The following is a 288,358-nucleotide window of genomic DNA, read 5'->3' as shown; positions in this document are numbered from 1 at the left end:
TACAACCATGATTACCGGAAACTTCTATGAAGGCCAGATAATCAGACCAGGGGCAGATTAAAAAATGCCCCCCCCCCTTAGCTTCACTACCAACTTTGTTGATTGCTAATCTCTCTTGTTATTTTTCATAAGCCTCAACATAGGTTTCTATCTCTATGATGGGTCACACATCCTCTTTCAGAATGACCTACTTGTGGTCCTTGCCCATTCAGAAGCTGAGTGCATGCCCAGGTCTGAGATCCACATGTCAAGTAGATGACAGCCTGGCCTCCAGATGACTACGGGAAAGTACCCTATGCTTCAGGAAGATGTGAAGGCCCAAGGGGAGGGGTGGGGACAGCTGGTCAAGCATGAAATGAAGACAGTGTATTTCTTGCCATCTGATACCCTACTCCTTCCCTGCATGGGAAAGTGTTGGTCCTACACCCAACATGGCAAAACTGAGTAGGGATCAAAGGAAAGTAGTCTCAAAGCACCTGTGATACCTGATCTGGTCAGGAGTGCTTGAAAGGGCTCCTTTAAAGGAGAGGAAAGTGTACTCCTGCAGTAATCTCCAACTAAAAACCGGTGAATAAACATGAGGACCAGACTGCCTTGGCCACAGCTTCTGCCAACAGCCCGACTCCCCTCTAAACTGGTAATAAGTTTCCTATTCTTGGTCGAAGACCCAACCCAGGAGCCACCTTAAAGGGGGCACTCAATGGAAGCAGAGAGTAAAAATTCCCTCTGAGATGGCGAAGTCAGGATTCCCTGGATCCTGGAATCCTCCATTACCTCTGAGAGGGGTCAGCCCATCTCATTTCCTTTATATTCTCAGCTCTTCCAAGATGTGGCCATCAATGCCACTGCCTGCGGAGCCCATCCCTCCCTGACCCTAAGCTCCCTACGAATCAGGATTTCAGGAACAGGGATTGCTGAGACAGAGCTGACCCTTGTCACTTAGTCTACCAGCCTCAACGCTGCCTCGGTCCCACCCTTCTGGCCTGAAGCTTAGATAGCAAGGTCAAGTATGCCTCTCCCTGCAAAGATGCCTCAATCTTCCTTTCCATATTCTTCCATTCCCTCTGGTTCCTCCCAGCTCCCCAATTTCCCATCTGAATCATTCAAAGCCCAGAACAGACTCCATGTTGAGAGAAAACCAAGGTAGGAGGAGTCTTTGGTAGGTAGTCACAGGGTGTCTCTATGGACCCATTTCACAGCAGGACCACCCAGAGATTTGGGACATCACTCCTCACTTCCAGTCAGAGTCCCTTCACTTTCCTGAAATTCCTTGTTGGGCAACTTGTCTCCATTTTCACAGTCACATCCATGATTCGGGAATTGGCTCTCCTTCTGAACTGTCGCTCTAGTTTGCTATTCCTTTATGTACCCATTCACTGAATAAGCACGCATTGAGCTGTGACTGCAGCCATGTGAACTAGGCCCTGAGGATAGGTACTTCTCCTGCCACTCAAACCAGGGTGCTCTTACCAAAGATCAGTGCTAACCTGTTACTTTCCTACTCGAAATTTCTAGACAGTTTCCTTTATCTCATGCAGTAGTTCTGTATCTAAGGGAGTTATTTAGAAAAAAGCTAACTAGTATCTGTATCTCCTTTCCCAATCCCCACCCCAGGAAAGAGAGCCCAGCCTTGTTTCTGAAAGTTTAAACTGTCTTTACCCTTACCTTTTTCTACTCTTGGGACACTGTAAGAGTTCTGTGTGAATGTGCGAGTGTGTGCATATGCACATGAGCAAGTAAGTATGTGTGTGTGTTTGTGTGCACGCACGTGTGCATACACGCACACACACTGTAGGTGCATTAAAGAGAATTAGTCTTGAGTGTGTCCAGGAAGCGGAGTGGATGAAGCGAAAACTTTGCAAAAAGAGGCAGAAGCCAGCAGAGAGGAGGTACTTCCAGCCGCAGACAGGGATAAGAACTCTACAGCTGCATTAGGCAGCTGGAGAACAAGATCACCAGAGGGAAGACAGACCCAGATCCTCTCCCAAATGCTCTGATACCAGATAAGCTGGAGAATCTTTGATAAACCATGGGAGGGGGGACAAAGTCACATTATAATTGCTGCTGGGCCTCCTGCCTTCCTGCCAGGTGGGGCCTCAGGGCAAATTAAACCTGATTAAGAGAAATAAAGGAATGCGTTGCTGTGGACTGCTTCTCACCGCAGGTCAAAAATCCCTGGCTGAATGCTTGCAACTCTCCAGGGTCAGATCCTGACCTGAGTCTCTAGTCTAATCCACCCCTGCACTAACATCTACCATCTACCACGTTGAAAAATACACTGTGCTTTCTCACTTTTACCATCGCGAGTTCATTTCCCCTGTATGTAATGCTCTTCATTCCTTTGCCACCGATTGAAATTCCACTCAGCTTTTCAAACTCAAGGGGTACCTATTTTATGACACACAACTGGATCCTAACTCCAGACAGAAGGGATCTTTCCCTTCCCTGTACTTCTACCTACGTTTGTCCATACCACTGTGACATTTATCATGGTCCTGTCTCATAAAGAACTGTACATTTGTCCCCACTTCCCTACGGGATTAAAAATTCCTTGAGGAAAGGCTTAGTGTGAATTTTATTCTATACTAACTTTCAGTGCCTAGGAAAGTGTCCTGCACAACACAGATTCATTGTAAATATTCATTAAATATATCAATGAATGGTTCAGTGAGTACACAGACAAATAGATACTTGGGTAGGTGGGTGGATGGATGGATGGATGGATGTGGTGGTCTTTCAGTCCAATAAATAAGAATGGAGCTTAGCTTTGCATGGCCCCAAACTAGTGTTTGAAAAGACATCCCTATGTAAGTGTGAAGCCCAGGACTCGAGACACCTTATGTAGGCAAAGTGGGAAACTAAAAAGAAATTTCTGCTCCTTGAATCTGGGAAGACATGAATTTGAGTTCATTTCTTAGTTTTCACCCAGTTTGTTTGTGTATAAGCCTCTGAGTTTTTGCCTTAGAAAGCTGGGTGAGGAAAAAATTGTCTTCCTAGAAGGGGGAAAAATAAGGCAGGAGAACCTCGGCAGCAACCTTTCCAGGCCTCCAGCCACCATCCCTGTACAGAGAGCTAAGGGAGTCTGGAACACAAGCCACAAACTAAGTAGATTTGTTGTAGAATACGGTCTTTCTGCACATCCTGCATTGTGATGATGCAAAATTCATCAAATCTCTAAGAAAGAAAGACAGCAGATGAAAACTGATCATATTTCATCTTGGAAGTTCCAGAAAACTCCTGGAGCTGGGCACTTCCACAGCTTGTAGCACTATTGCTTTAATCAAGAGCCATATCATGGTGTGTAATATGGTTCTGTTTCAACTTCAGTGGAGGCAGAGGCAGGGAAAGGGAGGGACCAGGGAAATAACTGAGTCAAAGAGAAGGAGCCAGGGAAGATGAGAGGAGGGAAGGGATAGAGGGGAAGATGGCTGCTTCAAAGCAAGGGAAGTGGGTGGAAGAACTCCTCTCCCAGACCTGCCCGGCACTCTTAGGGATAAAGGGGCTACATTGATGGTACCTGGCACTTTTAGGGATAAAGAGGCAAGACTGATAGTGCCTTCATTGGATTCTTCCAGGGCAAAGTCGGTGTGCTTTGGGTGGTCTCACAAGTGGAAACTATTTTGTTCAATATTTTATTATTTTTGTTTGATAATTCAGGTGGCAATACAGATGGGAAAGGAAACCCACATCTGCTGAGCATGCAATTGTACTACGCCATTGACTCTTCGAACTTTCAGGACATTATAAAGTAGATACTAACATTTCTGTGTATATATAAGGAACTGGGACTTGAAGAAGTCAGCTGATTTATCCAAGGTCTTCCAGCTAGTAAGTGGCAGTGTCAGAATCCATCTCCGTTCTATCCTACTTCAAACCACTCTACTGACAAACTGGTGTCACCTCCATAGCTCATCATGTCCTAACCCATAAAGTAGATTTGATGTGTACTAGACAATTCCTTTAAGATTCAAACTCTACATATTCTTATTTTTAAAATAAAGATAGTGTTTTATAACTGATAAATAATATCATGTTTGGGATGTAGGAGTTGTGAAAGTCTTGCCCAACTCCAAGGATCCTGAAGACCCAGATAATGACAATAGAAGACAGCAACCAAAATATCACACTCTTATTGGCAGAGACAGTGTCCAGAACCCAGAGAGTAGAGCTCTGATAAATCTGGCTCCAATATTTGACTAAGGTTGAGCACAGGCTAGTCCTTCAATTCTTTCCTATGCCACAAAGCAAAACTTACTATCTTATCATTGTCTGCCCATCATGTGGAGCTATGATTAGGATATTCCAGTGATACTGGGCGATTTTATGGAGTGTAATCTGAAAGCGCCAAAGGTAATTTTCCAATTCCACGCATAACCATTAGTGAATGATGACCCTGCCCCCTAGTAAACCAGGCAAAATCAATATCTTTGCTTCTCCTTCCTCAAAGAAAACCTAAGAAGAAGAGCAGAGAAAAGCCTTGGCACATGGCAAGGTAACTGTGTGTTCCCCCAACCCCACTTTAATATTCAGCTATTTTAATGGAATAAAAAGAGACCCAAATACATATGGCACATGTAAAAACAGGAATGGACCCCAGCGAGGCAACAAGGGTATGGCTTCACTAGGAAAAAGTTGGCAGTGTGAAACAGGCAGTGTGTCTGTATGGTGGCTGAAGGAGGTTCATCCTATTAATCCTACCCCTGAGGGATGAATACATTCAACTCCCTTTGGCGGAAACAAGGAGAAAAAGATTAATTGAGGCAGCCAACCTACCACCATGATGAGCAACCCATGCTAACTAGAGTCACCACCAACATGAGCTCTACTGCTCTCAAGCCAGAGTTTCCTCATGAAGTGGAGCTGATGGGTAGAACAGGTGGATTCAGAAACACTCAGTGGGATAAACCATAGACAGGAAGTGCTCAAAAGTTTTCAATATCTCAGGCCCAATGTGCTCCTTTTCCTTTACCCTCAAATCAAACTTGTCTACATACATATGGAATCATTATACATATTTGCATAGACTCCTCTCAAACTCTTTACCAGTTTCTATATCTCCTGTAATTGCCAGAAAATTAAAACTCAGCCTCTGTTGCACACTTTGTGGGAAAATGCTAAAAGATTATGTTGGTTCAAGGAGACCTGGAATTCTCAGCATAAGAGAAAGGAGATACAGATATCAGATTGATATGGTTAAGTAAAAACTCAATAATCCTGAATTAGAATTGGAGGTAGCACTATGAATTCACAATGTCTTTTATTTAAAAACAAATACACATTACTCAGCTATGTTTACTGAAAACGTCTAAAAACAACAACTGATCCAATAGTAATGAGCGTCTCTAGCACTCAGGTGGTGGTCTCTAAATAGCATTTCCCATGAATGGAGTCAGAGTCCCAAGGAGAAATGGCAGGCTCCTAATGAGAACATGAACAAGATGATTCTATTATATCTTATCCAATCAGAAAGTAAGGAAGCTATCAGTGACTTGTAGGGTCACATTAACTGGACTCAAGCCAATTTGAATAGATTTTCACAGGCAAAGATGAGACAATTTGAGCATCAATAAGGATAATAGCTACAACAAAATATGTTTCAATTCATTGAGTCCATGATGATGCTCAATAGAAGGGAAAAAACTACATTGGTTACCTTTGAAGGATGTTATAGAATCACTGTTTTGAAAGCTTATAAGTAAAGGGGAAGACTTAAGCATAATTATCTTTCCTATACAAACTTGATTTCTGGGTAATCCAAAGGCCAATGAATTGAAGTTTTTCTTTGTAGATGTTTTCCAGCTTATAAATGGAGAAAATGATGAAGTTATAATGACATGACATTGCAAACCCTAATGAATTAATGGGCCTAGGCTACAATCATCATGGCTGCTAATCATGAAAAAGAAACAACCAGTCACTCCACACCTTCTAACAGCGGTCACAATGCCACCTAGGAAGCAGCCTTGCCATCAAATCTCCCCTGAATCTGGTCAAGCCTCTGTCTCTATTTACAGACAATGCAAGGGGAAAAGGAAAAAGTAATCAATTCCATGAGGATGCCATTACCCAAACTGACTGAGGGGAAACTGTACAGAAGAGACAATAACAAAAAGCAATGAATAAAAATGAAGGGCTTAAAAGACTGCAGCTAATCTCAAAATATGAACCTTATTTGGATCCTGATTCAAATGAACTATTTAAAAAAAATCACACTTATTAAACATTAAGAGAAGTTTAAATGTTAATTGGATTTTTATGTTGAAGGAATTATTAAATTATTAGATGTAATAATTATATATTTCTTAAAAGTCTGTATCATTTGTCAGAGATTTGCTTCAAAAGAATCCAGAAATAGGGGTGCCTGGGTGGCCCAGTCAGTTAAGTGTCCAACTTTGGCTCAGGTCACGATCTCACATCTCATGAGTTTGAGCCCCATGTCAGGCTCTGGGCTCACGGCTCAGAGCCTGGAGCCTGCTTCTGTGTCTCTGTCTCTCTCTGCCCCTCCCCCACTCTCTCTTCCTCTCTCACTCTCTCTCTCAAAAATAAATAAACATTGAAAACTTTTTTTAATCCATAAATAGAATAAACAAGTTTGGCCATGGTTGATAATTACAGAAACTAAGTGATAGATACATAGAGGAGATGTGTTCCTCCTCTCTGCTTTATGCAGGTATTAAATTTTTCATAACAGAAACTTTTTAAAATAAAAGATAGTTGCTTCCACTTTTTTATGTCCGCCTCTCTTAAGGTTTTGTTGACCTAGATATATTTGATTCAGGCAAATCAATACATTCTTAATTCTACCCCTTAATAAAAAGCATAATACACAAAATATTTCTGAACACAAATGTCCGGCAAGACAAATTTCCCATTCATATTACTTAACCTAAAAATTTCTATGTATTTAAATTTCTTTTTTTGATTAGTGTCTCCTATCACCTCCTTCCCCATACCTGTTACAGATGTCTTTCCAAATCCTGTAAAAGGAGCCAACTGCTGTGTGCACCCCAACTCTTCTCCTAATATCCCCAGTCTAGGAGCACTATAGCTGGAAGCCGGTCTATGCCTCGCTGAATAAAAGTTTAGATAATCACTGCTCAGGAATAGGAGGAGGTAATGGCATGCGACCTTTGCCATCAGGCCGACCCCTATGTCTTCACTCTGCCTTTTGCCAGCTGTGTTCCTTGGGCAGGTTATTCCGACTGTCTTATCTTTCATAGCAATTTCATGAGGAATGAGATGATGTACATAAATATTGAAAAGAGATCCAGACATAGGGAAAGTGCCCAAGGTAGGCAAGATTCCCTCCCCCTGGAAATGGAGGACAAAACGGAGACAATGGGAATTCCAGTGGTGATGGAAAAGAGATCTTAGGTGACAGCAAAATGAAAGCTACTCAGGGTAAGATAGGGAGCACAGGAAATCTTAGTGGACCCATAAGGTAGGTCACCAGGCCCCAGGAGATGCGGTGCCCCCCCCTGCTCTGACAACACACCTGTCCTTCACTTCATATCCAGCCACCCCGGCACTGACCCCATGCTGTTGAGCTCCTGGACAGCTCCACCTCTCCAGTGCGACCCATCCTGTGGCCTTCCTCCCTATGCCACTTGCAGACTCCAACTGGCATTTTTTTCCTGGCACAACCTCCTTTGTGCCTGATGATTTTATCCATGGGTCTCAAGCAATAGGGAAAAAATGCTTAGATAAACAAATCCAAGGGACCCACGGAATCAGCTTCAGAAGATTACTATCCACACAGAGCCAAGGTCTTCACCACACACAGGCCAATATTCCTGGTCAAGCCAGCTCCCTCCTCCCTCTTCTCTGCCCTAGGACCTATTTGCATAAATTGGCATACAGCTTTCTAGGCAAAAGAGAAAAGTAGAGATGAAAGAATGAAGGCTAAATTGATGTCTTTTTCTAACTTACCCTGCAGGGACAAAGTGACCACAAGTAAAAGCCGACAGTGGCTTTCATGAGCACCTGTGAGGCTCCAGACAGGCTGGGCTGAGGTGGGAAGGCAGCACCAAGTGTGGCCTCCAGTTCATCCTGGCACAGGGCCCACTTTGATTCAGGAAGAATAAAACACATGCAACACTGTAGAGACCATTTTGGAGAGCCCTGGGAGGCAGGAGTCAGAGCAAAACTTGGGCTCTGACAAAGGGCAGGGAGGGGAGACAGTGGCAAAGGACCTCTGTAAAGTGACAGCCAAAAACGACCCAACCAGGATACCAGAGAAGAAGAAAGTGAGTGGCTGGGTTGAGAGCACACCTGACGCTCCCCAGGGACTGCGGGCTTTCCCAGCACAATTAGGAGGCTGAGACCCACCTTTGCCATGGGAGTAATCAGCCACCAGCTTTCTGGTTCAAAGTTCTCTCCTTATAATTGCTTACTGAGGGCCCTGGGGGCTGTGCAGATCGCAGACACATACAGGATGAGCGCCTCTTCGAGGAGATTCGAAGAAAAGAGGCACCATCTTAAGCACTGAGCTGTGGTTCCAAAGCCACAGCTGCTTGCAGGAAAGACAGAGTTTTTATTTGGCCAAGGAGACCAACTACAATCACACATAACAGCTCATAGTCTAAGGCCAAATAAACAGCACAGACAGCAAGAAATTTGAAATTCAGAAAAGTGTAAGGGTAATGTGTGCTCAGGATTCCAAGAAGCATTTTAGGAAAAACGTTGTTTGTTTTTTCTTTCTCTGATCATTGACGGTGGAGCACCTCCCAGGAGTGTGCCAGGCATTTTTACGAGCTCTGGGGAAACAGAGAAAAGCCAGAGCTGCCCTCAGGAGGCTCGGAGCCTTATAGGGAGAACTGACTGTGGACTTATGACAATCTCTCTGATTTAGGTCCCAAAGGAGGCTGTGGGAGCACAGGGCCATTCATGGCACTGAGTTGGGAGGGAGGCACGGAGCCTTCAGAAGGTGACAGTTGTTCCAAGCGTAAAGCAAAGGAGCAGGGACTGTTCAAGCAGAGGGCACACAAACAACAGAAACCCCCAGTTGTGATGGTCTGTCCATGAAAGATTTTTGGGGTTAGGGGGCCGGGCTAGGGAGAAAAGGTGAGGGGCACCTTTGAGCCCTGATGAAGCAGAAAGTATCAGGAATGCCTTTGGGACTCCTGGCTCTGGGGAAAAGTTTCTTCGGTGAGAAGAAGTGCTGGGAACACAGAGCCTCGGGAATGAAAGGCTCTGTGTTTGTGGGCTTTGGCCAGTGTGTGACCTTCTCCTGGGCTCCCATCTCTTCCTCTGGTAGGCAGGAACCACCCTGCCCCTCCTCCTCCTCACCCCAGGTATAAGGACCCAGTGAATTGTGGTTTGCATGAGTCCCGGGACTACTTTTAAGTGCCTTCCAAGTGCTAGAGTAGCTCATTGCTGCGAGCTCCCCGAGCCAGACTGATTTGTTCTGGCCAGCCACGAGCAAACAAACAACGCGCTTAATAACCATCCAGTCAGGACTGTATCCAAGAGTGCCCGGCCACTCTTCTCTAGGTGGAAACCAAATCGAAGTGATTTATTTTAAGTGAGAGTTACACAAGTCATCACCAGCTATGGATTTAAGCTTTAAGAATTAATGAAAGGAAGAAATTGCGAATGTGCCCAAACCACAATCCAAATGAAGCTTTGTCCTTGAACAATCGTAATTTAGGATTGTCATCTGCGGGTCCGATAATGAAAAGGAGACTTTATCCAGCCCCTTCTCCAAATAATAAGAATTGATTTTTGACCAAGGCCAATCTATTGTTCCAGATCATTAACTTCAGAGAATAAATCATTTTCTGATGCAGCGAAACTGGTTTCTGGGGCGTTGGTGTTCCAGGCAGCCGGTAACGCAGAACAAAAAGCCTCTTTCATCTAGGGGCAGCTCTGGGGAGAACGAAGCGGGTCCTTGTCTGATTCTTTGGGCTTCCTTTCAAGCATTTCAATTCCCCCTTAAACCTGGGTGCTTTCAAAACAATCCGCTTCTAGCCCTCTGGTCCTGAATGTCAGATTTCCCTTCAGGAATGCCCTCTGCTCAGCTGTACTGCAGTTACACCAATAGCAGCTGACCCACGGGGCCCTGGTGATGCCAACCTGAGTTCAAGAGCAGAGCAGTGGAAAGTGGGGTGCCCCCCAAGGCCAAGATCCACGGGGCTCATTTTGAATCACAAATCTGAAACGCCACGAGCAAGCCTCGTTATTATCCATAAGAGGTCGGCATTGTGAGACATTCAGGAAAAAAAAAATACATTCTTCTCCCTCAACTGTGAGCAGGTGAGCACACAATGGTATTCTTCCATTTCTTATTCTAAGTGACAAAGGTGTCTGCTCCCAGCAAGGGGAGAGGAAACTAGCACTTGTTCAAAGGCTTTCAGGCAGTGACAGATGTGGTAATAGAAGCACTTAAACTGCCATCACATTTGCGTCTCATAATCATGGCATAATAGTGTTGGACCTTTTGTGCAGATTGAAAAACTGAGGCTTCACATGTCTTGGTGACTATCTCCAGACCACACACCTTTAAGGTCTAGAGTCTCAGTTAAAACCCAGGCCTCTGGAGCCCCAGCCTTTGCTCCTTCCACCAGCCCAGCCTGTCTGTCTGGAGACTAGGATGGGTGTGGGGAGGATGCCCCGGGCACAGTGAGGACAACCACAGCAGGCCTCCCAAAGCCACCCGCAAGTGCTGTGTTATTGTCAGACACGGGGTCACCTGGGTGAGGGATTTATGAGACAGCACCAGGAGGCAGGGACCCACACGCAGTGGGCCAATGGGGAATGCGGCTGAGTCGTCCTGCATCCACGCTATATTCTCCCTCCCAAGTCCGTCAGTTTCCCAACACTGGGATTGGCCTATGTGTCTACCGGGATCTCAAGGCTTCAACAATTCAGAAAACCCACTGTAATCCCATGAGTTGCCCTCCCCCACAGAGGTAAACTCTGGCGACCCAAGTGTGTGCAGAGTAACAGTGACACATAGACACACACACACACATGTGTGCTCAGGGTCACACCCCAAAGTGACAGCTGAAACATTTAACCACTGGTATGACATGGTTCCAGCCAATCAGAACAGACGATGGCCATGAAAGTCAGGACCCACCTCGCTAGTCCCCTCATCAGCTGAACACCGCCGCCCGTACTGGTCCACGGCCCGTGGCATCTGGTATGGACACTGAAGGTCAGATGAGCTGATGAGATTCTATCTCTGAAAATTCAGAATTAGGAAAAAGAGAGTCTGGCCTTTTAATGGAGAAGAAGTAAATGAGAAGTGTGGTTGACCAATATTTTACATCCTATGGGCCAAGAAGCAAATAAAGACCCACTACAAAAGAAAAATAAAGCTGACAGGTAGAAGGAGGCACAGGGGGGAGGCTCTTCTCATGTGCTTTTCAGCTCATGGTCCCCATCCCTTCCTAAGCCCAGCCTTATGTAAAAACAACAATTTCCCTTTGCTTATGTATCAGGGTAAACAATTATGCCCCACCACTCAGATTTGAAAACCAAATGGCCTTCTGATTTTTCATCTCCATCATCTTCTTCCTTGAACTCTCCCTCCCCACTAGTGACGCAGCTCCCCCTGAGTCTCCACACCGGCACAGGGGTGAGTTGGGAGGGGGTGTAATGTTGCCAGCCCACAGTGAGTCCATCTCTTTTGAGAGAAAACAGCCTTTTTTCAGATTAGATCCTAGGAGTGAGTGTTTAGTCTTACAGAATACCTCCTCCCTTTTTCCTAGCTAAGGTCATCTGGGTTAACAGACGTGGTGGCCCTTAGGAGAGGTTTTTCTTAAATATCTCCCCCTTGTCATTTAAATGGGCACAAGTGGCTCTCTATTACTTGTAACAATTCTTAATGAATACAAGACTAGACAAGAAGCTCCTGCTTGGGTCTTTCCAAGGACAGTTCTTGAGGGCTTCTACCTTCTGAAGGCACCAGGGATGGGGGAATGGAGAGAGGGGTTCGACCTTTGATTCCACCTGTCCAGTGACTGCCTCTTCCTCTGTGCGAAGATGGGGGGGCCCTGGGCTGGCCTGCTGCACATGCTCCTTCTCAGGGGAGCAGAAGGTTGGCCAGACCCTAATACATGCGCCTCTTCCCATTTCCCATGCCCTGTACCCTGCAGAGGGTCCTATCCCAAATCCTGGGTGCTGGACAGGGTCTGCCCAGTTTTCCCTGTCCAGTTCTGACCTTGTTCCTTGTGAGTCAGGTCAGCCACCACAGTGCCTCTTATCTGCTCTATTGCCACAGACTCCATGGAGATCACACACCTGGGCACCTACCTCTTGTGCCTCCAGCCAGGGTGGGGAGGAAAGCAGGATCGGGATCACTACCCACAGGGAGTACCAGCTGTTTGGACACAGTCACTAGAAAACTCGCCCCTTCTGCTTCCTGGATCAGGTGTCTCTCCTGCTGTCAGCCCCAGCTCTCTGCCCAGTTCTGCCCTGCCCACCTCAACCCCAGTTCCAGGCCTTTCACAGCCATATCATCCCAGGTCACCAAGGGCTCAGCCAGCTCATGTTGTTTAGGATGCCAGCTCTTGCATACTGTTAGATCCCTGTAAGTCATATTCCTCAACGGGAGACCTGGAAGGACACCGCCAAAAGTTTCTTACCTCCCCCCAGAGAGTCATTCTGGCCTCAGCTACTTGTGGCTTGAGGGCACAGGATGCAGACTTAGAAACTTCCTAAAAGGGTCCTCAGGTCCATGGGCTCTGGCTGCCCAAGCCCCATCCTCCATCTCCCCGATAGGGGCTCTGCTCTTCCTCACTGTGGCTTCACTGTGGCTGGGTAGGTTGAATCCACTTCTGCAAATCCCAGAGGCTGGTTCTGGGGGAGGGGAGAGGAGGGATACCGAGCAACTAGCGCGCTATCAATGTACAACAGCAGCCATGAGCTCACTGGTTTGGGGGCTGCAGGGGAGCGGGGGAGGGGTGGGAATACTGGGCTCCAGCAGTTTGCTCCCCAGAGGCAAGTAGAGTGTCCAGCTGACGTTCCCACAAACACATCTTCATCTGGGATTGAGTGTCTTTGATTGAGTTTAATATCTGGACTAGAAAATGCATTACCATTTACAAAGTCATCTTTAATAATTTCATACCATAATCTTCAAAATTTAATAAGCCCTCCAGAGATAATTGATAAAAATGTGACCTAACAAAAAGTAAAATGTGATAGTATAACATCTTTAGATATTTAAAAAGGCTACTTTTCCCAGGTGTCATGTTCAACGACCCTTCTCCCCCCTTTCTGGGAACCTTGGCTTTTCCCAGCACTGCCGTGGGGGAGGGAGGTAAAATTTAGACCAGAACAGAGTTAAATTCTTACCTTGGAGCCCAATTCTGAGAGCTGAGTGCTTAAAAGGGAACAGTTTTCCTTTGAATTTCAAAGGATACATTTGACTTGGATAATCAGGAACCAGAGCTCTGAGAAGGCAGCATAAAGTTGAATCAAAAACACAAGAAATAACAGGTGTTGATGAGGATGTGGAGAAAAGGGAAGCCTCATGCATGTTGGCAGGAATGTAAATTGGTGCAGCCCACTGTCAAAAACAGTATGGAGGTTCCTCAAAAAATTAAACATAGATAGAACCACCATACGATCCAGTAATTCCACCACTGGGTATTTACCCAAAGAAAATGAAAACCTAATTTGGAAATATACACACACCCTACATTTATGGAATAGTATTTATTTACAGTAGCCGAGATATGGAAGCAACCTAAGTATCCATCAGTAGATGAATGGATAAAGACACACACACACACACACACACACACACACAATGGCTAAAGAAGATGTGCAAGAATGAGATCTTGCAATTTGCAACAATATGGATGGACCTAGAAGGTATTACACTAAGTGAAATAAGTCAGACAGAGAAAGACAAACATCACATGATTTCACTTATATGTGAAATCTAAAAATCAAAACAAATAGGTTTGCCAGAGGTTGTTGTCAGAGGGGAAAGGGATGGGAGGAAGGGCAAAAAATGGTGAAGGGGATTAAGAGGTATAAACTTCCAGTTATGAAATAAATAAGTCACAGGGATGTAAAGTATAGATAGAGAATATAGTCAATAATATTGTAATAACTTTGTATGGTGACAGATGGTAACTATGCTTATTGTGGTTAGCATTTCATAATGTATATAAATGTCAAATTACTATGTTGTATACCTGAAACTAAAATAAAGCATATGCCAACTATACTTAAACAATTACAAATAAATTAACTAATTTTAAAAAAAGGACTGGGACATTATTTGTGCTCCTTTGAAGGGACTGAGAGAGCTGAATAATGTTGGCGGCAGGGGTGGGGGGCACCTGAAGACAGAGGGCAGGAGGCTGCTCCACTCTCTGCCTGAAATTCTAGAATATTATCACCTAGATGCTCTGAAGCTACATGGGACCCCAGGAGAATAGATGCTGGTGGTACGCCAATTTCAGTCAACACATTTATCAGGATTCTCAGGTTCAAACGAAGAAGTCAATTCTGGCTAAATAACCAGAAAAGACATTGATTAGAAGACTATCAGAGTGCCCACAGAGTGACAGAAGGGACACAAAGCACACAAGCCTCATCTGAGAGGTCAGCTGGAAGATCTCTGCCTTTTGGGCTCTGCCCTGCAGATATCATGGCTGAGTATCTGCCTGGTCTATGCTGGCTTCATGAAGTTAGCCCATTTTCTTCTGCAGATGAGGCCATCGTTCTTGTAGTGCCAACCCTCTGAGACTCAGCCATGCCCACCCTCGTCCCCAACCCATTCCTTATTTGCTGATAGGACCATGTGCCATTCCACAGTGACCTTTGGCAGGCACACTGTCTCAGAAACCCCAGCCACTATCTGCATCTCTCTCGAAGGGGCATAGAAACTGTTGTGGATTTTCTCCAGGCTCTGTGGGAGCTGAGAGATACTGGGGCAGGAAGGCAAAGGCTAACTCAGGCCCTTTCTGGATCCAGAAAATATTTCTCATTTTGGCTACCCAAAATCTAGACATCTTGCCTGTTTGGGGGAATCCCAAGACAGAAGAGAGGCAGCTCTACCTCTGAAGCCACGGGGTGGAGAAGAGGGAAGGTACTCCCTTTCCCCACCTTCAGACCCTTAGGATGGACACGTGGCCCGAGTGTGGCCAATCAGGTGTTACCACAAGGTCTTGGTTCTTGAGTGAGGCAAGAGTTCAGGGTCAGGTAGCTGGTCTCCATGGTGGCTTGAGGTAGAATGAAGTCCAGTGGTCTGGTGGCAGCAATGCCCATGGCCAAGTTGAAAAGGCCTCAGCTATCATCCACAAATAGACAACTTTGTGTGATGTCTTACATCACTCCACCTTTTTGGTAGTTGCCTGAGCCCCAACCTGCAGCCTTCCTCCAAAGCCAGGACAACACAGAAATACACACTGAGAACTTATTTAACCCCAGAGAGGAAGACAAGAGGAGGGGAAGGGGTCAGTTCTAAGTCTGGCTGAATATTTAACCAAATCTACGATATCTTAAACCAGAAGAAACTGCACTACCAATATTAAAGTTGGTTGGCAGGTGGTGAGAGGGGGTGGTCCTGCATTCAAAGGAAATGGGGGCTTCTGAGCATGTTCATTTCCAGTTACAAAAAATGAGATTGTTTCATGTCTGGTGTAGATAGTGAGAATAAAAATAAGTGTAATGAGCCTCTAAGAACTGACCTAGAGAGAAGTCATTGCATATCTGGGCAGCGCAGGTATCTGTGAGTAGGTCCAAAGGGAAATAGGAACTCAGCCAAGGCTGGGGACCAGCCCACAGGCATGGGACCCCTACTCCTATCCAAGGCCTGGGACTCCCAGGGGAGCAGAAAGATCCTTGACACATGTCTAATGGAAAACAGCTGGCAGCTATAGGGAGCCAGCCCCACCAGCTTGTCTCAGAGACAGCTTGAAGCATAGAACCAGAAGAGTACCTTTTTATTTTCTTGAGCTTTCTTGCCTTTTCCAATACCCCTGGAGTCTCCCTACTGCCTTACCCAGAATGACACTTTCTTCCCTACCCTTGGAAGATGGTGCCTGTGGCACTGTGCCCTTGAGCCACCCTCCTTAGATCCATGCAGCACACTCCTGCTGTACTCACTTTGGACCCAGGGACCAGGCATCTGCCCTGACCACTGTGGGTCCATCCTGTGAGAGGTGGTCAGACAAGTGGGCACTATCTCAAGAGTGATGAATGGATCAGACTACAATGAACAATGACAGGAGCCCCTGTAGAGCCAGGATGGGTGACATAAGCTCAGGAAGGAGTGTGGGTGCTTGGAAGTAGAGAAAAGAGAACCAAAAGGCCTCCTAGGAGCCAGCACTGGACCCCCTATAATTACCAGCAGATAAAAAAACGGGACGTGGGTCTATGAACCAGACACCTCTCCACTTGGCAGGTACTTTTCTTTTTCTTTCTGATTTTTTCTTTTTGTTTTTTCTTTTCTTTTGTGTGTGTGTGTGTGTGTGTGTGTGTGTGTGTGTGAGAGAGAGAGAGAGAGAGAGAGAGAGAGAGCGAGCATGTGAGTGGGGAAGAGGGGTAGTGAGAGAGGATCTTTATTTTTTAAGCTTTTATTTATTTATTTTGAGAGACAGAGAGACAGAGAGAGAGAGAGAGAGAGAGAGAATCCCAAACAGGCTCCATGCTGTCAGCACAGAGCCCAACACAGGGCTGAATCTCACAAACCATGAAATCATGACATGAGCTAAAATCAAGAGTCAGATGTTTAACTGATGGAGCCATCCAGGAGCCCTGGTAAGTACATTTCTTGATGGTTCTGCAGAAGGTGTGACTCTGGAAAAAGGACAACTGAACTATCTAGTTAAAAAACTGGGTAGAGATGACTTTAAAAAGCTTTAAGTGATGTTCCCCCATCCCCGGATAGACAGCACAGGCCTCGGGAGAAAGCATGAGAGCCAGAGACAGTACTCTCTCCACCACACCCGACAGATTCCACTCCTCCCTCCTGGGCAGTCACCAGCAGCTGAAGGTGACAAGAAAAGTGCGGTCACTCTCAGGGCCCCAGAGGAGCCCATCCCTGCCCTTCCACCACAAAGGGCCAAACACACTGTTGAGTGACATTCTTCCTGTTGCCAAGGAATTAGTGATTAGAGTGTCTGCTAACAATATCTCCTATATTCCAAAGAGATGAGATTTAAATCAAGGTTGAGATTGAAGGTATAAATTTGGATTAAGTTTTAATATGCAAGAGACCTGAAAGTTACAGAATCTGACAAAGATGCTGTTAAGGAGGGGAAAGAGATTCAACAGGCCATGGACAAAAGAAGTGACTGGGGAAAAATAAAACTGCTCATGTTCATACCCCTCTGGGTTGACCATCCTCAAACCAGCCAATTACAGGGAGACCTTGGCTCAGTCATCCATTCCCCAAGGCTCCAGATGGGTTGGTAGAGAGAATACCCTCCCATGTCATCATTTCCTTAAGGAACTGAAACCATATAAATCCGGTGCCTTTTCCCCCTATCTTCTGTGAATGGAAGGGAGATGGGAGATGTGGGAAGAGGAAGAGAAGTCACATGGTGTTGAGCTTGGTGTTTTCCATCATCATCTTCCTTATGCAGGCAACCCATTCAACATATAGCAAAACTGAGCCTCCAAGTGGTGAAGCAATCAGCCTAAATGTTCTTCACTTTACACGCAAGTATGTCTGACACACAAGTCACACTCTTTCCTCTATGTCATAAATAGTATGAGATTTACACTGCCCCTGCCTAAAAACAAACAATTGTCATCTTTCTCTCCTTTTTTCTCCCAGTCCACACCACTCCGTACAGGCCTTCTTCCCCCGACCTTCACCGCTCCAGAGCTTGGCTCTGTCATCATCAGCAATGCATTTCCCAATATTTTCCTGGACATTGGGAATCATGCCAAACATCCTTGAGCCTGATCCCACTTCTCTGTCCCCCATGGAGAAGATGGCCACGAAAGCAGGTCTTTTTCATGAGCCACAACTCTGACCTCACTGGATGGTATCTTGCCATTTGAAAACATGTCAGCTGGGAAAAAAGGCAAAGTCTTCTCTACAAAATGTCCCCCTGTTTTTTCCACATGCAGCTCCCCAGACTTGGTCAACCTGCCTTGAGACTGTGTATCCCAGAGAGAATTTCTTTGAACTTTGTTCAGGTTCAAACTTGGTTTCTCCTGCTGCTGAAAAAAAGGTGGAATAATGGACTAGATTTACTTTCCTGCCTGAAATAACCAAAAGAGAAGCTTTCAAGACGTTGGCTATCTGACTGTGAAGGACAGTGGTCCCTGAAGGACAGTGGTACCTTGATGGGTAACCACCACAGTGAGCTTATTGACTAAAGAGAGCTTCAAAGGAAAGCCCAGGCAGAGCCCATCAGGCTCTTAGAGTTTAGGAGACAGTAGTGAGAGTCAAGGAAGACCAAGATGCTTGGAGTTCACAGGACAGAAGGCTGATAAGGACAGAGGGGCAGGGAGAGGTCCTGGAGATGTGCAGATGGTCCCCCCAGGTATTCAGCAGACTTCTGATCAACATGAATGTGTGTGCATTTGTGTGTGTGTGTGTGTGTGTGTGTGTGCGGTGTGTGAACCACTTGAAGCATGGGTGGGGGGCATCTTCAAGGATTAGAGGGGCAACACCCAACAGGGCCAGAAATAGTGTTCCTTCCCACAAGCCAGGCTGGAAAACCAAAACCATGAGATGTGGTCTCTGACTTTAGCTCTGGGTGTGAAATCCCCATAAGCCCGTCAGTCAAGATCCTGCCTCTCAGTGCCAAGCATCCCGTAGTGCTCCTGGGTAGCTGTCACCCTCCTGCCTTCACTGTCCCCACCCACCCCAGTCCCCCAGGGTGGCCTTTAGTGGCCCTCACCCTTCCTGACTGACTGAGTAGCTTCTGGTGCCACCCTACTGCAGAGCTGGGATTCTTTCATTCCTCATTTCTAATCACTACACTCAAGGATAAATGTTCTAAACACACCAGCTTTGGACTTTCTCTTCCTTGGTCAAGGTGGACCAGTGAGAGCACTTTTTCTTATAGCTCTTTCATTTGGCTCCATTTTAGACGATTTGACACCTCTACTTAGGGACTTGGCACTGACCTTTCAGGGACTGGTTAGGATTAATGCTTATTGGCTGCACTCAAGATGGTCTCTCCACACTGCCCCTGTGCTGTGTGTCTGAGCAGCAGAGTGCGTGTGAGGGGCACTCCTTCCCATAGCGAACAGGCGATCCGGAGGAGAAGAGAGAAGAGCGAGGAGGAGAAACAACAGCTGACTGGCCAGGGTCTGCCCATCGCAGAAGGAGGCTGCAGCAACATTGCAGCCCACTTGGGTGGTCCTGAAAGGCAAGAAAGAAGGGCGATCCTTGTAGCTGCCAGAGCTTGAAGGAATACAACTCTTATGTGTTTGCCTGAAAGGAGACATGACAATGCACACAAGTTCAGTTCACTGAGTCTTCAGGAAGCCACTGATCACCACACTGCAGCATCAGTCCTGGCTCTCCATGAATTGTTTCCCCAACTGAAGCGGGACAGTGCGCTGGACGTTGTCGGTGGAAAACAAGCCCAGTGACAGTGGCTCAGAGCGCGGACAACTTGAAGGGCACAAAACAACCACTGTAGCCAATCAAACGACAAAAGTGTGCAACAGAGAGGAGGGAGAAAAATAACTTAACATTTATTGAATACTTGCTCTTCAAGCCTTTCATTATTTGACAGCTGTACCTACTGTAACCTAAATAGTTCCCGCAGATCCCAGTAGTTATTAATAGATAGTTCTATAGGTGTTCTAACAGGACTGCTATCTGCAGTTCCTTGCGTTGCTGATCTCTGGGCTGAATGCATTTTCCTCGTTGCTCTTCTGTGCTCAATCCAGCTTGCAGATAATTTGAGACTGGCACTGTCATTTGATTGTTCTTAAGGGACTCCTCATTGTTCTCTTCCCTAAGTATTGTTCTCTTTATTCAGTGTGCTCTGTCTATCCTCATGACCCTAGCATTTCATTCAAGCGTCTGGGTTCATTTTGCTTCATCTCCAACACTTCATTTTTGTTTCTTCCATAGCGTCTCAGAATTCTTTCTTGTGGCAAAAGAAATTTTTCACCTCTTAAAATATTTAAGACCTTCAGTGAGGAAATACATTCTCAAAAATACATAATATTACTTGATAAAATAAACTCTCCAAAACACAGCATTGGCATAAATACTTGTACACCTTTAATTTTTTTTCAAAATTAGAAGAGATTTTTAGTAAGTGATAAATAATGTTTCAATTATTGCTGACATACTCAAACATAGGCTACCTCTACATTATATCTCCAAATAAGTGCATATGTATAAATGAGATACAGTTCACATAGCATAAAATTTATCCTTTCAAAGTGTACGTTTCAGTGGGTTTAGTATATTCATAGAGTTGTACAACCATCACCACTATCCAATATTAGAATATTGTCATCACCCCAAAAAAGAAACCCTGTATCCATTAGCAGTCACTGCCCAGTGAACGTTCCCCCAAGCTCCAGTAAACATTAATCTGTCATTTTGTTTCAGTGGATTTGCCTCTTCTTGGTATTTCATATAAATGGAATATACAATATGTGGTCTTTTGTGACTGCCTTCTGTCATTTAGAATAATATTTTCAGGGTTCATCCATTTAAAGTGTGTATTAGTACTTTTTTTGCTAATAATATTCTGTTGTGTGGATATACAACGTTTTGTTTACCCATTCATCAATTCATTGCCGTTTGCTCTTTGGATATTATGAATAATGCTGCCATGAACACTCATGTGCAAGGTTTTGTGTGGGCAAATGTTTTCATTTCTCTTGAGTACATATGAGTGGAATTTGTGGATCATATGGGAACTCCATACTTAACTTTTTGAGGAACTTTTGAACTGTTTTCCGAAGTGATTGCACCATCTTACACTCTTACCAGCAATGTATGAGGGTGATAGCCAGGGGTGTGGCTGACTTAGCCACTCCCCCTCCAGCAGCAGTGTGAGAAGGTAGGTGATGAGCAGACAAAGGAGTCATCAGGTCACTAATGTTTATAGTGGAGTGAAGTGAAAAAATACAAACAATATTAAAGAATAAATAATCTTACTGAGCATCTCAGATTTGCCTCTTGACAAGTAAAGATATTTGTATTTTAAAAAAGGGAGTGCAAGGAATGCCTGGATGGCTCAGTTGGTTAAGCATCTGACTTCACCTCAGGTCATAATCTCACAGTTTGTGAGTTTGAGCCCCTCATCAGGTTCTGCACTGACAGTGTGAAGCCTGCTTCAGATCTTCTGTCTTCCTCTCTCTCTCTCTCTGCCCTTCCCCAGCTTGCGCTCTCTCTCTCTCTCAAAAATAAATAAACATTAAAAAAAGGGGGGGCATGCATGCACATTCATTACTGTTGAAGACAAAGACCAACCACATGCCAGCCCCCCTGCGTGGGCAAACACAGTCCATGAAGTGTTTCCCCAATTGGAGTGGGACAATGTGCTGGACATTGTCAGTGGAGAACAAGTCCACTGAATAGTTCCTTCTTCTCCACCCTTCTCTCAGCTACCAAGTGGCATGAGAAAAATGGCCTCCACCTTCCTCCATATTCTTTCTAGTCATATGCTAGTCATAGTATAGTCTAGCATAGCATATTCTTTCTAGTCAAGTCTGTACCTTGCTTCACTTGGGTTTGCACTTTTGAATCTTAAAAGCCTATTTGGGGAATTATATAGTTGAAATTTGACTGTTTCTTGCTGGTTTTCTTCCTACTTATCTTATTCATCTTGAAGACCACTTGAGTGTCTTTATTGACTAGAGATGGGGACCAGGAAATGTGAACAAAGAAATGGCAGGGGAAAGCAATATGAATAATATTTCAAATTATTATTATACACACAAAACAGGTACCTGAAAAATATTCATATGAAAAAAACCTGCAATAGACCTATGTGTATTTAAGTGTGGCTTGGGGCAGTTCCATCTTAGAGAGGAAAAATAAATATGTTAGGTAATCCTCAGTGACTTGTCTCAAAGACACAGTATCTGCCTCTGTTCCTTAAATTCGTTCTTCTCCTTCACAGCCAAACTCACAGTCAGCTGGTTCAAGTCCATTGAGTATCTGATTCCGGTAAGAGATGTATTACTTTTGGCATGTCTAATGATTTCAGTCCTTGATTCTACTGTCTTAAATGTATGAAACCTACACTTCTTATCTGCATTTGCATTTTTCCCCCTCTTCCCCTCATTTTTATATAAGAGGCGTAAAGATACACTCAAGTACTTGCATAAAGCTATTTGCAAATAAAGTAGCTATTTGCTACTGCATAAAGAAGTTGTGCTGTGGTCAAAACTAGACCATTGGCAGGTGGGCCACAAGTACAGCTGAAAGGGTCATTTATCAGCTAGTGGGAAAATGTGTAAGTTCAATAATGTGAGGTTTCTTCCCTTTCTTAAATATCATAATAGAAATGTTTAATTGGCAGAGGTGGGCACCTAGATGGCTCAGTCGGTTAAGCAACTGACTCAATTTCAGCTCGGGTCATTATCTCACAGTTTGTGGGATCGAACCCTGCGTCAGGCTGTGCACTGAGAGCGCACAGCCTGTTTGAGATTCTCTCTCTCTTCTCTCTCTGCTTCTCCTGCTGCTCTCTCTCTCTCAAACAAAATAAATAAATAAACATTAAAAAACGAAATGCTTAATTTTGTATAAGTGCTCTATGATCATTGTAAAAAGTTAAACAATAGAGTTGTATAAAGAAAACATTAATTCTCTTGCTCTCCCCCATGCCCCTTCACCTCCAGTATCATATCTATAGATAACCAAGGTTAACTGCATGGTGTGTTTCCATCTTTATCTACACAAACAAAAATGCCTGTAAACATATGCATGCAAACATTATTTTATGCTTTGTTGTATTATTTTTAATCTCGATGGATTCATACTAAGGACATTATCTTGCAACCTGCTTTTTTAGCCAATAGGATACAATGGATTTCTTTCTAGACCTCTCTCTGCATAGCGATGGAGTTAATTTTACCTTATGCATAATAATTCATATTATGGATTTTTCAAAATTTATTTAGCCATTCCCCAAGATGAACCTTCAGATTAGTTTCAGCTTTTTGACACCATAATAAATTTCCTTGAACGTTTACAGAAAAATAAACAACCCTACAATTTCTGTAAGAAAGGTAGCCAAAATTGGTTTTACTAAGTCAAAGGATTTGTGTTATTTATATTACTAGATATCATCATATTACTTTCCCTGAAGTTACAGAAATTCACACTCCCACCAGCAACGTTTAAAAGCATTTATTTCTATTAAGGTATGTCATCAATTGTTTTAACATTTGCCGATTGGATGAAGAATAGTATGTCGTTGCTTTCATTTACCTTTACCTGCTTCATTAGTAAGATTAAGCATCTCTTCAAATGTTAATTGGATAATTCTATGAACTGTCTATTCATATCCTTTGCCTGTTTTTCTGTTGAACTATTTGTCTTTTTCTTACTGTATAGTTTTCGATTGCTGCCATAACAAATTACCACAAAACTGGTAATTACACAACACAAGCTCATTATCTTATAGTTATGGAGGTCAAGAGTGAAAAATGGGTCTCATTGAGCTAAAATCAAGATGGTGACCACATTGCGTTCCTCTGGAAGTTCGAGAAGAGAATCTTTTCTTTGCCTTTTCCAACTTCTAGAGGTAATCCACATTTCTTGGCTTGTGGCCCTTCATCTTCAAAGCCTCCAATGACAACCAAGTCCTTCTCACACTGCCATCTCCCTGGTTCTCTGCAGCTAGGAAAGATTCTTTGCTTTTAAGGATTCACTAGATCGAGTCCATCTGGATGATCCAGGCATAACTCTCCATCTCAAGGTTCATTAATCACATCTGCAAAGCCCTATCGTATTACTTTCCCTAAAGTTACAGAAATTCACACTCCCACCAGCAATGTTTAAAAGCATTTATTTCTATTAAGGTGTGTCATCAATTGTTTTAACATTTGCCAATTGGATGAAGAATGGTATGTCATTGTAAATAGCAAAGCTATTCACAGGTTCAGGGGATTACAGCATGGGTATCTTGGGGAGCCATGAGTGTGCCTACTACACTTAACAATGTAAGGAAGTACTGCACTTAACTATAGAGAACAAATTGATGGCTACCAGAGGGGAGGTGAGTAGGCGGAATGGGTGAAATAGGTGATAGGGATTAAAAATACACTCATCATGATAAGCAATGAATAATGTATAGAATTGTTGAATCACATTGTACACCTGAAATTGATATAATACCCTATGTTAATTATACTGGAATTAAAATAAAAAAATTTTTAATTGAAAAAAAAGTATTAGCCATGGGTGCCTGGGTGGTTCAGTCAGTTGAGCATCTGACTCTTGATTTCGGTTCAGGTCATAATCTCACAGTTCCTGGGTTCAAACCCAGCGTCAAGCTCCATACTGACAGTGCAGTGCCTACTTGGGATTCTCGCTCTCTCCCTTTCTGTCTGCCCCTCCCTTGCTTGTACTCTCTCTCTCAAAATGAATAAACAATAAAAAAATAAAAAGGTGTTAGCCACTCTCAGAATAAATGTTGCACACATTCTTTAGCCTACTGTTTGTTTTTTGATATTGTCTATGACCCTGCTCGCCTCAGACTTACAAATAACTTCCCATGTCATCCACTTTAAGGCTGTGTAATTGTTCTGAGATAAGCAATAGTCTCCCACAGTTTCCTGATTCAAAGCATCAGAAGCTTGAAGAGCTAGAATCACAATGTAAGTTAAATTCACACCCTTACTAGGTCTCTTATGGGAAAGTCAGGGTACTAACAGTGTTGCACTAGAGTGCCTGGTGGCTCGGTCGGTTAAGCATCCGACTCCAGCCCAGGTCATGATCTTGTGGTTTGCGGGTTTGAGCCCCACATCAGGCTTTGTACTGACCGTGAGGAGCCTGGAGCCTGCTTCAGATTCTGTGTCTCCTTCTCTCTCTACCCCTCCCCAGCTCATGCTCCCAAAAATAAATAAATATTAAAAAATTAAAAAAAGAAAAGAAAAGAAAAAAACAGTGATGCACCCTGAGACTGGGGTAATTTGGGTAGACTTGGATTCATCTGAACGCCTGAAATTCCCAAATCCTTCTGAGTCATCCTTTGCCAAGAGAAGGCTTCCTTCTCCCCTCAATGACCATGCAGACTCTGCCTTGTTTAAAGAGTCTTGACCTTACTTGGGATGAAGAGGATTCTAATTGCAAGTCTCATTCTCCTTAATATCTATTCCCCACCACTCCTTCTCATCTGAATACCCATTACTAGGATCAGATCCCAGCATAACCCAGGGGTATGCGTCTAAATATGACAAAATGTGGAGTTCTAATGGTTTCAAGCTCATAATTACAAAGGGAGACATTATTCTACCAGAGACAGCTGGAAGTGGAGATTCCCACATGGCACTTTTGAGCTCCACATGCCATTAAAGCAGCATGCAGTAAGGAGAACCAATTGTACAAACTGGGCTACCTGATTCTGATTAGCAAGGGGAAATAGGATTGCTGCTCCCCAGTGGGAACAAGAGGAGGATGTCCAAAATAATGAAATGATACATGTAAAGTGCTAACGCAAGCTAACAACTAAGAATTTTGCACCAGAATGAAAATCCTTTCTATCTTTCAAAATAAAGACAAAATAATTTTTTTCAGATAATCAAAAACTAAACAAAGCTGCATTGGAGGAAACACTATAGGAAGTCATAATTCTAGGGATGCCTGGGTGGCTCAATCGGTTAAGCATCCAACTCTTTATTTTGGCTCAGGTCATGATCTCACGGTTCATGATATTGAGCCTTGCATCTCATGCTGTCAGTATGGAGCCTGCCTGGGATTCCCTCTCTCCCTCTTTCTCTGCCCCACCCTACTCTCAAAACAAATAAATACACTTTTGAGAAAAGAAGAAAAATAATTCTAGATGGAAGCACAGATTTCCAGAAATAAATGAAGAGAATTACACACATACAGAAAGACAGATCTCAGTGAATACTGACTGTATAAAATGACGATAATAATGATACCATGTGGGGTTATAAATATACATGCAGGGCACCTGAGTGGCTCCACCAGTGAGGCATCCCACTCTTGATTTTGGCTCAGTCATGATCTCACAGTTTGTGAGATTGAGCGTCATGTTGGGCTCTGCGCTGACAGCCCCAGCCTGCTTGGGATTCTCTCTCCCTCTCTTTGCCCCTCCCCCACCCACACTCCCCCTCTCTTGCAAGAAAAATTAAAAACACTAAAAAAGCCTTTAAAAATATATATATATGCAAAAAACACATGCAATTAAGACATAAAGAAAATGGTACAAAAGTCAAAAGGCATATTAAAGTAAAATACTCTAAAGCCCTTGACTAATTAGAACGTGAAAGACAATTTCTTAGACTTTAATAAATTAAGGATGCCTACTGTAATGTCTCTGGTAACAATTTAAAAAACTATAAAAGAGGGGTTCCTGGATGGCTCAGTTAGTTAAACATCCGACTTCAGCTCAGGTCATAATCTCACAGTTCGTGAGTTTAAGCCCCTCATCAGGTTGTCTTCTGTCAGCATGGAGCCTGCTTTGGATCCTCTGTCCCCCTCTCTCTGTGCCCCTCCCTCTCTGTCTCTCTCTCAAAATAAATAAACATTAAAAAAAATAAAAATAAAAAACTGTGAAAGAATATAAAGACATCATGGGGTGCCTGGGTGGCCAGCAGTTGAATGTCCAACTCTTGATTTTGGCTCAGGTCATGATCTCCTAGTTTGTGGGTTTGAGCCCCACATCCAGCTCTGTACTAATAGTGCAGAATCTGCTTGGGATTCTCTCTCTCTCTCTCTCTCTCTCTCTCTCTCTCTCCCTCTCTCTGCCCCTACCCTGCTCACACTCTCTAAATAAATAAGTAAATAAATAAACATTTAAAAATATATATAAAGCCATCAAACTAATAGAAAAGAAGGAAAAAATAAAAACTCTGTGATGAATCTATAAGAAAGGAAGAAAGGGAAGGAACATAGAATTGCTAGAATCAATAGAAAAATGCCACTAAGGTAAGAGATTTAAATCCAAATATATTACAATTATGTTAAAATAAATTAATTAAATACTCGGATTAAAAGACAATCATATGAATTAAGATTCAACCATTTTATGCTTCTTACAAGACATACTCAAACAATATGCATAGAGAAAGGATTAAAGTAAAAGGGAAAAAATGTACAAACACTAACTGAAAGAAAGCTGGTGTAGCTATAGTAATATCAGCAAAAATAAACTTCAGGGCTAACACGTTATAAATGATAACGTGGGATATTTCATAATGATAAAAGAATAAACAGTAAGATTGGAAAAAGTCTAAAATTGTCTGCACCTACTGACGTAGCATCGAAATATGTAATTCAATAATTGAAAAACCTAATGGAAAAAAACATGAATCCACTATTTTAGTGTGAAAAAGATTTTTTATTTAAAGTTTTTTTTAGGCTTATTTATTTATTTTGAGAGAGACAGAGATAGTGTAAGTGGGGAAGGGGCAGAGAGGGAGAGAGAGAATCCCAAGCAGGCTGTGCACTACCAGCACAGAGCCTGACATGGGGCTCAAACCCACAAAACTGCAAGATCATGACCTGAGCTGAAACCAAGAGTCAGATGCTTAACCGACTGAGCCATCTAGGTGCCCCAGTATGAAAAATTTTAATACACCTCTCTCCATAACTGAAAGAATAAGTAGACAAAAATTCAGAAATAGAGAATACTTAACCTTCTTTAGCACACTTTGCCTAATTGACATATTAAACACTATCACAAACTGCAAAATATACGATTATTTTCAGGGGCCGCCTGGGTAGCTCAGTCAGGTAAGCATCCAACTCTTGATTTCGGCTCAGGTGATGATCCCTTTGTCCATGGGATCAAGCTCTGAGTTGGGCTCTGCACTGACAGCATAGAGCCTTCTTGGGATTCTCTCTCTTCTGTCTCTGCCCCTCTCCCTGTTCATGCTTTCTCCAAATATATCAATAAACATTTAAATATATATAATATAATCTATTAATATATTCACATATATTAATGTATAATATTAATATATATTAATATATAAAAATATATTTATATATTATTATGTCATTATTTTCAAGTGCACATAGAAAATTTACCAAGATCAACCATATATTGTCATAAAGCAGTATTGACAAATTTTAAGAGATTAAAGGCTCAGAGCATATTCATTGGATATAATGAAAGTTAAACTAAAACTCAGTAATGAAAAAATGACAAGAAATTTCTCAAATATTTAGGAATTAAGCAGTATACTTCTAAATAGTCCATAAGGGAAAGAAAAAGTTACAGTGGAAATTAGAAAATATTTGGAACTGAATGGCAGTGAGAACATGGCATATCAAAATGTATTGCAATTCAGTAGAAACTCTCAATAGAAGGAATTGCTTACCATTAAATGTACACATGAGACAAGATAAAATATCAAAAGACAAGGATCTAAACATCCATCTTAAGAAGCTAAAAAGAGGAACAGCAAATTAAACTCAAAGAATGTGGAAGAAAATAACAGAGCAGAAATTAATAAAAAAGAAAGAAAGAAGGAACAGAGAAAAATCAACAAAGCTTAACACAAAGCTTTGAAGGCTTTTGCTCTTTGAAGGCACTAATAAAATGTATCAATCCCTTGGAAGACTAAACATGAAGGGGAAAGAGAAGGCACAATAAATTGGTATCAGGAATTAAGAGGGGGTATGCCTACACATCTGCCCGGCATTAAAAAGAAAATAAGTGGAAATAATGAGAAAAAAATCTTCAGCCAATTAATTTAAATATTAAATGCAAAGGATACATTTGTTTAAAAAACACAACAAAATAGAAAATTTTAGTTGGACTATGCCTTTTTAAAGAAATTAAATCCATAAAGAAAAACCTTTCCTCAAAGAAAACTTTTGGTCCTGAGAGCTACACTGGTAAGGTCTTCTACACATTTAAAGAAGAAATAATGTCTGTCGCACCAAAAGTCTTCCAGAAAACAAATAGCAGATAGGAAACACTTCCCTATTGTTTTTTTTTTTTTAACGTTTATTTATTTTTGAGAGAGACAGAGACAGAGCATGAGCAGAGGAGGGGCAACGAGAGAGGGAGACACAGAATCCGAAGCAGGCTCCAGGCTCTGAGCTGTCAGCACAGAGCCCCACACAGGGCTCGAACCCAGGAACCATGAGATGATGACCTGAGCCGAAGTCGGACACTTAACCGACTAAGCCACCCAAGCACCCTAACCTACTTGTTCTATGTAGCAAGTACAGTCTTTGATTTCAAAATGTAACAAGGTCATTACAAGAAAATCACCAATTAATCTCTCTTACATACACAGAATCAAAAACTGTACAAATCTAGCAATATATAAAAATAATAATACATCATAACCAAGATGTGTTTATTCCAGGAATAGAAGGAAATTGAACATTAGAAAACCAAGTAATATAATTTACCACATAAATGGAATAGGGGAGAAAAATCATGTAAGAATTTAATAAACAAAGATAAGTCAGTTGATAAATTCAATACCTACTAATAATAAAAACTCTCAGCAAACTGGAATTAACAGGGGATCTTCTTCATCTATTATAGGTACAAAAAAAAACCTACAACTGGGGCGCTTGGGTAGCGCAGTCGGTTAAGCGTCTGACTTCAGCCAGGTCACGATCTCGCGGTCCGTGAGTTCGAGCCCCACGTCAGGCTCTGGGCTGATGGCTCAGAGCCTGGAGCCTGTTTCCGATTCTGTGTCTCCCTCTCTCTCTGCCCCGTTCATGCTCTGTCTCTCTCTGTCCCCCCAAAAATAAATAAACGTTGAAAAAAATTGAAAAAAAAAACAAAAAACAAAAAAAAAACCTACAACTAACATTGCACTTAGTGGAATCCTAAAAGCTTTCCCTCTGAAGTTGGAAATGAGGCAAGAATGTTTGCTGTCACAACTCCTATTCAACATTATATGAGACATCTTAACAGTGCAATTAAGCAAGAACAATAAATCAAAGATTTAAGGATTGAAAAGAAAGCTGTTAAAGTCATAACAAACTACTACATAGACTACACAGTATATAATAGAATATACAAAAATCTATAAACAAACCAGTAAAATTAATAAATAAATTTAGCAAAAGCACTGGGTACAATATCAATACACAATGTACGATACACACACAACAAAAGTAGCTGTAAGAGCGTCTGCATGGCTCAGTCGGTTAAGCGTCTGACTCTTGATTTCCACTCAGGTCATGATCTCACGTTTTGTGAGATCAAGCCCCGCATGGCGTTGGGCTCCAGGCTGACATTGTGGAGCCTGTTTGGGATTCTCTCCCTTTCTCTCTGCCTCACCCCCACTTACGCTCTCTCTCTAAATAAATAAACTTAAAAAAAAAAAGTAGCTGTAGCTTTATATTGCAATGAACAAGTAGAAAATGAAAGTGTAAAATATTCTAATTACAGTATTATAAAGACACAATAAAATATAAAAATAAAACAAAAAAATTTAAAAAAGGAGTTATAAGAACTCTATGCAGAAAACTACCAAATATTGTGAGAAAATAAAGATGACTTCAATTTATGGAAGGACGCACCATATATATGGACCATAAGACAATCTTATATAGATGTTAATTTCTCTTCAAATTAATCTATATATTCAATACAACTTCTATCAAAATTACAGCAGGATCTTCCAATTCAGTTTGGAAGTTGTTAAGCTGATTTTTAAATTTATATGGAAATGCAAAGGTCCTAGGAGAGTGAAAACCTCTTAAAGTAGAACTATGTGGGATAATATGAGCTACACAATATAAAACTTAGAAAGTCAAGTTAAGGCAGTAATTAAACAAGCAGAACAGAATATGGAGTCCAGAAACAGGCCCATTCAATGTGACTACTGGTTTAAAACAAAGTTTTAACATTCCCTTCTATGTCAGAGGGGAAAATGATGGCATTTCAATGAATGTGGTGCTGAGTAAGTTGGAAAAACACTTAGAAAAAATTGAATCTTGACCTCTACTTTACACCAGCCACAAAAATTCAACGTATTTGTTGTATATTTAAATACACATATAAAATAATAAAACATCTACTTAGTAATATGGGGAAATTTTGTCGCTATCTTGGAGTAAAGAAAGATTTCTTAAACAGGACCTAAAGGCACTAACTTTAAAGGATGCAATTGCTGGGGCGCCTGGGTGGCTCAGTCAGTTAAGCCTCTAACTTCAGGTCATGAGCTCAGGGTTCCTGGGTTCAAGCCCTGGGTCGGGCTCTGTGCTGACAGCACAGATTGTGCTTCAGATCCTCTATCTCTCTCTCTCTCTGCCCCACCTCTGCTCGTGTGTTCTCTTTCAAAAATAAATAAACATTTTTAAAAACTAAAAATAATAAAGGAAGTACTTGCTAAGTTGGACCTGATTAAAATTGAGAACTCATTTTCCAAAAGATACTATTATGGAGGAGCCTGGGTGACTCAGATGGTTAAGCATCCGGCTTCGGCTCAGGTCATGATCTCACGGTTCGTGGGTTCGAGCCCCGCATCGGGCTCTGTGCTGACAGCTTGGAGCTTGGAGCCTGAAGCCTGCTTCTGATTCTGTGTCTCCCTCTCTCTCTGCCCCTCCCCTACTCACACTTCGTCTCTGTCTCTCAAAAAATAAATAAATAAATAAGTGTAAAAAAAATTTTTTTAAAAGATACTATTATGAGAATCAAAAACAAAACAAAAAAAAAATAAAATAAAAAATAGACCATAGAATGAGAGAACTTCTGCAATATACATACATAAGTAACAAAAGACTTTAATCCAGAATATATAAAGATCTACAAGTAAGTGGGAATAAGACAATGCAATAAAAAGGTACTTTATTAAAAAGTATAGAAAAATGCCCAATAAACAAATGAAAACTTACTCAACTTCATTAGTTATCAAGAAATTATACATTAAAACCACAATGAAATATGATTTGACACCCACCAGAATGACTAACTTAAAAAGATTAGCAATACCAAACATTGTCAGGTGTAGCAAATGGAACCCTCATATACATTCAAATAAATTATGGTTCAATAGATCCACACAATGAAATACTCAGTTTTTTAAAAAGAATGAGGTAGTTATATGTACATACATGGAAAGAACTTTAATTCATATTTTTAAAAGAGAAGACGGAAAGAAACAACAGCATATTATCTTATATGTATTTAAAAAATGAAAGGATACAAGTATGTATATATATTTACATGTATTAATATACTTAAAATGATATAAACATTTTTATAAATTTTTTAATGTTTATTTTTGAGAGAGAAAGAGAGAGAGAGAGAGACAGAGACAGAGACAGAGACAGAGTGAGAGTGGGGCGGGGCAACGAGAGAGGGAGACAGAATCTGAAGCAGGCTCCAGGCTCTGAGCTGTCAGCACAGAGCTTGACGCAGGGCTCGAACTCATGGACCATGAGATCATGACCTGAGCCAAAGTTGGACACTTAACCAACTGAGCCACCCAGGTGCTCCTATAAACTGTTATGTAAATATACACAAGAAAGTGTTAGTAGTAGTTTCTCTTAAGAAATAGGACTAAGGATAGAGGGAGGCTTTTATAATTCACAGTGTATGAATTTAACATATGCATATGTTTCTTCATGTGTGTTTGTGTATGTACATACTCATATACACAATACACACATACACACACATATTCATACAAACATTCTTTGCTTAAATATCTAAATCATTTTTAAAAGTTACTATAAACTTTTAAATGTTGGCAGATGTTTTATTAAAGAAATGATTTGGGTTTTAGAATATCAATCTAATGCTCTAATTCTGGCAATGATTAGATAATAGCCCAATCTGCCTCTGAGGACAGGCTTAGTTCAGGGCAATAAAACATTTCATCCATTCAAAAGCATAGTCCTGCCACAAGAGGTCACCAAGGTAACTGCACAGTGGAGAGTCAAAGCAGAAGTCTGGTCCTATAGAGGGAGTGAGGGTTCAGCTTAGTAAGCTTCTGGATGCCTATGATTTGTCCAAATAATTTGTACACTATTCTACCGATAGTTAATAGAAGTGATCCAGAAAAATTCCAGATCCATCATTTGCTATCACCTACTACTCCCTTGTTTTGATCTTAACCTTACTCATGATCTATCCCAGTCCTTCCTGGTTCCTCACTCTGGGTTCACTTCCTTAGCTTTATCTCTACTTTCACCTAACTTTTATTATTTCAACAACTGTTTCTTTGGTTTTCCCTTTATTATATCTAAAGACTTTAGTTGCTTCAACTTTTAGCTGACTTGGGTGGGTAATCATTCTCTACTGTTTAAGACCCAAATTACAGTCCTGATGCCCTTGGCTACCACCAAGCTGTGTCTGCATAGCAACCACGAGGGAGTTTTAGTACTGATTATGTCTGGGCAAGAACTAGCTGTATCCTAGACCACAGCATCCCTACTCTGCTCACAGGACAACCTTGAGCAAAGGCATATAGAAGCGTAGAATTTGCAGCCAGTTCAGCAGACCTCAGGAATGTAACTGGGCTAATTCTACCACCTGTCCTTTCATTAACTGCATTACTTAGGGAAAACTCCAAAATTATCTAAATGTATATACAAAGTAACAGTATTATTTGATAATCAAAAAACTTTATTTTTAAAATACTATTATGATGAACAGGTGGGTGTGATATGGTGACTAAATACAAGATAGTTATAGAAAGATCAGTAGACTGTTTTGTTATGCTTTTTTTCCCCTGAAGCAGTCAGAATTCTTAAACGTACACAACCAACTTGGGCTACTTTAAACAGAAAAGAAATGTATTAAAAGATATGAAATCTCTTAGAGGGCAGAGAATCAAGCTTGGCATTTAGTCAGAGTCAAATTACTTCACAGAACTGGAGCAGTAGAGTCACCATTGCTAGAAAAACCATTACAGCTTGCATCATCAACCTCACGGATACGAGGCACAGTCTGTCACAACTAGAAAATATGCTTCTGCAAACTTTGTGTAGCTGCTTTAAACCATGCCAGAATTCTTCAGTACATCTTTCTATGTCATGAGCTTCTGACTCAAAGTCTATAAAAGTAGAACTCAGTGCCAAAGCCAGAGTCAAATGCCTGAGTCTTGGCTACAAGGGAGGCAGGGAAATTTCCGTATAGGAGATGGTCTGCCTCCCACCAAGACGCATGAAGCAGGAAGTTTCTCAAAGACAGAAAATATGTTCAGTGCTCCTAGGTAGCCAGAGAGAATGAGAAATGTCTGTTGTAGTCTACTCTTCAACTGTCCAACATCAACATATGACTTTCTTCCTTAATCTTCCAAATCACATCAACAATGGTCCCACCTAAAATAATAAAACTATCTGCCCTAGAAAAATGTACTCATGTTCTTCTCTAAAACAGAGATAATACAAAGTCTTATTAGATGCTTCACCAGACTCCTTATCTAGGCTTACATAATGATGCCCATTCCTCCTCTAGTTCTGTGATCATCATGTATGGATATTCTGTAAATCATGGACTAAATGTCCTCCCAAGGCTAACCTCCCCAAAAAGGGATGACCCAAAGCCCATAAGTTACTGAATCCCTATTCAGATTATATTTATTCATTATATCATTTCATCTCAATTCCTTTTTTCTCTTCTGGGTAGCCCAAAACTATACGATTAACTCCAACTAACACACATAATACTAGTATGGAGAGAAGAGAGGGAAAATTGATCAATATATGAAAATATACACATACCAACATAAAGAGGAATATGTATGGACACTACAATCCTCAGTTCTACAACTAGATATGAGGCCATATGTAGTGATTACCATTTTCTGCTTCCACTATCCACCCTTCACTTTTAGCCAGTCTTTTAGCTCATCATAGTTTTTTTCCCTAGGTATTTCCCAGCCCAGCCTAACTCTGTCCAGCAGTACTCAGCAAGTGCTTACAGAATGCTCTCTGGGAAAGAAGTCATCAGCTTGTGGGGAAGTATGAGGCTGAGCAGGTAAGATGAGGGAGATCATCTCTGCCTCCTGCTTGCACCAGCCTTCTCAGGGCCCAGTCCTTCCTGTCTAAGGCCTAAAAATACCTGGAAGGACCCCACTGGCCTAGGATGAGTTCTGGTGACAACATGTGACTGCACACAAGCTCTATGAAGCAGAAAACAGGTGTGCTTGGTCTGTTCCCAGAACCCAGTTCAATGTTGGAATCATAGTGAGAGGGCCAGATGAAGTTTGAGTCCAAAGCATAGGTCTAGGACCAGAGCTAGATGTGAAAACAATCTGGGAGTCTTGTTAGCTTTGTGAATTTGTGCAAAAGAATCTCTGAGCCTCAACTCTTTGTAAAATGATTAAGTGAGATAACGCACACAAATACTTAGCATGGCTATGGGACATAATGAACACTCAATATATTCAAGGTAATATATATTTTTTTGCCATAGAGGCACACAACAGATTTTTTTTACTCAACTCATGAACCTACATTCGGGGAGCCTGGGGTCCCTATAGGTCAGCCTGGTGTGCCAGGGCTATCCCCAGATCCCTGACAATTATGTTTTGCTTCTAATAGGAGATCTGGGGCTGAAGAGGATCCTTCCCCAGAGCCCTGCCTATTTTCTTGGGCTCAGGCCACCTCCTCCAAGCTGTTGCAAGTCCCAGTCTTGGCAGTATCTGGGTCTGGCATCCTTCTAAGGATGCCTCCAGGAACAGAGAACCACTACTGACTTAATCATCAATCCTGCCACCACCCGGAAACTCAGCCTGTTGAGCCCTGATGCCCACCCCCAGGACTCCCTGCCCAACCCTAGCTGAGCTATAGATGCTACACTGAAAGCTTCCTCAGCCCCTTGTTCTCTATGGATGGATGGCTGGATGGCTGGATGGCTGGCCTCTCCCAGTTGGCTCATCTCACTTGAGTCTCAGTGTACCTGAAGGCTAAGGCCATATTCAGGAAGAAGATAGACTAAGATAGACTAATCAGTTTGCCAAAGCCAATTTGTAAGTGATTGAGACACCAACATGTTAAGAATTGTTTTAGTTTCATCATAGCTTTCTTGCAGCCATTTAACCACAGGGCAGCGTGCTCAGGTCAAGTGAATATGAAATCCTCTTGGGTTTCACAGTTCAAAGGCAGAACACTACTTAAATGAAGGGCATCTAACTAGAAGCAGCTGGACTTTCCCTTTGGTTCAGGTTCCTATCTTCTTTGTTTTAAAATTGTTTAATGTTTATTTTTGAGAAAGAGAGACAGAGCATGAGCAGGAAAGGGGCAGAGAGAGAAGGAGACACAGAATCCAAAACAGGCTCCAGGCTCTGAGCACAGAGCCCGATGTGGGGCTTGAACCCACAAACCGTGAGATCATGCCCTGAGCTGAAGTCCAACACTTCACTGACTGAGCCACCCAGCTGCCCCTAAGTTCCTATCTTCTTTATTTTTAAGTATCTTTGCCTAACCCTTACCTTTACTTTTGAGTCTCCTCTCCAGGTGCTTCTTGCTCTGATAGCACAACGTCTGCAGCCAGTCATCCAAAACACAGTTGATGGTATTCAGTGAATTGGTTAGTAAGTTATTTAATGATTCAGCAAATTTATTTTCAGCAAAGAAACTTTTGGTGAATTGGCAATTAGCCATTCAATAAATTAGCTTTCATTGAGTTGACCTAGTTCCACTGGCAATCTAAATTCCCCAGTGGTATTTTAGAACAAAATGTCAACTGGTAGCAAAGAAAGAATCACATTTTTCTTACACTCTAAGAGAACTAGGGCTCGCTAACCTAATCAATGCGTGTGCCAAAATGTGGATGTACACACACACACACACACACACACACACACATGCTCTTTTACCAATGGATGCAGTTGCCACATTACAGCAACCAGAGGCTATCTGAATGGATCTGGCAGTCCTCAAGAGAAAGGAGGTAAAGAGGATGGGATGAGGCCACTTGGCATGTTGCCACCCAGAAACAAGGGATTGTGGGAGCATGGATATATTCAAGAGTTGGTTGCTAAAAAGTAAACAAACTACCTGGTTGAGAGTCAAGTTCAGTGGCTTCGCCTTGATGACTGGGTCTGATGATTACAATAACCAACATATATTGAGTACATTATAAACACAGGCATCATCCTAGTCCTTCCATGAATTCTGAAAGGTAAGTATTCTTGTCATCCCCCAACACAGATGAGAAAACCAAAGAACAGAGAAGCGAAGAAACTGGCTCAATGTCACACAGCTAATGAGTGGTGGAACCTGCATTTAAACCCAGAGCTCAAAACACACTGTTTCTCTGGTGCTGGTCAAAGCTTTGTCTCAGCTCAGATGAGTCTTGGGAAAGATGGCATCAAGGCCACAATCCAACAGTGTGGCACAAAGACATGACCCAGGAGTAAGAATAGGAGACCAGAAGGGGGAGAGAAGAGAGATAAGAGGAATGGAGAGGCACTGAGGTGCAGCTCTGTGCTAGGAATTGTGGCCAGCACTTTCCTCCCCATAGCCCTGGCCCTGAGGCTGTGTCCCTGTTGCAGAGAGAAGGAAACACAAGTCCAGAGAATTGTTCAGGGCCCACAGCCTCAAAGTGGTAGAGTCAAGCTTAGCATTCAGATAGGTCTGACTCTAGAGCCCACAGAAATTGGGCTCAGATTTGGGTCTGAGCAGGCTGAGGTGAGGAGAGAAGACAGAAAATGGAAACATTACCTGTGTCTGAGGCGGGCAGAATCTGGTCCCATCAGAAGGACCACCTCTTTTCGTAGAGGCCACATTCGAGGAAAACCCAAGACCATAAAGTAATCACTTGACTCTTTGAAGTGTTTCCCAGGGAGTGGAAAGATGTTCTAAGGGCAGCCCCTGCCTCCTGGAGGCCACCAGGCACTTGCAGTCCTTCTATAAACTCCCTCCAAGCTGTCACATGCAGCCCACCGAGCCATTTAATTTGGCAGAGCAAACATTGGTTATCAGTTAGAATGCTTATCAAATGTCAATTAGTACTTTGCGGTAATTGATGTCTAATTAACATACCGTCGCCTGTTGTTGGATGCCAATTAAATGCCTAAACAGTCCTTTCTATTTTATTGCACCAACAAGACAGTAATTGTACATTTCTCAGTTCAGTAACTTTGGAGTTAATTTTACTGTGAGCCTTTTGGAATATGGAAACCCAGAGAGAACTCTTAGGCAGATATTTAATTGATATGCTGCTCTGATATCGCTAAAGTCTACCTTACGTTCCTTACCTTCCTGAGAAATCAAATTATTCCTTTCTGTAAAGGTCAAACTCCACTGGAGGTGTCGGTGCCACGCTTGGGCGAACACATGTGACAGAAAGGAGCCAGACAGGCTGGGGAGGGAAGGGAGAAAAGCCTGGACTGGGCTTCCCTCCCTCCCTGCCCAGACCGGAAGTCTCCAGGAAGGGGCTTGCTAACTGCAGGGACTCACAGCCGAACACAGGGTCTGGGGCACCCAGGAGTGGCATGTGTACCAGGCTCTCTCAGCCCCTTCATGCTCTCGGTTTGGAGAGAGATCTTGGCACTTGGCCATCTGCATCCCATGGAAGTGTAACAATGGCGACGTGGAAACTGAGGCATTGCAGGGCTCACTGCAGGGCACTGCAGCCAAGCAGAGCCCACCTGGGTAAGGGGCATGTCCTGAGGTGTGAGACAAGGCCTTAGCCTTGGCCATGAGATAATGTGGCAGTTATTAGGTACATGGTCTTTCAGCTCCAAGCCCACCCTTCTATCTCAGCTGTGTGATGCTGAAGCAGGAACCCTGAAAAGCCACAGGCAGGCTTTTGACTGCGTCCCCGTTAGACTCTGCCAGTAGAGGGCGCTGGGGAGACCGTGAGGCTGAAGGAGGGAGGCTGGCTTGCTCCATCCTGTTTGCCTCCCTTTGCTGTGAGGGTCACCCCGGCGTGGGCATCGTGTCTTCACCCTCGCAGAGGCAGTTCCTTCCTGTACCAGGAGCTGAATTTGTCTGCAGGGTTTTCTCCCCAACTCTACCTGCCCCGCCAGCCATGCAGGGACGCGGCTGTGCCCCTCCTCTGCAATCTGAGTTCCAGCTCCAAGATTTTTGAGTCTTAGTAATTCCATTCTCTTCCTGTTTTACTTTTTTTTTTTTAATTTTATTTGAGAAAGAGAGCACACGCGATCAGGGGAGAGGGCAGTGGGAGAGAGAGAATCCCAAGCAGCCTTCTGCTGTCAGCGCAGAGCCCAACGTGGGGCTCAATCGCATGATCCTGGGATCATGACCTGAGCTGAAATCAAGAGTCAGGTGCTCAACATGCAGGCGCCCCTCCAGTCTCTTCCCTCATTGCTCCAGCCCTAGGAATGGTGTGGCTTCTTTTGGTCACTTCCTCTGGGATCCCTTAGTGTCCTCTGGCCCTTTAAGTCATGCAGTGAACAACTTTCTACCCAGGGAGAATCCTTTGTATCCAATGCTCTCTGCTCCAGTGGCTGATGTGGTTTCTGTCCCCCAACAGGCTCCTGACTGATACAGAAGGATTGGACCAGAAGCAGGAGGCCTTACACAGAGGCCTGCGAGAAACACCTGTACCAAGAGGAGAAGAACCTCATTTGAAGGGTGAGGGATGGGGGTTAGGGAGCCCACCTGCTCGGGTGTGGTGGGGAGGTTTTGCCTGTGGGGTTGAATCGGCTCCACCTCCTGTTCTCTGTGTGGCCTTGCACAAGTTGCTCTCTATGCCTCAGTTTACTCATCTGTAGGACAGAGGCAACAGCAGTCCCTGCCACATAAATTTGCTTTGCAGATTTAATGATATATTGAGTGAAAGCTTTTGGCAGACCGCCTGGGATAGCGGTGTGCAGTCCTCGCTGCCTGTTATTGTGATGATGCTCCTCAGGATCCTCACCACAAGTCAGTTGGAAGGAGTGAGGAAAATGACGTGCGGATAGTACGACAGCTTGCCCAAGACCACACTGCCAGCACCTGCCAGCTCTTGCATTGAGAGGAAGCGATCTTCTCAGCTTGCCTGACCCTGAGGCCCGCTAGCAGGGGAGCATGCTGGGCCATGTCCGTGCATAGCCCCGGCAAGTGCTCCTAACGCCCCCCACCCCCAACCTGGGAGGCTCCCTCTCGCTGCCCAGCTGAACTCCCTGTCCTGGGGGTGCAGGGCTGCGTCTGTGGCCCGCCCCCTCATCCTCAGGCTCCTCCAGCACACTTTCCACTTGGAACAGAGCCCTTGGGCAGAGACACCTCCTGAACACCCACCCGAAGAAGCTGAGGCGAGGAGACCACTCGGCTGGCCAACCTGGAAGTATATCCGGGCAAAGGACAAGGACAAGTCTTTCAAACGCCTTGGAAGGGGCCACCAAGTGGTGGGGGCAGGGGGTCTGTGGACATGACCCCTGCAGGGGACCCCAGCTCTGGGCCGTGTGGCTTCCAGTCAAGGGGAACCCTTGGCAAACAAAGCCTAAGTGACCTGGGGAAGGGAGTGGGAGTGGTCGTGGATGGTTTCCTGTATGAAACCATGTGGGGACACATGAGCTCACATAAGCAGCACAGCACCTGGCACGCATAACGGGTGAGCAGTTAGTAACTGGCGGCTCTCCTTCCTTAAACTTCTGGGCATCACCACCCTTCTGAGAAAAGCCTGCTCCTCCCTCCAGGGCCTGCTTGGTGGTTCTCAGCCTTGGCTGCACCTTACACTCACCTGGGAGTGAAAAAAACCATCTATGCCGTGCCTGATCTCAAAACTAAATTCGAATTTCTAGGGGCCGAGTCCAGGCTTTAATGCTCCGTCTCTGTCAGCACTCCCCTCCACCCCAAATAGTTGCATATTCAGCCAGGTCTGGGGGCCATGGACACTGGGCTGTGATTTCCAATGCAAGCTGAAACATTAAAATCACCTGGAGAGCTTTACAAAAATCCTAGCTTCAGGGCGCCTGGGTGGCTCGGTCAGCTGAGGGTCTGACTTCAGCTCAGGTCACGATCTCATGGTTGGTTCCTGAGTTGCAGCCTGCATCGGGCTCTGCGCTGTCCAAGCCCACTTTGGATCTTCTGTTCCGCTCTCTCTCAGCCCCTGCCCCCACCCTCAAAAACAAACAAACAACAAAAAAAATCCTAGCTTCTGGGCCCTCCTCACAGGATCTGCTCATACCCAGCTCCTCTGGCAAGGGAGGAGGTGGCCCCAGCTGCCTCAGCCACAGAACGTCCTGAGGGGGACTTGTTACATAAATTGGTCCAAGATGGACCCTGTGTATTGGCTTCTAGGTTGTTTCTTCACTGTAGGCTGAGACCTCTTAGTTTGAAAGCCTGCAGGTGCCAAACTCAAATATGTACACGTCCAATTATCTTAAAAATAGTCCAAACAAGCCAATTTTTAGCCGTTTAGAGATTGCTTGCTTTGCATACCCCTCCTCACCCAACAGCTGTTACCTATTGATAAGATTCGGCTCAGCAGCTAGATGAGACCTGCACAGTTCAGACTCCCGGCCATGTCAACTCCTCAGCACCTCACCAGACACGAGTGCCCCCTTTCGGACTTTCTCTCTCGCCTGCAGAGTCCCCTCTGAGTAGTGACCCCGAGCCACCACAGCCTCTAGCAGATTCCTGCTGCCGCAATGGGCTTCTTTCCAGATATGCAACCCTGTCAAAGCGTCACCCACAAAGCTCACTGTGTGCTACTGTATCCTTTTCCTTGATGAGTCCCCCGCTCCCTCACACCTCGACAAGACTGCAGCCTCCTGAGCAGAAAGGGAGGTGTGGACCCCTGGAGGGACATCCATCCCTTCAGGCCGAGGAAGAGGGGGACGGCCCAACACCGCTCTATCTAGAGGGCTGGAGGCGAGGAGCAATGTAGCCAGCCTGACTGGAATTGGAAATGCACTCTAGAAAAGACGCTCCTGGGACTTGTAGCTTATTTTTGTGCATGGGATGAAGCCCAGATTTAAATGTTTTTGTTTTCAAAATATTTTGCCAGAGGTTGCAACATTACCAGTTAGATAATAGTTTTTCCCACTGTATTGAAATGCCATTTTTATTATGAAGTAAATTCTGATATTGCTTGAGTAAATTTCTGCATTTTAATATTGCCCACGAATATATCCATTTCTCTACCAGTACCATATTCTTTCAATTACTGTCCCTTTATAATAGGTTTAATATTTGGAGAAAGCTTAATATCTGAAAAATTTTCATCTCAGGAGTTTCTTGGCTGGTCTGTGTTATTTTAAATGAACACCATTAAATGTTAAACAATAAAAGAAGGCTCCAGTAATACTTTAATTGAACTGGAATTCTACCCATAGACCACTCTGGGAGAATTGCCACCTTTAGAGTGTTGAGTGTTCTGGTCCCTTCATTCACTGACTGAATAAATTCATTACTGAGGCTCCTACGAGCCAGGTGTAATGTAGGTGGTGGGACACGGGGCAATGTCAGCTATGATTCCTGTCCCCTCAGAGCTTATTTTGAACATTATATTCATTTAAAGAATTAGCCACACATAGGAAAGAGTTGAATTCTGGCTGTGAGTACAAGTGGATCTGGGCTAATAAAGGACATGATCAGGACTCACAACTCCATTCCCCACTTCTCCTACGGTGAACACTGGAAGAGAGGGCCGTTAGCTTACGGTCCCTGAAGAGCACCCTGGAGTTGCCCCCTTCCTTGAGCGTGTGATCAAATGGAGAGAGCACAGAAGCCTGTTTAATGACTCCGAACAGTAGGAAGAAAGGAAGAAATTGGAAATAAAATGTCTAAATCTGAGTCCTGAGGGCCACTGCCAATGGGTTCACCTTGGGAAGGGGACTGAGATCCCGGCTTGTCCTGACACATTTCTTACTACCTCCCAAAGCACATAGGGAGGCCTCTGGGACAGCCTGCAAACCCAGTCAGCAAGACCCAGAGACTCTTCTTAGAGGGTTAAACTGTGAAGGGCCACTAGATTCAGCAGCCTCCCCACCTCTTGTCTTGGCCTCTGGGAGCTGCGGCCTCATTTCTCATCGGAGCAGCCCCTGCTCACTCCCTCAGGCCTCTTCTCCCCCACCCGCTCCTCCAGGCTTTCTTTAAAGCACAGCCTTTAACCCTTGGCCCAAATGCCTTGTTGGGGCATCCACTTTCATCCTCCTGCCATGTCTGGTTATTACCTCCTAGTATTTACTCAGATTCTAGTCCCTCCCCTGGTTTGCAGGCAGACCCACCTCCTAAGCAGGTCCTATGCGCATGCCTGCTACCCCTCCCCCCACACAGTGAGGCTATTAGCTTTTTGGGCCCAGGGTCTCACCTCTTTCATCTTCCTGTGAAAATTAATAAAAGAAAACCTCATTAAAATAGAATCCAGAGGCTAGAAGGGGGAGCCAAACCACTCAATGTCAATTACAGGAAACACTGTCAATTTTAGACTCTAACAGAAGAATCCTCAACTGGAAAGAACCATCAATTTTAGGTCCCAGCAAGGAAGGATGTCCATTGCATGTGCTGCATGAAATCGACAATCCTTGCAACCCAGCCAATGAGAAACTGTCATCACCCGCAAGACCCCTTTTCTACAATGGATTTCCATTCAAAACCACCCCTCCCAACTTCCTCCTTCTTTAGAAAGTAACATTCTTCTCCTTTGTTCCTTGGACTTGTTTATGGTTTTGCCACAGCCTGCATGTTCCAAATTGAAATTACCTCCTATTCCCAAATAAATACATTTTTGCTGGTAAAATAACCATTTTAAAGGTTAGTATTCCTTTCCTAGCAGATATTAGTGAATGGCTGACCCTGTGTCTGGCACTGAGGGAGAGGAGGGGGTGCAATGATGGATAAGATAGGGTTGTGTGTAACAGACAAAGGAGTCAGCTTCAGGAGATTCTTGGAACCACAAATAAGCCATTAGGAAAACCAGCAATTCACAGAAGACAACTCGAGTGACCAAGAAACATAAGAAAGAGGCTCAACTTTGTTAGTCGTGAGGAAGTGCAAATGAAACAAAACATCATTGTCTTCTAGTCAGAATGACAAAAATTTAAGTCTCACAACAGTAAGTATTGGTGAGGTTCGAGGAACTAAAATCCCTTGGGATGCATATAAACAGGTAGAACACCCTGGCAAGGACTCAGGCAATGTTTATTAAAGTTGGGCATGCACAGACCCTACGCAGGTACAAGCCAGCAATTCCACCCCTCCTGTATCTGGGGATGCCTTCTTGCCTATGAGCCCAGGAGACCATGCAAGAACACTCACTATAGCAGATTTGTAATGTTGAAATATCAAAGGCAAATCCATTCTTTGGGAGGAGAAAGGATAAGGAAACTCAGGTTTATCCTTAAAATCAAAAGCACTCAGAGGGCACCTGGGTGGCTCAGTCGGTTGGGCGTCCGACTTTGGCTTAGGTCATGATCTCACAGTCCTTGCATTCGAGCCCCGCATCAGGCTCTGTGCTGACAGCTCAGAGCCTGGAGCCTGCTTCGGATTCTGTGTCTCCCTCTCTCTCTGACCCTCCCATATTTATGCTCTCTCTCTCTCTCTGTCTCAAAAATAAATAAACATTTAAAAAAATTTTTAAATCGGGGCGCCTGGGTGGTGCAGTCGGTTAAGCGTCCGACTTCAGCCAGGTCACGATCTTGCGGTCCGTGAGTTCGAGCCCCGCATCGGGCTCTGGGCTGATGACTCGGAGCCTGGAGCCTGTTTCCGATTCTGTGTCTCCCTCTCTCTCTGCCCCTCCCCCGTTCATGCTCTGTCTCTCTCTGTCCCAAAAATAAATAAAACATTGAAAAAAAAATAAAAAAAAAATTTTAAATCAAAAGCACTCTGTTGTTGTACAAAGGAACAAAACATTTACATAAATCAACACGGATAATTCTCAAGAGTGTGACGTTGAATGGAGATTCCATCCAATTTTAGGAGCCTGGGAGCAGAGGGAAAAGGAGCAGGGGATTGGGGTTTTAGTTATATTTTCTAATTTTGATTTCTTCAAAGAGAAAGATAAAACAAATGTGGCAAGCTGTTGTTATCTATTAAATCTGGGTTGAGAATACATATTTGTTATTTTCTGTGGTTTCCTAATGTTTGAAATGTTTCATAATAAAACATTTAAAAGAATATTTTATAACACAGTCCTTAAGAAGTTTCCAGACTCCTGGGGACATGAGATAAGGAGGCAACTATTAAAACTGATAAATAAAGGGCCAGCACAGAGAGCCAGAGCACAGATAAGACAACTGCCTGGGATCACAGGCAAGGGGCATCACAGAAGGGGCAAGACAATTTGGGTCCTGAAGGATACGGAGAAGTTTTCTAGCTGGCGGGAGGTGGGGGGAAGGGATAGCTGAACACTTCGGGCAGATACAAGGGCAAAGACCAAGCATGGGAAAAGCATGATGTTTAGGGGACCTAAGATTGGTCCAGGGAGGCTGGAGATGGCAACAGAGGCCTAACTAAGAAGGCTCTGTTGACAGCCTAGTGTCCTTGGGCCTCATCTTATGGAGTGGGAGCCACTGGGGTATCCAAAGGGGAGTGGAACGCTCAGATTTTGTGTTCCTCAAAGGTTTCTCAGACAACAATGATTCCAGAGGGAAATAAAAGGGGGGAGCCAAAATAGCAAGCAGAAGAGAGGACAAACCTAAGGGCTATATGGAAGGGAATCCCACATCTGTGGGATCCATGCTGCTGCCTTCCTAAAACACTCCAGTGGGTTCTGGGCCTGACCCTACTTCACCCAGCCTTCTTCCCTGTCATTGAGCATTGTCGGCAAGTACGATTCACCAGACTTCCAGCAGTGACTCATGGAGGACGGCCCTTTGGGAACCATGTGATTCAGGGGGAGTCCAAGGCCCCAGCCTGGCTAAGCACAGCAAGTATTTTGACTGGAACAGGGGTTGTTTCAGGGATGAGCGCATAGCCCAATCAGTGTCAAAGATAGGCAATGACACTTCTACTGGATGCTTAGAGAGGGAGGCGCTCTGTGACCCCAGAGTCTGACAGGATATGAGTGCATTGTCAGGGTTAGGAGCCTGACCACGACAGGGAGTCAACATGGAACAAAAAGAAGTGCAAAAAAGGAAAAATGAGAACTGGCCCCCTCTGGCTTTCTGTAGGCTTAAATCAAGCCATGCCTGAAACCCTTCTTTTCAAGTCAGTCTGGATCTAGTTTTCTGCCATCTATTTGAGTGAATCCCATGACTTCATCCCTTACTCTGCCCAGAGTCAGCTTCTCTGTATTCAATGTCCAGGCCCTGGCTTGGCCCCTAAGGCCATGACCCGTCTCCTCCTTGGCCTGATGGTGCCCAGACTGGTGACCTGCAGTTTGCGTCTCTCTAGGACCCTGCTTGGGTCATCGCCAGAAACCCTTGCCCCTAGAGGCCTAGATGGCCAGATGCCTGCTGAGAGAAAACCAGAATGATTGCCTGAAAGACTCCAGGGGAAGGGACACAAAAGGGCACAAAGCCCCTCTTCTCCAGGAAACACACAAGTCATGTGCTGCCTGTTCACCTTATTGAATGGGCTTTCCACCATGGCTGCTTTGCAACAGGCATATTTAACATCACCCCTTTCAATCTGTGACAGACGTTTCCGCATTCTCTTCTCATTGCCATTAACATAGAAATAGCTCTATAATGACACCAAGGCTTACTGAGTATCACTATCCATTTATTTCATTATAAATGAAACTATCTTGTTATCTGGGTAAACTGGAAACAGAAACGTACTGTGTCAGATGTCATGGGGCAATTGTCTCATTATCTCATTGTACCTAGAGAAGCTGGAGTGGTTGTGAAAATCTGCTCCTGTTTTTAAGTTTTAGAAGCAACATATCAAAGTAAAAGCTTGGACATCACATGCAGTGAATCTTATGGGGCCCCTGCATAAGGATACATTTTCTGATGACATCTCCCTGGTATTTATTGTCTTTGCACAGAACAATGCCCAAGGAAGACACGGTAGAGGGGTAAGGAGAGGCCTGGGGAGGGGTCCAGAGATGCCCAGAAATTCCCCAAATCACCCACTGTGTCCAGGTTAGCAGTGAGGTTGGAAGGGGAGCCCGCAGTGATGGCCAAAGGCCAGCTGTGAACAGCCCGCATGAAGCCTATGGAGGTCTACCGACCCATCATCCCAGAGGGAGGTATCTTAGGCACCGCCTTGCCTCCTGTTTTTCTGCATTCTACCAGCAAATCTGCACAGGATGTGGCCTGTCCACCACACCTTGGCCCACTGCTCACGTAATGGCTTTTCCTGGCTGGTGGCTAATTGCCGTGGAATACTTGCACTAGGCCCTCAGGTCCCTGTCCACAGTGCTTTATGGCTATCAGAAAGGAAACCACTTACCTGGTATGTAAACTCAAGGCAAATTGGAATCTTTAGAACACAATGTTTATACTTAAATCACAGGAGTACCAGAAGTTCATAATACTTGGAAACACTGATCTAACTGGCAGCAGTAACTTCTGTGACCTCTGAATGGAGACAGGACTACTGCCCCACCTCCACCCAACAGTGGAAAGAAAACAAAATCAGAATCTCCCTATGGGGCCAATCATTCCATAAGTGGAAGGCTACAGGACTGAGAGAGGACTAATGGTGCTGCAGGACTCTGTAAAGTCCATGAGGGATCCCATGCCAGGTGATGTTGGGTAGGAACCTGGCTCCTCACCTTGGACTGGTGTATAGGCCATTTGCCTGAGCCCTAACTACCTAAACACACACACACACACACACACACACACACACACACACATCATACATTCACACCATACACACCATAAACACCTGACATACCGCCCCCCAACACACACACACCACATACCACACATGCCACACATCACACATTCAGACCATACATGCCTCCCACACCCACATCACATACACACACCACACATATATACACACATCACATATACATGCTATACATACACACACATACACACACCAAAGATGCACAAACAAGGCTCCTCTCCTAGGTAGGACAACAGCAATGTGGCTTGCATAAGCTTTAAAGTATTATTGTCCCTGCAATGTCCTTTATATCATGAAATTGGACTGTAAAGCATTCAGGTCTGACCCAAAGAAGGATACTGGTCACTTGGCTTCACTTGGACAACCACCACTTGGACAACCCAGGGTGCTTGGCAATCAGAATTTATCCTCATGCTTATGAATGTGGCCCTCAGGCTCGCTGGCCACACTGGACTCAGCGGGTTAGCTCCACTGCAGGTGTCTCTCCCCATGGTAGGCTCAGGCCTGTTCTACTACGTGTGCTCATTCTAGAGCCCAGCATCTACTTGGGGAAGCTAGTCTCATGTGTGATCCCCAGAGTGCAAGAGGGCAAAGCCATTCTGCCTAGCACATTACAAAGACTCTGCTAACCTCACTCCTGCTAACATTCCAAAGTCATATGATCAAGGCCAAAGTCTCAGGCCAGGAAGTACAATGGAGTAACTTCTCAGGGATTTTATGGGTGAGATTTTCAGATTTCTAAGCACTTAGTTGGCAACTAAGTACTTTCACAAGAACACGGGAGTTTAAAGCTAGGAACAATGCAGAAAATCAACTCTTTAGTTGGGTACCTGTCTGGGGACTTGGGCTGAAGAACTCAGACCCAGGAAACCTTTTCCACAATGGGTCATGACAGGGCTATGGAGGGCATAGACAGCACAGGTTGTGAGTGAAGATGTGGGAGACAATAGAGATGCTCCAACCAGCCCTGGGAGTCTGCACACATACACACTCCCTCAGTCAACCTAAAAGGGGGAGGAGGGACTCAAGCAAGTCTAGCTGCCCCAGTTGTTGACTTGTGTGTCTGTGTGGAAGGGGGAGGGGCAGAGCAGGGTCTACCCTTGGTGGGGTGTGGACAGGCCTATCTAAATGGGGATCTGGGTCAGGTGGAGGCAAGGGAAGGAGTGAAGGGGTTAATCTGGACTTGCCTGCTCCATCCAAGCTGACTGCAGACTGCTCAGGACTGCACCTTTAACCCCCAGTGAGGAACCTTAGTTGGGAGGTAAGGACATGGGATGAATGGGATGGACAGGGCTGGATCCCAGCTCTGTTGCTGCTGTAACTGAATGCTTGTGTCCCCTTAAAATTACTTATGTTGAATCCCAAACCCTGATGGGATGGTATTTGGAGGGGGGGCCTTTGGGAGGTGATTACATTGTGTGGCTAGAACCCTTGTGAATTGGATTCATGCCTCATAAAAGAGACCTCAGAGAGTGCCCTTGCCCCTCTGGCCAAGTGAGGTTATAGGGAGAAGCCACTAGCATTCAGTGAGGAGCACAGCTGTGCTGACTGGTGCCCTCATCTCAGACTTCAGCCTCCAGACTTAAGGTGAGAGGTGAGAAGTAACCTTCTGTTGTTTACAAGCCAGTCTGCAGTCTGTGGCATTCTGTGATAGTTGCCCAAAGGGACTAGGTCACCCCATGTGAACCCCCCACCCCCCAAAAAGAAAAACATGGGCCAAGATGGTGAAACAGCAGGGAAGTTTTTTTTGTGTCTCATGTCCATGAAATACAACCAGATCAACACTAAACCATCCTGCACACCTAGAAAACTGATCTGAGGATTAACACAACAATCTGCACAACCTGAACCACAGAACTCAATGGGTACGCAGCACGGAGGGGTGAACTGGGCGAGGGAGAAGCTGTGAAAAGCAGGGAGCTGTTTTTGTGGGTGGAGAGAGGATGGAGATGGGAAGGGGGGGGGAGAATATGGGAAAAGCACCCCCCCAAAAGCAGCTGGAGAGAAAGTGGATACATGGAAACAGCCGCAGGGACTGAACTAAAAAGGGATAGAGGAGAAAGGAGAGGGTTCAAATTCCATTAAGACTCTATAAACAGGGGGAGTGTAGAATGTGAAATGCTGCAGCTCGATACCTGGCAGTGCTCTGGTGAGAAGGGTGAATCCCCAGGAGCAGAGTGAAGTTTGGGGTTCTTCAGGCCACACAGAAGAGGCAGTTCCCCTGCTGGGAGGACATCTGGTAGAAGCTGCCATAGGCAAAGGCCCCAGCGGAGCCAGGAGAACAATCACATTCGCTGGTGCTGAAACAAGGTCATTAAAGGTGAAGCCTGGTACCAGATGTGTGTTGTGATTTTCCATGATCCCTGAAATGCTGCTGCTACACGATCACACAAACTTTTTCTGGGGCGGGTTGGCACCCAGCTGCAGTCTCTGGGCATCGGCAGCAGCACAGTCTCCCGAATGTTCCTGGGTGCAGCCAGCACCAGGCCATTGCTCGGTGAGACCCTCCCTCAAAAGGGTGGAATGGGACAAAGCTGCAGTCCCTCAGAAGTAAGGGGTTGGGGAAAACAGCCACATCTGAGATAAAACTTAGGAGGGAGGTGCTTAGGAGGGAGGCATGGTCACGGACAGTGTAAAAGCAGGGAGTGTACGGACACCGAAGACAAAGGAGGAGTGCTCAATTGCTGATCAGGGAAAACAGAGTTCTGATTCTAGAGACTGGGTAGCTGGGTGACACCATTTCACTGCTCCTGGCGCATGCGCATACACACCTACAAGCCCCACAACAATCCACCCCAGTAAGCTAAGCAGCGCCATCTAGTGGAGAACAGAGCCATTACACTAAGCTCCGCCCAACTGGGCTAACCTTGTTCTTCAGGAACACAAGTCTCTTGGCCTGCTTAGTTTATGGGCTATAAAGTGCTTCATAGTTAGACTTCTAGGAGAAAACAAAGTAATTTCAATACTATTTCAGTCTGTTCGCCAGTCCATTAAATTTTCTTTTTTTTCTTTTTTTCCTCTTTTTCATTTCTTTGTTTTTCTTGAATACAAAAAGAAAAAATTTATTTTTATTTTCAATTTTTATTAAAAATATTTTCTTTAATTTTCTTCAACTATATTTTTTACTTTTGTGTAATTTTTTTTTCAAATTCTATTTTACTTCCATCATTTCATTTTATTCTACTTGAGTGTATTCATTTTTTCAAATTTTCAAATTATTTCCTTTTTTTTCTTTATTTCCCCTTTTTCCTCTAATCTGTCAAGCCCCTTTCAACATCCAGACCAAAACACACCTAGGATCTAGCATCATTTGATTTTGTGTGTGTGTGTGTGTTGTTTTTAATTTTAATTTTTTTAATTTTAATTTTTTTAATTTTAATATTTTTTACCTCATTAATTTTTTCTCCCTTCAAAATGATGAAATGAAGGAATTCACCCAAAAGAAAGAGCAGGAAGAAACGACAGCCAGGGACTTAACCAACACAGACACAAGCAAGATGTCTGAACCAGAATTTAGAATCACGATAATAAGAATACCAGCTGGAGTCGAAAATAGATTAGAATCCCTTTCTGTGGAGATAAAAGAAGTAAAAGCTAGTCAGGATGAAATAAAAAATGTTATAACTGAGTTGCAATCTCAAAATGCCACAGCAGCAGGGATGGATGAGGCAGAACTGAGAATCAGTGATACAGAGGACAAACTTATGGAGAATAATGAAACAAAAAAAAAGAGGGAGAGTAAGGCAAAAGAGCACGATTTAAGAATTAGAGAAATCAGTGACTCATTAAAAAGGAACAACATCAGAATCTTAGGGGTCCCAGAAGATGAAGACAGAGAAATAGGGGTAGAAGTGTTATGTGAGCAAATCATAGCAGAAAACTTTCCTAACCTGGGAAAGACACAGACATCAAAATCCAGGAAGCACAGAGGACTCCCATTAGATTCAACAAAAACAGACCATCAACAAGGCATATCAATAGTCAAATTCACAAAATACTCAGGCAAGGAAAGAATCATGAAAACAGCAAGGGAAAAAAAAGTCCTTAGCCTAAAGGGAAGACAGATCAGGTTCATAGCAGATCTATCCACAGAAACTTGGCAGGCCAGGAAGGAGTGGCAGGATATATTCAATGTGCTCAATCAGAAAAATATGCAGCCAAGAATTCTTTATCCAGCAAGACTGTCATTCAAAATATAAGGAGAAATTAGGGCCGCCTGGGTGGCGCAGTCGGTTAAGCGTCCGACTTCAGCCAGGTCACGATCTCGCGGTCCGTGAGTTCGAGCCCCGCGTCAGGCTCTGGACTGATGGCTCAGAGCCTGGAGCCTGTTTCTGATTCTGTGCCTCCCTCTCTCTCTGCCCCTCCCCGGTTCATGCTCTGTCTCTCTCTGTCCCAAAAATAAATAAACGTTGAAAAAAAAATTTTTTTTTTAAATATAAGGAGAGATTAAAAGTTTCCCGGACAAACAAAAATTAAAGGAGTTTGTGACCACTAAACCAGCCCTGAAAGAAATTTTAAGGGGAACTCTCTGAGAGGAGAAAAGATGGAAAAAAAAAAATATATATATATATACACATATGTATATATATACACGTATGTATACACATATGTATATATAAATGTATATATATAATGTATAAATGTATATATATGTATATATATAAATGTATACACATATGTATATATATAAATAAATACCAAAAGCAACAAAGAGTAGAAAGGACCAGAGAACGCCACCAGAAACTCCAACTCTACAAGCAACATAATGGCAATAAATTCCTACCTTTCAGTACTCACTCTAAATATCAATGGACTAAATGCTCCAATAAAAAAACATTGGGTAACAGAATGGATAAGAAAACAAGATCCATCTATATGTTGTTTACAAGAGGCCCACTTTAGATCTAAAGACACCTTCAGATTGAAAGTAAGGGGATGGAGAACCATCTATCATGCTAATGGTCAACAAAAGAAAGCCACAGGAGCCATAATTATATCAGACAATCTAGATTTCAAAATAAAGACTGCGGGGCGCCTGGGTGGTGCAGTCGGTTAAGCGTCCGACTTCAGCCAGGTCACGATCTCGCGGTCCGTGAGTTCGAGCCCCGTGTCAGGCTCTGGGCTGATGGCTCGGAGCCTGGAGCCTGTTTCCGATTCTGTGTCTCCTTCTCTCTCTGCCCCTCCCCCGTTCATGCTCTGTCTCTCTCTGTCCCAAAAATAAATAAACGTTGAAAAAAAATTATTTTTTTAAAAATAAAGACTGTATCAAGAGATGAAGAAGGGCATAATATCATAAATAAGGGGTCTATCCACCAAGAAGATCTAACAATTGTACACATTTATGCTCCAAATATGGAAGAACTCAAATATATAAATCAATTAATCACAAACATAAAGAAACTCATTGATAATAATACCATAATAGTAGGGGACTTCAGTACCCCACTTACAACAATGGACAAATCATCTAATCAGAAAATCAGCAAGGAAACAATGGCTTTGAATGACACACTGGACCAGATGGACTTAACAGATATATTCAGAACATTTCATCCTAAAGCAGCGGAATATACATTCTTCTCCAGTGTACATGGAATGTCCTCCAGAATAGAACACATACTAGGGCACAAATCAGCCCTCAACAAGTACAAAAAGATGCAGATCATACTGTGCATATTTTCATCCCACAACACTATGAAACTCGAAATCAACCACAAGAAAAACTTGGAAAGTGACAAATACTTGGAGACTAAAGAACATCCTACTAAAGAATGAACGGGCTAACCAAGCAGTTAAAGAGGAAATTAAAAAGTACATGGAAACCAATGAAAATGATAACACCACAACCCAAAACCCCTGGAACACAGCAAAGGCAGTCATAAGAGGAAAGTACATAGCAACTCAGGCCTTCCTAAAGAAGGAAGAAAGGTCTCAGATACACAACCTAACCTTACACCTTAAAGAGCTTGAAAAACAACAGCAAATAAAACCCAAAAACAGCAGAAGAGAGGAAATAATAAAGATTAGAACAGAAATTAATGCTATTGAAACCCAAAGAACAACAACAACAACAACAACAACAACAACAACAAAACCCAGTAGAACAGATCAATGAAACCAGAAGCTGGTTCTTGAAAGAATTAACAAAATTGAAAAACCCCTAGCCGGTTTGATCAAAAAGAAAAAGGAAAGGACCCAAATAAATAAAATCAAGAATGAAAGAGGACAGATCACAACCAATACAGCAGAAATACAAACAATAATAACAGAATATTATGAGCAATTATATGCCAATAAATATGCCCAAATTCCTAGAAACATATACACAACCAAAACTGAAACAGGAAGAAATAGAAAATTTGAACAGACCCATAACCATGAAAGAAATCGAATTAGTAATCAAAAATCTCTCCAAACAAACAAACAAACAAACAAACAGTGTAAACAATGTCCAGGGCCAGATGGCTTTCCAGAGGAATTCTACCAAACATTTAAGGAAGAGTTAACACCTATTCTCTTGACACTGTTCCAAAAAATAGAAATGGAAGGAAAACTTCCAAACTCTTTCTATGAGGCCAGTATTACCTTGATTCCAAAACCAGACAGGGACCCCACTAAAAAGGAGAACTATAGACCAATTTCCCTGATGAACATGGATGCAAAAATCCTCAACAAGATACTAGCCAACCGGATCCAACAATACATTAAAAAAATTATTCACCACGACCAGTGGGATTTATACCTGGGATGCAGGGCTGGTTCAATAACTGTACAACAATCAATGTGATTCATCACATCAATAAAAGAAAGGACAAGAACCATATGATCCTCTCAATAGATGCAGAGAAAGCATTTGACAAAATACAGCATCCTTTCTTGATAAAAAACCCTCAAGAAAGTAGGGATAGAAGGATCATAAAAGCCATATATGAAAAAACCAATGCTAATATCATCCTCAATGGAGAAAAACTGAGACTTTTCTCCCTAAGGTTAGGAACAAGACAGGGTTGTCCACTCTACCACTGTTATTCAACATAGTATTGTAAGTCTTAGCCTCAGCTATCAGACAACACAAAGAAATAAAAGGCATCCAAATTGGCCAGGAGGAGGTCAAACTTTCACTCTTCGCAGATGACATGATACGCTATATGGAAAACCAAAAGCTTCCACCAAAAAACTGCTAGAATTGATTCATGAATTCAGCAAAGTTGCAGGATATAAAATCAACACACAGAAATTGGTTGTATTCCTATACACCAACAATGAAGCAACAGAAAGAGAAATCAAGGAATCGATCCTGTTTACAATTGCACCAAAAACCATAAAATACCTAGGAATAAATCTCACCAAAGAGGTGAAAAATCTATACACTGAAAACTATAGAAAGCTTATGAAAGAAATTGAAGAAGACACAAAAAAATGGAAAAATGTTCCATGCTCCTGGATAGGAAGAACAAATATTATTAAAATGTCGATACTACCCAAAGCAATCTACATATTCAATGCAATCCCTATCAAAATAACACCAGCATTCTTCACAGAACTAGAACAAACAATCCTAAAATTTGTATGGAACCAGAAAAGACCACAAACAGCCAAAGCGATCTTGCAAAAGAAAACGAAAGCAGGAGGCGTCACAATCCCAGACTTCAAGATGTGTTACAAAGCTGCAATCATCAAGACAGTATGGTACTCAAAACCTAGCACTGTCTCCCTTCCAAGCTGGCACTCTGGCTGCCCAGACAGGCTTTGCCCCTGTCCTCAAGCCAACAGAAAATAAGACAAGGGCTATTCCTGACTGGGGGGGGCTAAGGGCTGAGTGGCAGAAAGGCACCCAGACTAAGGGCCAGAGAAGAAGCCCAGAAGTTGCTGCATGGGACTAGATGTCCCAGTGCCAGGCTTAAGGGCCAGACCAGATCCTTGCCCCTTTATCCTACTTGGCACAGGGAGGGAGGGCTGGGGTGGACTTAGGATTCTTTTCTCTCCTTTTGCTTCCAGCAGTGGACAAGTGGGTGCCGATGCCACATGAATGGGCACCAAAGTGGGTCAGCTTAGCCTGAGTGCTGACTCTGTGTCCCACCCTTGCCCCCACCCTTCACACTGAGGTCCTGGAAAGGACAAAGCAGCCAGCAGCATTGGCACCGGGGCTGGGCACCCTCCACCCCGTTTAGTCCTCAGGCCAAGACAGGCAGGTGGGAACCCTGAGGCTGAGAAGCTCCTGACCTCAGGCAAAATGATGAACAGAGCCTGACACACTGTGCCCCTGCTGAGGGCCTAGGCTCATACATGCATGTATATCATGCATACACAGAGAGAACACAGGTGCAAACACAATAACACTTAAAAATATACACACAGAAACATATGCATACACACAAAATGACACATGTACATGCATAAACACTCATACACAGAAACACATAGGAATACTAACACAGAACACATACAGAAAACATGTAAACACACACAGAAAAAAAACACACACGCACACACTCCCACATACACCCCAAGGCTCCATCTCCTAATCTTCACAGGCCAGAAGCCTTGGTCTGCTCACATCTAACAATATGCGTGGACCCCACAGGGCGCGTGAGTCCCCAGGTGGGTGAAGCAGGCAGTCAGCATGGAGGAAGGGCCTTCTGGGCGGCTCAGAGGCCACCCGTGCTGATACCACACGGGTGAAGCTGGTTCCTGCTTAGAAAAACCAGGCGCTATGCACTCATTCCAGTGCTGCAGGCAGTGAGGTGGGGGAGGCCTTTGATGTCAGCCTGGGAAAGGAAAACCTAGGAAGTTTCTGGAGCTTATAGAATTGGAGGAAAATGCCACAGGAACTTCACAATATGGACGCTGGAAAGTCCACCTTGACGGGCTGGCCTACAGCCTGGCAGCTGGTCTGCCATGTGGCAGAGTGAGGCCGAGGGGAAAGCCAGGAGCAGGCCCCAGCACTGGGTGCCCATCAGAGAGGGGGGCTTCCCCGAGCAGAACCCTGGAATGAGAACTGGGAGGAGGAGGTTCTGGAGGAAGGGTAAAGGGTGAAAGTTACCTGCAGAGACACAGCAATGCAAGGCCCAGAGACATTGTCCGATAGTAGGGGAAAGGGAGGCAGATGGGGTCCAGGACATTTCCTGAGCCCTCCTTTCTGTTCACTTTATTCTTGTTACTATTACAGCACTATAGAGGCCCAGAGAGGTTAAGTAACTTGCTCAAGGTCACACAATAGGTTTGAACTGGTCTTTCAGACCACATCACTCTAAATCACATACCCACAACTCCAGTCTGGAGCGAGGCTTGGGGGGCCCTCTGAGCCTGGGGCCCAGGTTAGGCTGTCAGCCAAACGCTCAGCCTTTGTAGGAATGCAACTTCATTCCACAGGCCATCAGAGGTTGTCCAGGGGTCACAGATGGGGAGGCAGGCAGAGGCCCAGGAGGGTGGCAGGTCTCCCAAGGTCACTGGGCAGCAGGGTGACCAACCTTCCAGGTTTTCCTGGGACTGAGGGGACCTCACTGGTGGTCAAACTGTCAGCCCTAGAGCTGGGCCAAATCAGGACAAGATGACCAACCTCTGGGCGGTCAACAGAGGACTGGACGCTCAGACTGCAGTCACACATAGGGCTGGTATAGCTACCTCTCAAGGAGATGGCGAGAACAGTGCTGGCAGGGAGCCCTTTTGGGGCCACCACAGGCTGACCTCTTACAGGTGCATCCACCAGAGACCTAAGGAGTTCCTGAAGCAGGACCCTGGGGGCACACACTCCTGTCTGAGGGCCTCGTAGCTGCCTCCTCAGCACAATAGCTGGCAGAACTTCTAATGCTTTTAAATGAAACACTTTTTGAAGGTCAAACTCAAGCATCTCTGCCTGCTATGCAAAGTTTTAAATTCTGAGCATCAAAGAGTCAAATAAAACAATTATAGCCAGCTACTGGTCTCAAAGACATTCACTTTTTGTAGTTTCTTGTCTCCACATCCCTGGCCTTGTTTTTGCAAGAACTGCTGCCTCTGGGGCCTTCGAGATCGTGACCCATCATTTTCCTACAGATGCAGCACTGAGGATCCTGGGGACCCCTCCTTATGTATCCTGTACCAGGGCTAATAAACGGTGCTTCTCCAGCACCTGCAGCCTCAGGTCAGAGGATGCAGTCACTGGCTCACCACTGCACAGTCCTCAGGGATCAAGTAAAATGGCACCTTCTCAGTGGAGCCTTCCCTGACCTCCCAATCACACACACGTTCCTCTCCTGTCCTGCTTCTCCTCTGTAGCACACATCGCCATGGAAAGGTCTATTTATTGTACTTGTTTTCTCTCTTTCCCACCAGAATGCAAGTTTCATAAAGGTAGGGATTTGTGTTTTTGCCCCCTGCCATGCTGGTGCACCCCTAACACCCAGAACTGGATCTAACATAAATACCTTATAAATATTTGTTGAATAAATGAACTCCAGAACTTTCACTTCTAAAACACAGAAAAATCCTCTGGGAGTTAAGAGACACCTCCCTGGAACTCCGTGCCCTGAGTCTGTGAGCTCTTGGCAAGCTGCCTGCAGGCTCACTGGAAAAACAACTTCCTGAAGGTCTACTCTGGGCTTGGACCTGCCCTATCTGACTGTCAAGAAACTCATTTCACCCCAACAGTGATGGAAGGTGTAGGCGGTGTTAGACAAGGATGCTGACCGCAGGTAGGAAACCTGAGTGGCTGCTGGCTACTGGGAGAACAGGGATTCAACCCTGGGGTGAGTCCCTGTCCTGAGAGGCACACTGCAGTGGTTAAGGTCCCTGCAGCACCCGCTACAGTCGGGCAGCTGTGGGCAAGCGTTTTCAAAGCTCACTGTGCTTCTACTTCCTCAACTGTGAAACGGGGACCAGGAGCGCCTACGTCCCTGGGCAATGGTGGGGTTAAGTGAGGTATCACTGCAGGCATAGAGTGCCAGCCTGTGGGAAGTACTGGGTGCCGGAGCTGTCGTTGTGTGGGCCCCAGCCTCTGCTGTGAGAGTCTGGGGGAAGATTCCCTACATCACTTGGGGCGGGACTGAAGCTCAGAAACCCCTGTTTCAGGTGTCCACTGCGCAGCCAGCCCATTTGTCTCACCGTGGAGGCTCCCTAGCTACACAGCCTTGGGACCTGCTAACTTCACACAGACAGGCCCATGCCCTGGAGGATGTGGCCAGCAGAGCCAAGACTGCAGAAGGTCCCTGATGGAGCCCCGTGCCTGGCTGTGGTTCTCGATCCTCGTCAGAGCCCAGCCCACGCCGCCATCTGCAGGACCCCCTCCCCAGCCGGCAACTTCTGCTCTGAAGCAGACCCCTTGCATCCTCCCTGCACCAGAGAAGGACTAAGCATGTCTTATTAGCTAGCGCAACCGTTCATCTCTCAACAGCCCGGCAGGGAGGGCGCTGCCATTATGGTTTCTGGATTACAGGCCAGAACTCTGAGCTGCACTGCGGATCCGGTACCTGTAGAGGCCAAGGGCAGGCAGCCCAAAATGTACCCCAATGGCATAGTGATTATTTTGAACTGAAGCTACTTGGGAAACAGCAGATTCAAGGACACTGAATCCCTCCTCTGTTCCCCTGAAAGCAGGAAGCAAATCTTCCACATGAAAGGTACCCTCCCCATGCTAAGAAGTAAAAAGATATCCTTATCCTCAGGAACTTTAAAAAAACTTTTTCAAGATTTTATTTTTTTAAAGAGACTTTATTTTTAAGCAACCTCTGACACTCAGTGTGGGGCTCCAACTCACAACCCTGAGGTTGCATCACATGCTCTTCTGACCGAGCCAGCCAGGAGCTCCCAGGTAGGAACTTTAAAGCCAAGAAAGCTGTAGAAACAAACCTTGTCACTTTTTACTAATCTGTTTACTACCTCAGCCCAAATTCCACCTAAAACTCCTTACTAATTAAAGCTCTCAAACACCTGTTTTCTTTCTCCTGTCAATCCCTCACAAATTTATTATCAATTGTTCTAAAAAGCATAAAAACTGCCTGCCTTGCTCATTTCTTTGGGTCCCAGTTTCATTACCAGGCCTCCATGCACACATATAAACCTGGTGGGGTTTTTTTTTTTCTCCAGTTAATGTTTCACGTACATTTAATTCTTAATCCAGTTGGAAGACCTTGAAGGGTAAAGGAGGAATGTTCCACCCTCTGGCCGCAGAGCACTCCCCACCGGCGTGTGTTTGCCATCCTTGGAAACAAAGCCGGAAGAGAACTCCGGCGCATTGGCCTGGCCCCTCAGATGCTTAAGGAAAGATCCCGCCCTCAGGGCTCCCGTGAACCTGAAACCCAACTCATCCCTTCCCCACCCCGCCTCCTCCAATCCGGCTACGCCTCTCTCCCTCCTCTCCCCACCCAGGCCTAAAATGCAGCTGCTCCTGAGAGGGAGCCTTGAGCCCCCTTGTGGCCATACCTGGGAACGCAGGTCCCGGAAAGCCGCCACCCCTGGCTCAGGCCCCTGGAGCCCCTCTCCAAATGGAAGGCACTTGAAAGATCTCTTAAGATAGCCCCCGTGAGGAGCGTTCCCCTGACGGCAGGGCTGCCGGGTGTCACAGCTCCCACCCCTGCGTCCCAAGGTTCCTTTGCCCCAAGGACATGACCTTCCCGTGACAGATTTAGCCTGGGCGAGGTACAAGCCCCCTCCAGGGCTTCCCTGAAAAGTTAAGGGCAGCTCAAAAGAAATGGCCCAGAGTAACAGGCAACAGGACAGAGGGCTTCCTTCATCCATCCGCGGGACGTACTGAGCACCCTCCTCCTGGTCAAAAAGACTTATACTACAAGCTTTCAAATCTACCCACCGAAATTCCTACTCACCAGAGGGCCAAAGCCCCACCGTGAGTCCTGTGTGTCTCAGAGGGGGGCTTCTCATCGCTCCCTTCCCAGCTTTGAGCCCTAGGGGAAGGCCTCATGCACCTCTGATGTGGTGACTCATATTTAAGAAAGAATTAAGTGGGCGGTACACACAGCCCTCTGATATTCGAACGGGCCCCATTCCTAGGCAAATCTTCCTTAAGAGCTGATGTGCAACCTTAGATGCACAAGAAGTAAACCAGAAAGTTTGAAAAAGCCGTTGCAGACAAGTTGCCTTCACATGTTGGCCGGTGTGCTCAGGATACACAGAAGAGCCTGGTGCCATCCATCTTTTAGAATTTGCGAAAGAGTCCCACATCTGTGATCTGTTGTGCTCCAACAAGTCTCTAAAAGAATTTTGTTTCTTTTGCTAATTATGCAAACATAGTGCACTGGAATCTGTTGACATTCACTTGATGCGAATGTGAGAGTTTGCTTTTCACATAATTGGCGGGGACAGAGAAAAGCTACTAAAACTTCTGGGAAATTGACTCTCAATATTGTAACACATGATGCAGAAAAAGCTGGAATCACAACAATGATGAGCTCATGACTGGGGACTTGCAGTTCCTGCATGGTTGAAAATGTCTGCACTTGGGACTTCGATAGTTTACAAAAGTTGTGTGCTGGAATCTGCCCACCTCCAGACTTTTTAAAATCCAAAGGAAATTTGCAGAGATTGGCCTCTGAAAGTTATAACTGATGTAATAGCAAATCAGAGCCTGCCTCAGCTGGTACTGTGCAAACCCTGGCCCCCCGAACTAGACCCTGCAGAGGACTGAGCAATATACACCTGGAGACTGGGGAACCAGTCTTTACAAAAGAGAGACCCACTTAAGGTACACAGGATTGTTCATTCTGGACTCTGGAAAAAACAAACCTGCTTTCCCTTTCCCCCTTTCTCATTGCTGGCAACACCCTCCACCCCCAGGACTGCGCAGGCACATACAGAGAAGCAGATGCCCCAAATGACAGAGCAAAGGTGTGTGGAAGAACTGGACATTTTAGCCAGATTCTCTAACTCTAACCCAGCTTTGTTGTGGTTTCTATCAGGGTCTTGAAAATCCCCTTCTGGAACCACCTTGTGTTTGGAGGACAAGGACAAAGTTCCTCCCCTTGATGGCACAGAAAATTCTTAGGGGTCCTGGGCATTGCACAGGACAGCTCCAGTGCCTCATCTGCCTGGCTTCTGGTAGGAGCCAGGAAGAGGAGGGTAAATGGTCTGGACCTGCTCTGTTTCACAGAAATACAATGCCAGCCACGTAGGTTAATTTAAAACTTTTCAGAAGATACATTTAAAAATTTAAACAGAAGTGAAATTAACTTTAACAGCATGTTTTATTTAACCCAATATGAAATAATTTATTTCAAAATGTGATGGGTATAAAATTATTAATGAAATATTTTATCTTTTTCAGTGTGAAATCTGGTGTGGATTTTATATTTACAGGACATCTCTGTTCAGTCTAACCACATTTCAAATGCTCAGCAGCTGTATGTGGCTCATGGCCACCTTACTGAACTGTGCATCTTGGGAGTCCAACTCTGAGAGCCCAGGGCACAACTGAGCAACATCACTGCCATCCTCCAAAGTCCTAACCAGGGTGTCAGGTCCACGGTGCTGCTTGAACATAACTAAGCCTAAAGTATTGAAATGTGGGAGACTGGAGCTGAAAGCCCCAGTGGATACAGTTTGCCTAAGCCTTCTCAGGGCATCCCCATCCTGGGAGCCATTGTCCAGGGCAGGGCTGCTATGTAAAAATCAGGCATGCCTGTTACACTGAGACTCTAGGTTAACTTTTCCAAGTGATTTTTTTTTTGAGAGAGAGAGAGAGAGAGAGAGAGAGAGAGAGCGAGCAGAGGAGGGGCAGAGAGAGATGGAGACACAGAATCCAAAGCAGACTCCAAGCTCTGGGCTGTCAGCACAGACCCTGATGTGGGGCTTGAACCCATGAACCGTGAGATCATGACCCGAGCTGAAGTTGGACACTCAACTGACTGAGCCACTCAGGCACCCCACATGCAGGGTGGAGGGTGGTTTTTAGTACTGTTTTTGCTGAATTACTGATGAGGTCCAAGATAAATTTGTGATTGATCTACTTTTTTGGGCAGCAAGAGCAATGAAACACGTAAATTTCCTTCTTTGCCTTAGCTGCTAGGAAACTCAAAGTCCAGTCTGTTCTCAGTGCAAAGATACTGCTTCAGTAATACCTCCATTATTATCTAGTTGTGTTTTCACTCTTATTTTAATACTTTGGGGATTTTGCAGGGTTTCTGTCTTCTGAAATTTTAAAGAAACCTTGAAGTCCTTTGGAAATGGGTAGGGTATGAATGTGTAAGGAAGTTTCCATCTTTTACCACTAGGTGGCAGCATTGTGCAATAGAAGAAATTGGTTTCGGCCCCATCAGGGCCTATTCTGCCATTTAGTAACTGAATTCTGGCAAGTGACTTTTAATACCCCAAGTCTCAGTTTATCACATGAGAAGGGAGGGGCTATTGTGAAAATGAACTGCTGAGATGAAATAAAGCTTGAGAAGTGGCAATAGCCTCGTGATTAGTTGCATGAACTCTGAACCAGATGGCCTGCTTTCAAATTCTGTTGTGCCATTTAATAGCCGTGAGGTCTCAGGTAGGTTATTTAACTTCTCTGAGCCTCAGCTTCTTCTCTGTAAAACGGAGATACTATTGCCTGCTTGTTCTGAGAATTAAATGTCACTGTACAAGGTGCTGAGAACAATGGCACACACAAAACACCAGGGTTATTAACTATTATCATTGTAATTAACACATAAAGCACCCATGCAAGTGCTTGGCACAGTGCAGATTTAGACACCAAGGTTTAGAATACTGTGCCTCTGAATATCTAAGATGTTTGAAATGGGGCCACCATTTGACCTACAGGCCCTTCTGTGTGTGAAGCTGTAGGATTGTCTCTACCAGCTGAACTGCAGAAGCCCCCAAATTCCATGTTTCCTTTGAGACTCAGTGTATCTTCTGCAGTTTATAGTAATAAAGATGACTTTCAGTAATAAAGATGACTTTGTTGAATTTACTTTGTTTATATTGCAGCAAAAGAAATTCACGTTTAGAAAACAAAATTCAAATTATAGAATTGAATATTCTTTCTTTAAAGTGTACTCCTGGGGCACCTGCGTGATTCATTGGTTCAGTGTCCGACTTCGGCTCAGGTCATGATCTCACAGTTCATGAGTTCGAGCCCTCACAGCCTGGAGCCTGCTTCAGATTCTGTGTCTTCCTCTCTCTCTGCCCCTCCCTGCTCATGCTCTGTCTCTTTCTCAAAAACAAACATTAAAAAAATAATTTAAAAAAATAAAGTGTTCCCCTGTCAGACATTGTAATTTACCACCCTGAAGGCAGCTTAATCTTCTCTGAAGCTTCTTGGTTCCCATGAAAAGTAGTCTCCTTTGAGAGGACTAACCTCCAATTCCTCATCTCTATACATTTTGCTGTGCTAAAATACATATATATATATATATATATATATATATATATATATATATATATCTCAGACCTGGGGCTCTACATTCAGTTTGGGGAGAATATATCTAAAACCAGAGGCCCTACAGTCTGGCACGCTCTGTTTCCCAAATTCCTCTATGCTTTATTTCTAAACATAAGCATAAGCATATTCAAAGCATAACCTTATTTCTAAGGTTCCTGATGTTTCAATAAGGGAAAATATAAAATGAATTTTATTAAAACAATTTAGGACCACCATTTGGGGCCTAGGCAGTCAGAACCTGCTGCCATGTGTGTTTGAAGGAATGATATAGAAATAAAATACTTAAAACCTTCAGTGGGGTCTCAGAACCAGGAGATCCCAAACTCGGGACTCTAGAGGCCCCACACACTTTATGTGCTTCCTGGCTACATAGGCCTATGTGACAGGCCTCTGACAAAATGAACATGGGCTTTACCCTCTGTGCCCCCTAAAGTTTAAAGGCTGTGTTGATTCACTGCTGCTATCCCCCAGGCCACTAAAGAGCACGGCAGTAATTTGTGGCCACAAGGAGTCTCTCAACTGTGTCCCACATCAGCAGCATCAGCTTCAAGAGGGCCATGCAATCAGACAAGGAAAAGAAGGAAAAAGGAATCCACATTGGAAAGAAGTAAAACTGTCTTTTTCTTGCAGATGACATGACCCTCTATGTAGAAAATCCCATGGACCCCACAAAAACTCTATTAGAACTAATACATAAGAACAGCAAGCTGCAGGGTACCAGATACAAAAATCAATTCTATTTCTATAGATGAACAATGAATGAATAATCTAAAGAATAAATTAAGAATATAATCCTTTTCACAATAGTATCAAAAAGAATAAAATACTTATGAATAAATTTAATAAAAGAAGTGTAAGACATACACACTGTTAATTATAAAACCTTGCTGAGGGAAATTAAAAAAGATCTAAATAAATGAAGAGATATTTCGTGTTCGTGGATTAGCAGACTTGGTGGTGTTAAGATGATTCTACCCAAGTTGAATAGATTGCATGTAACCCCTATCAAAATGCCACATGCAGAACTTGCCAAAATGATCCTAAAATATATATGGAATTATAAAAGACCATGAATGGTCAAAATAATCCTAAAAAAGGGAGAACAAATTTGAAGCACTTTAACTTCCTAATTTCAAAACTTGCTATAAAGCTGTAATTAGTGAAAACAAGATTCTCATAAAAGGACAGACACGTGGATCCATAGAACAGAGCTGACTGTCCAGAAAAAAAGCTCTTCACATTTATAGTCAATTTATTTTCAACAAAAGTGCCAAGACAAATCTACTGCTTTTAAACAAATGGTTCTGGGACAATTGGATATCCACATGTAAAGATGAACTTAAACCCTTAACTCACACCTCACACAAAAATTAATGCAAAATGAATCACAGAATTAAATACAAGAGCTAAAACAATAAAACTTTTAGAAGAAGACATAGGGGAAAACCTTCAAGCCTTTAAATTAGGCCAAGACTTCTTAGATATGATACCAAAAGTACGGTATATTTTTAAAAAATGACAACGTTGATCTCATCAAAATTAAAAACTTTCACACTTCAAAAAACATTACTCTGAAATGAAGACAAGTAGCAGATTGGGAGAAAATATCTGCAAAACATGTTTCTGGTAAATGACTTGTGTCTAGAATATAAATAGATTCCTTATATTTTAATAATAAGACAAGGAAGCCCACCAAATAAAATGGACAAAAGATTTAAATTTTAAAGACATTTTACTAAAGAAGATCTGTGAATGGTGAATAAGCGCACAAAAAGATTCTCAGCATGGCAGTCTTTAGGAAACCACAAAGCAAAACCACAATGAGATACCAGTTCACACCTAGTAGAATGGCTATAAAAAAGACACATAACAACAGATGTTGTCAAGGATGTGGAGAAATAAGAAACTTGTCCGTTGTTGGTAGGGACATAAAATGTTACAGCAACTTTGAAAACACCTTGGCAGTTTAAACAAAAATTTGTCCTCTGACCCAGCAATTCCACTGTTTAATAAAGATATCTACCAAAGAGAGGGGTTCCTGGGTGGCTCAGTCAGTTAAGTGTCTGTCTCTTGATTTCAGCTCAGGTCATGATCTCACAGTTTGTGGGATTGAGCCCCGTGTTGGGCTCTGCGCTGACAATGCAGAGCCTACTTGGGATTCTCTCTCTCTCTCTCTCTCTCTCTCTCTCTCTCTCTCTGCCCCTACCCTATGTACACTCTGTCTCTCCCTTAAAATAAATAAATAGACATTAAAAAAAAAAGTATCTACCAAAGAGAGATGAAAACATATGTCCACACAATGACTTACCCATGACTGTTGTTAGCAACATTATTCACAATAATCCCAAAGTGGAAACAACCTAAATGTCTGTCAACTGCTGAATGTGGTATTTCCATGCAATGGAGTATTGTTTAGCAATAAAAAGGAATGAACTGATTCATGCTAGGACTTGGATGAACATTGGAACATTATGTATGCTAAATGGAAGAAAATATACCCAAGAGACTACATCTTATTTGATTTCATTCATAGAAACAGTCCAGAAAAGGCAAATTTATAGAGACAGAAAGTAGAATAGTGATGCCTGGGACAATTAGGGGGCAGGAAGTAATGTTAAATGAGCATATGGGATCTCACTGAGGAGAGGAAAATGTTCTAAAATTGATATATGCTGAGGGTTGCACAACCTGGTGGATTTAACTAAAAAATAAAAATCATTGAGTTGTATGATTGGAGTGGGTGGACTGTTCTTCAGCTCGCCCAAATTTGGCCAAGACAGGAGACAGCAGGGCCAGAGCTGAACAAACCGGATGAGTTCTTAAGTCTGTAACCAAAGGTTGCCCAGACAAAGCCCTGAGAATTGTCTGTTCTGGTTTCTAGCGTCCCTGAGCCATACTTTAAAAATCTATACAATTTCATGATGCATTATGCCAGACCTGAATGTCCAGTGATATATATGAAGAGTTGACATTCCACAGCAAATGGCCCTAATAATGCAGCAGGACCCAGGTAAGGATCAATCAATCCATACAGATTTTCATTTATAGCACTTCCATTTGAGAGGTCGTAAATAAAACTAGTAAGGAAATACTCCAGGGAGAAGGGTTGGTGTAAGTTTAAGATGACTATCTCCAGGCCCAGTTAGTACATGCTAAGGGTGTATGGGAGAAATACATTTTGTCACGGATGGTGGCCCTATCTCTCATGCAACCCCAATTACCTGAATGCAAAATGGAGTAAAACAATGATGCTGATAACAAATGACTACATTTGGTGTCAGGTAGATCTGCCATTAGCAGCATCTTTGCAGAAGTGATTTAAAATTTACTGACACGCCATCTTATAACAGGATATTGTGAACAAAGACCGGTCACTACTCAGTGTCTGTACCCCTGTACCCAGAGACTCCTGGGCCTCGGGACCCTGCAGGGAGATGAGGGAGACTCAGGACACATGTATTCCTGCTCCAGAGAAGAACAGTAGAGCCCAGCAGACAGGGAACAAGCAATCATAGGAAGGATACAGGTGCAGGCAGGTAGATGTAAACAGGTTGGTCAGAAGGAATTGGCTCTAATGGATACTGATAGATGTGCAGATAGGATACTGATGGTCATGTCTGCACAACAGGCCCAGAGGCTGGGAAAGGGAGGCTTCCAAAGCTCCTGTCATTTTCTTCTGTTTCTCTCTCTACATATTAGGATCTTCGCTACCTGTCTCATCTTTTTTTTTTTTTTTTTTTTAATGTTTATGTATTTTTGAGAGACAGAGAGAGAGAGCATGAGCAGGGCGGGGCAGAGGGAGAGGGAGACACAGAATCCAAAGCAGGCACTAGGCTCTGCGCTGTCAGCACAGGGTGGGCTTGAACTCACAAACCGCAAGATCATGACCGGAGCCGAAGTTGGACGCTTAACGAACTGAGCCACCCAGGCACCCCTCATCTGTCTTTTGAGTGCCTTCTTTTTGGGGGTTTTAACGTTTTGTTGAATAGGTCAACATGGTTAATAAAGCTAACCATTAAAGAAAATGCAACAATTTTTGTGTGCCACGGATTTTAATAACATTGCCAGTTCCTGTCAAATATCCCCTAGGCATACGTCCTTGCTCCAGGTAAGTCTGGTGGGGCACAAGAATAAAATTTTCCTGAGGCCAATTCGACCCTGTTGTGACCTACTGGTGACATTTCACATCCTGTTATATAATGTTTCTAGAAAGCCAAATATCTTCCATTTCAAATGTTTTAACTTGCTGTTGTGAGTTAATAAGAGAAATTTTATTTTTTAAAGTTTGAGAGAGAGAGAGAGAGAGAGAGAGAGAGAGAGAGAGAGAGAGAAGGAGACAGAGACTGATAGAAAGGTGTTTGGAATGCATGTCTTTGCATCTTAGCATTAGTCTAGAACAAAACTTAAGAAAAAGCATGAACTAATAATTTGTCAAAGATCCTAGTTTTTTTCATTATAATTCATATTTGCATTTAAACTACCTTTAGTTTATATTACATAAATGCAACGTTTCAACTAAAACTTCTCATGAAAATCCCCTAGAACTCAAAAGTATTTTGAACTAACCACGTGCTTAAAAATGTCTCAGGTTGGTTGAATGTATCACTACCTACTACAGATTATGTGATAACGATCTAATTTTTGTTTAGTTGAAATTAAAAAAAAAATTCTAACACCAATGCACATTTGCCAAGGGCGGATGGTTTTGGAGGTAACCCTCTCACAGTTTATTGTTTGGGGATCTGTCTGTCCTGTTGGAATTCTATCTGTTCCATGGCAGAAATGGTCTCATCATCCCCTACCACAAGATCAAATCCAGGGTTTGGCACACAACATGCATTTTAACAATATTTATTGTGAGGAGTGAAAGAAAAACAGGTATCTTTAATTTTAGCAGATGAACATTTGAGAAGTACTTTTGCAGAAAATTATTGGTCACCTAAGGTATTACCAAAGAGGCATTATTCATACTCAAAATGAATGCCTGAATAAATTTATACATGGATTAGATCAGGTAACAGGTTATGTTCCAAAATCTGGAAAATAAGCAATACCGTTTTTACAGCTGGGAAATCAGAGAAATGTCTGTAACTGTCTCTTTCTCTCTTTTTAAAATGTGGACGCTAATTTGAGGGGTTCTTTTGGGGGGGGGCAGGGGATTAATGAATGAGGAAAAGGCTCCTCCAGATGATTTGAATTTCTCATCACAGATTACGTAGCAAAAAATGGCAGGTAACCAAAATTATCAAGTAGCCCATACTATATTAGAATGGGATAAAGAAAACAAAGCCTAGGGGCGCCTGGGTGGCGCAGTCGGTTAAGCGTCCGACTTCAGCCAGGTCACCATCTCGCGGTCCGTGAGTTCGAGCCCCGCGTCGGGCTCTGGGCTGATGGCTCAGAGCCTGGAGCCTGTTTCCGATTCTGTGTCTCCCTCTCTCTCTGCCCCTCCCCCGTTCATGCTCTGTATCTCTCTGTCCCAAAAATAAATAAACGTTGAAAAAAATAATAATAAAAAAAAATAAAAAGAAAACAAAGCCTAGACATAAACTGAATGTTAAAAAGGGAGACTTCAGAAAATGAGATCTTATGGGTCAAGGTCTAAAAGGGAAGGTGACTTAGGACAGTTGAGAAGTCTCAAAATTAAACCCTGACTAATGACCTAAGAAAGAAAAGGCAGAGAATTTAAGAATATCCGACATGGCTAAAGAATTCTTGAGTCGTATCAGATTGTAAAAGGGAAATGAAGGCACGTAACCAATAATTTATACAGAAGCAAAGATGAGAATAGTAAAAGGCAGTTAAAGCCCAGAATGGAATGAAATGAGATGAAAAGGAGTTTTACTGTTATGTTCTAAACATGATGATGAAAAGGGCATTCCTAACAGGATGGCATGATGTTGAAACCACTCGCGGCTCCTTAAACTCCATGAGGCAGGGACCAGGTCATGTGTTTTTCATCTCAGTACACCCAGCAGCTAGCACAGTGAGTCACATCCATAAGACATCCACAAAAATTACTTAAGCCCCATTAACAGAAGTCTGTATCAACCTATACTTGTCTTTTCTGTGGGAAACAAAAAAGATTTTCAGAATAGAAAATACAGAATGAACACGAGAGACAAATGAAATGACTACACTTGATTACAGACTAAAGAAAAATTTGGAGTCAAGTCTAAGAAAATAACTTGCTATTAACGAGGCCCTTAAAACTGATACAGATAAGTCTTAAGAGGTGGTAAATGCCATTATCAAATTTAGTAGTAATGAAATTCCCTTCATTCTTTTTCCAGCATTTATATAACCATTTTGGATTAATAATCACTGTGCCGACTTTTTATATCCTATTATATAATGACTATCACAGACTGTCAAATTGGAAAATAAATTATAAATGCCCTGTTCCTTTTTGTCCTAAAAACTATGTACAATTTCATGAAATGCTTTGTTGCTTCAAGCTATTTTGTATAGGTGTTAAAAAAATAATTAAAATTACAATGTCTTCCTCTTGTAGGCAGCATTCTCACTCAGGGTGCTAATATTTTTTAAGTAAAAATTATCCATTATTGCAATATTTTCCTAAGATAAATCAGACATTTGATTAAAATGGAAACTGATATATCCGATCATTTACAGAGTGTGCGATAACACTCAACTATTTATTGTTCAACTCCTACTCAACCAGGGCTCGGAGTGTGATGTGAGTGTAGAGGGGAGTATTGTGAAATGACACAGAGTTTGAAAAAAAAAAAAAAAACACAACAACCAAAAGAACAGCATTTTGGATCTCTGTGGAAAAAAAGATATCTGAGACAAAGTACACTATGAAAGGCAGTGTTGAGAAGGACAAGAAAGATTTTATAATTATGAACTTTATTTTTATTTACTATGCCAACATTTTCAGGAAAGAGACTTTACATCCAGTTTTTATAATTCATTTTACAAGCAAATTCTAATATACAGTATTTACTCTGAACTTTGTTTTTAAAATCAACGGGAAAAACAATACTGCAGATATTCAAGACTGTGATGTTTTTGTTTTTAGTTAGCAATGACTTAGACTTTAAAATCTTAGGGTCAGTATTATCTTGTTATGGTGATGCTCTAACAAGGAGAAAGTGGATAGCTTTTCCCCAAGACAGTTAAGATATATGACGTATCTTTAATTAATAGCATAGTTGTAGATTGGCGCCCACCATTAGAATCATTCATCCAAACGTATCCTTTCAAACTGCTGCAGCAGAAAAATTGAAGGGAGGTGTGGAAGGAAAATTAGAAAATATAATAATTCAAGCATCAGAATTAAGAAAAATAGCAATGCCATCATCCTCAAGGAAAAACATCAGGTATTTGTATTACAGCTATAATTAATTTTCAAATGTGTGCATTAGCATGCAAACATAACCACCCGAACTAATTTATAAACACGAAAACTATTGTGTAAGATGAAAAGTAAACTGAACTATGCTGCAGTCTTACTGAATTTCATTGTAGACCTAGTTGGTGACTCCAAATTACATCTTCAGTGCCCCAGAGACCAGGAAACCATCATGACAACTCTGCTCAGAACTGAAAAGTGCACTTCTGTGTCTGTAACAACCATCCGTGTTACAGGAAGACACAGAAGTGACAGCTATGGGTTGGGTGTTCTCTTTGATGTACTGAGTAAAATACTTAAGGGTACCATGAAACATTCAAAGAACTTAGTGCTTTAATGAGTAAAGTGACATGCTGAGGATATAATTCTGTGAAAGGCTGTACTTCAAACAGCAACAATTATAGAGAAATTCATTTCAACAAAGAAAGCCACGCCCAATAGGAGGCATTTCGATATTTCAGGCACAACTCCAAGCAATTAAGCTCATTTAAAGTGCAAATCTGATACTTTCTCTCATTATTCAGATTTTTACTTGTTAAAATACTTAGTAAGTTCCCTAACATCTATATAAATACAATGAACAGTAGTCTATATGCCTGAAAATATTGCACAAATTAAAATGAGACTCCAAAAGAAAAATGCTAGAGGGTCTCAGTTATTAGAAACATTCTAAATGATATAACTATATAATCCTTTGTTTAATGCCTTAAAATCATCTGCACCTGTACTGATTAACTCCTTAGGCTAAGCTTTCTCTAAAGAATTTGATATGCATCCCATCAACAGCCAAATGTCTAATTCTACATGCTCTATTTTCTCTTTCACAAATGTGAAACTTAACCAACCCCCATAAAACTTTTTCTTTAGGATTTACAACTCATATACTGTAGCCATCTTCACCAAAATCGTAAGAACTCAGAGAAAAAGTAATCTGAGTTCCCACGGAGGAGGATTTGGCACAGAGCTGACTTAGAGAAGCACTAAACAGAGATCAAGCCAAATCTGAGAATGATCCCTGATTATTCAGGTGAGTTACATCCTCACCTCATTTCTGACTTAACATTTACCAATAAGGAGCAGTTTTTAAAGAAATATTCATGCAGTTTTTAAAAGAAAACTGCAGGCAAAACTTGTTTTGTACAAGCATCCTAGATTTTTTTCCTCTTAAATCTATTATGCTTCATAATGATATTGATGAGCCAAGACTGAGGCTCAACACAAGTTCAGAGAAACTGATAAACGGATGGATTAATTTTTATGTATATTCATCAGAGAGAAAAAATAGAGCAGGAAAAAGACTGGAATTAACAAATTGCAGGAGTCAACACTTTTATGTAACAAAGATACTTCCCTCAGACTAGGGGGTTAAAAATAAAGTGAAAGTTTTAAACTTACCCCTTAAAGATAAAGGCCTACTTGTAAATGTTTCACAAGAGTCTACACCAACTTCTAAATAAACCAAAACCAATTCCTCAGTGTTTTACTTTAGAAAAATATAGTGTAATAACATCCTATTTGCAATATACGAGATCAGTTTTCTTTCTCCTTCAAGATAAAACACCACACGTACCTACTTACAGCTGTCAGCCATTGCTTCTCGTCTCTGTGAACAAAGAGCTTTGCTGATACCTCTAAGTACTTTACACTAACAATATCTGGACTATGTGAAAACCTTCCTGAACCTTAGTGCTTCTCTGACAGAAGTGCTGTCAAAGGCTGCTCACCTGTTACCAAGTTCAAGAATGAATGGTTTTTGTATCCAGTGAACAGCAAATTCACTTGAATGGTCCTCTGATAGGTAAATGACAGTTAACAGCTCGTGTGAAATTTCCACTAAAGCACTTGCTGTTGTTTTTCTTAAAAAGGGCAATTTCACCAGTGTATGTTTTTTTAACAAAGTCCCCAGAACTTTGAGTGACTTTTTGATCATAATGCCTTGAGATACATTTTTGGTCAGCTGATCACAACAAAAATTGACTTTGTAAAAGTCTGTCTGAAAGACATTAATTCTAATTAAAGCAGCAATAGGTGAACAGCCTAAAGATGACATGATTTGGGAGAACAGAGGGTAAATTTACTGAGCCATCTGACGAGTAGCCCGCAGCATGATTAAGTTAGTGCATATGGTCCCTTGGCGGTTCCACAGCTACCTTCCTAGAACATTAAAAAAGCTTTTAACACCTTTTAGTAAAACACAGTGTCCCCTCTCCAATTCCATTTTTCATCCCAAATCTACTTTTCAAGAAACTGCCACTCAAACATGCCAACATAAAAGGGAAACCTGGAAAGCTCAGGAAAAACAACAACAACAACAAAACTATTAAGAATTCCAGCTTTCTCAAGATAGTCTTACTTAAGTTTATAATTACTCTCAAAATATTTTAACTGTTTTGTTATAGAAAATAGTTTCAATCCCTATCTGTGGTGTATTTATATCTCATCAAAGGTTTGTGCAAACATTTCAAGTCCATTATTCCAGTCTTCAGATAATAGCAGAAAGTCAATAAATATAATTATTATAATAAAGACTTAATTTAAAATATAGACTGTGGAACCTTAAATCAGCTATCATGGATCCATAACCCTATAGGATTCAAAACTGAATTACCAGCAAAACTCTCTAGCACCAACACATGTTACAAAATGAATGTCTTTAGGTATAGGCTTCAAGATGTAACCCAAGCTTTCCAAAATTTACGAGTAACAAAAACAAACACAAATGGTGTGTATGTGTATATGTGTGTATATGTAAAACAAGATGCTAATGCAAAATATAATTGATTTTTACAGCATATGAAACGTTTTTAACCAGGGGAATTTGGTAAATAAATAAATAATGAGACTAGCTGGCTGATCCTAGCAAGGAAAAATAAAACTTACATAGACTTTCCATTAAAAGCCTGATCTCTTTTATTCATCACAAAGCTTTTGCATAGACCTTTAGAATATACAAATCACTGGCCAGAATTTTACTTACAGACTACCATCTTCAGTTATCACTGTATCATTAGTTAAAACAGTAACCATATTCACAAGAGGGACAAATGAAAAAGGGTGAGGCTCCGAGAACCACAATTAATACAGACCTTAGAAGGACTAAATGAACAAAGCACATTTCTTGCCTGCTAAGTGGAATATTATGAACTTTCTGATGTGCAGAGGGATAGATAACATGATTAGAGCCTTCTGTAGGCCTCTGAAATGGGTAAGCAAACTTTTGTGTTTACCTGAGACAAATATGCTCAAATGCTGTGTACTTCAACCAGGACATAAAATGGAAGAGCCAAACTATTAGAAACTTCCACGTTTTAATTTTTTAAGATTTGCAAGCTTTCAATGGAACCTCCATCATAGTAGCAAATTACATGTAAAGCTATTACAGAACAGATTGTTTTTAAAAACAAATTGGCAGGTGATGGCTATGCACTTAATGTATCTTTGGTTTAGGAAGACGGGAATATCGGTTAGAGGCCAAACAATCCCCAGAATTCAAACTGCCATTCAGATTCTGCATGATTTCTTTTCTTCTTGTTAGTGGCCTTGGGATGCTTGTCTTGGCCTGGAAGTTTTGAGGCTCTGGTTGGGGGTTGCTTATTTGTTTTTGTCTAAAAGAGCCGGAAGGGGGGCGGAGCTTAGATGCTTTTGGATTTGAATTACTTGCAAGATTTGTTTGACTAGATGTTGGCTGCAGTTTTGATGAATTGCATGGTGTGATTATTGGTGACTTTTTACAAGTGGGAGTTCTACTTGAAGATGATTCAGAAACTGGAGGAGGTACCAAAGAATTTGAGATGGACGGCTTAAAAAGCGGTAAGGACTTGGGCTGGGATGTGTAGCCCTCCAGTGAAGACTGATTTCTTCCAACTCTTGTAGCCTGGTCTACTGTACTTGACTGGGGAAGTGTCTGAAGAGAAGTGGGTACAAATTGCATGTCACTAATTTGATTATTGGTCGAATGATAAGGCTCTTGAGCATTCATGGTCATGTTCAAGTCTGCTTCAGAAGGTGTAATCTTAGCCACATCCTCAGTGAACTGTGGGCTTGACGAAAAAGGCCGGTCTTCCAGACTATAGTTGTTTTCTTGTTGTAAGCCATGTGTAAAGCTTTCATCCAGATGTGCAACAACCTGATGTATGCCCTGGCTTGTGCATTCACTGTGGGCCTCGATATGTTGCGGCTTTATTAGTTTTCCCTGGGCGTGGTCTGTGGGTCTGGGAAGGCTGCTGGAAGGCTGTAGTACTTGAGGCTATTAAAAGTAAAAACAACATTAAGCAACAATTCAATTTACAAATGCCATCCAGAATTAACAGAAGTTCCAATTAGACTGTGTTGATACTTATGTTTTAATATGAGAAGTATGTGGGTTTTTTAAATTGAAAAATAAATTGCAATATTCAAGTGAATTCATGAGACACATACAAGAGTGATAATGCAAACAAAAAATGATACAGGCAGTCAACACTAAACAAGATTTGAAGTCAAACAGGGGTAAAGAAAAATCTTAAAGTATGTATTTATTATAGAAAAAAGATTCCTGCCTTGATTCACTAGTATTTAAAACTTTATATGTAAGATAGCTCGACAGAATGATTTCTATAGCACTTTGTGGTTATAGTCTATACAAATCAGAGGAAACATGTAACTTTTATTACTTTTGGGAAGAGCCTACTGGTCATGTCCTATTACAGGGGAGGTTATCATCAATGTATAAACATGATACACATATAACTTTCTATTAAATGATGTAGGCTGAAAATGAAAAAAAGTTTGCCAAAGGGCTATGAAACATATTTACAGGATCAGTTTTTACAAATAAAATAACTTTTTTTTAAACTGCACTAATCCACGAATAAATCTACATAGTATGTCTAATTTCTCTGACAGAGCAGGGAAATCTATTTATACTGCATCATTTGTGTTTGGTCACTTTCTTCACATTCCTGACCAGTACTGGATGGTGGCTGCCAGGGCCAGCAGTCAGGTAGATCATGGCAGGGTTACAGATGACTGAGAACAAAGTTCAATGACAAGTAGAGGGACAGTTGGCCAGGATGATATATGGCCAACTTTCTACTTAAAAAAGTAGTAAAACCAAGACGACTACCCAAAATTCATAGAGAACATGTTACATTAATCTCTTATTTTAGAATGTTTAAAACAATAAGTCATCTCAGTTTCTGCTTCAAGCTAAATGCCCTAGACTTTAAGGTCACTGGGCATTTTCACAATAAATGACCACAGAGATGAAAACTGTCCTTCTAGAAGGAAAGTACTAAAATCACCAGGTAATTATAATCAATTCAACAGACTCTCTTTGGGATTCCCTAGAAAAAAATGACCATGCCAAAGTGATCATACATTTTAAAAAGATTAGTAAAAATATAGAGGACCATATTAAGCAAACAAAAATCTGCCAAAAGGGGAAAAAAGCAACCAAAGAAAGGTGCAGCATCAAACAGTTGATGGAAATGGGATGTGCCTTCCCTTTTCACTTCTTTTGACCTTCAAAAATATCAAAAGATATTTTCATCTTGAGTTAAAAATCTTAAAGCAACTTAAGACCTTTGAAAATTTAAATTTAAATTTAAAAATTTTAAAATTACTTTATTGTAATATGCCTTTTGCTAGTAAGAAAAAAAGATATAATATATGAGATCAGCTCAAAGCATAAAAAAGTATGATTTCCTAAACATAAACTTGTATTTAAGATAACCAAACCTCCTGAAAAGGGGCCCTGTAAACTGTAGATAATTACTCATTTGCTCTATTCTGATTATAGTAGGTTCCCTTATCCACAGGAATAGATTCCAAGACCCCCAGTGGACGCCTGAAACCGCAGATAATAACGAACCTTACATTTTCTATGATTTTCCCTAGACGTACATACCTATGATAAAGTTTAATTTGTAAGTCAGACACAATAAGAGATTAACAACAATAATAAAAGAGAACAATTATAACAATTACTTTGGGAAAAGTTATGTAGATGTGGTCTCTCTCTCAAAATACCTTATTGTACTGTGTTCACCCTTCTTCTTGTGATGTGAGATAAAATGCCTACATAATGAAATGAAGTGAGATGAATGATATTGGGATTGTGACATAGCATTAGGCTACTATCCTCTAACAATACATCAAAAAGGACAATCATCTGCTTCCAGATGGCAGCCAACAGCAGGTAACTGAACATACAGGAAGCAAAACCATGGATGAGAAGGGACTACTGTACTTTTATTACCTAACTGACTACTGCTTATCAGAGAACTAAATGGAAGTAGAGCAGGAAGATGTGCTGCTTATATTAAATGCAATAAATCTCCATAGAAAATATTAAAGAATTAGAAATAATCAGGCTTTTAAGAATAATAAAATTTTGAGTCTTCTGAGAGGAATTAGATTGAACAATTACATAAAAGGTACCTATCACTTAATTTACAGTGAATAAATTAGTGGTTTCCAAATGTTTTATAAACAGATTTGTATTTTTATTCAAAGTTCATTTTAGTGGTGTGATCTAGTTTCCCTATCCCCAAATAAATGTCTTGTTTTATTATTTATTTGAAAACTAGTTTGGAAATCAATTCTACTACCATAATAAAAAAGTCTCTCTCGAAGATGTGACTACAGCGAGGACCAAGGAAATGACTTGCTCCTAAATGTGGAAGATTGTGTAGAACTGGTTACCCACTAAACTATCATTAATTACCTACTGCTGAGTTAAACAAGCTGCCTCTTAACCTCAAGCAAACAGAGCAGAGATGTATTCTGACACTTATTGCCGGCAGCACAACTTCCCCCAAATTCTAAACACTCAGTGGTATAACATAAAGGCAAGATGTTAACAATTCATCCTGCCCACATTCATTACTGCTTCTATGCCCTCAGACATCTTTAGAATGAATTCTAAATATTAAAAAAAATCCCATATTCTAATGGATAATAAGACTTAATAAATAGGAACATCAAAGACCATTCTTTTTTTTAATGTCTGTGATATATCATACATTGTACTAGGTATAGAAAAATACGGAGCTGAATACAATGCTGTTCCTATTGTTGAGAGACCTGGTGAGGGAGATAGGTAAACAAATGATGGGGCGCCTGGGTGGCTCAGTTGGTTAAGCATCCAACTTCAGCTCAGGTCATTATCCCAAGGCTTGTGGGTTCGGGCCCCGTGTCGAGCTCTGTGCTGATAGCTTGGAGCCTGGAGCCTGCTTCGGTTTCTGTGTCTCCCTCTCTCTCTGCCCCTCCCTCACTCACACTCTGTCTCTCTCTCCCTCAAGAATAAATGAACATTAAAAAATAAATAAACAAATGATGAGACCATGCCTCAAGCATAACAACATAGGAGAACAAAAGAAAAAAATATGCCTGATTATAGGGGTCATAGAATCCAAGAATCACAAACATCTCACTGAATTTTACAAAGAGTAAGAGTTTGCCAAGTAGACAAGAAGGGAAGAACATTCAGGGTGGAGCGCCAGTACATGCTAAGCACAGAAGCAAAAAAAGAACATGGTATGTTCTAGTAACTTAAAATTGTTAGACTGAATTTGGAAAGCACAGTGCTGGTGGGAAAGCCACAGGCAAGGGCCAGCTCATGAAGAAACTCATGTCTGGCTGTGGTTCCGACTTTATGCAACAGGTGATGGGAAACACTGATAAATTTTAAACAGAGAAATAGTAAGATACAATGTTTATTTTACAGTGTCACTTTGGTGGAATTAGTGGGGAACATACAGAAGGACTGACTGTAAGCAGAACAGCCAGGTAGTATGCTACTGCTAATAGCCCAGGTGATAAACTATAAGGGTCTAAAATTAATATACTGAAAGCAAAACTGGAAAAGATTTAAAGAGATTTTAAAGGTGGTCAGGTAAGCAGCTGTTTGGAAAAAAATTAAGATGAGTTCCAGGTTTCTGGCTTTGGCGATACATGATGAGGTACTACTAATCTGTATACAAAAAATAAAAACAAATAAATAAATAAAATGCCTCTGGGGAAGTTGCCCACCAGCCCATTCATTTCGTAGCTTCAGCAACCCAAAACTCAGAGGGCAGCCTTCACGAAACTCCCTGTAGTCACAAATAAGTAGAGCTTTTAGTACTTCATTCTTGCAACTTACAGAATGGTTGGTTACTGAAGCTTCAAAATGTGGAACCATCCCCAGACTTAAAGGGCTAGGTGCTTCTAACTAGACTCAGCAACTTCAAGTCTTACTTTAGTTAGATACATCTAACTTGGCATACCATCCTGAGAATTCTCAGAAGCAACGGTTACAGGTATCAAGGTCAAGAGTGCCAGAAGCACTACTAGATAACTACAAGGGATTGACAGTATCTTCAATGATCATCTTAAATGTTTAATTTGGGCTGCTTACAAAGATAACCAGAGATATGAGCTCCTTACAGGCAAGTAACCATGCTTTATTTGTTGTTGTTGCAGTTGGTATCCCTAGTACTTGGCACATAGTATGGATTAACTATATATTTTCTAGATAAATTAATAAATAAATATTAGGAAGTGATATATTCCAGAATTGCTTCTTTGGTAATAAATAATCAAAATAGTTCCCTATTAGGTCAATGATACAGCACTAATAACCAAATAAACACAAGTTAAAAAAAAACTGATGAAAAAGAAATCATAGAACAGAAAAAAAATGTTTTCCCTAAATGAACATAATGGCTAATGTTTAGAAGGACAGCAGGAAGAATTACAAGTTAATAGGAACTCAGCACGTCCCATAATGACCTACCAGCTAAGCCACAAGTATTTTTTACTTGTATATTTCTGAATGAAGTAAGTATGGAAAACTGTCTTAACAAGCATTACATTATCTTCCATTTCTAATCCTAATAATTAAACATGATTATACATATAAAAACACCTAGCACAGGACCGCCTACCACATCAAAAGTGCTCAAAGAAATATCACCTATGATTATTAAAAGGTGTGAGAATGATGAATTCAAGCTATGGATCTTTTGTTAATGGGTTTTGGGGGAAAAAAGGCAAGTTTTTATAGCAGCATAATAAACTAGTTGCCATAGAATAAGAGGTTTCTAGGCTTCAAATAAATATTTTGGTAATGTCAGTTATATCTAAGTGTGTTAAATCCATAGCAGGCATATCTGATATGACACAGAAGTCAAGTTCCTTAAGTGCCTTCCTGAAGGTAAAATAGAGCTAGGAGATACAAGGCACTTTAAAGTATAGAAAGAATAGGGGCGCCTGGGTGGCTCAGTAGGTTGGGCAGCTGACTTTGGCTCAGGTCATGATCTCATGGCTCGTGAGTTTGAGCCCCATGTCGGGCTTTGTGTGACAGCTCGGAGCCTGGAGACTGTTACAGATTCTGTGTCTCCCTTGCTCTCTGCCCTTCCCCCGTTCACACTTTGTCTCTCTCTCTCAAAAATAAACATTAAAAATTAAAAAAAAAAAGTCTAGAAAGAATTTATATACAACTATACGGAGGACCTAGTACAACACAATACTGAGTCATTTAGCTTTTGGAGTCAGACTGATCTACGTTTGAGTTTCTGCCTCCATTACTTACTATCGGTGAGATATTGGGTAAATTATCTTACTATTCTGAGATGGAATTTCATAATTTATACAATGAGGATAATAATGGATTTTACACTTCATTGAATTATTGTAAATAATAAATGATAACTAAGCATACAAAGTGCTTAGTATAGTGGTTGACACATTACCAATACCTGAGAAATGCTATATTCTGGGCTATGAGAGAACAGTTTCCCTTCTTTCCAGGGATAAATAATCAAACACTAAGTTTGCATGCATGATCTCTACTTATCACAAGACCATCAGTGGAAAGTACAGTCTTATTTTTGTAGATGAGTAAATTGAGGTTAAAAGAAATTAAGTAACACTGAAATTCACACATTTTAGCAAATGGCCAAGCCAGAATTTGAACCGAGGAAATTTAAAATGTAGCACTAAAACTGTATTATTCTGTTATTTGTGTAATTCCAATGAGTTCACAAACTTTCAGAATATGTGGTATAGCCAGAAGATTATTTAAAAAGTAGCCAGAAGTTTATTTTAAAAACTTTATAGGCAAATTCAATACCGACATTCAGATACTAACTTTCCTGGGTAATGCCCTACTTTCTTTCTTAACTGATCTATCCTACACAGGAGATGTCTCAGACACCAAACTCAAGCCACACTATATAGCAGTATTTTTGGAAAAAAAGTGGTTCCAAGTGACCTACTGGTGGAAATAAACTGAATAAAAGGAAAGGCAAATTAGCATTCATCACAGAGAAAAACTTCACCTTCACTGTTTCATACCATTTCAAAGATTTCTAGCATTAGCATAAGAAAAAATACTCCTATCAGTTTCTGTAAACATTTTGGGCTAGATGGCAGCTAGAAACATCAAGTCCTGACTGAGAAAAATATGTCCAAGTGTTATAAGGTAGAAAGCAGGAAGTGTTCTAAAGTGTAACAATGCATAGCAGACACAGGAATTACCTAAAATTATTTTCTTGTTACATACAAGTTTATTATTACTAAATACATTTTAAAGAATAAAAGGAAGATGGAAATGGACCCATCTGTAACATGCCTGTATTTTCATGCAGGCTCTGACATGCATCATGCAAACTGGAAAAAACAAAAACAAAAGAGTGACTATGAGGAAGGTGGTAGGAAAAAATCTGAAATTGTACTGTACCACGCTTTGTCAGAGAAGTAATGGACTAACTTCTCAACTCCTTGCCAATGGCATAATGGGAGAGCAGAGACAAGAAAAAGACAGGACAATGGTGTCAGAGACCACACATAACACCAAGGAATTGCCATGACTGGGTATAGCAGCCAACAGTATTTGCTTTGCTTTTGTTGTGTTTTCCTAGGCAGTATTATTTTACTTAGTATATTTGTATAAAATAAAAACATTTTTAATAAATTTATACTTTCTTGCTAAAGAGGTTTGCAAGTTAATGTAAATATTCATAACCACATAACAATATTATGTAAAGCTTCTCACACTTAAAAGGAATCATTTGAAGAATCTTACCAGTTAAAATACAGATAGAATTTTGATACAACTTAATATTCATACTCCGTAGATCTAAAATGGTTCAGCCACATGTATCCCTTACAAAGCAAGTAGAAATTATTTCTTTAATAGTTTCAGAGTCTTGCACATTGTAAACTAAATACAATTCAATACAATTCAAAAACTAATGTTTTTTACTTTTATTACTGTTGCTACATTAAAGACCAGTTCAAGTATAATCTGATCTTCATGTCTTAAATGTGATGTTCTAAATTAATAAGCAAGGTCTCCACACATCACTATAAAGATGGAAGACATGAACGGATTCCTAGCCTAACATAACTAGATTCAAAGAATTCTGTTCTATAATTCACATGAAACTTTCGAAAGTTTATTGGGAACCAGGAATGCTCTTATTCATAACTCTAGATCTCATAATGGTGCCTCTAGATCTCAGAGAATTTAGATAAGTGATTAATAAATAGAAATTATATATAAACAAATTCTGAGATAAGGAGTTCCATAGCTTTTGTAAGTTGATCAGTGAACTTCTTTAAAAACTATTAAACTGATTATTGACTTAAGTAAGCATTTACTACACAGGCACAATCAATTTCAGATGCTTAATTTTCCTGGGTCTTTATCTCTAAGACACAGAACCTATTAGCATTTACCTCTGGGATTCAGAGTTCAGAAAATAAAACTAAACATCATAATAGTACAAGTCCATTGGTGTGACCAGTAAGCATGGTATATTTATCCAGAGTAAGATACTGCAGGCATTATGATACAACAAATATGACTAACAAAACAATCCCACAATCTACAGAGCAGGTTGTTTTAAAAAGCTTATACAGAAAACAGCGATTGCTGGGTTTCTTCATATGGGAAAGTTCCCAGAGAAACTAGTTTATGGGACAGCCTCCTGGACCATGAGTTTGATGCACATTTCTAGTCAATTAACCAAAGACTAAACAGCACTTGAAAATAAACAGCACTTGAAATTAGCTGCAAAAAAGGACAGAGTGCCATATTCTATTTGTTCAGTTTTTACTGAGTTACTCTAGTTACCAATTCACTGAAAAATATTTTATTTTTATGAAAAGTCACTCCCAGAGCTAATTTCTCATTAAAGCACTGAAGCTAACGCTGCACTTACATATAAAATTGATGACAGTCACATGGTAGAGCCAGATTGAGCCATGTTAATGTATACCCTATGAACACGTTTAGCAATTCAACAATATACATCAAGTGTTTCTAGAAAGTGCACACACCCTTTGTTTAAGTAACACCCTTCCAGTAATCTACCTAAGAGAGATGATGATACTGATCTATACACAAGAATAAACTGCACTGTAAGAATATATTTCATAGGGAAAATTGGAAACAACATCAATGCTCAATAATATTAATTAAAATGATTAGTCATTAATTAAATTAATATTAATGAAAATTATAGTATATCCACATAATGTATTATCATGTATCCATTAAAATGATGTTTTCAAGAAATATTTACTATATGAAAAATGTTCATGTAATGATGCTATGTGAAAAAAAGCAAAACCAAAAATAGGGAGGAAAATGAGAATATTATATGTTCTAAGAGAAAGTACTATTTCATACAACTTTTATCTGAATTTTAAATACACACACGTGTGTTGGGTTGTAAATACATAATTTCATTTAGTAAATATATACTGGGTTGTTGATATAAAATGAATTTGTAAGTGTCATTTGTCAAAAAGGTTTGTGAGGGGCGCCTGGGTGGCGCAGTCGGTTAAGCGTCCGACTTCAGCCAGGTCACGATCTCGCGGTCCGTGAGTTCGAGCCCCGCGTCAGGCTCTGGGCTGATGGCTCAGAGCCTGGAGCCTGTTTCCGATTCTGTGTCTCCCTCTCTCTCTGCCCCTCCCCCGTTCATGCTCTGTCTCTCTCTGTCCCAAAAATAAATAAACGTTGAAAAAAAAATTAAAAAAAAAAAAAAAAAAAAGGTTTGTGAAATATCCTCTGAGGGTTATAAAAGGAAGAAGAGGAGGAGGATATAAGACAATGTAATCATTATTAATGTTATTCTGGGAAGAATATAGTTAGTTATTATACTATAAATTTAGAAATCAGGCAATACTAACACTACATCAAGAAACTGCTGAGCTATGAAGACACATGTATACAAACTTATGTTATTTTTGTTATTTAAAATCAAATTTTGCCTCATCTAAGTTACTGCACATGGAAGGTTAGGTCGATAAGATTTGTAAATTCTTTCAAGCCAAGATATTAAAGAGCTAATTCAACAGTCTTTTTAGGCATGACAATAAATAGACATTATTTCAAAACATACTTCTTGAAAAGTCAAGTATTCCTAAAAGCATATGCTCTGGCAAGAAGTGCTACTTGAGATTACCATTAAGGCTTTTTACTCGCTAAAAGCAATTTTTTAAATTAAATTTTCCTACTATGAGGTGGGTTATTTATCATTTTAATTTTACACAATTGGCAATTAAAAAGACGAAACCAGTATTAGTTAAAATATTTGGACAAAAGCTGAATGAAGTTAAGACAATAAGAAGACCCCTTCTATGTCTAAGTGTAGATATCTTCTACTAACCCAGAGAAAAATTTAATTTGAAATTGGAAGAGAAGCATCATCCAGTTGAGATTAGTAATATACTCAAGAAAAGAAATATAAGTCAAAATTTCCTGAGAAAGAAAATATATATATATGCGTGTGTGTATGTACACACACACACACACACACACACACACACACACACACCAGGATTTTCTTAGACTTATCCTTAAATTCAGCAAGAACATCCTTGGCCAATGCAGCTCTCTGGAGTCACCAGAGCTAAATATTCCCTGTAAACATTAATTATTTCACTCTCCACATATCCAGAACAGGCTATCTCATTATGCTGGAAGGTCTACTATTCTTAATTAAAAACAAAAAGAAAACCAGATTGTCCTTCCTGAGACTAACAGCCAAGCTTGCCTTGCTTCTGCGTTTAGAAAAAAAGGCAGTTTACTTATATTGATGCTCAAGAGGGCCTTGGAAAGAACTTACTAATGAAAGAGATTATAATAAAGGAGAACTCTCTCAACTATCTACCATCACTTACAGAATTAGTCTCTTCAAAAATCAGCCCTAGGAATCATATACTGACTGACACAGAGACAAACATTATTTCAATAAATATAAGTTTAGTGAAGGAAGGGGGAGATCTATTCCAAACCCTGATAAAAACCACTGTATTCCATACCCTTCTCCTTTTCTATATTAAAAAAAAGAATTTAATATTCTAAAATTTCTAAAAAATTTTTAAATTCTGTATTTTATCATTTATAATTTACATAATTCTATAATTTCATATTCTACAGAAATTCTATACTTTAAAGACATTTAAAATATTCTTAAAATTTTAAATTAGTAATATTTTATTAATAAGCTGCTTTAGTTTTCAGAGGAAATCCAAAACAGTGTAGTAGTTTAGGACATATTTTTCCTCTAAAGGAACCTTCCCAGCTCAGTAAGAAATATCAAAAAGCCATGAACAAGTCCTCTAATTATTACTTTCCACAAATAGGGTCTTACAAGTCTCAATGATCAAGTTTCAGGGCCAGTTCTCTTAACTATTACCCAAGAAAAAACTCCAATATTGGTGTATTATCCTCTAGGTGGCTACCCAAAACTTTCTTCTTACTAATTTGAAGATGCAGAGAAAGAAGGTTTGATCTAGAAAAGGCAGAAAGACAGAATTTTGATAGTGTTGATAGTGCTGCTTCATAGTCGGAAAATAAAAGGTAGCTTTTGACCCAAGAGGAAAGGAAGAAGCATTTGAAAATGGAGGACTAATAAATGACTCAACAGAGGGACAAGAAAATTCTAAAGCTATACAAGTAAGAAACTAGTGAAATGAGTGTTTCTGAGAAACATGTTTTGAAAACAAATGTAAACCTCTGTTTGCAATACAGAATAATTAACCTTAAATTTCAATTCCGTATTATAGCTAGTTGAAGGGAAGGAGAATGAGGGAGAAAAATGGTGGGAGGAAAGGAGAAGAGCTACAAGGGGTTAAATTCAAGGCAGAAATGTTAATCTGAGATAAATCTGTCAAACCATGCAATTTACTGGCTGCAGGCCTAAAAATATATTATCATGTTATAGTTGCCCTTTGAAATTCAGATTCGTTTACTAGCATTTTAATGTAATTTCTTATGTGCTAGTGGTATCAAAATAGAGGAGAGAGGAAAGGAAAGTACTTAAAGAGAAGAAAAAGGAGGGCTACAGAGGTGGTGGGAGATGGAAAAGGAGGAAGATGAGGAGGAGGAAAAATCCTTTTCTTGGTGCTTCAATTAAACAAATTAACTTGGTAATAAATAATTTGATATAAAAGCCTATTTTTCTACCCTATTTTTCTTTATGCTCATTTTAATTTATATTTATTTATTTTTTTAAGTATGCTCCACGCCAGCACGGAGCCCAAGGGAGGGCTGGAACTCACAACCCTGGGACCAAGAACGAGATCAAGAGTTGCACACTCAACCCACTGAGCCACCCACAAGTTCCAATCCTATTTTTCTTTAAAACAGAAAGCACAGGGGCGCCTGGGTGGTTCAGTCAGTTAAGCTTCCGACTTCGGCTCAGGTCATGATCTCATGGTTCATGGGTTCGAGCCCACATCGGGCTCTGTGCTGACAGCTCAGATCCTGGACCCTGCTTCAGATAATGTGTCTCCCTCTGTCTCTGCCCTTCCCCTGTTCACGCTCTGTCTCTCAAAAGTAAATAAATGTAAAAAAAAATTAAAAAGAAATAAGTAAAATAAAACAGAAAACACAGAAGGGAGGGCGATGTTAATAGCCAAAAAATAAGCTTCAAACCTTGCTTCAAATTCATGCTGATAGCTCATAATTTTCCAAATTCCCATAAATGAATTTTTATTTGAATAAATCACATTTCCTAATTTTAACTGCTTAAAATTTCTCCCTTTTGGACCTTTCATACTTCACATGGATAAAGATAATTTATAAAAAAATTGATGTGAATCAAAAATCAGGGCAAATCCATGGAGAAGGCATAAAAGTGACTGATTGACAATATTAGTATCTCTTTTTCATTAATATTAGCTTTTTTTGGGTGACTTTTCAAAAAAGATAAAATATAACCAACTTACCAGGTGTACTTAAGTACATAATATAACATAAACACTGTTTAGGAAAGCAGATTTAATGTAAACAAAAATTTTCTTAAGTCAATTACTAAATCATTAGAAATGTTAGTAAATCATGCATATTCAAAAGCCATTTTCTTCTGTACTGTAAAGCAATTGGATGAATTATAAAACCATATTAGTTGTTAAAAAATACCCTTAAAGAATGATTAAAAAGACTTCTTTTAGATGACAGTGAAATGCAATCAAAGTTTTTTGATTAGGAAATATTTAAAGAAATGTGCAATGGTCTAGTAAAGCCTGCTCCCTCAATAGTATGCATCTGGCCATATCACTGTAGGAACTGTGTACTTTTTTTTTTTAACATAACTAGATTAAAAAAATTGTTATTCATATATCTCAAGGTCACTAAAAAAGAAAATACATTAAAGGCAGATGCATGTCAGCAGGTCTGGGTCACTGGCAATAGGTTTAAACAGTATTAGAATGAAATTAACTTCAGGTAGTTTTCCTAAGGCTCTAAGTAGATGTCTATTCACATGCAGTCAAAGGAAGAGTTAATTAAGAGAAGAGAGCCCAGGGAGTGCTGATTTAGCACATGCCTGCAGGTCACTCTGGACAGGAGAGAGGGTGCTGGGGAAGGGATAGGTCATGCAGAAGGGCAATACCATGAAGGGGAAGCCAGAGCAGGATAGGAGTGAGAGACACAGACTCACTCTGTCTGCGGTGCGGCGGAACAGTCCGTGGGATCCCCTGGAAGGAGCCCTGCCAAGGAGAGAAGGAGGGAGCAGAATACCCACCCTGTGCAGAGAGAGATGGGGTGGGGAGGTATAATAAAAAAGGGAACCGAAAAATAGAGAAACCAAAGTCATACTTTAAAAAAAAAAATAACAATAGTGTTAATAAGAAGACAGATTTCATTTTTTTAAATATAGGTAGTTCAAATGATTAAAATACATCATAATAGAAAATTAGGTATTTTTCATATATTAAAAAATTATTTTCCCCTAATATTTATAGTTAACACATAAGAAATAAAAAATATATATTCTTCCTGGTATACATTACATTTATCATTATAGCTTTTTTTACAACAGCAGATTCCAGTCTTTTGCAAAATTTGAAAGCATTTAAAAGGGGAGATACACTTTTAAGTATTAAACACAGAAATTGCATCAATTATATAAATCAGGCAGCAAAAAAAACTATCATACCAAAAATGTTTACTTCTTTTTAAATCATAGGTTTTCAGAAGATTAACAGGTAAAATAAAGAACACTGGTTGAAGATAGCAGAACCAACATAGCATTAAAAAGACTGTGAATGTTTTGAGAGTGAGTACTGTCAAGAATGTGACATACAGGCCACAGGTTAAACATGCATGCTTTTTTTTTTTTAATTTATTTTTTTTAATTTACATTCCAGTTAGTTATCATATAGTGCAACAATGATTTCAGGAGAGGATTCCTTGAAGCCCCTTACCCATTTAGCCCATCCCCCCCTCCCACAACCCCTCCAGCAACCCTCTGTTTGTTCTCCATATTTAAGAGTCTCTTCTGTTTTGTCCCCCTCCCTGTTTTTATATTATTTTTGCTCCCCTTCCCTTATGTTCATCTGTTTTCCATCTTAAAGTCCTCATATAAGTGAAGTCATATGATATTTGTCTTTCTCTGACTAATTTCGCTTAGCATAATACCCTCTAGTTCCATCCACATAGTTACAAATGGCAAGATTTCATTCTTTTTGATTGCCTAGTAATACTCCATTGTGTGTGTATATATATATATATATACACCATATCTTCTTTATCCATTCATCCATCGATGGACATTTGGGCTCTTTCCGTACTTTGGCTATTGTTGATAGTGCTGCTATAAACATGGGGGTGCATGTGTCCCTTCAAAATAGCATACCTGTATTCCTTGGATAAATACCTAGTAGTGCAATTGCTGGGTTGTAGGGTAGTTCTATTTTTAATTTTTTCAGGAACCTCCATATTGTTTTCTAGAGTGCAGGTATGCTTTTTAAAATGAATAATTTATGGCTTCTTAGATTTACTTAATAACAGATTATCAGAATTGGAATACACCTGCAATGGCATTTACTTCAGTCTCCTCACTTGGGTCATCAAGCAAGAAAAAATTTATTCAATGTCCCACAAATAGGACAAAATTGGGTCTCAGGTCTGTTCCTGGCCTCCTCACCAACTGAAATACATCCACAAATAAAATTATTAAAACACTAACAAATCATCAAGGAAAATGAGCTGTAAATCATTATACCCAGTTCAATTTGCAAAAGAAAGTATGCATAATTTTTAGACCAATTAATTGGACAGAGAAATAATTTATTAGAAGATTACTAACATAGTTTATTGGTGTTTACAGTTTTCATAAACACTAGTCCAAATAAATTTTTTTCCCACTTGTTTATCAATATTTCTTGGCCCAGTTCAATATAATCAGGTATTCCTTTAAATTTAAGAGTAATCGTAGCTACACTGCTCATATAAAACAAAAACAAAATGATCCACTTTCTATGTTAATGAAGAGGAAAAACAGCTCCAAGGAACCACATGGAATTAATGATCTTTAGAATATCCTAGTTAAATAAGATCCTACCTTTTGAAATTATCTTTTCTCCACTAACTTGGCCATAGATGTTTGCAAAAATAGCTTACAAAATATTTAATAGGGTGATGATCCCCAGTGCTCTCCAAAAATATTACCTGATACAATTCTATTTTGCTGTTTCAGAAATGTTTTGGTTCAAAACCTTTACACAAAACAAGTCCTCAACCAAGAAGGGACATGCACTTTTCCTATGAGTATCACCAAGGCCAGCCACTGCTCTGGGTAAAGACACTTTCAGATAGGGATTTTGTACATAAGCTAAACTAGCAGTCAGGGATTCCTTTTCAAAGAAATAAATTCTCTCTGGAGTTCTGTGAATATAGTACTAACTGGGAGCCAGGGGAACTGTGCTTTTCTTTCGATCTTCCATAAGTCCTGCAACCTTGAAAAAGTCACTGATTCTTCTGAGCCTCAGTTTCATCATTTGTAAGATGAAAGACTGGAATGTGCTATAGAATGAATTATTTGTGTTCCCCCAAAATTTGATGGTGAGATGTATTTTCCCAGTGTGACGGTATTTGGAGGTAGCGACTTTGGGAGGTGATTAAGGCATGGGGGTGGAACCCTCATGAATGGAATTAGTGCCCTTATTAAAAAAAACAACAGCAGCAGCAACAACAACACAGAAAGCTCCCTAATCCCATCTACCATGAGAAGACATGATGAGATGACTGTCTATTATGAAGGCCCTCACCAGAAACTGAATCTGCCAGTGTCTTTGATCCTCGGCCTCTCAGCCCCCAAATCCATGGGAGATGGATTTCTATTGTTTATAAGCCACCCAATCTATGGTATTCTGTTATAGCTTCCCAAGCAGACTAAGACAGAATAGTTTATCTCTAAGAAACTTCTCACTTTTAGTTCTTATCAGTTACTCACATACCTGTCCTAATCCCTACTCCAGTCATTTTTATCCTTTAATTGTATAATTCTACATATATGGCATTTGAAACAACTTTGTATCAAATGGTCTCTCATGATAATTCATTATTTCTTTGAAATACTTTCAGTGTAAGTATCTGTCATGATACATAAAAATCTGACAGGAGTTTTTTGGTTTTTTGTTTTTAATTTTTTAATGTTTCTTTATTTTTTGAGAGAGAGACAGACAGACACAGCATGAGCCAGGGAAAGGCACAGAGAGAGGGAGACACAGAATCCAAAGTAAGCTCCAGGCTCTTAGCTGTTATGACAGTACAGTGCCCCATGAGGGGCTTGATCCATGGACCATGAGATCATGAACAGAGCCCAAGTCAGAAGCTTAACTGACTGAGCCACCCCGGCACCCCAAACCTGGCAGGAGTTTTAAAGGATGTTAAATGTCCTACCTTCTTTACCTGGCACACAGCAGGCTCTTAATAACTGTTTATGGATTTAAACTGTATTAAATGAAGTTACTGTATTTACCTAGAGATGAAGCTATAATATTAGGCCTGAATGCATATTACAAGCACCTAAGAATCTTAGAAATAAAACTGATGACACCCATCTTCACTCACCCAAGAGAAACAAACCATCATCTGTGGGACAGGTTTGAGCATGAGAGGGAAAGAGAGACAACCTTGTGAAATAAACACATAAATAGCTCTGCCTGCTACTGCCAAGGGGCACCCATTTAATAAACTGAACAGCTGTCATTTGAGTTTATGACTAGAAAGGCAAAAAATATTACTCATTTTACTTACTTCACTTTTCTAGTTTTCCACCTCCATCTGCCCAATTCCTATCCAGCCTTCCAAGCCCATTTCAAACCCATTCTCTAGAAGCTTTTCCGGATTCTACCTAAATTAACTATGATCACTCTTATTTATAAACACCCACATCATTTGGTGGTACTTGTCTCAGGGAATTTTTCCTCTGCTTTTCATTATATTGATTTGAATATTTTTATTATTCTTCTATCAAATATAAGCATCTTGAGAGTAATAATAGCTTTCTTACTTTCCTTGGTGTCAATCATAGCTTCATTAAGAGATGTTCACAGAAAAAGCAAGAGTGGCTATATTCATATCAAATAAAGGAAGATTCAGAGAAAACTTCCAGGCATAAAAAATTACCTTATAAAATGATAAAAGGGTCAATCTACCAAAAAGACATAGTGATCCTAAATGTATATGCGCCAAACTACAGAACTGTGTAACACACGAAACAAAAACTGACAGAACTGAACGGCCAAATCCACAATTACAGCTGGAGAATCTAACACCCCTCTCTTAATAATTGATAACACAACTAGACAATAAAATCAACAGTGATACCGAGGACTCAAGGACATCATCAACAATCAGGATCTAACCAATGTTTATAGAATACTCCATCCAGCAACAGCAAAATATGCATTCTTTTTAAGAGTCCATAGATCACTTACCACCTTTACCAGTCTAGGCGATAAAACAAACCACAACAACTAAAAGAAAAACTGCACAAAAGGTGTTTTAATATAAAGGGGACATTTAAAAAAAAAGTTTACTAATATATTTATTTAGAGAGAAAGAGCATGAAAGTGAGTGGAGGAGGAGCAGAGAAAGAGAGTGAATCTCAAGCAGGCTCCGTGCTATCAGTGCCAGCACAGAACCTGTCATGGAGCTCGAACCCATGAACCATGAGATCATGACCTGAGCTGAAATCAAGAGTCAGATGCTTAACTGACTGATCAACCCAGGTGTCCCACACAGAATGTGTGTGTGTTTTAAAGGAATGAAGTTCTTTGTTTTTTAAAGTTTATATACTCATTTTCAGAGAGACAGAGAGAGAGAGACTGAGAGAGAAAAAAATGGAGAAGGGGCAGAAAGAGAGGGAGGAGAGAATCCTAAGCAGGCTCCATGCTCAGCATGGAGCCCAACGTGGGGCTCAATCCCACCACCCTGGGATCGTGACCTGAGCTGAAATCAAGAGTCAGATGCTTAACTGATTGAGCCACCCAGGCGCCTCCAGAATGTGTTTTTGACCACCATGGAATCAAATTAGAAATCCAAAACAGAAAAATGACAGAAAAATTTCCGAACACTTGGTTACTCAACAATTCATGGATTAAATAAATCTCAAAGGAAATTAAACACACATGCGTGCGCACATGCACACACACTGAATACAAAAGAAACACATACTGAAAGTTGTGGAACACAGCTAAAGTAGTGACAGAAAAGAGAAAAAAAAAAAACCCACAAATCAACAAGCTGAACTGCACCTTAAGAAACTTGGGGGAAAAAAACCCAAAATAAACCAAAAATGAGTAGAAAGAAGGGGGCGCCTGGGTGGCTCAGTCGGTTAAGCATCCGACTTCAGCTCAGGTCACAATCTCGCGGTCCATGAGTTCGAGCCCCGCGTGGGGCTCTGGGCTAATGGCTCAGAACCTGGAGCCTGCTTCAGATTCTGTGTTTCCCTCTCTTTCTGCCCCTCCCCCGTTCATGCTCTGTCTCTCTCTGTCTCAAAAATAAATACACGTTAAAAAAAAAAAAAGAAAAAAATGAGTAGAAAGAAGGATACAATGAAGAGCAGAAACTACTGAAACTGAACACAGAAAAACAGAGGTAATCAAAGAGATAAAAAGTTGGTTCTTTGAAAAGTTCAACAAAATTGACAGATCACTGCAAATGATAAAGAATATCAAAGAGAAGACTTAAATTAGCAAAATTAGGAATGAAACAGGGTATCAATACAGATCCTCCAGCCATTAAAAAGACGGCAAGACAATACTATAAACAACTTTATAGTCATAAATTTGACAAAAGAAGATATGGATGAATTCATCAAAACCACAAACTATGAAAACTCATCTGAGTTGAAAGAAATCACTTGAATAGGTCTATAACAATTAAAAAACTCCCCCAGGGACACCTGGGTGGCTCAGTCAGTTGAGCGTTTGTTCGACTCTTGATCTCACCTTAGGTCATGATCTGACAGCTTGTGATATCGAGCCTGCTTGGGATTCTCTCTCTCCCTCTCTTTCTGCCCCTTCCCAGCTCATGCTCTTTCTCTCTCTCTCTCTCAAAATAAATAATAAATAAACTTAAACCCTGCCCCCCGCAAAAGAAATCTCCAGGCCTAGGTGGTTCACTGGAGAATTCCACCAAGTGTTTAAACAATTAATACCAATTCTACACAATCTCTTCCAGAAAACAGAACTAGAGGAAAAAATACTTTCCCACTCATTTATGAGGCTAGAATTACCCTAAAACAAAGCCAGACAAAGATAGTACACCCCCACCCCAAAACAACAATTACTCCTCACAAATACAAACGTAAACAATCCTTAATACCAGTGAATAATTCAGAAATACATAAAAGAATTATATACCATGACTAAATGGGGTTTAGGTCCACAAGACTGATTCAAAAACAATGAATGCAATCAGTAGGCTAAAGCAAAAAAACAAAACAAAACAAAACAAAACATATGTTCGTATATATTAGTATAGCAAAAGCATTTAGCAAAATCAACACACATTCATGATGAAAACTCTCAACAAACGAAGAATAGAAAGGAAGTTCCTCAACTAGCATCTTTCAAATATCTATAGCTAACATTCATTTAACGGTGAAAGACTGAATGCTTTTCCCCGTAAATCAGGAACATGGCAAGAATGCCCACCTTCATAATTCTTATTCAACTTACTACTGGAAGTTCTAACCAGTGGCATAATGCAAGCAAAGAAAAGATATATAGATCAAAAAGTAAAAACACTGTTCATATTTGCAGATGACAGGATAGTCCATGTAGAAAATCCAGATCTACAGGAAAAACTCCCAGAACTTGTGGGTTTAATAAGTTCATAGGATATAAGATCCATATACAAAAATCAATTGTATTTCTAAATACCAGCAATGAACACATAAAACTTAAATTTAAAAGACAATGCCATTTACAATAACTCAAATTGATGAAATACATAATAAATCTAAGCATATGAAGAACTTGTATTCTAAAAACTAGAAAATGTTGGTTAAAGAAATAAAAAATGATTTAAATTAATGGAGAGCTATACCTTATTCATGGATGGGAAGAATCAACATATATTAAAGATGTTAACTCCAAAATTATATTTAAGTATAACACATTTTCTGTCAAAATCCTGGCAAGAATTTTTGTAGATAAACACACGCTAATTCTAAAATTATGTGGAAAAGCAAATAAATTAGAATATATAAACGATTATGAAAAAGAAAAAGTAGGAGGAATCACTCAAGACTTTTTATATAGTTACAGCAATCAAAACAGTGAGGTATTGGTGGAGGGGTAGATACATAGATAAATGGAACAGAGAAATCAGAAGCAGATCCCCACAAGTATATAGTTGACGGATTTTTGACAAAAACACAAAAGTAATTCAACAGAGAAAGGGTTGTATGCATGTATGTACGTATATATGTATGAATGTACTTATTTATTTTAGGTAGGCTTCATACCCAGTGCAGAGCTCAATGCAAGTTCAAACTCAGGACCCCAAGATCAAGACTTGAGCTGAGATCAAGAGTTGGATGCTTAACTGACTGAGCCACCCAGGTGCCCCATAGAAAGTATAGTCTTTTTTAATAAATGGTACAAAGCAACTGGATACTGGAAGGAAAATAATGAACCTTGACCTAAACCTCATATCTTACATAAAAATTAAGTCAAGATGGATCACAGATTCAAATGCAGAATGTAGAAGTATAAACATCTTCGATGGAAACAAACTTTTCAACGTCTTGGCCTTGGTGAAACATTTAGGCATAACACAAAAAGCACAATCCATGAAAGACAAAAAATATTCATAAATTGGACTTCATCAAAATTAAGATATTTTACTCTTGAATTACTCTGTGAGGAAGATTTCCCCAATAAGGGGAAAATTCTTGCAAACCACATACTTTACTCTTATGTAAGGACATGGATAATATATCAAGAACTCTCAAAATTCAACATTAAAAAAATTAAAAATCGAGTTACAAGATGGGAAGACATGAAGATGTATTTCAAGAAGAAAATGGCAAGTTAAATACACAAAAGACATTAGCGCCATTAGCCATTATGGAAATAGAAATTAAAACCACACTGATATATCACTAGACACTTAGCAGAATGGCTAAAATTAAAAAAATAACACTGCTAAATACTAATAAAGATGTAGAGAAACCAGGGGCACCTGGGAGGCTGACAGTTAAGTGTCTGACTCTTGATTTTGGCTCAGGTCATGATCCCACAGTTTCGTGAGTTCAAGCCCCATGTTGGGCTCTGCACAGACAGTGCAGAGCCTGCTTGGGATTCTCTCTCTTCCTTTCTCTGCCCCTCCCCCACTCGTACTGTCTCTCTCTCAAAAATAGGTAAATTTAAAAAAATATGCAGAGAAACTGTATCTCTCATACAATGTTGATGAGAATCTGTTCCAGCAGTTGTTCTGATAAGCAGTTTGGGAGTTTCTTTGAGAACTTAATACAGAATTACCATATGACCCAGAATGCACACTCTGGGCATTTATCCCAGAGAAATGAAAATTTCCTCTACACAAATACTCGCAGCAGCTTTATTTGTAATAGCCCAAAACTGGAAATGATCAAGATGTCTTTCAATAGATAAAGTGGTTAAACAAACTATAGAACATCCATATCATGGAATACTACTTGGCAATAAAAAGGAGCAAATTACTGATAGACACAACTTCTTGGATGAATTTCCTTATGCTGAGTAAAAAAAGTCAGTCTCAGGGTGCCTGGGTGGCTCAGCTGGTTGAGCGTCTGACTTTGGCTGAGTTCATGATCTTCATGGGTTCAAGCCCCGCATCAGGCTCTGTGCTGACAGCTCAGAGCCTGAAGTCTGCTTTGAATTCTGTGTTTCCCCCTTTCTCTGCCCCTCCCCTACTCGTGCTCTGTCTCTCAAAAAATAAAATAATATTTTAGAAAATTTTTTAAAAAGCCAATCTCAAAACGTCACACACTATATAATATCACTTACATAAAATTCTTGAAATCACCAAATTAAAGGTATGGAAAAACAGATAGTGGCTGCCAGGAGTTAGGAATGGTAGAGGAAGGGAATGGTCCTGACTCTTAAAAGGTAGCACACAAGGCAAAACTTCATAGTGGCACAATAATTCTGTATCTTAAATATGGTGGTTGTTGCTGGAATCTAAGCAGTAATAAAATGGCATAGAACTACAAAAATACTAATGTCAGTTTCCTGGGTTTGATATTGTATTGTAACTACATAAAGTGTAACCATTGTGGGATAATGGGTGAACCATACAAGGGATCTTTCTGTACTATTTTTGTAACTTTTTATAATCTGTGAGTATTTAAAATAAAAAGTAAAAAAAAAGAGAAGAATGAAACCATAATGCACTTTAGAGTAATACAGAGGAAAACTATTTAAAATGCTGATTACATTGGTAGGGAGAGAAAGAAAACATGTTTAAAGATATTCTCATCTCTATAAAGGTAATTTCCCTGAGTATGAAAATAAGAAAGACTATGTACTCCTTTTAACAATAAACAACTGAATTAGCTATAAAATAAATACACGACTAACTAAACCTTGAGATCAGGCAACTTCAGAAACAACAGATATCTGAGCAACACTAAGCAGCAGCACTAAGAGTAGGCACTGGCTCCCCATGATTCTATATCTATTAGTAGTGTTTCCACAACAAAAGAGAACTTGTAGAGAAGAACCTAACTTAGAAACTTAGAAGATTTAGGATTTATAAGATGTAAGGAAAGGGTGAGAGACCTGATCTTCAGCAAAAAGACAGCAGAAGCAAAGCAAGTTCCCAAATGCATGGAGCTGTTCCAGCAGTGAGTGCTGGAACACACTACACTCCTGAACTGAAGTCTGCCGTTAGTCATGGAAATTGTATGATGGAGTTGAAAGCCAGAAGGTCTAGTCCCCAAATCTGGAACACATGTCCACTATCCTCTGGTCCAGGAAGAAGAGCCTCATTCTCCTGTCCTCTCAGGTGTCCTTTGCTATCTGCTCATGAATATCATAAACTAAGAATCAGGCAATGTCTTTGATTTAGCATCCAAAACCCTTAGCACACTGGGACTGAAATATAGAACAAACTAATCAAAGTTCACTGAATGAATGAATAAATGGCTCTATGGTTTAAAAGCTGAAGGAATGTACTATTTATTTATTTATTTATTTATTTATTTGGTCAATTCCTGCTACTTAGTTCAGGTTTAAAGCCTAATCCAATGACCTCCACACAGAACTGAATTATGGCTGGTCTGAAAGGAAATGTACTCTAAATGCAAAATACCCCCCAAATGTCAAAGACTTAGTACCAGTAAAAAATAAAAAATCAGAATGTAAAATATCTCAATATCTTCTTTATATTGCTTTCATGCTCAAATAGTACTCTTGGGTTAATAAAATGTTTTATTAAAATTAATTCCACAGGGGGCCTGGGTGGCTCAGTTGGTTAGGTGTATGACTCTGGATATCAGCTCAGGTCATGATCTCACAGTTTTGTGAGATTGAACCCCGCATTGATAGCGTCCCTGTGGCAGTGTGGAGTCTGCTTGAGATTGTCTCTCTCTCCTCTCTCTGCCCTTCCCCTCACGCCTCTCATGTGTGTGCTCTCTCTCTCTCTCAAAATAAATAAATAAACTTAAAAAAATTAAATCTGCTTGTTCCGTTTTCACTCTAATTTGGATACTAGGACATTTACAAATGTGGGTCACAGTATATTTCTACTGGGGCACTAATCTAGAAGGCAGCAAGTGCCTAATTCTGTCTTAGTTGATGCCATGAAGTCATGAAGTTCCCTAAGCTCTAACCAAGAAAGTACCTTTTGCTCATCGAAATCTACTTTAAATCTTCTGATGACTTTTAAGATGAAATGGTAGATATGAGATGCTTTCTGCTAGAGAAACCACAATGGTTGTGTATAAAAACTAAGAGCAGTAGGTATGCATATGAATATATTCAATCCAAAGGGAAAAATAAAATCTACTTATAGAAAAACATGCCTGGGATATCTGACAAATAGTTTAATAATATGCATGATATTCTAATTACACTTTAAAATTGGTGGGACATAAAAAAAACAGAAACAAAGACAAAATAAGGAAAAAAAAAACCTGAAAAACAGAAGTGTCTGAACTCAGGGTTTTAGAGGCAACTTCATTTTTCTCAAGATAAAGCCTACTGAGACCAAGTCTTCACATAAAAACATTTGTGTGAGGGCCGCATGAGTGGCTCAGTTGGTTGGACGTCCGACTCTTGATTTTGGCTCAGATCATGATCTCACCGTTGGTGAGATTGAGCCCCATGTCTAGCTCACTGACAGCAGGAAGCCTGCTTGGGATCCTCTCCTCACCCTCCGTCCCTTCCTTTGCTCTCTCTCTCTCTCCTCAAATAAATAGATAAACTTAAAAAACAGAACCATTTGTGTGAACTCTGTGTGGGATAAGGCAAGGAACTGTGAGCCAATTCTGTCAGAACACTTGTAGCTCTCCCTTCAAACAGCTTTTTCTTAATGCAGAGGTGAGAACACACAAGACTTTCCACCTGAAGTTAAGAGTGTGGGGGATTTTTATCTTAGCAATGAGGAGATAAAACTTTTCCTGATTCATGATTAGTTTGCTTATTTCTCCCTCTTCTGGGAGAGCTTAGGAAACTTCCTTAGGAAACTTACTGGCTCCCAAAGGATTTGTAGCACTTGGCACTGCAACAGTGAGCTTTCCTAGTAGATAAAGCTTTATCAGTAAAGATTTGTGTCCATACACTCAAGTCCCCCCTATGCTCTTAATCTACATCTCTAGCTAATTTCTCCTGATTAATTTCATCTGAAAGACTGATTTGATCAAGATGCTTTTTTTTTTGTTTTTTGAGAGAGAGAGAGACAGAGAGACAGAGAGACAGAGAGACAGAAGGAGAAAGGGGCAGAGAAGACCAAAGAGAGAGAATCTTCAGCAGGCTCCACACTCAGTGTGGAGCCTAATGTGGGGCTCGATCCCATGATGCTGGGATCAGATGCTAAGCTGACTAAGCCACCCAGATGCCCTGATCATTTGCTTCGAGAAACCTAATAGGATCATCCATTTCTCACTAATTGTTATCATTAAATTTCTAAGAGCAAAGTCTCTTTATGTCCTGCCTACACCCTTGATGTACAAGTCAGTAAATTAAAATTCTGTATCACACAAATGAAATGGATCCCAGTAGTAGAAAACTTTGGTGGTATCATTTGTTTTTTTAACTATAGTATAGGTAAACTTTGCTTCTATCAGTGGATACTTTAAACAAAGTTTTAAAACTTCCTTTTATAATTCTGGCATTTGGTACTGGAGGGCACAGATTTAGATACCCTTAAATTTACAACTAGATAAGTCACTCAGTTGCTAAGATAGTCATATTTAATTTGTTCTTAGCCTTGAAAAACAATTCTATTTTTCAGTTAATGGTTTCAGATGTGTCCACGAAAGTTATAGTGTAACTGTTTAAAAATCAGTGTAAAGATACACATAATAGAATTCTTATTGTGTTGCCATAAATACATGCAGCTAGAATGTGATGTCTCAGCTATACAGGTGGCTCCTGTTAGCATTTGGGTCACTGGAACACAGGCCATATTCAATGGTCAATATCTAAAAATGACTCACATTAACAATTTAAAAATAGTTATATGATCACATTGTAATTATTTAAAAATTTTTTTAATGTTTATTTATTTTTGAGACAGAGAGAGAGACAGCATGAATGGGGGAGGGTCAGAGAGAGGGAGACACAGAATCTGAAACAGGCTCCAGGCTCTGAGCTGTCAGCCCAGAGCCTGACGCGGGGCTCGAACTCACGGACCGCGAGATCATGACCTGAGCCGAAGTCAGACGCTCAACCGAATGAGCCACCCAGGCGCCTCTAATTATTTGTTTAAACACCAAAGTATATGTATATTTCACTTAAAATACTTCTAGTGGCATACGTTATATATAAGCAATTAGTGAATATAAATAAATAAAAGAACTCTACAAAGAAACAAATCCTTTAATTCCCTTCAGAAATATATAGGAGTAATAATATAACACTTACCCAATTGGGAGAAAATGGCATACCAAAGTATAAAATCAGGTCATTATTCTCACATAAAAATTAACTAATAATTATGCTGCCCACTCCCAAATCAGGAAGGCATAGCGTAAAAGAAAAAGGACTTAGGAGAGTGTCCTCTTTAGACAAACCTTTAGGTTGTAATGTTCCTTTCATTTAATTTTTCATCTTCTCTCCCAAGCAAGAAAAAAAAGGGAGGGAGTGGAGTTCTCTAATAGTTACATATATCACGCTGCTAGGAACTAGACAAACTACTTTTCCTTTGAAAATTATAAACGGTTGACATGACTTTTGTGATGGGTCTGTGATAAAGATCTCCAATTTTATCTTTTCTATTTTGTAAATAGTTATGATAGGAACAACCCAAGATAATGCTATTCATAAGAATATACTTGTATACAATAATGTCCTACTATCTTTAAAAATAAACTTTTGTCAAGTTTAGGGATTTAAAATTAATCTTGGTTTCTAACATAATCACTATTTTACTAGTATTTCTAGTCTTCAACTACTTTTGTGTAAGTGATTAGATACCTTCCACATTGTTGTTCTTTCCACATTACCCGTTTCACCACTTTATCTGGGTATTTTGTCCCTCAGATGAGAATATTTCAGCAAAAGCAGACTTATCCGCTCTCCTTTGAAGGTACCATCTTCTGGTACAGCTCATTCTTATCTCTTTTTCCCTCTTTCTTCCCCTCCCTATTTCTAAAATCCATCTTCTTTATTTTCTTTCATTTCTTCCCAAAGTGTCTATTTCTTTTCATGTTTCTTTCCACTTCATAAATGGCTGTATTATACACAGTATCTCTCTCTTCTCTACCATCCTTCTCTGCTTTCTACTACAACCAGATTTCTTCCTCTGATACCAGGAAATGTTCAGAGGACATGCTTACATATCCCGCACAAATCTCCGAAGTAGATTCTGCTTCAGATCCTCAACTAACTCAGACAGTGTCAAGAAGCATATTCAAATTTCCCAAGATATTCACAGAATGGTGAAGAACCAAGGACTCAGACTATAACTTGCAATCTTCCATAAGCTTAGCCAGATCAAAAAAATGTTACCTTGGAGATTTTTAAATATAACATGTTTTGATACCCCCAAATCACTACCTAACAAACTCATTGTTGCCAAAGAAGAATCCCATTGTACCTCCCCATCATCAACATCTTGTTTAAATATGTTGGGTTCCTTCTAAAAAAAGAACACGTAGAATCAAGTGTAACTTTTAGAAGAGAAAAGAAAATCTTTATTATTATAATAAATGGTTTCTAAAAGAATTTATTTCAAATGAATCCTAAGTCCAAAAGGAAAAGAAAAATCAGAGAACAAATACAATATTTAATGTTAATAACTAATAATTATTATTTAACTAAGTAAATAAATATATGTAACTACGTATTTAACTAAATACTACTCAGTAAAATTACTTTTCCAGTAATTCCTGGATAAAAATTTGAATTCTATTTTCAAATGGGCTTTAACACCAACTTCAACTATTTCCTTAAAATAAATAAAACTGTGTTGTAGCCAAAATCATGTACTTAACTACTGCCTAAATGTATCTTCCTACCTCATCACCTTTACTTGTACTGTTCCTTTTGTCAAGGATATTTCTCCCATTCAATCTGCAAAACCTCTCTCAATCCTTCAAGGCCTTTGGGGGAAGGAACCTTGAACTAGCAGTCAGTAGCTTAAAGTTAGAGTAGTATCTCAGCCACCATTTAATTATGGAAACTTTAATATGTGATTTAATCTCCCTGATTTTTGTTAACTAGATAACTATAAGACAAAAGTGTTAAGCCAGGTGATTCCTATAATAACAGATGACAAGGAAGCCTAAGTTTGTTAGGAGTGCTATGCTAGAAAACTGACCTTCATTTCACCCAAAATTACAGTATAACTAACTCAGCAATGTCTTGGGACTGTTTTGCACCATTTACTTTTGTCTGATTAATAGCCAGTTTTCAGAACAGTAAGGTCAAAAAAGACAGAGGTTGTATAAAGACTCCCATGAGGATGAGAAAATGGAACTTCTTACACTTATTGAAATCACCAAACTTCTTAGTAACAGTGTCAGAAAGCACAAATATCTGTGAGGAAACTGGAGAAACCTGGAAAGCCCAAATCTCCATCTAGAAGCAAGAGGCATAATCTTATTTTCCAATTTCCTCCATCAGGTAAGGTTCCACACCCTTTGACGTTAAAGAAATATGATATCATCTCTGCCTACTGGCATCTTTTACTTTCTATGATTTCCACTACAACCTTGGCCTTCTTCACCAAGCTCCTTGATTCTTCCAACTGGTCTTTCCCAATCTTTGGAACCTTACAGAACTCACTACACTTTATATCATATCACCAGTTCCTTTAATAAGCACTTGCTAATGGAGGAAGGAATCCTTATTTGTCTGTGTATTTCTTTCCCCAATTCCCTACTTCTACTGCAAGAGCCTAATAACTGAGATAAGAGAGGCTCACATTTTTGTTGAATAAACTAATTATTAGCATCATACCTTATATACAGCACACACACAAAATTACTCGTTAGATGAAATGGAAAAAAGCATCTTGTAAGCTTTAAAGCCATAGCTAAACTTTAAAAATTGGACTATTGATCATATTAACCACTATGGTTCCTTGTTCATTTGTTAATAGGATTCCACTGCTAAAGTAAGGCAAAAGAAGCGTCAAAGGTGGCTTTCTAAGGCATTCCCTTAACAAAAATATATTTATTAGCTGGCACCCTACAACAGGATCATGATGACTAGATGGCCATGTGATGATTCTCTGGCACAGGCATACCCTGAACTGAGTTTTAGAACTCAGATTAAATTATGGTCAGTATATTTTAGACTAAATATATTTTGAAAAACAAGAAGCACGGAACACGTGGTTACTTTCTACTGTTCAGAAGAAACCATTCCCTAACTATGCCTACAAATCTGCATCTTAATAAATTTATACTTCTTAATAACCTCAACATTTAAGTAATTATAATGATAGAATATATTTAAAAAGTTTCAACAACAAAATAAAATGCTACATCATATATTTTCAAAGAGCTATATGCTGCTAAAGAGGGAAGATTACATTTTTTGGATTTCTATTTCTTTTAGGGCATGAGGAAACACTACTCTCATAAATACATGCAATGAGGAGACTAGACACTCAAATAAAACGGGCTATAGTGTGAAGAATGGAAAAGCAATTAAATGCACATTCATTATATAAGACACACAGAGAAGCTTTAGAAAGCACATAAACACCTAAGAGACAAGAAAACTCAACTTACCTAAAAAAAAAAAAAAATACAGCCATGGCAGATTCAAAATTATTAGATTAGAGTAAAAAAGAGTGGAACAAACATCAAAAGAATAAATGACATGAGAAGAGGTTAAGGGCATATGTTACTTACAGGAATTCTTCTCCAGGGTGTTTGAGTATATTTTTCAGCATATGTGCATTTTTCCTCTTTAAATTTTTGGTGGCAGTTACACCGAGTTGCCTGAATAAAACCACAAATTTTTATACTAGTATAACTCTCTACATACATATACATACAAAGTATAGGCTCACTTAAAGGGTAAAAGACCAGTACCACAAAAAAAGGGGCAAACATCCACATCTATTCAGAAGTTTCCCAACTTATTCAGAGACTGGGTTCTACAGTTAGTCAGTAAAGCTAAAATTCTGAATAGTAAAAATTAACCTTGGGAACCTCTTACATTATCCATAAACACATGATCTATGATGTTATGTATATAAACATAGTACTATGTATATAAATGTATAATATACAGCAATATACAGTTCATAAAGAATACAATTGCAAAATCTAATTTATTTCTCTAAACTACAATGGTACTATTAGTCACCACCAGTTTCTTAAATTCATTTTTGATACAACTCTGCTAGATACTAAATACCACCAGTCCACAAGTAAGGTTACACATTCATATGTGTAGTGCTTTTTTAAGCCTCCTTAATAATGTGTTAACCTTATTGGACTAAACAATTTGAAGGATCTCTGCCTTTTGTCAAGATCCATCTGACCATTTCAGTTCACAAATGAATTCTCTACATATGATTCTACTCACAGCATACTCATTTAGTCATTTATACAACACAAAGCAATGTACCTATTGTATAAACTTTGGTCTCTCAAATAAATAAATACTGAATTTTTAAAAAGAATGAAAAAACTGATAATAAGAGTTTATCCCTAGTGTGAAGTTGGACTATGCCCATATTATTTATTAAACAACCCCACTGGAGGTAAACATATTATCTTGTAGGAAAATCTACATAGTAAATTCTTGATTACTGCATCAAGTTAAAATTATGTGCCTACTTTAAAAATATTTTAAATATTTTGTAATTTTTCTTAATTGTAGTCAGATCATTCCATTTTTCATATATAAAACAAGATCTAATTGCAAGCAAAAATCTCTATAGTAAAGACATTTTTCCATTCCTAAGAAATGGGATAGTCACAGAAATAAAATTCAATATATAAGCAGGCAACTTAAGAGTCTTGTGGAATGCACTGTAATAGGATGTAACTTTTAATATATATGGGAGGCATGTAAAGAAAAGATAAAGCATTTATTTTAATGCAAGCACATTATGTATAATCTATCCTGATTAGTGCAATTCCAGAAGTAATTTTCTTTTTGTAGTCTATGTGCTATCATATTAACAATAGTATTTGGCAAATGTTTGAATTTTCCAATAATATTCAGAATTATTTGTGACACTTCAATAGATCTAAAACAACTACCCAAAGCATTTCCTGTCCATGTGCTCATGTTCTATGTAGTCCCATATTTCAGGAAAGTACATCCTATCTTTTGACCCAATGATAGATTTTGATTAGTTTGAACCAATCAGATTAATCCCATTCCACTATGCTTAGGAGGGACAAAGAACCCAAATGTAGCCAATACAATGTGAGAAAAGTCTGCGTTATTTCTGGGAAAGTGCTCTTGATTTTTAAAATAGACATGCAAAAAAAAAAAAAAAAACCCCACAAAAAAACCCCCAGGCCCTTTTCCTACTTTTGGGAACTAATATGCAAGTATGTGACATATAGAACTAAAGAAGACATCTTGTAACCATCAAAGGTCAGCTAAAAGGATTCCAGAAAAGCCAACTGAGAACTTCACTGTTACCCAAATGACCATTTAAGTAACCATGAAAATTGGTGGGATCTGTATTATTTTGTTACTTGACTTTACAAATGTTCTAATCTTTAAGTTACTTTTAATTTAGGGATTTTTACTTGGAACTTATCACATCATAAGAAATGCACTGATTTACAAGCTGGGTGATCTGGGACAAGTCATTAAATAAGAGTTAATATTTATCATGCATCCATGGTCCAGGTTATAGCATTAGGTAGTTTACATAATATAGTTCTTTAAATTATCATAATCTTATATGGCATTATTTTTATTATCCTCATGTATAGAAGAGGCTTAGGAGAAATTAAGTAACTTCCCCAAGAGAACATTGCCATTAAGTTTCAGAACAAGGATTTGAACCCAGGTCTATCCAGCTTTTCACAGCTGATCATAGTTTTTCAAATATATGATCTAGTCATATATAAGTGTTAGTCTGCTTAAGCTGAGTTCTACTTTCTATGACTCTATAAAGAAAATTCCACACGATTATTCTGAGGGTTCACTGAGAAAATGTATCTAAATTAACTATTACTTAACTAGTGTAGTGAGGGAAAATTAAAGGGCATTCTTAGCATTTTAAATAAGGTTTAAATTGTTGAGCATCTATACTTTCCAGTTAAATTCTTGAAGCATTGCAATTTGATTTTACAACTGGACATTTCGCACAAAATATGAATTCTACGTTTTATGCTGTCACTTTACTTTTCTGAAACTCTAAATACAAACACAGGTTAGGGGTGACTGCATATATTTTTTTTAAAAGATAAGATGCATTGAAGTTCGAACTAGAAAGGGACTTTGAAATCCCCCAGAAAATCCTTCACATTTTTTCCCTTAAATTCCAGTGTTGTTAACATACAATGCTATGTTAGTTTCAGCTGTATAACACAGACCATACACCAATTCCATACATTACTGTGTTCATCAAGTGCACTCCTAATCCTCTACACCTATTTCACCCATTCCCCTACCCACCTCCCCTCTGGTAATCTGTTCTTTCTAGTTAAGAGTTTGCTTTTGGTTTATTTTTTTCTCCATTGTTCATTTGTTTTGTTTCTTAAATTCCACATATGAATGAAATCCTTTGGTATTTGTCTTTCTCTAACTGGCTTACTTCACTTAGCATTATATTCTCTATGTCCATTAATGTTGTTGCAAATGGCAAGATTTCATTCTTTTTATATGGTTGAAAAATATTCCATTACATACACACACATTCATATGTATGAATCACATCTTCTTTATCCATTCTTCTATCAATGGACACTTGGGCTGCTTCCATAGTTTGGCTATTATAAACGATGCATAAATAAACATGGGGTGCATGTATCCCTTCAAAGTAGTGGTTTTGTACTCTTTGAGTAAATACGCAGTAGTGCATTTAATGGATTGTAGGGTGCTTCTATTTTTAACTTTTTGAGGAACCTACATATTGTCTTCCACAGTGGCTGCACCAGTTTGGATTCCCACCAACAGTGTACAAGGGTTCCTTTTTCTTTTTTTTTTTTTAATTTTTTTTTCAACGTTTATTTATTTTTGGGACAGAGAGAGACAGAGCATGAACGGGGGAGGGGCAGAGAGAGAGGGAGACACAGAATCGGAAACAGGCTCCAGGCTCTGAGCCATCAGCCCAGAGCCTGACGTGGGGTTCGAACTCACGGACCTCGAGATCGTGACCTGGCTGAAGTCGGATGCTTAACCGACTGCGCCACCCAGGCGCCCCAAGGGTTCCTTTTTCTACACATCCTTGCCAACACTGGTTATTTCTTGAATTTTTGATTTTAGCTATTCTGACACGTGTGAGGTAATAGAGCAGTGAAGTTGTGATTTGCATTTCCCTGATGATAAATGATAGGGAGCGTTGTATCATGTGTCTGTTGGCCATCTGCAGGTCTTCTTTGAAGAAATGTCTGTTCATGTCTCCTGCCCATTTAATTGGATTATCCTTTTGGTATTGGGCTGTATAAGTTCTTTATATATTTTGGATATTGTTTCTTGAATATGTCATGTGCAAATATCTTCTCCAATTCAGCAGGTTGTCATTTAGTTTTGTTGGTTGTTTCCTTTGCTGTGCAGAAGATTTTTATCTTTATGTAGTCCCAATAGTTTATTTTTGCTTTTGTTTCCCATGCCTCAGGAGACATATCTAGAAAAATGTTGCAAGGACCAAAGTCAGAGACATTACTGACTGTGCTCTTCTAGGATTTTTATAGTTTCAGGTCTCACATCTAGGTCTTTAATCCATCTCGAGTTTATTTTTGTGTGTAGAGTGATAAAGTCATCCAGTTTCCTTCTTCTGCATGTAGCAGTTTAGTTCTCCCAACACCATTTGATGAAGAGACTACCTTTTTCCCATTGTGAATTCCTGCTTCCTTTGTTGATCAACTGACCGTATCATTGTGGGTTTATTTCTGGGCTTCTCATTCCATTCCATTGATCTGTGTGTTTATTTGTGCCAGGGCCATACTGTTTTTGATTACTACAGCTTGCAATACAACCTGAAGTCTAAAATACCTTCAGTTTTGTTTCTAAGATTGCTTTGGCTATTTGGGATCTTTTGTGGTTCCACACAAATTTTAGGATTGCTTGTTCTAGTTCTGTGAAAAATGCTGTTGGTATGTTGTTAGCAATTGGATTAAATCTGTGGATTCCTTTGGGTAGTATAGATATCTTGACATTATTTGTTCTTTCAATCAGTGAGTATGGAATGTCTTTTCATTTCTTTGCGTCGTATTCAATTTCTTTCATCCTTGTTTTATGGTTTTCAGAATATTAAGAATTTCACCTCTTTGGATAAGTTTATTCCTAGCTATTTTATTTTTGGTGCAATGGCAAATTGGATTGTTTTATTAATTTCTTATTCTGCTGCTTCATTATTAGTACATAGAAATGCAACAGATTTCTGTACATTGTTTTTATATCCTGCAACTTTACTGAATTCATTTATCAGCTTTAGTACTTTTTTGGTGGAGTTTTTTGGCTTCTCTATAGAGTATCATGTCATCTGCAAATAGTGGAAGTTTTACTTCTTCCTTAACCAATATGGATGTCTTTTATTTCTTTTTGTCTGATTGCTGTTGCTAGGATTTCCAGTACTATGTTGAATAAAAGTGGTGAGAGTAGACATCCTTGTCTTACTCCTGACCTTAGAGGGAAAGCTCTGTTTTTCCCCACTGAGTATGATGTTAGCTGTGGGTTTTTCATATGTGGCCTTTATTATGTTGAGGTATGTTCCCTCTAAACCTGCCTTGTTGGCGGTTTTTATCATGAATGATGTTGTACTTTATTGAATGCTTTTTCTGAACTTATTGAAATGATCATATCATTCTTATCCTTTCTCTTATTGATGTGATGTATCATGTTGATTGATTTGCAAATACTGAACCATCCTTGCATCCCAGCAATAAATCCCACTTGATAATGATGACGGTTTTAATGTACTGTTGGATTTGATTTGCTAATATTTTGTTGAGGATCTCTGCATCTATCTTCATCAGAGATATATTGGCCTATAGTTCTTTTTGTGATATCTTTATCTGATTTTGTTTGTTGGGAGTTTTTTGATTACTGATACAATTTTCATTGCTGGTAATCACTTTGTTCAAATTTCCTATCTCTTCCCTGCTTCAGTTTTGGGAGGTGATATGTTTTTAGGAATTTACTAATTTCTCTAGGTTGTCCAATTTGTTGGCATATAGTTTTTCAAAATATTCTCTTAAAATTGAGTTTCTGTACTGTTGGTTGTTATTTCTCCTCTTTCACTTGTGACTTTGAGTCCTCTTTTTATTTTTTTTTAAATGAGCCTGGATCAGAGGTTTATCAATTTTGGTGATCTTTTCAAAGAGCCAGCCCCTGGTGTAACTGATCTGTTATATTATTTTTTAAGTTTCTATATTATTTATATCTGCTCTAATCTTTATTATTTCCTTCCTTCTGCTGGTTTGGGGTTTTGTTTGTTATTTTCCTAGCTCCTTTAGATGTAAGGTTAGGTTATTTATTTGAGATTTTTCTTGCTTTTTGAGGGAGCAATTTTCATTTCCCTCCATCTTTGATTTCTTGGTTGACCAATTCATTGTTTAGTAGTATGTTATTTAACCTCCATGCATTTGTGCTCTTCCCAGATTTTTTTCTTGTGGTTTATTTCTAGTTTCACAGTGTTGTGGTCATAAAAGATGCATGGTATGACTTTGATCTTTTTGAACTTGAGACTTGTTTTGTGGCCTAATATGTGCTATTCTTGAGGATGTGCCATGTACATTTGAAAAGAATATATATTGGGCTGTTTTAGGATAGACAGAATGTTCTGATTATATCTGTTAAATCCATCTGGTCCAGTGTGTCATTCAAAGCCACCGTTTCTTTGATTTTGTTTAGATGATCTGTCCATTGATGTAAGTAAGGTGTTCAAGCCCCCTACTATTATTGTATTACTATTCATTAGTTCCTTTATATTTGTTATTAACTGTTTTATGTATTTGGGTGCTCCCGTGTTGGATGCATATTTATAATTGTTACATTTTCTTATTGGATTCTCCCCTTAATGATTATATAGTGTCCTTCTTTGTCTCGTTATAGTCTTTGTTTTAACATCTATTTTGTCTGACATAAGTACATTGCTACCCCAGCTTTCTTTTCACATTCAGTTGCATGATAAATGTTTCTGCATTCCCTCACTTTCAATCTGCAGGTTTCTTTTGGTCTGAAATGAGTCTCTTGTAGGCAGGATAGAGACAATTTTTTTTTTTTAATTTATTTTGAGAAAGAGAAAGCATGAACAGGACAGGCACAGAGACAGGAGGAGACAGAGAATTCCAAGCAGGCTCCATGCTGTCAGCATGGAGCCCAATGCAGGGTTCAACCTCATGAACTGTGAGATCATGACCTGAGCCAAAATCTAGAGTCCGAAGATTAACAGACTGAGACTCCCAGGTGCCCCATGTGTCTTGTTTTGTTTTATTTTTTAATCCATTTTGTCACCCTATGTCTTTTGCTTGGAGCATTTAGTCCATTTACATTCAAAGTAAGTACTGACAGATATGTTACTTGCCTTTTTACTTGTTTTGTGGTTGTTTTTGTAGTTTTTCTCTGATCCTTTCTTCTCTTGCTCTCTTTCATGGTTTGTTGGTTTTCTTTAGTGATATAACTTAGATTCCTTTCTCTTTATCTTTTGCTTATCTAGTAACTGGGTTTTGATTTGTGGTTACCATTAGGTTTGTATATAACATCTTCTGTATATATTATGTTGATGGTCGCTTAAGTTTGAACACATTCTTTATTCCTCTTCGTTTTAGGTATATGGTATCATATTTTACATCCTTTTATTTTGTGAATCCATTAACTGATTTTTACAGATACACTTATCTTTACTGCTTTTGTGTGTCCTACTTTTCTTACTCTTAGTCTTTCCTTCCTGCTCAAAGAGTTCCCTTTAATATTTCTTGTAGGGCTTGTTTAGTGGTAAATAACTCTTAGATTTTGCTTGCCTGAAAAACTCTTTATCTCTCTTTCTATTCTGAATGATAGCCTTGCTGGATAAAGTATTCTTGGCTACAGATTGTTCCTTTCAGCACCCTGAATATATCATGCCACTCCATTCCGGCCTGCAAAGTTTCTACTGAAAAATCTGCTGATAGCCTTAGGGAGTTTCCCCTTGTATATAATTATCTTCTTTTCTCTTGCTGCTTTAAAATTTTTCTCTTTATCACTACTTTTTGCCATTCTAATTACTACGTGTCTTGGTGTGGACCTTCCTGGGTTAATTTTGTTGGGGGATCTCTGTGCCTTCTGGATCTGGATATCTGTTTCCTTCCCCAGATTTGGGAAGTTTTTTTTTTTGTTTGTTTTTTTGTTTTAAATTTTTTTGTTTGTTTGTTTTTTCAACGTTTATTTATTTTTGGGACAGAGAGAGACAAAGCATGAACGGGGGAGGGGCAGAGAGAGAGGGAGACACAGAATCGGAAACAGGCTCCAGGCTCTGAGCCATCAGCCCAGAGCCTGACGCGGGGCTCGAACTCATGGTCCGTGAGATCGTGACCTGGCTGAAGTCGGCCGCTTAACCGACTGCGCCACCCAGGCGCCCCAGATTTGGGAAGTTTTTAGCTAATATTTTTTCAAATAAATTTTCTGTCCCCTTTACTCCGTTTTCTTCTTCTGGAATCCTTATAATGTAAATGTTATTATGCCTGATGGAGTCTCTGAGTTCCCTAAATCTATTCTCATTTTGTATAAATTTTTTTCTCTCTTGATTAACTTCCATTATTATTCTGTCTTCCAGGTCACTAATTCATCCTTCTGCTTCCTCTAGACTGCTATTTATTCCATCTAGTTGTAATTTTAATTTCATTTATTGTGTTCTTTATTTCTGATTGGTTCTTTTTCATCTCTTTGTTAAGGGTCTCACCGATGTTTTCTACTGTTTTCTCAAGTCCAGTGAGTATCTTTATCATCATTACTTTAAATTCTCTATCAGGCATATTACTTATATCCATTTCACTTAGGTCTCTTAGTGTGGTTTTGTCCTATGCTTTCGTTTGGGGCATATTCCTCTGTCTCCTTATTTTGTCTCATTTCCTGTGTCTGTTTCTGTATGTTAGGAAAGTCAGCTTTGTCTCCTACCCTTGAAAAGTAATGCCTTTATGAAGAAGACGTCCTGTAGTGTTCTGCAGTTTCCCCTGTCCCCCAGGTGTTTGGTGGTGGTGGTGGTGGTGTGTGTTGGGGGGGAGGGGTCGTGGAGGGGTTCTTATGCATGTTGTGCATGCCCTGCTGTTGTGTCCTGGTCATTTTTTCTTTTAGTCTGGTTATCTTCAGAGGTTCCCTCTGCCTGTTGTGGGCAGTGTTTAGTCTCTGGCTGAGGTGCAACACACAATTTTAATACCTTGGACTTCCACAGGGCCTGCTGCCAGTTGGCCCGAGGCACCTGCCATCCCCTTTGTTCCTGTAGAAGTCCCTCAGTGATCCCTGCCCCTCCAGCACATGTTTCAAAATGAGTAAACTATTCTCCCTTACATATGTCCCAGGTGTTTCTTCAAACTGCTGCTTCTATGCTATATCTCCATGGGCTGTTTGTGATGTTGTCTCTTTAAGGGCAAGAACTCAGCTTCCTCTCACCCTTCAGGCTCTCCCAGATCCAAGCTTGCTGATTTTTAAAATTCTAGACTTTAAATCTCCGTTGTAAGAGCTCATAAAATTCATCCCCACTTGCTTTCAAAGTCAAATGTTAAATGGGGATTTGTCTTTCCCACAAAGGCTTCCCAGTGTAATAGTCTGTTTCTCTCCCTTCTCTGTACCCAGGGCTCCCTCCCCTCTGCAGATGGCTGCAGTTTCGCTCCCAACCATGTCTCTGCCCTTTCTACCCACTTCAGTGTGGCTTCTTTTCTAACTTTAGTTATGGAGTTTGTTCTGCCTGTCTTTGGGTTGTTTTCTGTGTTTACACTGATTTGGGTGTTATCTAGTTGTATCTGTGGGATGTGCTGAGCTTAGGGTTCTCTTACTCCGCCATCTTCCCAGCCTCCAAAACATTCACATTTTTGATAAGGAAATCACTAGAGAGTGGTGGAAATTGTCAATGTCATTCAGCTAGTTAATACTTAAGACAAAAAAAAAAAGTCCTCTAATACCTAGTTTATGATAATGTTTTGCTATTTTAAAAAAGTAGTTAGAGATGTAAGGAGAGAAAAAGTATTTTAAATAGAAAGATAATTTTAATTTTCATAATATGGAAAATGTTTACTGATCTCTACTTACAATGGTTCATATCTTTTTAAATTCTCTTGATTTAATTAAACAAGTGACTTCCTAGAGTTCCATTACTAATCTAAAGATAGACGATGATCTCTTCCAAAATAAATATGATTTCTAGGTTTAATATACCAAATACAGAGAACTTCAAAACACTTATTGCTGAAAAGTCATGCTTTCACTTTTCTTTTTTTCTTTCTTTAGGATTCTCTTAGATATATATATATATTTTTAATGTTTATTTGCTTTTGAGAGAGACAGACAGAATGCTAGTGGGGGAGAGGCAGAGAGAAAAGGAGATGAAGAATCTGAAGCAGGTGCCAGGCTCTGAGCTGCCAGCACAGAGTCTGAAGCAGGGCTTGATCTCATAGATCATGAGATCATGACCTAAGCCAAAGTCGGATATTTAACCAACTGAGCCACCCAGGCGCCCTTCCCTTAGATATTTCTAAAAACTTTCTAAAAATTATTTGTAAGATGAGATTTTGTTCTGGACAACTGGGCGAGTCTCTTCAACAAGTTAGTATAGCAACAATAAAAAAGAATGGTCCTAAATTAAAAGAGACTTAAAAGATGTAACTAGATGTAATGTACAAATACACAGGATATTTTTAGAACTAGGAAAATCTGAAGATGGATGGATATTAGAAGACATTAAGGATTTACTATTAATTGGTTAAAGATGGTAATATTTCAGCTATGAAATGTTCTTATTTTTAAAAGAAACATATTGAGGTTAATAGAACAGTATTAAAACTTTTCAGCATAAAAACCTTTACCATTTCATTACTTAATAATCATATATCAACATAAAGTGACCTCTTTTCACAATTCTTTCAGTCTTAATTTTTCTAATTTATAATTGTAACCCCAGCTTTTTTGATGAGAATAATTTCATTCTGTCTCACCCAACCATTTTGTTCAGCTTTACTGTACCATTTTATGAGCTAAATTTTCTTTGTACAAAGAAAATTAATGAATTTTGCATTAAATCCCCAATGAAACTATGTGAGATAAAGCTATTTTCATTTACTATTATATTTATTACATTTGATCTAATTTCTGTCACCTCAGTTCTGCTGTTTTTAGATATCCTTGGGTATTTTTCTACTTTCTATGTCTTTTTTTAATTTTATTTTTTGCAAGATCCATTATTTTAACCTAATAGTTATCTGAAAGCATTTCATAAATGTTTTATGATTTATGTAATATATAAACATAATTTAAAAAATAATTTTAGATACCCATTTGTATAAGATAAAAACTTCAACTTCAGTACTTCTCACTTCTTCAGTGTATTCCTTATTTCCTTCCTCAAACCTGTATTTCAGTTAATGTAAACATTTTCAAGGGGTGCTTGGGTGGCTCAGTCAGTTAAGCATCTGACTTCAACTCGTCTCATGATCTCATGGTTCAAGGGTTCGAGTTCCACATCAGGCTCTGTGCTGACAGCTCAGAACCTGGAGCCTGATTCGGATTCTGCGACTCTCTTGCTCTCTGCCCCTCCCCACTTGCACTCGGTTTCTCTCTCTCAAAAATAAACATTAAAAAAAAACCAAATTCATTTTCAAGAATTTAATAGCAATTTAAAATTTTACAAACTAAAAACTTCATTTCAAGAAAATAAAAATGTATAAATTCAAAAAATCTAACATTCAAATGATCTAGGAGATAAAATAATCAGCAGTAAGTTTTCTCCCATTACTTATTGGGAGGTTTATCTCATCTAGTCTCCCTAAAAATAGTTTTCATTTCATCACTCACTCATTTTAATCTTTACTTCCTTATTCCTGAGTTATTTTTTAATGTCTCCCCCAGGTATCTGGAATGCATTATTAGGACATTTAACAAAGATAACTGGGTGGAACATTTTTCAAGACATTAAAGGTCTGAAAATTTACCTTGGTATAGAAATAAAAATGTGTTTAAATATAAAATATGGGGTCATAACTTTTTTTTTTGAAGTTCACTAGACACAATTTTTGTTCTCTGTAATATATTTTTGCAAAATCTGAAGCTTAATTTCCTAATGCTGTTTTTCTTCTTCCTGAAAATTAGTTGGGTTGGCTAGGTTCTTAGTCTTGAAATACAAACATTAGATCTTATTATTTTTTAAATTTTATATTTGATAGGCCCTCAATTTGTAATATTCATTCATTCATTTTTCAGACTTGTAAGTTTTCTTTGTGCTCTTAAATCAGAATATCTGATCCATCAGTCCTTACTATTTATTCATGAGTTGGATCTCTGTGATCTGAACCCAGTGGCTCAGAGTTCAGTATATATTATATCCTTTACATTCTAAATGAGGTTAATAATTTAAATTGCTGAGTTGCTTTGCTATACCAAAATATGCTTTTGAATTCCAACAGATTTTCCTTGGCCTATTGTCATTTTTATGCCATTATGTTGTTATACTGGACTTTTTATGAATTAAATTATAATTAAGTTCAAGACACTGCACATATTTTCATATGAGACTAACATTTGAAATTCTAACAATTATAAAATCACAAAGATCCAAACATGGCTCTGAGGGATCACTCAACATCATCGATGGGGGAAGAAGCATTTTCTTAGAATACTGTTCACTCTAACAGTCTTACCTACAGAAACCTAAGCCTAACATCCAGTTTAATTTCTGTTCTGAGAAAAAAAATATGTCCTATTCTCAACTCACCAGTACTCGTTTCTTTAAATACACAAAGGAAGTCATTTACCCTTCATCGATAAAATGAATGTAAACTAGTGATTTCAAAACCCCCAAGAGAAGACCACTGAAAATGTACTCACAAAGACATTCTTTTCACCTTGAATACTTAATATTTAGATTAAAATTTCTTAAATATTTAGAATGAGGTAAATCACATACTTTCAGAATGCATACAATCTAAATGTAATACAATAGTGCAACTTTGCAAGCCAAAAATAAAGTCTTTTATTTAAAAAACTTTTATAAAAAAACCAATACTGCTTAGTTTGAAAAGCCTCTACTTTATGTCTACACTATAATACTTACAAGCTGATGTTCTAATAGTTGAATTTTTTCATCTTTTTTCTTTATTTCCTCTTTAAGTTGTTTTATTTCATTTAATAAATCTTCATTCTGAAATATTTTAAAAAATTAACATGAAGTATTTAAAACACCTTGATGAGAAGCATTAAATCAACAGTGAAGACTGAATAATGAATGGTTTATTCATTTAAGGGGAAAACTCTTCTTAAAGATGCCAGGTATTAACCTATGAATAAACAAAAACCCATTTTGGTTCCTCCAAACGTTCATAGTGTAACAGAGTCTAACATGTAAAAAATGAATAACAGCAACAGCAGCTAACATTCATTAAGTACAAGTGCTAAGAGCTAAGTACTTTTAGATATCTAAGCATTTGATCCTGAGTACAACCCTGAGGCTGATACTATTATCCCCTTTTTACAGATAAGGAAACTGGGACATGGGCCATACACTAAATTAAATTACATATAAAACAGTAATTTCAGCTAGATTTCAAGGGATGCATGAGAGTTGCCTTTCAGAAAAAATGAAGGGCCCAACAAACAGAAGGAACAACATAATTAAAGGCAGAGAGTCATTTCACAGCTGGTTCAGAAATCAGCAGAAAGATAAATATGCCTAGAAGGATAACAGGGAGATTCTTTTTTCATGAGCCACCTTCCTGAGAACTGCCTGACTCAAAGACAAAATACCCTGTCAATTTAGTCTTTAAGAAATTCCTAACAGTATTAAAAGGAAACCTATCATCAAGTTAAGCAGAAATCCAGCTACATTTCGAAGCGTAAAGTATCATTACCTTTTGTTAGTCCATTGTGTTTACTACTATTCAATTAATCAGAAATATATACTGAGAAAACAGTACAAGCAAGGAAATTAGAATATATACGTGAATGACATATCTTGTAAAGGAGAAAACTATGTAAGCAATTATAATTATAAAATGCTATTACTGAGCAAAGTATGCCATCCCTTGCAGATACATTGGGAATGAACACAAAATAGTGCAGTCTCTTTAACAAGAGATCAGAAATAGACATTTTGCAAAGGCTTTAATATATCATATAAACATCACAATGGGAAAGAAAAGATCTTTGTTAATGATGTTATATACACTGCAATTGGGCAAGACTTTTTCTTGTATATAAAAAATGATTTCTAGTTGAACTTAAAGAGTTTATTATTTTTTTTAAATCATAAGTCAGGGCAAAAGAGGGGCGCCTGGGTGGCTCAGTCGCTTAAGCATCCGACTTCAGCTCAGGTCATGATCTCATGGCTTGTGAGTTCGAGTTCCACGTTGGGCTCTGTACTGACAGCTCAGAGCCTGGAGCCTGCTTTAGATTCCATCTCTGTCTCTCTCTGCCCCTTTCCTGCTCACACACTGTCTGTCTGTCTGTCTCTCTTTCTCAGATATAAACATTAAAAAAATTTTTAATAAAATAAATAAAATAAAAAGACAAAGATAGATTGCAGATCATGAAGGATACATTTTTTAAGCTATGTGGCAAATGAAATTATTAAGAAATAATAAGTATATTTGATTACTTATAATTTAAAGCACCTATACAATTAACACTAACATTAAAAGCTGGTGAAAACCTATGCAAATATGACAGAGGACTTATATTCAAGTATATTAAGAGCATGTTCAAACACACAGGATAATTTTCTAGGCCCCAAAAGACAAATAAACCAATTCCCACAAATATATATATATATATATCTGGCAAAATGTTCTATCTGACTTCTTGGAGAAATATAAATTCAAGTATTAAAGGTAATTGTTTTATAGACATTAAATTGGGGGAAGAAATAATGTGATGAACAAAATTGCAGAAAAAAAAAGGTACATCATCAGACATCAAAACTGGCCTTTCTGTAGAAACACATGGCTATACATAGAAGAGTCATAAAAATGCTTGCACTCTAATTCAGTCATCCCACTCCTAAGAAACTATGCCAAAGAAATAATCATAAGTATGAAAAAAACCTACAAAAAGGTATTATCTAAAAGTTTACAAATTTATAACTGCCCTAAAAGGAGACAACTGAAATACAATGTCGCAATCTAATGGAATACTATATATACTATACTATATGTTATCATTTGGTCACTGCTAGGTTCGGCCAGTGTTAGAGGAAATGGAATTGAAAAAAAATCCAAATACAATGTGATAACATTAATAGCCAACATGTATACAGTATTTAACTTTATGACAGTCACTGCTGTAAGGATTTTACACATAAAGATGGGCAAAGGGGAACACATATCAGTAAACAGGTAATTCCAGTGAAGTCTTAAAGGATGAGTAAAAAGCTCTGAAGATACAGAAACCTGTCAGGCTTTGGATTTGAGGAAGAGATTCTAGTATTGTACAATACAGAGATGAAGATAAGCATAGCATATGTGGAGAATTAGAAGCAGTGACTCTATCACACAAAGGCTGTAGTGAACAGTGGAAACCAACGTGGTTAGTAAACCAGGCAAGAGCCAAATCATAGAGAGTCATGAATATCAACCATGGCCTAAGCAAAGGGAGTGACAGTGCATTTGAGATGGCTATTTACAGGACAAATATGACAATGACAACAACAAATTAGGCTAGGGAATTTGTTACCAAAATGTTATAATACTCCAGATGACAGTAGGAGCCTGACCCAAGAGAGTGAAGGGAGAAGAAGTAAGAGCAGGAATCAAATTAGGAGAGTTTTGGAAGATGGCGGCTTAGGAGGACGCTGGGCTCACCGCACGTCCTGCTGATCACTTAGATTCCATCTACACCTGCCTAAATAACCCAGAAAACCGCCAGAGGATTAGCAGAACAGAGTCGCCGGAGCCAAACGTAGAAGAGAGGCCCACGGAAGAGGGTAGGAAGGGCGGCGAGGCGGTGCGCGCTCCACGGACTGGCGGGAGGGAGCTGGGGCAGAGGGGCGGCTCGCCGGCCAAGCAGAGCCCCAGAGTCTGGCTTGCAAAAGCGGAGGGGCCGGGCGGACTGTGTTCCGACAGCAAGGCGAATTAGCGTCTGGGAGGTCATAAATTAACAGCTCTGCTCGGAAAGCGGGAAGGCTGGAGGACAAAGGGAGGGAGAGCTGCTGAGCCCCCTGACAACAGAGCTCAGTTTGGTGGGGAACAAAGGCGCTCGCCAGCGCCATTTCCCCCGCCAGCCGAAATCCCAAAGGGAACCGGTTCCTGCCAGGGAACTTGCTCGCTCCTCGCAAACACCCAACTCTGCGCTTCGGCGGAGCCAAACCTCCGGCAGCGGATCTGACTCCCTCCCGCTGCCACAGGGCCCCTCCTGAAGTGGATCACCTAAGGAGAAGCGATCTAAGCCTGCCCCCCCTGCCCCCGAGCACCTTGCCTACCCACCCCAGCTAATACGCCAGATCCCCAGCATCACAAGCCTGGCAGGGTGCAAGTAGCCCAGACGAGCCACACCACCCCACAGTGAATCCCACCCCTAGGAGAGGGGAAGAGAAGGCACACACCAGTCTGACTGTGGCCCCAGCGGTGGGCTGGGAGCAGACATCAGGTCGGACTGCGGCCCCGCCCACCAACTCCAGTTATACACCACAGCACAGGGGAAGTGCCCTGCAGGTCCTCACCACGCCAGGGACTATCCAAAATGACCAAGCGGAAGAACTCCCCTCAGAAGAATCTCCAGGAAATAACAACAGCTAATGAGCTGATCAAAAAGGATTTAAATAATATAACAAAAAGTGAATTTAGAATAATAGTCATAAAATTAATCGCTGGGCTTGAAAACAGTATACAGGACAGCAAAGAATCTCTTGCTACAGAGATCAAGGGACTAAGGAACAGTCACGAGGAGCTGAAAAACGCTTTAAACGAAATGCATAACAAAATGGAAACCACCACAGCTCGGCTTGAAGAGGCAGAGGAGAGAATAGGTGAACTAGAAGATAAAGTTATGGAAAAAGAGGAAGCTGAGAAAAAGAGAGATAAAAAAAATCCAGGAGTATGAGGGGAAAATTAGAGAATTAAGTGATACACTAAAAAGAAATAATATACGCATAATTGGTATCCCAGAGGAGGAAGAGAGAGGGAAAGGTGCTGAAGGGGTACTTGAAGAAATAATAGCTGAGAACTTCCCTGAACTGGGGAAGGAAAAAGGCATTGAAATCCAAGAGGCACAGAGAACTCCCTTCAGACGTAACTTGAATCGATCTTCTGCACGACATATCATAGTGAAACTGGCAAAATACAAGGATAAAGAGAAAACTCTGAAAGCAGCAAGGGGTAAACGTGCCCTCACATATAAAGGGAGACCTATAAGACTCGTGACTGATCTCTCTTTTGAAACTTGGCAGGCCAGAAAGAATTGGCACGAGATTTTCAGGGTGCTAGACAGAAAAAATATGCAGCCGAGAATCCTTTATCCAGCAAGTCTGTCATTTAGAATAGAAGGAGAGATAAAGGTCTTCCCAAACAAACAAAAACTGAAGGAATTTGTCACCACTAAACCAGCCCTACAAGAGATCCTAAGGGGGACCCTGTGAGACAAAGTCCCAGAGACATCACTATAAGCATAAAACATACAGACATCACAATGACTCTAAACCCGTATCTTTCTATAATAACACTGAATGTAAATGGATTAAATGCGCCAAAAGACATAGGGTATCAGAATGGGTAAAAAAACAAGACCCATCTATTTGCTGTCTGCAAGAGACTCATTTTAGACCTGAGGACACCTTTAGATTGAGAGTGAGGGGATGGAGAACTATTTATCATGCGACTGGAAGCCAAAAGAAAGCTGGAGTAGCCATACTTATATCAGACAAACTAGACTTTAAATTAAAGGCTGTAACAAGAGATGAAGAAGGACATTATATAATAGTTACAGGGTCTATCCATCAGGAAGAGCTAACAATTATAAATGTCTATGCACCGAATACCGGAGCCCCCAAATATATAAAACAATTACTCATAAACATAAGCAACCTTATTGATAAGAATGTGGTAATTGCAGGGGACTTTAATACACCACTTACAGAAATGGATAGATCATCTAGACACACGGTCAATAAAGAAACAAGGGCCCTGAATGAGACATTGGATCAGATGGACCTGACAGATATATTTAGAACTCTGCATCCCAAAGCAACAGAATATACTTTCTTCTCGAGTGCACATGGAACATTCTCCAAGATAGATCATATACTGGGTCACAAAACAGCCCTTCATAAGTTTACAAGAATTGAAATTATACCATGCTTACTTTCAGACCACAATGCTATGAAGCTTGAAATCAACCACAGAAAAAAGTCTGGAAAACCTCCAAAAGCATGGAGGTTAAAGAACACCCTACTAACGAATGAGTGGGTCAACCAGGCAATTAGAGAAGAAATTAAAAAATATATGGAAACAAACGAAAATGAAAATACAACAATCCAAACGCTTTGGGACGCAGCAAAGGCAGTCCTGAGAGGAAAATACATTGCAATCCAGGCCTATCTCAAGAAACAAGAAAAATCCCAAATACAAAATCTAACAGCACACCTAAAGGAACTAGAAGCAGAACAGCAAAGGCAGCCTAAGCCCAGCAGAAGAAGAGAAATAATAAAGATCAGAGCAGAAATAAACAATATAGAAACTAATCAACAAAACCAAGAGTTGGTTTTTTCAAAAAATAAACAAAATTGACAAACCTCTAGCCAGGCTTCTCAAAAAGAAAAGGGAGATGACCCAAATAAAATCATGAATGAAAATGGAATTATTAAAACCAATCCCTCAGAGATACAAACAATTATCAGGGAATACTATGAAAACTTATATGCCAACAAATTGGACAACCTGGAAGAAATGGACAAATTCCTGAACACCCACACTCTTCCAAAACTCAATCAGGAGGAAATAGAAAGCTTGAACAGACCCATAACCAGCGAAGAAATTGAATCGGTTATCAAAAATCTCCCAACAAATAAGAGTCCAGGACCAGATGGCTTCCCAGGGGAGTTCTACCAGACGTTTAAAGCAGAGATAATACCTATCCTTCTCAAGCTATTCCAAGAAATAGAAAGGGAAGGAAAACTTCCAGACTCATTCTATGAAGCCAGTATTACTTTGATTCCTAAACCAGACAGAGACCCAGTAAAAAAAGAGAACTACAGGCCAATATCCCTGATGAATATGGATGCAAAAATTCTCAATAAGATACTAGCAAATCGAATTCAACGGCATATAAAAAGAATTATTCACCATGATCAAGTGGGATTCATTCCTGGGATGCAGGGCTGGTTCAACATTCGCAAATCAATCAACGTGATACATCACATTAACAAAAAAAAAAAAAAAAGAACCATATGATCCTGTCAATCGATGCAGAAAAGGCCTTCGACAAAATCCAGCACCCTTTCTTAATAAAAACCCTTGAGAAAGTCGGGATAGAAGGAACATACTTAAAGATCATAAAAGCCATTTATGAAAAGCGCACAGCTAACATCATCCTCAACGGGGAAAAACTGAAAGCTTTTTTCCTGAGATCAGGAACACGACAAGGATGCCCACTCTCACCGCTGCTGTTTAACATAGTGCTGGAAGTTCTAGCATCAGCAATCAGACAACAAAAGGAAATCAAAGGCATCAAAATTGGCAAAGATGAAGTCAAGCTTTCGCTTTTTGCAGATGACATGATATTATACATGGAAAATCCGATAGACTCCACCAAAAGTCTGCTAGAACTGATACAGGAATTCAGCAAAGTTGCAGGATACAAAATCAATGTACAGAAATCAGTTGCATTCTTATACACTAACAATGAAGCAACAGAAAGACAAATAAAGAAACTGATCCCATTCACAATTGCACCAAGAAGCATAAAATACCTAGGAATAAATCTAAATGTAAAGGATCTGTATGCTGAAAACTATAGAAAGCTTATGAAGGAAATTGAAGAAGATTTAAAGAAATGGAAAGACATTCCCTGCTCATGGATTGGAAAAATAAATATTGTCAAAATGTCAATACTACCCAAAGCTATCTACACATTCAATGCAATCCCAATCAAAATTGCACCAGCATTCTTCTCGAAACTAGAACAAGCCATCCTAAAATTCATATGGAACCACAAAAGGCCCCGAATAGCCAAAGGAATTTTGAAGAAGAAGACCAAAGCAGGAGGCATCACAATCCCAGACTACTACAAAGCTGTCATCATCAAGACAGCATGGTATTGGCACCAAAACAGACACATAGACCAATGGAATAGAATAGAAACCCCAGAACTAGACCCACAAACGTATGGCCAACTCATCTTTGACAAAGCAGGAAAGAACATCCAATGGAAAAAAGACAGCCTCTTTAACAAATGGTGCTGGGAGAACTGGACAGCAACATGCAGAAGGTTGAAACTAGACCACTTTCTCACACCATTCACAAAAATAAACTCAAAATGGATAAAGGACCTAAATGTGAGACAGCAAACCATCAAAACCTTAGAGGAGAAAGCAGGAAAAGACCTCTCTGACCTCAGCCGTAGCAATCTCTTACTCGACACATCCCCAAAGGCAAGGGAATTAAAAGCAAAAGTGAATTACTGAGACCTTATGAAGATAAAAAGCTTCTGCACAGCAAAGGAAACAACCAACAAAACTCAAAGGCAACCAACGGAATGGGAAAAGATATTCGCAAATGACATATCGGACAAAGGGCTAGTATCCAAAATCTATAAAGAGCTCACCAAACTCCACACCCAAAAAACAAATAACCCAGTGAAGAAATGGGCAGAAAACATGAATAGACACTTCTCTAAAGAAGACATCCAGATGGCCAACAGGCACATGAAAAGATGTTCAGCGTCGCTCCTTATCAGGGAAATACAAATCAAAACCACACTCAGGTATCACCTCACGCCAGTCAGAGTGGCCAAAATGAACAAATCAGGAGACTATAGATGCTGGAGAGGATGTGGAGAAACGGGAACCCTCTTGCACTGTTGGTGGGAATGCAAATTGGTGCAGCCGCTCTGGAAAGCAGTGTGGAGGTTCCTCAGAAAATTAAAAATAGACCTACCCTATGACCCAGCAATAGCACTGCTAGGAATTTATCCAAGGGATACAGGAGCACTGATGCATAGGGCCACTTGTACCCCAATGTTTATAGCAGCACTCTCAACAATAGCCAAATTATGGAAAGAGCCTAAATGTCCATCAACTGATGAATGGATAAAGAAATTGTGGTTTATATACACAATGGAATATTACATGGCAATGAGAAAAAATGAAATATGGCCTTTTGTAGCAACGTGGATGGAACTGGAGAGTGTGATGCTAAGTGAAATAAGCCATACAGAGAAAGACAGATACCATATGGTTTCACTCTTATGTGGATCCTGAGAAACTTAACAGGAACCCATGGAGGAGGGGAAGGAAAAAAAAAAAAAAAGAGGTTAGAATGGGAGAGAGCCAAAGCATAAGAGACTGTTAAAAACTGAGAACAAACTGAGGGTTGATGGGGGGTGGGAGGGAGGAGAGGGTGGGTGATGGGTATTGAGGAGGGCACCTTTTGGGATGAGCACTGGGTGTTGTATGGAAACCAATTTGTCAATAAATTTCAGAAAAAAAATAAATAAATAAACTTTTTAAATGCTCTAAAGGAAAAAAAAAAAAAAAAGGAGATTTTGGCAATTATCTCTCCATGTGAAAGAGCACAAAGGGACAGTCAAGAGTGATACCTATTTTTCTAGTGTGAGTGATAATGGTTGTGCCTCCAAAAGAAATGAAGACTAAATGAGGAGAAATATGTCCAAAGAGGAAAAATGGTGAGTCTCAGATATATTATTAGAGGTGCCTGGGGCTGGGACACAGTGGAAATGTCCAGAGGGCAACTGGATGACCCGGTATGAAAGAGCAATTTCTGGGGCACCTGGGTGGCTCAGTCAGTTAAGCGTCTGACTCTTGATTTTGGCTGAGATCATGATCTCAACGGTTGTGGGACTGAGCCCTCCATTGGGCTTCACTGGGTGTGGAGCCTGCTTAAAATTCTCCCTCTCTCTCCCCCCTCAACTCCCCTCCTCACTTGTGCTCTCTCTCTTGCTCACTCTCTCAAAAAAAAGAGAAATTTCATGTTATCAACACATATGGTCTATATGACACCATGACAGTAAAAAGTTCAAAGAGAACTGGACTAAAGATATAAATCTATATTCTGAATAAGAGGAGGAACCTACAAAGGAAATGGGAAAATGCTGAAGAGTGTAAGGGATTTCAGAGAGAAGTGACATAAAAATCAAGGACAAAGCTTTTAAGATAACTGTCATGCCAGATGTCTATAGCATTAAAACCAGTAGCTGCTTTCATTTGTCCAGGTTTCCATGTTAACTAGAAAGAGGTTTAAGGAGAGTCAAGGAAAGGTTTATCTGGTTTACTGAATTTATGATAGGTAAGATACAGAAATTTATAAACTGAGGATGAAGAAAAAGTAGTGAAGACACACTTAAGAGAGATAAGAGAGGAGGATGTAGTTAGGTCCCTAACAGCAGCAGAAGATAAGAGTCCAGAACCTAAGAAAGGGTGGTCTTCCACAGCACAGTGGCCATTTTTGCTCTGTAACTGAAACAAGGTGAATGAGAATGATAACAGATACAGGTAAGTCAGAAGGCAGGAGGGCAGGTAGCAGATCTTGCTTGATGAACACAAGGCCACTTGCAGAAACTGAGAAGAATGGCTGAGAATGAGGCTTGTGGGCGGAGGCAATGTTGAGACTAGCTCATCAAGGGAATGGGAGAGGGAGCTGTTCTGACTGATACAAAAGACAGATTAGGGACATGGCAGGTCCAGTGCAGATTGCAGACCCTGAATTTGCAATGACACAAGTCAGTTATATCATTTGAAGCTGTACTGCTCAACCGGATGAGAAGGGGACATAACTGGGGATCTGACAATGAAAGTGCAAAGGAGTCCAGTGTACTGGAAACAGTATCAGCCACAGCATCTCACCTTGGATAAGAAGGAAGACTAAGAATGATCTACTTGGAAGGAAATGGAGTAGGGACAAGAAATAAATACTGTGTAGCAATATGTCTATCATGTAACATTAAATATATAGACACACTAGAAAGGAACAAAGAAAAATTAAAAATATCAGTTGTGTAAAAGTTGGAATTAAAATTTTTTTCTTTGAAAATTATTTCTTCATATGTAAAAACTTTTCACAAAAAAAATGCAGGAAAAACGCACCTTCACTTTAAAAATGTCGGTCACAAAACTTAAAACTGAGAGATGATTAGAAACCCTCTAAGTCAATGGTTCTCAATTATTGTGTATGTAAAAGTATTTTTAAAAAAGATATCCTACTGCAGACCTGCTGATTTAGAGTACTGTACTCTTAATAGGATGGAAGCCCAGAGATGGGAAGAAATTTGTGCAATAATAGGTAAGGTAACACATCAAAAAACCAAGACTAGATAACAAAATAACTACTAATCCTATATTCTTTTGGTTTTGGTGGTTTTAGATGCAATCTTGTTCCAGTAAGTCACCCCACATTCTATGAGAAAATTATGCTGCTTTGACCTCTAATTCCAGGGTTGACTACTTGACTTTATTTGGAGAAGGTAATATTTGCAACATCCAAGCAGAATCCACATGTGGTTCTGCCAATGCTTTTTTCCCTTAAGTTCAAAAACATGTCCTAGGACAGGGGCTGATCCTCCAGACTGGCTCTCAGGATGAAGAAGCAGCAGAAAGCAGAGTCCCAGCTGATCTACAGCCAGTATGTAACATATTGAAAAATAACAAGTCGAGAAATACATTTTTGTCACCGCAAGACACCAATATTTCAAGATTGTTTGTTGACTAGAAAACACTGACTAGCATGCCCTAAGATAGAATGTGAAATAAAACAATAATTTTACTTGGAAACATTAAATCAAAAAAACATTTGTGTGCTTAAGAAATATGAACTTCAGAAATAACTGTAAAAGAAAAAAGCTTTTCTCAATAAAAAGAGAACTAAAAATTACCATTATAAAAATATACTTTCAAACACTAAAGTACATCTGTATTCTATAATTATATTTTTAAACATGAGAAAAAGATAAATTAATCTCATTTTCAGTATATTTCTTCAATGTTGTTATTATATAGAAGTACCTGTTAATCACCATAACTGGTATATTTTTAAAACTGTTTTCATAATTATAAAAAAGAAATTAAAAATTTCATAATTTATTGATTTAAGAAAAACAATCCTGTACCAGTAGTAATACAGGGACAAATAATTATCCAACTAATAAAATAAATTCAAATTAAAACACCAGAGTGATATCATTTTAACTTATTAAGGTAGCAAAAGTTAAAACCAGACCCGATTAAAACTTAACACAGCAAAGCTGCAGGTTTTAATACATTTATTATTAAATGTTTTGATTGTTACTGCTTTATAATTTTAGTAATAAAGAATTTCTAAAAATTTAGCATGACTACCTAGTCATACCTTATATATTTGATCACCATCTTCTGGTTCTGGACTGGACGGCAATGATAGCTGAATATCATGCAATGAACCACTTCCATCATGCTGTCAGAGAGAACAGAAGGAAAACATGAGATTAATACAATAACTGCAAACACTCCTTTTAACCTGAATTCACCCAGACCAAATTGCTAGCATGGCAAAGGACAAACAGGATATAAGATTTTAGAAATCTCCTTTTCATTGTACACATTTGTAGAAGAAAATGTGGAATGGGTAAAAATAAAGCGAGGGCAAGAATAATTTGTGGAACTAAACAACAGATAGTACATGAATGGATGAAGCACAAAGCCACTGAAAGTTTTACAGTGGGAAAAGGAATATGGAAAATTTCCTAAAGAATTTAAAGATTATCTCACCCACCAAAAAATGCAAAATAAAAGCCAAATTACATCTGCTTTGGTTTAGACATGGCTTTTAGAGTATGATTTAAAAAAATTTTTTGGGGGGGTGCCTGGGTGGCTTGGTCGGTTAAGTGTCCGACTTTGGCTCAGGTCATGATCTCACGGTCTGAGTTTGAGCCCCGCGTCGGGCTCTGTGCTGACAGCTCAGAGCCTGGAGCCTGTTTCAGATTCTGTGTCTCACCTCTCTCTCTGCCCCTCCCCTGTTCATGCTCTGTCTCTCCCTGTCTGTCTCAAAAATAAATAAACGTTAAAAAAAAATTCTTTTTTTTAAATAAAGAAAATTTTTTCAATGTTTACATATTTTTGAGAGAGAAAGAGACAGAGCATGAGCAGGGGAGGGGCAGAGAGAGAGGGAGACACACAATCCGAAGCAGGCTCCAGGCTCTGTCAGCACAGAGCTTGATGCGGCTCGAACCACAACCATGAGATCATGACCTGAGCCGAAGTCAGACGCTTAACCGACTGAGCCACTGAGACACCCTTGAGTATGTATTTTTTGTTTTTGTTTCTGAGTCAGAAACAATAATATTAAATAATTCAAGAAGGCATAGCCATAAGAATCATTTGATTAAAAATACTAGACCAGAGTATACATATTGCATGACTATTTTTTTAAGTTTATTTATTTATTTTGAGAGAGACAGCACGAGCAAGCAAAGGGTAGAAAGAGAGGGGGAGAGAGAGAGAATTCCAAGCAGGCTCTACACTGCCAGCACATAACCCAATGTGGGGTTCAAACTCATGAACTGTTGACATCATGACCTGAACCGACATCAAGAGTCAGACACTTAACTAACTGAGCCACCCAGGTACCCCCGCATGACTGGATTTATGTGAAGCCTAAGAGAAGGAAAAACTAATTTATTGTGCTAGAGATCAGAACAGGGGTTGACTTAAGGGAAAGGGGATGTTGGAAATGTTCTATGTCTTGACTGTATGTATGGATGGTACATACAGGATGTATGGTGGTACACACATATGAAAAGTTTAAGTTATACACTTAAGATTGGTATACCTTAAACACCTACTGGATGTATGCTATATCTCAATAGAAGTTGAAAAAGTTAAACTTTTTGTCCTTAAATCCAATAAAGAAAATGACAAAAATTACGTCCTACCCCTTGCTGAATTGGTTAGGAATAACCAAGAAATGGCATATTAAATGATTCACAGACAACCTCAAGAAAGATGAATAAGTATAGAATATGCCTGGAGTGATGGTGAAGGACTGGGCCCCTACCAAGGGTGGTCTGACACCTGGTTTGTTCAGATGCCTTGAGACACCCACTGAATCAACAACGTTCAAGGAGTGCTACTATCATCATCTTCCTCAGACCTATCTGTCCTGAGGAAATCTCTTAGACTGCAGAAATGTCCTGTATTAAAACAAGAATGTTAAAAGTAGAAGACATAAGCATGTAGGCCATTTTCTTCTTTACTGAATCAGAATCTCTGGGTATAGGGCCTATGAATGTGTATTTAGATTCATAGCAAAAAATAAGCATTTGTCAAATTTCTAACATAAATTATATCTTCATTGGTGAAATCAAATGGAGATACAGAATTTGACCTGAGAGGGGAGGCAATGTCCTAATGAATGCCTTCAGAACACCATGTTAAATGTTTAAAATAAAAAAAGAAATTTTACAAGACTCATCTCAGTTAAAAGTTCATCTCTGCTGTAAATGCCTTGATGTAAAAAAAACAGTACTACATATAAGTATATATTTGAGAAAAGAGAAACTGTATAATCTGACTTATTTTCAAACATCTCTATCTTCTTCCTGCAAATTGCAAGCAGGAACTCCAAAGAATAGGAGACAACACAAGTATACACTGCTTTTGCCTTAGATGTGGGTATAGCTGTGGAAAGTAAGCAGCAGAATGAGAAAAATAAAACATCAGCTTTCAGGGAGAAGAGACAAAAAGGGGAGCCCCAGGTAAAGAGAAAATACCAGTGAGACCAGCTCAGGACTCCAGGAAGCTGTATGTAAATTTCTAGGTTCAACCCTGAATAGCACTTGCTTGAATCTGATCCTAATATCAAAGACTTTGAGAAATAAACTAAGACCATTGTCCAGGCCCAATCTAGCCACTGAAAGGTGTATACTAAGGACAGATGATGAGCATGGCAAAGGCTTTGAAATAGAAATGACATTACAGCCACAATCCAAAGTGGCTGGCTAGTTTGAACTTCTAGCCTGAATCTAACCAGAGCATTTGTCTGCTTTAAAATTAAAACAGGAGTGCCTGGGTGGCTCAGTCGGTTAAGCGTCCGACTTCTGCTCAGGTCATGAATGATCTTGCGGTTTATGAGTTTGAGCCCCATGTTGGGCTCTGTGCTGTCAGATCAGAGCCTGGAGCCCGCTTCAGATTCTGTGTCTCCCTCTCTCTCTCTATGCCCTTTCCCCACTCGCATGCTCTCTCACTCTCTCAAAAATAAACATTACCAAAAAAAAAAATTATTTTAAGAAAATTAAAACAAAAACCAAAACAGCAAAAAACCCCAAGAAACCCCACAATATTCTCCATAACATTTAAACAAAATTAAGTGTCTCCTAACAAAACACACAAAGATACAAGATATACAATCCAAAATTACTCAACACACAAACAACAAGGAACATCTCAACTCACACAGGAAAAGACAATCAACAAACACCAATGCCAAAACAAGACAGAGGTTGGAATTAATTGAAAGAGATTTTAATAGGGCCATTATAAAATTCTCCAAAAGTAAAAGAGAACTCTTAAAGGGAATGGAAAGAGAAAATCTTAGCAAAGAAATAGAACAAAGTGGAAATGTGCAAATTCTAGAACTGAAAAGATTCAATAATTAAATTTCAAAATGCACTAGCTGGACTGAATACCAGCATTTGAGATAACAGAGTGAACTTGAAGACGCATCAACAAAAATCATGTAATTTGAACCATGAAGAGAAAAGAGATGGGGGGTGGGGGGTGGCGTGGAAAAAGAATAGAATCTGCTGAGGGAAGTATGGGACAAGAACGAAGGATCTAATATAATATTCATAGCATTAGAGTCACAGAAGGAAGGGTAGAGGGCTGAAAAAAGTATTTGAAGAAATAACAGACAAATACACCCCAAACTTGGTGAAAAACATAAACCTGCAGATTTGGGAAGCTCAATTTAAAAAGAATAGAAAATAGACAAAGTGTGGTCTCTGAACATAAGGGAATTAAACTAGAAATCAGTAACAGAAGGATAATGTTCAAACTGTTAGAAAATAAACAAGGAACTTTAAATCATCCATGGGTCAAAGAAGAAACCTGAAGGCAAATAAGAAAATATTTTGATTTGAAGAAAAGTGAAGATACCACATTATCAAAATCTGTGGAATTCAACTAAAGCAGTGCTTAGTGAGAAAATTATTATAAGAGAGACTCATATTAAAACAAAGGTGTCAAGGGGCGCCTGGGTGGCACAGTCGGTTAAGCGTCCGACTTCAGCCAGGTCACGATCTCGCGGTCCGTGAGTTCGAGCCCCGCATCGGGCTCTGGGCTGATGGCTCAGAGCCTGGAGCCTGTTTCCGATTCTGTGTCTCCCTCTCTCTCTGCCCCTCGCCCGTTCATGCTCTGTCTCTCTATGTCCCAAAAATAAATAAATGCTGAAAAAAAAAAATTAAAAAAAAAAACAAAAAAAACAAAAAAAACAAAGGTGTCAAATCTACAACTGGAGCAAAATAAACCAAGAGCAAGCAGAAAGAAGAAAATAATAAAGAGCAGAAATTAATGAAATTGAAAATCAAGAAATAGAAAGAAAGCAATGAAACCAAAAACAGGTTATTCGGCAACTATAAAACATCTAGCAAAACTGCCAAAGAACAAAGATAGAAGGCACAAATCAGATACATATCAGGACAGAGAAAACAGGTATCAGGAATGAAAGCAGGGATATCATTAAGATGTTTCAGGCATTAAAAGTACATAAGGCAATAATACTATGAGTGACTCTATGCACACAAATTTGACAACTTACATGAAATGGAGAAATTACTCAAAAACCACAAATTATCAAAACTCACCCCAAATGAAACAGACAACTTGAGTAGATGTGATTATTAATAAAATTATTTCATAATTTAAACCTTCCATAAAAGAAATATTAAAGGCTAGATGTCTGTCTCCAAAATTCTTCCAAAATTTAAAGGAATAGTATCAGTTCTATATAATCTCTTAGAGAAAACATAAATCAAATTAAGTTAGAAAATTAAATCAGTTAAATGAGGCTAGCACTTACCTGAACCAAAGACAGTATAAGAAGACTTAAAGATCAAGATCCTTTGTGAATACACAAAAGTCCTTGAAAAAATATCTCTAAATCAAATTCAATAATATATAAAAAGGAAAAAAGATTATGAACAAGTGGAGTTGATCCCTGGAATGTAAAGCTGGCTCAATAGTTAAAAAGCAATGTGATTCAGCATATCAAGAAATATCTATGATTATTGCAACAGACACAGAAAAAGTTTCTTCCAAAATTCAACATCCATTCATGACAAAAACACAGCAAACTAGCAAGAGAAGGGAACTTGTTCAACCTGATAAAATCCATCTAAAAAAAGCCTCAAAATTAACATCATATTTAACAGTGAAAGACTGAATGCTTTACCCCCAAAGCCAGGAACAAGGTACTCTATTATACTGGAGTTCCTACCCAGTGCAATAAAGCAAGTAAAATGAAATTTTTTTTTTTTTTTAAATTTTTTTTTCCAACGTTTTATTTATTTTTGGGACAGAGAGAGATAGAGCATGAACAGGGGAGGGGTAGAGAGAGAGGGAGACACAGAATCAGAAACAGCTCCAGGCTCTGAGCCATCAGCCCAGAGCCCGACGCGGGGCTCGAACTCACGGACCACGAGATCATGACCTGGCTGAAGTCGGACGCTTAACCGACTGCGCCACCCAGGCGCCCCAAAAATGAAATTTTAAAGGACAAGTAGAAACTAAAAAAGGAATAAAACCATCTCCATTCAAGTAATATAATTTTAGCTGTATCATTTCCCAAAGTATCTGCAATACTACTACTAGAACTAACACATGAATTTAGGAAAGTCACAAAATACAAGGTTGATATATAAAAATCTACTATTTCTATGGCAAAGAACTGAAAATTGACATTTAAAAAAATTTACATTAAACCAAAATCCAACAAAACCAAGAAAAAAAATCAAAATCCCCAAATAGAAATATTTAGGTACAAATCTAACAAAATATAGACAAACTTCAAAAACAAACAAACAAAAAAAATCGGGGCACCTGGGTGGCTCAGTCAGTTGAGTGACTTCTGCTCAGGTAATGATATTGCGGTCTGCGAGTTTGAGCCCCGCATCTGGCTCTGGGCGGACAGCTCAGAGCCTGGTGCCTGCTTCAGATTCTGTGTCTCCCTACCTCTCTGCCCCTCCCCCATTTGCACTCTGTCTCTGTCTCTGAAAACTGAATAAACGTTAAAAAAAATTTTAAAACCAAAAAAAAAAAAAAAAAAAAAAGAAATCAGAGATGACTTACATAAATGGAGAGGTATACTCTTTAATGAATTTAAAGACTCAATATTGTTGAAATATCAACTCTCTTCAAATTCAACTACGTATCAGTGCCCACTCAACCAATTTCCAGCAGAATTTTCGCAGAAATAGAAAAGCTGGTTCTAAAATTTATATAGTAAGGCAAGAGAACTAAAACAGTCAAATAATTTTGAAAAGATAAAGTTGGAAGATATAATACTACTTTGAGACTTACTATAAAAGCTATCGTAATCTAGAGAATCTGATATTGGCAAAAGGACATTGATCAAAGGAATGAAAGAGTCCAGAAACAGACACATTTATGTTCAAAGGCATTTTTGACAAAAGTACCAAGGCAATTCAATAAAGAAAGGATAGTCTTTTCAACAAATGGTACCAGAACATCCATATGCAAGAAAATTAATTTCACTCATACCTCATGCCATATACAAAAATTCTCAAAACAGACTGCAGACCTATATGCCAAACTTAAAACTATAAAAACTCTCCAAATAAACAGAAAATCTCTGTAACTTTGGGTTGGACCAAGATTTCTTAAATATGATACCACAAACATGACAATAAAAAATAGTGATAAATTTGACTTCAAGAGAAGGACTTCTGCTCTTTAAAATACTATTAACAGATTAAGAAGAGAAGCTATGGACTGGGAGAAAATATTTGCAATAATCCAGGTAACATACTGAGCATAGTATCTAACTCATAGAGAGCACTTATAAATTGTTAGCTATTTTTAAACAATATTGACAATAAAAAAAAATGATAATGTGCTTCAGGGTTTTTAACAGTTCATTAACTCACAATTGTACATAGCTGCCTAAAAAGCAACTTTCATTTTTTTCAATATTCATTTGTTTCATTTACCTGCCTGCTAAAGTACTATTATAAGTATAAAGAACTTTCAAAAATCAATAAAACAGACATTTTTGTTCATGGGAAAAATAATAAAAACCAAAGAAGATATACAAATAGTAAATAAGTACATGGAAATATGCTCAAAATGATTAGTCATTAGGAAAATGCAAATTAAAACCACAGTAAGATACCACTGCACATCTACTTGAAAAGCTTCTGAAAAACACAATACCAGGCAGATGCAAAGATGCAAAATAACTGAAGCTTTCATTAATTGCTGATGGGAATACAAAATCATACAGACACTTTGGAAAACAGCTTGGCAGTTTCTTGTTAAATATATACTCACCATACAACTCCGCAATCTTAAACCAAGGTACTAACCCAAGAGAAATGAAAACATATGCACATGAAAATCTATGCACAAATGTTTATATTTATAGTAGCTTTATTCACAATTGCCAGAAACTGGAAAGTGAAACAAATAACCTTCAACTGGTAAACGGATAAACAAACATGCATGCATACAATGGAATACTACTCAGCAATAAGCAGGGACAAATTAGTGATAACAAGGACAGCATGAATGAATTTGAAATGACTTATGGTAAGGGAAAAAAGCCAGACTCAGAAAACCATATATGATTCCATTTATGTGACAGTCTTGAAAAGGCAAAACTACAGAGACATAAAAAAGATCAGTGGTTAAAAAATCAGTGGTTGCCAGGAGCTAGCAGGGGGGTAGGGATTGATTATAAAAGTTAAAAAAAAAAAAGGAATTTTGGGGGTGATTGTAATAGCTAGCTGCACAACTGTATGGATTTGTCAAGCTCACAGAAGTTTACAACAAAAAGGGCTGAATTTTAGAGCATGAAAATTATACCTCAAAAAAGCTGTATTAGATTGAATTATGTCTCCCCTAGAAATTCATGCCAATTCAAAACTTGTGAATAGAACTTCATCTGGAAATAGGGTTTTTACAAATGTAATCAAATTGAGGTCATAATGGAATAGGGCCGAGCCTAAAATCCAATATGACCAGTATCTTTATAAATAAGAAGAGAGAAATTTGGACACACAAACACACAGGTCATATGAAGGTCATGTGAAAATAGAGGCAGAGACGGGAGTGATGCATCTACAAGGCAAAGAATGCCTAGGATTGCCAGGACCACCAGAAGCTAAAGAGGCAGGGAAGATTCCTCTCCTAGAGCCTTCAGAGAGCACATGGCCCTGACAACACCTTGATTTGAGATTTCAAGCCTCCAGAACTGTGGAAGAATAAATTTCTGTTGTTATATGCCACCCAGTTTGTATTTTATATTGTGGCAGCCTCAGAAAATTAATTCAAAAAAAAAAAAAAACTAAAAGCAAACAAAAGGAGAGAGGAACACCAGATAAATCTCAATAATCACAAGAAAAGTAAAATTGATATATTAATATGACTATAACACAAGCGGCAAGGTAAAATTAAAGATAAAAAGCATTAATGAGGATAAACAAAGCTTTAGTGATCAAAGAAACACTCCACCAAGATGATGTGCCAATCATAAACATTTATATACCTAATAATAATAGAGCATTAAAAGAAGAAATGGAAAAATCTATAATTATAGGAGGAAATTAATACTACTCTCAGAAACTCATAGAGCAAAGAGAAAAATTTAGTAAGGATAAATATAAATAACAATAAAAAGGTCAATATAATAGACATACTGCTACCTAAAATATAGAGAATATATGCTTTCAAACAAACAGAAAAATCACAAAAATCAAGCATATTCTAAGCCAGGAAATTATAAACCATGGTCCACAGGACAAATCCAGCCAGATGTCTATTTTTATCATAGTCCATGAGCTAAGAATGGCTTTTACATTTTTAAATGATTGCATTTTAAATGATTTTATAAATATCTACATAAGAACTACGATTTTGCTTCTTGCCCAGAAAAGCTAAAATATTTACTATGTAGCCTTCTAAGGAAAAGTTTTCCACCCCTGCTTTAAGACACAAAGCAAATATCAACACATTCCAAAGAATTTATATCACATAGATATTCTTTATTATTAATCTAGATTAGAAATCAATAAAGGATGAAAGCCCATCCTCAAACAAATATTTTTGAAAATTGAAATAATATTATTCTAAATAAAACAAATTTATAGTATAGCCCAAGACAATTCAAGAGTTACTAATGTTTAAGCTATTGGTATGCCTCAAAAAAAAAACACTTTCCAATTTTTTTTGACAGCCTAGCAGTCTAGACTTAGCCAATCAAAGAGGGAAAAACCTATTATTTCCATCAAAGCACAGGAGCTTAAAGATCATGAATAAACTCTCCAACTGAATCAATTAATAAATCATCTCCTCTCCAAATAACTCTGACACTAACCAATAGTAAGTAAACTTCAACTCAAATGAAAAGTGTCCCAAACCAAAATTAGAAAAGCTTCTTTAAGCATTACAGGAAGAAGAAAAACATAAAATGGACAGAAAACCTTTTCTCTTAAAAAAAAAAAAAACTGAAAAACAATCGCGCATGCAATGTTCATATTTCATATCACATATATTAAGAAGCTAACATTTACTGAATAATGCTGGCACTGTTCTAAGGATTTTGCATAAACCTATTTAATAAATGCATAGATGCAGAAATACATAAAAACTACAACACCCTGCTGCACAAAAAATAAGCAATTCATAGTTAACTGATTATCCCAACTATGGTGGGCTGCTTTACTGAATGAAGTGTCTCAACAGTCTCTATGATTTCTAATTAGGATTTCTGAACTCTAAATACAATTATCCTTACTTAACTCTTATGCCAGTAGCATTTTATTAAAGATTCAAAAAGAGACAGAGACTTTCCTTTATCCTAAGAGCACTAGGAGACTACTGTCATCAAGCCATCTTCCACTTTTCTCTTTTGACCTAGCATCAAGGTAAACTCTTGTTCACATATGAACTTATTGGAAAACCCTGTAACAAACTCCATCTTACCCAGGTGGTTCTTCCATGAGTTTGCAAAAACTGGGATCTTCCTATGAGTTCCAGAGCAGCTGCAATGGACACAGACACTTGAAATGACTAACAAAAAAGTTTGGCAGCATTGACCAATCTCTGCTGACAAACATCATCAGTGATGTCAACAAAGCTGCCTTGTGTTTCAGATGTGCTACAACACAATCACAAGAGGCATCCTAGGAAAGGGAGTAGAGGAAGAGGAGACGTGGATTTTTTTCATTTTCTTTTTAAAAAGTCATTAAAAAAAAAAAGCATATGAACAATCGCATCACCTCACATAGACTCTATAACGTACACTGAAAATAATTTTTGAGTAATGCTGTAATTCACCTATTGGGTTTAACATCTAATGATTCAAGCTATATTTGAGAGGATTTCTGAAATACAAACTTATAAAGCCTGATATTAAATAAGTGCTTCAGAGAGGTGATCCTAACAAATGGTTGGGATAAATATAGTTTTTAAATAGAAAAATCTAGTATTCAAATTGACTAGAACATTGTTATATAAGGACAGATTCTGTAATATATTAAGCAACTGTTATTTACAAATTTTTTCTGTTTAAATTTTTTTATTGAACCTAATTGTATATATCTGAGTCAGGATATCCTTTTTTATAGGTTTCTTCTGTCACTTGAAAATATTAGTTGTAAATTTCTTCTAAAATTTTAATTAAAAAATATTTAATTCTTCAAACCATCTGTTTACTATAGTATAAACTAAATAATTGCCTCTATACTACTGAGTTTTTCCTCAGTCATTTACTTTAAAATCCTTCTGTGTCCAATTGTTTAGTAGATACTTCAGCACATATGTCTGGGTTTTCTATTCTTTTCCACTGCTTTATGTTTCTATTTGTGTCAGTATTATATCTTGCTCTAAAGAGTTTCCTCCCACCCTTTCTTTGTCTTTCTTATTCTTTGGTGTTAATAATTTTGGAGTCATTTTGATGAATACCACAAATAAAGGTGTTTTGATTTTGGGTGAAATGTATTACATCTATAAACAGTACTGGGAAGAACTACAGGTTCCAATCATACATTCAGTTTGCATCTTTGCCCTTTGTAACACATCATTTTTATAATTATTTAATGCTTATATGTTCTCCTAGACTATAAAGTAGTTGGCTTGGTTACTACATTAACATCCCTGGAGTAAATTAATTTTTATAACATTTAGACTTCCTATAGAACATAAGTATTTTCTTCAGATCTTTTATATAAAAATTTTCAGGTTTCTTTATAAAACATCACAAACATCATTCAGCACATTTACTGATGATTTAATGCTTTATTAATGCAGTGATCATTTCATTATTTCCAATTTAAATCTATGATTTATTATCTTGGAATTCTGAGCATAGCACTGTTTATATACTAGAAAAGGTTTATTTTGGGGGGAACCACGGCCCACAATAAGAAATACATTTATATCACAACCAAGTATATATATTTATGAATATGTGTGCATATATGTGTATGTGTATGTGTGTGCATATATCTAAATAAGCATGGATGAATAGATGATGGATATTCAGATACAGATAACATATCAAAAATGTTCCACAAATCAGTATTTGTCTTTTTTACATGTAATGCCCCCTGATAGTTCCTATACTATTCTACTTTATTAGGAAAAACTTCTAGTTAAAATGGTCAAAATTTATTTCAAATCCCACTAGCCAGTTGTAATGTATAGTTTTAAGAAAAATGCACTACATACAAGAATTGTGTCTTCTTTCTTTTTATCTTCATTATTATCACAATCTTAGTACTCAACAAGTATTTAATAAAATATACTGAATGATGAAATAAGACTAATTTAATGAGTATTAAAGTAAATGGAATTAGCTTTTTGAGCAGCCACATAAAATTTTGAGCAATGCAAGCAATTAAAAACCCCTGACCTTCATATTTTTATTGTTGTTATTGCCATTATTGTAATACCTAACATTTATTAATTGCTTTCTAGGCGTCAGACATTATGCTTAGCACTTGATCTGAATTTCCTCATACATTCTTTATAACAGTCCTCAGATAGGAGCTATTATAATCTCTGCATCTTTTATGGGGAACTTACCCAAGACCCTGGAAGAAGTGGTCTAAATTCAAATTCTAATTTTTTAAATTACATTCATTCTTATTAACTTTCATCATTAATATATAGAAATTCAGCATCATCCCAATTTCCCACAACTAAAAACAACTCAAATATCAACAGGTAAATGAATAAAAATATATACACACATACATACACACAATAACATGCTATTCATCAATAAAAAGTAAAGAACTATTGATACTCTCAAAATAGATGAATATCAAAACCATTACGCCGAGTGAAAGAATCCAGAAACTAAAAGGGTATACACTGGATGATCTCATTTAGATGAAATTCTAGAAAAGGCAAAACTCAGTAACAGAAAGAGTAATGGTTGTCTGGAACAGGTTCAAGAGACAACTGATGGCAAAGGGACATGAGGGGATTTTAGCAATTGTAGAAATGTTCTTTATCTTGATTGTGGTAGTGGTGGTTATACAACTGTACACATATTCATCAAAATGCAAACAAAATATGTAAAATGGGTGCATTTTATTTGAATGTAAATTCTACCTTAATAAAGTTGATACTTTTTCTTTTTCTCATTTGCTTCTTCTTCCTCTTCATTATCCTTTCCCTTCCTAAACAAGCCATTAAGTGAGACAGAACAAGATAAGTCTCTACCCAAAAAACGCCAAAGTAGAGAACATGTCCCTGCAGGGAAGCAGCTTACTAGGCATGTCAGAGCCCACAACAGTGAAAAAGATATCCATGGAGGGAGTAGGGAAACAATGTGACAGCAGAGTCAAACCTGAGTAGAACATGAAGGGCACATGCACAAACAGGCAGCCTGGTGTGGGCTATCAGAGTCTAAGCAGATTGAGGTGGGTATCCACACATGGATGGCCTGGAGAGGGCTACCAGAGCTCAAGCAGCATAAAGAGAGCATCTATACAAGAAAATAACTAGTGCCAGATGAAAGAATCAATTATGGCAAGGATGGTATCCATGTGTAGGCATTAACTGACATGTAGTATCAAGCCCAAGCACAGTAAGGAGGCATCGTACAGAGAGGGAGACTGGTGTGGGGTGTCAGAGCCCAGGGGACTGGCTGACAAGAAGTCAGAGCCCAAGTAGGGTGAGGAAGGTGTACACAGAGGATGAAAAGAAGCTATGCATGGGGAACCTCACTAAGATGCAGAACCTTAATGGCGTGAGGAGAGCAACTACACAGGGCAGGTAGTAACAGCAGTGGCAGGAAACAGGTTGCACTGAAGAGGACTGATGAAATGAATAAATATATTAAGGAAAACAGAAACCAATTTTCTCACTGTTGGAGGAGAGAATTATAAATACAGAAAAGGAGAAACGCTGTATTTAGAGTGGAATTAAAATTATAAGCATAAACCCACAGTTTTCAATATACAGAGATATAGAAATACAATCACTAGTATGCATACAAAATCCCACAAATACACGCATGCACACTTACATGCCTTGGGAGGGCTTAAGGGCACTGACAACCCAATCGCAATAAGCACATCTAGCCCCCAGATCTTGGCTTCTAAATACCATTCTCCACTAGAAGTTAACAGGAATAAGGAAAACACTAAATAATAAGGATGGGACATCTTGCATTGCCACAAATCCCTTCAAATAGTATTTTTAAAATACCAATTTGGCCATGTCACTCATCTGGCTTACTAGTGCCTAAAGAAACATTTCTACAATTGCTAAAATCCCCTCATGTCCCTTTGCCATCAGTTGTCTCTTGAACCTGTTCCAGACAACCATTACTCTTTCTGTTACTGAGTTTTGCCTTTTCTAGAATTTCATCTAAATGAGATCATCCAGTGTATACCCTTTTAGTTTCTGGATTCTTTCACTCGGCGTAATGGTTTTGATATTCATCTATTTTGAGAGTATCAATAGTTCTTTACTTTTTATTGATGAATAGCATGTTATTGTGTGTATGTATGTGTGTATATATTTTTATTCATTTACCTGTTGATATTTGAGTTGTTTTTAGTTGTGGGAAATTGGGATGATGCTGAATTTCTATATATTAATGATGAAAGTTAATAAGAATGAATGTAATTTAAAAAATTAGAATTTGAATTTAGACCACTTCTTCCAGGGTCTTGGGTAAGTTCCCCATAAAAGATGCAGAGATTATAATAGCTCCTATCTGAGGACTGTTATAAAGAATGTATGAGGAAATTCAGATCAAGTGCTAAGCATAATGTCTGACGCCTAGAAAGCAATTAATAAATGTTAGGTATTACAATAATGGCAATAACAACAATATAACAACACTCAAGCTCCTTTTGTGGCACAAAGGGCCTTTACAATCTGCCCTAAGCCTATCACTGCTGTCTCTTCTCTAACATCCTACATTTTCACTATAGCCCATTATGACCTGATGTTTGAATAAGACATGTACTTTTTCAATAACCTTTTAATTTTTCCCAAAATAGTAAATACATATTATAGAAAATGAGAAATCAGAATATGTAGATTAAGGGAGCCTGGGTGCCTCAGTTGGTTAAGCATCCAACTGACTCTTGGTTTCGGCTCAGGTCATGATCTCACATTTCAAGAGTGCAAGTCCTGCAACAGACTTTGCATTGGCAGTGTGGAGCCTGCTTGGGATTCTCTCTCTCCCTCTCTTTCTGCCCCTCCCCCATTCATGCTGTCTCTGTCTCAAAATAAATTTTAAAAACTTAAAAAAAAAAAAGGAAATCTACATTTTCTTTAATGTAGATTAAAGAAAAAAAGACATCACATTCTCACCATCCAGTGAGAATCCACTATTAACACCTTAGTGCATTTCCTTCTGGAGATACACATGTATAGATATATGTAAAGATATATGATTATAATGTAAATAGTATTCTATAACCAGCAAACAATATCTATCTTTCCATTTTGGCAAATTTTTATCTAATATAGAAGTCATATTCAAATTTCCCCCCAATTGGCCAAATATATCCTCTATAGTTGATCTGTCAACCAATATCCAGGTCAGAATTTCACATTACATCTAGTTGTCCCTTAAATTTCTTTTAATGTAGCACTTTCACCTCCCTTCATCAACTTTTTAGGACACTAACAAGCTAAAGGGATATTACAATTTTTTCTACAGAACTTCCAACCATATGAATTTGTCCTTCCTCTCTTATTCTTCTATCATCTGTTTATTCTGTAAAAAGAAATCTGTGAGCAGTAACTTGAGGAATTAAGATTAAATGTTTTGGGCTAGAATATATTATGCACAATTATGTGTATCACATGAGCAGATACACATTATCTAGCTAACTCAACTCATTACTAATGAGAAAACTATCTCTGGATTAGGGTGAGGACAGTTTGGTCTCCCCAATGAACAAGTATGGTTTTCTCTTGCCACTATAAGTAATTATGGTGTTACTTTGGCACTATGTGAACGGACTATTCACCTCACAGTTATAACAATAATTAATAATCCTGGCATAAGGCAGAAATTTCTTCAGAAAATTTCTTTAGAGGGGCGCCTGAGTGGCTCAGTCAATTAAGCATCCGACTTCGGCTTAGGTCATGATCCCACGGCTAATGGGTTCGAGCCTCACGTCAGGCTCTGTGCTGATAGCTCAGAGCCTGCAGCCTGCTTTGGATTCTGTGTCTCCCTCTCTCTGCCCCTCTGCTGCTCATGTGCTCTCTCTCATTCTCTCTCTCCTTCAAAAATAAACATTAAAAAATTTTTAAAGAAAAATTCATTAGAAATTTCTTTGTTGTTTGTACAATAACGTTTCCCTAATTTTATCACACTTTCTACATTTATTTGATGGCACTCTTCAGCAAAATTCAATCATATTTCGTTAAGGATTTAGTTATTGAAATATAGATGTCGCTTTAGTTACTGAAATATAGTCCCACCGTAAATGCAGCATAAATGCTTAATTTTTCTTGTTAATAAACATTTTTAAAGTAAGAAGTTGTATTAATAGTTACTTCAAAGTGTACCAAGTGAGCACTGGTTTCTCTGGCTTTCTCTTAATTGAGTATCTTAGGTACTCATGGGTTTTCCTACAGTCATTATGACAAATGAGCTCATACTCTCAAGAACCTATACCTTTGTTCATGTTGAATCCACTGATTTCCTCCACAAATTCTTCACCTGATAAACTCAACTCACAGTTTCACATCTTCTCTATGATGGCAGAGAGTGAATTTCTTCATCTCCATTCCCAGAGCAATTGTTCTATTTCACATACTACATAAGGATACTTCTAATGTAATATTTGGTTGCATATCTTTTCCCTTCCCTGACTTGTCTTTCACAAGTAAGAATAGTATCTTTCACAAGTGTTATTTACAGTTTGATTCACAGATTTGTTTTGGCACAGACTATTTTCTGTCTGCAACACAATAAAATAAAAAGCTTGCACCAGACTATAAATCAACTGGTCATTAAACACAGTTTGGTTTTGGCTCAGTCTTTTTTTTTGATAGCAAATATTTCTGAAAGGATGAAATGTGTTGATTTCTATTATGGAAAGAGCTACTTTAACTCTCCAAGGATTAGTAACAAACACTTTTACAAGCTACTTTGAATAGCACTGTCCAATCATCAATTTACCCTCACTGCCAGGAACAAAAAACGGAATATGAAAACAACTGTTTGCAGAAAAAGACAGTGTGCAGGAGTGAGGACCATGGGCATGTCAAAATACCCCTTCTAACATGAAGAGTAAGTCACTGCATCTGGATCTTCCTACAACCAAAAAGATGTACAGCACCTAGTGGGCACCTTTGAGTTTTGGAGGCAACATATTTCTCATCTGGGTGTGTTATTCTGGCCCATTTACCAAGTGACCCAAATAGCTGCTAGATTTGAGTAGAGTCCAGAAGGTTCTGCAATAAGTCCAGGCTGTTGTGCAAGCTGTTCTGCCCCTTGGGTGATATGATCCAACAGATTCCATGGGGTGGAAGTGTCAGTGACAAACAGGGATACTGTCTGGAGGCCTTTGTAGACCCTTGTACATGCAGGCCCTTACGATTTTGGAGCAAAGCCTTGCCATCCTCTGCAGATAACTACTGTTCTTTTGAGATACAGCTTTTGGTCTGCTACTGGGTCTTAGTAGTGACTGAATGCTTAATCTTGGGCCACCGAGTTACCATGCTACCTGAGCTGCCCATCATGAATAGGATATTATCTAACACACAAAGTCATAAAGTTGGGGGTACCCAGAAACATTCTATCATCAAATAGAAGTGGTAATAGTTGTGATCGGGCCTGAAGAGGCCAAAGATAAAAGTAAGGTACATGAAGAAGTGGCTCAAATGCCATGGTCCCCCTACCTTCCTGCTATACTGCCTTCTCTCTCTGAAACTATACTATGGTCTCATGGGGAGTTCCCAAAATTAGTTGAAAGAGGAAGAGAAGACGCAGGTTTGGTTTCCAGATGGTTTCATATAATATGCAGACAACACCTGCCAGTGGACAGCTGCAGCACTACGGTTCCTTTCTGGTACATCCTGGAAGGGTAGCAGAGGAAAGAAATCCTCCCAGTGGCAGAACTTCAAGTAATGCATGTGGCTATTCACTTTGCTTAGAAGAAAAAATGTCCAGACATATGATTATATACCAATTCATGGACCAATGGTCAGGGACTTAGAAGAAACATGATTGAAAAACTGGTGAAAAAGAAATTTGGGGAAGAGGTGTATGGATAGACCCTCTGTGAATGGGCAAAAAATATGAAGATATTTGTATCATGTGAATGCTCACCAAAAGGTGATCTCAGCAGAAGAGGATTTAAAAATTTAAGTGGATAGTCTGATCCATTCCACAGATACCAGTCAGCGTCTTTCCCTAGCTACCTCTGTCATCCAAAATGGCTCATGAACAAAATGGCAATGGTGGCAGGGATACAAATTATGCACAGACTCAGCAACATGGCCACATTGGCTATGGTCATTTTTTAGTGCCTAACTTGCCAGCAGCAGAGATCAACAGAGTCCCTGATATGTCACCACTCCCTGGATGATCAGCCAGCTACCAATGCTGGTTGATTATACTAGACCACTTTCATCACGGAAAAGATGATGTTTTGTCCTTACTGTAATAGACGCTTACTCTGTATATGGATTTGCTTCTCTGCTCACAATGCTTCTACCAAAACTACCTTCCATGGACTTACAGAATGCCTCCCCAATGTAAGCTGGTCTCATCCAATCTCCTGAAGGCCTGAATAGAGGAAAAGGTGGAGTAAGGGAAAATTCACTCTCTTTTAGTCTGACTGTCTTCAAACCAGGGACATTGGTATTTTGCTGCCTTTGAACCCAGACTCATGCTGAAACTTACACTGTTGGCTCTCCTAGCTCCCAGGCCTTCAGACTCAGACTCAGACTTTAGACTCAGACTAGAACTCAGATTCAGACTAGAACAAGCTTGCCAACTGCTGATCTTGGGATTTCTCAACTTCCATAACGACATGAGCCAATACCTTATAATAAACATTTTTGTTCTCTCTCTCTCTCTCTCTCAGTTCTTTTCCTTTGTATAACTAAGACCAATTTTAAAGGCAATTCCTTCAAAATGGTAATAGACACTAAGGGAATCTAGACAATACAAATGTTGTTTGTCATTTGTCCTTATCAAGTAGGGCCTCTTAATCAGGTCCTGAAAACTAAGAAAATAAAGACAGCAATGAAGGGCCACTAGATTAAGGAATCACCAGGAACTAAGGCAGGTAAGGCATTTATAAAACTGTCTGATTAAAATCAATCTAACACACATTTACTGAGTACTAGGTAATAGAAGTTTTACATATTTATATGTAAAGTCCCCTGGAGCTCTATAAAATTCTATTGTTTCCTCTAAGAAGTAGGCTATAGAAATGATTTTTATGCTATTTATATTTTCATTAATCATTTCTCTTTAGTTTCCTTTTGTGAATTTAATTTAATCTTATAAGGGAAATAGTTTAAACTGCTGAAAACAATCAAGGAAAATATTTCTTTCTGAATTTAAGGAACATTGCCTTGGGGTAAGCCATCTGGAGGAGAGAACACCAAAGTAAGAGAACCAAAGAGATGATGCAACTACCTCTTTCTTTGTGGACATTCTTCTTCATGAGCTAGTACTCAGTCAAATCTTGCAGGGCTCGGTCAAAATATGAGAACTCCGGTGACTCCTCCCTATAATAATCAATCTCATATGAGTAGCCCCAAGTAGATACCGGTTACTAGTGCTTTTAAATTTAAGTTCTTATGTTTGCAAATGAGTGCAAAACTCCACCTCTCTAACAGCAATTCCACCAATATGTATGTACATCAATATGTACAACAAAAAAGAACCAATTTGCCCTGCAAAACCCCAATGAGGGCCAAATGCTAGATACAGAAAAAGAATATGACCCATCAGGGTTAAAGATGCTAGAAATTAATTGTAAGTCTGTATAAGGCAAGAACAGCCTCCCAGTCTTCTAGCTCTATTCCAAGCAAAACCAAAACAAAACAAAAATTAGTGGTTTCTTCTCAGGAGAAAATACAACAACCTAAGAAGGAAAAATCCTCCACTTAGTAGATATTGCAGGTCCTCCGATATCTATGCAGTCCTGGAAAATCAAGCCAGCCAGCTGACCAGCCTAGCTAATGTACAAAGAGTCCTGAATCAACTTTTTAGTTCCTCACTCCTAAATATTAATGAACAATAAATAATCATCAGATATTTGAAGAAATATTCCAATAGAAAGAGAAACCAAAGTAAACATAAACAAAATGACTCTTTGGAAAGAGAGATAATGCAAGGAACCTGAGAAACCTTAACAAAACCTAATAAAAACACTATTTAATATACTGACAAAACAAAAATTGAATGATATGAATAAGGAATGGTATATTATAAAGAGTTCTTGAAAACTAAGAATACAATTGCCAAGATAAATAATTCAACAGAAAAGGAGAGCTGGGAAATGATGTTGAGGAAATATACCAGAAAAGATAACCAAATCCAAAGGAAAATACGAAATAAAAAGATAAAAGATTGAGAATCAATTCAGAATTTCTAGTTTGTAATTACCAAGAATTCCAGAAAGATAGAGACAATGAGGCAAAAATAAAATCATGGAAATAGCTTAAGAAAATTTCACACTACATGAATCTCCAAAGACTCTACCCAGACATTAAGTGGGAAACATACAAACAACTACAACAAAACTCAAATCCCAGGACATCACTGTGAAACTGCAGAATGCCTGAAATAAAAGATTAGAGTGCCAGGGTAAAAAAAAAAAAAAAAAAGATTGCAAATCTCTCAGAGAAATAAAAACAGGAAACATAAAATGTAAAGGGGATCAGAATGTAGACTTTTCCCAGTGGCTAACCTGAATCCTAGAAAAGCAATGCATTCAGATTTCTAAGGAAAAACTCACTTCCACCCCAGGCAAATCATTAATATGCTATAGTAGAGTAGATGAAAGAAATTTTCAGTAATGTACTAACTAAAAAAAACTTACCATCCATTTACCCCCTCTTAGAAAGTAAATGAAAGATATACTCTAGCAAAATGAGGGAGTAAACTTATTAAAAAAAATTTTTTTTAAATAAGAAGATATACAGGAAATAGTGGACCCAATCCCAGAATATGACAAAAGGAAGTCCCTGCATGATAGCTCTAGAGAAATCTTCAGACGGTAATCTGTTCAGATTAGAAAAGGTTGATGCCTGGGTGGCTCAGTCAGTTAAGTGTCTGACTCTTGATTTCAGTTTAAGTCATGATCCCACAGTTCATGAATTTGAGCCACACATCAGGCTCTGCACTGACAGTGCAGACCTTGCCTGGGATCCTCTCTCTCTCCCTTTCTCCAACTCGCACATGCTGTCTCTCTCAAAATAAATAAACAAACAACAACAACAACAACAACAAAAAGGCTGACTGAGGTGGAGTGAAGGACAGAAATTCTGCATTTCAGTGAGCCTGGATACTATGTGAATTTTTCAAACTATGTGTATGTATCACACTGAACTTCTTTAAAGTGAGTAGTAGTATTACATGGGGAAGAAATTAAGAGGCAGTTATATGAAATTTTAGACTCATTCAGCTTTTAACTTCTATTAGCATTTTGTGAAATTTCAAAGATGCACTAAAAAGATTCTGCAATTTTTCTTCTCATAATTTTGTCTTCAATGCATAAATAAAAAGGTAAAGTTAATTTGATCAGTGTTCATTTAAAAATTTCCGAGGTCGTAACGACAGAAAAGAACCATTAAGAGAGTCACAGTTTTTCTTTTAAGTGTCTTATCAATCACGTATTCTCTCCTGAAGTATGTTACTTCTGTCATTATTAGACATGGCCTGGTCTGATTAGCTGATATTTATCATGCTTCATATTTCAGGCCAATAAACCCAGAAACAAAAGAGGGTACACAGTATAGCTAGTACAATAACTGATTCAAAGTAGATATCTAACATATTTTGGCTATTCCCCACCCCTTCTAACTCCTCTTTCCTTTGACCCTGAAGCTCCTAATTGGAAAATCTCCCCGGAGTAGTAAACAGAGAAACACTATAAACCAGAGTCTATCTTCTAGTTAGAGTTAAAAACGTAAGCTCTATCTATGTCTGGAGAATTCAATCATGGAATCTCTGCCTTGAGACAAGTCCAAGGATCTCAGATCTGAAAAAGATTCTCTACTTTCTTGTTCCTAGTTGTAGCATGGAAAAGCTTCTTTCAAAGGGTAGTCCAAAATCCACAAGAATAGAGAAGAGCAGTCTGGAGAATCCATAATCAAATATTTATAAAACAATTTACATGACTTTAACTGGGTATTTACACTAATCATCATTATTAACACAGGAGCCATATTTCACTTCAACTAACTTTTACTGAGCATATATCATGAGCCTGGTTTTGATAAACACCAGGAATTCTAAGAAATGGTCCCTGCTCATAGTAAGTTACAACATATAACGCTGAGGAAAGTAATCCAGAAAATAAATTCAGGAGAGAAGCGAGACAATTCTTCCTCAACCATAATTTTAAGCAAAAATTGGCTAGCCTACAAAAACAAACAAATAAACAAAGCTTTAAAATTAACCAAAAGACATTCATGATTTAAAATTAATATTGTTAGGGGCAGCTGGGTGGCTCAGTAGGTTGAGTGTCCAACTTCGGCTTAGGTCATGATCTCACGGGTTTGTGAGTCTGAGCTCTGCATCCCGCTCTGTGCTGACAGCTCACAGCCTGGAGCCTGCTCCAGATTCTCTGTGTCTCTTTCTCTGCCCCTCCCCTGCTCATGCTCGGTACCTCTCTCAAATATAAACTTTAAAAAAATAAAGTAAAATAAAATCGGTATTTTATTCCTTAGTTTTCTGCTATGCATCTGACCTTGTCTGTAAATTCAAGCAAAAAAAAAAGTACTATTGAACAAGAAGCCAGGTTCTACCATCAGCTCATCCTGTGTCTTTGGACAAGTCACATCACTGTTGAGTCTAGATTTTCTAGAATAAAGAAATGCAAGGACTGAGGAAGATTAAACTTGAAGGTTTCAAACAAAAGTTAAATTACGTGACTATGTAAGTAAAAACTGCTGTTGATTTCCTAGTTAGCTGAAATTATAATAACAGCTACTGATGACTAAATGCCTGAATACCATACATCAGGTATTAGATCTCTAAATTTACAACTACTATTTCTAATTGTGTCAACAACCTTATAAAATAAAAATGAGGAAATAGGAGAAAAACTGGCTTACCAAATATCACACAGCTCATAAATGTTGGGGACCATACTGAGAACATCACACAAAATCCCATGTTTTTTTTCTCCCACAGAAGTTTGTTATGTACTATTTATAAGCATTATTTCTACAGAAATCTAAATAGACATTAGAAACCCAATTAACTTTAAAAAGTCAATTCATTTTGCAATTCACAATATCAGAGCTAAAAATGTTCATACGAACTCACCTGATGCAGCAGACGCTTCAGTTTAAGTAACTGAGTTTTTACAGCAGTGCAATCTTGGACCATGTGCCGGAGCGTCATCTCATCCAGTATCACTGTATTTTCGGGTACATCTACAAATATCTTCTGAGCCTGGAAAAAGGGGGTCCCTCCATAGCTTTCAAAATGACCCAAAGGAGATTCTCTATAGGGAGAGCCTCTGGAAGGGCAGGGGAAGAAGTTGGAGGGAAAAGATATACAATATAATTTCAGAAAAAAACAAGGTAATGAAATTATTCCAGTGATTATTACATATCAGTTATCATTATCACAAAGCCTTTGACTTTTGCTTACCTCGGACACTGAATTTGTTTCCACCAAAAGTTCCAATCAGTTCTAGTTCTCATTAATACAATTATCTTCTGCACTCCCTCCCCTTTTTATGTATTTTACACATTGGTTGAATAAACCTTATTTCTTAGTAAATGGAAGAGAAAGAAAAAACTCTAGGGAAAGGCCTTGCCCCCCCCCCCCCAAATTACACTTATTTTCTTTGCCTGAATGGATTGTTTGCTTTTTAGCTCTTGATTTTAACTGGTCTCTTGAATGTCACATCTTTTTTTAGCCCCATAACTACGCTATCTATCTTCATTCCCAGTTTGGTCACACACGCCTGGATTCCTATTTCTTGTAAGTCCCAGCAAACAGTTAAGATAGACAAACTGTTACTACTTTGTTTTTACATTATTGGTAAGTCTTCTTTTCTAATAAAGATTAAACTTGATTTTATAAAAGTCTTATATACACCACATATTTCCCAATCTTAAAATATATTTTAAAAAGTCTACTCTAAGAAAATTTAAACTTCCCTTTAGTTTCATACAATATACGTGCTTGAAAAAGCACACCAAAAAAACCAAAAACCAAAAACCAAAAAGCCACAAAAACTGGGGCTGATGTGTTTCATAGATTGTGAAGAACACAATGCTTTGATCAGAAGTCATTAGCTAAAGCAATTTTAAATTACTACACTCATGTAATACATGATTCCAGCTGGTTCTTAAGACATGAACTTGTTACATATGTGAGACCTCAATATATTACATAACACAATGAACGAGTACTCGCTCCAATATAATGGCCATATTAACATAGCAGAATTCAAGCTAAACTCATGACCCATTAAATTTGCCAAAGTCACAACACATTAAATTTTAACTACACAGAAGAAGTAGAAACACTAAATTTTTTTTAATGTTTATTAATTTTTGAGAGAGAGAGAGAGTGAACAGGGGAGGAGCAGAGAGAAAGGGAGACAGAATCAGAAGCAGGCTCCAGGCTCCGAGCTGTCAGCACAGAGCCCAACACGGGGCTCAAACTAACAAGCTGCAAGATCATGACCTGAGCTGAAGTTGGACACTCAACCAACTGAGCCACCCAGACGCCCTGAAACACTAGATTTTCTAATTTATGACAAATATTCCCCAATTTCTAAACTCTTAAATATTCAACATGGGCTTGGTTTTCACAAAATTATTTTTCTCTGAAATTATTTTTTCGTATTTTATTTCAGGCCTGATTTTTGTTTTAACCCAAGAAAAAAAATTTTAAGAACTTAAAAATTTTTGATCTATAGTTAAGACTCTAATATGTTTACATATACTTCTGCCTTATACTTGTTGGTTCAAAATACAGTTTAATGATTAAATTTCAACTACTGATCAATTAATATGATTTCACCATCCATTACTGAATAGATGGACAATGTATACATGGAATGATGAAAAATATATAATAATAAAAAGTTAGCAAAGTAGTAAAACAAAAACATAGACTCATCTAGCATATGAAGAGTAGAGATAAGAGCTATGTTTTCAGAGAAAAAAGTTGACATACTTTGGAAGGTTTTCTTGGGCAAGAAAGAACCTGGGATGAACTATAAAGTATGAGGTTTAAGTATGACTGAAATGAAAGAGAAGGCTTTCTGGAACAAGAAAATAAAAAACAACAGCACAAAACGCAAGGCATGTTTTTCAGGGACAAGGAGACCCAAATATGGCTTATGAGGCCACAGATAGCCTAAATCCAATTTATTCTTCAACTTCATCCCTCAACACATCTTAACCCATAGCCAATTACCTGAGATTGCCAAAGCACACTATAATCTCCCTCATCTCGAAACCTATGTCAACCTCTCCATACTCGTGGCTAGGCTATTTACCCTGCCCTCCACTGCCCACTTGATCTGAAGAATGATAACTCCTCTTCATCTTAAATTAGTTGGCATTTCCTCAGGGAAAGCTTCCTTAATGCCTTCCTAAAGCGGGGCTTGGTACTTCCACAGGTGTCCTTAGAGAGTCCTCTAGTGTGCTCCACTATGATACTTAACACAGTATATTGTGTTCATGTGCAATCTGTGCCAAATCATGAACTCCATGAAGACAAAGATTGTGTATTCTTTTCCTCTATATCAAAAACAGTTACCTTTTAATTTATTTTTGTTGTTGTTGCTGCTTTCACTTTATGATTAAGGAACATGGATTTTTTTAAATTTTTTTTTCAACGTTTTTATTTATTTTTGGGACAGAGAGAGACAGAGCATGAACGGGGGAGGGGCAGAGAGAGGGAGACACAGAATCGGAAACAGGCTCCAGGCTCTGAGCCATCAGCCCAGAGCCCGACGCAGGGCTCGAACTCACGGACCGCGAGATCGTGACCTGGCTGAAGTCGGACGCTTAACCGACTGCGCCACCCAGGCGCCCCAAGGAACATGGATTTTAACTACTAGATTGTTTCTTTTCAAGCTTCCATCTCTGAGATTCTAAAGTTCTTTGGTTGTGACATTAAAACAAAGCACTACTTTAAAATTGTAATCTGGAAGCAGTCACATTAAAAAGTACCAGTTAATAGTCAAATTAAACTTTACTTCCTATTTTACCAAATGAATATAATAAAAATTAGAGAGGGAAGATACTAAGAATAAGGCTTATTTTAGGTTGACTAAATATGAACCACATGCAAGGAACTAATGAATTAAAAGCATTTCAAAGGAAGAGTCACAACAAGTCTTTACCACTAACAATACAGGGTAAAAGATAATGGTATCCAGAAAACCACAATGGTATAAAAGAACTGCCTCTTGCCTAGGATTAAGGTTTAAATCCTGGCTGATAGTAACTAGCTACTGAAAATACTTAATATCTTTGGGCCACAGTTTCTTTAATTCTCAATGTTTGCCAGTGCACACCAAATGAAGTTCATATACCTTAGCTTGCATTTCAAATACCTCCACCATGAGATCCCAAATGAAACATATCTTCTCCTAGTACTAAAATGCTACTTCCTCCAAAAGCCCTTCCTGATGCCCTCAACTAGATAAAACTAGCACTTTAGGATCCTTAATTTATTGAGCATAAATTAAAGAAATCTATATAGCTATCGCCTCTAATTACATTGCAAGCCCTTTGAAAATAGGGCCATATCTTATTCATTTTTATATTACCTGCCTAGATTACCTGAGTTCAAATCTCATCTCTGTCACTTATTAGCTAGTAACAGGACAAGTTACTTTATCTATCCTTCATTTTCTTGATCTATAAGGATAATAAGAGTACTTACTTCATTAGGTTGCTGTAAGTCTCATACGAAGTAATAGATGTTAAAGTGCTTAGAACAGTTCCTGATATACAGTAAATGTTAAATAAAAACTAATTGCTATTATATTATTTATTATAAATAATTTCCAACTTGTTTATGTTGAGAAAATTTTCTAACATAAATGTCAAAAGAATACTAGAATGCCATATAACCTTTCACTTATATTCCTCAAATGGTAAATTTTAACACAATTTGTTTAAACTTACGTATTTGGTACTAGACTATCTGACAAACCATTGGAAGTAATATAACACCTTACTGCAGTTTGCTGGGGAAAAAAATGAAGATAACTGAGATGCAAAAGAAGACAAAGATGGAACAGAAAACAAATACATAACAAGGGTTATTTCAGAAAATAGAAGGACACAATTAAAGACAGGAAAGGAAAAAAAATGACTGAGAGATAATGAAGATTCTGAGATTTCACATTCTGAGAAGACAATGAAGTTCACATATGGGAATCTGAACCTTTGAAACTTTTGAAAATGAGAGGTAAAATCACTTTCCAAGAGTGCAAGCACAAACCCAGGGATGAAGACGTAAAAAAGGTAAAGAAAAATAAACATGAGATAATAGAAGAATTACTGAAAACACCACCTCATATTAAATTGACAGGCATAAATCTGTATTTGTATACAGATTTTAACAACTGTGGATTTCTGGTAGAGAAATTAGATGGTGGAAGCAACAGAAGACTGCATGCTGTTTTGGGGAATACACTGTAAGGCTGGCAGTGTGTTAGCAAAGCCAGAATCTATGTAGCTGACCACAGGCCAGGTAGTTGACTGAATATGAAGAACTGAACCAATATGGGTATTGGGGGAGGGCAAAAATGAGTTCAGTAGTTACAGAAGCACAAGAAAGAAATCACCAGTATTATTTAACACTGTTCTATAAATATAGCAAATAAAATCATCTCCCCCAAAATAAGATCAGGATAAATACAAAAATTAATCTTTAAGAAATAAGCTTTTTTTAACCCATTTAAATTGAATCCATACAATAGTACCTGATAGTCAATCCAAACACCTAATAATCACATCACTGCATAATTATTATTGCCGTTTTAAAGGAATCTCCCTAAACTATGTGGCAGTACCTATATATTTATGTTCTTCTCCACTTCTACCCAAGCTTTTTGATTACTAATATGTGTGATTCTGTACTAAAGTCTGTGATTCACGCATTAGACTAGCCAGTAGAAATGCATGTGTAAGAGGCAAGGAGAGACAGAATTTTTCTTCTTAGTTTATTTTCTAATTTCAGTTGCACTCTGACTTCACAAAACCTTTAATGTTTCTTTTTTTCATCATTAAGAAAAAGTTAAATATATGTATTTTTATGTTCACGGTTATTATAGTTTTTTAATGGTAGATTCAACACAGTCTCAATCAAAATCCCACCAAATTATTTTGTGAATATCAACAAAGTGATTCTAAAGTTTATATGAACAGGAAAAAGAGCCAGAATAACCAATACTTCAGAGGAAGAAAGTCAGAATACTGACAGTGATTTCCAGACTTACCACATAAAGCGACAGTAATCAAGACTGCGGTACTGATTAAAGAATAAACAGATCAGTGGAACAAAACAGAGAATCCAAAAATAATCCACAAATACAGTCAACTGATCTTTGACAAAGAAGCAAAGGTATTTCAAAGAAGACAGAATAACAGAAATACCATACAATCTAGTAATTCCACTACTGAATATTTACCCAATGAGAACAAAACCACTAATTCAAAAAGATATTTGTACCCTTATGTTTATTCCAGCATTATTTATAATAGCCAAGATATGGAAGCAACCCGAGTGTCCACTGATAGACAAATAGGTAAAAAAGATGTGGTATGTGTGTATATATACACACGTACACGAATATTGAATATTACTCAGTCGTTAAAAAAAAAAAAAGATCTTGCCATCTGCAATAACATCAATGGACCTAGAAGGTATTATCCTAGGTGAAATAAATCAGAGAGAAAAGATAAATACCATGATTTCACTTATATGTGGAACTAAAAAAAATTTCTTTAATGTTTATTTATTTTTGAGAGAGAGAGTGAGACAGAGCATGAGTGAGGGAGGGCCAGAGAGAGGGAGACACAGAATCAGAAGCAGACTCCAGGCTCTGAGCTGGCAGCACAGAGCCCGACACGGGGCTCGAACCACAAACCGTGAGAACATGACCTGAGCCACAGTAGGACACCCAACTGACTGAGCCACCCAGGCGCCCGATAGGTGGAATTTAAAAAAGAAATGAACAAATAAAGAAACAAACAAAGAAACAAAAAGACTCTTAAATACAGAGAACAAATGAATGGTTGCCAGGGGGATCCAGGTTGGGGGATGGGTGAAATGAATAAAGAGTATTAACAGGTACAAACTTCCAGTTATAAAATAAGTAAGTCACAGAGATGAAAAGTATAGCACAAGGAATATAGTCAATAATACTGTAATGAAGTTTTGGTGACAGATGGGGACTCTATTCACAATGATGAGTACTGAGTAATGTATATAAATGTTCTATCAAGCAATCCTAAAATTCATATGGAACCACAAAAGACCCCAAATAGCCAAAGTAATTTTGAAGAAGAAGACCAAAGCAGGAGGCATCAAAATACCAGACTTTAGCCTCTACTACAAAGCTGTAATCATCAAGACAGCATGGTATTGGCACCAAAACAGACACATAGACCAATGGAATAGAATAGAAACCCCAGAACTAGACCCACAAACGTATGGCCAACTCATCTTTGACAAAGCAGGAAAGAATATCCAATGGAAAAAAGACAGTCTCTTTAACAAATGGTGCTGGGAGAACTGGACAGCAACATGCAGAAGGTTGAAACTAGACCACTTTCTCACACCATTCACAAAAATAAACTCAAAATGGATAAAGGACCTGAATGTGAGACAGGAAACCATCAAAACCCTAGAGGAGAAAGCAGGAAAAGACCTCTCTGACCTCAGCCGTAGCAATTTATTACTTGACACATCCCCAAAGGCAAGGGAATTAAAAGCAAAAATGAACTATTGGGACCTTATGAAGATAAAAAGCTTCTGCACAGCAAAGGAAACAACCGACAAAACTAAAAGGCAACCAACGGAATGGGAAAAGATATTTGCAAATGACATATCAGACAAAGGGCTAGTATCCAAAATCTATAAAGAGCTCACCAAACTCCACACCCAAAAAACAAATAATCCAGTGAAGAAATGGGCAGAAAACATGAACAGACACTTCTCTAAAGAACACATCCGGATGGCCAACAGGCACATGAAAAGATGCTCAACGTCGCTCCTCATCAGGGAAATACAAATCAAAACCACACTCAGATATCACCTCACGCCAGTCAGAGTGGCCAAAATGAACAGATCAGGAGACTATAGATGCTGGAGAGGATGTGGAGAAACGGGAACCCTCTTGCACTGTTGGTGGGAATGCAAATTGGTGCAGCCGCTCTGGAAAACAGTATGGAGGTTCCTCAAAAAATTAAAAATAGACCTACCCTATGACCCAGCAATAGCACTGCTAGGAATTTACCCAAGGGATACAGGAGTACTGATGCATAGGGGCACTTGTACCCCAATGTTTATAGCAGCACTCTCAACAATAGCCAAATTATGGAAAGAGCCTAAATGTCCATCAACTGATGAATGGATAAAGAAATTGTGGTTTATATACACAATGGAGTACTACGTGGCAATGAGAAAGAATGAAATATGGCCCTTTGTAGCAACGTGGATGGAACTGGAGAGTGTGATGCTAAGTGAAATAAGCCATACAGAGAGACAGATACCATATGGTTTCACTCTTATGTGGATCCTGAGAAACTTAACAGAAACCCATGGGGGAGGGGAAGAAAAAAAAAAAAAAAAGAGGTTAGAGTGGAAGAGAGCCAAAGCATAAGAGACTCTTAAAAACTGAGAACAAGGGGCGCCTGGGTGGCGCAGTCGGTTAAGCGTCCGACTTCAGCCAGGTCACCATCTCGCGGTCCGTGATTTCGAGCCCCGAGTCAGGCTCTGGGCTGATGGCTCAGAGCCTGGAGCCTGTTTCCGATTCTGTGTCTCCCTCTCTCTCTGCCCCTCCCCCGTTCATGCTCTGTCTCTCTCTGTCCCAAAAAAAATAAATAAACGTTGAAAAAAAAATTAAAAAAAAAACAAACTGAGAACAAACTGAGGGTTGATGGGGGGTGGGAGGGAGGAGAGGCTGGGTGATGGGTATTGAGGAGGGCACCTTTTGGGATGAGCACTGGGTGTTGTATGGAAACCAATTTGACAATAAACTTCATATATTGAAAAAATAATAATAAAAATAAAAAAATGTTGTATCAATATGTTTTACACCTGAAACTAATAATAACATTGCTAATTATACTAAAAAAAAAAAGAAAAGAAAAAAGAAAAGAAAGAAAACCTAGCGAAAAACCCCCCAAAAAACAAAAACAAAGGATACTAGATAGTCTTTTCAACAAGAGATACTAGAAAAACTAGATACCCATATGCAAAAAAAATGACCTTTCACACTGTTCACAAAAATTAATTCAACATGTACCAAAGACCTAAATATGAAATGTAAAACCACAAGATAATAAGGAAGAAACTTCAGGTGATGTTGAGTTTCTACCTTCTTAGAAACAACACAAAAAATACAATCATGAAAGAACAATTATAAACCGGACTGCATAAAATTTAAAACACCTGTTCTTTGAAACTCACCATTAGGAGACTGAAAAGGCAAGTCACAGACTGGGACAAAATATTTGTAAAATATCTGGCAAAGAACTGATATCTAAAATATGCAAAGAACTCTTAAAATTCAACAAGAAAACAAACAACCAAATTTAAAAATGAGCAAAAGTGGAGTACCTGGGGTGGCTTACTCGGTTGAGTGTCGGACTTTGGCTCACATCATGATCGATGTGAGTTCATGAGTTCGAACCCTGCATCAGGCTCTGTGCTGACAGCTCAGAGCCTAGAGCCTGCTTCAGATTTTGTGTCTCCCTCTCTTTCTGCCCCTCCCCCACTCATGCTGGCTCTCTCTCTCTCTCTCTTAAAAATTATTAAATGTTAAAAAAAAATGTTTTTAATGAGTAAAGTTCTAAACAGACATCTCACTGAATATATACAAATGGCAAATAACTTGTGAACAAATGTTCAACATTATATATCATTTGGCAACTGCAAATGGTTATTAGAATGGTTAAAATCCAAAACAACACCAAATGCTGGTGAGGATGTGTAACAACAGGAGCTTTCACTCACCGCTGGAGAAAACGCCAAATGTACAGCCAATTTGGCAGTTTCTTACTAACCTAAATATCTTACTATATAATTCAGCAAACATGCTTGATATTTACCAAAATGAGTTCAAAACTTACACATGTAAATGGTTAGAGCAGCTTTATTCGTAGTTGCCAAATTTTGGAAGCAATCAAGATATCTTTCAGGAAATGAATGGATAAACAACTGTAGTACATCCAAACAATGGACTATTATTTAGTGACAAAAAGAAATGAGCTATCAAGCCATGAAAAGGCATGGAGGAAATGTAAATGGATATTGCTGAGTGAAAGAAACCAATCTGAAAACACTACATACAACTATATGGCATTCTGGAAAAGGCAAAGCTATGGAGACAGTAAAAAGATCAGTGTTTGCCTTGGTGGGGGTGGGTGGAGAAGAAAGGGATAATACACAGAGAACATGAGAATTTAAGTAAAGTGAATTATTCTGTATGATAAGGTAATGGTAGATACATATCATTATGCACTTGTCAAAGGTCATAGAATGTATACACAAAGAGTGAACCCTAATGTAAACTATGGATTTTAGTTAGTATATCAATATCGATTCATAAACTTTAACAATTAATGCAAGATGTTAATAATAGAGCAAATTGTATAAAAGAAGGTGAGGGAGTAAATGAAAACTCTCTGTGCTTTCTGCTCAATATTTCTAAACCTAATACTTCTCTAAAAAATGAAGTCTATTAATTAAAAGACAGAAGGAAATATGTGCAGAATGGCAGAATAAATATCTCCAAAAACTCCACTCCTCCATAAAAGCACTGAGAACACTGGCAAATTGGTTAAAATCAACTTTTCCAGTAATATAGAAATGCTTGCCACAACCAAGGAGCACTTATTTAAAAAAGAAAAGAAAAAAAACCCCAGTTGAATCTTGGTAAGAACAAGCCTGTGGCATTTTAATTTATTGTATTATTATGCCTATCTGCCCAGTTCTGTGGTAGCTTGGAAAATAAGAGCCTTACAAGCATAATAGCAGTGAAATTCAGCAATCACTGGGAGGAAGAAGTGGGTGGTAAACTGGGTTTGGAATTCTTTCAAAAGCACCATTTCCAGAAAATAGTTACTATTTGACCTAACACCCTCCTAGAAAAGGCTCATTCTCAGCTGTTGTTTCATTTGAACTAATTTGGAGACTCTCAGTGGGAACAGCCTTATCTCTAATACATTTGTTGAAAAAAATCCATGCCACTGCTTAAAATTTCAACCTGCCTGAAATGGCAATGATCAAAAAAACTTTAAAGAAAAACCTGAGGAATGAGATGTCCACAGGAGGCTCTGAAATACCCCCAACATATTCTTGGACACAGAGAAGGCCATACACCTGTGTAGGGCTCTGTGCATGCCAAGGAAATACCTGAGAAGAACTTAACCTCTCACCTTTGGCTCTCCTTGAGTCTCTGAGCAAAAAGAAGGAAATGAAGGTTAAAGCAGAGCTACAAACTGCTTACCAGGTTGTTGAAAGCATCCACACACACACACACACACACACACACACACACACACACACTGTTGTAAAAGGCTGGGATACTTAATGGTTCAGGGCATTAAAAAAAATGCTTCTAATCATTAGCTTGACAAACTCCAAAATATAATAAAGAGACACATCATAAACTGTCAAAAACTAGAAAAAAAAAGAAAAAAAGTGAGAATCCTAAACAAAGCAAGAAAAATAAAAATAGGATTCATCATGTAGAAGACAAGCTCAGTAAGATTAACAGCTGATTTTTGATCAGAAAGCATGAGAGTCAAAATGTTAAAAGATTATCAACCAAGAATTCTATATCCAGCAAAATTAGCCTTCAAAATTCAGGAGAAATTAAAACATCATCATATAAACAAAAACTGAGAAAATGTGTTGCTATTAGACCTTCCCTACAAGATAAATTCAAGTTGGACTTTAATTACTTCCTCCTTATTAATGGACAGAAGAAAAAGTCAGCAAAGAAATAGAAGACTTGAATACTACATACTAACAAAATTCAATAGATGTCTACAGAACATCTATAGAAATTAAATTAGTAGTCAAAAACCTTCCACAAACAAAATCCCAAGCCCAAAATACAAATCAAAACCACAATGAAATACCACCTCACACCAGTCAAATGGCTAAAATTAACAACTCAGGCAACAAAATGTTGGCGAGGACTCAGAGAAAGAGGAACCCTTTTGCACTGCTTGTGGGAATAAATACTGGTGCAGCCACTCTGGAAAACAGTATGGAGGTTCTTCAAAAAATTAAAAATAGAATTACCCTACAACCCAGCAATTGCCCTACTAGGTACATATCCAAAGGATACAGGTGTGTTGTTTCAAAGGCACACATGCACCTCAATATTTACAGCAGTGCTATTGACAACAACCAAAGTATGGAAAGAGCCCAAATGTCCATCAACAGATGAATGAATAAAGATGTCGTATACACACACACACATGCATGCACACACACACACACACACACACACATATATACACACACACACACAATGAAATATTACTTGGAGATCAAAAGAATGAAATCTTGGCATTTGCAACAACATGGATGGAACCTGAGTATGTTATGCTAAGCAAAATTTGTCAGAGAAAGACAAATATCATATGATTTCACTAATATGTGGAATTTAAGATAAAAAACAGATGAACATAGGGGAAGGGAAACAAAAATAATATAAAAACAGGGAGGGGGACAAAACATAAAAGACTCTTCAATATAGAAAACAAACTGAGGGCTGCTGGAGGGGTTGCAGGTGGGGGCATGGGCTAAATAAGCAAGGGGCATTAAGGAGGACACTTTTTGGGATGAGCACTGGGTGTCATATGTAGGGGATGAATCACTGGATTCTATGCCTGAAATCATTATTGTAGTATATGTTAACTAATTTAGATGTAAATTTAAAAATAAATAATAAAAAAGAAAGAAGAGAAGAGAAGAGCCCAAGCCCAAATAACTGCACTGGTGAATCCTACAAGTTCTTCCAAAAATAGAAATTAAAGAAACACTTCCCTTTTCAATCTATGTGACCATAATACCAAAACCAGACAAAGACATTTAAAAAAAAGAAAGAAAGAAACTATAGACTGATATTTATTATGAATATACACACAAAAATCTTCAACGCAATACTAGCAAACTGAATCTAGCAACACATAAAATGATTACATACCATGACCAAGTAGGATTTATCCAAGAAAGGTAAAGTTGGTTCAACATATGTAAATCAGTCAATGTCATACACCACATAAGAGAATGAGGGCCAAAAAATTATCTCAATACTCACAGAAATAGTATTTGACAAAATCTAACACCCTTTCATGATAAAAACACTCAACAAAATATGATTAGAAGTTCCTCAACCTGATAAAGACTGTGAAAAAGCAGAGCTAACATCATACATAACAGTGAAAGGCTGAATGCTTTATCCTTAATATTAGAAAGGCACAAATGTTTGCTCTCACCAGTCCTATTCAACACTGCATTGTAGGTTCTAGCCATAGAAATTATGCAGGAGGAAAAAAAAAAAGTACCTAGATGGAAAGAAAAATATCTATCTCTGATGACATGATCTTATACAGAGAGAATCCTAAGGAACTAAGGGTTCAGGGGGTTATATGAACCATATACATGAACACTGGAGATAGTCAGGATTGTAGCAAAGTTTACAATGAAGAGGGAAAATGAGCCAATGGCCAAGATTTTGTGAGGCAGGGGTAGGGACCAATAAGGAGGGGTTGATACAGCCAAATGCTCTAAGTCTCAAAGTAATAACAGTGAAGAATACTTTATTTAGAAACAAATGAGGAGTGAAGACAAAGACCCCACTTCTAAACAGTAAAGTATTAGAGTGACTGGAAAATAAGAATCCTTCATATAAAAACACTACTAGGGAATTAGTACATTTAGGAAAGAGTTAGATTTAAGTTACAATCAGAATGTGAGCAAAGAGGTCAAGAATGTGAGTTGGTTAGGATGTGAAAGAATTCCATATAGCATAGTGGAAGGTGTAGGCAAAGAAGGAGGTTGGGGAGAAACAGTAGTGAAAGCTTAGGCCAGATAAGGAGAGGAGAGCATAGTATTATGAAAAAAAAAAAAAAAAAAAAAAAAAAAAACCATAAAGGAAACTGGTCAGTGGTTCTGAACCACTGAATTGCAGATAAGACAATTCCTATAATTACAGTCCCCTGTAAAACAGATTAAGGCATAATTAAAAAAAAAGACAATGAGGAGAATTAAAGGACAGACAGGAAAAGGAATCCTCAAGAAGTTATGGAATGGTAGAGACACTTTTACACATGTAATGTTAAAAAGGCCCTGGGGTTAGGTACATCCAAACTTTTTCAAATCAAGGCATAGAGAGAAAATAATAGTTTTAAGATATGCTGGAGAGTCAGGCTTGTCTTGAGTGAGGTTTCTCTCTTTACCACCTATCTCCTAATGAGCTCTAGGGGATCTAGATGTCCCAAACCCACACAGCCACTCTAAAACCTGGAGGGATCAATAAACTATAACTATTTATGACAAACTAGGGTGCCCACTTCTTGGGAAGTTCTGTGCTAAATGAGTCAAATTAGCAACCCCCAAGAATATGGTGCATTTCTCTCTCCTCCCTGAGAATCACCAGTGTGGATGATCCACAAATCACTACTCCCTCTAAATACACTGTATAAAAGGAATCTGTGGTCATATGTTTTGGGAAATGGCTACATATTCTTTTACCACATTTTGCAAAATCATAGTACTGTATTTATATATTTAAGGCGCTGTGGAGCAAACTATTTTTTAAAAAACTTTAATTTATTCATTTCCTACTCATTTGATCAGAGAATCGCTTTTCTATGCCTATTAATATCCAGGAATATTGTTTTTGGAAAACGATATCTTTTCTGAAAGATGACTAATCAGCCTCAGTTTGATCATTTCCAGGGACACAGATTACTACTTCCATCCAGGTAATTCATTCCATTTGGGACAGTCTGATTAATAATCCCATTTCAAGATAAAATCTGCCATCTTTTACCTTAAAATAAAGAATTTTGCCTTTAGAGTTAGAGATCACATCTATCCATTCCTACAAATGACCTAGAAACAAACTCATAGTAGTTCTCTGAAAATGCCACATTACTCACACATGGTTTTACACATGCTATTTTTTCCATCTGAACACTCATCTTTCTCCTATAGAAACCACTCCTCTGCAATCTCTATAATCAATATTACCAGTTCAATAGTAACTTCCTTTTACACACAACTACCCTAGACAAAAACCAGTTGCTACATGCTTCTGGAATCCTATATAAATCACTTTCTTAAAACAACCATCATCGTTGTACTGCACAAATACTATTATATTATAACAAAGACAAATATTATAACTGCCTACATACCTGTCTCTCCCACAGACTCAACATCTAAGAAGTTTTTACTAAGTAAACTTTGTATGGGATGGAGGAGGCACATGAACCTTCTACCTAACCAATAACTAACTGCAATGACTCCAACTAAGCTCATGTACTGCATAATGGTTTTTACCATCCCCAAAACAATGTTCCAAGAAGCCATTACCAATCCACAGCTATCACCTCTCACACTCTCTCCAAATTCATCCTCCAGCTCGAGAATTTAGCACAGAATTCAACATAGGTTCTCGATGAATATTTTTTAAAGGGATGAATAAATCTTATCAGAAGTATAAGCAATGGTTCACATTTTAGTTAGGCTTCTAAATTTTCATAAGTTGGCCTTAACTTTACCTTCTTATAAACGAACCATCAAAGATGAGGGAAGCATAATCTTACCAACCATGACTGTCTTTACATCATATTCTTGCCTGACAATAATAACTCTCCAATGTCCATTCCTTATCAAAAGCCTAGCTATAAGAAACAACAGCCAAAATAATGCCTGGAAAGATACATACTCCATGCATTCTTCTAGATCTTCTAAATTTTATCCTTGCATTTAATCATACCAACAGAAGAATCTTTGGTTAAACTTCATTATTTCATGACCCACTGAAGAACTCCCTTTTCTCACTTGGTCTAGACTTATTTGTAGCTTACGATGAAGAACATAAGTAAGAAAGGGACTTAAGGAATTTGTCATTACTTTTACTTTGGGAAGCTGTCTGAGACCTGTCCTCTATATCACAAGGTACTTCCCTTATAAGAACTCATGCAAAGCAACTTCTTTCAGGTTTGTGTCTCATGAAAGCAAGTCAATTCAGGAGAAAAACATCCTTTATCTTATGTATACTGTAAATCTTGCAATGGATAAAGTTATGTTCTTTGCTTTTGCTGCCTTCTTTTTTTAAATTTTTTAATGTTTATTTATTTTGAGAGAGAGAGACAAGAGCGTGAGCAGGGGAGGGGCAGAGAGACAGGGAGACACAGAATCAGAAGCAGGCCCCAGGCTCTGAGCCATCAGCACAGAGCCCAACGTAGTGCTCAAACCAACGAGGGAGATCATGACCTGAGCTGAAGTCGGATGCTCAACTGACTGAGCCACCCAGGTGTCCCAGCTTTTACTGCTTCTTAAAGCCAAATTTTTTTCGTTCAAGAACTATATGGGGCCATACATTTTCCTTCCATAGTTTCTTCATCCAATTTTATTATCTGTATTGTAAATGCACCCCAAAATGATCTCAAATCCCTAGTGGAATGAGATGGGAAAGTGAAAAGAGAAAAAATAATAACTACCATCACTGGGTGTCTACCGTAAACCATATACTGCTCAAAGCACTTTTGTGCCTAATCCTTGAACACTGAGAGAAAGGTATTATTAACTGTTTTACAGATGATAAACTGGAGTGGAGAAGGTTTAAATAAATTACCTAAACTCACAAAGCTAATTTGTGTCAGGCCAGAGTTTGATCCCAGGTTTGACTGACTACAAAAGCCGTATTATATATAAACTCTGATCAAATTAAAGATTACACTATGCTTCAAAAAGAAAAAGAATTTTAGCATTGTACAGTATCTTCCTCTGCTTCTAATAGTACTTGAGGAATTTTTAAGTTTTAATTTATTATATAAGCAAAAGTAACAAATCACTTGGCACTAACTTTAAACATTATTTTTAAAATAATTAACTTAAAATTTTCAACATTTAATCATTCCCAAATGAGAAATAGAAAATAACATCAAACAAAGTCCAAATAGCAGACATTAAGTAAAATATTTTTATATACAGTAAAGCTAATGAAAGAATTAAGACATATTATTCCAATTAGTACCACATATAACTTGAAATATTTTTTGGTGCCTCTAAAAACCAGATTAAAAAATAGTTTTTGGGGCAGGGGGAAATTATGATTCAAAATTAACCAAAAGATAGGAAATGTAATCTAAATTAGACTCACCTGCTCAAGTCACTTTTTCCATGGTGATGATAGTGGTCAGGATGGCTGAGATGATAATGCTCCTGTCCACTCCACCTCTGGGGTGGCCTTTTCCAAAATCCTTCCTGAGACTGCCGAACATTTCTGTCTGACCGGTCAAAACGGTTCATATTGTCACACTCCACTAGATAGATTCAAAAGCAAAACACTATAAACATGTACACATTCTGTAAAAGTTAACTACTTATGACTTGATAATTAAATGCTGCTGAGAATATAAAAATGATATTCTAAAAATACCAGCCATTTATATTATCTAATCACAAAATCAAGATTTCCAGAAGAAAAATAACCAGTTCTTTTGATGAAAACTTTATAGTATTCAAATTGAAGTACATTGTAAAACTTTCGTATCACAGGCAGTTAAGTAACAGTGTTTTCAAACAAGCATATTATCCTTGTTATCAACATTATACATTTTAAACACCAGTAATCAGTTTTAAGAGGTTTTTCATCATTATCACTAGCTGGTTCTGACTTCAGAATGAAAATGGTCAAAGTAAATTTCTAGTAGAGAATTCGTTCTCCAAAATGAATGCCACAATTAACTTTCACTGGTTTCAAGAAGCACAAATTAAGTTTTTATCACAAATGAATAGTATTTTTTTAAATTAGCTCACAATTTTAGAAAGTAAGACACTTCAATCTGCCTACAGTAGAGATTGTTCAAAAAGTCTAAAATGCCACTGAAAACAAAGCCAGTACTTTGCAGCCACAAATAGCACACTCCCTGAAATCCAAATGCCAAAAACCACGAAAAGAATCTCCTTGAAATACCCCAAGCTTCTCCTTCACTTACCCAAAACACTTTTTCCTCACATATCTGAGCACTCACTAGAAGAGTTACTTTGTACAAGGGAGACATTGTGTCGCCGGCTGCCTACTCAGACATAGTTGCATACAAGGCACTGACAAACAGGCCTTCCTTCCTGCTCAACTCCCAGCCCTCCCTGTGGGAAGCAAGCCCAGTTTGCCCTGTGACTCCATCTTCGCTCAGTGGTTACATAGCTACTGAGTTAGGACTGTTACTAAAAATACAACTGAACACTAACCCAAGCCAGGCGCTGGAAAGGTTTCTCTAGTCTGCAAATTATTACATGAGAAAGTTCAAATCCTGAATGCTCAGAATTACTTCATAAAGAAGCTGTAGAAATCAATGGAATCCTCATTTTAAAAAAACTCATTCTTTAAATGATTATTTTCACTTAACTCAAACTTGAATTTGAAATATGGAAAGTGTTTCATTACAGTATACCAGATAAAAACAAACTTTCCCACTCCAAAATAAGTAGTTAAAATAAAGTATAGATGTTCAATTCTCATACACACTAAATTTACTTTAACATATTTCTTCTAAATGCATAATAATTTTGTACAACTTTTTAAAAGACTTTGAAATTTTGTTTATAATGGTTAGAAAAATCAATTTGGGGGAAAAACTACATATTTTATAGTTTAAAAAAATTTTAAGAAAAAATTTGTGAAAGAAGCCTTACATTTGAAATTATTTCAATTTCTTGTCATTTTATTGATATAAATTACAATCTACTTTTTTAAGTTCAATTATAGAAAACCTGACAATTAGATAAATAAAGGCATTGGTGACCATTATAATTAAAAAATCAGGAGTAGAAAATGAGATCAGAAAGGAAAAATTAATTTAAAAATAATCCTAAAAAGGCTCAAAACTGATTTTAGTTCACATTTGTATTATACTCTGAGACTCAGTTAAGCTCATCAAGAATTTCTACATGGCATTAAAATGTTACTTTAGTTGCAGCAATTCTATATAGCTGAGGGATAATCTGTATCTATTTTTAAATGCCCTGAATTCATACTTAATTCAGGCAGATAAAATTCTACTTACTCCCCAAACAAGAAATTCTGTCATAATAAGAACCTGATATGTAATTAGGATATCATCAACAGTGTGCACACAGAGTAACAAGAAGCAAAGGAACGAAGCAAACAGGTGAGGAGATGGTGTTAAATACTGTGGGAAATTAAAATGCATAAAATTGATATGCCGCTTTTGTGTCTACTAAAGAAGTTCTTGGTTCAACACACAGACTACAAATGAAAGAACCTTTTTGAAACAAGAACTCAACACAGGCACAATGGCAAATAAACACTGGAAACATATATTTGCCACAACCATAAAAGAGTATTGGTAGAAACTGAGAAGGGCCTAAATTCTCAGATAAATGACTGCTCCAAGACTCTAAGATCCTGCTTACACAGCTGCCCCCTGAACAATGTGTTAGAGGTGCAGGACCCCCTGCACAGTCAAAAATCCATGCATAACTTTTGATTCCCCCAAAACTAAACTACTAATAGCCTACGGTGCATCAGAAGCCTTACCAATAGCACAGTCAATTAACACGTATTTTGTACATTATATGTATTATATACTGTATTCTTACAATACAGTAAGCTAGAAAAAATAAAATGTAAATAAGAAAATCTTAGAAAAAATACATTTACAGTACTGCACTGTATCGAAAAAAGAAAGTTATTAAGAAAATCATAAGGAAGATAAACACATTTGTAGTACTGTACTATTTTTATTGAAAAAACCCACATATAAATGAGCCTGTGCATTTCAAACCTGTGTTGTTCAAGGGTCAACTGTACTCCCATCTGAGGCACTCATCAAACATACGTTTATATACTTTAAAATGTTACTAAGAAGATAATGTGGAATAATATTAGTGATGGTTTCTTAGAGAAGATTAGAGATTCTGACAGAATGAAAGAAATAATATAGCAAAGGAAATGGAAAGCAAACAAAATTATAAGATGGAGATAAATCAAAACCACTTCCATAGCCAATGAGGGAACAGGACCCAAAGAAAGAAAATAAATCTCTCTGAACATGAAATACCACAGGGTATGATAAGGTAAACCGAAAGGTATCCAACTTTGAAAAATTTTAATCCAGTGTGGCAATCACAACTATCCTACACACCAGATTTCACCGTAACTCTGAACTGAAGTCTAGAAAATAAAAAAAGGCCTTGTGAAAGGGGGTTTCCAGCTCCAGAAGTAAAAGGCAGAAGATTTTAGTTCTTTTACTGTGAGTAGGAGACAGGTAACATCAGGACCTTTACCCTTTGGAGAGGGAAAGAGGATCTAATATAGATAGCTAAATGAAACATATGGGACGTGGGGATGCCTAGCTCAACTACTCATCATACTCATTTCTTCTGATTTTATAAAAGGAAAAAAATATAACACCAAAAGCAACCTAGATTATTTCTCTGATTACTTAAAGTCATAATGGATGACACAAATAGTATTTGTACCTGTGAGTAACAACTGGCTATGAAGATGGCAGGAAGAAATTACACATTACAAAGGCTAGAAAGAATGTGCTTTGCAGGAGGTTTTACAATCTGATCAGAAAAGCTCTGAATCTGAAAGAAGAAAAGCTCATGTAAAAAAAAAAAAATCATGAACCTTGTTATTACTAAACACAATTACTACTGAAAAAGAAAGATCAATCTCCAGAAGAAAATATGGTAATTGGAAAGTGATCAAGGACAATACTCTAGAACTCATATGACTATATCTTTCAGGAAATATAACACGGAATAAGTGCAATTTAATAGGCACCATAACTCGGTGGAGTGGGGTTCAGGAAGTAATTAGAAAGGCATCTTTTTCAACAGAGAAAAGTTTAAAAACAGAAGCACACGGAACAAGATATACACTATGGGAATGTCACAAACCTGAGGGTTTATACCAAAACTGTGCCAAATGCTAGGCTTTAATCTATAGACAATGTGTGACCATCAGATGTTCCAGAGCGAAATAATAAAGCAACACGATTGTGTTTTTGATACAACCTGAACGGTTAATTTAAGAAACACTTTAGGGGGCGCCTGGGTGGCTCGGTCAGTTGGGCATCCAACTTCGGCTCAGGTCATGATCTCACAGTTTGTGAGTTCGAGCCCCGTGTCAGGCTCTGTGCTGACAGCTCAGAGCCTGGAGCCTGCTTCGGATTCTGTGTCTCCCCCTCTCTCTGCCCCCTCCCCTGCTCACACTCTATGTCTCTCTGTCTCTCAATAATAAATAAATGTTAAAAAATTAAAAAAAAAAAAAAAAGAAACACTTTTGAACAAAAAAAAAAGCACGTCTCAAATACTCAGTGGTCTGCCAAAAGAAAGTCAGATCCAAATTGTTTCCTTAAGAGATTCCTTGATGAAAGTAAAATAAAAATGCAAAACAATTAAAACAATTCTTTTAGATCCTTCCTAACTGCAACTGAAACCTAAAGTCCTTTCTCATTTTATTCCTCTTCTCTCATTCTATGCTCCTCCTCTGACCCATCTCTCCCTTGACCTGTTTCCCTACCCTAAAGCTGGCCAGAAACCTCAAAGGCTCAACACCTCTTAAAGTTAAATCTCCTTCAGAAGAGGGAAAATCCCATAAGGCTAATTTTAAACCAGGTCAGGTCTCTAAGCTGAAAGTCATGGCTGGATGTTTTTTAAGGTCTAAACAAAATTGGGAGAAATTTGCAGAGGAATTTAGAAAAGTTTTAGAATTGATAATCTAGGGTTCCTAGATCTATTACCCATTAGTTCATACATTAAAGGGAACCCCAGTTGCAAAAATAGAATGGAAAAGGCACAGCGTGAAAAATCTGAAAGTCACGTGATTTAAGAACCCATGACTGTGTAGAAAACAGTTTTCATTGACTCTCTTAGGATCTGAAAGTTAAACTGACAAGACAGATTAATGGAAGGAAAGCATACAAATGTATTTAATATAATATGTGACACGGCAGGCTTCAGAAGGAAAGACAGACCCAAAGAAACAGGTCTGTGTTGATGTAGAGTGGACAGTCATGGAGGAATATGACAGTTAAAGAGTATGAGGTAACTGTAGTAAACTGGGGGAAACTTGGGCAAGTCCTATTTGTTAGGATTCTTCTTGGCATCCCTAGAATTAAGAATGGTGCCTTTTCTCTGGTACAGGGGAGCACCTCTCACATGAAGGTTTTATGACCTGTTTCAGGGAAGGAGGATGAGGGGCAGAAATGGGGAGAGGGACTTCCTTGCCTCTGCCATTTACTCAAACTCATTGGGCTTAAAATGTTCAGTATGCCAAGGTGCCATATTTTGGGGTACTGTGTAACTGAACTCCATCAAGTACACAGAAAACCAGAAGAGGTTACAAGAGGCCTTGCAGAGGCTGTCAACAAAGTCTTCTCTGTGAACACAGATTGGGCTCTGATTCAATTCTGTAAGGAAATAAAGGATAAATCCACTGCCGACTTCAAGAATAGACTAACACCTTTAGATAGCATTTGGAGATAGTTTCTGAAAGAGATATAACCCAGTCTCTCTTCTTACTTTCTGTGAAAAAAAGGCAGAGATAGGATAAGTATAGCCTCATTGCCAGGCGTCTAATGCTTAGAAAGAGCCCTGGAAAAAAGCAGAATAAGACTCAGAATAAAATTATGTCCTTCATATATAACAACTAGATGCTTCCACCACAGCCAACTAAACACTAGAGGAAGAAGTCTCTTAGTACACTTATAGATACTATTAACAGCAGGGCATTGGCAGCAAGTATCCTGCATCACCTAAGAAATAAAAGAGGAAAAATAAAATGGGTGATTAATCAAAGTGTTCTGAAGGGAAAATCAAGTACCCAATTTCCAGTTTTACCCTTGAACTCAAAAGATAATTTTCTCTAAATATTAAAAGAAAATCTTGCAGATGTTTTATTGCTACAGGCACTACAATATCAACCTTAAACCCTACTATTGTTATATCATCTCTCCCTCAATGTCACCAAAAAACTCAGGTGTGGATATTTCCAATACCTCTCAGGTCCCAAATCCTAGCCCATAACTATCCAAGAAACACTGGACCAACAAGCATTCTTCCTCCTCTGTGTTATCACATATGACACCTAATAGGTCATGATTTACTACACAAGTGTAATTGCCAGATAAATATTCTCCTCATGGCCTCTTCCTTGAAATCCCAGAAGATCCCTTATTCATAATACAGTAATAGCAAGCTTGTGTCCAAAATCAAACCCAAAGTAAAGATCTCAACAAGGTCTCAGTCTTTTTGTTGGTAAAAATTCCACTGATACTGGCAGAATTAGCGATGCTGAACTCACCAGGCTTCAGAGTTACCCATTCATACATGCAAATTCATACACCCAAATCTGCATAACAGCCACAAAACCCAGAAGCTAAAGGGAATAAAAATCAATAGTCAAAAGTATATTAGAAGACTCCTTTATACCTTATACCAGTCCTTATAACATTCCTATCCTCTTCCCAATCAAAAAAACTCAGGTGGGTGGGTATAGTCATCCAGGAACTCAGAACTATAAAGAGAACAGTCATTCCTTAATACCTAGGAGTACCAAATGGAATACTATTTTATGTTTAGTGCCTTTGAAGGCTACATATTTTAGACCTATATTCTGTTTCTTCAGTGTTCCGTTAGCTCAAAACAGTCAATACCTGTTTGCCATCTCCTAGAAAATCTACAATATGAGATGTTATACCTCAGAAGTTCCCTCCTACTTTTCACAAGTCCCCAACCCAAGATCTCAAAGACTTTAAATTTCCCTGTGATTCTAATTTTACCTAATATGAAGATAACTTTGTTGTCCTCTAAAGATTAAGGAGGCTCTAAGACTGATTCCTTTAGCTCAGAGAGGATATAAAGTTTTCAAAGAAAAGTTGTTAAAATTCTGTCAAAAAATGCATTATCTAGGATGTGATTTATTCCAAGGAAGTATATCACTCACTCCTCACAACAAGCCTTTAAAACTTCACATGAAATCTCCTGGATCATTGTCTCGGTTGTCCCCCATAATTTTCAATGGTTTGTCAAGACCCTAAGAGATATTACATGCACATTTCTGCTCGGCCTGTTGTCCTTCTGCCATGTGCCACGAGAGCAACCTGCTCCAGGTAATCCCGGTCTTGAAGAAACAAGGAGTAGACACGAACTCAGTCCCACAGTCTGAGCTGTCCCAGCTAATCCATGAATAAGGAAAACAAATGTTTATTTTGAAAGTCACCAAAATTCTGAGATTGTTACACAACATCCTGGGAACCTTGGGGGGGGGGGGGGAGTCTGAACAATGTGACAACTGTGAGCTCCTAGTGCCCTCAATAGCACCATATCCCTGTACTTTTCTAGCATCACATATAAAAAGGACTTCACCACCATGTTTGGTTCATCTCTGGCCTCTGGGAGGCCTGAGAGACTGTGCAAATGTTGATTGACAGGGAATCCACAGATCTTCTGGAGCCATTCCTCCATCCAGAAGGAGTATTCCCATTTCAACCCTTGCCCCAGGAGCTTTCTTAGGCTCATCTCTGATTCTAGATCAGACCTTAAGATAGAAAATCCTAAGATATTAAGTCAGTGGGAGCAAGAGTACCCAGGCCTCTCTTGCATATGGATTGTCTAAATCCCCACATTAGCAGTTGGGATCCAGAGAGGAAGAGTGTAGATTTGAGAGTAAAAAAGGTGGAATGATTCATCTGGAAGGTCACCATTTGCCCACAATTAATCTTTCTAAAATTTTCAGAATTGATGTTTTAAAAATATTTACCAACTTAATGAGTTTCACCGCTATTTCACAAGGCAAATGATATCTGTTTCTCTAAATGTATTTCTTCTTAAAATTAAAATGAAATTAAAGGGAAAAAAGCTAGATATGTACACAAGGAAAAAAAGGACAAATCCTATCTACCACTTAGTTCATGGTATATACATACAATTTTATTGGATCATACAGAATTATATCTAAGATGTACAAAATCAGGTTTCAAAGAATAAAATAAGTTTGCAAATTAATCTATTTAACATCACTTAAGAATGATTCTCAGTCTGAAAAGTCTTCCTACATTGGGATTAGGAAGTCCATATATAACAAATATTAAATTGGCCAAAGTGAAGCAGCTCAACTACATATGCCTCTGGAAGTTGAATATTGTTCCTACTTACCATTTTCAAGAGGTGCATCCTCAGGCAGATCCACATCAAGCATAAGGTCATCATCCTCAAGGTCACATGATTCAAGATTATTCAGAATATCCTGTGAATAAAAGCAATAAAAAAATGTGATAACCTAGCTCAAAAAATAGTATGTCATCATCAGTTTGGGAAACAACACTCTCTGATAGTCTGAATTTACTCAGTGTTTGTGTTGTAAAAATAAATTTTTTAAATAAAATCTAATAAAAAAGATTTAATTGGTTTACTTGTGAAGCTATTTGTAATATCCTTCTCTTACTCTTCCTCCCACCAATAATTTTTTTAATTTATTTTTTAACACTTACACAATGCTCACTCTCTGCAAGATATTGTTCTAAGTACTTTACAAATATTAATTCATTTATTTAATCTTCAAAATAACCTTATGATTTAGTGACTAGTACAATTACAGGAAATAAATGCACAAAGCCAAAACAGGATGCAAACACAGAAGGTCTATTTCCTGAGTCCGTACTTTTACCAATTTCCCTGATAACATGAATAATCAAAGATGGTAAAGAATCTTCCAAATGTTATTCATATTTGGTGTGCAAGGTTATGTTTTATTATATCTAGGAATTGGACCACTGATGTAAAATAATGAAAGCCTTTAACAACATGATCATTCCGTTTCCTTTCTTGTGCCAAACCCACCTACTACTACCTTTGGCACCACTATCTCCTCAGTTTGCCTTAATTTGTTCTTTTTCTATAAAAGACTAATAGGACTGGACCAGTCAAATTGGTATAAGCAACCACTCCTGGGTTCTATGTGCAACCTTGCTAGCTATCACCTATCCTGAAAAAAGTAATGTTTTGCTTTCAAGGACTCTTATTCTGAAGTCTAGTTTAGGAAATAAAGTTTAAAGTTAGGAACTCAGTTTGACCTGTAACCCAGTAGCAGATCCTTCCAATCCAAGAATTGATTCAATACTGTAAGAACTTTTGTTAGTATAAATAAATAAAAAGATTAAAAATCTACAGAATTTTAAATAACTTAGAGATTATGGACTTGAAAAGTTCTTATAGAATGGGGATGTATATTTTATTACAGATGGTATAAACAAAATTAGCATTTGTTCCCTATGTCACGTATTCCATCCAAATCTTTCCAATTTTGTGTTGTTGGCCTTTCTTCCAAGATACACTGAGAACTAAAAGCAAATGGAATAATTGTTACTAAAAAAGTAGAAACAAACAAACAAACAAACAAACAAACAAACAAAACCACCTCTGGATAATTATTTAACCTTGACAGAAAAAGGGATATTTCACAGAACCTATTTCCATCACGAACTAACTGCTGTCCTTAGTATTTAAGTCTTCTTAAAAGTCAAAAAATAAAAACTAAAAATAAATAAATAAACAAATAAATAAATTAAAAAAAATTAAAATGTTGGACATGGAAAGAAACTGACAAAGGCCATAATAGTCAATTCACAAAATAGAAAATAAACAGCCAATAAATATAATGTAGGAAAGAATGCTAATACCAATGGTGATTTACCACAATTGAAAAGAATCTAGTACTCATTAATACTCCAGATGGGATTCGATTCATAAACTTTCTGGAAGCAATTTGTCAAAATTTAGCTAAAACCTTTTTTTAAAAAATGTTTATTTATTTATTTTGAGAGAGATTGTGTGAAAGGGGGTAGGGTGGAGAGAGAGGGAGAGAGAAGATCTAAAACAGGCTCTGTGCTGACAGCAGAGAGATCGATGTGGGACCTCTAACCTACGAACTGTGAGATCATAACCTGAGCCGAAGTCAGACGGTTCACTGACTGGGCCACCCAGGTGTCCCTAGCTAAAACCTTTTTTAAAAAGGCAAATTTTTCCTTTTTAAGAATTTATCACCCAGCAATAGACAAATGCAGAAAATGTATGTGTAAGTATGGCTATTGCAGCATTATTCAGAAAGGCAAAAAAAAGAGAAACGTCCAAGAATGGAAAAATAGCTAAACACAAAGTATGATACAGTTATACAACAGAATATTATGTTTTCTTCCAAAAGAATAATGAAAAGGGGAGTCTGGGTGGCTCAGTCGGTTAAGCATCTGACTTCAGCTCAGGTCATGATCTCATGGTCCATGGGTTCGAGCCCAGCGTCATGCTCCGTGCTGACAGCTCAGTGTCAGGACCTGCTTTGGATTCTGTATCTCCCTCTCTCTCTGCCCTCCCCCCACTCACGCTCAGTCTCTCTCTCTCTTTCTGTCAAAAATAAACATTAAAAAAAAATAATAATAATGTAAATGTATTTATAGACATGAAAAGATGTCAATTGGGGAAAAAATAGACTGTGTTGTTTCCAATCTTTTGCTCTTACAAATAATATTTCAATGAATCCTTATAAAACAAAAGTAAATTAAAATGAATGAGTCTATCGGTGTATCAAGTTGATAGTATTACATTCAGAGAGAAACTATTTCAAGTGAGGAAAAATTCTCCAACTATTTTCAGTAATTATATTATGGTTGGTAGTAGTGGTGTTATTATTCTGAGATGATTATGAATACATGGATATAAATGAAAATAGCTATATTGGTGTTTGTTGAAAAGTGGATTCTCAGTCGGTTAAGCATCCAACTCTTGATTTCAGCTCAGGTCATGATCTCTTGGTTTGTGAGTTGGGAGTCCCACACTGGGCACTGCAATGTCAGTGCTTGGGATTCTCCCTCCCTCTCTTTTTGCCCCACCCTTGCTTGCTCTCTCTCTCTCTCTCTCAAGATATATAAATAAACTTAAAAAGATAAAAAAGAAAAAACATGGAAATTTAATAAAAACTCTATGTTCCTAAATGTAAGTGCAAAGGATTGGTGTAAACACAAAATGTTTTTCATCTTAAATGAAAAAATACATTTTTTCCACTGAAAAGGCCTAGATGTTAACTAAAAAAAAAACTAGGTCTCTACAACAGCATGTACAGAATTATCCATTTTATGGGGAAAAACCCACTGTATAGTATGCAAAGAAAAAAGTTGAAAGGAAACCAAAACATTGGTTATGGAGTTTTTCTTTTCTTTCTGTTTCTCTTTGTTAGAGTACCTGTAATTTCTCATTTTCTGCAATAAGTATTGACTTATGTAATTTTACTAAAAAAAAATCACATCCTCTATAAAAAACATTTGGCTGTTTGTATATGTACGAGTACATGTGAAACAAAATGAGGTGGGGTGCCTTCAGCCAGATCTGGTAATGAAGGACACAGCAGCGATTCAAAGGCAATAGAACCTCATTTTCTAAGTCCAGAGCAGCCCTTGCTGAGACATATCAATCAGCCAAAGCAGCACTGCCACTACTGACTGCTGCCCAAAAGATGTTCAACGTTTTAACTAAACCCTACATTTGTTTTGTGGGGTTCTCTGTAGGTTTCATTTTACAATGAAAGGTTTAAAAAATTAGTCTTAAAGAGTAAGAATGAGCCTGCTCTAATGAATATAAAAGTGATGGAACAATTATGATATCACTCTGAGAAGGTACTAAGAAAACCCAATGGAAAGGAAGCAGAATCAGTTATCAATAGTTACAGGGAGGAAGAGAGGGAGGAAAAACCATCCATATTTATGCCCCAAAGTCAACACTCACCAATAAAAAACTGCATATAATGTTTCACAAATTTATCTATTCACATGTGAGTATCTATTCCTATGTGAATGGGGTGGGGGGAAGAAGATTACATATGTGTAATGTGACTCCATCTATAATGCTAAAAAATACATTTAAACTTCAGGATGGTAATAAGCCAAAGCACTGTTATCCTTTTCCATTATGTGAGGTAATATGTAGTTACTTATGCTTTATGTTTTTTATTTTTCTGTAGTAAGCTTTTATATAATATGCATAACTTCATGTTGGAAAATGTCTACCTCTCGGCATTAGCAGAGAAGTTCAAACCACAGAAACCTAGCCTGAGTGTGGGAACCCATTAATCTGGCCCATTCCCTAACCATAATAAAAACCAGGGCTGCCTGCCCCTCTTACCTTCACTCAAACTATTCCAGACCACTTTGGGTGCGGGCCCTGCTCTCCCCAGAAAGTCTCATTATGTGAGTAATAAATCTTTTCACACCCTCTTAGTGCACCTGTGGCCTCATCAGTCTTGACATCTAAACAAATGTTGGAGGAGGTAAATTGACCCTGCCCTCCACATAGCAAATACAAGACACACTCTCAATAATTCAATACATATAGAAACAATATATGCAAGGCACAACTCCAGGCACATGATATACCCATGCTAAACTACACTATGATATCACTGCTCAGTATCTATTTTGTATAGCCAAGGGACCAGCAGGGGCCTTGAATTGAAACTAACCCTCCCATGAGTGCATGCCCTAGAAAACAGCCCCAGTGTCAAAAGCAAATATAAGTTCTTGATATGACTTCCCCAATAGCCCTCATGAGCAACAATCACCCCACCTCCCAGGGCCTTTTCTTTGGGCACCTCTTAGATAGCCCATCGCAGGGCTTACCAAAATTCTGGTTTGAATTGACCAATCCTGCCTTAGCTTAAGAATCCCAAAGCATTCTAGCCATTGAACTTAATAAAGTCACACACCCCAGGTCCTGTGACTCTCCCGGTCTGCATTTGTATGGCCCTTTCAGACATGCCGAGTACTTCTCCAGAACTTGTTAATAATAAACTTCTCTATTTCAATTTCCCTTGTGGTCTTTAATTGAACTGGGGTTCACCATCCAACACCCCAGGGCTCTACATATAAAATGTCAATTTAACAAAGTCACAACAGCCCTCCAAGGCTACTTGTTTTCCCTCAAACAGACAGTTCCTTTACACATGGTAATGGTTCAAGTACCTTGAAAGCACAATGGATGGATATCTAAGACTTGGCATGTCAGAGACAACCTAAAACAAAGTCAAGTCACAAAAATCCAAAGAACAAACAAATATGGCCTCTAGAACATGAAAGAGAATATCTTCTGTATAAACAGTATGCTAAGAGCACAGAAGCAAAAAAGCATAATCTATTCTAGGTGTTAGCAAATTTGTTTTTAAAAGACAAAAAGTAGGGGCGCCTGAGTGGCTCAGTCAGTTGAGCAGTCAACTTTGGCTCAGGTCATGATCTCACAGCTCATGGGTTCGAGCCCCACATTGGGCTCTATGCTGATAGCTCAGAGCCTGGAGCCTGCTTTGGATTCTGTGTCTCCATTTCTCTTTGCCCCTCCCAACTTATGCTCTGTCTCCATCTGTCTGTCTCTCTCTCTTTCTCAAAAACAAATAAACATTAAAAAAAAAAAAAGACAAAAAGTAAACACCTTAGATTTTGCAGGCCCACAGACAAAATTGGTATATTATGTAGGTACCTAGATAACTAAAGTGTGACCACCTGAAATGTAAAAAACATTCTTATTTTGCAGGCTCTGAAAAACAAGGTAGTTGGTCAAATGTGGCTAACATGACACAGTTTACTGACATGCTCAATGTAAATAACTGCAAGTAGTTTGCTAATACTTGTTATGGACTGAATGTTTGTACTTTCCCAAAATTCTTATGTTGAAGCCCTAACTCACAATATGAAGGTATTTGGAGGTAGGGCCTTCAGGAGGTAATTAGGTTTAGACAGAGTCAGGATGGTAGGAACTCCCACAATGGGATAAGTGTCATTATAAGAAGAGAAAGAGACCAGAGCATACACACTCTCTCTCCCTGCCATGTTGAGGATATAGTAAGGTGGTTGTCTGCATGCCAGGATGAGGGTCTTCACCAGGGAATGAATTTCCTAACACCATGATCTTGAACTTCTAGCCTCCAAAAATGTGAAATTTATTTAAGCCATTCAGTCTACTGTATTTTGTTATAGTAGTCTTAGGTGACTAAGACAACATGCAAACACAGAGTATAAAGGGAAAATACAGAGAAGATCTATATCATGAACCACTATTTAGTCTATATTAAGGAGCTTGGACTTTATGTCAATGACTGATAAGTTTTCTCAAGTGGTAAATTGAGATCTGCACTAAAGAAATATTATTCTGGCTGCTGTGTACAAAATGGACTTAAGTAGGAAAGAAAAACCAGTTTTTGGCACAAAACCAGACACTCAGATCAATGTAACAGAATAGAGAACCCAGAAATGGACCCACAAATGTATGGTCAACTAATCTTTGATAAAGCAAGAAAAAATATCCAATGGAATAAAGACAGTCTCTTCAGCAAATGGTGCTGGGAAAACTGGACAGTGACATGCAGAAGAATGAACCTGGACCACTTTTTTACACCATACACAAAAATAAACTCCAAATGGATCAAAGACCTAAATGTAAGACAGGAAGCCATCAAAATCCTTGGAGGAGAAAGCAGACAAAAACCTCTTTGATCTTGGCTGCAGCAACTTCTTACTCAACATGTCTCTGGAGGCAAGGGAAACAAAAGCAAAAAAGAACTATTGGGACCTCATCAAAATAAAAAGCTTCAGCACAGCAAGGAAACAATCAGCAAAACTAAAAGGCAACCAACGGAATGGGAGAAGATATGTGCAAATGACTTACCAAAGGGTTAGTATCCAAAATCTATAAAGAATTTATCAAACTCAACACCCAAAAAACCAAACAATCCAGTAAAGAAATGGGCAAAAGACATGAATAGACACTTCTCCAAAGAAGACATCGAGATGGCCAACTGGCACATGAAAAAATGCTCCACATCACTCATCATCAAGGAAATACAAATCAAAACCGCAATGAGATACCACCTCACATCTGTCAGAGTGGCTAACATTAACAACTTAGGCAACAACAGATGTTGGCAAGGATGCAGAGAAAGAGGTTCACTTTTGCACTGCTGGTGGGAATGCAAACTGGTGCAGTCACTCTGGAAAACAGTATGGAGGTTCCTCAAAAAATTAAAAATAGAACTACCCTATGACCCAGCAATTGCACTACTAAGTATCTATCCAAGGGATATAGGTGTACTGTTTTGAAGGGGCACATACACTCCAATGTTTACAGCAGCACTATCAACAATAGCCAAAGTATGGAAAGAGCCCAAATGTCCATTGACAGATGAATGGATAAAGAAAATGTGATATGTATATATACAATGGAGAATTACTCAGCAATCAAAAGAATGAAATCTTGCCATTTGCAACTATGTGGATGAAACTGGAGGGTATTATGCTAAGCAAAATTAGTCAGAGAAAGACAAATATCATATGACTACACTCATATGAGAAATTTAAGATACAAAACAGATGAACACAAGGGAAGGGAAGCAAAAATAATATAAAAACAAGGACGGGGACAAAACGTAAGAGACTCTTAAATACAGAGAACAAAGAGAGAGTTGCTGGAGGGGGGATGGGCTAAATGGGTAAAGGGCACTAAGAAGACATTGTTCAGTAAATGACAATATATGAGTGTGGAGTGGGGTAAAGAGATTTGAGGTGAAGGAGTCACCACCACACAGATGACAAATGAAGGATGTTGAATAAGGAGTTTGACAAAAGAGATAGTACAGAGTCAAAGATTGGATTCTAACAGCAAACTCAGACAATTTTCCCCTATTCATCTTTATAAGAGGACTATGTTTCTCAGAATTATATCGAAGATATTATTAAGACTTTTCAGTAAGGATCTCAGCAAAGAGAGGAAGAAAAAAACTTAAATCTATTGCAATTTTCTTCACCAGCTTAGATATCTGTCATCTGCACAGGTTAGGAACTACATTATTATACAAAGAAAGAAAACCATGTAACATGGAGACTAGTTAATGTGGGAAAGAGTTTTTGTTCCCATGTTTGTTATGCCAGGCTCCTCTAACTGGCAAGCGCGTACTTCTTTAGAGCCAACATCCACATATACCTATTTTACTTGGGAGATCATCTAGTACAACTATAAGCTGGGAGTATGACAATGAGAACCTGAATCTGTATACTCTGGCTCCTAGAGGCTTCCCACAAGCCTCACTGGAATTAAAACTCTGAGTACATATTAGCAAAATCATCATACAATTTCCTTGACTCTGAGAATACTTTTCCATTCAAATAGAGCAAGCTATGAGACAGTGGGCCAGTTCTTCTTTCCATGAGTTCCTCCTTCACTAAGAAATTAAAGAAAGCCTCCAAGTTTTTGACAAATGAATAGCACCATTACTGTCTATTGTAAATATAATGCAGTAAAATTAATTTTTTCTTATTGTATATAGTTTATGAATTTTAAAACACATATAAACACCAATACAACCAGGACACAGAACAGTGTCTTCACATGAAAATCTCCCGTCCGATCACAGTTACACCCTCCTCCTACCCATAACACCTGACAAACAATGATCTGTTCTCCAACACTACAGATTTGTCTTTCAAGAATGTCATATAAATGGAATCACACCGTATGTAACCTTTTCAAAGTTTATTTATTTTTGAGAGAGAGACAGAGCACAAGCAGGGGAGGAGCAGAGAGAGAGAGGGAGACACAGAATCTGAAGCAAGCCCCAGGCTCCGAGCTGTCAGCACAGAGCCTGACGCGAAGCTTGAACCCACGATCTATGACATCATGACCTGAGCTGAACCTGGACGCTTAACCAACAGAGCCACCCAGGCGCCTCCATATGTAACCCTTTCAGACCGGCTTCTTTTACTCAACAAAATGCCTTCAAGATTCACCTAAGCTATGAATATATCAGTAATTCATTACTTTTTATGGCTGAGTAGTTATCCATTGCATGGATGTACCAGTTTGTGTATCCATTTACTCATTGAAGGACATTTTTTTTTCCAGTTTTTAGCTATTATGAAAAAAACTATTATGAACATTCATGTATAGGTTTTAGTATGAATATAAACTTTCCTCTCTCTAGGGTAAATAGGCAAGAGTAGGATTGCTGGGTGGACATAGTAAGTACATGATTGACTTCTTAAGAAACTTCTAAACCATGTCCCAGAGTTGCTCTAAGGTTCTGCATTCCAGTTATCAATGAGACTGGCCTTTCCAATATGCCCCTCCCCAGCTTGACTTCATATCTTAAGACAGCAGACCTTTTTCCCATTTTAGGACCTTGGTCCCTGTTTCCAAGGAGCTTAGTGGAGACCTTATTCACAAAAAATTGTGTTTCTTTGTTCTAACCTGTCTGGGGTTACCTGAATGTCTGACACAAAGTGCTTGTCTTTGTTTTGCTTAACTTGGAATTCACACAGGGTAGAAAAACAATGGGCATTTCTCAAAACTACTGTAAGGCAAACAATCCATAATCACCCTGGAGCAAAATATTATTGTTGATACATATAATTGAATACTGAAAGACTGAGAGGAAGACTGGGGAGAGTGTATCCTTGGGAAATTAGACAATCCAAAGGTGCCAAGAATAATGGGGAATTTAGAAAGCTCCAAAATAGCCCAGGGCAGGATACATTCTCAGTAAAGACCTAAGAGGACCCAAAGCTTTCAACTCCAGCTGATCTCTAGGCTTGAAAAAGTAGTAAGTGAAGGTTAAGGCAGAGTTATAAAAGGTCAGCCTAAGCACTGAAGAAGTACCCCAACAAAGAACCAGAGGGCAAAGATGAAAGAAAAGTAGGTTTTTTTTTTTAATTTTGACTTTGAGATTTTTTTAATTTTTTTTTAATGTTTTTATTTATTTTTGAGACAGAGAGAGACAGAGCATGAATGGGGGAGGGGCAGAGAGAGAGGGAGACACAGAATCGGAAGCAGGCTCCAGGCTCGGAGCTGCCAGCACAGAGCCCGACGTGGGGCTCGAACTCACGGACCGCAAGATCGTGACCTGAGCTGAAGTCAGATGCTTAACCGACTGAGCCACCCAGGCGCCCCTTGACTTTGAGATTTTTATTTTCCTGCTTTGAGTTATTTTTTTTCTGCCTCCCTTCCTCCTCCTGTTCTGTCTTACTCTCCTTCTCTCCTCCTTTTGTCTTTCTTTCCTTTTTTTGTTTCTGGCATTCAAGGAAATGTCTGCATAAAACACTAAATAAACACAGATTAAAGTAACACAAACTTCTTAGATCAAGCATGACAAGAGAGATTTTACAAAAATAGTTTAGAAAAGTTACTTAAAAAGCAAACAAAGCGAGTAGCAAAACAACCCTAAAGAAGGTGAAGAATATGATTTCCAGTGTTGTCACATTAAAATATTCAAAATGCCCAGTTTTCAACGAAAACTTGGAGTCATGCAAAAAAGTATCATCCATTCATAGAAAAAAAATGAACAGAAATGATCCCTGAAGAAGACCAAGGACTGACTGAACTTTGTCTATTGACAGACTTAAAAACAAAGTCTTCAATATGATCAAAGAACTCAAAAAAACCATAGGCAAAGTATATGTAACCAAGAGAACATCAGTGAAGAGACAAAAAACAACAATTCTGGAGTTAAAGTGTAACTTAAATGAAAAATTCACTAAAACTCCTGGGTATATATCTACAATAAGTAAAAGCAGGATCTCAAAGAGATATGTATACATCCACATCAACTGCTGTATTATTCCCGACAGTCATGAGATGGAAGAATCCAAATGTCCATCAAAAAATGAGTGGATAAATGTGGTATATACATAATATAATGGAATATTATTCTTCTTTAAAAAGAAGATAGTTTCTTGGATGAGAATTCTTGTTTGAGTTTTCTTTCAGCACTTTCAAAATGTTATCCCATTGGCTTCTGCCCTCCATGCTTTGTGGTGAGAACTTGACACTTAATTTTACTGTGGATTTCTTGCATATAATGCAAGGTGCTTTACAGATTTTAACTTTGTCTTTGTCTTTTGACAAATTGAATATAATGTGCCTTGGTGTGCTATCTGCTTTTATTCTTTTTGTAATTCAATTTGCTTCCTCAGAGTGTAAATTCTTGTCTTTTTTTAAATTTGAGAAGTTTTTGGCCATTATTTTTTCAGATATGTTTTCTGTATTAAGATATAACCTGTGACAATAACATAAATAAAAAGGGAACAAAATTATATAGGAGCTGAGTTTTTATATACTATTGAAGCTAAATTTGTATCAATTCAAACTAGATTGTTATAAACTTAGGATTTTCATTATAATTCCTAGGTAACCAAAGAAATATTTTAGATACACACATTTCTGCATCCATGTGCATCAGGGAAGTTGGTCTGTAATTCTTTTTAGTGGGGTCTTTGTCTGGTTTTGGAATCAAGGTAATGCTGGACTTGTAGAATGAGTTTGGAAGTCTTCCTTCCATTTCTATTTTTTGGAACAGCTTCAAAAGACTAAGTATTAACTCTTCTTTAAATGTTTGGTAGAATTCCCCTGGGAAGCCATCCAGCCCTGGACTCGTTTGTTGGGTGATTTTTAATTATTGATTCAATTTCTTTACTGGTTATGGGTCTGTCCAAATTTTCTATTTCATCCTGTTTCAGTTTTGGTAGTTCAATATGTTTCTAGGAATTTATCCATTTCTTCCAGATTGCACAATCTGTTGGCATATAATTGCTCATAATTCTCTTATTGTTTGTATTTCTGTGGTGTTCATTGTGATCTCTCCTCTTTCATTCATGATCTTATTTACTTGGGTCCTTTCCCAGATACACACATTTTAAAAATTAGAAGAGAATCAAAAATGTATACTTCAAAAAAAATCAATTAATTTCAAAAAGTAGGAGTGCCTGGGTGGCTTGGTCAGTTGAGGGTCGACTTCCACTCAGGTCATGATCTTGCAGTTCACAAGTTCAAGCACCTCGTTGGGGTCTGTGCTGACAGCTCAGAGCCTAGACCCTGCTTTGGATTCTGTGTCTCCCTCTCCCTCTGCCCCTCCCCTGTTTGTGCTCTGTCTCTCTCTCTCAAAAATAAACATTAATATATATATATATTATATATTTATATTATATATTATATTGCATATAATATATATTTATTTATTCTTTATATTTAATATTACTTATTTATAATTTAATATATAATAAAATAATTATATATTTATAATTTAATATATTTATAATATATTTTATATAATATATAATATTTAATAATATAATAATATTTATATATATAATACCCTGATATAAATGCCAGACAAAAACACTACAAGAAAAAAAAATTCAAATATCCTTGCCCTATGGATATAAAAATATCCACATGTACTAGAATATATACTAATAAATTCAACCAATCAGCAGATCAAAAGGATTATATAACTGGGATTTGCCCTAGGAATATAAGCACAGTTCCACATATGAAAATCAATGTAATACACCACATTAATAGAAGAAAAAAAACACATCACTTCAATTAATACAGAAATAATATTCAACAAAACTGATCATTCTTTCATAACAAAAACATTCAGAAATATGGAAATGTAATGGAACTTTCTCAACATTATAAAAGGCATATATAAAAAAAAAAGGAAAAAACACATACTTAACATACTCAATAGTGAAAGACTGAAAAGTTTTTTCCCTAAAATCAGAAGCAATACAAGGATGCATGCTTTCACCAATGCTAGTCAACAATTATCCAAGAAAATTAAATAAAAAGGCATCTGAATTGGAAGAGAAGTAAAACTATCTCTTTTCAAGGATAACGATTTTATTTATACATGATCATATATATATACATATATGTATATACATATATATGTATACACATATGTGTATACATATATACATATATGATCATATATATACATAGATACATAGATACATATATCATCCCAAAGAATCCACGAATTACTAGAGCTAATAATAAATTCAGCAAAGTTGCAGAGTACAAAGTCAACACTGAAAAATCAGTTATTTTTTTTCCTATACACCAAAAGGAACAATCCAAAAAAAAAATTAAGAAAACAATATTAACCATGGCATCCAAAAACAAAAAGCCTAGAATAAATTTAACCAAGGAGGTAAAAGACTTACATGCTGAAAAAGACCTAGATAAATGAAAAGACATTTTGTGCTCATAAATTATAAGAATTATGTTGTTATGATGGCTACTACCCAAAGCAATCTATATTTTCAATGACATCTCTTTCAAAATTCTAATGGTCTTTGTTGAAGAAATGGAAAAACTGATTCTAAAATTCAAATGAAAATGTGAAGGGTCCCAAATACCAGAACAGTATTAAAAAAGTACAAGTTTGGAAGACTCATACTTCCTGATTTCAAAACTTATCATGGGGCGCCTGGGTGGCTCAGTTGGTTAAGCGTCCGACTTCAGCTCGGGTCACGATCTCACGGTCCGTGAGTTCGAGCCCCGCATCAGCCTCTGGGCTGATGGCCCGGGGCCTGGAGCCTGCTTCAGATTCTGTGTCTCCCTCTCTCTCTGCCCCTCCCCCATTCATGCTGTCTCTCTCTGTCTCAAAAATAAACGTTAAAAAAAAATTTTTTTTTGAAAAAAAAAAAACTTATCATTATGATAGAGTATTCAAAACATGTAATTACAGATTACTACAGTATTCAAAACAGTGTGTTACTGACAAAATGACAGAGATACAGATCAAAAGAACAGAACTGAGAGAACAGAAATAAATGTATACACCTCTGGCCAACTAATTTTTGACAAGGGTGACAATATGCACTCAATAAGGAGAGAATCATCTCTTCAACAAATGGTGCTGAGAGAGTTGAATATCCACATGCAAAAGAATGAAGTTGGACCATTTCTTCACACCATAGAACTGCAGAGAAAAACTAAATGGATCAACAATCTAAACATAAGAACTAAAACCATAAAACTTCAGAGGAAAACACAGAGTTAAATCTCCATAACTTTAGATGTTGCAATGAATTCTTAAGATATGACATGAAGAGGGGTGCCTGAGTGGTTCAATCAGTTAAACGTCCAACTCTTGATCTTGGCTCAGATCATGATCTCATGGTTCATTAGACTTAGCTCCAAGTCAGGCTCTGTGCTGATGGCATGGAGCCTGCTTGGGATTCTCTCTCCCTCTCGCTCTCTGCCCCTTCTCCACTCGTGCTTTCTCTCTCTTTCTCTCAAAATAAACATTAAAAACAAGATACTACATCAAGAGCATAATGAAAGAAAATATAAATTGGACTTCATCAAAATTAAATTTGCACTTCATCAAAATTGTGGATCATAGGATATTATCAACAAAGTAGAAAGACAACCTACAGAATAGGAGAAAATGTTTGCAAATCATGTGTCTGATAAGTGTCTAGTATCCAAAATGTATGAAAATACAAACCAAAATTTTTAAAAAAGGGGTAAAGGACTGAAAAGACATTTCTCTGAAAAAGATATACAAATAGCCAGGAAGCACAAGAAAAATGAACAGCATCACTATTCATTTGGGAAATGTAAATCAAAGCCAAATAAAATATCACTTAACACCTAGTAGGATGTCTGTATTTAAAAAAAAAAAATTAAGGTTAAAGAAAATTAAATGAAAAAACCAAAACTGTTATCAAGGATATAGAAAACCTAAAGACTTATACATTGCTAGTGGTTTGTAAAATGATTCAGCTATAAGGTGAATATATCCATATTTGCTTACTTTTTCTAAAAGCATTTGAGTAACAAAAAATACATAAAAATTTTTTAAACTATAATAGATATATTCATATTTCTTTCCCTGCTTAGCCTCAGTAATATTATATTCTTATGAAATATAGATATTGTTTGGATATTTGGGTGGTTTCCAATCTTATTATTACAAACAATGTTTAAATGAATCCCTAAAAATCAAAAGTAAAACGATACACACAAAACCAACTATATATCAAGTTCATGGAATAACCATTCAGGGAGAAACTATTTCAAGTAGAAAAAAAAAAGAAACAAAAACCCTCAAGCTGTTTTTAGTAATTATATTTTCTATGGTAGTATTATTATTCAGAAACCTTCATAGAACAAGATAATCCCATCAACCATTGCATTCCCTACATTAAGACATCACCAAGCAGTTCTGGTTTTACAATACTAGGTAAGGCATAATATTATTCTCCATAAAACATTCAGGTAAAGGAAACCAATCATTTCACATAAAGCCTATTTAAACATTCCAGTTTTCATCTGAACTTTTATTTTAATCCCATCAATCCATAAACATAACTATATTCTCTCAGTCTAAAAGTAGCCCTAGTTAGGACATCATCAACAGGTTTTGATACCAAAACCTGGGGGTTCCTGCAGTAAGGAGTCTCAGAAAGGTCTCGTTTACACCCAGTCACCATTTTACCCACTGGGATACGTTAAGGTATGCCTTAGGTCCTCAGAGGGGAAGAAGTAAGAGCCAAGAGACCTTGATCCTTCTTCAATCTTCATTTTGACTTATCTACCAGATCACAGTGTCAGGTGATTCCAGGTCAGGTTTCTCATTTCCAACTTTGCCTTTCACCTTTTAAATTCCTCCAAACTGGGATAAATAGGGTGGAGTCATAGGGGCCCTGTAAGGTTGTGGAGCCAGCACTAGCTCCCATTGGTACACTCAATCTTCAATAGCCCTATATTAACACCTCTGCTTCAACCTCATTAATGTTCAATACATTCATCCCATTTCTAATAAACATTGAGCCCTGAAAGAACAAGTCCCTAGGCACTCCCCTTCTTTCTCCTTTATCTTGTTAATGATTCTATTTTTTCTTAAACATCTTTAATACCTCTAAGGGAAACTGAAACAGCAAATATGACAAAGTTTTTTGAACAGTTGCTTGGTTTTACAGCATGGTTACATGGGGTACCCATTTAAAAGGGCCCCCGTGGGCACCTAGGTGGCTCAGCTGGTTCAGTGTGCTGACTCTTGATTTCAGGTCAGGTTGTGATCCCAGGGGGGTAGGACTGAGCCTTGCACTGGGCTCCACACTGAGCATGAAACTTGCTTAAGATTCTTTCTCCAGAGACACCTGGGTGGCTCAGTCGGTTAGGCAACCGACTTTAGCTCCGGTCATGATCTCACAGTTTGTGGGTTCAAGTTCTGCATCAGGCTCTGTGCTGACAACTCGGAGCCTGGAGCCTGCTTTGGATTCTGCATCTCCCTCTCTCTCTGCCCCTACCCTGCTCATCCTCTGACTCTGTCACAAAAATAAATAAACATTAAAAAAAAATTAAAAAAAGAAAAGATTCTCTTTCTCCAGTGTGGAGGTTCTTCAAAAAATTAAAAACAGAATTACCCTGTGACCTAGTAATTGCACTACTAGAAATTTATCCAAAGGGTACAGGAGTGCTGATGCATAGGGGCACATGTACCCCAATGTTTATAGCAGTGCTATCAACAATAGCCAAATTATGGAAAGAGCCCAAATGTTCATCAACTGATGAATGGATAAAGATGTGGTATATATATATACAATGGAATACTCCTTGGCAATGAGGAAGAATGAAATCTTGCCATTTACAACAACATGGATGGAACTGGAGGGTATTATGCTAAGTGAAATAAGTCAGTCAGAGAAAGAGATATCATATGTTCTCACTCATATGTGAAATTTGAGAAACTTAACAGAAGACCATGGGGGAAAGAAAAGGAGAAAAGTAGTTTCAAACACAGAGAGAGGCAAACCATAAGAGACTCTTAAATACAGAGAACAAACTGAGGGTAGATGGGGAGAGGGCGGTGGGAGGGAGGGGGAAATGGGTGATGGGCACTGAGGAGGGCACTTCTTGGGAGGAGCACTGGATGTTGCATGTAAGCGATGAATCATGGGAATCTACTCCCAAAGCGAAGAGCACACTGTATACACTGTATGTTAGCTAACTTGACAATAAATTTTATTAAAAAAAAAACAAAACAGATTCTGTTTCTCTTTCCCTCTGCTTCTCTCTCTGGCGTGCGCTCTCTCTCTCTCTCTCTCTCTCTCTCTCTCTCTCAAATAAAAAGAAATGAAAAATAAAAAAATAAAAGGGGCCTCCTTAATCACAGCAGTTATCATGATCTGGTTAAGGGGCATATTCCATAGAGACTATCCCAATGACCATAAAGCCTCTCCAGTATGGCTTGCTAAATGGTATACAGCCACTTCATCTGGGGCTTTCCACTACACGTTTATAGAAGAAAGATACTTTCTCTTCTCAGGAAACAAACTTTACAGCAGCTTTTATCCAGTCCACCAGGCTACCTGTTCCCACTGCATATAGCCATTTGTGACTGTTACATAGTGAGCTGTGCATTCTGTGTCAACCAAACATTCTCTTCCAGTCTGCAGCATTCAAAACCAAAGATATTGACCCTAAATTAGTCACTCTTACAATCCATTTCAGTAAAAGTTCTTCAAGAAACTAATGATGTACACATTCATAATATGAGACAACTCCTTGGCACTATAACCCCTGGTGTCAGAAGTTTCTTGGTTTTGCCTTCCCTCCAAATGGACTATCTTCCTGGTAACCAGAGGTCATAATAATACTCTCTGTTGTCCCAGAATAATCTTTCCCATTGCTGGTGGCTTTAAGACTATTGGGTTGTAGTTCAGACTGACTGAAATCTAAGCTTGGCTCAGTATCAAAATCCACTCCAGAACTCTATATTACTTTCATTTTAGCTATACACATAACAATAATCAAGGAATTGTATATTTAGTTGGTTTCTCATGTATATATCCTGTGAGCCATCTCATTGGGAGTTGAATCCACCAACACTTCTAAATTCCATTCCATACTTTTACTTATGGATCGCAGTATAGGTGCACTTTCATATCATGAGTGAATATACAGCAATCCCAAAATTAAAAATTCATTACCCCTTTGCCCCCTCATCCCTTCTCTTCTCAAACCACCTGTTGCAGTCAGTCAGGGTTGATATAGCAAATTTCACTTTTTATGACACAAACTGCAGTGACCTTTCATGCTAACTATCCAGAGTTAAAACAAACTCCAAAGGTTAAAAGTAGAGCCTTCCAAAAACTGACCTTAATTCAGATACCACCAGCTAAAATTCAGGGTCTCCTAGGCCCTAAACAAATCCAGAGGTTCCTGCTACTCCCTCCCTTGGGTTCAATAATTCATTAGAACAACTCACAAAACTCAGGAGGGCAATATAGTTTACAATTACAATTTTGTTATGGCAAAAAGTATATTAATCATGACCGGCTAAAAGAACAGATACAGAGGGCAAGGTCTGGGATTACCCCAAATGCAAAGCTTCTGTATTCTCTCTCTGTGGAATCAAAATAGGTCACTTCCTTGGTATAGTGATGAGTAGCAATATGCACAGAGTACTGTTAACCAGGGATGCTCATCTGTGATTCAGTGTCTAGAGATTTTATTGGAGTATCCTTACATAGGCAATTGATCAAATCATTGGCTATATACTGAACTCAATCTCCATCCCACTTCCTCTGTTCCCCAGAGGTCAGACTATTATCATATGGCTCAATGCCCCAACTCTATAAATCACAGGTTTGGTTGTTCTTTCTCCCCATCCTGAGTCATCTCATTAACTATTAAGGTCACTGTGAACAAAAACACTCCCATCACTTCAGAAATTCCAGAGATGGAGACGTTCTCATGCACACACTAGATACAAAAGCCAGCTGAATTCTTTGTTATACAACACAGGACTTACTATAAGACAAAACAAGACAACAACACAGCATATTATTGGCTAAATAGACACATAGATCAATAGAACAGAACAAAGCTCAGAAGTAGATCAACACAAATATACTCCACTGATTCTGACAAAGGAGAAAAGGCAATTCAATATAGAAAGGATAGTCTTTTCAACAAATAAATAGTGCTGCAACTCTTAGACAAAATTATATGCAAAAAATTAACACAAATACAAGTATATACAAAAATTAACTCAAAATGGATCATAGACCAAAATGTAAAATACAAGACTATAAAACTTTTTGAAGTAAACAAAGTAGAAAACCTACATGACCGTGGGTTTAATGATTTTTTTAACTATACTATGAATAGCATTATCTGTGAAAGAAAACATTGATAATTTGGAATTTATTAAAACTTCTGCTCTGTGAAAGATGCTTTTAAGAGAATGAAAAGACAAGGCATAGACTAGGAGAAAATATTTGTAAAACATATCTAATAAAAGATTTATATCCAGTATATACAGAGAACACTTAAAACTCAACAAGAAAACAAATCAATTAAAAAAAATGGGCAACAGATCTAAACTGACATTTCACCCAAGATATACAGATGACAAATAAGCATATGAAAAGATGTTCAGCATTATTTGTCATTAGGGAATCGCAAATTTAAAACAACAATGAGATACCACTGTACACCTATTAAAATGCCTAAAATCCAAAACACTGACAATATCAACTGCTGGTGAGAATGAAGAGCAACTGGAACTCTCACTCACTGCTAGTGGGGATGCAAAATTGTAGTTACTTTACAAAACAGTTTGGCAGTTTCCTACAAGGCTAAACATAACCTTATCATATGATCAAGCAACTGCACTCTTTGGTATTTCCCAAAATAATTAAAAACAACAACAATAACAACAATGACATCTGTCCACAGAAATACCTGCATGTGGATATTTATGGCAGCCTTATTGATAATAACCCAAAATTGGAAGCAACCAAGATTTCCTTTGATAAATGGATGGATAAACAAACTGTGGTAAATCCATGCAATGTAATACTATTTATCAATTTAAAAAATGAGGTATCTGGGGCGCCTGGGTAGCTCAGTCGATTAAGCGTCCAACTTCGGCTCAGGTCAAGATCTCACAGTCCATGAGTTCAAGTCCCACACTGGGCTCTGTGCTGACAGCTCAGCCTGGAGCCTGCTTCAGATTGTGTCTTCCTCTCTCTCTGCCCCTCCCCCTCTCATGCTCTGTCTCCCTCTCTCAAAAAGAAGTCAACATTAAAAAATATTTTTTTTAATAAAAAATAAATTAAAAATGAGGTATCAAGTCTCAAAAAAGACATGGATGAATCTCTAATGCATATTGCTAAATGAAAGAAGCCAGTATGAAAAAGCTATATACACTGTATGATTTCAATTACATGACATTCTTAAAAAGGCAAAACTATAGAGATACATCAGTGTTTGCCAGTGGTTCACTGGGGAGAGGGATAAATAGATGAAGTGTAGGGAATATTTTTAGGATGGTGAAAGTATTCTTTATGATACTGTAATGGTGAACACAAAACATAAGCATGTCAAAATCCACTGAACTTTACAGCACAAGGAGTAAACCTTAATGTATGCAAATTTAAAAAATATTTTAGGAAATAAGGGTCCCTGGAGGGAGTGCAGAATGTGACAGAAGTCTAAATGTATTAAAAATATATGAAACCACCTCACTGAAAGGGATGAGTGGTACAAGGTGCTGACCTAAGTAACTTCAGAAATGAAAGGAGTCTTAAGACTAAAGGCTAAGAAATTCTATAAGCACTAGTTAATAAAGGTGTTTCCTGTCGGAGTACAAAGTAACAATTCTGATAGGACTATACATGTGTACTGGAACTGAACAATTACATACATGGATGGCTGAGGGTAAGCACCTTTCTCCCTGTTGGAGTGGGGGTTACAAACAAACAAGGGGTAGAAGCAAGAATTATGCACAAGGTAATGGGTTAGAATTGGACATATCAATTTGTGAACTCATATTTAGCTCAAAATATGAATGTTAACATACAGAAATATTTATAGATAGGTGTATATACACAGGTTAGTACACACACACACATCTCTGCTTTCAGCTGACAAAATCCAGAACCAAAACCCTGGTTGCCACACACCTCACATGCAAATTTTGGTTTCTAATACAATTCTCCAATTAGAAACGAAGGCTCTTTGGAGAAAAGGGCTGATTCTAAGACTGAGGCAGGAAATATACAAGATGAGGTTGGGGCATCTTGTAGTGCTAGAAAGCTTAAAACAAACAAACAAAAAAGGTACTCAAAACAAAATAACAAAAAATACAATGATAGGGGTATGAATTAGAACCAAAAGTATAAAATATATAAGTCCACACTGATATAAAGAAATGACTAAATAAATAAATAAATACATGAGGAAGAAAAGACAAATCCCTTTCCATCCTGCAGTAGAAATCCAAATAATTTACACAGACAAACTCCACCCTTATGGAGGTAGAGCATAACTAGCTACTCCATAAGTGTAGACTGCCCAAAGTGATGTTTCCCAAAGACTACACTATGGAAAGAGAGAAGAAAAGAACAACTTTACTGTGGATAAACCTGAAAAACACTATCTCAAGTCAGGTAACCATGGTCAACAGCAACAATGGTTAAGTCATATTGACAGTATGCATCTTTGCAATGATATGATAAGAATGCATTTTTTAACTCTGTGGCCTTTTGTCCAAAAACGTATTTCCCCAGTCTAATCATAAGGAAAACATGAGACAAATCCCATTTGGGAAACATTCTACAAAACATTCGCCTAGTAGTATTCCTCAAAACTGTCCAGGCCATCAAAAACAAGGAAAGTCTGAGACACTGTCACAACCTAGAGGAGTCTAAGGAGACAGGACTACTAATTGTAAGACAGTATCCTGGACAGAATTCTATAACAGAAAAAGAAGGGGAAAACTGAGAATATCTAAATAATATGGACTCTAAATAATAAGATAGAAATATTGGTTCATTAATATGACAAATATACTAATAATATAGTGATTTGCTAATAATAGAGGAAACTGGATGTAGGATACACAGGAACTCTATTATCTTTGCAATAATTTTTAAATCTACAACTCAAGTTTACCAAAGACTGAACATTTACTGGGATTTTAATCATAAGAAGTGATTGTTCATTTTTTTAGAGGAACAATAGTGAAATTTAGCTATGTCTGAACAAGAATACTTATCTTAGTAAAACATTCAGAAATAACTAATTAGTAAGAATACAGAAATATCTACACATAAATGTACAAGTATACACTTACATATATGTTAATACCATTCTAAAAATTATATTAATATAATTTTATATTATATCACATAAATCACACAAATCATGATGATGTCTAAGACTCACTTAAATTAAGCCCACTTGGAGGAGAGGAGTGGATGAACAGGGTTATAAATGGGAAAAGGCCATGATTTTGAACATTCTTTAAGTTGAATAACTGATATAGTGAGCCCCCTTACTCTTCTCATCAGGTTTGAGTATGTCTGAAATTTTTTATAAAAAATTAAGTAATTGCCTGATCTAGAAACGGTAAGGGCCAGGGGTGCCTGGGTGGCTCAGTCAGTTAAACATCTGATTCTTAATTTCAGCTCAGGTCATGATCTCACGGTTTATGAGTTTGAGCCTTGTGTTGGCTCTGAGTTGACAGCGCAGAGGCTACTTGGAATCCTCTTTCTCCCTCTCTCTTCTTATCCCTCTCTCTCTCTCAAAATAAATAAATAAACATAAGAAAAAAAGGGGGCCAGAAAACAGACTCCAGGAAAAAAAAAAGGTTAAAAAAATTAAAAAATGAACAGAAATAGGAAAATAGAGAAAAGCGCATAAACTCATGTGACAAATAATAACCAATCATTCGAACTCTAGGAAAAGGGCACAGAAACAATGGAGGTGATAAAAAAAAAATTCAGATTTGAAAAGGATAATGGATCAAACTCCCCATTTAAGAATGCTTCAAAAATTCTTGTTTATAATTATTATCTTGCAGAGACCCAAACATATTTAGTGAGTGAAAATAAATAAATCCAGACTAACATTCTACTCCATTAACTTTTTTTTTTAATGTTTATTTTTGAGAGAGAGAGAGACAGAGAAACAGAGTGCGAGCAGGGGAGGGGCAGAGAGAGGGAGATAACAGAATCCAAAGCTGGCTCCAGGCTCTAAGCTGTCAGCACAGAGTCAGATGCAACCTGAGCTGAAGTTGAACACTCAACAGACTGAACCATCCAGGTGCCCCAGTAACTTCTAATCAGTGTTCTTCCTTGTCTCTCACTTCCATCATGACATTGAAAAATCCCTGCTCAGAGAAATTTCAGATGTAGTTTTGCTACAAGACTCTTCCTGAAATAAAGGCTAAGGCAGTTAGTCTAACTGTAAAGAAAACTCAAATAAATGGCCAGATGTGATGAGAGTGACCAAGTTTAAATAAGCTTATAAAATATCCCTACAATGCATGCATTTTACAGAAGAAATTCCCTTACTATAGAGATGGTTCCCAGACCAAGAGAACAGAACTCTATTAACATGTCTACATAAATTCTTTACAAAGAATACCCTATGCTTAAATAAATAAATAACTGTTCATCATTGTATTCTCTGTGAATTATGTAAATAAAAAGAGAAGACTTCAACTATAGCTCGCTATTTCTCTTTTGGTCTCATGAAATGATGATCTTAGATTTTCCTCCATTCTTCCCAGGAACAAACATAAACACATTTTAATACCTAGGAATACCTTAAAAAAATAAACACAGTATATAAATTTCCAAATCTAAGAGCTCCAGAGGAAGAAAGGACTACTCACTGTTTCATTTTGAGATCTCCATGCTGAGATTATGATTGTCACAACATACTTGAAGAATTCTACTGCAATAAAAATAGAAATTCCAGAGAAATGAAGTATCTTCTTGATAAAGAAAATAATGCCTGGAATAATACCTGTGAATAGGTTAGGTTACACGGCAAAAGAGGAATTAAGGTTGCCGGGGGAATTATGACTGCCAATCAGCTGACCTTAAAATAGGGATTTTATCCTGGATTATCGAGGTGGGTCCAGTGTAATCACTCCTTAGAGTACAAGAGAGAGGCAGGAGAGAGGCAGAGGAAGAATGGTCAAAGAGATGCAGCGTTGCTGGCTTTAAAGATGGAGGAAGGGAGGAGGGCATGATTCAAGGGCAGCTGCTTAAAACTGGAAAAGGTAAAGAAATGGATTCTTCCCTAGAGCCTCCAAAATGAATACAGCCCTGCTGACACCTTGATTTCATCCCACTGAGACCTGTGTCTGACTTCTAACCTACAGAACTATAATAAACGAGTGTTGTTTTAAGACAGTAGGTTTGTGCTAATTTGTTACAACAGCAAGAGAAAGCAAATACAGTACATTGTCTCTTTAAATTTTGTTTGTTTTTTTTTTTAAGTTTTTTTCAACGTTTCTTTATTTTTGGGACAGAGAGAGACAGAGCATGAACGGGATAGGGGCAGAGAGAGAGAGGGAGACACAGAATCGGAAACAGACTCCAGGCTCCGAGCCATCAGCCCAGAGCCTGACGCGGGGCTCGAACTCACAGACCGCGAGATCGTGACCTGGCTGAAGTCGGACGCTTACCCGACTGCGCCACCCAGGCGCCCCTAAATTTTGTAATTAGACTTATTTGCTTCTTCTGTTTTAAACCCAACTCTATTCCTATTGCCTGCAAAGTTTATTGTGTAAGTATCTGTTCCCTCCTTTCTGCAGTACTTCCCAGTGGGCTGAAACAGAGAAAGCCCAACACATAAGCACAATAGCAGCTGAAAAGGAAGGAGAGAAGAGTCAGTGTGTGATCTTGTATGGAACTTCCAGTCAATGTAGGTAAACTCTCTCTGCCCTGCCAGCCTTGTAATACGTTGTGGACTTCAGCAAAAAGTCCAAGTCAAGTTCTGCTTGACTTGACTTAAACCTTCTTAAATTTACTTTAGCCTTTACAGGTTTTAGATGAATAATTTTAGCCACATTGGTTATAATGGTGGGTGGCAGATTTCAGTTAACATGTATGTTTGTTGAAAGTTTAGCTGAGCTACTCCATCACATTGCTGCCTCAGCATACATTTTTTGGCCAAGGTGCCTGAGAGGGTCTTAAATTGACACTAATCCCTTGCGCAAATGTAAGCCCTAGATGACAGCCCACAGTTACAAGTAAATGTAAGTACCTTGCCTTCAACACCTTCCCCTGGGGGCCCTCGGGTAAAATCGCTGTGAAGCTTACCAAAACCCTTGCTTTTATAGTCTGACTGGACAATCCACCTTGGCCTAGGAACCCCAAAACACTCCACCCACATACCCTAAAAAGGCATACCTAGATCATCACTCTTTCTGTTTGTATCCTGCCTTTAACCTTCCTGTGTGGCCCCTTGGGAAGGGGATATACTTCTTCCAAGGCCTGTGAGTAGTAAACTTCTCTATCTCTGCTCACTATCCAGCATCCTGGGGGCTCTACTTAACAAATGTTGATTTAACAAAATCATAACAATGTTTAATAAATTGAAATGCCAAAATGCATTGGTGATTTAGTGTAGTGCTCTTGTTGAATGATGGAAAAATGAATGTATTTAATGATCCCAAATCCTTCAGTGGTCTGAATTTCCTTCTTTGAGATTCAATTTTCTTTCTTTAAACCAGTCCATTTCCAGTGCATCAGTGAGTGCCAATAATGGCTGAGTATTAGACTTACTGCATATTACATAAAATGGAGTTTATTATGCTGTTTCCTATGCCTAAAATGAATGCTCATCCTCTCTCTTCCTTGGCCAATTGGTTAACTTTGTATTCATTTTTTGAAACAACTCAGATGTCACTTCCTCTTCGAAACCTTCTGAACACACACACACACACACACACACACAAACCTCCCTTCTGCATTATTTTGAGACCACATGCATACTAATCATATCATGCATAAAATTACACTATGATAATTTATTTATAGTATATCTGCCAACCATACTAGTCTTTGTATTCATCAAGAACAATGACAACCTTATCCATATCAGTATCTTCAGCACTTAACAGTATGCCTGGAACATAGTAGAAGCTAAGTAAATAATTACTAAATTAAACTTCCTATTATAATAGTCTATAATAAAATATAGAGAGTGGAGAAAAATATTATGTTTAAAGGGTTACCAGTTATATTTGATAAATTTAAACTTTTTTTCATACATAAAAGTTACATTAACAGGCCAAAAGAACTTATAATAATAATCAAATGCATGTAGAAGATTCACTAGTTTGGGGAAAAAAATTAATTAAACAAAATTTAGTTTCATCTTATTTTGTCCCCTTATCTGTAAAAAACAAAACAAAACAAAACAAAAAAATAACTGAGTTGGATTAGATCCTTCTATGTGTTCAAGTTCTGTATTCTGTACCACAGCATAGCTGAATGTATCAGTATCAGTTTGAGGTTTTCAATTACCTATATTAAGACGGTCTCAACTTTCTGAAAGCTGTCCCTCCACTATGACATCCATGCTAATGTCACATTTTTAGTTCCTTGCACCTTGCTATTATGACACGTGGTACCTTAGAAACTTACTTTGTAAATAGGTTATGTCACAATGTAAAAGGAAAAGTACTGAATAGTATTAAACGGTAACTAAGTTTTCTGTTTATCTCAAATTAAATCATAACACACATTTCAACAAGTATATATTAAACCCTTACTTAGTGACAGAAACCTAAAAGAGGTGATAAGAGAGATAATGAAATATCACGTATATTTAAAATAAGTAGTAGTAGATTAAAAGCAATCAGGCAAGGTGTCTGGGTGGCTCAGTCGGTTAAGTGTCCAACTCTTTATTTGGGCTCAGGTCATGATCTCACGGTCATGAGATCAAGCCCCACACTGGGTCTGTGCTCAGCGTGGAGCCTGCGTGGGATTCTCTCTCTCTCCCTATCTGCCCCTCCCCCACATGCACATGTGCGCTCTCTCAAATTAAATAAACAAATAAACATTAAGGGGGAAAAAAAAGGCAACCAGACAGACCAGTATAAGATGACAACACTCCACAAAGGAGTTTAGACTTGACACTACAAGGAATGAGAAAAACAACAAATACCAAATTAAACCAGCAATTTAGGATGATTTTGGCAGAATGAATAGAACCAACAGTATCAGTCATAACTTTTTTTAACGCAATTTTTTTAGTTTTTTTTTTAATGCTTATTTTTGGGAGAGAAAGAGAGAGAGAGAGAGAGAGACAGAGAGACAGAGAGACAGAGAGTGAGTGGGGGAGGGGAAGAGAGCGAGGGAGACACAGAATCCGAAGCAGGCTCCAGACTCAGCTGTCAGCACAGAGACCAATGCAGGGCTCAACCCATATCAGATCATGACCTGAGCCAATGTCAGAAGCTTAACTGACTGAGCCACCCAGGCACTCCTCAGTCATAGCTTCTAATAGTAAGAAGGTGACACCTGACTTCTCTACAGTCAGCAAGTAATGGAATTTTGCCAAGTGTACCCTCTAAACCTGTTTTCAAAATCACCCACACCTCTAATCTTCACTCTGCCACCACTTTAGCCCAAGCCACTAGCATCCTTCAGGAAACAGTAGTAGCTTCCAGCATCTTGCCTTGTTCCTTTCTAATTCAATCTTTATACAGAGCCTTCTTTTTTAATTTTTTGCAACTTTTTTTTATTATTGAGAGAGAGAGCGTGCGCACACACATGCGCAAGCTGGGGAGGGGCAGAGAGAGAGAGGGAGACACAGAATCCGAAGCAGGCTCCAGGCTCTGAGCTGTTAGCCCAGAACCTGACTCTGGGCTCAAACCCATGAACTGTGAGTTCATGACCTAAGCTGAAATCGCTCAACCAACTGAGCCACCAAGGCACCCCCATACAGAGCACTTTTTTAATGTAAATGTAAATTGAGTAATGTCCCTTTCAGGCTTAAAATCCTCCAACAATTCCCTTTCAATTTTTAGGACAAACATCCAAATCCTCTGAACTCTATAAAAGCTCTATACTCACAGCATCCTCTCCTGCCACTCCACCCTTCTGTGTCACTGCTCAAGCTATACTAGCCTTCTCTTGGTTCCTCAAATATTCCATAATCCCTTCCTGCCTCAAGGCCTTCCCATATGCTGTTTACTAAAACACATAACATTCTTGCAACTATTATACCCTTTTTACCCTAGGACAACTTAGCTCAAATATCATTTCCAAAAAATATCTTACCTAACACCCACACTAGACCAGGTTTTCCAATAACATACTTTCATACTTAGTAATTCTCCTCTGCAGCACTTTCCCCTCTTATTACCTGAAGATAGTTAATGAGCTCACTAAATATTTCAATGACATCTGCCTCATTAAAACACAAACACCACTAAAACAAAAGCTGTAGCTGCCTTGATCAATGTATCCTCAATATCTTGCACATAACAGTCAGTCAAATATACTGAATGGATTGATAGATGACTGGTGGCCAGAGAAAAAAATGGTACTACGAATGAGAACAAAAAGAAAAGTGAATGCCTAAAAGAGTTTACACAGACTTACATTTAGCTTGAAAAATTAATTTCTGAACCTTTAAAATTATTTGTAGTATTCTAATGCAAGAGTCAGCAAACTTTTTTTAACGACGAAATAGTAAATATTTTAATTTGTGGGCAAATACAGTCTCTGTTGCAACTATTCATTCCTGCCACAGCAGCATGAAAGCAGCCAAAGACTATACATAAAGGGCATGGTTGTGTTCCAATAAAGCTTTATTGACAAAAACACACTGGCAGCCTGCAGGCTACAGCTTGCTGGCCCCTAATACTATATCCCAAAGAAACAGGAGGCAGAAATTAAACAAATGCAAAAAAATAAAACTGTTCTCTTTTCATTTTAAACTCATAAAGAAGCTTTTGTTGAAATGCCACACCAATGTCCCCAAACTCTGAACTCAAAATGGGTTAGCATGTATTAGTTGAAAGCAAACATGGAATACTCCTTTAACAGTCAGAATTAAGTATATCTCCTCTCTTAATCTGGATCATGAGTTTTTACTCAGGCAGCAACTGTCTCTTTACTCATATATATTTCTCAGTAATTAGAGTACAGAAGCACAGAATGGAAATTTAAAACACATGCTGAACAAATTAACGATCCAACCATATATTAGCCTTTCCCCTTTCATTCTTCTAGTCTATGCAGAGACAAGAGGAGAAGCAATTAATCTGAATGTTTTGATTTTCAAAAAAGGCATTCTTCAGTAAGACTGGTATGCTAGGCCAACCTGTGCATGGATGCTCTTTTCATATTACTTGGGTTCTAATTCCCCATGTTCACTGTCCCTCCTTATGTGTGCCTTTGTTACTTTGCTCAGTCTCTGACTCCTCATGCCTCACTCCTCCACCCCCAATTCTACCTGCCAATTTGAAGGAAGATGCTTTCTTGGACATCTTAATCTTAATAATAAAGGTGTGGTATAAACATCCCCAGACCTGTACATGTATCTGCTGTATTATCAAAGCGAATGACAAAAAATTCATAAAAATCATGACAAATGCTTCTTTTTAAATTTTTGAGACAGAGAGAGAAAGAAAGAGAGAGAACAAGTGGGGGAGGGGCAGAGAGAGAGGGAGATGAAGAATCCAAAGCAGGCTCCACAGTGTCAGTGCAGAGGCCAACGTAGGGCTTGAACTCCTGAACTTTGAGATCATGACCTGAGTTGAAGCTGGACGCTTAGTCGACTTGAGTCACCCAGGTGCCCCCCAAAATCCTTCTTTTTGTAGTAAATTTTATGGGATATGTATTATTTTATATGATTAATATGGATGCTTGGGTCTAGAAGTATCCAAAGAGCTAAAAGCTTCATTTTTCAAACAGTGGCTAATTTCAAAGTTTGATGTGAACTAGTCCGATTTTTAGGAAATGTGAATTATATTATCACAATGGTCAGTGAAATTAATTATAATCAATGAGGAAAGTGCAGCGTCTTATGTTGGAAGGATTTATAAGAATGTGAGATCAGTTCAATCCTAAAGATTCAAGAGGCATCTACTGGAAAATTGTTTGAAAGAGGGAAAATATTATTTATTTGGAAAAAATATAGCACATATAATACCATCTTTGTTGTGCATTTATAGCAAGAAGAACTACATAATTATTATTCTTTAAAAGAGTCTCATTAAGGATGTTAGGCATTCTGACTTTTATTGTTGTTTTGTAATCAGATTGACTTTAATGAAAAACACATTTATAAATATATAGGTGTATTAGTTTGTTCTTGTTGTAACAAATTACCACAAAGTTTAATAGCTTAAAACAATACAAACTTATCTATTTACAACAGTCAAGATATGGAAGCAACCCTAGTATCCATCCATAGATGAATGGATTAAGATATAATATATATTAGCCATAAAAAAGAATGAAGACTTGCCATTTGCAACAACATGGATGGAACTAGTGGGTACAGTGCTAAGTGAAATAAGTCAGAGAAAGACAAATACCATATGGTTTCACTCATGTGATATTTAAGAAACAAAATAAATGAATGAACAAAGAAAAAAAGAGACAAATTAAAAAAGCAGACTCTTCAATACAAGAACAAATTGGTGGTTGCCAGATGGGTAGGGGAATGGGTAAAACAGATGAAGGGAATTAAGAGTACAGTTACCTTGATGAGCACTGAGTAATGTATGGAATTGCTGAACCATCATATTGCACACCTGAAACTACTATAACACTATACTAATTATACTTCAAAAAAATATATATATATACACATATATACGGTCATTCAGTGAACAAAAATAACTTTGAATCAGTAGCTGTGTCGGAGTCCTCAATACCACCCCCAGGTTAGATGATTCATGAGGATCCACAGGACATAGCATATAGTCATATTCACAGCTAAGATGTGTTCTAGAAAAAGGATGCAATACAAAAGAAGCAAACATGGGGCAAAGTTGAAGGAAAAAGTCCTCTCCCAGTGCAGTCACACAGGATGTGCTTAATTTCTCAATGTCCAAAAGTTGTGACAACAAATTAAAAGAGTTGTCTAGGGGTGTCTGGGTGGCTCAGTTGGTTAAGCATCCAACTCTTGGTTTTGACTCAGGTCATGATCTCTTGGTTCATGAGTTTGAGAACTCACGAGAGTTCAGCTCTGTGTGGCAGCGTAGAGCTTGCTTGGGATTCTCTCCCTCTCCCCCTCCCCATCTTGTCCCTCCCCTGCTTGTCTTTCTTTCAAAATAAATAAACTTAAATAAATAAATAAATAAATAAATAAATAAATATATGTATGTATGTGTTGTCTATTATGAGTGTTCCTAAGAAATGAGGTGATTAAAATTGGCAGTTGGTCACATGGGCATCCTCTGCCCAGCATGTATACAACTCCAGAATCTCTGAACAAAAGCAAGTGTCCAGTATAAACTACATTATTTGTACAAACACTTCAGGTACAATGAGCCACTTTTATTTAGGGAAAGATTTTTATCACTGTAGGAAACTGTTTAAGGAAACAGCCTGCCTTTCTAAGGATAGGCAGTATTAGGGCTACAATGTTAACCCCCCCCAACTTTTTTTTTTTAACATTTATTTGAGAGAGAGGGAGAGGGAGACAGAGAGAGAGGGGGGAATGAGTTGGGGAGGGGTAGAGCAAGGGAAACAAAAGATCTGAAGCAGGCTCCATGCTGTAAGTGCAGAGCCCAAGGTGAGGCTTGAACTCAAGAACCCTGAGATCATGACCTGAGTCAAAACCAAGAGTTGGCTGCTTAACTGACTGAGCCACCCAGGAGCCCCATCAACCTTTTTCTCCACAGTACCCCAAGTATATTATGAAGATGTATTAATAAGGATAAATTATTATGCCTCATACCAACTTCAAATGGAGCAAAGTCTTAAATGTGGAACAATTAAAATAACTAGAAGATAATAAAATAATAAATAGCTAACATGTACTGAGCTCTTGCTATATTCCTGGCACTAAGTATATGTATGACCTTATTTAATGTTTACAGCAACCACATGAGACAGTCAGAGATGATACTCAAAATACTCAACTACCAGTATCACATGGCTACCACACTATTTAGGCATGTCGTTCCTAAAATCAGCCTGAGAGGTAGGTACTATTATTATCTCCATTTTATAAAAAAAGGAGTGAACATAGAGAATCCAAGGATCCACAGCTAATACATGACAGAAATGAGATTTTTAATTTAGCTTGTTCCAGAGCCCTGGCTCTTATTCACTGTGCTATATTGCCTCTCAATATGCAAAATACCCGTATGGTCCTAGGATGGGAAAGAATGTCTTACACAGACACACAGACACACACAGACACACAGACACACACACACACACACACACACACACACACACACACAGAGGCACGGTAAAAACCATAAAGAAAGAACTGCTAAATTCAATTTCATGAAAATTTAAAACTAGAAATAGTAAAAGGCACAAAAAACAAAGTTAAAAGCCACTGGCTGAGACACTGTGATACATTTAACAAGAATTAAAGTCAGACAACATAAAATTTCCTTTATCAGTAAGAACAAGGCAAAGGAACACAACAGAAAAATCAGCAAAGTAACTAAGTAATTCACATAAAATGAAACCAAACAGCCAGGAAATATATGGGAAAAATGATAAATAATAATATAAATGCAAATTACATGACATACACTTCCATACTCACCAGACTGGCTAAAATTTTAGTCAGATAATAGCAAGTGCGGTGAATATGAGGAACAATAGAAATCTTTCTTCATTGATGGGAAGGATAAATTGACAAAAGCATTTTAGGAAGATATTTGGCAGCATCTAATAAAGTTGAAGATCCATATATGTTCTGATCCAGTAATGTTATTCTTAAGGTTTATATCCTAAAGAAACCCTAACATATATGATCAGAGACATGAGTAAGAATGTTTGCTGCTGCACTATTTAAATATTATTATTATTATTATTATTATTATTATTATTATTATTTAGTGAGGAATAGCTCAAATGTTCAATAGCAAGGGAACAGAGAGAAAAAATTAGTATATTTAAGAGATATTATACAGCATATTATACATATTATATGGCAGTAAGAATGAATTAACTTATAATACACATGTATCACAAAAACATAAAACTAAGGGGAAAAAAAGTTGCAGACCATCATGTATCACTTACATAAGTTGTAAAAACACATAAAAAACAATATTATTTATTGTTCACAAATATACAAATGTACTAAAGATTAAAAAAAAGGAAAGAAAAAATAAGATGGCCTATATAACATGACTTAGAATTCATTGTTTTTTTTTAATATTTATTTGAGAAAGCACATGTGCACACAGTGGGGGAGGGGCAGAGAGAAAGGGAGAGAAGAGAGAGAATCCCAAGCATGCTCTGCACTATCAGTGCAGAACCTGATGTGGGGCTTGAACTCACAAACCATGAGATCATGACCTGAGCTGAAATCCAGGCAGATGCTCAACCAATTGAGCCACCCAGGTGCTTCAGAATTCACTGTTTTAAAGCAAGGCACATTAGAAGAAACTTGCTATTATATTTACTATTAAGGTGCTATTCAATGCATTATTTACTATATAATAAAGCCTTCTCTTTATAAAAACCAATGCATAGGGGTGCCTGGGTGGCTCAGTCAGTTGGGCATCCGACTTTGGCTCAGGTCATAATCTCACGATTTGTGAGTTTGAGCCCCACGTTCGGGCTCTGTTGCTGCCAGCTCAGAGTCAGGAGCCTGCTTCAGGCTCTCTCCCCTCTCTCTGCTCCTCCCATGCTCATGCTCTGTCTCTCTCTGTCTCTCAATAATAAACAAACGTTAAAAAAAAATTTTTTTTAAGAAAATCAATGTATATAATAATAGTAAAACAAAGGCTGAAAATCAATGCTCTAATTTCCATGTTAAGAATTTTGGGTGAAAAAAAGAAATAAAATAGGGGTGCCTGGGTGGCTCAGTTGGTTAAGTGTCCAACTTTGGCTCAGGTCATGATCTCACGGTGAGTTTGAGCCCCACATCAGACTCTGTGCTGATGGCTCAGAACCTGGAGCCTGTTTTGGATCCTGTGTCTCCCTCTCTCTATGCCCCTCCCCCACTCATGCTCTCTCTTGCTCTCAAAAATAAATACAACATAAAAAAAATTTTTAAAAAACATGGAAGGAAGGAAAGAAAGATATGACCTAAAAATCAATAAAACAGGAAAAAAAGTAAACAAAAGAGAGAAATCAGGAAAACCCAAATTTTGCTCTTTGAAATGAACAAAAAGACAGGAAACACCAATTATCAATATCAGGAATGAAAGAGTAGACATCACTATAAGACTGTAAAGATGTTAAAAGATAAGATAATCTTGAGTAACTTTCACCAATAAATGACAACTTAGACAAAATAGACAAATTCTCAAAAAGCAACACAAGAAGAAATATACATACAAATCCTTTTTTTTTCTTTCCTTTAAGTAGGCTTCGTGCCCAGCCTGGAGCCCAACGCAGGGCTTGAACTCACCACCCTGAGATCAAGACCTGAGCTGAGACCAAGAGTCGGACACTTAACCTACTGAGCCACCCAGACGCCTCAGCAGATAAAATGTTTTAAGTAGATATGCTCATTAAGATTTATATGTACATTTCTGGGACACCTGGGTGGCTCAGTAAGTTAAGCATCGGACTGTTGATCTCAGCTCAGGCCTTGATCTCGGGATGGTGAGTTCAAGCCCTGCACTGGGCTTGGTGCTAGGAATGAAGCCTACTTAAAAAAAAACAAAAACAAAAAACCAAAAACATTATATCTGTCATTAAAAAACCCTCACAAAGAAAACTCCAGGTCCAAAAGGCTTCATTTGGTGAATTGTAGACATTTAAGAAAGAGGTAACATCAATTATACATAAATTCCTTGAAAGGGCAAAAAAACAGGAAAGACTTCTCAACTCATTCATGAAGCTAGCACAACCCAGATACCACATGTGAAAAGAAAACTAAAGAAAAATAAAGCCATCTTGCTCATAAATATAAATGCAAAAAAATATAAATAAACTATTAGAATGTCAAGTCCAACAACATTTAAAATAATAACACATCATAACCAAGTGAATTTATTCCTGGAATGGAAAGAAAATATTTGAATATCAATATTCAAAATCAAGAAATGTAATATTTGAAAATCAAGAAATGTAATCTATTTACACCAACAGAAAACATATAACATATAACAGGAAAATATTTTTATCATTTTAATAGATGAAGAGAAAAATTAGCATCTACTCACAAAAAAAATCAGTAAATGAAATAGAAGGGAACTTCCTTAATCTGATTAAAGATATCTATAATCATCCCCCCATACACATATACACCCACACACACAGAAATTTTAATGGTGGACTATTAAACCTTGGCTGAAATTCTATCACCATTTCAACTCGACATTATGTTGGAGGTCCTAACAAGTGCAATAAAAGGGAGGATGGGAGATGGAGACTGTGCAAATGGTTATGACTGCATAGTATATGTAGAAATTTCAAAAACATCCATAGGCAAATTATTAAAACTAATAAGTGAATTCACCAAGATCACTGGAAAAACAGTTCAAAATACAAAAATTAAGTATATTTGCACATACAACAAAAACTTAGAAAATAAAATTTTAAAAGTGGTGCCATTTCTAACAATGAAATAAAATACTTTTTAAAAAGCCAATATGTATAGAGTTCCTTGTCTCGACCTAGACTGGAATGAACACTTGTAAGGTACAACCATGATGGTGGTTGGGGAATCGGGGGGAAAGAAGGACATGGGCTTATATGAGAGGGATGGGGAGACCAAGAAAAATGAGAATATGTTAAGCTCCTTGTGGATTAAGTTATAAATATTTATTTGAACTATTTTAGGGGAAAAAAGGAGAAAAAGAAACAAAAAGTTTCAGATGGCAGAATGAAGTCCAAGTATATCAATAACTACAAACATAAAGACTAAATTCACTGGTTAAAAGAAAAAGAGATATTGTAATTTTTTAAAAAAATTATAACTTATTTGCTATGTATCAAAAAGGTTCATGGTAAAAGGATGAAAAATACATAAATAAAACTGATATACAATATCTGGGGGGGAAACGCTTTAAGACAAAAGGCATGGGTAATAGAGAAGTTCACTAAATTATGACTTTAAGTCCTATTTCACAAAGAAAACAATTCTGAAAGTACACACCTAACAAAATACATTAAAAATATAAAAAGCAAAAAATTGATAGAATTTTGGAACAAAAATGGTAAATCCACTGTCACAACGAGATCTTAAAACTGTTTCAACATTTGCCATCAATCCTCCAAACTATCTCAGACTTTTTTCCTCTTAGGTCAGAAGATTTATGAACTTAAAGACGAATGGTCAATTCAAGTGCATTCTGAACTCTTTTAGAGGCTATTTCATCATTAAGTTACAGGAACAGTTAACTGAAAATAGTGAAAATCTCTGAAAAATGTCCGGTACTAAAGTGGATTATTGCTGCCATCTGCTGGAAACAATTTTTATCCCCATTTCGATCATATTCGCTTTTAAAAGTCCTTGTAAGAAAGCACATGTGGCCCCAAACTGTAATCTTTTCTTTTCTTTTAATGTTCATTTATTTATTTTGAGAGAGAGAGAGAGAGAGAGAGAGAGAGAGAGACAGCACATGCCAGAGCGTGCGCACATGCGGGGAATGATCAAGGGAGAGAGGAAAGACAGAATCCCAAGCAGGCTCTATGTAGTCAGCACAGAGCTGGACATGGGTCTTGATCCCACAAACTGTGAGATCATGACCTTAGCCCAAACCAAGAGTCAAATGCTTAACTGACTGAGCCACCCAGGTGCCCCTGTAATCTTTTCTAAGTTTCCTTTATCTAGTGAGATAGAGATACTCTCTCTAAAATAAAATGTGTGTCCTCCCTATGTGCAATTTAACAAGCCTCTGATAACAATTTTTGTTTTTCCGAAGTCACAGGTTTACGACAGTGTTGAAAATTACACTGCCTGAAATCCACTTGGAACTTAATATGTCCAAAAGACTACCAAGTTTCCCATACAACTACTGTAAAATCATATTTTATATAATGAATAATTACAGTGAATCACTGCAACCACACAAACCACACTTTACTCCTACGGCATATGAGCCACATTACTTGCAATGTCTCTTAAAATACACACATAAAAATATATGGTAGGTCTTCTAGTGCTCCCTCAAATCTGGTTCCCTTGCCTTCCAGGCACACAGGAAAATTACACTTCTGCAGAGTTAGTACCTAAAATTAGTTAGGATCAACAGGTTGTGTGTGAAAGTACCATGTGCCATCTGCAGGCCAAGGCAAGTAATTGCATTTATCAGACCAGCAGCACTCTTCCTCTATACCAGTGAAAAGATGTGGCCTCAAAAGGAGATGGTGAAGCCACCTTCTTTTGGTGATGATGAAGATGAAAGCAGCTTAAAACACTGAAGAAAGTTACCCTATAGAGTTTTCCAGACCTACGACAGACTCTGAAATAGTAAAAAAAATAAGCTTTTATTATGTTAAGCCACTGAGTTGGCACTTAAATGTTATCTCAGCATAGCCAAGTCCAGGATTTCTCAACAGAGGCACTACTGACATCTTGGGATGAATAACCCTTTGCTGTGGGTGTTGTCTTATGCCACTTTAGGACATTAAGCAGCATTCCTGGCATCTACCCACTATTTGTCAGTAGCACCCCTCAATATAACCACCAAAATTAGCTCCAGACCAGACACTGCCTTCCTCCCTGACTTTGAGAACCAGTAGCTTAGCTTAACCTGAATACAGTATATCTATCTACCTATATCTATCTATCTATCTATCTATCTATCTATCTATCTATCTATATGTGTATATATTACAAATATGTATGAGAGTATATTTAACTTAAGTGTCATGTGACACAAATATATGCTTTATTATGTATTAAGGTCAGATGTTTTATAGGCCCTTAACAGATACAAATTTCGTTTTCTTAAACTAGGAGAGCTAATTCATAAACTTAAGAAAATCTAGTCAGTATTACAAGTCTTTACATAGTAAGGTAAAGAAAATCTTTCAAAAGGATATATAAATCCATACATACTATGCTGTTCATTTCCGAGGACTCATAGCTCCCAACTGGATGTACATTTCCAATGGGCTCCAAGCCCTCTTCATCCCACATGTATGTTCCATCAGAGCTATCAGATGGAGAGAGCTCAAATGAAGAACCAGCTCTGTAATCTGTATCTGGTGAAATCAAGTTATTCCCAGAAGTATGTTTTGTACATTCACTCCTGTCTTCAATTGATTTTTTAAAAGAGAAAGAAAAAAAGTTATTAATTCACAAAAATATATTTCTCAGGTTCTAAAAATACAAGCTCTAATAATTCGTTATAACAAAAAAGTTGGCAAAAAGGTATCAGTAACTATAGAATTTTCTAAGTTCTAAAAAACAAAAAAATCAGGAGGCAAAATCTTAAATAACTTACTGAAATGTTTCCCAATACACATGAAGAAAATTCATTGAGCCATCTTTCACTTCTCCAACATTTCTAGAATTATAAATAAAGCCTCATTTCTTTTAATATTTCCTAAGATATTTACTTTTACACACTGGCCAGGAAACTCCTTACTAAGTATATATCATTCAAGTTCAGGGTTGCCTCCTTGTAAGGGAAATACTTGTTCTGGCAATGACTCTAACTAGAAGACCCTTAAATAGGCAAGGGTTTATGCCTATCTTTAGGCATGGCCCAGGCCCTTGACCAGATCACAAGTCTATCCCCAATTCCTTCAGTTTGCTCTTTATTCAGGTTATATGGGCAGAGATACATTTTCTCCAGACTTTCAGTGCCAGTATAACCAAGTACAAGCAGAAATGTTTAACAGGTGCTAATCTCACTTATTATTATTATTATTATATAACAATATAATTATTATAACAATAATATTTTGCTAAACAAGAAATCTAAGTCCTCCTTTAAAAAAATGAAAATTTCCGAGGATAAAAATATGTATTACATTGGACATAACCTATATTAAAACATTAGCTCATTTACCCTTTGGTATAGGTTTACTCTAAACAAATAGGATCTATTACTGTAAAGGAAGAGATGGTTTAAAATAGCATGCCACTGTTGAGGGAAGTGGGGAAAAAGAAAAAAACTTTGAAGCAAGAAAAGTTGCATGACATGTCGATGCATGACAGTCAATGAAGAAAAAGGTAAGATACATTAGGGTAAGAGTGTTTTTATTGACATTGTTTTAAATAGTGAAAAATAGGACCAGAAGCAAAAGTCACAAGGAAGATAAATGTTGCCCTGCCCCAATTTTATCTAGATCCATCCCTCCATGAAACTGACAGTACCTTGGAATTATTCAAAAGCTAATCCTAAGTTCAGTTATATTATCTAGGAGAAACCAAACAAATTTAAGGATATTAATATTTACCAGAGACACTTATATCTATCCACTCATCAGTTTTACTTTTTTCATTTTCCTTTGGGGAATCAAATATATCCTTCGGTGGTACGTTTTCATGCTTTTCTTCTTTGAGAGAAATTTCCTCTGGAGTTATTCTAGTTCTGTTGGAGTCTTCTATATCTATAAAATCATCACTAAAGTCTTCACTTAAATCATTTTTATCAGAAGACGACAAAGAAGACAAAGAAATATCATCCACATCATCACTCAGGTATCTAATTTTAGTATCATGCTTCATTGTCTGGTCATTTTCTGTTCTGTAACTATCATTTTCAATTAGTTCTTGGTCTTTACTAGTGGCTCTGTCCTTAGCCATAAGTGCAGCACTTTCCTCTACACATGTATCAGCAGGTGAATTTTTATTACCATCAACTGTGATAGTCCCAGAAAATGGAGGTCGGCTAGATTTCAGTAGAGAGGGATGAACCATCCTATAACCCAACGTGGATGTTACACCTGGGCCATTTGGTAAAGCCAGCTTCTTCCCACCAGCAGCATAAGGCCTATTAAATCCATACCCTAAATGATCATTCCCATTGAGTACTTCTGACTGCCGGGAATTTCTTGTTAGCATACTGGACCTCAGAGGCACTCTAATGGGTAGCTGTTGGTTCTGATAAGGCTTTGTAAGATCTGCAGCTCTATTGAAGGAATGTGATCTGGTTATAGATGAAGGTGGAAGGAATGAGTTTTGAATGGAATGTGAAAAACTTTGTGACCTTACCATTTTTTCACAAGTAAGAGATTTAATATTGTCTAGGGATTGTGCTAAGCCTTCTCCAGAAGTGCTTCTGGTGGCACAGGAGTTTGCTCTAGGCCTTTGTATGCTACCAGATGAACGGTTTCCATACAATCCATTCAACTGCGATTTTGGAGCATTGACTGAAGAATATGAAGTCCTTCCTAATAATGTGCCTTTGGTGAATTTACCCAAACTAGATGGTCCAGACAAAGACTTTTGGTTTAAATCCTCTGTAGATGACACAAACATAGTGGATGGCTTTGCTAACTTTGATGTAAGTAAAGAAATACTTTTCAAGCCTCCCTTTATCCCATTTTTATCAAACATTCCTTGAGTAGGTACATGTTTTTCAGGATCAATCACTTTATCATGTGAAGTTTGAGTACTATTACGCTCTTCAGCACTTTGTGCACTAAGCTGGTATTTAGTTGTCGTTCTCCAATTAAATGAATGGGATGATGGGCAATCAGAGCCATTATTTTTGATGTAACTTTTGACATTGCCACTCTTGGAAGTTCCCAATAAATTAACAGGTGTCCCATTGGGCATTGGCTGTAGTGTACTTCTCACAGATTTTGTTCCATACTTTGGCAACTTGGAACCCAAAAATGACTTGATTTGTGTTTTTTCTTCCATGAGCTATAAGGTGCATTTGTTCTTAAAATTTGACAGAATCTGAGGAGACAAAAAAAGTAGATTAAACATTCCTAAATAAGCACAATTACATGGGGTATTACATAATAAGAATATATATTCTTAGACAATTAAATGATCAAAGCACAAAAGCTACTTATGATTCCTAAAAAATTCTTTATAAATATTGAATGCACTAACTAAATTAATAAATTAATGTTAGAAGAAAGCAAAGAACATTTTTATAAACACTTTTATAAACTTGGGCTATGCACAGTGATAGCATAATCCAGAAGTAATAAAATTAGACTACCGATGTTGACTGTGTTTTTAAAAAAAGAAATACTTCTATAGCACACCTTCCAATTTCAATCCAAATTATTTTTTCACTTTGGACAATATTATCGCCTTTAAAAATGAGAAAATGTCAGAATGGATAAAAAACAAGACCCATCTATTTGCTGTCTACAAGAGACTCGTTTTAGACCTGAGGACACCTTCAGATTGAAAGTGAGGGGATGGAGAACTATCTATCATGCTACTGGAAGTCAAAAGAAAGCTGGGGTAGCCATACTTATATCAGACAAACTAGACTTTAAATTAAAGGCTGTAACAAGAGATGAAGAAGGGCATTATATAATAATTACAGGGTCTATCCATCAGGAAGAGCTAACAATTATAAATGTCTATGCACTGAATACGGGAGCCCCCAAATATATAAAACAATTAATCACAAACATTAATCACATAAGCAACCCTATTGATAAGAATGTGGTAATTTCAGGGGACTTTAATACTCCACTACAACAACGGATAGATCATCTAGACACAGGATCAATAAAGACACAAGGGCCCTAGGGGCGCCTGGGTGGCTCAGTCGGTTAAGCGTCCGACTTCAGCCAGGTCACGATCTCGCGGTCCGTGAGTTCGAGCCCTGCGTCAGGCTCTGGGCTGATGGCTCAGAGCCTGGAGACTGTTTCTGATTCTGTGTCTCCCTCTCTCTCTGCCCCTCCCCCGTTCATGCTCTGTCTCTCTCTGTCCCAAAAATAAATAAAAAACATTGAAAAAAAATTTTTAAAAGAAACAAGGGCCCTGAATGATACATTGGATCAGATGGACTTGACAGATATATTTAGAACTCTGAATCCCAAAGCAACAGAATACACTTTCATCTCGAGTGCACATGGAACATTTTCCAAGATAGATCACATACTGGGTCACAAAAAAGCCCTTAATAAGTATAAAAGAACTGAGATCATACCATGCACACTTTCAGACCACAATGCTATGAAACTTGAAATCAACCACAGGAAAAAGTCTGGAAAACCTCCAAAAGCCTTAAAGAACACCCTACCAAAGAATGAATGGGTCAACCAGGCAATTAGAGAAGAAATTAAAAAATATATGGAAACAAATGAAAATGAAAATACAACAATCCAAATGCTTTGGGATGCAGCGAAGGCAGTCCTGAGAGGAAAATACATTGCAATCCAGGCCTATCTCAAGAAACAAGAAAAGTCCCAAATACAAAATCTAACAGCATACCTAAAGGAACTAGAATCAGAATAGCAAAGACACCCCAAACCCAGCAGAAGAAGAGAAATAATAAAGATCAGAGCAAAAATAAACAATATAGAATCTAAAAAAACTGTAGAGCAGATCAATGAAACCAAGAGTTGGTTTTTTGAAAAACTAAACAAAATTGATAAACCTCTAGCCAGGCTTCTCAAAAAGAAAAGGGAGATGACCCAAATAGATAAAATCATGAATAAAAATGGAATTATTACAAAAACAAGAAAATGTGATTTTGTTCATTTTTTTTTTTAATTTATCTTGAGAGAGAGAGAGAGAGAGAGAGATTAAGAGACAGAGAGAGCAGAGGAGGGGCAGAGAGAGGAGAGAGAGAATCCCAAACAGGCTCTGCACTCTCAGTGCAGAGCCCGATGCAGGGAGCAGGCTCACCAACTGTGAGATCATGACCTGAGCTGAAATCAAGAGTCAGACACTTAACCAACTGAGCCTTCAGGCGCCCCATGATTTTGTTAATTTTTAAAGCATACGTGATCTTATAAAAACTGGAATAATTTTTAAAATTCATTTTTAAAATTCATTACTAAAATCATGGTAGGATGGGGCGCCTGGGTGGCACAGTCAATTGGCATCAGACTTCAGTTCAGGTCATGATCTCATAGTCCGTGAGTTCAAGCCCCCCGCCGGGCTCTGTGTTGACAGCTCAGAGCCTGGATCCTGTTTCGGATTCTGTGTCTCCCTCTCTCTGTACCCCTCCCCCACTCACACTCTGTCTCTCTCTCTCTCAAAAATAAATACTAAAAAAAAATTTAGTGGGGTGCCTGGGTGGCTCAGTCGGTTGAGCGTCCGACTTCGGCTCAGGTCATGATCTCGCGGTCCGTGAGGTCGAGCCCCGCGTCAGGCTCTGTGCGGACAGCTCAGAGCCTGGAGCCTGTTTCGGATTCTGTGTCTCCCTCTCTCTGACCCTCCCCCATTCATGCTCTGTCTCTCTCTGTCTCAAAAATAAATAAAAGTTAAAAAAAATTAAAAAAAAAAAATTTAGGGGCGCCTGAGTGGCTCAGTTGGTTGAGCATCCGACTTCAGCTCAGGTCATGATCTCACAGTCCGTGAGCTTGAGCCCTGCATCGAGCTCTGTGCTGACAGCTCAGAGCCTGGAGCCTTCTTCAGATTCTGTGTCTCCCTCTCTCTCTGCCCTTCTCCTGCTCATGCTCTGTCTCTCTCTGTCTCAAAAATAAATAAAAACATAAAAAAAAATTTTTTTTTAAATAAGATCATGGTAGGATGTAGGAAAAGAATACAATAGCACACAAAAAAGTCTGACATTAAGGGTGGAGCTATCAGCTATAATTTTAAGCAACTATCTCAACTAGTAATATAAACGGTCTGCACAGTTAGTGCCACGGTGAAAAGTATGATTTAATAAAGTTAATTAGTCCACTAATCTCAACCTCCCAAATTTATTTTAAAGGTAACACAAAACAAACTCCCAAAGGTTCAATGTACATAAAAGGGCATATAACTAAAAACAAATAGTGTTCTTTATTTGAGGAACTGTTTAATAAGGTATGACATATCATTGCTACATGATGAGATTACAAAGATGAGATAAAAATTAAAGTGTTTACCCTAACATTAGCAGAAATATAATATGCTATATGCTTACTGCTCACTAGATACTCTGTGATTATATAAAAATCTGTAAAAGCATACACAAGCATAGAATGTGAATAAAAGAAAAACACATGCCTAGGGTCTCTGATGGTTTTTAAAATTATCTTACAACACTGTCTTTAATTTGTTTGTTTTATTTTTTAATTAAAAAAGTTTATTCCAACCCATCCCTATACCTTAAAAATTAAGAGTTTCTAAAGTACATCTGTATTATTAATCATGTCAAAAGCAAATATTAAGGAAATCATACAGACTTTCAAGTAAAGATGGTAGGGTAAAGCAGAATTATAGAACTTCTCATCTCCCATAACTAATAAAAGAGAAAGAATATATATACGTGTATGTATGTATAATTTTTACCCAAAAACCCACCAGCTAGCTGCAGTCAAACAAAAATTATTTAAAACTAAGTGCCTCTAAACTTTAAAAAGTGCTAGCCAGAAAAAGATTTCTGCACAATGTGGTCTGGTTCCTAGCCTGATGACACTGCCTGAAAGCATCAATGGGAAAAATAGGCGAGATGCTAAAACTTCAAAGTTTTAATAAACATCCTCCAGTTTGGATAGAAATATCTGGTTTGACAGACCCTAGAGAAGTCCAGGAAAACATCTTCAGCACAGAAGCTCTGAAACTCCAGCTGAGGCCCAGTGGCACCAGAACCCATCAACTTCCAAGGCACTAATCTGATTTGAAGGAAGGATCTGAAGCCCCTAAAATTATATTACACCCTCAGCAGGATGGAATGAGACCAGTACAGAACACTTAAGGAGACAGAAGAGGCTGGGGCACCAGAAAAGTTCTCTCCACAACACCACCTTACGCCCTTCAACCACAGAGAAGCAGACAGAGAACAACATACAACTGCTCCAAAAGTGTACTAAAGGGGTGCGGTAAAAAAAGGAGACAAAGTCACAGTTCAAGTGACAAAGGCATCAATGGGAATTCACCTATGTTATATCAGAGCAAATACAAAGTCTTGATCTAGCTAGTCAAGTCTTTACCTAGAGAGACAAAAAGAAGTGGCCACACAACTACATAAACAAGGGAGTAGAAGGAAGGAGAGAAACAACAGCTATAGCAAGCAGACAAAGGAAGAATCCAGAAAGAAGAAAAATGTAACAAGGAAATAAGAAAATCCCCAGTGAGTTCTTTGTAACAGAGAACAACTTAATAAGAACACACATTTAATAAAACAAGAATTCAAAGATAAAAAGGCAAAATAGGTAAGTTGAAAAGAAGCTATAGAGCTAAGGAAATCAATTAAGAAGTAAAGAACCAAAGACTGAAAATCAAACTAATTGGCAAGGAGAAAAATCTTAAAATAACCTGAGTAGTCAGGAGAAAAAAAGACAAAAGTATCAAAGCACTTAGATAGAAGATATAGGGCAGAGATTGAACAGAAAGATAATTAGTATCCCTGAAGTAGAATAACTAAATAGAAGAGAAAAAGCAAGTAGACATAACAGAAAATATCCCTAAAATAAAGGAGAAAAAAAATCCCAAAACAGAAGGAAAAATAAAATCAACCATAGATCTAAGTACATATCTAGATTAAGTTAATAAAGCATCGAGGATAAAGAAATAATTCTCCAGGAATGCAGGCAGAAAAAAAAATCACTTTGTAACAATTGAGAGTTTGATGTCATGGACTGCCATTTACTGATCCCTGATGGTTGACATAGACCTATTCTGTGTTGGGTGAAAGAAAAAGGAGAATTCGATTCATTAGTCATTTATTCATTTATCTCTTCTGCTTACTCTTCTGAGCTCAAATCAATTAAGAATTTCATGCTGACCAGAAAGGACAATCACTCTATGGTACATGGACAGTCAGGTTTTATGTTTGTGAATTGGAATTGGAAACGATAAAAACTCTCTCACTGTCTGTGTATCTACTATAACTCAGGTAGGTTATTTACCTCTCATTCCAAGTACATATTACTTTCCTACCCCTACAGGGTATTAATAAATTAGATTATAAGCGGCATTGTTCTGATTAGCTTATAGAGATAAATATGCATTTATATAAATTGAACAAGACCAAAACTCTCAAAAAATACGAAAATTGATCTTCAAATATTTTAAATATGTTATACTTTTAAAAATTATTTGTACAGAAATTCAGAAAGGTTTTAAGAACCAAGTTCAAATAACTAAGGTAAGTATCTGGCAAAACAAAACTTGTTTTAATAAAACAAGTCTATTTTCTGATTTTTTTTATCAGTATTAAAGGTAACATAAGCATATATTTTTATTCAAGTAAAGTAACTTTAATGAAACACATAAAGTTAGTGATCAAATAAACCATTCTTACTCATACAACATTTAAGTTTATGAAAATACAAATCTGTGTTTAAATTGAATGATTCTGACAAATCTTTTTATAGCAACAGTAATTATGTTATATAGTGTTAGATTACAGATAATTTTCAAGAACTTTAAAGATAACTTAAAACCTTAGACTAATACTAAATTAAATTAACTAATGAATAATCATTGGCTCCCTAGATCATTTCTAAGGAAGACAGAATGCTAAAACATTGATTACTAAGCATAATTTCAAGTTTATATGCTTTTGCTCTTGTTATTGTATGCTGCAGATAGATGACAGCTTGGGACATGTAAATGAACACACTAATTTTTGCTACGTTAAGAAACTGTATACCGGATCCCACTTTTATAAAAATAACATGATAGAAATCACATAAAGATGTATGTGCACATATATATTTATTATTTTTTTTAATGTTTATTTATTTTTGAGACAGAGAGAGACAGAGCATGAACAGGGAGGGGCAGAGAGAGAGGGAGACACAGAATCTCAAATAGGCTCCAGGCTCTGAGCAGTCAGCACAGAGCCCGACACGGGGCTCGAACTCACGGACCGTGAGATCATGACCTGAGCCGAAGTCGGATGCCCAACCGACCGTGCCACCCAGGGGCCCCTACACATATACATATTTAAATACAACAACCTATTAATAGTGGTTACCATTAGGGAAGAGAGAATTAGGTAACATGAAGATTTCTTTTTACCTTTAAATTGTTATTTAAATATTTTAAACATGCCCATATTTCTGTAATTTAAGAAGTTTTAACTAAAAAACTGCATCTTAAAAATAAAAACAATTGGGGCGCCTGGGTGGCTCAGTCGTTTAAGCGGCGGACTTCGGCTCAGGTCATGATCTCGCGGTCCGTGAGTTCGAGCCCCGCGTCAGGCTCTGTGCTGACAGCTCAGAGCCTGGAGCCTGTTTCAGATTCTGTGTCTCCCTCTCTCTGATCCTTCCCCGTTCATGCTCTCTCTCTCTGTCTCAAAAATAAATAAACGTTAAAAAAAATTAAAATAAATAAATAAAAAACAATTTATTCAATATCAAAACAGATTAATAGTTCTAACTAAAAATGTGTTCAAAATTAAGTTTAATATTCTATAAAATATACTTAAAAACATAAAAATAAAAGATGTTTGGATAAAAATAACGGATTTTTTTTATTCAACAAATGTAACTTCTTCATAAATACCATTTCAATTTCACCAGACCTCAACCTCAATTTAATATTTCACTTGTCAACTTTATCTTTAAAAATCTATTCTAAACTCACAATTCCCAGTTCTTAACCTCATTATCTCTTTCCATATTGCTACAAAGGCTTCTATATTATTAAGTCTCCCATCTCACTTCACATCCAAACTATCAACAGTTACTTTCTTAAAGCACAGATCTGATATCATTCCGATTAAAAATTATGCATGGCACAGGAACAACAAAATAAAACCCAAAATCCACTATAGAGATCAAGCTCCCCTACTTGGTTCTACACTATCTTTGCAGTACTGTACATTTTAGCCAAAGATGCATTGTTGGTCATTCCCCAAAATCTATCCCTTATTTTCTACCTTCTTTGCCTTTGCTATTGTAAAGATCACCTTGAAGGCCCCACACTCAAAGTTCAAAATCCTAACACCCAGAAACCTTTCCAGTTAAAACTGATTTTACATCCTTCTCTATTCCCTTTGCACCGATAATATAGTTGAGTCTGTCCAATTAGTCTGTCTAATTGTGTGGTGCATGTCTATTTAACCCATAAGAAAAAAAAACCTGTTAAGAGTTATATACTTTGGGAACAACAAATTTGAAAGATCCTCAACTTTTTTTTTTTTAACATTTTATTTATTTTTAAGAGAGAGAGAGACAGACAGAGCCCAAGCAGGGGAGAGGCAGACAGTGAGAGGGAAACACAGAATCCAAAGCAGGCTACAGGCTCTGAGCTGTCAGCACAGAGCCCAACGCGGGGCTCGAACCTGCCAACCGCGAGATCATGACCCAAGCCGAAGTAGGATGCTCAACTGACTGAGCCATCCAGGGGCCCCCAAAAGATCCTCAACTTTTTAAGTACATTCATAATCTCTTAGTGCAAGCTAATTTGATAAATGATAAGTCAAGACTGAAAAATAACTTGGTTTTAGGGGCCTGTAATTAACTGGTAGGAGCTACCTCAAGCAATATGTTGAAAAAGATTCAGAAGTCAAACTCAGACTCTATGATAAATTATCATGATAAAACAACAGTAGCTGACATGACCAGAAAAAGGACAGGGGCAATATCCATTCCAGACGACCTCCATGCCATTATTTTTTATAACAGTCTATACCACAAAACATACTCCCACACCTACAATCACTTTCAGGATAACCCTAAGAAAACTAGTAATGATATTCTATATAAGGGTCATTTTGCAAATCACTAAGTAACACACATTAAAGATTCTGCCCTCTGGTAAGTCAATCTGTGAATCAGAAAGGCTTTAATATTTCCTTGTCTATCACAAGTAGACTAAGGACAGCACATTCTATTCCTTCACTTCTCTATTCCTCTATTTTACTGCCTAAAATGAGAGTAATGCATATTATCTCCCAAGAACACCAGAATATTAATAACTTAGAGGCATAAGTTAAGCCCACAAGAAAGATGCACTATTACTACAAAGTGTTTGGGGTGTCACCACTCAGAAAAATGTACTATTCCTATCAAAAATATTTTTGATTTCTAAATGCACAAATGCTTATAACATAAATAAAATTAATCATCATGGGCTGTGGTTTCAGTATAAACTAATCTGATAGTTCAACTGTAAAGCTTCCATATCTGCCTATATTATGAATATTGTCACTTTATTAGTTAATGAGCTACCTATCATCTTTAAATATTCATGAAATTTTCTCCCACATTTGCTTGTATAACTATGAAATAAAATAAAACATACATTGTGAGTCTGCCTCATTTTAGTAGCTATGCTACCTCTGCTGTACTTTCCCTGATATGCAGTCTGTTAAGTGATTAAAAGATGCAGTCATAACAATTTGAAAAAGTACATGTTGGCTATAAAATCTAATGATATCATCTTCTCTGAAACACTTCAATATTGTCTGTGAGCTTTAATTTAATGCTGAACTAAAAATAATACCTGGCATAGGGCCTGGGAATGTCTGAGATTTTCTGATTTAATTTCTGTAAAATGATTTTTTTTAAGTACAGCACATTTACACTATTAGTATTTCACATTTGAATTTTCAAAACTACATATAAATTTCTCTCTCTCTCTCTCTCTCTCTCTATATATATATATATATATATATATATAATTTATTGTCAAATGGGCTAACATACAGTGTGTGTTCTAGGTTTTGGGGGTAGATTCCCGTGGTTCATTGCTTTTTTTTTTTTTTTTTTTTTTTTAATTTTTTTTTTTTTCAACATTTATTTATTTTTGGGACAGAGAGAGACAGAGCATGAACGGCGGAGGGGCAGAGAGAGAGGGAGACACAGAATCGGAAACAGGCTCCAGGCTCCGAGCCATCAGCCCAGAGCCCGACGCGGGGCTCGAACTCACGGACTGTGAGATCGTGACCTGGCTGAAGTCGGACGCTTAACCGACTGCGCCACCCAGGCGCCCCTCGTGGTTCATTGCTTACAGACAACCCCCAGTGCTCATCCCAACAAGTGCCCTCCTCAATGCCCATTACCCCTTTTCCCCTCTCCCCTGCCCTCCCATCCACTCTCAGTTTGTTCTCTGTATTTAAGAGTCTCTTATGGTTTGCTTCCCTCCTTTTCTGTTTGAAATTATTTTTTCTCCTTCCCTTCCCCCATGGTCTTCTATTAAGTTTCTCAAGTTCTACATATGAGTGAAAACATATGTCTTTCTCTAACTTATTTCACTTAGCATAATACCTTTCAGTTCCATCCACATTGCTGCAAATGGCATGATTTCATCCTTTCTCATTGCCAAGTAGTATTCTATTGTATATATAAACCACATCTTCTTTATCCATTCATCAGTTGATGGACATTTAGACTCCTTCCATAATTTGACTATACTACATATAAATTTCTAATAAATCAAAGTTTTTTGGGGGGGGTTGGTTTTGGTTTGTTTGTTGCTTTTAAAAGGAATCCACAACAAGGGGCATCTGGGTGGCTCAGTCGGTTACTTGTCAGGTGACTCGATGTCATCTCAGGTCACGATCTTGGGGTTCTTGAGTTAGAGCCCCTCATTTGCCTCCATGCTGACAGTGTGGAGCCTGCTTGGGATTTGGTCTCTCTCCTTTTCTCTCTGCCCTGCCTACACACTCTTTCTCTGTCAAAATAAATAAACTTAACAAAAATAAATAAATAAAATAAAAGGAATCCACAATTGGATGGGAAGGGAAGACAAAAAGCAAACTTTATTTTTACATATGATTATGTATGTATGTATGTATGTATGTGTCCTGCTTACCACTCTATCCTTATTTAATATTCACATTACTTGTGGATTTCCTCCCATTTTAAATAGATAAACCAAGATTCAGAAAAGCTAAAATAAAATACTTGTCTAAAAATTCATAAACTACTAAAAAGGATCAGGTTCAAGTCCACCTGATTACAGAGTCCACATACACTGCCTTCCTGGGAAAGGAATGAAATATTCTGAGAGGCTTACTGAGAGTTAGGGACACGAGTGAAGGAAAGGACTGGATACTAAGGTTAGGGAAGCATAAATACTACAAAGAACCTTTGTATAATTAAATGAGAAGTTTTGCAGAGCACTAGAAGCTTTCACTTTTTCAAATTCCTTTCATATCCATTACCTTATCATCTGAGGAAACACCCCCTCACATTCTTTTTTTAGTTTTTCAAATAGCTTGTTAGAAGGTATGAACTGCCTGCATTTGGGGGATGTACATAGGCATAAATTCACCAACGAGACCAAGAGCAATGAACTGAACAGCAATACTGATGACTGCATACCAATAACCACTTTTTTTTTAATTTTTACGTTCGTTTATTTATTTTGAGAGAGACAGAGACAGCATGAGTTGGGGAGGGGCAGAGAGAGAGAGGGAGACAGAATCCCAACCATGCTCCACACTCTCAGCACAAAGCCAAATTCAGGGCTCCAACTCAAAAACTGTGAGATCATGACCTCAGTCAAAATCAAGAGTCAGATGCTTTACCGACTGAGCACCCAGGTGCCCCACCAGTCACTTCTTAATATGTGCTTTCACATTCAAATAACTATATCTTAATTTCTTTTTTTACCTTTTGTTACTCAACCACTTCCCCCAAATCCCTTCCACCCTGTTTCTCTTAGCTTTCACCTGTGGCATAAACTGATTCAAGGCTTGATTACAACAATTAAATAAACAAAATTGACATCTTCAGCCAAAAGTAAAGGTTTAAAACAGTACTTTATTCCAGAGTGTTCATAGTTTTAAAAAGAGCACATCAAGCTCAACACAAAGCCCCATTATTGTATCAAGCTGACCTTTCTGTCCTCCGGTTACAACTTTTTACTCAGGCAGATAGGTATCAAAACAATTTGTGAAAGAGAGGCTTTAAATTAGTCTGTGGCTTAGGAACATTAAATAATGTTATTAAATGTAGATTCAAGGCATATCACTTTGTGAAATTTTAATTTAAGGAACAAGGAGAATACTGGCAGATAAAGAGAAACCAGAAGTTGCCCTTGGCCAAACCACAAAACTCTCCCTCCAAATTTTATCATTTAGTTCTGGTAAAACTCAACTGTGTGGGGCATGCAAACGACATTAAGGTGCTGAGGGCTAAGATGACAGATGTCAAGCTGCTTGAATAATGGCCAAGCCTAACACCTGAGTGGTTGCACTGCCTTTTAAAATAGTATATAGGCATAACAATTAACCATAGACATTTTATAAAACACTGGGTATAGAAAAATCATGGCATGCAATCCTTCAGTATTTTGGACCTGCTCAAGCAAATTTCCTAAATTAAATAGGCAATGAGGACAGGGCTATAGACGATCAAGTATCAGGGAGAAGAGTGACAGGTGTAACATGAACACAGATTGCTAGGCTATAAATTCATATATGGTACAGACTAAATTTGATACACCTGAACACATTACCCAACCCTAAGCTTGTTCAGTATACAGCAGACAATAAATGAAATCCCAAAATGAAATATTTTGTTAAGATTTAGCTGTACTGAAAGAATAATATTGTAGAAAAATAAATTTTAGTAGTAACTTTGACCTAATAGAATATAACATGGTAATTTTTTAAAAGAGCTAACTATTGGCTACATGCAACAATACAGATGAATCTAGGAAGATTCTTTAAACAAAAGAATCCAGATACTTAAGAGTACATATAGTGTGGTTCCATTTATAGAAAGATCAGAATGTCACTTCCACTTGGGCTGTAGAAAGCTGCAACGAATGTCACTACTACCTAACAACCTGGAACAGCCAGATAATCTTCAAAATCCTAACTTTTCTTGAGCCAATCAGAGAGCCAACATCAGAAGGCAACCAAATAATTTGGAATAATCCCAAATTCCAAAGGGGGCTAAGATCCTCCAAGAAGAGACAAGACATTTTAACAGTTTCACTTTTAGCAGAGCATATGAGAAGGAGGTGATCACCATAAGGAGTAATAAGCTAACATTTTCATGGATACTTAAAAGCCAAATGTGGAGTAAAATGTCAGTTTGGAATAGCAAGCTCTCTTTCAAGGGCTTCAACCTACTGTTCAAGGCATTAGAGAGCCTCCTCTCAATGGCACAAGCATACAGGAGATAAGAGGCTAAGCTTGAACAAGGACAAAGCCCCACTGGCTTCTATGCATCCTTCTATCTTATGAAGCAAAACCTTAAATAGCTGGGGAAGGGGCAGCAAACCCTCTCACCTCTAGGACACAGAGAAAGATCCATTGCACCTGGGGAAATAGAATGGAACATAAAAAATGCTCAGTTAACCAACAAGCCAAACCAATGATGGTAAAAAAGATGAGAACAAAGCAGTGGTTCACCAATGTTGGTATGCATCAGAATCACCTGGAAGGGCTTATTAAAACAAGATTACTGCCCCACTGCCACCCCAGAATTTCCAAGTCAACATGTCTAAAATAGGCCTTAAAACATGTATTTCTACATGTTACATCTTGGAACAAAGATTACCTCTATGAGAAGAGACTGACTGAGGTGTTGGTAACAGTCTATAACTTAATCTGGATGGTGTTTCTCAGGTGAACAATTATGTAAAAATTCACCAAGAGGTACATCATTTAAGATTTATGCACTTGATTGTTTGTATGTTATAACTCAATGTAAAAAAAGTTTCTCTAAGATTTAAAAGTCTTCACACTAATACTTCCTATATTTCAAGGCAATCAAATAACTGCTGATGAAAATTTTCTTCATAGTAGAATCATAACTAATGAATGCAGAAAACAAACATGGAATCACAAAATAAGAAAATCAGATATACTTGGTGTTGGTTAGCAAGCAGCCCCTAATGAATTAATATATCCAGGTAGCAATCATTAATAACTGTTAAATCCATTAATTGAAAAAGACACCTGAATCTGAATCAATCTTAATGTCCTATTATGAAACAAGAGGACATACATACACAGGACCATCCATGAAATATTCTTGCCCAAACAAACTCAATTTGAATCTATTCAAGCCTCTAGATCTACAAATTTACAAGACAAGGAACAGATAAATGTTAAAAACATAAAGACATAATCAGCCAAATCTGGAGTGTGAAAAGGCTACAAGAGGAAGGATTCAGTTTCTTTCCTCAGCAAATAGAAAGAGAATGCTACAAGTTTAAGAGATATGTTAATTAATTAATCCTTCACATGGATTCTAATGTAATCAACCCCCAGTAATAAAAATTGTTTTTGAGACAATTCAGGAAAATTGATCATGAAATGGGTACCGAATCATATAACAGATGTTATTTTTTTGTTGTTGGGAGTGTTAAGAGTATAATGCTCATACTTTTAAAATAAGTGTTCTACATAAAACAATACTTATAACTGCTAAAAGCTGAGTGATAACTCACAGGCAGGGTGGGGGTGATAACTCACCATACTGTAGAGAAGTATGTTTAAGATCTCTATATACTTTTTCCCTTAAAAAAGTAAACCTCAAATAAGGACATTTCCATAAGAGGAAGAGAGGTGTAATAAAGTACAGCACATTTGACATGCTCCCCCCTTCCTCTTAGCATTCATTCTCTTTCTCTCCTTCTCTCTCTCCCCCTCTTTCTTCCTCCCTTCCTCCCCAGTCCCTTCAGGAGTACTTCTCTTTTTCCCTCAATAGGTCTCAGCTTATACTTCCATTCAGAGAACTCCCAATGTCTAGATCTCTACATTTAACTCCTCCCACAGAAGTCTCTTGATTTAACAGTACCATAAGGCATAAACTGCTCTAATCAAGGCTTGAGAAGTTTCAAGAGAAAAACTACCTTGGAAAATGGTAAAGGGTAATTAATGGTTAAGAGGGTTGTAAAGCTGCCCAGATTAGAATGTTATACTCACCACTTCCTAGGTCTCTCATTAAAACAGTTTTTCATATGTAAATAATGGATAAGTAATAGTACCTAATCATGGCTTTGATCTTATAGGCCATGCTGTTTGCAGATTACTATGACAATCTAATCTGATGAAGCTAATCTGGACCTGTTTTAACATTTGCAAAGGGATTTTTCATGAAAACACTATCAAGTAATAAGAACAACAGGCATCCTTGACCCCTACCACACCAGAATGCTACCATAATACAAAGCTCAGAAATGATGCAAAAATTGCTATGTCCCACATTACTTTATGGTTTACCTAAGTGAGATACTTAATAATTTACTTTTTAAGTAAAACAAAATGTTTCCACCAAAATGTCCAAGTCACAATGCATTGTACCCAAACAAGTCACAATGCAAATACATCCATTTTCAATTTATTAATATACACATATTTTTTCATTATCAGCATAGGAATCAAATTTCATTATCAGCATGGCACAGACCTCTCTAATACTCCCAGCTCCCTTCCCATATTTAAACTTTAAAAACACAGTATTTAATACAAGAGACTATATTAAATCACAAAACTCATTTTAGTATATCTCAAATACAACCGAACAACTAATATTTAAATAATAAACCAACCTGATAAAATTAGGTAACAAATCATTCTGACAACCAAATACTGAGTAATACACAGAATTCAATAGTATACACTTGGTGCAAGACCGATTGGGACACCTAATATAAGCTTTCTCTGATAATTCAAGAGGCACCTCAAGACCACAGGATCTGTCCCAGAGTTATCATAACAACTCAGTTATTTCATTAAAATAGAGATTTCATGGATTAGAGATTTCTAGCTGAAAGAATAGCTGGATTGCAGCCCTCCATTCTTACAGAATTTCAAAGAATGGACATTCAATGTTTTCTATCTAGTTCCTTCAAGGTGCAAGTGCCCATAAAGCAGACAAACCAAGTTTCCAGTCAGTTCTTGAATTATATACAATATTATTAGTAATAACCAAATCAACTAAACCTTTGGGAATACGGCTCTTAAAAAAAAAAAAAAAAAAAAGGTCTACCTATAGCTGAGAGTTAGAAGTTTCCATCACTTGAGTCAATAATAGTAGGAGAAGGTTGCAGGAGTCCTTTTGAGGAGCAAACTTCACAAAACCAATCAGGGTCCTGGGACCATGAGGAAAAAATAAATGCTGGAGGTTCATATATCCTACATACAAAGGTTCCTCTACTCACTTCCAACTCATAAGCTTTTGTACTTGTAAAGGAAGCAAGTAAACATATGAGAGAAGATAGGAATCTCTTTTTTCCTCAATAGGTCTCAGTTTGTACATGCCTATCAGCATGAGCATGTTACCAAGAATGTGATACGATCTGAAGTATCTATCTGAAGGTAGATTTTTCTTGCATAAGCCAACTACCTGAACTAATGCTCAGGCAAAGCTGCAAGAAAGAACTAGGTTGACCTTAGGTCACTGAGGTCTACAATGTCATCTTTAATACCATTTATTTGTTGACTAAATATTTACTGAGCATTCATTATAAGCCAGTCACTGGACAAGTTCCCAGGGATTTAGTTGTGACTAAAACAGATATCAAACCTTGCATTCACACAGCAAACACTGGACATGCGTGTAAAAACAGTAAAACATGCACAAAAATATAATCAGTCTTATAAAAGATGGTATCAGGACATACACTGGGGACCAAGTTCTATTTCCAAGGTTTCTATGATAGTATAGGTAGTCATCAGCCCAGGATTATTCCACTAATTACTTATAAAGGCTCATGGTTGATTTATTAAGGTGTTTCAGGATTCACAGCTCGCACAACATACCATGGTCTACCACTAACATATGTTTGCACATAGAGTTTCTTCTGCCTGGCAGGCACAATCCCTCATCCTTCACGTGTTCTATATAATATCAAGCAACCTTTACAGACCCCAGCATACCAGGGTAAGTTGTGGGCTCCTATTTTTTGTCAACAAACCAAGAAGTGCTCCTCAGACCACTTCAGGTTTATGTTCTCCCCACTGGAGGCCAAGTTCTTTGAGAACCCAGACTATCCTTTCACTCATCTGTTTCCTCACTCTGGTCCTCAGATATAGCCTGGCACAAAACTGGTGTTTCATAAACGTAGGTGATTTATAAATGAAGAGCATATCCCTTAACAGTGTCTTGCTGAGAACTGTCAGTTTTGCCTCAAATCCACAGTATCAACATTTCTGTATAAAAATCGTAACACAGCTTGACTCAAAATAGGCAGTATATTTCAACTAATACCTGAGGTCCTACAAAACTAGTTTATAAAGTTCTGTATAATCTCTTTTCCTAGGCAAAACAAGTACTCAAATTCATGATATTGGTTTTTTCTCACCTCTCCACAAACTATACTGGGTTATGAAACCCAACAAGCAAATAAATCTCTTCCCTGACAGCTTCCTTCTTACTTAATAATTTATTCTAATTTAGAATCTCAATCCCTATGCATATCCATGATATCAAACTCTTTAGTCTTTTTGAAGAAGAAATTAAAACTTCTGGCATAAAACATCATTAAAAAAAAAAGAAATTACAAAAGAAATGGGACATGACCCACTCAGTCTCAGTCTGTGCTCTTTATATGCTGACTCCTTGTGTCATTGAATTACAAACTATTTTAGGTAATTACCCCACAACGTTTAACAGCAACAAGGACACCCACACTTTAACATTTTTAAAAAGTAAAACTTCTCAAACTAGTTAACAGCATTTAATCAATCTCCAGAGTTCTGACACTGAGAATCTTCTTGACTTGGCAAGTATCAAAAGTTAGGAACAATGTTTCCATCTACAAATTAATTGTGAAGTATGGATAAAACATAAGGACCATTAAATATAAGAACATTCTTACTGTGCTTAAGACCAACACAATTCAACTTCCTCCTCTGTAGGGAAGCCCAGTTTAAGCCACTGCATACCTCTCTACCTCAGATTACTGCAACACTTTTTTATTAAGCACCTATGAGACAAGATCCTGAAAAATAAACAAGGTAAGATATAATACCTTTTAGGAGAAGCTTAAGATCTGGCAAAGGAACTCCTACCTAAGGAAGGAATATCTCATTACAGTAACAACTTACATTCATTCAGTCATCCAATATTTACTGCAAGCCTACTACAGGTCAGGCTCTGTGCCTGAGGGTGTGGATACAATAAGATATTCCACACACAGAAAAAGACATATAGACAAGAAAAGGGCAATGAAGTGCTATAATGGCTACAGGAGAAGTGTATAGAGTAGTACATGGGGACACACACTCGAAGAGTCCTTAATTGGGAGAAGAGGATATCATAAAAAGCTTCATAAAGGAGGCAATGTTCAAGCTGGGTCTCAAATGATAAATAGCAAACAATAATAAAGACACTGCATGTGAGGAGCAACACAGCCTAAGAGCCTAAACAGAAGCACAGAACCAGCACGGCATATTCAGCAAACAGTTATTAACTGTTATTAAACAAGAGCAGATAATAGGGTTCAAACAAATGGAACAGGAAAAGAGAACACTGGAAAGAAAACACAGCCTGTGGAAGGCCTCACGTGCCATACTAAGAATTGTGGACTTTACTATGGGCAGTAAGGAAGTCAAGGGTTTTAAGCCAGAAAAAACAATAATCCGACCTCAATGCTGAAATGTCTGAAATTTTGAAATTTTGACATGATTTCAGTATGGAGGATGGACTAGAGGAAGAATGGGAGATAGACTGGATTATAACTAGAGAAAGATGGCAAGAATTGTACAAAAAAGTTAGAGAAAAGGTTCAAATACAAAAGGTATTAGCAATATTGAATCTTAGGAATTTTATCACAGGGCGCCTGGGTGGCTCAGTCAGGTATGAGTGTCTAACTCTTGATTTCGGTTAGGGTCATGATCTCATGAGTTCATGAGTTTGAGCCCCCCATTGAGCTCTGTGCTGGCAGTGTGGAGACTGCTTGGATTTTCTCTCTCTCTCTGCCCCTCCCCTGTTTGTGCTTGCTCTCTCTCTCTCTCTCTCCCTCCCTCTCTCAAAATAAATAAATTTAAAATTAAAAAAAAAAAAAAGAATTTTGGGGTGCCTGAGTGGTTCAGTTGGTTAAGTGTCCAACTTCAGTTCAGGTCATGATCTCAGTTTATGGGTTCAAGGCCCACACTGGGTTCTGTGCTGACAGCTCAGCCTGAAGCCTGCTTATAATTCTGTGTGTGTCTCTATCTCTCTGCCCCTCCTCCTCTCCCTCTCTCTCTCTCTCTCAGAAATAAACATTAAAATTTTTTTTAAAAAAAGAATTTTATCACAATAGTAAACACAAAATGAGAACACAATATTTAATAAGTAAATAGATCAGTAATTGACTGATTAAATGTAAGAGATGAAAGAAAAAATGAGCTTCCAGATTTCAGGCTGTCTGACCTGACAGAGGATAGTATCTTTAACTAAGGGCAAACATTATGTCTAGAGAAAGAGATCATGAACTTAGCATGTCAACCTGACTTTGAAGTACTTATAGGAGGTACAGGTGGGGGTGTTTACTGTCATGTAAGAGAGTCTGAAATGCAAGGACAACATCTGAATGGAGATGATGATTTGGGAATCATTAGATAGAGATAATGGTCAAATATTCCACCAAAATCAGGAGAGGCCACCTAGAGAAGATGTAGAACAAGGAGGAAAAGGCGATGGGCACTGTCCAGGGGATCACCAACATTTAAGGGATAATCAAAAGAAAAAAAAAAGTAACAAAGAAGGCCAAGAATGTATGATACAAGAGGGAAGAAAAGAACTGGAAGAGAATTTTTAAATGGTAATAGTAGTGTCAAATTCCACAGATAAGGAAAGAAAACTAAAAAGAATGATTTGACTTAGTAGTTTACAAATTTGGTCACTTTTGCCAAAGCAGTTTCAGGAGACAAGATGAGGCACAGAAAAATTACTCTGGTGAGTTCAAGAGTAAAAAAATAAAGAAATGGAGTCAGGAAACAGTCTTTTAAAGACAAGAAAGAAAAAGCCAGTAACTTAAGACAATATAAATGCAATGGTTTCATTTTTTTCTAATTTTGTGCCCTCTTTTCTGGGCACCTGGGTGGCTCTAAGATGCAGGGAAAGAGCTAAAAGAGAAAGTTAAAATTTTAAAACACTGGGAACAGTACCTAGAGCAAGCACCCATAGGATACAAGTTCAAGATGGGCTTCTACTCCCATTATGAGATTAGACAAGAAAATAAGGCAGAGGTTCTAATTTATAGCTAAGTTGTGAAAAAGGTGGCAGCTTGTCCAGGGCTCTAGCCCCAGGAACACTGAACACTGCAACTATAGTAGCCACACTAATTGCGGGCCCCATTAGTCCACCTTAGTCAGGAGTGGCTCAACCTGCAGAGTATGGGAATTGGGCTTGCAGCTGAATGGGGCTACAAAAGGTAGGGACTAGGTCTTACTAAATGGTTGTGAGCACATAGGAAAATTGTACAATACAAATAATTTCAAGGGGCACCTGGGTCTGACTCTTGATTTCAGCTCAGATCATGATCCCAAATTCATGGGATGGAGCCCCACATGGGGCTCTGCACTGAGTGTGGAGCCTGCTTAAGATTCTCTCTCTCTCTCTCTCTCTCTCTCTCTCTCTCTCTCTCAGGGCACCTGGGTGGCTCAGTCAGTTAAGCATCTGACTTCAGCTCAGGTCACAATCTCACAGTTTGTGAGTTTGAGCCCTGCATCGGGCTCTCTGCTATCAGCACAGAGCCCGTTTCAGATCCTCTGTCACCCTTTCTCTCTGCCCCTTCCCTGCTGGTTCTTGCTCTCTCTCTCTCTCTCTCTCTGCCCCTTCCCTGCTGGTTCTTGCTCTCTCTCTCTCTCTCTCTGCCCCTTCCCTGCTGGTTCTTGCTCTCTCTCTCTCTCTCTCTCTCTGCCCCTTCCCTGCTGGTTCTTGCTCTCTCTCTCTCTCTCTCTCTCTCTCTCTCTCTCTCTGCCCCTTCCCTGCTGGTTCTTGCTCTCTCTCTCTCTCTCTCTCTCTCTGCCCCTTCCCTGCTGGTTCTCTCTCTCTCTCTCTCTCTCTCTCTCTCTGCCCCTTCCCTGCTGGTTCTTGCTCGCTCGCTCTCTCTCTCTCTCTCTGCCCCTTCCCTGCTGGTTCTTGCTCACTCGCTCTCTCTCTCTCTCTCTCTCTGCCCCTTCCCTGCTGGTTCTTGCTCTCTCTCTCTCTCTCTCTCTCTGCCCCTTCCCTGCTGGTTCTTGCTTGCTCTCTCTCTCTCATTCTCTCTTTGCCCCCACCCCTGCTTGCATACTCTCTCTCTCTAAAATTTTTTAATTAAAAAAAAATTTTTAAAAAGCATATGAGGGGCGCCTGGGTGGCGCAGTCGGTTAAGCGGCCGACTTCAGCCAGGTCACGATCTCGCGGTCCGTGAGTTCGAGCCCCGCGTCGGGCTCTGGGCTGATGGCTCAGAGCCTGGAGCCTGTTTCCGATTCTGTGTCTCCCTCTCTCTCTGCCCCTCCCCCCATTCATGCTCTGTCTCTCTCTGTCCCAAAAATAAATAAACGTTGAAAAAAAAAAATTAAAAAAAAAAAAAAGCATAATGAAAGTGCATACAACATATACTTAGTAATTTAATTAAAAGACTCCTTTTTAGGAGCACCTAGGTGGCTCAGTTGGTCAGGCGGCCAAGTCTTGATTTCTGCTCAGGTCATGATTTCACAGTTTGTGAGTTTGAGCCCCACATCGGGTCTGCGCTGACAGCACAGAGCCTACTTGGGATTCTCTATCTTCCTCTCTCTCTGCCCTTCCCCTGTTCACTGTCTCTCAAAAACAAAAAAACAGGGGCACCTGGGTGGCTCAGTCGTTGAGTGTCCGACTTCAGCTCAGGTCACAATCTCACGGTCTGTGAGTTCGAGCCCCGCATCGGGCTCTGGGCTGATGGCCCAGAGCCTGGAGCCTGCTTCCGATTCTGTGCCTCCCTCTCTCTCTGCTCCTCCCTCATTCATGCTCTGTCTCTCTCTGTCTCAAAAAAATAAATAAACGTTAAAAAAAAAATTAAAAAAAAACAACAAAAACAAAGAAGAAAGAAAGAAAAGACTCATTTTTAAAATTCTCAGCATCCAGGGGCGCCTGGGTGGCTCAGTTAGTTAAGCATCTGACTTCAGCTCAGGTCATGATCACACAGTTCGTGAGTTTGAGCCCTGCATCAGGCTCTGTGCTGACAGCTCAGAGCCTGGAGCCTGCTTTGGATTCTGTGTCTCCCTCTCTCTCTGTTGCTCCCCTGCTCATGCTCTCTCTCTCCCTCTCAAAAATAAATAAATATTTAAAATAAAAATAAAAATAAGATTCTCAGCATTCAGCAGAGTCAGACACATAAAAGATACCAGTGCATACAAATGAATGATGTTCTGGGGCTAACTCAGGCTTAAATCCCAAGAGACAGGAAATTCTTTTTTTTTTTTTTCCTTTAGTTACAAATGTTTAACTTTATTTGCACCAGTTGACCTAAGAGCACCATTGTTGGATTTGGTTGTGCAATAGTTTGCTGATATCTGGTCTAAATTTTTTTTATATGAAATTTATTGTCAAACTGGTTTCCATACAACACCCAGTGCTCATCCCAAAAGATGCCCTCTTCAATACCCATCACCTACCCTCCCCACCCTCCCACCCCCCATCAACCCTCAGTTTGTTCTCAGTTTTTAAGAGTCTCTTATGCTTTGGCTCTCTCCCACTCTAACCTCTTTTTTTTTTTTCTTCCTTCCCCTCCCCCATGGGTTTCTGTTAACTTTCTCAGGATCCACATAAGAGTGAAAACATATGGTATCTGTCTTTCCCAAGAGACAGGAAATTCTGTAGAAGGTAGACTCTGCAGTGTCTCTATAACTTGGAACAAAAAACTCTTCTTTCTATGGGACCAAGAGGGTGGAAAGACCTAACTGTCCCTGCTGAAGACAAGAGAGGACAACATGACTGTGAGGGGCCTTAATGATTATAGCTAATTGTTATCAAGAATGGTATATGCATGGCACTGTTTTAAGCAGTTTATAAGAACTACTGTATCTTAACCACACTGTAATAAAACAGAAGTACATTTATTCTCATCTGAGAGCTGGAGAAACTGAAGTTTGCAGACATTAAATAACTTGTCCAAGTTCATACAGATAAGATACAAAGACCACTGAACCCAAGTCAGTGGCACTCAATATGGAGTGTAGTGGTAGGAGGAGTAGCAACAGTAATAGCATCTCTAACACTTTTATAGCTCTTACTATGTGTTAGGCAATGTTCTAAGGATTTCACATATATTAACCTATTTAATCTCCACTTTACAAAGTAAATATGATCTCTACTTTACAAACAAGGAAATTAAACGGAGAGGGGTTAAGCAGTTTTCTCAAGGTCACAAAGCTAGTTAGTAGTGGGGCTAGGATTCAAATTTAATTACCCTATATAGCTTCTCTCCAATTCATTTTCTTAACCTAACACTCAATATACCTGCGTTTTCCAAACTGCTGATCATGACATAAATTTATTGGTTTATGACAAGCAAGTTTTGTTGTAAATGAAAGGACTACAATAGAATGGACTCCCCCATTCTTTTCCCAGTGCGTTCTCTAGTGCCAGACAAGGTGGCTGAGATCCTGGAGGTGGCAAACTACAGGAAAAGCATAAGTAATTGATGTGTTTAGTTCCATAACAGCTGGGGAAGGAAGTTTTAACAGTCAAAAAGCATTCAAGAATTTATTCATGGAGCAGAAATCGGAAAATCTGTTTCTTCTTCTGTAAGTGTAAAAGCCTTGTAGAATAGGTAAGAGAAAATATTGAAGGATTATTCAAAGTAACTGTAAAAAATACAAAAAATAACCTCTTTCTAAAATATCAACACTTCAGGGAAACTTCTAGAAGAATATGAGCAAAAGGGTGCGGAACTGAAAACATAAAGTTAAAGATGTTCAATTTAACTCTAATAAGAAAAAAAAAAAAAGTAGCCACTGAACACAAGTATGTAAAGAAAGAAAAAAAAAAAGAAAGAAAGAAAGAAAAGAAAGAAAAAAAAGAACCAGTTACCAAAGTCTCCTGAAGAACTGAAAACAATACACAAACTGCAATTTTTTTCAAGAATATCAGAGTATGAAAAAAAACCATTTTTTAACAATGAATTGTAACATGAGTAAGAACTGTATCTTATAATAACTTTTTTTTCAAGTTTACTTATTTGTTTTTTTAGTAATCTCTATACCCAATGTGGAGCTCAAATTCACAACTCTGAGATCGAGTCATATGCTCTTCCAACTGAGCCAGCCAGGCACTCTATGTATCTTAAAATAACTCCATATAGCTACAGCTAAAAAAATGAAATGTGAATTATAAGTCAGACAAATACTACAAACAAAAAAAGAATTAAAGTTTCTTCTACATTAAGCCAAAGAAGATACTCTCATCACCTAAAGAAATTAGAGATGGCTAAGAAGTCAGCAGAGGAAAATGAAAAGCAATATTCTAAATAGGAAGATGACCCCAAAAGAATACAAAAACACTAATTCGAAAGGACATATGCACCCCTATGTTTACTGCAGCAACATAACCAAATTATGGAAGCAGCCCAAGTGTCCATCATTAGATGAATGGATAAAGAAGATGTGGTATATATACACAATGGCATATTATTCAGCCATAAAAAAGAATAAAATCTTGCCATTTCCAACAACACAAATGGAGGTAAAGAGTATAAATGCTAAGAAAAATAAGTCAACCAGAGAAATACAAATACTGTATAATTTCACTCATATGTGGAATTTAAGAAACAAAACAAATGAACAAAGGGAAAAGAGAGAGAGAGGGGCGCCTGGGTGGCACAGTCGGTTAAGCGTCCGACTTCAGCCAGGTCACGATCTCACAGTCCGTGAGTTCGAGCCCCGCGTCGGGCTCTGGGCTGATGGCTCGGAGCCTGGAGCCTGTTTCCGATTCTGTGTCTCCCTCTCTCTGCCCCTCCCCCGTTCATGCTCTGTCTCTCTCTGTCCCAAAAATAAATAAACATTGAAAAAAAAAATTAAAAAAAAAAAAAGAGAGAGAGAGAGAAACCAAAAACAGACTTTTAACTATGGAGAACAAACTGATGGCTACCAGAAGGGGGCGGGGGGAGAAGATGGATGAAATAGGTGAAGGGGATTAAGAGGGGATCTTGATGAGCACGGAGTAATATATAGAGTGATATATTGTTGAATCACTATATTGTACACCTGAAACTAACATAACACTGTATGTTAATTATACTGACATTAAAATAAAAATAATATTAAAAAATAATAAATAGGAAGATGACAAAAAGAGCACTGGAAGCAGAACTGGGTGATCCAGATGATCCAGAGAGAAGTTTTGAAAAGCAGTTTGAGAAAGAAATCTTAAGTAAAAGGAGCAATACTGAACTGGAAGCTAGTCAGCTTCATCATTTTAAGGAAGTTAAGGAACAAATAAGGGAAAATGTAGCTATAAAATGACAACTGGAAAATTTTCAGTAAGACAAGACAGAGGAAGGAAGACTTATTTTTGAAAAGAGAAAACAGGTGAAGTTCAGAGTAATCTAAAACTTCTGATTAAAGAACAAAAAGAAGGCAAAGAGATGTAAGAAGAGTATACAAATAGATGTAGGCATTGATTGTTTGAAAGAGAAAAACCTTAAATGGAAACTCTGATTGATATAACTGAAAAATCAAAATCAAAACTGTCTGAAAATAAAAAATAATTCATTATCTTATTTGAGGTGAATTACAAAATAATACTGGAATGAGCCACCATGAGGGAAAATACCAGCAAAGGAGAACAGAAGTTCTGGATTGCCTTAAAAGGCTTTATCTGAATTCTATAATCAAACTGTCAATGAAAGATTAAAGTAGATAAAAGTGGTGACAGACTCAGTTTCTTTACATGGAGTGATTCTATTTGTGTGTAGTACTGTTCTTATTGTCAGATCAAAAAACCAAGGCATGTCACATTCAGTGGACTTAGAGTAAGAAACTTGCCTGCAGTGTTCCTTAAAACCTGAAAAAGTACTATAAAATTATTTTATGTAAACACCTTTGCTTTTTTGTAAGTGTCTCTTATAAGGAAAACCAATACAGAACCTAAAATGGTTATAGCTTTGGCAGTTTCTATAATGATCAGTTATATTTTCAAAATTAATTTTGCAACATTTCACAGAGTAATTTTATATACTGGAAATTAGATTTATTGTAGTAATATCTTAAAGCAGACTTTTCCTATTTGTAATGAATCAATATTCCTGCTATACATACAAGAACAGAGCAATAAAAAATATCAAAAGCCATCATGCATAGTGTTCCATGGCACTTCAGTTTGTTATGTGTGCATATGTGTGTATAGCACATAAAATGTTCCAAACATCACACAATGTAAAATACGATGTATTTTATGTAATGTATAAGAAATTTTTTCTGCATTGGTATTCCTTAAAATATAAAGACCCTATCAACAAACTTTTACATATACAGAAATCTTGCACATTGGCCACTATTCATCCAGAAGACTGCTTCCTTCCTCTTCCTCCTTCCCCAGTGCTTCTCCTATAATCAGCTGACCTGAGTGGACACTGCCATCTGATGGCCAGTGCAAAGAAATGTATGTCTTGGGGCCTTGCTCATATCCCTCCTTTCCCACATTGTACCTTCAAGATTAAGACTTCTTTGCCTTTAAAGGATTGTGAAGATAAGTCATCATTTTGTCTGTCTTTACTCTTATAAGTAATCCTATCCCATAAGATTTCTTATTCTGGCACTGTCTATAGAACTTTCTGTGATAATGGAAATATTCCGTATCTGCCCTGTCCAATAATGTAGACACTAGCCACATGTGGCTACTGAGCACTTGGAGTGTGGCTACAATGACTAAGGAAATGAATTTTTATTTTTATTTAATTTTACCTCATTTAACCTTAAATAGCTATATGTGACTAGTGGCTACCATAATGTAAAGCCTAGTATTATACACAAACATAAAAACAAGTATTATTTATCCTTCTCTACTGTCATTTCAAATTCTTGCCCAGTTATCATGTCAGAAGAAAAAACCTCTTATTTATTTTTATTCCACTTATGAATCACAAAATGTACATGTGGGAGACAAAGCTTGAAAAATAGATAAATCACACCTGTCAAAATGGCTAAAATCAACAACACAAGAAACAACAGGTGTTAGTGAGGATGTGGAGAAAAAGAGACCCTCTTATATTGGGGTGCAAATTGGGTGCAGCCACTGTGGAAAACAGTATGGAAGTTCCTCAAAAAGTTAAAAATAGAACTACCTTATGATCCAGCAAATGCACTACTGGGTTATTTACGCAAAGAATATAGGAACACTAATTCAAAGGGATACAGTCACCCCTATGTTTAGAACAGCATTATTTCCAATAGCGAAAATATGGAAGCAGCCTAAGTGTCCACTGATACATGAATGGATAAAGAGGATGTAGCATACATATACAATGGAGTATTATTCAGCCATAAAAAAATAACATCTTGCCATTTGCAAAAACATAAATGAAGCTAGAATATAATGCTAAGCAAAATAGATCGGTCTGAGAAAGACAATTACCATATGATTTCACTCATGTAAAATTAAAGAAACAAAACAAACAATAGGATGCCTGGGTGGCTCAGCTGGTTGAGCACCCAACTCTCAATTTTGACTAAGGTCATGGTCCTGGGGTTGTAGGATGGAGTCCTGTGTCAGGCTCTGCACTGACAGTGAAGCCTGCTGTGAGACGGTGAAGAGGGATTTTCTCTCCCTCCCTCTGACCCTCTCTCCTGCTTAGGCTTTCTCTCTCTAAACAAAAAGAGGAAGGAAGGAAGGAAGGAAGGAAGGAAGGAAGGAAGGAAGGAAGAAAAGGAAAAGGAACAAACAAAACAAACAAAAGGAAAAAATAAGAGACAGAGAAACAAATCAAGAAACAGACTCTTAGGAAGAGTTAAGATGGCGGAGAAGCAGAGAAACCCTGGTCTTTCTGCATCCCTCAAACATGGCTGTATTGAGGTCAGAACACTTGGAATACCCAGAAAATCAATCTCCATGGTTGGATCTCCATGGTTGGAGCGAGACAGCGTGGCAAGTGGAAGGTATATGGAAGTGAACTGGGGAAGAGAAAAATGGCAGTGCCGTGGAAGGGAGGGTACACTTTCTGCTGAGAGACAACAGGTAGAGAAAAAGGGGTTGAAAGAGGGTGGCATTGGGTTCCCACAAGAGGAAAACATCTCTGGACCACAGATTGGGTAGTGAGAAGTACTGAGTGTCACAGGTTTTTTGCAGACAGCATGTGGAGCTCAAACTCAGAGGTTTTGGAAGTGCACAACTTTCTCCAGAGGAGAGCTATGGCATGCTCCGCTGGGGAAAAGCATGGAGCTGGCCCCAGAGTACATAGTGTGGTGTAGGGATCTCCAGGGTGCACTGGGAGAGAACATTCCCCTTCCTGGAGTACTTCTGGAAGAGGGTATATTGCCTCTCCAAGGACAAAAGACCCTGTAGGTGCCAGCAAAAGGCCTTTCACCAGCAGGGGACAGAGGCATGCCCAGAGGGTATATAACCTTATTGCTGCTTTTAGCAGTGCTACACCATAGATTCCATGCACTGCACAGGTGTGGGACTGTTTTTCTGGGACAAAGGACATCAGACACAGCATGGAGGGGCTCTGCTCCAGAGGAGGAGGCCAGGTCTGCAGGGTGCTGTATCCTCTAAGACTTCGAGATGTGAATCCAAGCTGCATGCCAAAGAGAAAATGTAGTAAAGCTGTGGCGGGCGAGCTGACCGCTCTCACTATTCTGTAAGGGCTGCATGAACAGCGGGGGGGGCGGGGGAGTGAGATCCCCTGTTTGGGACAAGAGAGTGGGATGGCGCTATTTACCCCCAAAACCACCAAGTGGGACTTCAGAGAGCAACACAGAGGCCCCCAGTGGAAGAGGGACTCGCATACACCAAACCCTGCCAGGTTGAGACTGGCAACTGCTTATTTACCAGGGCAAGACTGACTCTGAGCCAGCAGAGCAGGCTTCTTCTCCAAAGGACCAGCACAGCCAGGATCCCACATGCACCAAATGTACTGATTACAGAGTGCTTCAAAATGACACCTGCAGTTCTGGTGGAAAGAGGAGCAGGCTTACTTTTTTTTTTTTCTTTTGGAACCAGGTGCATAGTATTTTGTTTGTTTGTTTCATTTCCTTTTCTCTTTTTAATTGTATGAGGCTTCTTTATTTATTTTCTTTTTTTTTTCTTTTTTTCCTTTCTTTTTCTTTGGAATAAGTCTTACAGTTTTTTGATTGCTTGGTTTTTATTGTTCCCTTTCATTTTCTCTTTCTTTCAAATCAGGCTTTTCACCCCCACCCTTTTTTTTCCAGACTTATTTTAACAAACAAATCAATGCACACCTAGTTAAAGGTCCAAAGACTCCACACTGCAACCAAGAAACTCTGCAGAGGACTGACCATTGGGAAAGAGCAGCCAAAATGCAACAGCAGAGTGCACACAGCAAATACCAGAAACACTTTCTTTAGTGCCAGGCCTTGGACAGTGTATGACTCCTTTTTAATATAGCAGTATTCTTGGGGGCAGGAAACATAACAAACTTTCAAAACATACAAATGATGGAAACTTAGCCAAAATTACAAGATGGGGTAATTCTCCCCCCAAAAAAGGGTCAAGAAGAAATCACAGCCAGGGACTTGCTCAAAACAGATACAAACAGTATACTGGAATAAGAATTTAGAACAAGTTAGTTATAAGACTACCAGCTGGGCTTGAAAAAAGCACAGAAGACACCAGAGAAACTCTTGCTGCAGAGATTAAAGACCAAAAAACTAGTCAGGATGAAATTAAAAATGCTATAACCGGGGCGCCTGGGTGGCGCAGTCGGTTAAGCGTCTGACTTCAGCTCAGGTCACAATCTCGCGGTCCGTGAGTTCGAGCCCCGCGTCAGGCTCTGGGCTGATGGCTCAGAGCCTGGAGCCTGTTTCCAATTCTGTGTCTCCCTCTCTCTCTGCCCCTCCCTCGTTCATGCTCTGTCTCTCTCTGTCCCAAAAATAAATAAATGTTGAAAAAAAAATGCTATAACCAAGATGCAAAACTGACTGGAAACAATCACAATGAGGACCAAAGCAGCAGAGGAGAGAATAGGTGATGCAGAAGATAAAATTATGGAAAATAATGAAGCTGAAAAGAAGAGGGAAAGAAAACTATGAGATCAGGAGGGAAAATTTAGGGAACCTAGTGATTCCATAAACCAAAACATGTCTGCATCATAAGAGTCCCAGAAGAAGAGCAGGGAAAGGGTGTAAAAGGTTTATTTCAACAAATTATAGCTGAGAACTTCCCTAATCTGGGGAAGGAAACAGGCATCAAGTCCAAGAGGCACAGAGACCTCCCCTCAAAATCAACAAAAACAGGTCAACACCATGACACACAGTGAAACTTGAAAAATACAAAAAGATAAAGAGAGAATTCTGAAAGTAGCCAGGGTCAAAAGGTCCTTACCCCACAAGGATAGACACATAAGATTAGCAGCAGACCTATTCACTGAAACTTGGCAGGCCAGAGGGAGTGGCAGGAAATACTCAACACCGTGAATGGGAAAAATACACAGCCAAGAATTCTTTATCCAGCAAGGCTGTCATAAAGAATAGGAGAGACAGGGGCGCCTGGGTGGCGCAGTCGGTTAAGCGTCCGACTTCAGCCAGGTCACGATCTCGCGGTCCTTGAGTTCGAGCCCCGCGTCGGGCTCTGGGCTGATGGCTTGGAGCCTGGAGCCTGTTTCTGATTCTGTGTCTCCCTCTCTCTTTGACCCTCCCCCGTTCATGCTCTGTCTCTCTCTGTCCCAAAAATAAATAAAAAACGTTGAAAAAAAAATTAAAAAAAAAAAAAAAAAGAATAGGAGAGACAAAGAATTTCCCTGAAAACAAAAACTAAAGGAGTTCATGACCACTAATAAACCAGCCCTGTTAGAAATGGGGGGGGGGGGGGGGCTCCATGAGTGGAGAAAAAAAAGTAACAAAGACTATAAAGGACCAGAGAACATCATCAGAAACACCAACTCTACAGGTAACACAATGGCACTAAATTCATATCTTTCAATAAACACTCTGAATGTAAATGGACTAAATGCTCCAATTAAAAGGCATAGGGTATCAGAATGGATTGAAAAACAAAATCCATCTGTATGCTGCCTACAAGAGAGTCACTTTAGACCTAAAGACACCTGCAAATTGAAAATGAAGGGATGGAGAACCATCTATCATACTAATAGACATCAAAAGAAAGCCAGAGTAGCCATATTTGTCAGACAAACTAGACTTTAAAATTTTTTTTTTTTTCAACGTTTATTTATTTTTGGGACAGAGAGAGACAGAGCATGAACGGGGGAGGGGCAGAGAGAGAGGGAGACACAGAATTGGAAGCAGGCTCCAGGCTCTGAGCCATCAGCCCAGAGCCTGACGCGGGGCTCGAACTCACGGACCGCGAGATCGTGACCTGGCTGAAGTCGGACGCTTAACCGACTGCGCCACCCAGGCGCCCCTAGACAAACTAGACTTTAAAACAAAGACTATAACGAGAGATGAAGAAGGGCACTACATCATAATTACGGGGTTATCCACCCAGAAGATATACCAATTGTAAATATTTATGCCCCCACCTTGGAAGCATCCAAATATATAAATCAATTAATAACAAACATAAACTCATTGATAATAATACATTAATAGTAGGAGACTTTAATACCCCATTTACAACAATGGACAGATCATCTAAACAGAAAATTCACAAGGAAACAATGGCTTTGAATGACACACTGGACCAAATGGACTTAACAGATATATTCAGAACATTCTATCCTAACACAGCAGAATACACATTCTTTCCGAGTGCACATGGAACATTCTCCAGAACAGATCACATACTGGGCCACAATTCAGCCCTCAACAGGTACAAAAAGATCAAGATCATACCATGCATATTTTGAGATCAACACACTATTAAACTTGAAGTCAAGCAAAAGAAAAAAATTGTAAAGCCCTCAAATACATGGAGGTTAAAAAACATCCTACTAAAGAATGGGTTAACCAGGAAATTAAAGAAATAAAAAAATACATGGAAGCAAATGAAAATGAAAACACGACAGTCCAAACTCTTTGGGGTGCAGCAAAGACAGTCCTAAGAGAAAAGTATATTGCAATTCAGGCCTATCTCAAGAAGAAAGAAAGGTCCCAAATACACAGTCTAATCTTACACCTAAAGGAGCTAGAAAAGGAACATCAAATAAAGCCTAAAGCCAGCAGAAGAAGAGAAATAATAAAGATTAAAACAGAAATTAACTTTATAGAAACAAACAAAAACAAACAAAACAGAGTAGAGCAGATCAATGAAACTAAGAGCTGGTTCTTTGCAAGAATAAACAAAATTGATAAACTCCTAGCCAGAGTTATCAAAAAGAAAAAAGAAAGGACCCAAGTAGATAAAATCAGGAATAAAAGAGGAGAGATCACAATCAATATCATAGAAATACAAACACTGTTAAAAGATACTATGAAAAATTATATGCCAACAAACTGGGTAACCTGGAAGAAATGGACAAATTCCTAGAAACTCACAAACTACCAAAACTGAAACAGGAAGAAAGAAAATTTGAACAGACCCATAACCAGCAAAGAAACTGAATCAGTCATCAAAAATCTCTCAACAAACAAGAATCTTAGGCCAGATGACTGGCTTCCCAGGGGAATTCTACAAGACATTTAAAGAAGAGTTAATACCGGGGCACCTGGATGGCTCAGTCGGTTAAGCGTCCGACTTCGGCTCAGGTCATGATCTGACAGTTTGTGGGTTTGAGCCCTATGTCAGGCTCTGAGCTGACAGCCCAGAGCCTGGATCCTGATTCTGATTCTGTGTGTCTCTCTCTGCCCCTCCCCCGCTCTCACTCTGTCTCTCAACAGTACATTCAAAGAATTATTCACCATGATCAAGTGGGATTTATTCCTGGACCACAGGGCTGGTTCAATACTTGCAAATCAAGGGGGTATAGCTCAGTGGTAGAGCATTTGACTGCAATATTTGGAAATCAAAAATATGATTCACCACATTAACAGAATGGTAAGAACCATATGATCCTGTCAATAGATGCAGAAAAAGCACTTGACAAAATATAGCATCCGTTCTTGATTAAAACCCTCAATAAAGTAGGGTCAGATGGAAAATACATCAACATCATAAAGGCCATATACAAAAGACCCACAGCTAATATCATCTTCAATGGGGAAAAACTGAGAGTCTTTCCCTATGGTCAGGAACAAGACAAAGGATGCCCACTCTCACCATTACTATTTAACATAGTACTGGAAGTTTTAGGCTCAGCAATCAGACAAGAAAAAGAAATAAAGGGTAGGCTCAGTGGGTTAAACATCCGACTTCGGCTCAGGTAATGATCTTGCAGTTCATGGGTTCAAGCCCCACATCAGGCTCTATGCTGATAGCTCGGAGGCTGGAGCCTGCTTCCAATTCTGTGTCTCCCTCTCTATCTGCCCCTCCCACACTCATGCTCTCTCTCTTTCAAAAATAAACATTAAAAAATAAATAAAGGGCATACAAATCAGCAAGGAAGAAGTCAAACTTTCATCATTTGCAAATGACCTGATACTATATGTAGAAAACCCAAAAGTTTCTACCAAAAAATTCATAATTAATACGTGAATTCAGCAAAGTTGTAGCATATAAAATAAATGCAAAGAAATCTGTTGCATTTCTATACACTGATAACAAAGAAGCAGAAAAAGAAATCAAGGAATCAATCCCATGTACAATTGCACCCAACACAATTAAGATACCTAGGAATAAAGCTAACTAATGAGGTAAAAGATGTGTACTCTGAAAACTATAGAAGAGTTATAAAAGAAACTGAAGAGGACACAAAGAAATGGAAAAGCATTCTACACCCATGGATTGGAAGAACAAACATTGTTAAAATGTCTATACTACCCAAAGTAATCTACAGATTTAATGCAATTCCCATGAAAATACCACCAGCATTTTTTACAGAGCTACCTCAAACAATCCTAAAATTTGTACGGAACCACAAAAGACCCCAATCGCCAAAGCAATACTGAAAGAGAAAAACAAAACTGGAGGCCTCACAATTCCAGATTTCAAGCTATATTACAAAGCTGTAGTCATTAAGACAGTATGGTACTGGCACAAAAACAGACATATAGATCAATGAAACAGAACAGAAAACTCAGAAATAGACCCACAACTATATGGGCAACTCATCTTCAACATACAGGAAAGAATATCCAATAGAAAAAAGTCTCTTCAACAAATGGTGTTGGGAAAACTGGACACTGACATGCAGAAAAATGACTAGACCACTTTCGAACACCATATACAAAAATCAATTCAAAATGGATTGAAGACCTAAACATGAAACAGGAAACCATCAAAATCCTAGTAGAGAACACAAGCAGCAACCTCTTTGACCTAGGCCAGAGCAACTTCTTACTAAACACATTGCTGAAGGCAAGGGAAAATGAAAGCAAACGTGAACTATTGGGACTTCATCAAGATAAAAAGCTTCTGCACAGAAAAGGAAACAATCAAAAAATTAAAGGGTAGCCTACAGAATGGGAGAAGATATTTGCAAATGACAAATCTGATAAAGGGTTAGTATCCAAAATCCGTAAAGAACTTACAAATTCAACACTCAAAAAAAATGCAAACAACCCAATTAAGAAATGGGCAAAAGACATGAATAGACATCCAAAGACATCCAGATGGCTAACAGACACATGAAAAGATGCTCAACAACTCATCATCAGGGAAATACAAATCAAAACCATGATGAGGGGTGCCTGGGTGGCTCAGTTAGTTGAGTGTCTGACTTCAGCTCAGGTCATGATCTCACGGTTCATGAGTTTGAGCCCTGCATCACGCTCTCTGCTGTCAGCTGCATAGCCCACTTCAGATCCTCTGTCCCCCTCTCTCTCTGCACATCCCCTCCTCACTCTCTCTCTCAAAAATAAATATTTAAAAATAAAATAAAATACATTAAAGAAAAAAACATGATGAAATACCACCTTACACCAACTGAAATGGCTACAATTAACAACACAAGAAACAACAGGTGTTGGTGAGGATATGAAGAAAGGTGAATCCCTTCGGCAAGCACTGGTGGTGGGAATGCAAAGTGGTACGGCCACTCTGGAGGAATAATACGGAGGTTCCTCAAAAAACTAAAAATAGAACTACCCTACAACCCACCAATTGCACTACTAGGTATTTACCCAAAGAATACAAAAATACAGATTCAAAGGGGCACATGCACCTCAATGTTTATAGCAGCATTATCAACAATAGCCAAACTATGGAGAGAGCCCAAATGTCCATCAACTGATGAATGGATAAAGAAGACATATACAATGGAATATTACTCAGCCATCAAAAAGAGTGAAATTCTGCCATTTGCAACAACATTCTGCCAGAATGTATTATGCTAAGCAAAATAAGTCAATTAGAGAAAGACAAATATCATATGATTTCACTCATATGTGGAATTTGAGAAACAAAACAGATGAGCATAAGGGAAGGCATGGGGGAAGAGGAGAAAGGGAAACAAACCACAAGAGACACTTAATAGAGAACAAACTAAGAGTTGATGGAGGCCTGTGGGTGGGAGATGGGCTAGATGGGTGATGGGTATTAAAGAGGATACTTGCGATGAGCACACGTGCATGTAAGTGCTGACTCACTGAATTCTACTTCTGAAACCCATATTGCACGACATATTAACTAATTAAAATTTAAATTAAAAAGAAAAAAAGAGAGAAACTGACTCTTAATTATAGAGAACTGATGGTTACCAGAGGGGAGGTAGGTGGGGGGGATGGGTTAAATAGGTGATGGAGATTAAAGAGTGCCCTTGTCCTGATGAGTAGGTGGTGATGTATGTAAGTGGTGAATCACTACACTGTACACCTGAAATTAATATAACACTGTATGTTAACTGGAATTAAAATAAAAACCTTATAAAGTTAAAAAAATAAAAACGTAAAAAAAAAGATAATAAATAAACAAATAAATAAATTTTGCCTGTCATGGTTATTTATTATTAGGAGTGTTGGCTAAAAATGACCCAGCTCATTAGAACAACAAACAGAGTCTCCTCTTACACCTTTTAAAAAACTGAAACCTTTCCACACAAACTTATTAGATACTCTCTCCACATGGAAAATACAAAAGGGACATAAAAAAAATGAGATAAAAATAACTTCTTAGCAAAAAAATACTTTGAAGTGAAATTAGATGGAATAAATACAAGTGCTAATAACTTCTATACCCTTGAAAATGCCACTCTGCCATACAGTATACTTCAATAAACCAGAGTTTTAGAATTGGGAAATCACAGCTCATATAGGAAACTGAGTCCAGAGAAGTTAAGACAATTGCCATTCACAGAGTTTGCTGGCTACAAAGCCAACTCTTCTGTCACAGGATGGGCCCAGCAATTCTTTCAGAATTCACTCAACAACCACTTACAACAAATAACTAGACACAAACAACAAGAAAGAAACCTACTCTCATTCTAAGTGTCCTCCTATCTCCTTAATGTTCATCTAATAAAACCTGATTTTCTTCACATATCAATTAGAACAATAATTTTCATCAATTTTTTTCTAGATTTACTTACTAATATCCAATGGTGTTGTTTTCAATTCTTTTAGGTTAACAAAAAATGATGTTTTTACAAGAAAAAAAAGCCTTCCAAATACTAAATAAACATCTGTAAATTTGGACATTATTAAATAATTCAGTTCTAAAGACATTTTTCTGTAAAAATAAAGTATGAATTTTTAAGTTTGCTTTTAAATATGCTACCATCACATATTAAGTAAGCTTTTTCTCAAAACTAACTGTCTAAGTGGTAGTTATAATTACAACTTAATTATTAGTTTTGATTAAAAATACTATTAAAATATTAGCCTATTTCAGGACAATAACATTATAGTATTGGGACAGAATATTCAAATATACCAGCAGTCCACAGTACCTTCAAGAAATAATTTAGATAGCAAAGAACGCCCTGAACAATCCCTCAGTCATTCAGTACATCTCAGTCTCTAACCCAATTTGATATGTCATCGTGAAAAATTCAAATGTGTTTACATCTCAAGGAAACAAATTTTGCTCCATGATTTAGCTTGAGCAATTTTAGTTGATGAGTTCAAATGGGTTAACAGTGAGGTAAGGCCACAAAACAAGTAATTCTAGACTACAATAAAAGAAAGACAGTATCTAAGTCAAGAAGAATTAATGCAGACTATTAAAGTCTCCCTTACCTCTCACTGGAATGATAACAGTCGTAAGCATTACATTTACCCCTTATCAAACTAGCTATAAGCTACTCAGTTGGCTATAATAACTAGATACAATTTAACATTCTACTTTGTTAATTATTTTACAAGCATTTCCCACATTTCTATAGAAATGTTACATTTATTATTTTGATGGCTACAATATATTACATTGAGTTAATACGCTTAAATCATTTAACCACAAATTACCAGACCAAAGATCATGAACATCTTTATTCTTCAATATACCACTTTAAGAGTTACCCTGACAAAATAGATTTTTACAGAGAGGGTAAGGGTGAAGAACCATATTACATAATGAAAAGTAAAGCATTTACAAATGTTTTAGCCTAACCAACAGAATATATGATTATTACTGTCAAATAGTTTAAGGTGTCAGAGAGGGGCAGAACGAGGATCAAAGGGCAAAAATAACAGAAAGACAGTTTTCAGCTCAAAGTGAAGAACATCTTTCAAACTATCAGAATTACTGAACAAGGTAATGGACTACCACATAAAACACTAAGCAGTGCATCTGAAATCATTCAAAAACAAGTTGAATAATACTTGCCAGAGAGTGCAGACTCTTACACTGGATGAGCAATAGGAGTACATAACCTCTTTGTTTCCTTTCACTAAGCACGTTTAAATATTTAATCTCTTGCCATGTTCCCAGAAATGCACTAGGTGCTAAGTATACAAAAGTTGACAAAACAGACATGGCCCCTATGGTTTCTGCAATTACAGTCTAGTAACAACAAACAACAAAACAGGCAAACAAGTAACTACAAATCAAAGTCCTGTGAAGGAAAACAACAAAAACAGAAGACTGGGCATCAAGGTAAGCATCTCAGAGGAAGAATATTTAAGTTATAACCTAAAGAAAGAAGAGCTATTTAGACAAAAAGTGCTCTGGCACAATGGAAAGCCACGGAAGGTTATGAGGAAAATGACATGATCTGATTTTCATTCCTAAAAAATCATTCTGGCTGCTTTGTGGAGAATGAATTGGAAGGGAGAAAACACAAAAGCAGGGAAATTAGTTAAGACGGTAGGTAGGAAGGAGCCCCGTTGAGAAATGATGACACACTGGGCAGGGTGAAGTAGATGGATAGAAAGAAGGAGAAGAGTTCAAGATGTAGGCAGGGGGAAACAGGAGCTATAGCACTTGGGTGACAGATTAAATGCAAGGAATGAGGAAAAAGGGAAAGAGAGAAATCAAGGATGACTCTCAGTTTTCTAGCCTGAACAACTAATCAAATGGTGCCACCATTTTCTGAAATGGAAAACCTGGGGGAGAGACGGATTTGGAGTAAAAGGGAAATTAAACTTTAAGTTTCTATGATTTTCTTTAGATCCTTAAAGAAAAAAATTTCTACCAAAAATCACTCATTCTCCATTCTCTGCTCTTTAAAAAGCAGTTTGTGTAAGGGGAGAAATACTATAAAGGAGACTTGGCCAATGAAAAAAAAATTGGAATACAAATGGAAGATTATCAATGTTAAATTTAGTGAAATCCATAATTGTACAGTGGTTAGTTTTTTTGTTTTGTTTTGTTTTGTTTTGTTTTGTTTTTTAAGCCCTATTCTTAGGAAATACATGTGGATGTACTCAGGGGAAAGTGTCATGACATATGCAACTTATTCTCAAATGCTTGGTGTGTGCAGTGTGTGTGTATACAAGAGACCATATATATGTACACAGAGGTATATGTACATATGTATATATGCAAGAGAAGAAATAATAAATAGCACAAAATTTTGATAATAGGTGAATCTGGATAAAGATTATTTGGATATTCTTTGTACTATTCTCATTCTTGCAAACTTCCTGTGAGTATGAAAGTATTTCCAAATTTAAAAAAATGTAAGCACTCAATACTATGCTTTTTCATGCTAAAGAATTCTAGTTCTTTTCAACCTATTTTATATATATTTCCCCCAAAACCAGCCATCTAGACTTTTCCATTACCAAGAATAGTGTCCCCATCAGGGAGACAAGAAGCATACACAACAGCTCCACAAGGAGAGAGTATGACAAGAAGTGAGGGCTATAACAACAGTGAGGGCTATAACAACAGGCTTACTGCAATTTGCCATCTCCCATGACCTACAATGTCTATATCTCTCTGGAATGTACTAGTTCCTATGACCTGATCTGTATCAGGCTGCTAGATGACAACTCTTTAGTTTTGTATTTCTATTCTCATGTAATATATAGCAATAAAGCTCACCATAGAATCAGCATGTTCATGTGACACCTGCCTTGGTTAAGTGCTCCTCCTGTATGCTCCCATACATCTCTGGGTATAGCAATTATCACATCATTTTTAAGACCATATCCACGTATTCTACTTTAATGTGCAGAAAAAACACTCAATGAAAGCTACTAAGTGAAGAAATGAAAGTTACTGAAAAATCTAAGTATGTATAACTGCAGTTTTACTAGAAGGTATTTTCTTTCTTTGCCTTGGACACAGCAGCATGTAGAGAGAGTCTTACTCTAATTCCACAGCAAAGGAGACATAATATCTGGGTATTGCTGATAAAAAACTGAAAATGCCTACTCCTGAAACCAATACTACACTGTATGTTAACTAACTTGAATTAAAAAAAAATAAATTTATAAAATAAAAATAAAAAAATAAAATTAGCATCACACTTAAAAAAAAAAAGAACTGAAAATGCCAATAACAGTACACACAATCCCCAAATCTTGTCTACTTCAATAACACAATTATAATTTCATAAAATATGATTAACAAAAGGAAAAAAGTATTGTAGGCTGAGGCCTAAGTATCAACCACACCTTAAAATCAAAGTACATTTATATTTTAGCTATACTCGCTACTGGTCAATTGATGCAGGAACACTTCACTGACAACTAAATACACGTCATAATATTCTAGACAGAACTTTGTTCTCTATTATCATAATCTTTAAGTAAAATTATGTAAGGTAAGAATATTCAACTTAATAAACAAATTGAAAACTAATCATTTTACTGTAAAAGGCAGTTTTTCACATGCTACAATTAAACTTGCCAAAGAATATATGATTAAATGATAATATACATAAAGTGTTCCAAAAACAAAATCGTAGAGCAGATATGCATCTTTTAGCAAAATGACTGTACGTTAACATTTCTCTTTTTTTTCTTTCCAGTTTACTTTTTTGAGAGACACAGAAAGAGAGAACCAGCAGAGGAGGGGCAGAGAGACAGAGGGACAGAGGATCCGAATCAGGTTCCATGTTGACAGCAGACAGCCCAATGTGGGGCTCAAACTCACAAACTGTGAGATCATGACCTGAGCTGAAATTGGACGCTTAACCCACTGAGCCACCCAGGCACCCAGACTGTATGTTAACATTTCAAAATGTCCCAATTATCAAATGCTAAAATACCATTATGAACTCAGCTTTTGAGTTCAAGCCCCATGTCAGGCTCTGCGCTGATAGCTCCTTTCTCTCTGCCCCTCCCTTGCTTGTGCTCCCTCTCAAAAATAAACAAACATTAAAAAAAAAAATACTTCTGAGCTTGTAAAATCAACAAAACTTAGGTGAGTCCTGGAGGGCTTGATCTTTTAGCACTTAGAGAAGAACTCAGAGATTCAAATCCAAATACAATTTAAACTGTCAGTTTGGGGGGGGGGGGTGGGAGGGAGGGGAGGGTGGGTAATGGGTATTGAGGAAGGCACCTTTTAGGATGAACACTGGGTGTTGTATGGAAACCAATTTGACAATAAACATATATTGGAAAAATAAAAAATAAAAAAAATAAAACTGTCAGTTTGTCTTTCTAGTCCCTTAGGAATTAGCTCTTCCTCTGTTTCAAGCCTGGTACCGTTTAGGTCTACTTGTGGTTGTGTCATGTCTCTCCTGCACTCATGAGAGCTTCCTGATACTTGGCACATTATCCCTATGTGCTGCCCAAAGTCACTGCTCTGGACTCACCTAGAGATGCCCAAATGCTCCAGTCCAATGTGAAGAATGGTAGCAGCCCAGCTCAGCCATTAGACCCTTGGCAATGGTGAATATGTGCCTCTAACCATCCTCTTCTGCCCTCTCCCATTAACGAATGAGAGAATACAATATATCCTACTCAGCTGAGTACTCTGTCTACATCCTTGCTATTTTCCTAGTTCCCTTTAGATTTTCCCAACTCACAGAATATAATGCACATCAATTTTTGATAATTCTCAAATCCATCCTGTCTTCTCCAACACCACATTTCTTAATCTAGATTCTTACCATCGCTAGTCAGTATTCTACTAGCATAAGTTTCCTTAATTCCCTACCTTCAGCTTTTTCCCTTTAATGCATCCTTTATACTTTTCCCAGACTTAATATTCAAAATTATAAATCTGATTATGTCACTCTTCAGTTTAAAATCCTTCAAGGGCACCTGCCTGCCTCAGTCAAAGGAGAATGTGACTCCTGATCTTGGAGTCATGGGTTCAAGCCCCATGTTGGGTATAGAGTTTACTTAAATAAACTTAAAAAAATTTAAAAAAATAAAATCTTTCAATGGCTCTCCAAAGAACAAATGCCATAAAACAGTACTAACAACAGTAGCTGGTACCTACTGAGAACTTGTGTACCAGGTATTTATTTGCATTACCTCATTTAAATCCTACAACAATCCTAAATTAGATATCTTTTATTCTTTTTCTAATGTTTATTTATTTGTTTATTTTTTAAGAAAGACAGAGCACGGGTGGGAGGGGCAGAAAGAGAGGAAGACACAGACTCTGAAGCACGCTCCAGGCTCCGAGCTGCCAGCACAGAGCCTGACGTGGGGCACGAACTCACAAACTGGGAGATCATGACCTGAGCCAAAGTTGGACACTCAACCGACTGAGCCACCGAGGTGCCCCAGATATCTTTATTATTCTCATTCTGCATATTTAAGGAGATTGAAACTTGGAGAGGGGCACCTGGGTGGCTCAGCTGGTGAAGCATCCGACTCTTCATTTCGGCTCCGGTAATCATCACGGTCTTGGGATTGAACCTTGTGTTGGACTCCACGACCAGCATTAAAAAACAAACAACAACAACAAAAACCAACTTGGAGAAATCACATAATCTGTCCATAGATACACAGATAGTAAGCAAGTGTTTCTTTGCAGCTGCTCTCTCCTACCACTACCCAACAAACCCTGCCTTCCACTCACACCAAACCACCCAAGGATCCATTCCCATACTATGATCTTTCAGGACTCCTTACCAGAGTACACACTACTCCCTCAGCTCAAAATACCACTCTGGTCTACTTTGGGGACTCTCTATGAAGACTTTTTCCTTTTTTCCTCCAGAGAGGAACTCCTAGGCAGAACATTATAAGCCAAAATGATACACACCCCATGTTCAACTTCAAAACGCTACAATACAGAATGCTCAAATACATTTTCCAAGGTAATTTCCAAGTGAGAATCTAGTACCAGCCTCATAAACCTTAAATTTATGGAAAATTAACAAAAATCAACAATAGAGCAACAGCAAAAGCCAAAAAAATGTACACAATAATCTTGCAAAATATTCACAATATGTACATATTCAATTATTCTGAAATATATGCTAACATTCAGTATATAAGCCACTCAAGTTTTAAAGTAATTTCTTCTGTTAATTTGACTTTTTAAAATGTTACAAGCAAGACAAATTGTATCTAAAATCAAAGAAAGAAAACCAAGAAAAAATCAAAATACTGAAGAGCTCTTCTTTGACTATACCTGAATTCAGAAAATAATGCTTCAATACAAAAGGACTTGTGCTTATGAAACATATTAGATGATACAGAGGTGGTGACCATGGTACCACCTCTGTAGCATCAATACATTAGGCCAGTATCTGCCAGAACATGCAATAATGCTATCAGGAGTCTCACCTGATTATGAACTGATGGTTAAAAACATCTCTTCAAAGTACTATTCAAATCTATTAGCTTACAATTCCCACACTAAAGCTCTCAGTTTTGTCTACTCATAGTCTGAAGCTCCTTCTGTAGTTATCTGCTCTTTAACTGGCATTTGGACACAAAGCACCTAGTGTTACTTTCAAATTTATAATCTCTTCTAGTTCATTAAGAAAATATCCTAAAAGATCATTTCTGGCACTTATCCCAGCAGCAAGACCTCTGCTTCCCTCTATCTTTTCTTGCTTTCCCTTTTATCTTTAGAAATAACATTCTTAATCCTTAAGAAAATTTATTTTACAAAGCATAAATTATATCTTAACAATATCATCTTATAGAAATACTTAGGAAATTGACCTTTAATGGATACACAAAGATTAGTCCATGGTTCGGGTGCTATTCTAGAGTGGCAGACCTAAAACTATTTTGCCATTGGCATTCCTACAGGATACAACCAACATGAATTTCCTATACAATGTTCAGGATTGAGCAGAAGACTTACTTTAAAGGGGCTTTTACGGTGGTTACCAAGGATATCAGAACCTGGCCCAAGGAAACAGTAAAGGGAATGGAGAGGGAAAAGCTCCAACAGCAGGACTTGCCAGCTAATGGAAAATAAGGGATGGAAGAACAAAAGTCAGGATGATTCGCAGGTTTATAATATGAGTAACTGAGTGACTGACAGCATCATTAACCAAGATAGGAAAATGAGGTGAACACAAGGTTCTGGAGAAAAACATGTACTTAATTTTTGATGTTGTAACTTTCAGGTTTTCTGTAGACAATCAGGTGGACATTTTCAGTAGCAAACCTAAGGACTGGAGTGTTCAAGAGAAAAACAGGGCTGGGGGAATGAACACAAAAGAGATAATGAAAAATGACACGTGTTCCAAGAAAGCACAACAGAATAAAGAAAAAAGAGGTCAGATTGAAACCCTGGGAAATGAACATTTAGGGATAGGAGTCAGGAGAGACAGCTGAGAAAGAATAGGTTAAGAAAAACAGAAAAGAGTGGTGTCATGAAGGCAAAGGATGAGAGGGTGTTATAAATATGGGCATGATCATCAAAAAGGTTCACACTAGACTTAACAAGTGGGAACCACATCCAAGAACAGATACAATTTCAGTAAGTAGAGGAACCAAGAGTAAAAACACTGTTTTTACAGTGGTGGAATGGCTCAAACAAGCAAGGCAAAAAAGGAAAAGTATGAACTGTGTTTGGAACAGAATGTAGAGAGTTTTGCTATAATGAACAGTTCATGTAGCACAAGAGAAGAAAGGAAGTCTGGTCCAAACGCTTGGCATTCCAGATTGCATTCTATTTTGGATTTTATTCCATGAACAGGAAAAAGAAAGACTGGTACTTTTTTTCTTCTTTCAAAGACAACGAATCGAATCTGCTGGCAGTATTCATGATGAACTGGAATGACAAGAGAGTTAAGGCAAGACAGCTACTAAATAGTCTAAAATTATCTAGGGCCTGAAAGAGGTTAGTAGTAGCCAAAGTAAGAATTAAGGAGTACATGAAAGACAGAACTCCCAAGGTGTCCTAGATATTCCACTATTACTATACTCATCATATATCACAATAATTCGTGGACTGAGGCCTTACCTTATTCAGCCTCTCATCACTAGTACTAACAAATCAGGTACATGGGAAGTGACCAAAAAAATGTTTGTTGAATTATAATAAAACTCAGTAATGATAAGATACAAAAGTGAGACTTAAGGATACTATAGAGAAACCAAAGATGGTGCTACAGAAAATACTAACATAGAAGTCAAAATCTGGCTAGAGAATGAGTTTAAGATACATTTAGGGTAGGGGCACCTGGGTGGTTCAGTTAGTTAAGCATCCACCTCTTGATTTCAGCTCAGGTCATGATCTCAGTTTATGGGTTCAGCCCTCATTGGGCTCTGCACTGATCGTGCGGAGCCTGCTTGGGATTGGGTCTCTCCTTCTCTCTGCCCCTCCTCTACTTGTTCTTTCTCTCTCTCTCTCTCTCAAAATAAATAAATATTAAAATTTTTAGTTAAAATTTTTTTTAAAAAGTAGGTCAATGGTTTAAAAAGTGTATGCCTGTGTGGCTGAGTTAGTTAAGTGCCCAACTTTCCCTCAGGTCATGATCTCACAGTTTGTGGGTTCAAGCCCCACATTGGGCTCTGTGCTAGCAGTGCAGACCCTGCTTTGGAGTCTCTCTCTCTCTCCCTCTCTCTGCCCCTCCCCCACTTGTGCACGCACATGCCCTCTCTCTCAAAAATACATAAATAAACTTAAAAAAAAAGGTGGGTCAATGTTGAATAATCGTTTGCTTTACTCAAACATTCATTCAACAAAAATTTCTTGAGTGACTGTAAGTTTAATGGTGAGGCAAGGGAGACCAGCCATGAAAGCAAATAGAGGAAAATACAGCAAATACTAAAACAAAATAACTGCAAAATGTTACAGGAACACAGGTAACAGAGAATATAATGAAGGTGGGTTAGAAGAGACATGATGAAAATATGCCTAGACGTTTTCCTAGAAGAGGAGACTTTTATTTGGGTTTCTAAAAAGATGAAGTGATTTAACAAGGTAGCTAAGTAGTTACATGGCATTCGGGGGGGGGGGGGGGGGGGAGGAATATTATGTGCAAAAGCACAGAGATGTCAAAGAGTTTCTCATATTCATGGAACCATGATAAAAGATGAAGACCACAACACATGGAGGACTTTCTTCTGTACACTGACAGCAAATTTGACCATTATCCTGTGGTAAGAAACATCAGATGTGCATTAGAACCTAGCAAGGAGCACTCCAAATCCCCTAAAGCAGAATGCAGGTACAGGCAGGAGGTGGGCAAGAAGCAAAAGAAGAAAAAAAAAAAAAAAAAAAAAAGGTGTCTAACTTACATAGACAACAGAAAGCCACAGAAGATTTTTAAAGCAACAATAAAACATGATCAGATCTGTGTTTCAGAAACTCAAAAGTCAGTAGTATAGATAAGCGGCTAATGGAAGAAAATCTGGAGGAAGACCAATGAAGAAGATTTAAAAGCAACTGCAGTAATGCTTCAGCACTAAATATTGACAACTACTTACTCAAACATAAATGAACCACAAAAAGAGGCACATAAAATAATGTAACTGTAATATGGGCTTCCAACCTAAGTTTCTAAACTCATCTCAAACATCAACTCAATAATCAGAAGCAATTACAGTAAAAGTGCAGTCAGGTACATTAGAAAAAAAGGAAAAAGAATGGCCATCAAATCTTTCCCTTAAAAGTACTTAAGAAATTTTTTTTAATTAATTTTTTCCCTTTTTTAAAAAGGTATTTCACAGTAAAACTACTATAACAGAGATTTAGAACCACAGGGCAAGCACTGTGCAAAACTGCTGAGGACAATAAACAGGAAGAAGTTACCAAACAAAAGAAGGTTAGCAAAAAAAAATAATAAAAAATAAAAAAAGACCATTTAACCCATTTCCTAATAATCCATTAAAAATTTTGTTACATATAAAAACTACAGTTTTGAACTGATAAAAAATTCAACAAATTGGAGGTATGGGGATGTTCTTTAACACCTCTCCCCACTAGCCACTGTCTTAATTTGAAAGAAATAGGTTAATACATAAGGACATATATATGATAATGATAGACTCTGGGTTCACAGATTAGGATTGAATTAATTTATTTTTCAAAGAAATCGCTCCTTTAATTCTTCTCTATTAGGTCATTCCATAAGCTATAAATATTTTTATATTTATACAAATATACTAGAAAAGCACTCATCTTTTAAGGAAATAACAATTCCTTGACTCCACATCCCCTGTAGTTATCACCCTGTTTTTTCCTCATCTTCAATTTACAGCAAACTCCTTGAAACCAACTCCCTTCCTACAGTTCTCTCTTAAACTCACTCCAATAAAGTTTTCATGACCACCAAGAACTTGTTACAGTCACCAATGATTTTCATATTGCTAAATCTAACAGTGACATCCTTGTCCTGGATCTAATAAGATCTACCATAGCTGTTCACTTACTCCCTCCTTAAAACATTTACTTGGCTTCGGGAATACCATTCACTCTTAATTCCCCTCCTTCCTCATGGAATGCTTCTTAGTTTCCTTTGCTAGCTCTGGCTGTCCTTCCCTCTCTCTCTCTCTTTCCGAGTCAACTTTACAGGACCCTAAAGCAAAATCTTTGGGTTTCTTCTACAGCCACACTCTCTCCCTAGATTATCTTAATCAGTTCTCAGGGTATTAAATACTATCTCCATGTCCATGACTTAAAATTTTTATCTCCAGGGGCTCCTGGGTGGCTCAGTCGGTTAAGAGTCCGACTCTTGATTTTGGCTCAGGTCATGGTCTCGTGATTCACAGGTTCAAGCCCCACATCGGGCTCTGCATTGACAGTGTGGGGCCTGCTTGGGATTCTCTTTCTCCCTCTCTCTCTGCCCCTCTCTGCCTCCCACCCTCCTTCCCTCCCTCCCTCCCTCCCTCTCTAAATAAATAAATAAATAAATAAATAAATAAATAAATAAATAAATATTTTTTATCTCCAGCCCAGACCTCTGCCCTGAACTGCAGACTCATGTATACCTTGTCTGGACAGTATCTCCACTTGGATTGCTAACTTAACATAACCAAAATTAAACTATTTCCCATTTGCTTCTCCTGAAGTCTTCACCATCTTGGCAAATGGCAGCTCCATTTTTTCCAGTTAGTCAGGAAAAAAACAATGAACAGACACATCCAATCCACCATCAAATTCTGTTGGCTTTGATTTCAAAATGTATACAGACTGTAAGCACTTCTCTCAATTCCTGTCTAAAATCGCTATCATCTCCCACTCTGGATTGCTGCTGGAGCGTGCTGAATGATCTCATTATACCCACCCTCAGACATTCTCTACATAACTGTTGAGAGGTCTATTTAAAACAAGTCAAAACTCTTTAAATGCTTCCCACCTTCAGAGTAAAAGCCAAAGTCCTACTGGCCTACAAGGCCATATATCATCTACCATGCACACCTCTCCCAGCACCCTCTATGGCCCCCCACCTCATCTTTCACCAATCATTCCCCCCCAATGCCTCCGCTGATCTACTTGCCACTCCTCAAACAAGACAAGCATGCTTCAGACACGAGACATCTGCACTTGCTTCATCTTCCTCAACTACTCTCTCCCCTAATAGCTGCACAGTTAGATCATCACAATCTCACTTCTTCCATGTTTCTGCTCAAATACCATTCATCACCGCAGCCTTCTCTAACCATCTTACATAAAATAGCAGCATCCTGGGGCGCCTTGATGGCTCAGTCGGTTAAGCCTCCCACTCTTGATTTCAGCTTAGGTCATGATCTCAGTTTGTGAGATCGAGCCCCATGTCAGGCTCTGTGCTAACAGTATGGAGCTTGCTTGGGATTCTCTCTCCCCATCTCCCCTGCTCACCTCCCCCTCAAATAAATAAATAAACATTAAAAAAAATTTTAATAAAAAAAAAAACAGCAGCATCCTCCTTACACGGTCTCTCTGCCTTATTCTGCTTTGCTTTTCTCCACAGTAGTATAATAGCTGACATATTACATATACACTTGTTTATTTTCTGTATCTTGTCATTAGAATGAAAGTTGCACAAGGGCAGAAAAGGCATTTTCTTCACTGCACTATTATTAGCAAGTGCTCAGTGGGTATTTCTTGAATGGATGGATGGCATGAATCAGGAAAATCTAGACTGGTCTCAAAGATTGGGTTGAGCAAATTTACACTGTGGAACTTCTCAAGTCTTGGGAAAATGTTGACTGCAAAAGTGACTATGAAATGAAGAAAATAAACCCTAGAAAAAAATGTAAAATAAGAATAAAAGGAAGAGTAAGGAAAAAAAAAATGGCCATCTCTGCCTCCCCACTCTCTGTAAAGAAATATTACCAGGCTATGTTTCCTATAACCTGGCCTATCAACTCAGATCAAAGTATCACCAGACCCATCCTACACTTAAACAGCTGTTACGAATAGTTCCTGCTTTTCTAAACTATGGTTGTCAGAGAAAAGTGTAACTGCCAACCATAACACTGTCTGCCAAGACATAATGGTCAGCGAAAGCTCTCAAATTTCCCCAAAGCACTCAGGCTGCAACCAAATATCATTAATATGATGACAACAACAATTCAAAGTACCTTCTGGTGTCTGCCTATCTTAGTTGTCCCTAGTGTATTCACTAGGGGGTCAGTCATCAAAGACTGTGTTATCTTGATATGGTGGGGAGAAGGGTATGGGGGAGGAAGGAAGGGGGGAAGGGAGAGAAAGAAACAGAGAGAAAAGGAGGAGAGGGAGAGAGAGAGAGGGAATGAATGAGAATTAATTCAAAGAAACATGACCTACATTTATTTTTTGTATTTTACAGAGATGTAGATTGCCAGGGAATAAAAAGCATCTACTAAGCTACAAAGGTATCACCATTACAGAAGGACCAAAACCCTGAGACATCCAGCATTCCTTAGCTAAAGAGCTGTCTTGCATTTCCCATCCCCACACACAGAACTGAAGATATAGGGCAGGAGGCCATGCCAAATTGGACAGTTGGGAACAGTGATTGTGGAGAGGAGGGCAGTAACAACTAAAGTAAGGCAGGGAAGAGAAAAGTAATTAGCCATTTTTTTTTTCTCTTTTCCCCTTCCCATCATACTTACCAAGTATAAAAACCAGCCAGATGAAAACTGGGAAGAAAAAAGCAGCAAGTTAAGAATAAGGATGCTTTGAAGCAAATAATAGCAGAAGAAATCAAGTACAAATTCCTTTCCTAAGTGGCTCTTTGAAAACCAATCATATGAAATGTTAGGAAATGACCAAGGAAATTTAAAACAAGCCCCCACACCTTAGATAACTATAAAACAGTACAAAGAGAACAAAGATTATTAATTATTTGGAATGATGATCCTGGAGCATTTTTAAGATCAACAATCCTCAAAGATGGTCCAACAATCAAACTGATCAACATGGAAAAGTAAACAGGTGAAAAACTTCAGCTTTCATGAATCCAGTCTTTAAGAATCCTCTGGCTTCTCTGGGGCGCCTGGGTGGCTCAGTTGGTTGGGCGATCGACTTTGGCTCAGGTCATGATCTCGCAGTGAGTTGAGCCCCGTGTCAGCTCTGTGCTGACAGCTCAGAGCCTGGAGCCTACTTCAGATTCTGTGTCTCCCCCTCTCTCTACCCCTGCTCATGCTCTGTGTCTATCAATAACATACAAATGTTAAAAAAAATGTTTTAATAAAAATAAAAATAGTAATAATCCTCAGGCTTCTCGAGGGGAAAGTAGGCAATGGGTATTGAGGAGGGCACTTGTTAGGGTGAGCACTGGGTGTTGTATGGAAACCAATTTATCAAGAAAGAAGGAAAGAAAGAAAGAAAGAAAGAAAGAAAGAAAGAAAGAAAGAAAGAAAGAAAAGAAGAGAAGAGAAAAGAAAAGAAAAGAAAAGAAAAGAAAAGAAAAGAAAAAAAGAAAAGAAAAGAAAAGAAAAGAAAATCCTCTGGCTTCTCAATGGTTTCAAATCTCAAAACAACCAATCAGAAGTCTTGAAAGTCAGAGGAGTAACTCTGGGGGCATGCAAAAAAAGCAATCAACTCAGCAGAGAAGAAATGAAATGTCACGTATTATACCTAACATACTGATTTGTCAATCGACTTAAAAAGAAAGGAGGGTTCGGATTGGTTGCTCTCAATAGGCTGAGTCATGTCCCAGCATCAGCACCAGTAGCAGGCAGATGTTAGAAGCTAAAAGAAGCAGGAGACCATAGGATACTCTGAGAAAGTGTGGAAGGAAAAAGTGGGTAGCAAAGTAAAGACAACTTAGCTCTATATAACCGCTGGTCATCAGCATATCACAGTGGGACACAACAACCAGAATTGTTTGTAGCCTGAAGTGGCACTTTGTATTTACTTTTGTGCTAATACTTCCCTCTCCGTAACACTCCTCCCCCATCTGGCACTGATGGGTCTCCCTGCTCCTCCCTGGCAGTTGTCACTTTCTAGAGCTCCTCTTCCTCCATCCATTCTTTGATTTAGGTGATTTGGTGTTTCCCACCCCCACTTCAGTCTCCTGCCCTCTTCCTGTATTAGTTCATCCTGTATTAGTTCATGCCTTCTACTCAGTCCCTGTCCTTGAAAAGTACACAATCCAGTGGCGGAGGTAGATGCGTCACTAGATTAGATGCAAATACATCACAGTCAATGCCATAAAAGAAATATGACAAAGTGTTTGAAGCACATATTCATCTGTCATTACCCTACTGCATATCTTCCAAATCAACACTCCAGCTTCCTACTCTCTTGTAAATCAGTTACTAAGTCCTGTATCTTTCCATAAAATCTCCTGATCTCCAAATACACTTTGCAGTTCAGGCTTTATTTCTCCTATGACCTATTGCAACCACTTCCTATCAGAAACACAATTCAATATATTTCCACACCGCCACATCAGCCAACTCCCTAAAAGACAAACCCTATCATCCCCTTACTTTGAAACATCTAATATCATTCCAATGCCTATGAGATAAAGTTCGAATCCTTAGCACAAAAAATAAGATAATACACTTCTCAAACACACCCTTTTAAAGATAGACAGACTAAGCTCCAGTTCCACTGCTTACTAGCTGTGTTACCTTTGGCAGGTCACTTTACCTCTCTAAGCTTCCTCATTTGCAAAGTGAGGATATGAAGAACCTACCTCTTACAGTTGTTACCGGAATCAAGAAAGCAACTCCAAGCCAAGTACCACAACAGTAGCCAGCATTCAACCAATGTTAACTATTACCCTGGGATATCTCATCTATCTAGCATGTCTCACTCCCCAAAGGATGCAGATAACCAAAGTTTTACTCTCATATATTTTACAATGATTAACAAACAGTAAGAGTTAAATCAGAAATGACCTTCTGGTTAACCATGACCTAACAGAAACTTCATTTAACCAAAATACACTTTCCTAAAATTTTTGCTTTGTCAAAATTTACTATAACTTATTTAGAAACAAGTACCCATTTACAAAAAACAAAACAAAATAAAAAAACTAGCTTTGTTTTGTTTCCTATTCAAGTTCAGGAAGAAAAAAAAAGCTGCAACTTACCAATAGAAACTCACTTAGAGATTTTTAAGAATGTGATTCTCTATAGTATTAAACCACATAAACTAAATTCAATCTCAACTGCATGTATAATTTTCTAAAGATATACACATGTAACAAAACAAACTCAAGAAGCTTAAGAAAATACAAGTGTGCATCAGATGATGGAGTGACATTCATTCTCAGACTTCACAATCAAAAGATGAAATCACGAAAATTTTTTGTAAGTCAGTGACTTTTAATAATTTTCAAAACTGCTGGGACGCCTGGGTGGCTCAGTCAGTTGGGCATACGATTTCGGCTCAGGTCATGATCTCGCGATTTGTGAGTTTGAGCCCCACATCGGGCTCTGTGCTGACAGCTCAGAGCCTGGAGCCTGCTTTGGATTCTGTGTCTCTCCCTCTCTCTGCCCCTCCCATGCTCTTGCTCTGTCTCTCTATAATAAATAAATGTTAAAAAAATTTTTTTTAAATAATAATAATTTTAAAAACTGCCAAATTCACAATAATAACAAAACAGATCAGAAACATTTTAGGAGACTCATATTTATGATGTTAAGTGATAATGAAAATCGGTAAAAAGATTCCAATAAACTTATGGGCAAAGGACAAACAATTCATACACTTGATCTTAGCCAAAAGGCCGAGAAGCAATTCAAACAATTCATACAAAGGAGAAAGTAAAACCAGAAAAATACTGCATTTGCTTTTCTATTGTGAATAGTTATGTTAGGCAGTAGACAGATGTTAAGCAGTAGGTAGTCTTACACCTATTTAAAAAAAAAAAAAACTTTTAAAACAAAAACCTATAAAAGTATGACAAAACTGGTCAACTAAACAGCAAGAGGCAATGTAAATCAATTAAAAAAAAAAAAAAAAACCTTTCATGGCACTTGGGTGGCTCAGTCTCTTAAGCATCTGACTTCAGCTCAGGTCATTATCTCAGGGTTTGTGAGTTCGAGTCCCATGTTGGGCTCCATGCTGATAGTGCTTCATGCTGACAGTGTAGGGCCTGCTTGGGATTCTCTCTCTCCCTCTCTCTCTGCCTCTCCCCCATCTTCTCTCTTTCTTTCTTTCTCTCTCAAAATAAATAAACTTTTAAAAAGTAAAAATAATAAATAAATAAATCTTTCAGAAATAAATTCGGCAATATTTTCCAAAAGTGACAAAAACTTTCAGACCCTCTGACCTTGTAATTCACCCTCCTGGGTCTTTAGCCTAAAGGAAAGAAGCAAAACATAGCACAGCTATATGATAACTGTTTTACTTGCAAAGCAAGAAATAACTTGGATGTGCAACTAGTATAAATAAGTAACTCAATTCACTGCAACATTGTAAAATTTAAATGTGCAAAAATTATAGCAAAAATAAAACATTAAATATGAAAGCAATATTAAACATTACGCTTTGATTATAGTATAAAATCACATATATATGGTGAAAAATAAAAAATAAACGTTTATTTTTTTTATTTCTTTCATCATTAAGTTGTTTGTAAAATAAAAATCCTATTGGAATTGATCAGGCCCACTACAGTAAGTACACATTTCAGAAGCCTAAAACCACAAGCATCAATTTTTTTCCCAAAAAACCTATCACATAGACGAGTAATCAGATAGGTTCTTCTCACATACAGACTAGCCACACATGTAATTTTAGCCATGCTATTAGCCATCTGTAACCTTATTATATTAAAATCTCATTTTACCATCAAAACGTAACTGTATGAGGAATCTCCATATGGTGAGCAGAAGCCGCTTGTTATGGGGCATCTGGAGAGAGAGCCCCAAGCACTGAGGTTAAAAACTATCCAGCCAAGCAGAGTAGTGAAGGTTAGGTTTCTCCTCTATCCCCAAATGAATTATCATGTTTCTCACCACTCAAGGGCTCTAAGTTTCTAAGAGTGGCAGCTAAGCATTCAAGGAGGGAGAAAATATAAGCCGATTTGTTCTCCTTCTGAAAAATTGGCAGCTTCCTCATTTTCCCCCTAAAGCACCATGAAGGAATGAAAAATACACAAGCATGAGGTCTGAGGATGTGGGGTCCCAGTGACTCTAAACAACCTAAATAAGACACTTGCCCTTTCGAGCATCAGTTGTTTAATGGGTAAAATTTTTTAAGCTGAAGCGAATAATTCGTTAATTCTTTCAAGTTCAACATTCTATTAATAGACCCCCTTTACTAATACATGTCTATGCCTCTCAAAACCTTCCACTCAAAATTGTAGAACAATTATTAAGACTTATAATTAGGAAACTGAGAGCAAAGGTAAAATACACAAATAGTCAAAAGGCTCGAATTGTATCCCAGCTCTGTCCTTTTCTACCTGCAAGACCTGGGGCAAATCACTTTGCCTCAAAATAAACTCTTAAAATTAAAGAAGCAGGAATCCTTACTGGCCATGCCTTTTTTAGTCTTGCATTATAAAATGTATTGGTTTTTTGCTGTCATCACTAGGATTTCATTCCCAATCAGCAACAATTTTGACTGTCTTCATGGAAATTTAAAGGTATCTTATGCATTCATCTTTTCCATGTTTTCCGATATTGAAAGAGATCGTTCACAAAGTCTGCCTATCTTAAACTTACATTTAAGATCAAGAGCATTCCTCAAAAATGTAATCAATAAATAGTTTTTGAGTACCTGTGCCACATAACAGTAAATGTTAGCATTGAAGGAACCCAAAGGTCTGATGGAGACAGACATAAAAACAAATTATTACTAACTGACAGATGCTAAACGAAGAATGCATGATGTAGTACTGGATCGGTCAAGACAGGGGGATAAGATTTCTGGACCATTTTCAGAGGTGATGTTTTCGGTAGATCTTGAAGAGCAAATTGTTTACTAAGTAGAGAAGAAGTCTCAATAGAGAGAACAGTGTAAAACCACAAAGGAAGATGTCATCTTCAGAGAACTCTTAAGTAGTGTCTGTATGCAGAGGAGAGCAAAATGGCAGAAATGAAATTAGAAACGTTCACAAGTTATCAGAAATCTCAAAGGACTTTGACTTTTATCAAATACAGATTATGTACAGTCACTGACGGACTTTTACACAGGGAATCAAAGTCCCCTTCTATTTAGCATACAAAGGAGTTGAGTTGGCAACAAACAAACAAATGCAGGTCTCGATATGGAAATATAGAATAAATGGTTGTTGTTTTAAATGAAGAGTGCCTGCTCTCAGGATGGCTTCTAGCGGTTTCTTACCATGAAGTTTCTTTACACGGAAGTAAAAGAATATGAATTGTGGCTAAAAGGGTCTTAAGAAAGTGTGTGTGTTTTGCCTAAAGAGAATACTAAAGAAAATAACCAAATAACACTAAAGAGCTTTAATAAATCTCAAGAGGCAAACCGTAATAATGTCTGAGAAGACTAAGTACAGGCAAAACATTCAAGAATGTTTAAATCTTTACCTTATACTGATTGCAGATAAAACCAAGTTTTGTGCAGGAGGAGGGTATCTTAAATTCCTTTTGGTTAAAGAGCTGTCCCCACCAAAATCTTTAGTCTACAAGAGGATTTTTGTGTGTGTGTGACTGGCAAAATTAGTTCCATTATATTTTAATTCTCAGGAGAAAAAGAGAAAAGGAATGCTTTTTCAAATGGCTATTCTGAAAGGTCTGAAGCTCAATTCAGCTCACCAATGAGAGTGAAATATCCACATTTCAATCTGTGACCACGAAGAGTCCCTGCATCAGTAATTGCCACACGGCTAAGGCCTAGTGTTGGAACAGCAAGCCTAATTGGCTGGGTAGCCTACAAAGATGAATTTGCAATTATTGAAATTCAAACTCAAGCTTAGCCACTAACGACTACCTCAAAGGAGTCATTCTTCCTTTTACTTTGATAAAAAAAAAAAAATAGGTACATAAAAAACATATACATATATATATATGTATATGTCCGTATGTATGTATAAAAACAGCAGATGTCAAAAGGAGAGAGAAGCAGCATCTGAACCCATGGCAATGGTGTGGTCCATCAAAGTTTGATCTAAGGATGTGTTTTAAGGTGTGTCTTTGTTTTGGCCCAGCAATTAAAAAAACAAACAACAACAACAAAAAAAACCCCAACAGTCATTCGGGGCACCCGGGTACTTTCCCCCTGTCAACCCTCGCAAGCATCCTGGCTCTGAAATCACTGGGTAACTTGGCCTCGCCCTGATTTCTCCTAAGAGAAAGGCGCACCCCCAGCGCCTGAGGCCCCGTGCCCGCCTGTCACAGCCCGCGGGGTGGGGGGCGTCCGGCCTCTACCCTCCACGCTCGCCCCTCCTCAGGCGGCTTGCGGGGAACTCGAGACGATGCCGGGAGGGCGGGAGGCCTGAGAGTGTCACAGCCTCACCCTAGGTGCCTGGGCCCGAGACTCGCCGCGCCCCCCGCCCAGGGCTGTCGCGGACGCCCGCCCCGCCCCGACTCCGGTCCCGGGTCCCGCCCGACCCCGACTCTCACCGTGCGGAGGTCACGCTGCCTCCCCGGCCGCGGCCCGGCTGCGGGTCGCCCAGTGACCTACGGGCCCAAGGACCGCAGGTGAGGCGAGGGACCGCCCGTCACATCCCCGCCGGCCCCGCAGCCAAACCTGCAGCAGCCAGCATCGCGTCCGCGGCCTGAGGGAGCGCCTGACTCGAGAGACACCGCGCCCCCTCCCTTGGCCGGCACCCGCCTGGACTCCGCCCTCCAGGGCCCGCGCACCGCGCGCGCGCAGCCCCGCCCCCCGGGACCCGCGTGCGCAGGCGCGAGCCTCACGGGGCCAGGCCCCGCCCTCAGATCCGCCCCCGCCGCCCGACTCCGGCCTCAGCCCACCCCTAGCCCCGCCTCCACCCCGCGCCAGAAATCCCCAGGCTCCGCCTTCACTTCGGGACCGCCCCTCTCCACTGACCTTGCTTCTCTGCACCCTGACTCAGGTGTCCGCTAGACTGAACCCGTGATGCCAGCCCTGCAGCTGACCGCTTTAGCCGGGGCCTCGGACTAACATTTGCTGCTTGACCGCGGTCAGACCTGTCAACTCCACCTCCTGACCATGAGAAGTTAGTAGTCTGAGCTTTGGGACTGACATGGGCTCCGCTCCCACCTTTCAGCGGTGTGGACGCTTCCAGCATTTGTGTCCATCCCGATTCCCTGCCCTCCCATGCTCTGGCGCATGCCTGAACCATACACCCAACCTACCACACCAAAACAGGGGATCTTGCTGAGGCTGAGCGGAAGGAAGGGGCAACCCCCAAGTGCTGAGATTTGCGGCACCTCCATGGCGCAATCTGGGTTCCTTTTGCCAGGAACCGCCTTAGAATTCCCATCACCCACAGGCCTGTTCCTTTCCTTTCTTTCTCAGCAGCTGGGCCTGCCTTGAATATCCTGGAGGTCTCCGAGGTCCGGCTAAGTGTTAAAGTCCTGCAAGCTGCACATATGTGACAAATAGACTAGCAGCTCACTGAAATCCTTGTGGGCCAACACTTACCAACAGCTCGACTGCAATAAATAACATTTAAGGAGAATTCTAATGTTTATTGATTGCTTTTAAAATACAATATACATAGTTAGGGAAAAACTATAAATATATATCCCTTAAGTATCTTAAAGTTCTGTAACTCCTTTCATCTCTACTTTTTCTCATGGTCAGAACTGTCCAACATTTTAATTAGCTCTGGATTTTTTTCCTCCAGACTTAGACATTATCATTAGTTTTATACAGTAAACATTTTTTTATAATTACATGTTTACCATTTTTCTTTCTTATTATTTATTGCATTTCATATTTGCTTGGGGATTATACTCCATTTTCTGGAGGTACATCCTTTAGAAGCTATTTTAGTGAAGTCTGCTAATGGTAAATTCTATTAATTTTTTTAGTATGAAACATTGCATTTTATTCTTGAATTAACATGAAGCTAGGGGTAAAATTTAGTATGAGAATCCCCTTCTCCCTTAAATGTTTGATGTTCTGTATTCTAGCTTTTGCTGTTGCTGCTGATAATTTTTGTATTGATTTCTTGTTATTTTGGGTAAAGTATACACTCTGGATGTTTTAAGATAACTTTGATTTTAACATTCTGTAGTTGTATTATTATGTGGCTTACAATAGATTTCATTTTATCTATATTGTGCAGGGTCACCTGAGTGGCTCAGTCAGTTAAGCATCCAACTCTTGATTTCAGCTCAGGTCATGATCTCACACTTGGTGAGATCGAGCCTCACATCAGGCCCTGTGCTGACAGTGCAGAGCCTGCTTGAGATTCTCTCTCCCTCTCTCTTCTCTTCCCCACTCGTGCTCTCTCTCTCTCAAAATAAATAAATGAAAGTAAAAAAAAACCATTTATTATTTATATTGTGCAGTGTTTAATGTGCTTCCTGAAACTATAAATTGAAGTCTATCATTTCTGGCGGAAAGGGGGGGGGTAATTTTTAAATTCCATCGTTTCCTTGCTGATTTTGATGTGATTTGATGTTTGGGTCTGAGAGTAATTGGATAAGAAAGTAATCCTGAGACGTTTTCAGTGCAAAAGGGTGGCTTTATTAAAGCACTGGGACAGGAACTGGGGGCAGAAAAAGCTGCATTACAAAAGTGAGGACTTAATTCTCTAATTTTTTTAATTCTCCATGTGTTAAAGAGAACAGGCCATCCTCTTTTTTAGTAAGAAGTAAGTTTATACATCAAGTCTTGTCCAAGTAATGAAGTGGGACAAGATGGAAGGACTAGAAAAACATGAGTAACTGACTTCTATGTTTACAAGTTAAAGGCATTGTCTGGTGGCTTGTTTTAATTTCTCCTTCTATGCCAACAATTTTATGGTTAGACAAGTAGGGCCAGAGGGCTGAATAAGAACAGAGTAAGTGGCTCCTGTACCAATAACAAAATTGATAAATGAAACTTCCACATCCAGGGTAACCCAGGGCTCCCTTATCTTGATGTCAAAGGAAGCCAGACCAGGCCCGTCATGCCAGATCCTCTGCTCTGGTTCCTGCACTCTGGCAGGAAAGTGAGTTCCTGTCTTCCTCTCTCTCTCTCTGGAGATGAGGATAGTCTCTATTCCAATGTCCTTTTTTCTTACAGACAGGACATGGCCCTGGTGAAGAGCATATGTTTGGACATTCTTTGCTTCAATGTCTGATTTGGCCACACCATACCATGTTCTTTTGTCTGATACTGGCTTTTTCTTTGGCCCCTGGTTAGTCTGGTATTGTGGGGAATCTGTAATAGCAGCAGTCAATGTTTGAGCCTATACTTTACCCTGCAATTTAACTCTCCAGTCCTTTTCCTACCTAAAGGCCATATCTATTGATAGACTCCAGTAGCTACCTCTAGTAGGCACTGGGTGGGGGGTTGAGGACCTAAAACCATTTTAGTCAGTTTTTAAAGATGTCAGGTGCCAACTGACTTATAAAATGTATGTTTAGTATAGTTGTTCCCTCAGGTGAGATTGGGTCCAGATTTGTATATTTACAGATGGCTTCTCTCAAACGACTTTGAAATAGAGCTGGATTCTCTCGTCAGCTCCTTGAGTAAGTTCATGAATTTTATCAAAGTTTACAGGTTTAGCGAATCTTTTTTTCATTCTTTCTATTAAACATGTTATCTTATGGTCTCATCTTTTCCCTTCCCTGTCTATCTTCTTGGTAATTCCATGGTCCTAAAAAAGCAAAGAAGCTCCATTACCAAGAAATAATCCTCCCTGACTCCCAGTGGTGTCCCATGCAGGATATGTCAGAGGTTCCTGGTTTCAAAGAGACCCAAGTGATCTCTCCAACGAAATCACTATGATCAACACCCTGCCTTGTAGAAAGGCATCATTCCCCACTTCCCCATTGCATCCTAGGCTACAAATGGGTGCCAGTGAATGGGCCAAAATGCCACGCCGTGCCATGAAGAACTCATGTTTAACTCATGGTAAATGCACAAAAAAAGTATTACAAGGGACAATTACCCAATTTTGTAATTTAAGTAGTTAGTAGGGGACATTGAAGAAAAAACAGTAAAGACAGAAATCTACCATAATCTAAGTAACCTTCTAATACATGTAGTTCTTATCACTGACTTCCTTAGGAAACGGTCCCCAGTTGAGTAAGGTAACTAACTTCTAGCCAGGGTACTAACTTCCAGCCAAAAGGCACAGGTGGCAGATTGAACCTGAGCAATCAACATGAAAGTGTTCCAATAAGACCGTACTCCTTGAAAAGCCCCTGAAATGAAAGTAAAGGAAGAGAAGTACTCACCAAGTTTGCACCGAGGCTCAGAGTCCAGATGAGTAGACTTGAGCCCCACGTTGGAAAGCAAAATGATGCGATTTGATGTTTGGGTACGAGAGCAAAAGGTCAAAAAGGAATTCTTGAAATGTTTTTGGTGCAAAATGTTTGTTTTATGAAAACACTGGGACTGGACCCATGCAGAAAAAGCTGCATTATAAAGGTGAGGAGTGACTAATTATATGGGGTGTTTTATCTTATGGAGGGGGAAGGTGACATTAGGGCTCCTGGAAATTGAGTCTGTAGATTCCTGGAGGTCTGACTATTACTGTGTTTTTCTTGTAAATCATTAAGACAGTAACAGACTGATGGAGTTTCGTGTCCTGCATGACTGTGATCTTTATCAGTTGACCATTTGCTTTTCCTTTCTTTGTTCTCGGGCAGTCATAAGTGCCTGGGGAATGTCACACATATCCCACTCTCACCTTGGGGGAGGGTAGGTATTGGAGTGTCAGTCTGCCTTTTGCACTCAACTTACCTTTTGTTATCTTCTCAATTTAAAATGCTGCCTTTGTCACATATTACCTTTTCAAATGCAATTGAGTCTATTTCTGGATTTTTAAATTCTGTTTTATTGATCTTTCTTCATACTAATGGACCATTACCAAAATGTTTTAAATATAAAACCTAGCTCCAACTCTTTCCACTGCTCCCTTGTTTTCAGAGGTTTTCTGACTAATTTTGCTCCTCTGTTCCTCAAATTTTACAATCCACTTATGTGGTTTCAGGAAAAAAAAAACCATAATATTTTTATTGGAATTTGTCTGCATTTACAAATAAGGGAGAATTGACATTTCTATGAGATTGTATCTTCCTATCCAGTAACTTAATGTCTTTCCATTTTTTTGCATTCAATTTTATAATTTCTTAATTATTTCATAGCTTTCCTTCTTTGGGTATTATGTGTTATATTTATGCCTTGGTATTTTATGTACTGTAATAAATGAGGATTTCTTTTCTATTATGTCTTCCATTTCTTGTTTGCATGTATGAGGGTCTTTGGGTTTCATATGTTAATTTGATGACTTTGTTACTTTACTAAATTATCTTGTTTGTACTACTTTTCTCATTAATTCTTTGGGACTTTCCTCATATATAATTTGTTCTCTGTAAATAACCCTGGTTAATGCCTCCAATTCTATATAATAGAGGACATAATGACATTATTATTTTGTTCATTACTTTAGCAGAAAAGCTAGTAAGGTGCTAACTTTTGAGGTATGGCATATATATGTGTATATATATGATATATAGATCAATTTTTAGTTTACTGAGTGTTTTGACTTAAAAAAAATACAAATGGATGTGGGATCCTGTCAAATGCCTTTACTATATCTCTAGAAATGCTTACATATTAGTAGATTTTCTAATATTGCTTTCTTTTGCATTCTTGAAATAAACCACACTGGATCACAATGTATCTTTTAAATTTGCTGTTAGAGTCTATATTAAGTTTTTTGCATTGACATTTTTAAATGGTCTATGGTTTCCTTTTAGTAGAATAAAAACCTTTGGAACTTATTCCAAATAAATTTGAAGTTTATTGGAATAAAAATCTGGCAATCTTTGTCAGGTTTGTGATTAATATTATATGTGCTTCCTAAAATGAAATACTCTAAAATAATTTAAGTAACAATGGCATTATCTGATCCTTAAAGATTATATAGAATTCCTTTGTGAAATTCCTTTGTATATTCTTTATGATTCTTTGTGTATTTCTTTCTGTAGAATAACCCATAAGCCTTTTGATTTCTTTTACACTAACTAGTTTTTTAGACTTTCTATCTCTCTATTAGGATAAATTTTGGTAAGTTGTGTTTGCCTAAAAGTATACCTATTTCTCCCAAGTTTTTAAATTTATCTGCACAGAGTTATATGAAATATTTTCTTCTTAAAAATTGTTATTTCTGTTTTTATGCTGTTTCCCCATTCTCACTTCTATTTTTGTATATTTGTGCTCTCTCCCTTTTTTAAAGCTTATATTAGCTAGTGGTTTCTGTATTTTATTGTGTTTTTCAAATAACCAAGTTTTGCATTTATTCTACTCTTTTCTGTTTTCCAAATTATTATTGGTAAGTTTATCTTTATTAATTCCTTTCTTCTTTCTTTCAATTTACTTTATTTTATTCTAGCTTTCCATTTTGGATATTAAATTCATTTATATTTATTTTTTCATCTTAATTGCCCTGGTATTTAAAGCTATAAGTTTTCCTGTGATAACTGCTTTAGCAGTATCACAGAGATTCTGTGTCGTGTTTTCATTACTATCTTTGAGAAATTCTGCTATTTTATTTTTTATTTTTCCCTTTATCCCAGTAGTTGTTTAAGAAAGTGTTTTAACTTAACAGGAAAAGGAAAATTAAAACATTTTAAGAAATTCTGTCATTAATTTCTAAAAGTTTTCTTACATTATGATCAGAGAATGTTATTCATATATTCCTGTTCTTTGGAATTTCTTGAGATTTTCTTGGTGGCCTAATATTTGCTCAATTTTCATGAATGTTCCACATGCACTTTCAAAAATAAAATATATTTTCTTTTTATAGGTACAGAATACAGTATAGTTTTATAGGATATATTAGTTCCCCTTTCTCACTTAACAATGGACAGAAAACAAAAATTGTAAGACATTGGAGGACAACCTTTAACATAGAAGCCAGAGACCCAAACAAATAGACCTAAAAGGAACCAGAAACACTGCAGGAAGAAGAAACTGCCTCCATACTCTCCCCTCCCAAAAACTATAAATAATATGTTCAGAGAAATAAGAAGTCCATATTACATCCATGACGCAACAATAGGTGTTATAAAAAAGAAATGTTCTGAAAACACAAAAGAGCTCTTGAAAATGAAAAAGATACAGCAGCAACGAAAACTCAAGGGATTGAAAATAAAATTGAAAAAATCTCCCAGAAACTGACACAAACAGAAAAATATATTGAGAATAAGACATAAAATGGTTTAATTAGATCTCCTGAAAATTTTCCAATGTTCTCAGATACTAAGAGGAAGCTCCTCACTGCAGATGGTTCACTGTGGGATAAGGGCTTGATAGGCTCTCTCTGAGGCTGGGCAGACAGGGCAAGTGCCTGCCTGTAGTTCCTTTCCCCACTGTACAGCTTGCCCTGGCTATTTGCCTCTGGGATCAGGACAGCACTTCTCTGGTCTGGTATCCTTCCTGGGCACTCCAACAGAACCCCCTATGGACCTCTGCCCCCCATTCACACTATAGACCCTTTCCAGTCTATACACCACAGGTGGGATCATTCACAGATGCGCCAGGCACTGGACCCCAGGACCCAAAGGCCTTCTTCCTGTGTCCTACCCTCAGCCATTTCTTAGGGTGCTGGCTCCAAATCCATCTCTCCTAAAAAACACTCATTTTGCTTCTTCTGTCACAACATGGCTTAAAGTCCTTTCAGGCAAAGCTTCTCAAAAAGGAGTTCTGTTAGCAATGCAGAAGTGTCTGCTAAATTAAGGAAAGCCTATCAAGCCTTAGAAACACAATGGTCCCTCTGCTCCTGCAGTGGGGAGAGGAAATGACTTAATTCTTTCTGGATGAATCATTGTTCCAGACAGTGGGTACAAAGCTACCTATGCTTAAGTACCAAAGATCACAATACAGGTTTAATTTTTATACACTGGAATAAAACACAGAAATCCACAGGGCTCTGAAAACAAATGAGGTAAGTATATATGTACTGATACGGAAAACTACTGGGAAATAAGTTTAAGTGAAAAACCAAGTTTCCCTGTGCTGATGGAGTGTGTGTCTCCAGAGCCTGAACATCTGGCTCTGAATTCTGACTTTGTCACTTGTCATTTATGCTTTGTGAGGCTTTGGGCGAGTTACTTTCTCTGTCCCTCAGTGTTCATACCGGTAAGTGGGGATTAAATGAGGTTGTTATAAAAATAAAATGAGTTGACACATGTAAGCCCTAAGAACAATGCCTGGCATATAGGAAGTGTTAAATAACTAGATACTATAATAATATCTAGATGTTATAATAATAACATGCCCCAATGTATGTAGAAGAAGATGGAAATGAAGATGAAGATGAAAGAGAAGAGGAAAGGGAGAGGAAGAAGAGGAGAGGAAGAAGGACAAGAAGAACAAGAAGAAAAACAAGAAGGAGTAATGAAGTTGTAAATTTATTTAAACCATTATTCAGGTATGCAGATATATTAGTTTGCTATGGCTGCCATAAGCACCACAGACTGTGTAGCTTATACAACAGAATGTGTTTTCCCACAGTTCTGGGGGCCGAAAGCCCAACATCAAGGTGTCGGCAGTGTTGGTTTCTTCCGAAACCTCTCTCCTTGGCTTGTACAGGGCGGTCTTCTCCCTGTGTCTCCACATGGTCATCCTCTGTGTCTGTGTCCTAATTTCCTCTTTTTATAAGCACACACATTATATTGGATTAGGGCCCACAGTAATGGTTCCATGTTAACTTAATCACCACTTGAAATACCCCGTCTCCAAATACAGTCACGTTCTGAGGTCTTGAGGGTTAGGAATTCGACATATGAATTTTAAGGGGACACAATTTGGCCCATAATAGAAGAGAAATTTAAATTCCTTTATTTGACTATAACTACACTGTCTTTTTTTCCTGAGTCCTTACCTGATGATTGGGGTGGGGGGGGGTGGAGTGCTAAAATATCAATCTGTTTAAAACATAGACAAGGCTGATCTCTTAAACAATACCTTTGAAGAAGTCTGATAATTTCTGGGTAAAAAGTCCTAATATCTCTCAATCGCTTTCTCCATTCCCTGCTTGTCTCTCTAAGAAGATACCTTAGAAGGTATGGGGAGCAGGGAGAGGGCTATAGCTTTCAAGACTTCCTGGTGGTAGGGGAGAGTTGGAGTCCTCAAACATGTCTCCTGCCTATTCTGCCCCCTGTCTATTCTTCCCCACAGAAGACTCTAGGGGAGGTAGCAGGATAGAATGTTCTCTTGACTTATATAGGGCTCCCTAGTTCTCTCTGAATGACTTAGCCTCACTTTAGCTCCTGCAAACACAATAGACCCTCTGAAGTCTGTCTGTGATCCTGGGCAGTTGGTTAAACAATGGGCCAGGGAAAAAAAGGATGGTGGGTGATTCGTGTCACTGAAGACATTGTAGAGAGGACTTCTAATAGAAGAGGCAAGGATTCTAAATTAGCATGCAGAGCACATAGCAAATATGAGTTACATAATGAGTAGGCTTGCACTTTAGTCTGGTGTGGTGGATGGAGCCCAGTAGCAGCTTCTCCAAGCAATATGGACACTCCAAGTCAGTTGGCAGCAGCTGAGCACTTCCAAGTGACCCATCCAATTGAGAGATGGGCGAGGTGCAGGCAGCCAGGCATCAGCAACCCAGAGAGGCTTCTCTCAGAAACTACACACGTTGCCCTAGACTTCTAAGCTGGATAAATATGTCCATGCACCACCAGCCAACGGTGGTGTCAGTGATAGGAAACCACCTGCTTAATGACCCACAGGATGCTTTTCTCACTTCTTCCCAACTGGCTCCCATGCCAAATCTTTGCTTCCAGTTTCCCTGGTTCTCGAGATCAGTTAGGGAGAGGATATCCATCCCAGACCATTGACCAGTAGCCAGTTCTTCTGACAAAGGATGTGTGCCCTTGAGAAGAAAGTGACCCACTCATGTCAGAGAGGCAAGAAGTCTGTTTCTGACACTATGGGTCAGGCAGGTGTTGAGCTGATGGTCCATGGGTAGGTAGGTGTCCAGGGTGTCACCTCAGTAAAAGCAGGCATGTTGGAATCCAACCTCCCAAAGAATAATTTGAAGCTGCTCTGTAACCCTCTGCCCTGCTCCACATACACACTACATGAGCGTAGTTGGCTTACCCACCGACTACGGCTGAGATTTCAAGCTAGGATTTACTATATATATAGGCAGGAAAGTCAGGGGCTAAGAATGGCTGATAGCTTTTAAATCAACATCCACAAATTAACCATTGCCATTATGAGCAGCAAAAATTTAAAAACAAACATTGAAATCTATTTCTTGAAAATTCTTTTTTTTTTAATTTTTTTGAGAGAGAGTGAGCGAGCACAAGTAAGGGAGGGGTAGAAAGAGAGGGAGAGGGAGAATCCCAAGCAGGCTCTGGCTGTCAGCCTCAGCACAGAGCCAGATGCAGGGCTCTAACTCACAAACCATGAGATCACGACCTGAGCTGAAATCAAGAGTCAGATGCTTAAACAACTGAGCCTCCCAGTGCCCCCTCTTGACGATGCTGAGAGGATGGTAGTTTATTAGTGAGGGTAGAGATGAAAAAAATAGATGTCCGCAAAATCCAACCTGACAGAGGTTACAAGTGGACTAAAACATATTCCTTCCTCATGGAAAAGTCCCAGGTGTATGTAGTTGCAGGTATATGGGGATGGGGTGGGTGTGTGGCTCCATCAGGTCTCTTGGAAGTCTCTCTACCATCCCTACATCCCTAGGGTATGGCCTTCATCGCCAAGATCTAAGTCAGCACCTCTGTTCTGGAGAGCAGGATGAAGAAAGAAATGAAGAAAGGGCACAAAGCATAGTCCAGCAGGCTCTTAAGGAGGGTTCCTGAAGGTGGCCAAGGGACACTTCCTTTTTCCTCAGCCAAACTTTAGATCATAATCACAACTAGTTATAGGGAGGCTGGCAAACGTGTTCTTTCTTCTCTGCAGCTCTGTGCTCAGATACAAAATCTACAACTACTGAAGGAAAGGAGTGTGTACTGGGGACAGTTTCTGCTACAGATGACTTCAGTCCAGTGTCTGGTTCCTTTCCCCCTCATTTTCCTCCTTTGCATTATCTTGAGCACGAGGGCACAAAGTCAGGGGAGACTCTGTTTCCCCCTGCTCTATGGAAATCACTAGCGGAAGGAACAGGAACCAAAAGCAAGCAGGAAAATTGAACACTTTCCCATCTTAACGATCAAGTTTCTCTCCAATGGAAACATTATACAAGGCAGGTTTTAGAGCATATAGGAAGAAAGATTAGAGAAGGTAAAACCATAAGCTAGATTGAGGACCGGGACCACGCTTTCCTGTATAATTTTATTCTTGGTGCCTAGAATACAGCTTGTAATGAATGCAGTAAGCATTCAGAAATATTAGTTGAATTAGGGAGGGAAAGGCTCACTTTTTAGGAAGTGACGATGCAAAAAAACATGCATGATCAAGGAGTAGGGAAATTGAGATATCTTGCAGCCTGGCCCAGCCCTAAGAAGGATGCTGTTTCTCGTGGAAAGTGACCCCTTGTTTATCTTACAGGATAAACACTCTGATAGAGCAGAAAGGATTGCTGATTTGATATTGCTGAGCCTTGCCCTCACTGTATAAATGCCATTTGTCTGCTATGGCTGGGGAGGTTTTGTGTCTCTGGGCTCCTTGCCAGGCGTCAGCATGTCATTGTTGAAGGTCCACAGACTCCCTTCCAGAAAAAGCCATTTCCCTTTTCAGCTCAGCTGATCTGGGAGAAATTAAAGTGCTGCGGCTAGAACTGCTTCATTCCTGTCCACCACTGGCAGGGAAGCGGGGAGAGCTACAGGGAGGATGCCAGCTGCTGAGTGGGGGTATGGCAGGTTTGTGGGGGTGGGGGGGTGGAGCAACTGCAGCGGGTACCTCTTACTAGAAGCTACAATGTGGGGAGCAGAGGGCAGGGTGGTGGGGGGTTCCTCAGGATGACCACAGACATTTTTCCAGAAGTCAAAGTCAAAGAAATGTAATGGCATGAACAGGAATGAGCAGCTCTCTATGTGCTAAAACAGAGCTCTCTCCAAGTCATGAACTAAGGAGGGAGAAGCCAGGCACAGAATAGTATGTATAGTATGCTACAACTTGCATAGGGAAAAAGAAATACATGTATATACACAAATATGTGTAAATTCAAAGGCCATCTCTCAGAAGATACTAAAGAAACTGTTAACAGTGGTTGCTTTCACAAAGGGGGATTCCATTACTAAGAGATATGGAATGAAAGATTTTATTTAATCTTATACCCTTATGTAGTTTTTCAAAGTTGTATCATGTACCAAAAAAAAATCACACAAATTAGTAAATAAATAAAAATTATATAATAATAATAATAATACACAACGGAAAAAGAAATGATGAGAATCACTTGTCGAAGCAAGGAAGATTGAAGGAGGAAATGGCAGACAGGATTAGGAGTCAGAGCTATGAAATGCAGAAAAGCCAGGAGCCAGGATAGTGTGATGTGAGCAACCCAGCCAGAAGGAGAGCAGGAGTAGGAGAACATCAGAGATGGGGAGCCATTCTCAGGGGCTGGGCATTCATGGTGTAGGGGGGTAGGAGCAGACTCAGGTATATTATATCCCACAGTAAAACCACCATAAATTCACTTAGAAGGGTCCAAAATATTCGATTTGATAAAATGCACAGGGGTATGTTACTGCAAGTTTAATGAGAGGACAGGAAGAGGGACAAGTCTTTTTAGCTGGTGCTTTATCATGTCTCTACCCAGGTCCTGGCTGCATTTGGTGCTACTTGCTAACAGATGGTGTCCCAACCTATATACTCACAGGAGTGATTTTGGGTTCTGTGGCTTATTCAGACATCCAAGAAAGAAGGGGCAACCCCAGGAACTCTTAGCTGGTTGGTATCCAGTTGACCGGGGGTGAACAAGCCAGGGAAATTCCAGAAAGTTGGAGGCCATATTCTCTTAACTTTACTGCCCAATCTGATATTTTCTTTTTTTTTTTTAATGTTTATTTATTTTTGACAGAGAGAGAGAGACAGAGCATGAGCAGAGGAGGGGCAGAGAGAGAGGAAGACACAGAGAGAGGGAGAGGGAGACACAGGCTCCAGGCTTCAAGCTGTCAGCACAGAGCCCGACCTGGGGCTCGAACTCACAGACCGCGAGATCATGACCTAAGCCAAAGTCAGACACTCAACCAACTGAGCCACCCAGGGGCCCCACCAATCTGACATTTTCTAACATCCCCCTTCCCTTGAGGAAGATCAGAATTTTAGCTTGTCCCTTTGAAAAGGAAGAGGAGGGCTGAGAGAAGGTAGAAAGGAAGTACCAATCTCCACAGATCAAAACAGGCATTATGTCCAAATTCACATCATCTATGGCAGAATTTTAATGTCTATCGAAATTAAAGACAGTGAGAATGCTCCATGTCGAACCAATGGAATCCAGCCAAATGATATAAAAAGATAAACTGCTCAGGTGCCTAGGTGGGCCAGTCAGTTGAGCATCTCTTGATTTTGGCTCAGGTTATGATCTCATGGTTGTAAGATCAAGCCCTGTGTCAGCCGCGGGCTTGCAAAGGTGTCTGCAATAAAAACAGTATATATGACACGATTCCGTTTATGTAAAATTACAGATTTATATGTGATTGTGAAATATACCTTTAATGTTGATGAAAACAAACTAAGCTTTCTGTCTGAGATGTTAGGAAAAAATAACAAAGAAATCTAAAAATGAAGAGCATCATAAAGGTAACAAAATTATTCAATCTGAAAATAGGAAAGAGTAGAATTAATACATAAACCCAAATCAAGAAGCATAAACAAATAGAAAACTGTCCAGCAAATGTAATAAAGAAAAAAGATAACATAATTACTACATGTTCTGGGGCAATATTTTGAAAACATTGAACTATGTATTTTTTTTAAGTTTATTCATTTATTTTAAGAGAGAGAGAGAGAGAGAGAGGAAAAGCAGGGGAGGGGCAGAGAGAGAGGGAGAAAGAATCCCAAGCAGGCTCCACACTGTCAGAACAGAGTTCAACGTAGGGAGTTCAAACTGTGAGATCATGATCTGAGCCGAAATCAAGAGTCGGACACTTAACCAACTGAGCCACCCAGGTGCCCCTGAACTATGTATTTCTTAATATTCTCTAAATCATGTTCCCCAGAAGACACCCTGCCATTATGGCCCAGGGGAAGGTGGCCAAATGTTCACCACAGGAAGAAGAAGGCATTAAATGGAGAAGCAACGTTCAGACAAAAGAGGATATCAAAGAAAGCCTTTCTGGTTCTGGGGGGAGAAAAGAGAGGACATAAAGAGATACATATAATATCATATGCCACTGTCCTTGTGTTTTACCAGTCTCCACATTTGGATTCCAATGTCAAAGTGGGGGAAGATGGTAGGGTAAAATTACCCCTTCACCCAGAAAGCCTAAAGCAAAGGGAGCTTGTATTTCTCTTCCCCTGGGTACTTTACAAGGATGCCTCTCACAGGGAGCTCCCATGTCCTTTTAGGGGACAGGAGGAGGCATGGAATGCTCACCAGAGGGACAGCTAGAGTAAGTGCTCCCCCGCCCTGACCCTTGTTTCTCTTGTGGAATACAAGGATTCCAGAAGTTCTCTTGAGCTCCCTGTAATGTGTGAGGTAGGCAACTGAGTTGAGAACCAGTGAGCCAGCCATAGGACCACCACAGTGACAACAAAGTGACCCCAAAGTAGAGGCAGCAGGAGAGATGTGGACTAGGGCTCCACAAAGTACAGCCTTTGGACCTGCCTCACCTGGTAGTCTGTTAGAATTGCAAAGTCTCAGCTCCACCCCAGAACCTACTAATCAGAGCCTACTAATCAGAGTCTCTGGGTGTGGTGCACAGGAATCTGTTTTGATGAGCTCTCCAGGTCATTCGTCTGCACGCAGAAATTTGAAAAGTGCTGGTGAGGACATCCTGGCCAGGAGGTTGATGGAGAAAGGTCTAGACGAGTTGGAGGTAGGAGAGAGACTCAGTTGGCAGAGAGGGGCTCGCAGAGACTTCAAGTGCCTGCTAGACCCCACGGCCAGATGTGACAAAGTACGCAGACAGGAGACCTGTCCGAGGACCCGCCCCTCCGCATCCCTAGTGCAGGCTGTGCTCTGTCAATCCGCATACCTAATCAGGGGTAGAAGGCCGACTATTGATGGATATTTTATCTCCAATAAGAAACATAAGCCAGGGGCCACCTGGTTGGCTCAGTCGGTTAAGCGTCCGACTTCAGCTCAGGTCATGATCTCACCGTTCTCATGGTTCGTGAATTCGAGCCAAACGTAGGGCACTGTGCTGGCAGCTGGGAGCCTGGAGCCTGCTTCAGATTCTGTGTCTCCCTCTCTCTGTCTCTCCCCGGCTTGCGCTCTGTCTCTCTCCCTCTCTCAAAAATAAATAAACATTTAAAAATTAAAAAAAGAAAGAAAAAGAAAAAGAAAAGGAAAAAGAAAAAGAAAAAGAAACATAACCCAGAAGAGATAGCTAAACCTTTAAATGGCAGGTCTAACTTGCTGCCAGGTCACCTGGGTCCTGGCTGCTGCTTGTCATCCAGGACAGCACAGAGATGGTGGGGTCTTTTGGAGGCCCCTCTCCTACACACCTAGAGTCCCCAGGACCTCCTGTCCCAACACCAGCCATACAAGCAGACACACTTCCATTTTCTAAATAACTTCCTAGATTTAACAGCTTTTATACAAGTCATCCACAAACATGGCTAAGAATGCTAAGAGGATGATAATGATAGTAATAAAGCAACACGTTCTTTGGACCATGCCCCAGCTCTCCCCGGACAGCCACTTCTAATAACAACATTAGTTTTAGACATTCTCTCTTTACTTCCTATAGATTTTAGCTCTTACGTCACTTTCTCTCCCCTCCGTTCTCCCAATATAGCTCTGCTACTATTTTTGGTTAAATCAATACACAGAGGTTACATTATTATATCTACGTTGACAATGTCCTTTGTAGAGCTAGGGAGTGTGTTACAACTACATATCCTTTCTTGTCTAGCTTTGTGTCTTTCTTTCCTGGAGTCCTAACATGATTTCTTTCATTAAATAATAACCACAAAAACAAGGCCTCGTGGTACCAGGTATGGAGTTATCTCCTTTTATTCCAGGAGACAGAGCCCCCTGCCAGTGCATCTGTCTGCCTACTCTGACCTAGGCGTGCTGTCCTGGTGTTGTTCAGAGGCTTTGATTAGGCAGTGGAGGAAGAAAATTTGTCTTGTAGAAGGTGGTAATTAGCACTTCTCCCCAGAATCCATTTATTACCCCTCAGGGCACAACCCATGTGCTAATCTTGCTGTGGGCCTCCTGCCTGCACCTGCCTCACGGTGCCTTTCTTGAAACCTCTACCCACCTTTTGAGCAACAAGATCTGAGGAACAAGATCTCATTTCCCACACCCATCATTTTATACTCCTGTTACATGGCTCTAGTACTTTTCCCCAAGCCTGGGTCTTTCAACCCAAACAGTCCCCTGGGCTTCAGGAAGATGATGGAGAACTCCTACCCCATAACTGAGTCCTCTAGTCCTGGGCAGAGAAGGGCTTTGGCCTTCAGACACCAGTGGTGGAGCTGCGTGCTGCCACCAGGTCAGCTTTCCTTTGCTGTGTTCCCACTGATGTGACCTTGGGCTCCTTGCTTCCTCAAATGATGCACCTATTAAATCCAGCACCAACA

General features: G+C 38.5%; 1 protein-coding gene across 9 annotated transcripts; it reads right to left on the bottom strand.

The window, feature by feature from the left end:
- Nucleotides 1-70,879: 70,879 nt before the first annotated feature.
- CCSER2 (coiled-coil serine rich protein 2) lies at nucleotides 70,880-272,412 on the bottom strand. 9 transcript variants are annotated; one of them, XM_043596755.1, is made up of 12 exons: nucleotides 272,164-272,397; nucleotides 214,859-216,308; nucleotides 213,510-213,706; nucleotides 175,860-175,950; nucleotides 167,830-167,992; nucleotides 151,530-151,725; nucleotides 128,667-128,750; nucleotides 117,218-117,304; nucleotides 104,694-104,783; nucleotides 88,278-88,410; nucleotides 82,109-82,148; nucleotides 75,417-75,649 (listed from the first exon to the last, which is right to left on the bottom strand). In XM_043596755.1, the coding sequence occupies exons 2-12, from the start codon at nucleotides 216,267-216,269 to the stop codon at nucleotides 75,586-75,588; spliced, it is 2,556 nt and encodes an 851-aa protein (XP_043452690.1). In that variant the 5' UTR covers nucleotides 216,270-216,308; nucleotides 272,164-272,397; the 3' UTR covers nucleotides 75,417-75,585. The 9 variants fall into 9 exon arrangements, with proteins under 9 accessions (XP_043452693.1, XP_043452689.1, XP_043452698.1 ...); XM_043596757.1 differs by having other exon boundaries at nucleotides 88,326-88,410; nucleotides 272,164-272,396; XM_043596758.1 differs by lacking the exon at nucleotides 82,109-82,148 and having other exon boundaries at nucleotides 70,880-75,649; nucleotides 88,326-88,410; nucleotides 272,164-272,395.
- Nucleotides 272,413-288,358: the final 15,946 nt, after the last annotated feature.

This window comes from Prionailurus bengalensis, chromosome D2, assembly GCF_016509475.1.
Source record: "Prionailurus bengalensis isolate Pbe53 chromosome D2, Fcat_Pben_1.1_paternal_pri, whole genome shotgun sequence".
Classification (NCBI taxonomy): Eukaryota; Metazoa; Chordata; class Mammalia; order Carnivora; family Felidae; genus Prionailurus; species Prionailurus bengalensis.
This window is presented reverse-complemented; position numbering and strand designations above follow the sequence as displayed.

Excerpts from the sequence above, each read along its gene's own strand:
- CCSER2 (XM_043596754.1), bottom strand. The coding sequence starts at position 216,269 with ATGGAAGAAAAAACACAAATCAAGTCATTTTTGGGTTCCAAGTTGCCA. Across the intron at positions 151,726-167,829 it reads GGAAAAAGTGACTTGAGCAG|AGGCTCTCCCTATAGAGAAT; the intron begins GTGAGTCTAATT and ends CTGCCCTTCCAG. Across the intron at positions 75,650-104,693 it reads CACCCTGGAGAAGAATTCCT|CCTCAAGTACTACAGCCTTC; the intron begins GTAAGTAACATA and ends TACTTTTAATAG.